Here is a 288,358-nt window from a genome sequence, read left to right as displayed (position 1 = left end):
TTTTTTAAACCACTGGCTTCAGGTTTCTCTCTTCAGTGGAGGATAAGTGCTCAAAAACATATGGCATCCAGACATGGGCACAAAAATATCTCTCAGTGTTTTTAATCATTTAATGTTTTCCTATCATGGAGGGTATTAGGTTTCTATTGCTGCTGTAACAAATTACCACAAAATTAACAGCTTAACACAACACAAATATCTTCTCTCAGAATTCTGTGGGCCAGAACTCTGAAATATGATTCACTGGGCTAATGTCAAGGTGTCAGCAAGGTGGAGTCTTACAGACGTTCCAGGAGAAAACCTGCCTTTCTTTGCCCTTCCCAGCTTCCATGGGCAGGCTACATCCCTTGGTGCATGCTCTTCTTCCTCCATCTTCAAAGCCAATTGTGGAACATCTTCAAATCTCTTTCTCTGTTTCTGTTTCTATCATCTCTCTGACTCTGACTCCTCCTGCTTCACTCTTATGAGAACATTTGTGGTTACCTGAGGCCCACCCAGATCATCCAAGGTAATCTCCCATCTCAAGATCCTTAACTTCATCATATTGGCAAAGTCCCTGTCACCATATGAAGCAACATCCACAGGTTCCAGGGATTAGGATATGGACATCTTGGGAGCCATTATTGAACCTACACCACAGAGTAAGGAACAAACACACACTATTGTAGACATATATCAATAAATCAATTAGCAAGTGTTTATTAAATACTTACTATTTGCCAAGCTGTAATAGAGAAGGTATAAGAAATACGTATCAGTATAAAACATGTTCTCTTCATTCAAGGACCTCACACTATTTTTAGGAAGAGGAAATGAATACTTCTGAAACAAGTATATTCTAAACTCTAGGGTACTAACTATAAATGCCCTAGGGCTACAGAAAACTCACTTGAGTTGTATAGGTTGGAAGAACCCATGAAATTTTCATTGGGAAAACACAGAGACTTCAAATAGATATGTAGAACATAGATGGGGCAGGATGCGAGGGAGGGAGAGATGCAATTCTAAATGACCTGGGCTGTAAGAACTGAGATGTGGCCACAAAAATGGAACAAGGCTGAGACACACAGAGATTTCCTCAGATATGGGGTAAACAAGCTAGGGGCCATAGGCCAAATGCAGTCCTCTACCTATTTTTATAAGTAAAGTTTTATTGAAACACAGATATGTTCATTAGATCTTTGGCTGTTTTTGTGCTACAATAGCAGAGACAGACAGTTGCAATGAGGACCAAATAGCCTCTGTGACAGTTAAGTTTAGGTGTCACCTTGACTGGATTGAGAGAAGTCTGGATGGCTGGTGAAAGCATTGTTTCTTGGTGTGTCTGTGAGGGTGTTTCTAGAGGGAATTGGCATGTAAGTCAGCAGACTGAGAGAGTAAAACCTGCCCTCAATGTGGGCAGGCATCACCCAAAGACCTGGGGCCCAGTTGAAACAAACAAGTACAAAAGCAAGAATTCTCTCCCCTTCTCTTCTCTTCTCTTCTCTTCTCTTCTCTTCTCTTCTCTTCTCTTCTCTTCTCTTCTTCCTCTCTCTGTCTCTGTCTCTCTCTCTCTCTTCCTGATCAGGATGCCTTTTTTCTCCTGTCCTTGGACCTCAGACTTCAGGTTCTTCAGCTTTTGGATTCAGGGACTTGCACTTGTGTCTCCCAGGGGCCCTTGAGCCTTTGGCCTTGGACTGGGGGCCTCACCATCAGCTTTCCTCATTGTGAGGCTTCTGGTGTTGGACTGAGATGCGCTACTGGCGTCTGTGGTTCTCCAGCTTGGCAGTGGCTGACTGTGGGACTTCTCTGCCTCTGTCATCTTCTCTGCCACTGTGATCAACTGTGTGAGCCAATTTCCCTAATAAGCCCCTTCTCATATGTCCTATTTGTTCTGCCTCTTTGGAGAACCCTGCCTAATAACACCTGCAAAGCCTAAAATATTTACATCTGGCCCTTTATAGAAAAAGTTTACCATCCCCTTCCCTGGGTGAGGAATACTCACTGAGTAAGAAAGGCACTAGAAAGGACTCCAAGCAGAGACACCCCAATGAGGAGATCACGCCAGCTGAGGCCTCTCTTTAGTTCACCTTAACACAGTGATTTCTGTTCTGAAAACTTCCACCTGGCACTACATTTTACAGGCCCTCTCCTGAAGTTTGCATTGGGTCCCCTGGCATTAGTCATTAGCTAGTGAAGTCATGCTTGGGAGAGAGCCAGGTGGAGGCGGGGACAACACAGGGAAGAAACGTAGGAAGCTGGTTCTTTGGGTTTCTGGGCTTATCATTCTTGGCTTCTGTATCTCTGATGGCTGGTCATGGGACTTCTTTGCCTTATGGAATGTAAACCAGATCATCCAAGCCCTCATCTGCTAGCCTGGTTCTTGAAAAGATCCCGTGGATGACAAATATCTCTGATACGATCCTTAGAAGAAGTGAACTGCAACACAGCTCAGGATGTATTTTCATAGTTGTTTCAAGGAGACAGGTGTGTTGGTGTAAATTCAGAGTGTGAAAGTGTGCTTCCTGGAAGGCTCAGGTCGAGGATTTAGTCTCCCCTTTAGTTTGCTGCATTCCATTCTTCTGAATGCAGCCCCCGTACCAGCCACACATTTCATAGAGGCCTCTTGTATGTCAGAAAAGGGACTGGACAAGAGAAACAGCATGATTCACTTAGCAGATGCCTGCCTACTCCTAACAACTGAGTTTATTTGTGTGTTCAACAGATATTTATTTTGTATATAGACTGTGAAGAAAACAACAACAACAAAAATAGTCCCTGTCATCCTGGGAACTCTGAACCTTACTTAACTACAGAAAGATCAACACAAACACACAAGGAACAGTTAAGTAAGAGGAGAAGACAGAATGTGATAAAAGCGTCAAAGTGAGGGAGACAGATGGCAAGTGTGATAGGAAGGGTTTGCAGAAGAAGGAGACGAATGTGAGGTAGATGTGCACAGAACAGTTTGGGAAAGGCTTTAGGGAAAATGGAATTGGAACTAGTCTTGAAAAATCGGTCATATTCAGATTGGGAGAGTGGAAATGGAGTGCATTCATTATGGAAGGAAAAGAATGATCAAAGTTTGGAATTGTAATTATGAATAAAATCTAGAAAACAAATGAATAGCACCACTGGGAAGTTAGGTTAGTAAATTGTACATCCAAGGTACAAAATATTGCAGAGAGATACTCGTACCTGCAGCAGTCTTCCTGTGGGTTTAAGACCATTGATCATCAGTGAAATAAATATGAGCTGAAAAACAGTGATGGATGACAATGTATGGTAATTGTCAAATGGCTGGTATGAGCAGTAACTACCATAACCAGGACATCCTGATGGGGATGGTCATGGATATCTGATGGAATATTATGTTTGAAAAGTCAGGTGTACTTTGTCCAGGCACTACATGGTTTTTGCTGATTATTACTTTTACTTGCTACCCCCCAAGGGTGAAAGGGGAGATGAATGTACTTGGCTCTTACTGTTTACAGCCTTGGGACCATAGACCTTGTTTCCCAATTCTGTCTAGACTTCCTCCCCAGAGCTGTGTTGTCTAGACCACAAGTTCTGGTCTAAGTTCAAGAATAGGCTGGAATGATGCCTTGAACTCAATTCAAGGTTGTTTTTATTTGGACTGGCAACAAAGTCGTGCAATGGATAAAAACAAGATAAGCAGAAAGGTGAATGTGTAAGGCTCTCCATTGTACCTCTGATTGTCAGTAATATGTACCTCAAGTACAGTTGACTCGGCAGTGCACTGCAGCCAAATATGCTCCAAGTTGAAGAAATCAGGGCTGTGGACTCACTGCCTTCTTTATCCACAGACAGAACAGCACCCTCAAACAATGAATACCAAATATTTTGCTAAGAAATCCATCTCTCCTAGACCTAATGACCATGATTTAGAACTTAACGCTCTTGGTTAAACGACACTGAAGCTATCTCTCTTATGTGCACCTGCCACTACAGGATTTAAGAAATGTTCAATTATGTCCACTTTGAGCTTTGTGTGGAGATGCCTAGTCTTAGCCTATCATATAAGATACCAGTAACCTCACATTTTTCCTACTCTTTAGAGTGCAAGAAACCATGCCAATGTGAAAATTGTCTATGTATAAGCTGTATATGGAGAACAAGATCAAATATAATGCAGATGAATATAAGGTTGTAGTTTTGTCCTGTTTGGAAGGTGTCCTCTACAAGGATTTCCTCAGTTCTGGGTTATTTCTGCTTAGTAATCTCACTGGACACTGATGACTTTTACTTTTTCAGACAATGCCAGATTATATTTTCCAAAGTTGGCTGCAACAATAATTTCCCATCCCACATGATCTTCTGCAAGGTAATCTCAGAACATCCCCATCAAGAGGTAACCAAGAGAATGTGGTGGAAGTGATGCTTCGTAACTTTTGAGATGAGGTCAGAAAAGGTCATACAGCATCTCCCCGACTCTCTTAGAAAGCTCACTGTTAAGATCCTCCCTCTTGAAACCCAGGTGCCATTCTGTAATAAACCCAACCACTTGGAAAAGCCATATGTAGATGTTTCAGTTGACAGTGCTGGCAGAGCCCAGCCTTTAAGCCAGTCATGGACCTGTGAGTGATGAGGCCTCCGGATTCCTGCTCCTGGGGGTACTGGTCACTCCAGCATTGGAGTCCTCCCAGCTAAGGCCCAAGGCATGGTGGAGCAGAGACATCTCCATTGGCCCTGCCCAAATTCCTGACTCACAAAAGCTCTAATGAAATGTTATTGTCTTACACTACTAAGTTTGGGGTGGTTTGTGGCACAACAAGAATAACTGGAACATAGACCCAACCACAGATTTGAGCTAAAAGCAAAATCCTCCTTCTGCTTCCTTTTTCACATTTGTCCAAATTCCAGTTTACTCTCAATTAATATCTTCCAGCCCTTTCCTTGAATATCTTAATGCATTTTTTCTTTATTAGCTCTTGATTAGCTCTTTCACTTCTACACTAGGATTGCAAGTGTCTTTATTGTTAAGCTTCTTATTCTTTGACGAAGAAACAAGATGAATACTATGTATTTTTAAAATGGTTTGATATAATCCAGTCTACTCTATCCCTTCTAAAATTACTAGGAATGCTGTATATGCTTTTAGGGTCATACTATAAAAATATATACAATTTGTGACGTGTTTAACAGAGAGTAACTTTGAGTGTTTAGGGACTTTACATGTAGTTATTGAATGACTGAAAGAGTAAAGGTAGCTCCGGCTGGAGTAAAAACACAATAAACTATTCAAGAGGTGGGGGTGGGGTGGTGAATTTGAAATTGCTATTAGAAGAAATGAAAGCCTAAGAAGAGAGATGGGTATTATTTTGTTTGGGCTCTAAGGGCAAAACTGGGATCAGTGGATATAGGATGACAGGCAGATTTTATATCAGTGTAAAGACTTTTCTAACACTAGAAATGACTAAAGATAAAATGGACAGTTATAAGAAGCGAATTTCCCATCACTGGAGATTTTAAAGCAGTGGCTGAATGTCTACTTGATAAGAATGTTGTAGAGAAAAATTGCGCATTGAACAGGGGGAAGCAGAGGGCGGAGAGCAGCAGGAAGACATGGATCTTTCTGGTCCCTCCCAAGCCCAGGAGTCTATGAATACTTTATGTTACTTTAGTTCCAGTGGGAAAATGGCAGCATCTATTTATAGAGCTACTGATGTCAACAATGATTTCTGCCAGAAGTGTGAGTCTTTGTAAATGGTTCAAGCTTTGGGGCGAATAAATGGACAATTCAGTGGAGAGGACCCATTGATCAGAATGAAGATAAGTGGAAAGTAATTAAATGAGACAGGAATCAGTAGGAGGGTTTCCAAGTGTAACTAAGTTAAACTCTGAGTGTGACTGGAAGGTGAGGAGAACATAACTGCCATGCTTTCCTCTGGGGTCCTTCGAAATAAGGAAATATGGTGGAATGGGAAGGATAGGACAAGAGTCTGTGAGTCAACAAAACTCTGCTCAGGAAGGAATATGAGAGCTTGCTTGGAGTGACTGTGTTCTTAAGTTCATTAACAGAACAAAAAAATCAAAAGTATGAAAGTGATGCTGGCGCTGATTGAAATAAGCAGATGGTTAAAACCACCTGTAGGAGAACCTACTTTTGCCAAGTCAAGAAACAGCAGCACCCACCCAAGCAGAGCCTGAGAAACAGAGTAGGCTGTTGTATTCGTTTCCCAGGGCTATTGTAACAAAGTACCACAAACTGCATGGCTTACAATAACAGAAATCTATTATCTCACAGTTTGGGAGGCCAGAAGTCTGAGATCGAGGTGTTGGCAGGGCCGTGCTCCCTCTGCAGGCTCCGGGAAAAGAATCCTTCCTTCTCTCTTTGGTGGCCACCAGCAATCCTTGCTGTGCCTTGGCTTGTAGCTGCATCACTCCAGCTCTTCACATGCCCTGCCTCTTCACATGGTCCTCTTTCCCACATGTCTGTTGCTTCACATGACTCCATAGAAGGAACCAGTCACTAGACGCAGCGCCCACCCTCATGCAGCATGACCTCATTTTAATTACATCTGCAAAAACTATTTCTGAAGAAGGTCACATTCTGAGGTTCTGTGTGGACATGCATTTTGGGGAGACACTATTCAATCCAGTACAATTAGGAGCCCCAAATTTTGGGAAATAGCGCCTGAAACCAGTTGAAAATAGAGAAAAGGGCACCAATCTGTGTCCATGTGTTATTCTTATTTTTAAAATTTTGACTTACCATTTTTCTCATTTTAGCAACAACTGTAGCTTAATACTTACTATTTCCTTTGTGCCTCACACTGTGCTAAGCTCTTCACATGCATTCTCTCACTTCATCTTTATGAGGTGGGTGCAATTACTAGCCCCATTTTATAGAAGAGCTCATGGAAGATTAGAAAGGATAAGAAACCTGCTTAAATTCACTTCAGTGATAACTACCACGAGGCCCCGAGTCAAGATCTGTGTGACTGGAAGTCTGATAGAGACATGTGCATGATTACTGATGAATACATATTTACATTGTTATTTTTCTAAAGTCATGTTTATATTAACATCATAATTGGGTGAAAAATATGAATTAATCTCAAGATTCTCAGTTATCTCTGCTTGAGAAGGAACTTATTCTTTTGAGCATTTGTTATCCATTCAGCTCGTGGTAACTATGTTGGACTGGAAGCATAGTTCCAGTCCACCTGGATCGACCTACTACAGTATGGGAGGGAGTCTAAATTTGGCAAAATGAAAGTATTTTCAAAACATCTATGTTTACATACAGCATGTGTAAGTTGCCCACGTACCCAATCAAAAGGGAATTGCCATTAATATGGGGGCGATCCGACACACATGATTATTATTACTGTCATTAATTTTTTAGTCATAATTTTTAAGACATTGATTCTCAGCCAGGGGGATTTTGTACCCCAGGGGACACTTGGCAATGTTTGGAGACATCAGTTGTTGCAACTGGCAGGGAGGATGCTATTGCATCTAGTGGGGTAAAGGTCAGGGATGCTACTAAACATTCTACAATGCACAGCATAGCTCCCCCAACAATGCACAATTATTGGGCCCTACATCTCAAGGGTGCTAAGGTTGAAAAATGCTATTTTAACAGTCTGTGGTAAAAGAAGGTGCTCCCTAGGGTTCTCACTGCTAAATACAGGGTTTCACTGCTTTTCTCCGGGCCTCTGACACTTAGTAATATTTTTTATGATCTGCAAACTAGTGACTACTCTCTCAGTACTGATGATAATTGATAATGATGGTTAATAGTTTTTGAGTTCTTGCCTTGTGCTAGGCATTGTTCTAAGCACTTTTCATATATTGACTCAATCCTTGCTGTGACTCTTTAGTGAAGTGCCACTATTCTTATTGTACAAACGAGGAAACTAAGGCACAGACAGTTTGAGAAACATGCCCAAGGCTACAGAACTAGTGTGGGGCAGAGGCAGGATGCTACTGCGCTTTCATTCCTTTCTTCTTCCTCCAGCAGTGGACCAGACTGATTACCTGGGTACATATCCTGAGGTACAATGCAATGGGTAGGAGTCATACTCCCATTGAACAGATGGGGAATTGGAGGCATTAATCAGAGAGGCGGCAACTGGCACATTCGCCCATTGGTGTCAGGCAAAACCACTTTCATGGAGTACTCAGCCACGGTTGTTTCCAATTCACATGTTGAACATGGATTTGTTTCCCAATAAGTCCTGTCTGAGAGGGTGATGTACCTAGAGAGTTTGAATAACTCTAGTAGTGCCACATGAATACTGCTGGCTGGATAAAAGGACGCATGCATGCATGCATGGATGGATAGATGGCTGAACACTGAGCCACTAGAAGGGTTCAAGGAATGGTACATTAGTGCATTAGGGCAGAGGTGCTTTATTCCTAATACTACAACCAGGATCAACAGTTCCATGTTCTTTTTTTTTTTTTTTTTTTGAGACGGAGTCTCGCTCTGTCGCCCAAGCTGGAGTGCAATGGCCAGATCTCAGCTCACTGCAAGCTCCGCCTCCCGGGTTTATGCCATTCTCCTGCCTCAGCCTCCCGAGTAGCTGGGACTACAGGCGCCCGCCACCTCGCCCGGCTAGTTTTTTTTTTTTTTTTGTATATTTTTAGTAGAGACGGGGTTTCACCGGGTTAGCCAGGATGGTCTCGATCTCCTGACTTCGTGATCCGCCCGTCTCGGCCTCCCAAAGTGCTGAGATTACAGGCTTGAGCCACCGCGCCCGGCCCAGTTCCATGTTCTTAAAGGTGAAGCAAAGTTGGGAGCCTGCAGAGCTGGAGAAAGCCAGAGACCAGAGATAGAAACAAAACCTACAGTTTGCCTGAAGCCAAGTATCATAGAACATGCAGGCCCTTATTTGTCACAACCTGGGAGTAACTCACCTTTAACGTGTTTGTATTTTGGTTGGCCTTCTAAACCAGGGTTTCTCAACCTCAGCACTATTGACATTTATGACCTGAAAATTCTGTATTTGGGGGCTTTCCTGTGTATTTTAGGATGTGTGGCAGTCTCCCTGGCTTCTGCTCACTAAATTCTGGTAACACCCAGCCCACCCCAAGCCATAGCAATAAAAAATGTCTCCAGCACTTTTGAATGTCTCCTAGGGGGCCAAAATGACCCACAATTGAGAAAACTGTTCTATACCTAGTTCCTACAGGACAGAGTTTGGGTTTCTTCACCTTATTGTCTATTGTAGAGCTTGGCACAGTAATTAAAACTTCATAAATGTCTGTGGACCAATAGATTGCTTATCTCCTTTGGCAGCGAAAAAGTCAAATTCTGGGGAGAAAATGCAGAAAAAAAATAATGAAGGGAAAGGGAAAGGAAGGAAAGAAGAGCAGGAAGGGAGGGAAGGAGGGAGAAGGAAGGCTGCTTGTAGATAACAGCGATGCTCCACCCATGACCTCTTCACGTGCTGGTGGCTCAGCAGCAGATACGAAGCAAACTCTCCAACTCAGCAAGGAGCTTCAGGTGACTTCACCTCTGTTTGAACCAGAAAACTCACACTGTTTTTGTATTCATGTTGTTTAAAGGGGACCAGGGTTGTCTTTGTGTGTGCATGGATGTGTGTGTGCGCAAGTATAATTACCCATCACTGATTAATCTTCAGACTGAGTCAAGCATTCATTGCAAATCCTTGAAACAAACAAGTCTATTTATATTTTAATTATTTTTTTGGATTTCAAGTTGATTTGTCTTTCTTCTGCATATTTATGAAGCTGTGGATCCTATGGTAACCTTACCCTTACCTCTTGTGGAGCAGGAGGAAGAGAAAGAAAAAGACAGAGAAAGAAACACAGAGAACTGGCTTTACCCCTTTTCTTCCCTTCCCTTCCCTTCCCCAGAAGCCACAGCACTCCCACAGCTCTAGAGGACAGTGAGGACAATACAAGAACAACGGCAGTTTTTTTCAATTAAGGTGTAATTAATTAATTAGGACCCCCTGCCCATGGCTGTCATTCTTATTTAAGGTGACCTCAGCTCTTGCTGAAATCTGATTTTGGTCCTGGTTCCCTCTGCCTCCTTGTTATCATTGTCTTCAATCCTCCTGCGCCTTTATTACAACTATGTTTTCAAAAGAAATTAATTTTTTTTCTTAAATCATGCAGATTCTTAAATAAAATGTGATCAATGAATTTGAGTTATTGGAGAAATTGTGCAGGATTTTTTCTGCCTGGCAGTCCACAGTCACGGATGTGAAAAAACACAAATGCGAGGCCAAGGGTGAGCTGTTCACCGAATTGGCAAGTGGATCTACAGTCCCACCTCCATTGATGATCCACTAACATGTGCTAAAATAGCAGCACACTTAAATAACTGGGTCCAGTGGCTCAAGAGTATGCTGGACACTACCTAGCTAGTGCTTTGTCTTCTATAGCAGATTATTTTTCAGCAAATCCTCACTCCCACTGACTGACTTCCAAGGACGAATACACTTCCCAACCCAATGGGTGCTGGGCGTGGCCATTTGACTTGCTTTGGCTGCATGGTGAGAGGAACATGCTTTCTTATTTCTTGCTGAGGCCAAAGGGATGTTAACAGATGTGATGCAAGCAGAGGCTTGGGTTCATATGTTCCTGACTATCGCTGTGAAAAGAGCATGCTTTGGGAAATTGCTGGTCCAAAAAGCATGAGAAAAACATCCTCATTGAACCAGATCTACAACTTGCAGCTAAGCCCAGCTGAGCCGGTTCTAGATCAGCTAAAGTCCAACTGACTGTCAGATGTGTGAGCAAGAAATTAATGCTTGTAGTTTTATGCCACTGGATTTTAGGGTTCATTGTCTTATAGTTTCAAGATGCCTCAGCACACTCAGCTTTATCAAAAATGCCTTTTAGATATAGGATCTTCCGTTAGAGCCAGATCTCAGGAGACTGTAGTCTGCCCTTTCACAGCACACAAACAGTGGCTTATCCAGGTCCATCATATTATTATAAAATTACTATTATCACTATTATGTAATAACTTTGCTGAAAACTATTTTGCTTTCAACGTGTTTGAAACACTTTGCTTATCTAACACATCAAAACTATAAAGTCATATTACTTTCCTCTCTATTTCACAAGAGAGAAGATAAGCTCAGAAGACTGGACCTATGTTGAATGGTTTGGCTAGGATGATGGAGTCAGTATGAGGAAGATCTTGGACCTTAGTCTTCTCTTTGTCTCACTCTTGTGTCACTCTGTGTTGTCAGTTGTACATCCACATTAAATTGAGTGGTGGCAATTTGTTCGGAGACAAAGTAGGTCTTCAGTTTTCAATCTTGCCCCCCTCTGCAGCCCCCTTCAGCCCTGTGGACATGGGCCAGACACACTGCATCTCGACCTCTTGGGATGTGTTCTCAGATGGAGAAGACAGAAATTTAACAGTTCACCGTCAGGCTGGGCGTGGTGGCTCACGCCTGTAATCCCAGCTACTCTGGAGGATGAGGCACAAGAATCACTTGATCCCAGGAGGCGGAGGTTGCGGCAAGTCGAGATCATGCCACTGTACTCCAGCCTGGGTGACAGAGTGAGATTCTGTCTCAAAAAAAAAAAAAAAAAAAAAAAAAACTGTTCACCCTCTTTCATCCCTCCTTCCTCGCCCTACCCCACTGCCTATACACCCCTAAGAGAGACTACCTGTCTCTAAACATCATACAGTTCTATTCCAAAAAGTCAGTCCCACTGAGGGTGTCCTAACATCAAATTATCTCAAGAGATGATAACAGAGATCAGCAAACTTTTTCTGTGAAAGGCCACATGTAAATTTTTGGGCTTGGGACAACCATACAGCCTATGCAGGTGTAGGTGTGAAAGCAGCTATAGACACTATGTAAACCTATAGGCCAAAAAATCCCCTTTATTTACCAAAACAAGGGGTGGGCAGAACTTAGCCCGCTGACTATCAGTTTGCCCACCCTGGTTTATACACTTACAGAGAAGAGAACTGAACACAAATTACAACATCAACCCTTGCCCCTCCTTTGAAATTACACCTTCTAGTAAGGCAATAAGAATGCTTTTCCTTTCTTCCTCTTCCTTCTTTCCTTTCTTCCTTTCTCTCTCTCTTCCTTTTTTCCTTTTAACTTCTAGTCTTTCTTCCTCCTTTTGTTATTTTCCTTTTTCTTCTTCTTCATTTTTTACTTCTAGTCTTTCTTCCTTTCTGCATCTCTTTCTTCCATCCTACCAGCAAATATTTACTGAGCACCTACTTCACAGCCTCAGCCCTGAGCTCTGCTGACTCCTCCCCACTGTAAGCTCTAAGCACTTTGTTTCTAGCGGTGCCCTGGGGAGCAAAGAGGGAAGGGATCAGTTGGTGGGGAGATGAAAAAGGGAGGACAATCCACAAAAAAGGGGGGTTTGCTGTAGGATCCTCAACCCCAGCAGGAGGCATAAAGGCGTCTACTCCCGAGTCTCCGTTTCAGCATTCCTTTCATCTAGAGTAAGACTCTTTAATTTGTAAACATTAATAACCATTATTATTATGAAAAAGGAAAGAAAGTGAGTAGCCCTGTAACTAATTACTTTAAGTGTTCTCAACAAGGCACAGTTCAACTCCTTTATAAAACCTCCTGCTGTGAAGACCAGATTGTCATTATGATCAGATCCTTCCTTAGACCTATTAATTTTACCCAGAATAACAGCAGAACAGATGCAAGAAGAAGGCTAGTCTGATTAACATAATTCTTTTCAAAGACCATTTCCTCCCTAAGGGCCACCGTACTGAGTCTTCTATCTTGTCTCAGATCTAATTACATTCAGGAGAATTCAGACACTGACGGGCGATCTCAGCAGATGTCACTTCTCAGATTTGAAGCACACTTCAGGATATGAAACCTTATCAGAAAATCAATTGAAATTAACAATTCCCTCTCTCTTTCTCTCCATCTCTTCCCTCGGCCAGCGCGCGCTCTCCCTGTGTCTTTTCCTCCCTCTTTCTCTTTTCTTTAGCCAGATTAAAGTTGTTTCCAAACACTAACATTTCTCAGGAGAAGAGACAGCATTTCTGGGAATTCAATAAACCTGAAACTCAAAACTTTGCTTACCTTTTGAAGTGTTTTCTAGGCTTCTCCCTTGCTTAGCATAATGAGGGTGTGTGTGTGTGTGTCTGTGTCTGTGTCTGTGTCTGTGTATTATGAGCAGCAGTTCTTGAGGGTCTCTACAGGGTATAAAAATCAGGTAAAAACAGGAGAAACAGAAGGGCTTTCTGCAGCACATTGAAAAGATACACACCACAAGCTATCCCTTCAGTATCTGATCTCTGATTGAAACCAGAACCGATTTGGATCCCAGTGTCTGATCTTTGATGGGCAAAAGCTGCAGGTTTACAATAGAGTCTCTTGCTGCTTTTAATGAAGTATTTGACTTTTTGCCTGCTGCTTTCATTTGAGCTCTGGGAGCTTTGGATAGAAGTCTAAGGGGAGCAGCAAAGGAGTGGAGGCTGGGGTTTTGGTGCCTAGTGCCTAGGTCAAGGTATGGCAGACCCGGAGCTCCAGCAGCACCAGAACCTCCTCTCTTTACTCAGCCTCACCATTACCTCTAGTGCCTTTTGTTCAGGGATCTCAGAATATAGAAAATGAGGCCTGAAGAACCAATTACCTGAAAACCAGCCATGCTTTTTCCCGCTACCATGCTTTAGCTCCATTGTAGTATGCATTGCCTTGACTTTTCAAAGATGCCTGGGTATAGGAAAATAATGCCCTAGACAGGAGTATTTAAGGACATAACTGTAGGCAGAAACTATGGCCAAGCTATCTATTTTACATTTCCTGGGAGAATAATGAAGAAAGAGGTAGAAAGTGGAGCATGCACTTCTGCATTATGCATTGGCTTTTTGCAGTTTGCAGATGCTGTTCAGTGCCTTGCTAACACAGAGCACTAGGCGGCCTCCACTCCCCGAAGTCCCATTGCAACAGCTGCTGTTGCTTGGCTGGGCCTGACTCAGCGTCTCTGTGGTGGTGTTCCTCGGGATGGCCAGCTGGGTGTTCTCTCCAGACAGCCTGTGGCTTTGGCACAGGCCCTCTGGGAAGCTGCCAAAACAAGAGCATTGAAGCAGGATGGGCACTAGGCATCGCTTTGCAGGAACACTGAAAAATCTCCCAATCTTTACACTGGTGGGGTTATAGCTAGAGAGGGAAACTCTACGAGAGGTGAAGAGAGTTATGGAAACCAGAGCGTTTTTCTCACTTTCTGGCTTGCACTGTACATCTTGCTTTCGATCCCATCGAGAGTCTAGGAGAATTTGACTTTTAAATACCTGTCTACGCTATATGGCTTTTCCATAGTCCAGCCCTGAGAATGACACCAGCATGTGCATAATTGATGAGTGAGGAGCCTGCTGGCTCCAGAGAGATTGCTCTGTCTCAGGCTTTGCACTCTGAGGATTTCTAAGAAGGTTTATACTTATGCAGTACTTACAACAATAAAACAAGAGGAAACCAACCCCTACGCTCTTCCAGGGTTTGCTGAGTGAAATGTCATCATTATACAGTCTGCTCTTGTGGGAGAGTGAGGAAGCTTATTATGGAAGAAGGGAGGCCTGTGGTATGTCTGGGAGTCCATAGCAGCGAGGGGTTTCTCGTACCATCTGTGCTGTTGCAAAGCTGTAGGCAAGCTAATGCATTAAGGTTGGTGCCACTGAAGCCGGCCTGGGCCGGTTAGGTGTTCCTGCAATGCTCAGTTTGTTGCTGCGTTTGGGAAAAGAGAGCCCATCTAGGACTCAAGTGGAAGAGATGTGAGTGCGTCTCCAAAGTTCAGCCTCCACCTTAGTTTCTCTGGGTTTAACGTGAAAAAGTAGGTTCTGCCTGGTATAGTTTTGGGAATGGAATGGAATGCCTGAATGGAAAAACATGTTGCTTTGTGATTTGCAACATCCTTCTGGGCAGTCTAATCCATAATTCAATGAAAAACTAGCTATGGAGTATCTTTAATCTGTAAAAGCTTTCATTTACTCAGCAGTTATTAAGCATCTACCATGTGCACTGCAGTGTGGTAGATACTAGGGAAAAGTGATAAGAAATAAATCAGACATGGTCTCTGACAGACACTAAAGTAATTTACAGTATGGTGGATATACACAAACATACACAAATAATATACAGAAGTGGAAGCAGATGGGAATGTTAATACAAAGATGATCGATTTCAATTTTTCAAAAGGAATTATAGTTTCTGTAGTATACAGGGGCTGCCTCTATTTTAAAACAACATTTTTTCCTTAAAAACAAATAAAATACACGCATAGCAGTCAAAATGTGGAAAAATAGAAAATTCCCCCAATCTCATCATCCAGAAATGATCACTATTAATGGTGATACTTGGATCTCTTCTATTAAGCATTACAAGCTTGTAACTGAATTTTATTTCCACACATACACAAACACTTATGAAGTGTACACACACACACACAACCCTGAATCAAACTCGCATCATCTGCTATATCCTCCTATCGTGGCAGCCTCTCAATGACACCATCATTCATGTGGTTGTTTAAGACAGAACCTGGGAGTCATTGTGAATGACTCCATCTCCTTATCTAACATCCAATTATCCGTAAGTCCCTTCTATTCTAACCTACAAAATATAACTAAACTTACCTATTTTGCTCCGTCTTCGCTGTCACAACCTGGCTCAAACCAACCTGCTCGCCTAAATTACTCAATAGTCTTTCATTAAGCCTATTGACTTCACTTTTGCCTCCTCCACTCCATTCTCCATATCATAGAGTAATTTTTAAAGAGTAAATTGGATAAAATCATTCTTCTGTGTAATACCTTCAGTGGTTTCCAACTGCGCTTAGAATCAACTTCTTTTTCTGAGGATAAGGCAGGCTACATTGTTTGGAAAGTCTCATGTTGAAAACAACTAATTGTAATGAATAACTTTTTTTTTTTTTTTTTTTTTTTTTTTTTTGAGACAGAGTCTTGCTCTGTCACCCAGGCTGGAGTGCAGTGGCACGATCTTGGCTCACTGCAAGCTCCACCTCCCAGGTTCACGCCATTCTCCTGCCTCAGCCTCCCGAGTAGCTGGGACTACAGGTGCCTGCCACCACACCCGGATAATTTTTTGTATTTTTAGTAGAGATGGGGTTTCACCATGTTAGCCATGGATGGTCTCGATCTCCTGACCTCGTGATCTGCCCACCTCAGCCTCCCAAAGTGCTGGGATTACAGGCATGATATAATGAATAACTTTTTAAAAAGATTCTTAAAGGCATCGAAGGGCTAATCTTACGGTAAATGACTACTATGTCAAAATCTATTGGAAATTAAGAACCCCGAGCATCAAGTGGTGTATTTTGCCGCAGTGGTATTTGCTGAACTGGGTGAACTGATTATAAACTTATCAAACAATGAAGATAATAACCAAATTCCTAAGCCTTTCTAAAGTGAGCATGAAATAGGACACCTCCCCACAAAAAGCTGGGACACCAAAAGGCAGGTGTAGCCACCCCACCCCACGGATTTAAAGGCCAATTTCCCCAGCTCTGAACAGATCCATAAGAGAAAAAATAAGCTCTCTTACAGAAGTAAGTACAAAATGGTTCTCTAGTAAATTAGCAGACTAAATTCTCATGAACTGAAAGGGACATTAAAAAGCTGGGAATATGGGTTGCTATGGCCAAACTCTAGAAGTACACATAGGCATAAACGAAACAAAACCTACATAAATTATCTTTGAAGGAAGTTATACTATGCTTCAATGATGTCTCAGAAATAGTTTTCCAAAGATAATGAATAGAACACAGCAGAAAATACCAAGATACAAAGCAAAAAGTATCATGAGAAAGAATCAGCATAAACAACAGACAGCAAAAACAGTCTAACAGAAACTTTTTATTAAATTAACAGAAGCATTTTATAATACATATTTTGAGAAAAACAATATATGAAAAAATATCTTCATGGAACAGAAAACTATAAAAAGCAACCTAGAATATTTGAAATAAAAACAAATGGAATTTCCAGAAATGAAAAATACGGTAATAGAGACTCAATGGGTTTAACAACTGACATGCTAATAAAAAAGAATTAGTGAACTAGATGATAACTCAGATATTACCCAAAAAGCAGCAGAGAGTAAAAAATGAAAATATGAAAGAGACTAGGAGATAGAATGAGACCTGATATTTGTTTATTTCAAGTTATAGATGGAGAGGAGAGACAAAATGAGGCAGAGGTGATATTTGAAGAGAAAACAACTAATAATTTTTTTGAAATTCTTTAAAGGCAGATTTAAGAGTCCTTACAAGTCCAAACAATATAAACAAAAAGAAATTCACTCTTAGATACATCATAGTGAATTTTAGGATACCACAGATGGTCAGAAGGTCTTAAAATCAACCAGAGGAAAAAGTGTGCAGTTATAATGATAGCTGAACGCTCAACAACATGGCATTTATAACCAAATTTAATTCATTGTTTTAGCTGTAAGCTCCTGTATGAGCTATGTCTGACCTCCCTTTTCCATCTTCACTTGTGTTGTTCTCTCCCTCTCTCCCTTGCTTTGCATTCACTGGATTCCTCTCGTGGCCATGAACACAGTACACTTTTTCCCATCTCTGCAAACACTGCTCCACCTGCCTGGAATGTTCATCTACTTCTTTCCGCATGACTGGCTCCTTATCCTTCAGGTCCTAGGACCATTTAGGCTAACCTAAATGTCACCTCCTCAATGAAGCTTCTCTAACCAACCAGTCGGGAGTAATTCTTAAAATTCTTTCTCATATAATTTTATTTTTTCTCTCTTCATTCTGCATGTCTTCTGCTAAACTATGCTCCATGAATACCAGAACTATAACTATTTTGTTCAGACTTCTATGCCTAGCAGCCTGAAGAATTTCTCACACACACTAAGAACTCAGTGAATAATTGTGAAAAGAATATTTTCATATAGACCCTTCTTGTCTTTTCCTAGGTGTATTTACTCACGTGGTTATATATCATTTTTACTTTTTATTTTTATGAATATGGCAACATTCTGTTTTCTAGTCTATGTTTTAAAATTGTTAATATACCATAAACTATTTTCCATGAATATAAACATTCTTCTACAACTTGATTTCTGATGACTGCATGTTAGTCCATCATAAAGATGTCATTATTTATTTAACTAACCTATTACTATTACTGTTGAATGTTTAAATTGATCCTCTAAATCATGATGTGAATAAATCATTTTTTAATTTTTTCTTATTTCCTTAGCAATAGCACCTAAGCCAAAATACAAAAGGGCTTCTTTCTCTCCTTCCCTCTCTCTCTCTCCATATATACATATATATAAAGTATACATATATAATATACATATATTAAATACATATAATATACATATACATATATTACATATATAATATACATATATATAAAATCTCACAAAAATCTCTGTATAAAAATAAAAGAAAATTAGTGAATTAGAAAATAACTCAGATATTACCCCTAAAGCAGCACAGACAGAATAAAAAATGAAAATATGAAAGAGATTAAGATAGGATGAGACCTAATATTTGTTTAATTCAAGCATATATATATATATATATGATATACATGAAAAATATACATATGCTGAAAAATCTCTGTCATATTCCTGTATCCTAGACACTCAGTTTCCCTACCCAGGGACAACAACTGTTACTTTTTTAATGTACATTATCATTTTGACCTATAAAGTGGCAATTTCATCAAATTCTTCCTTTCCCTTTCTACAAATTGTACCTTAATAAACCCAGTGTATACTCCACCTTGGTTTTCTTTGGTTCTTATTTGCTTTCTTTTTTGTTTGTTTGTTTTTTGTTTTTTGTTTTTTTTTTGAGACGGAGTCTCGCTCTGTCGCCCAGGCTGGAGTGCAGTGGCCCGATCTCAGCTCACTGAAAGCTCCGCCTCCTGGGTTCACGCCATTCTCCTGTCTCAGCCTCCTGAGTAGCTGGGACTACAGGCGTCCGCCATGACACCCGGATAAGTTTTCGTATTTCTAGTAGAGACGGGGTTTCACTGTGTTAGCCAGGATGGTCTCGATCTCCTGACCTTGTGATTCACCCGCCCCAGCCTCCCAAAGTGCTGGGATTATAGGCGTGAGCCACTGTGCCCTGTCGGGTATTGTTTTATATCAGTACATAAAGATTTATCACATTCTTTTTAGATGTTGCTTAATACTGTACTGTATGTTATGTGTATATTATAACATGATGTATTTAACCTATCATTGGGTATATCTAGAATAAACTCCTAGATGTGAAATTGTTTACTTCATTACATTTTTATTGATTTTGTTAAATAGATCTCCTTAGAAGTTTTACCACAGTGTGTGCCTACTAGCAACAAAAAAGACTGCACGTTTCCTTACACTCTCAACACCAATATCCTCTCAAACTTTCAGATGTTTATCCATCTGATATCTAAAACTGTTATCTTGTAGTTTTGTTTTGCATTTATTTCATTAGTAATAGGACTGGTTGATAACCGTTTTCATTCATCTAAGGGCCATTTGTATTTCTTTTTCTGTGAATTATTTATATCATTGCCCATTTTCTAATGGATTGTTGTTTTTTCTTTATTGATTTGTAGTTACCTTTTACATTTTAGCCCCCATTCTCTTATCCATAATAGTCTGAGAACTGAAAGCATTTTCACAAATTCATTGCTAAAACTCATTTGGTGTAAAACTTTTGACTTGGACGCATGTGTGGTTTTATCCCTCTTGCTTGCTGTGAAGATTCATTTGTATGCTGCAGAAATAACAATGTATTTGGTTATAGAATGTTGCCCTGATGCTGCTTGAGGTTTTGTAATATACTAAGTATTTACAGTATTACCCTCCCCCCAAATTTTAAAACCCAGTGGTTTTTAGATAAGAAACTGTAGAAGGTATTGAGAAGATTTTTTTTCCCAGATGACTGCTTCTCCCCACTCTCCCCTACATATTCAGAGGCAGAGAAGCCAGATATAGGCAAAATAGAAGTTTCTTTGAATCCAGTGTCAAATACATCAAATACAGATTTGCACCACTGGACCATAATCTGCCTATGTTATGGCCATGTTTCTCTGTGGAAGGCATTTCCAAATGCATGATGGAATCAAAGCAGCTCATTGAAACTTCTTTACTGGCAAATCCAAAGTTGGCAGATGAGTCTGTTTACAGAAATATTAGTCATGATTATCACAAGCATGGGCTAGATTTCACACAATAATATTTTTTATTGTCTTATATCACCTAATAAATCATATATTTATAGAAACAAATTTTAAGGCATCTTAGTAGAAAAGTCTTGTTCACTGAGATTATTAATGACTGTTCCCATGTTTTCTCATAGTACTTTTATGGATTTCTCTTTCACATTTGTGTATTTGATCCACCTGAAATTTATTTCGGCACATAAAGTGAGCTAGAAACTCAACTTAATATCTTATCAGATGGCTACCCAGTTGTCCCAACTATGTTTATTAATAATTCATCTTCACTCCATTAATTTGAAATGTTATCTTCATCATACACCAAATTAGTACATGTATTTGAGTCTATTTCTAGGTTTTCTTGTTTTATTAGTGGGTCAATTTAGTACAAAGGGTGGCTATTGATTCATTTTGTTATATTGCTCTCTAGAAAGGTGTTATCAGTTTATACTCGCATTAACAGTGTATGAGTATCTTGCCCCTCCACACCCTTAACAACACTTACTTCATCATATCTTAAATCTTTTATCATTTTGGAAAATGGAAAGTATAATTTAATTGATTTTTGTTTGCATCTTTATTACTATCAAGGCTGAAGTTCATTTTGTGTGTATGTATTTGGTTTATTGAACAGTCATGTCTCTTCTTTGTAAGTTAGATGTTTGTAACTTTTGCCCATATTTCTAAGGAGACATTTAACTTTTTCTTGATGCTAAGAGTATTCTTGATAAAGAATTTTCTGGAGGTTCAGTTGATGTCAAGAACTATATTAGAAAAGCAGGCTGGATGGAGGAGACCATTCTAAAATGTGTTTTCAATCGTGGGTCTAAAAGCAGAGAGCCTTTTAAATAAGGAGGGGAAGGAGATAGGTAACAATACCAAATATGGACTGAATGTCTGTGTCCCCTCAGAATTCATATGTTGCTGTCTAATCCCCAGTGTGGTAGTACTGGGAGGTGGGGCCTTTTGGAAGTGATTGTCATGATGGATTAGTGTCCTGTAAGAACAGATGCTAGAGAGTTTGCTTCCTCTCTTTGGTCTCCCCTGCATGAAAACATAGCAAGAAAAATGTCACCTGCAAACTAGGAATGGGCCCTCACCAGAACCTGACCATGCTGGCACCCTGATCTGGGACTTCCCAGCCTCCAGAACTATGAGAAATAAATGTCTGTTGTTTAAGCAACCCAGTCAGTGGTATTCTGTTATAGCTGCCAGAACTAAGACAATGTTTAATTTTGTGAACCACTTATATGCCAGTACTTTTCAAGTTTCTGTTCATTGTTTCATCAGAATCACCTTACAAGGTAGGGATTATCATTATCACTGTTTCTCAGATAAAGGAACTAAGGCTTGGTGATTAAATAACAAACTCAAAGTCACATAGCTAGGACATACAGAATCACAAGTAAAATTCAGCTTTCTGACACCAAAGTGAGAGCAATGTCTCTACTCAAATTCTGTTCTCCACTTGCTCGAGACTAGTGAAAAAGTCAGATCTATGCGTATACAAAACAGTGAGGTAGAAAAAGTTTGTCTTCAATGAACTGATTTCTGTGTCTATCACACAGATGGACGGGTATCCTATGGACTGCACCTGCCCATCCCATCAGCACCCATTGTCCTGCTGCTGCCCCCAGGTGATCAGAGCCCTTGACCACTGTGCCCAATGGGCCTGACCCCCACTTCTAGTACCCTCATCTGTGGACATGTCCCTGAACCTTCCCCTTTTTTTTCCTCAAAATGTCCCTGGCCTTCGAACTAAATGCCATAGTTTCTGCTAATTTGCTCAACCAAATTGAACAGAGTTTTTAATGAATGCTAATGAATTAATATATTATTCACATAGAAGCCAGGAGGACAGAGGTGAAGAAAAAAACTGAGCAAAGTTTGCCAAGTGACAAATATAAATTTGGATTTCGGGGTAGTGTAGGTTCTCTTTCTCTAGGGATCCCTCTGAGAAGAAAAGTAAGCATTGGCGCAAGGCTAGCCTGGAGAAGGGAAGATGATCTGGGGGACCAGGTGGGCCCCAGCTGCTAGGTGCACTGTGCCTCCCCAGTGTGGCTCCAGCACAGATCTTGGTCCCCTAACCTTAGTGCCCACCTGGTCTCAGCAGCTCTTTCACCCCAAGGGACCTGCCCAACTAGTAAATACTGGTGATGGGCAGTGTGAAAGAGGAGTGTGAAGGAAGCTGTCGTTGGAGAGCTGGGGCTTCCAGGGGTTAATGTTCCAAGAAGCAGATCAGAGATTGTTCAGCTCACACCTAGGGAAAGACTCCTCTAGCCCCTCAAACTTCCCATGAATTGATTCAGTGCTACATAAAGAGTAAGAAAAGAATAGCTCCATATTCATACTCAGCTCTCTAAACCTTTTATATTTAAAGACAGATCCCATCCTTGGAAGATCTACCCGATCTACCGTATTTGCCTCCTGGAGTATTACTTCTGTAGCTTTGTCACCCTGGAAGAGCAAGGAAAGGGGGCTGGGCACAGAATAAAAGAGCACCCTCATGTTTCCCACCTCAGATTGTTCAAATAGCTCTTATTTTGTCGATGGACAAGGGGTGGGCAAATGGGAGATAATCTATATATTTTTCAATTAACAAGGGCAGTAAAGTATTTTCGGAAATGTTTGCTTGAGGCTCCAGGTTTTCTCTCTAGAATTTTTGTTGCCCTTTGATAATGAGAGATACTTGTGAGGGATATATGATGCAAAGACCTGAATCCATCACCATGTGATTTAATCTGGAAGTGAGGGTCTGAATGAGATGAGCTCTCATGTCCTCTCAAGCCAGATGCTTCTGGGATTGTGTCTGACTTTACCTGAAGTGACAAACTGCTTTCAGAATAGAAAATGATAAATGATTAATTATACCCAATTGAATGAAAACATTATTAAGAATAACCTCTTGCATTTTTCTTACTACTGTGCCTCTTTACCCTTTTGAGGCATTAAGGTATTTCAAAGCTATCGTGAGGTTAAAATAACGTCACCATGAGTGCTTTGAAATAGGTAAGATGTGCGTTATTCTCCCATTCTCATGGAAGACGAAATTGAGGCCTGGGAGGTCCAGGGGCTTGCCCAAATCCCAGCAGGAGTCCAATTCCTTCTCTGATAGTCCCAGCTATTTCCACTGGGTGTGCTGCCCTTCTCCGTAAGACTTTGCCTACTGATAAGAGTGGCTTTTTTTCCCCCAAGCCCCATTGCATTGGACAGACGCATTAAAAGCTCCCCTGGGTAGAGAAATCCTGGGACCAACAGGTAGCTTTCCATTAATAAAGCAAAAATACAAATTAAGCCATTCTCTTGGTGATTCTAGAATAGGACTCTTCCCCCTCCTCCCCTGCCCCCCAGGAATCCACAAACACATTTTTAAATAACAAAAGAAAATTGAGTACCTGATGCAGTTAGCAGTGGCCTCGTGGGGGCTAGGGAGACCAGAAAAAGAGTCTATTATTTTGCACCTGTCCTGCCCAATAGCTCATTGTGCAGCAGTATTTACTTAAAAAGCAGAGGAGGAAATCATTATTTGCTCTCAGTCCTGCGATTCCCGTGGCTGTGCTCTTTGGAGGAAGTGTTTTATTTCTTTTTTCCCCTTCTCCCATGCTTGAGTTGCAAGAGGTAAATGTGGAAGTGCCTGGCACATACGATACAGAGAATCAGCACAGAGGCCAGGATGGGCGCTTAGCACACACCTGCTCGACTTTCTGCTTCCTTTTATGTCTGGACAGTGATGAAGGGCCATGAGCTCAAAAGGGAGGGTTCTCTCCCTCTCTATCCATCTCTCTCTCTCTCTGTCTCTCTCTCTCTCCCCACGTGCATTATGTATGCATACTATATATGTATGCATGCATTAAGTACATGAGCACATACATTGTTATATACATATATGGTGTGTATATTACACGTATATTATCTAAACATATTTTATTGTGTGTATATGTTAAACACACACATATATTCCACTTCCCTCCTCCTAAACAGCAGTGCTAGCAAACACTGAAAAAACATAAAAAATACACAACCTAAAGAAAATAAAGGAAAAAGCAAAGCCCCATTTTAAATGTTGTAAGTATCTTCTAGTTACTAATGTCTCCCCTTCTAAATGGCTGTGTTTCTCCAGCTGGAAATTGGCAGCAATCAGCTTTACAAGTGTTGGGGAAAGATTTACTTGGACAGATGAAAGAAAATCATTTCCTCCTTAATGCCAGTGCCCACCACAGATAATGTGGCACTCCTCCGCTTGGCAGAGGGCAGTGCATTTTGAAGGAGCTTGTTTTCTTGGAAAATATAGTCATTGGGCAGGGAAGACAAAAATATGACCAGGCTGGTAAAAAATGTTATTGTTAGAGGTAACAAGGTGTTAAGGGCAGTGCTTTAAAAGTGGAGAGCCTTTCCTAAAGCTTGGCGAGTAGGGTGGGCAGAGGGATAAATGGCACTGGGGGAGAGAGAGGACCGGCAGGACTGGCTGACCTTATCTTTAGCCATTTTTGTGTCCTTTGCATTCCTGCAGAATATTAGTACAGAAAGGGGCCGGTACAAAGATCTTGTGCCCCCACCATCTCTTATGCTCATAAAGGACAGAAAGCAACTTGCTCACATCACAAAGTAGTTGGAGGTGGACCTGCGGCTGGCAATCTCCAGACTCCCAGCTGCATGCAGTTTGGTTAATGGATGAACCACATGCAGTCCACCATTCTTTACACTACACAAACAGTTTTCAATCTTCCTGTGTTTCAGAAACTTTCCAAGGACGAAAGGAAAGCTAGGAGCTACTTGTTCTGTTTGGGGTCCAAACTAGCTTCAGTAAGAACAGCTCTACTTGTTATTTGTTTTAGTTGTTAGCCTTCTAGAAGCTATTTGAAGGAAGAGATTCTGTGGCTAGAAAGAGTATGAAAACCAATGGTTCTTTTGGACAACAGCTCCTTTAAGCTACTAGATCCTCCCTCAGGCTTCACCCTATTTGCCGCTCATGGTCCCAGACTTAAACCACTCTCCTTGACATATTTTTTGTACCAGATTTGCTCATTTATCAGATTTTGACCTTTCTGCTAATTCTTGCTTTCCTGACCTAACCCTCCATCTCTCCTTTGCCTTTTGGATGGCATGTTCCACACTGTGTCCCTTGCGGTGATGTAAATTTCTCTACACTATTATTCTACTTGTCTTCCCCACTCACTGCCTAAGCCATCACAGGCTGCTTTGGGTGCCTGTCCCTTATATTTGACTCACACAGGCTCTTCTTATCATCTACCCGCTACTGATTCCCAAAATATTTCTTTAGCCAGCATCACTGGCCCCAGTTTGAGACTAATATGGCTGAGCATGTCCTGGATATGTTCATGGAAATGTCTCATGTTACAACCTTTCTTCTCAAACTCATTCCCACTGTCGTTTTGCTATTTCACTTGGCAGGACCAGCACCTAAACCAGAGATGCAAGTTTCTCCTACATGAGTCAATTGCCAAATCTTGCCAATTTTATCCTTCTCTCAATTCTCCCATTTCTTCTCTATTTCCACTACCACCACTCTGGCCTGGGCTCTCATTGTCTCATCCCTGGCCTTCCACAATAACCTCCTCAATTGATAGTCTTGGCTTTGCTCTGTCTTTCCCATGTGTGATCTCTGGACAAATGCAAGAATGAACTAGTCCCAGGTATGGCAGGTATGGAACTATTTCCAGTCAAAGCCCCCTGCCATGGAACGACTGGCTACAGCTCTCTGTGATCTAGCCCCAGCCTACTTCTCCAGCCTCATCTTCCGCCCCTCCCCAGCATGCACTTTTAACTCCAGCAAACCAAGCTGTGTGCGGTTTCATGTGCCATGCTGTTTCTTTCCTCCTTGTCTTTGCTGTTGCTGTCCCTTCTGCTTGTCACGCCCTCCCTACCATCTTCTCTTCTCATAGGCAATTTGAACTCTTACGTCTCAGGTGTTTCCTCTGCCAGGAAACCTTTCAGGCCTTCCTCCCCTCCACACAAAGTGGCTTAGATGCCCCTTCCCACAGCTCACTTGACACCTTGGGCCTGCCTGTCTCTATCCATTCATTATTCATTCATTCCACCAAGGTACATTGATTGCCTACACATACCAGACATGGTGCTGGAAACAGCAGTGATTACAACAAAGAAAAACCCTTTCCTCTTGGATATTAAACTCTACTGGGTAAGAAACAAGACACATAAGTAACATTCAGTATGTTAGCCAGTGTGAAGGGCTAAGGAGAAAAATAGAGCAAAAAAGAGGAAATAGCAGTTTAGACAAAGTGGCCAAAGAAAGTCTTATGAAGAAAGTGACATTTGAGAAAGATTTGGGGCCTGTGAGGGAGTGAGCCGTGCAGGATCCAGGTGAGGGGCATTTCAGGCAGAGGGAACAGCAAGTGAGTGCAAAGGCCCTGAAGAGGGAATATGTCTGCCGTGTTTGAAAACTAACAGAACACCAGTGTAAATGGGGGGAAAAAAGGGGAAATGATGTTGTAGAGGTAATGGGGGTAGGCAGGGCGCATAATGTCAAGCCCTGTCTGCCACCGTGGGCTACTCCAAAAACCGTGGCTTTTACTGTGAGTGAGACAGACGTCCTGAGGGTGTAAGCAGAGAAGCGGCATCGAATTTACGTCTTAGCCATACCTCTCAGACTGTGGTGTTGAAAATAGACCACCATTAGGCACAGAAGCAAGGAGACAAATTAGGAGGCAATAGCAATAATCTAGGCAAGAGCCTCCCACCTAGCCCCTGGAGTCGTCCTTACCTCCAGCCCATGCTTAGCCTAGGTGCCAAGATCGTCTTCTTCAACCACAGAGCTGGTTGCGTGAGTTCTGCACATTCCACTGGAGGACACACGAGGCCTCCTTTCCAAGCTCACCTCTAGTCACTCCTTAGAGTGCATCCTGCCTGCTCCCTCCCCACACACCTAGGGACATGCCATGCTCTTTCCTCCTCTCTGCCTTTTCTACAGACTCTTCCCTTTGACTGGAAAGCATTCCATCCTTTCTCCACCAGATGAAACCCACTCATATACCAAGTCCCTACGAAGCTTTCCCAACTCCCTAGAGTAAATGCATTACTTCCCTGGCAATATCTGTGCCATTTTGATATAGTATCCGCTAACCACATGTGGCGCTTGTGTGCTTGAAATATATCTAGTGCCATGTGTTAAAATGATAACATTTTGGATTTATTGAATAAAATAAAATACATTTTTTACCTGTTTCTTTATACCTTTTTAAAAAGTAGCTACTAGAAAATTTTAAATTACTTTTGTGACTCACATATTGCCCGACAGCCCTGGAGATAGTATTTTTCATACTTTTTTTTCTTTTTTCTTTTTCTTTTTTTTCTTTTTCTTTTTCTTTCTTTTTTTTTTTTTTTTTGAGACAGAGTCTTGCTCTGTTGAATCTCAGCTCACCACAACCTCCACCTCCTGGGTTCAAGCGATTCTCCTGCCTCAGCCTCCCAAGTAGCTGGGACTACAGCTGTGTGCCACCATGCCCGGCTAATTTTTGTATTTTTAGTAGAGACGGGGTTTCACCATATTGGTCAGGCTGGTCTTAAACTCCTGACCTCGTGATCTGCCCACCTTGGCCCTCCAAAGTGCTGGGATTACCAGAGTGAGCTACCGTACCTGGCCTTTATACTTTAATGTGGCTACTGAATGCATGTCTATCTCCTGCACTAGAGTGTGAACTCTTCTACTGTAGAGGACATTCTTACTCCTCTTTGTGTTCAAAGGCCGTTGAATGGGGTCTTATCCATGAGAGAATCCCCCTGAAAGTGTGCTGAATAAATGAATGAGTTTATTCATTCATGTTTCTCTACATGAGAAACACAGAGTTACCTGTGGACAGGGAGGATTTTGACTAATGGAAAAAGAATACACAAGAAAGTAGGATCACGAAAAGCGAGTGTGGAGAACCTAGGAATTTCTAAAAGCACGGGAAATCAGTAGAGACTGTGAATTAAATGGTTTGTCTGGAATGCAGGGACTGTGGAAAAGAAAGATGAAAATGTCTGTAGTGGGCAAGTTGTGAGAGCCCTCCAAGGCCAAAATGAAGGGTCAAACTTCTTTCTGGAAGCAGTAGGGAGTGATTAAAGATTTGTGAGCAGGAACTAGCAGCCTTCACCATATAGGATGCAATGGTCACAAAGAGCTGTGACTTGTAGTTTCATAGGCACCCGATTTGTTAGTGTGAATTACTTGCATTTATGCATTTGATTTGTTTGCTTGATCTGAATGCTTGGGGTTTATACCCCCAATTTCAGAATCCCTAGGCTAACCCTGGCTTGTATTCCCATTCTTCATCTCAAATCCTCTTGACCGAAACCTTTTCCAGGGAAAGGAGGAAGCCTAATTTCCCCGAGGATCTTCCCTGCTGAAGTTGACTCTTTGGTCCCTAGGAGGTGACTGGAGGAGCCCCAGAGAATCAGGCTGGAGGTTTCCAGAGTTTTTCCCGGCTGTGGACTCAGAGCTTTTGTTCCTTTGAACACAACTGCTATGGAAACAAGTGAGGAGTTGGCCACAACACCCAGCTCCAAGCTTTGATCTGGGGTTGCTGGGCCCTTTGATGCATGTGTACCAGAGCCAGCCTTGGGGGATAATTAAGGCATTTTTCAGAACGAGGTCCAATTTGCTCTTTAATTATAATTTTCCCATCTTATTTTTTTTTAAAGTTAACCACTTAGGTTGGTTGACGGAAACTTGTGTCCCATGTGATGGAAGAAGGAAAGAATGAGATTTAAATCTGAGCTCTCATTCTTTATTAGTAGCTGAAAGCAGGAGCCCAGGAAGTGAGGCTAAATCCAGAGATGGGATCAGGGCCCCAGCTCTTGACAGCCGACTGAAACAGCTAATAAGCAAGCCTCCTTGAGGACACATAGGAGCCTTGGATCTGAACATAAAATCCCAGGAAGTCAGCGCAGGATGGGGTTTGAGATATTTTGGTCCCACATTGTCATTCTATAGATGTCATTCCAAATCTAGAAAGGAGAAGTGACTTGTCCAGGACCACACTTGCCACTGAATCCAGCCATGAGTGTCCTCAGACTCTTTCCAAAATGGATATAACCATAGTTTCTCTTTGCATGTTGTTCTACGCCCTAAACAGCTTTCCTCACCTTTTTCTCATTGATCCTCATGACAATCCGTAAGCTAAGTCAAGTGGTATTAAGTGTCACCTTCTTTTAAGAATCTGCATTTCCAAGTGGCTCAGTATTTGCCTGCAGTCACACCGTACGTGGCAGGGCTGGAAAATGTTTGCAAGGCCACGATTTTTCCATTTCTCTGTACAGCCCTCCTGTGCTCTCATTACAGATTCAGTCATTCATCAAACACTAGTTGAGAGCCCAGGCGCAGACCCTGTGCTAGTGGTTTTCTTCTATATCCCCCAGCCTCTTTCCTCCAAGCCTGATCTGCCTTCATGGGGGTGATTAAGTTTTTAGCCATAGGAAGAACATGATCTGGCTTGAGTTGTAGGAAAATGTCTTTGGTAGAATTTGAAAGGCGGCTTGGAGAGGGTAGAGCCTGAAGGCAGAGACACAAGCAGGGTAGCAGAGGAATGAGGAGGCCTGGAATGCAGAACTGGCAATGGAAACCGGGAACTGAGAGATGGAAGGGTGGCTTTGAGAGAGCTTTCAATGTAGAATGTGGTTGCTGGGGAAAAGAGAACAGTTTAAAGAAATCTGAGATTTTACAGTTTAGTTACTGAGTTTTAACAGTGTTAACTACTAGGAGATTAAAGAAAGAGCTTGAGGTGCCTGTGAGTCATTCGGGTCGAAATGTCTTGCAATTAATTAAATGCACCTGTGAGTCTAGACTTGAGGCAAGAAGGGAGACCTGGAGTTGTCAGAGTGTTGGTGACAGTGGCCCCCAGGGAAAGTGAGACATGTGAGAAGAGAGCTTGGGGTGAGCTCTCGGGGTTCATCACTTCATGCCTCAAAGGAACACTAAAATCTGTGTTGGAAAGCCCTGGACTTGGATTCTGATCCAGCTTCTGCTTCTAACAGACTCATCTAGGCTAAGTCATTAACCCCAGTGTCCTCATCTGTAAAAGCTGGAGGAGAGGATCTGCACGCTTTCTTCTAGCACTGACATCCAGGAGCCTGTGATTTCATCTACATCAGCAGAGCATTGCAAAATTGCAAAGTCTAGCCCATCTCCCAGCAGGTGAGATCTCCCAGCTGGTGTGAAGGAGGCCTCCTGGCCCCATGAAGCCACGCTGCGTGGGGCTCTTCTCGCGTGGCTTCTCTCACACCTGCATGCGGCACGCTGCTCAGGAAAGGCTTTCCTGTGGCTCCCCAGCCTGTACTTCTCTGCTCCGTTCTGCCCTCCACCCCAGGTTTTATTACTCAGTGAGTGATGTTTGCCTGGAAACACTTTCTTTTTTTTTTTTTGAGACGGAGTCTTGGTCTGTCGCCCGCGCTGGAGTGCAGTGGCCGGATCTCAGCTCACTGCAAACTCCGCCTCCCGGGTTTACGCCATTCTCCTGCCTCAGCCTCCCGAGTAGCTGGGACTACAGGCACCCGCCACCTCGCCCGGCTAGTTTTTTGTATTTTTTTTTAGTAGAGACGGGGTTTCACTGTGTTAGCCAGGATGGTCTCGATCTCCTGACCTCGTGATCCGCCCGTCTCGGCCTCCCAAAGTGCTGGGATTACAGGCTTGAGGAAACACTTTCTTTATGATTTATTAATAAAAAGCAAGAAGGGAGAAACAGAAGAAACACAAGGTAAAAGACCAGGATTGTATCTAAGTAAAACACTTTTCAAAGTGTCAAAAGGTCTTTGGGGAAATACGAAAAATAAATGAGTCAAAGTGTGAAGCGAGTGAGAGGCAGGGAACTTTGGCTTCAGGAAATAAGTCCCCAGCAACAGCAATTTGAACGAACAAAACAAAGCAAAATCTGACAAAATGAAAACTAACAATAAACATCGTCATATTCCTCATCGTCGTCACTCCCACCATAATAGCTGACATATTATTCTGAGGCTGGATTGATCTGAAAATGACCAAGTCATAAGAATAATGGGACAAGGTCAATGAAGGAGGTCCAGGCAGAGTAGATGGTCAGGACTGGCTATGCTTGTCCCTGGGCCCCAGCAAATGGTGACCCTGAGTCCCATGGGGCTGGGGAACACCAGGGATGGAGGCAATATCCCAGATCAGGCTTTCTTACAGAATCCAGGGTCTTCAGGATCTCCAGACCTTTCCTAGAATTGTCTGCTTTTTATTGAAAAGGAGGAAGTAGCCACCAAGATTGCAAATCTGTATGCGCTGTGAGTGAAGTGGGGGACAGATGGGGCAGAGGAGGCTGCACACTTTGCAAATCTTTGAGGTTCATTGTAAGATATGAAAAGCAGAGGCAACCTCCTAGAGGCCACCCAAAGATTGCTGCACATTAGTGGTGGCCCTTAGGGCTGAACCTTCAGAGAAGGGTTTAGTGAGAAGAAAACAATGCTGTTCTCTTATTCTGTGCCCCTCCTTTCTGAAGGTCCTCAATTTCAGGAGGTTTCCCATTTTGTCCGACTGCCCCACTGCCCTGGCGTTTAGGACATTGGCCAGCCTGGAGGGTATTTCTTCCAGTTAGTTGGCTTTGCAAATGCCCACTCCCATGGTTTTGTCCATGTTGATTCCTCTACCCGAAGCCCCTCTCCACTGTTGGCCCTAGCTCTGCCTTCTCAAAATGCCACCCATCTCCAAGTAGTAGCATTCAATGTCTCCAAGTGGAATTTTTCCCGCTTTGCTCTACTTTAATTGTGCGTATCACATTCATGAATGTTTTATGAATATTTGTACACATTCAAAACTTATCCTCTCTACTAGACCACAAACTCCTTGAGAGATGGAACTTTGTTTTATTTATTTGAATAATTATTGAAACAGGGAGCCTAGGAAATTTTCCAGCTATAGGGGTAGGAAGTGAAAATGAAGAAAGCTATACGCATTCCCAGAATCAAGAATCAAAGCTCAGCAAACTGAACTAGGTGGCCTAAAAAGCCTGCTCATCCTTCAAAGTCCAAGTCAAATGCCACCTTGTTCTTAAATCCTTTACCAGACATTTTCAGTTGGAAATGGACTTTTCTTTGCAGATTTTCTGTGAAGAGCATGAATGCTGATAAATATTTCCAGTGTTCCTTCTGGACATGGGGTCAGATTGTACTTCCCTGGCCCCTTTGAAGTTCTGTGTGGTCATGTGACTTTCTTTGAACAATAAAATAAGAGCAGAAATTGTTTGTGTCACTTCAGAGTGGAAACTTTAAAAGCCAGTGGAAGATTTATTGTGTCTTCTTTCTCCTACATCAGCAATCAGGGAAACACAAAGATGGGGTCCTCCTAGGGCTGGAATTCTTAAATGAGAATACCATAGAACAGAATATTTCTGCTGGCCTGTGGTAGAAATAGAATGAGAGCAAGAAATAAAACTTTGGTCTTTACGTGACACTGGAATTTGGGAGCTGCTTATTACTGCAGCATAATATAACCTACCCTGTCTAATATATCATAATACTTCCCAGTATTATATTATTTGTGGAAATGTCATCACCTTAATAAGTTGAACATTTCTTCATCTGTTCATTCGTTCACTCAATCTTTTACTTATCCCCAACAATTACAGTTGCCCCTTGGTATCCACTAGGGATTGGTCCCAAAACCACTCCCAATACCCCACAAATACTAAAATCTACAGAGTCTCAAGTCCCTGAATTAAAATCACAGATTATTTACATGTAACCTACACATATCCTCCCATGTACTTTAAATAATTTTTAGATTACCTAGTATAATGTAAATGCTACATAAATAGTTGTTAAACTGTATTTTTATTGGTGTATCATTTTTTGTTATTTTCTTTCTGAATATTTTTTATTCTGCTGGTTGAATCTGTGGATGTGGAACCTGCACATGGAGGGCCAACCGTATTTATAGGGCCCCATCATATGTTAGGCACTGCACTAGTTGCCTGAGATTGTACAATAATGAAAGTGTAGTATCTGTCCTCCATTGGCTTTTGATCTGGACAGGAGGATGGATGGGTAATCAGGCAGTATCAGTGAAGTATGATGCATGTCATGGGAGACATTCAGAATGCTACAAGAGCACATGGGTAGGGCACCTAACCCTTAGAAGTTTGGAAGGATTGAGGAAGATGCTAGAGAAATTTCCATCTAGGTGAAGACTTGAGATAAGTAGGAGTGATCCAGGTGAAGGAACAAAGAGAAGAGGAAAGAGGAGTAGTCCAGGCGAAAGGAATAGCATGTGTGAAGGCAACATGAGCAAGAAAGGACAGGCACCATCCAGAGCACTACAAATGAGGCAGTATAGCTGGATCATGGAGTCTGAGATGGGATGAAGACTGAGGAAGGTGAAGCTGGCTGGGGAATCAGGCTCAGACCTAGGAGAGTTGTGCCTGCCAAGTAAAAGACTTTGGACTTTATCATAAAGGCAATAGGGAGCCATTGAAGGGTTCAAAAGTAAATGAGTAACATAATCATATTTGTGTTTTAGATTTTAAAGATCATTCTGGCTGCAAGATGGAGAAGGGATTGGAGAGAGACAGCCATGATTGCCTTGAGGGTACAGTCTGTTTTGGATTCACCTTCATGGCCCTTCCCCTTCCTCTCATGCCAAGCCCCTAGTACTGCATACGCAGTCTAGAAATGCTAATTGATGAAGAGATGACAGTAAGCATGCAAGTCCTCAACCCTGCTGAATCCTTCTCAGGCTCTGAGCAGTCACTCACCTCCAAATGGCAACCACTTGGAGTTTGGAGATGCGATGGTTTTCAATGCCAGGATTCTGCCATAAGCAAACCTGAGCAAGCCCCAGCCTCTAAACAATAGCAAGCATGTGTTAGGAAGGATGGGCCTGCCCTCTTCCGAAGGAGGCAGGGAGCGTCTAGGTACTTCCAGAAAAAAACAGCAAGGTAACCCACTGTTGCCCAGGGTGTTACAGGAGCACCGTACTGAGCTTTGTCACACCTCACCTCAATCCAGCTCCAGACTCTGCTGAGTCTGTGCTCCTCTCGGACCCCCAAGCTTCGGAGGCAGGTGAAGCAAATGGAGGCTCCTAGTGTCACAACAAAGAGTGAGGTTTTGTAACCCTTGCCAGGCCAGGGTTGGGGTGGGGAGGTACAACGTGCTGCCACGGCAGGCAGAAGAGTTGCGCTTTTCCCTGGGAACTGGGCTGTGGGCCTAGCCAGGTGCTGCCAAGCAGGAGGGCTGCTCACACTCCAAGAGCCAGGCCGGCAATTCCAGAAGGCAAAACTTCAGTGTATTCCAATTTTCCAAAATAGAAAGAATAAAACAAATCAGAGCAGATGTTCCAACATGTAATTATCAACTAATCAGTTTGGACTTTTTTTAAAAAAGGGAAATTTCAAAATAGCTCCCAGATTTCATCAACTGCAGCCCTGGTGGAGACTGGCCGGGCGGGAAAGGAGTTACTGAAGAGAGCTGCTGCTGCCCAGGTGGTGGGGGAGGGGAGGTGGGGTGGGGTGAGGGGGCACAGGCGCTTCTAGTGCTGGTACTGCTGCTGCTGCTGCTGGGTTCAGCAAGGAGGGAGCAGCTCCAGGCTGCAGGTGCCAGGTTGAGGCAGCTGGGCCTCAAGACAAGCAGCTTCCCTCCTAGAAACACTGAGCTGGGATGAGTCATCGTCCAGCCTCATTCTGCCCCAGATCTTGTCTCTGGCAGGCACGTGAAATGGCTCACATGGAAGAACATAAATTGACCACTTTATCCTCAAGCCTAAGGCATTGGCCACCCCTCAATACCTTCTCTTTCCTTTTAAGCCAGTAAGATGCAGAAAAGAAACAGGACATGGTCTTGGATGGTCAGCAAGTCCTTGAGCTGTGGGAACCCTGGGCCCCTGAGTTCAGTTTTGGAACGGGCTCTGAAGTCTAAAGATGCGAATTTCCTGTGTAAATGCTGTTGGGACTTTGGAGTGATTCCCTAGCAACTCAGAATGAGAGGAAGGCAGCAGAGGAAAAGAAGGAAGAAGGAGGAGAGGAAGAAGAGAGAGTGGAAAGGGGAGGGAGGAGAGAGGGAAAGGAGAAAGACCGAGAGGCACTGTAGGATGGAAACCCCATGGTGGAATTTATATATTAGATATTCACAATGGAGTGCTAAGATGTTAGACATGGTTTAGAAATGAACACAGGCTTTCTGCTGATCAACACTTATGTATGTGTAACTAGAGCTCTACAGATTATCTGCACCTTAAGCATGTTTAGTTTGCTGGAACGAGCACTCTATAGTCCCTAGAAATCTTTAGGAACAAAGTGTTATTAACACACATACAGACTTCACAGCTTCCTGCAGAAGGTACAGAATCCCAGGTTTCCCAACCCAGTGGGGAGCCCGTGGCCCCTTCGTCTTTGCTATAATTTAGTTTCAATCTCATTTCCAGGTGCGGACTGAAAAGAGCAGCCCTCCTAAGTGCCTGCTTTCCAAGAGCCAGTTTCCAAAGGCCACACAGGTGGCAAAATGACACAATGGTCTCAAGTGTGGGCTCTGTTGTCAGGTTGCCTGGGGTTGAGCCCCAGCCTCACCCCTTACTGGCCATCTGTCTGCAGTAAGCTGTTTAACCTTTCTGGCTTCCATCTTCTTGCCTGTAAAATGAAGATAATGACTGTACTTATTGCATAGGGTGGCTGTGAGGTTTGCAGGAGGTAGTGCGCGTGCAGGGCTCGACATACACTGAATAAAATGCTGGCCTTTCTGAGCACAGCATGCCTCTCAATGGCCTGTTTGTGCAGGGCTGGAACTGAAAGGTCATCTTACTGGGAGGAAATGGAAAATGCACTGTGGTTCTGGGTGTCCCCTTCCAAGGAAGTTCCGCCCATCCTTGGAAGCCCTTTGAGATCCTTCTACAGATGCTCCTACACTTAGAATGGAGTGAAATCCCAATAAGCCCCTTGTAAAGTGAAAATACTATTAAGTCAAAAATGCATCTAATGCACCTAACCTATTGAACATTATAGCTTAGCCTAGCCTACCTGAAACGTGACACTTACATTAGCCTACAGTTTGGCAAAATCTTCTAACATAAAGCTCATTTTATAAAAATAAAAGTAAAATATTATAATAAATACAAAAGATAAAGATTCCACATTTAAAGTATGGTTTCTACTGAATGCATAACACTTTCACACCATCATAAAGATGAAAAATGGTTAAGTCAGATCATTGTAAGTTGGGGACTGTCCATACATTTTTTTTTTTAATTTTGAGCCTTTGCACAAGCATTTCTCCTACTGAGAATGCCATTTTGTCTCCTTCCCACCTTTGCACAGCCAAATTCTGTTGACCCCTTGATAACCAGGTTGATGCCCATCTCCTGCATGAAGTCCTCCCAGATGCCCCGCCCCAAAGCCTCTTAGCAGTCTCTCAGGATATTTATTGGTGTTACTTATGACTCTCTGGTTTGTCATGCAGTTATTTGTGTATAAGTATTAGCTCCCCTAAGAGACTAAGAGATTGTTGAGGAAAAGCTCTTTGCTGGGTCAACTTGATGAGGACCGTGTCCCCTGTGACTACCACAGGGCCTGCCCCAGGGTAGATGCTCAGTCCATGCTCTTCAGTGCATTCATGAAAGCAGCTCATACTCTGGATGAAGCTTGGCTCAACAACAGTGCCATTGAGAGGTGAGGACATGGACCAGTCTCCCGACTGAATATTAGTGAGGACCTGTAATCTTGGGTGAAGCACATGAACCAGGAGACATCAGGGGAGCCATGAGAAATTCTCTTTGTCTTCATAGTTCAGAGGCTTTGGCATTCTGGAAAGAGAATGGTCTATCTTCTGCCTTTTGATTAGAATAATTGCATGGACTTTTTTACCCACCTGTTACCCTGTTATTGAGAGTTGGCTTAGCAAAGTGGGTAAAAATAAGCACTTGAATCAGATTGCCTTGCTTTCTATCCCAGTTCCTTTTTACCCGCTTTGCTATCTTGTGCAATCTACTTGACCTCTCTGTGCCTTTTCCTCAACTCTGAAATGTGGAAAATAATCCTACCTATCTCTTAAGTTTGTTGTGAAGATTAGTTGAGGTAACATATGTGAAGCATCTAGGCAGTACTTGGCACATGGTAAGTACTCAGTGGTAGTTATAATGACACATCCACAAGACCAAACTACAGAAATTACTGTGCTAGGCTCTCAGGGCACCAATACAAAAGCTAAGACATCCAGGTTCAAATCCTAACCTTTGCCTACAAGTTCTTTAACTACAAGACAGGTTCTTAGCTTCCCTGAGCATCGATGCCTCAGGTTTTACATCTGTAAAATGAAGGTTGAATTTATAATTCCTAAAGGCTTTTCTCAAACTCTATTTTAATAAGTCTGTGGATATTTAGGAGACCAGGCACAAGAAGCAAATGTTAGCTATGCTCAAATGCTGCCTTTGTGTGCCCTTTTCCCACTGTCTATATCTTATTCCTTATCTCTATTTCCCCTTCTCCTCTCCACTCTTCCTTACATAATCTCTAATCTGTGATCTCTCTGTCACATACATGCACACACTGAGGCACTCACACGCACACACACACGGCTTCTTTTCTTCTTGTCACCTCATTTAATTTGTTTCCTTTCAGGCTCTGCCTCTGATGCATATCTCAGTTTTTCAGGAAAGCTCAGGGTTAAGGGGTCTGGGCAGGGTGGAGGCAGGAAAGGCCTCACCCCTGCTCCATCGGTTACCTGCAAAGCTGAGGAAGCTGCAGAGGCTTAGGTTTTATTAGATCTATATATGCCCTGGCTTTCCGTGGGCTGAGCTTCCCTCATGCAGCAAGAACTATGTGGGCTTCACAGGTAGTCAGGGCACTGGAGAAAAAATGAAAAAGGATTTTTTTTTTACCTTTTTAATAAATGATAAAGAAGGAAGAGAATATTAATACACTTCAGACCCCTCCCCTTCTCATTTCTCGCCTGGTACAGAGCCTGTGCACCCACGTGGAGGGGCCGCCCCACACATGTAGCCTCCTTGTGTGATCTAACTAGCAACCTGACCCATAGCAGCAGCTTCAAGATGCTGCCTGGGAACTGTGTGAGGGTTGTTCCTTCTGCAGAAGATCTCTTGCTGTCTCTTTTTCTTGTGCTGCTGTGTCTCTCTTTAGCTCTTTCTCTGTTTCTGACTCTTTCTGTCTCCCTCGCCCTCTCTCTACCACCGTTCTCTCATCGCTTCCCCAACCTTCACGGAGAGGCTCCAATTAAAGCAGAAATGGCAGTTTGGCTCCTGAACTGACATCTCCGTTGCTGCAGAAGCTTTCTCAATTGACAGAAATCTTTGGCTTTCTTACCTCTTTATGTGCTATGTTTTGGGGGCGGGGGGATCCCACAGCCCCACTAAACCCTTCCTGTTCTCCCCCCTCTCCCTCTCCTTCCACAGCCCCTGTGCACCCAGGACAGCAGGACGCTTGGACAGGAGGACATTTGCAATCCCTCTCAGCTCCTCCACAGCATCCTGCTCCTGCCTGGGTGGAAGCGCCTTCCACATCGCATTTCAATTAGGTTCTGAAGGAAGCGGCACAGGTGCCCAGCCTGATTGTGGGAGCCCCCTTCGCCTGCCTGCCTGCTATTCAGAAATGTCAGGTTTTGTAGTTTGGTGTTTTCCAACACTGTTCACTAACGATTACATTTTGTGAACATTACCCTGAAAGGCTGCAGCTGAGCAGCCTTCAGTTTGCCTGCTTCCCCTTCCAGCCCCGACATCCTTCACTGCACCCCTTCCTGGAGATGTAGTACTAGACGAGGGGCCTACATTTCACTGCTCTCTGCAGCTCCACTGACCCTGTCTCTCCTCCGGAGCCTTGGTTTCCAGCTGCCTGCCATGCAATACTCCAGGGACTGCTCAGCCCTCACCCCAAAGCATCCAAGAGCTAGCTCATTACCCCTTCCCCAGCAGCACATTCACACCTGCTCTTCCCCCATCAACCTGCTCCTCCTCCGAAGTGACAGTGTTGCTCTCCTCTTACTCCCCAAGGTTAAACCCCAGTCATCTTCAGACTCACCATCCCTACTTGCTTCCTGGAGTCAGCGGTCACCTTCAAGTCCACCCCTCTCCTTCTCCACTTTCACATTGTCTGTCCTGTCACTGCTGCTGTGGCCTCTGCCTAGTCTCCTTGCCTCAGATCCCATGCCACCTTAATCCATGATTTCCTCTACTCCTGGGGTTGTTACTCTGAAACCCGGGCTGTTCCTTGTCTATCCCATTCTCAAGAACCTGCAATGGCTCCCTATTGCTTATGGATTCGAGTCCAAACCCTTTCAATCTTATGTCTCACTATGATACTCCCCAACCCTAACTGCCTTCCACCATCCCCCAACGTCTCCATGTTCTTTAATAGCTCACCATCTGTCTCCATGCTGTCTTCTCAGCCTGGAATTTCCTCTCCCTCCGCCTGTCATTGTGTCTTGTCTGGCAATTTATGCTAATAGGATATCTTGCCTGTGAAAGGCACATGATAAATATGTATAGATTGATAGACTTAAATTTAAACAACTAAAAGTTATTAATGTATTTTATAAATATGCATTACATGCCTACGGTGGGTCTGGCACTGTGCTAGACCCTGGGGATACACAAGCCAATAAGAATAAACCGAGGCTCCCACCCTTGATTTCCTTACAATCCAGAGGAATGGCAGAAGTGGAAAGAAAGGAATTACAGGGAAACATTCATTTGACAAATCATCGTTTATTAAATGTCCATTCTATGTCAGGAACTGTGATAGATACTGAAAATAGGGAAATGAGTAAGGCCTAGTCTTGACCATGGAGGAGTTTCAATTCTAGTCGAAGAGACTGACAAGGAAAAGGGAAACACAGCTGGGAGCGGTGGCTCACATCTGTCATCCCAGCACTTTGGGAGGCTGAAGCAGGAGGATGGCTTGAACCCAGGAATTCAAGACCAGCCTGGGAAACATAGTAAGACCTTGTTTCTATTTTTAAATAAAATTAAAATTAGCTGTGTGTGGTGGCACACACCGGTAGGCCCGGCTGCTTAGAAAGCTGAAGTGGAAGGATGGTTGGAGTCCTGGAGGTCGAGGCTGCAGTGAACTATGATCATACCACTGTACTCTAGCCTGGGCAACAGAGCAAGACTCCATCTCAAAAAAAGAAAAGAAAATGAACAAGGGAAATACGTGCTCTGGGATGTGTAGCAGAGATACTTGATATAGCCTTGGGGATTCAGGAGGGAACATCTAAGCTCAGTTATGGGAGGTGAGCAGGAGATGGCCAGATGTGGGAATAGGATAGCACTGGGGAAGCAGTAGAGAGAGTAGCAGATGAGCAAAGGTCAAGGAGAGAAAGCAGTTCTGAGAAAGGTAACCAGCAGGCACAGTGCTGGAGCTGGGGAGCTGGGGCGTGAGCACAGAGAGGTTAATAGTGAGAGGGGAAGCTTAAGAACTGAGAAGAGGCCAGAAGCAAGAAGACCTTAAAGAGGTTGGGTGTTATTCTGAGCATTGAGGAGTTTCAGCAGAACAGAGGTGGCCAGGTGTGCCCTTTAGAACTTCCACTCTACTGCTGTCCTTCCTTCCTCATTCATTCACTAACTGATTCATTCAACATATATTGAACACCTACTGCATGCCAAGAGTGTGCTAGCCATTGTGGGGAGGATGAGGATTGGAACCTGGGATTCAGTTTGGAAGCTGTAGCAGAATTCAAGAGAGAGGAGACAGGGGCCTGCAGTAAAATGATGGAAGTGAGGATGGATCATCTGGGGCACAGGTGACAGTGTTTTCAGCAATAGAAACTACAGGGCTTGATGATAGGCTAGATGGGGCTGTGTAGAGATAAAAGCTGATAATAACAATTACAACGTTTGTTGAGACTTTTCTATGTGCTAGGCATGATTCCAACCACTTTATATGCATTAACTTTTTAAGTTCGCACAACAACCTATGAGTTCAGCTCTATTATTATCCCCATTTTTACATAAGGAAACTGAGGCATAGAGAGGTTGAGTGACTCAGTCAAAGTCACACAGCTAGGAAGAAACAATGCCAGGATTGAAACATGAACAGGAGGAAAAGAGACACATTCCTAATGTGGAAACAGCCTGGGTAAAAGGGGCGGGTAGAAGTGGACATGTCAGGTGGAAAGGAGCAGAAAACATATATTGAATCAATTTCGACAATTTTAGATAAATCAAAAGTCAGATGAGGTATTGCAGAGTCTTTAGGGCTTGGAATGAAGCCAGGGAGGCCACTTCCTCAAATCAAAATTTTCAGCAATTTCAGGAGAGCAAACTTAACCTGTGAAAATAGGGGCAGGTTTTGGTGGCAGCTTGCTTAGAGGGCCCACTAGTTCTCTGGATCCAGGAAAACCTGGAGCAGAAGGGCCCTATTCTTTGTTGGGTTGGAACATGCTCAGACACGTGCTTTTGAATTCTTCACTATTTTTGAGTTCTATCAGTCATTGTCTTCCTCTTCTGATCAGTTCCAGGAAACCTCTCCTTACCGTTGTATTCCATCAGCATTCTGGCATGTCTTTGGGCCGTGCTGATAAGTCAATTGTATGTATGTTCTTAAAGGCTGTTGTGCATGCATATATCCAAGACTGGCTACATAATTTGCAGATCCCAGTGCAAAATTAAAGTAAGGGGTCCTTTTCTTGAAAGTTTCAAGAAAAATTTCAAGACAGTAACAGCAGTGCCTTAAACCAAGGACAGAGCCCTTCTGAACACAGGACACGGAGTGACTACACACCCATGAAGCTGGCTCTGCCTATATCACTCGCCCGGTTGCATTATACTTGTCTTCAGGGTAAGGACTATGCCTGCTGCCCAAAAATTAGGAGTACAAAAAACCCCACCAAATTTTGGACAAACAATATGGGAGAAGGGAAGTGAACTTACATTAATAAGTACATACGTGTCTAGCCTGCAGTAACTGTGTTTTGTAGACAAGTAAATGAAGGCTAAGCGATTTGCCTCAGGTTAATTGTTGCTAATAATGGATGGAGCCTGGATGGGCCTGCATGTTTTTCTGCTCCAAAGCCCATACACTTTGCAATATACCCTCCAGTAGAGGGGTGACTCATAGGAAGGGGACCTAAGCTAGACCCATCCCATAACATTTCCACCTCCTTCATCAAACTATTGAGACCACTGAAATGCTCCTAAGGTCAGGGAGCTTGGGGCATAATTTTGTTCTTGCTGAACCCCACTTGATCTTACCTGGGTGGCTTCCAGTGTTTACAAGAATAGAGAAACTTAAGTAAGAGATGATCTAGGGATCTAATATGGGCAGAGGCTCAGGGAAGGAACATGCCAACAAGTTCTGACTGATATATCCTACGTGCCTGGCCCTGTACAGGGCACTGGAGAGAGGTACAGTCAAAGATAGAGTGAGACTCAGGAACAGCGTAAGGTTCTCTTTGCACATTGTATTTGTTAATTGTGCAAGCTGAAAGTTTAATCTTTATATTAAGTTTCTGAAATGTGCACAGCATAAAAATAGCCCCATTGTAATGGCTTCATGTGGATTTTTGCTTAGTAAAGCAGTGGTTCCCAATGTTTTTCTTCTTTCTAATGCTAAAAATACTTTGAAATCTCCCACATCAAAGTGGTTTTTCTTTAAGTATCGGTTCATCAAGAAACCATGTAATGACAAAACGCCATACTTTAAAATGTGTTTTATTCATTGCAACATTTGTAGCATTTGACAGATAATTGCACATAGTTTGTGTGAGATACACTATCAGTGGAGCCCGGAGACTGTGCTAGGTGCACCTGAAGATGTACTCACCCAGACATGCCCCATCCCACATGCATGCATGCACATAAATGTACATGCACAGATGAGAAAGCCACTGAGCTGGTGCAAGGAAGCCCAGAGCATGGAGTCTTGGCTCGAGCTGCAGCTCGCAGATGCCATCAGATTATAAGCCTGTTCCAAGTGGCGTGTGTTTGGAGATTCCCAAGCTTCTGTTTGCAAACCAGCCTGGCCTGGTCCCTCCTCAGGCCTTCTGACATGGCAGAGAGATGAACGGTCTGATTTACAAGGAGGAAGCTGAGAGCAGCTACCTGAAGAGCAGCCTGGACAAACAGATCCTAGAATGAGGGAGATGCTAGAGGGAGGATCTCATGGCAGCTCCCGGGAGGAACCTGTGATTACACCTTTTTGATTATAACCACTGGGTGGATACAACAGCTTTGTCTAGTGAAGTTATTCTTCCTGCAGCATGCTTTCCTGTGATGAGTGCAGCAATTACAGGTGATCGGGGCATAAATAGCTATCAAGATGCTCTGTTGTAATGGGAGTTGGCATTAATAAGGATGAGTCGAGGGAGTGTGGCCCTGACCCCCAGAGCCGCAGCAGGACGCCTCCCTGCTAGCCCCTCTCCCCAGGGTGCAGCTATAAGCCCAGGAGCTTGGCTGTTTATAGTCAGGCTCTGATATCTCCGATGATTACCTTTCAGATCTCAAGTGTGAGGTCTACTTTATGGAAATAGCATGGTACAAACTAATTGCAGGCTTCAAAGTGCATCTATTTTTTTCCCACTTCCTCTTCTCTTGCCACCTTCTCCCTCACCCTCACCCTCACTCCATTCCCAGCACCACCACCGCTATCTCATTTTTTCGCAAAGATCAGAAGCAACACAATGTGACTGGGAAGCTGACAGCCCTGCAGAAGGGCCACCGTCTCTATTAACCCCGGGAAAAGGTGATTCTCTCAAGGGTACCAAAACCTACCACAGCAGGTTTAAGCCCTGAAACTTTGCTGGAAATTTCTTAGGTTTTTACTCAAAAGCTGGCATGATTCCAACAGAGCATGGTACCTTAGCATCTCCACAGCACCTCAGAGGTCAACCCGTGCCACTTCTAACTCAGATTTCTCCTGTTAGAACCTCCACATATCCATCCTTGCTGGAACATTCTATAAAACTGAGCTTACCCCTTTCCAGTGCCACCTGCTCTACATTTAAAATAATTCTAATTATTAGAAAGTTCTTATTTTAAAGTGTAATTTGTCTCTTTAGCTATGCTCTTGGACAAAAGTGAGAGCAAGTGATATCCCTTTTCCAGATGCTATCCTATAACCTACCCAAAGATGGCTAAGCTATTGTCAGGCCCTACCTAGCTCTCAGCCTTTGCTAGCCCCCTTTGTCCTCAGCTGGGGCCACTTGATCACCTCTGGACTCAGCTCTGCTCCCAGGTGCTATGACTAATCTTGGCCTGGGGCAGGAGGAATTTAAAGCGCTCAAACTCAACTGTGTGTGATTAAAAATCAATTTGCTCTCAATGCTAATCTGGATAATATGCTTCTTTCGTTGTGTCCTTTTTCTGATTCAACTGGCTTCTACTGATTTTTGTGATAATAATGGCTATCATTTTTTGAGTGTTTGCTATGTGCCAGACACTGTACTAAGCATGCGATAGTTAATTTAATTCTCCCAGCAGTTCTCTAAGGTACACATTACTATCCTCAGTTTACAGATGAGAAAACTGAAGCCTAGAGAAGTAGTGACTTTCCCAAGGTCATGGAGGTAATGAGTGACAGAGCTAAGCATGCAACCCATACTAACTTCATTCTCTGGCCTTATGACTGGCCACCACAATGCGGTGCCATCTAGCCCAGCCCTTCCTTGTGCCCTCAGTATTGGTGCCTGGATCCTGTCCTTGCTGATACCCTTGTGTCCCTCTCAGCACCCCTGAGTGAGGGGTTTGCCCTTGTAAGTCCCCAGTGCGGAGGCTGGAGTCCTGTCTGAATCCCAATCCAGGGGTAAGGCCCAGCCATCTGCCTGAAGACTTCTTGGCACTGCCTGGCTGTTTGCCTCCTTCCGTCTATTTTGCATGCTTCGATTTTTCTCACCATTCTTTTCCCCTAGCTTGGTTGTGATAGTTGGTATCTGCGTATTTTCTCTTCTTCATGATCACAATGATGAGACTATTGGAAAGGAGACACCCCCATCCCTACTTTTTTTTTTTTTTTAACTCCTTGTGGTCCCAAAAAGTAACCCAAGGTTATTTGTTTATCCTGTGGGAGAGATCTTGGGAATAACTGAGAAAGCCTCATTTTATCTCACACTTAAGGAGTGAGCTCTGATTATACCTAATCTGACTACCTCCTTAGCAGTTATAAGAGAGAAATCTTCCTTAGACCCCCACTCCAAAGAAGAAGATAGAAATATACTCTAAAGAGAAACATCCCCTGGGAGTTTCATAAGGGAAATCACATTTTCAAATTCCTTCAGCATCCATGAATCTAATCCATTGGATCTGGATAGTAGTCTACAGAGTATGGAGTTTGCCGAGATCTGTGGTTCTTTTCATCTGAAGCCTTTGTTCAGGAAGCCTTGGTCTTCCTCCTCCAGTCATCTCTCAGGTCTGGGGCATTTTCCTACAAGGACACAACAATATTAAACTTTGTTAAGGAAGGAAGAAGGAGCCACAAAGCAACTCACTCAGTAATTTTCTTGCTGACCCCAATCTAAGCTGGTTTTTATTCCTTATCTTGATTCTACTATGTAGACAAAAATGAAGATTTCTTTCTAAGACCAATCATTTTAAGGGGAAAATAAAAAGTGACAATGCAAATACACTCACAAAGAAAAGAAAAAAAAGAAATAACACCCAAACCCAAAATGAACAGAAACCAAAAACCAGCCTCTGCACTCGTAAAACGTGATTGCTTTATGGTGAACATACAGTCCACAATGAATGGCAAGTTAATTGTCTATTGATGCTGTCCTCTTCAGCCTCTTGGTAGGCAAGGATTTGATCATCTCATGTTCTTTAAAGATAAGAATGCAGACCATAGAATCTTGCTGGAGATGATAACACAGCTCCCTGAGTGAAGGCTACAAAGGGACAACACCATAGACCTTGGCAAATCCCAGAGCAAATCTCTTAATCTTGAGGTCACACTCTCCAGTACAGACTATGGGAACAGGGAGCAGAGGGAAATGGAGTGATCGGAAATCTTCCCTGATACTTGATGAGCTTCCTTTGGGAAAGTTAAAAGGGAGTACATGTAAACAGCAACCTGACTGAGTAGTCTTAGAGGCTGCAGACTGCAGTCAGGTGCATTGCAGGGGCAGCCTGTTGAATACCTTTGAAACTGCCCTTTCGTAGAGTAGCTATAAAGGAGGACTGCTATGGTCTGAATGTTTTGTTCTCCCCATAAGTTATATCTTGAAACCTAATTCCCAGTGTTACAGTTTTAAAGGGAGGACCTTTGGGGGGTGACTAGATCATGAGGATGGAGTCCTCGTGAATGAGATTAGTGCCCTTATAAAAGAGACCCGAGGGGGCTAGGCACGGTGGCTCATGCCTGTAATCCCAACACTTTGGTAGGCTAAGGTGGGCGGATCACAAGGTCTGGAGTTTGAGACCATCATGGCCAGCATGGTGAAACCCCATCTTTACTGAAAAAATACAAAAAATAAGTCAGGCCTGGTGGCACAGAACTGTAGTCCCAGCTACTCGGGAGACTGAGGCAGGAGAATCACTTGAACCCAGGAGGTGGAGGTTGCAGTGAACCCAGATTGTAACACTGTACTGAAGCCTGGTGACAGAATGAGACTCCATCTCCAAAAAAAAAAAAAAAAAAAAAAAGACCTGAGGAAGTTTGTTTGCCTCTTCTGCCTTTTAATGACCCAGCTGTAAAGCACCATCTATAAGGAAAAGAACCCTCACCAGATACCACCAGTGCCTTGGTCTCAGGCTTCTCAGCCTCTAGAACTGTGAGAAATAAATTTCTGCTGTTTATAAGTTACCCAGTCTAAGGTATCTTGTTATAGCAGCCAGAACAGACTAATACAGCGACTGAAGTGTGCATCTTAAATAGGCCAACTGTCACTATTATGAAATGTGCTATCCACATCCTCATTTTTTAGTTAGTAAGTTTAGGTTGTCAGTTTTCCTTAGTCCCCTGAAGTGTGTAGGTTTAGAAATAAATTCTTTTTTTTTCCTGCACAGGGGAAAAAAAAAATGGGAACAGGCCCAGGCTGAAATCAAAAAGGCAATTACTGAGCGTACAGAACAATTGACAAAGGCCATGTGGCCCATGCCTCTGGCCTTGGCTGAGCCTATTACAGGCAGGAGAGCACTGAGTAGACAGGTTGGTGGAGAAGCAGTCATCTGATCTTCCTTGAGAGATGCTGATCTGCAAGGACGACCCTGGGGACCTGCAGGCCCTGCTTCACCACGGCCTCTTTGTAAGCACATCACCCTTAGAATCAGATGGTTTCATGTCTGCAGAAGGTTCCTAATTCTCTGGGTTTTTTAAAATTATCTTTTTTTTCCCCAATTCATTTTACTCTCCAGTATAATTGCTGAGTACATCAATCTCAACTTTAGATAAGAGAAAGTATATTTATTTAAACTTGATGAAAGATATCAAACAAGAGGAAGAACTAAAACCCAAGGCATCATGTCATGTCATACTGTATTTGGAAATATAGACAGACACATCAAGTTTACAATTAGGAATCGGACTCAAATTTCAAAAAGCTGCCTATCACAAGTGTTGATATGCAGTGAACAAAGAAAAATAATTATTAAAAAAATAATAAAAGACTGTCTAGCTCAGTGATTTCATCAGCAACTACAAGTGCGCTACTTTCCTCTAAGAAGGAAGTCCAGGCTAGACCCCAGGAAGCACATAACCAGGCTGAGCCAATCAACTGTGTTATTCCGTTCTCCTGGCCTGTGATTGGTTCCAAGGATAGGCTTGTGACCCAAACCCAGACAAGGCAGTGATCTTCTGTAGGATATTTCACACTTAAGTTGGGAAGAAGACTTTTTCTTTTTCTAAGATGAAATTCAGAGCTGCCTGTGGCTACATTTCCTTCAAATGGAAAAATTCTGTGATGAAGACTACAGATGGAATTAGACTGAGTTGAAAGATTGAGGGGGAGAGAGAGTGCGAGAGAACCCAGAGTGGCAAAGAAAGACGGCAGCACTCCAACGGCACTGTAGACCTTGAGTGTTGTTGTCCCTGAGGCCAGACCCACTCTTGCCAAAACTGGGTTGTTTATTGGGCTAATGAATTGCCTTTTATTCCGGGATCATCCTCTTCTAAATGACTTCTAAATCTTGGCATCCCCAAGGTTCACTCCCAAACCATTTTCTTTGTCTTTATCTATTCACTGTCTTGGTGATCTCATCTAGCCTCATGGCTTTAAATACCATTTATGTTGATGGCTTGTAAATTTATAAGTGTAGCCCTTGCCTCTACACCCATAGATCTGGCTGCCTAATCAACAGTGCCTCTCTGCTGTCTGGTAGTCATTTCGATCTGACTTGTCCAACACGGCACTCATCCCTCTCCTCTCCTCTTTGCCCCCACCCCCTACCTGGTCTTTCCCATCTCTGTAAATAGTACCACCAATTGCATTTTTCAGTGGTTCAGTCCAGAAACCCGACTCATCCCTATTTTGCACCTCCAACATCCAATCTATCACCAAATCCTGCTGGTTCTACCTCTAAAATAAATCTCCCATCTGCCTACTTCTTTTCTTCTCCTTTTTTTCACATCCTGGTCTATCACAACAGCTTCCTAACTGGTCTCCTTGCTTTTACTCTTGACAACCTATAACATATTCTCCAACTCCACGCAGCACATAGGGCACTCTTTTTAGAATCTGAGTGAGATAATGCCATTCCTATGCTTCACTTTCTACAATTACTTTTACAATAATTAATAAAATCCAGGCTTCTTATCATGGTCTACAAGACTCTATGATCTGGCCCCTGTCCATCTCTCCAACTCATCTTCTTCCTTAATTAAGTCTTCTTTCCTTGAAACTGTCAAATTTGCTGTCTGCCTTAAGGCCTTGCATTTGCTCATCTCTTCCCAGAATGTTTGCACAACTGGTTTCTTTTCATCATTCCAATGCCTCAGAGAAGACTTCCCTCTCCCCTAAATCTGTTAGCTCTGATTCCTTAGTAACATTTTGTATACTAGGTTAAGTATCTTATCACAATCTGATATTCTCTTTTTCTTTTTTCTTTATATTTTGTCTCTTTCTACTAGAGTGTAAGTACCATAAAACAAGGGACTTTTTGTTTTCACTACTGTTAACCTCAGCACCTAGAATAGCTTCTGGCAAAGAGAAGTGCTCAGTGTCTGTTGAATGAATGAAAGTCATTTAGCTGGGTTTCTCTCATTTGCAAATAAAGGAGATCCCAAGAGATACAAAATAGTTTCTTATAATTTCACATACAGATCAGTAATTTTCATAGTTTAGAACTTAATAGGTTATAAAGCTGTGTTCAATGCTGTAACAGTAGCAACAACAGCAGCAACAATGATATTATTTATTGAGCATTTACTACATTCTAGACACAGGATTTTGCATTAGTCAAATTTAATCCCCACAGAAATCCTGGGAGGTGGGTATCTTAATCTTCTTTTTAACAGTGTTATAAACAGACCCAGAGAGATTACACAACTTGTCCAAGATTACACAGCAAGTAAAATTCGTGGGCTTTGAACTTGAACTTGGGAGTTCTGATTCCAATGTATTTATTCATGACATCACACTATCTCTGGAAAATAAATATAACGATAGAATATAAAAGATAAATATTTAACAAATTCAACACGCTACTTCTTACTAGGTATGAGGTTTGCAGATATCTTGCTAGATAGAAACTTCACTGGTAAAAACAACAGCATAAACTAGGACTCAAAAGGCACTTTACAGGAGAAGCCAAAAAAATCAGTTTAACAAACAGTTTGAATAATCTAAGAATGTCAAAAGTCTAACCTTCACTATCGACCTCACATTTTATTGTAGCGTAGCTTTAGAAGAAACAAAATATCTGCCCAAGCATCTCCCAGTGATGTTGAGACATTGTGAAGGCATTTTGAGTAAGAAAAATTATATCATGTGCATGGGAGGTTTAATTATTTTTAGACTGGTTAACCCCTTCTTCCCAGAGACAAATGTCAGCTCATCCAAAAAGCTTGCAATTTTGGGAGTAAAGATGCTGTTTGTTCTGTACTGCTGTGAACTAATAATTGTTCCTATAGGTAAGACCAATGAAAATAATTTTAAATCTACGAACATTTGGAAGAATGTTGGAAGGAAACAGAAGGATATAGGCACAATTGCATTGGATCCAAATAGCCAGAAGTCACAGACCAAGAAGCTTGTGTTATATTTCCTTAGAAACACTACCTAGAAAGAAAGAGGGAGAGGGAGAAAAAGATGGGGGAAGGGAGGAGGGAGGGAGAGGAAGCAGGAGAGAAAATGGATGAAGACAGGAGGGAGGGAGTGCAGAGAGATGGAAAGATAAAGAGAAAGAGGAAAGGAAGGAAGAAAGGGAGGGAGGGAGGATGAGATGGTGGGAGAAAGAAAGGAAGAGAGGGAAAGAGGGAGGGGAGCTGTCAACATTGCCTGAACACTCTGGGCTTGTCATTCTGGATCCCTTTGTCCTCCCAATGTGTATAGATGCTCCCTCTGGCTGCAGATTCCTCTGTTGAAGCTCTAGGACTGAGGCTTGCCTCACACTTCCTTGTTGCTGTTTATGTGGGTGCAGCCTCTGCTCTCCTGCTTCTGCCTCAGAGGCCTGGAAGAACGATTGTAAGCGGTGCACAGAACACATTGGCGAGTCTCCTTCCCACCCAGGGGGTCTTCTTGTCAGGCTGACTGCTGCTTTGTCTTGATTTGGAATCTGTTTCCTCCTTGGCTCCCTCTCCCCTAAAAGTGTCCACTGGTTTATAAGGGTTACACTTCATTACCATCTCATTTATCTGCGGGCCTGCCTCCTCAGGACCACTCCATTCTCTGATATATTTGATGAAACTCTTATTTTCCTTAACTCCTCTCCAAACGATAACTCGGCCAGCATTTTTGCCAGCCTTATCTTTTCCCAGCAGTCTTAACTGATGCAGCCAATTTTTTTTTTCTTTTTTGCTTCATTCCCTCTCGTCTTCTCCATTTGTAGGACAGATGTTTCCTTTTCTTCTTATTAATTATCACAAATACCCAAATAAAACCTAAAGATAGACTAACTTATTTTCTCTTCTCTATCAATAGGAATTAAAGAACTATTATCTGTTCCTTCCTGATACTAAGGAAATCCTTGGGTAGAAAAATAAAAATAAAAACACTGAAATTACCCATTTATTTAATTACCAGGCACTTGCTTTCATAAGCCACATTGTCACTGCTGAGAACATTCTGGTTGGCAACAAAAGGCAAAAGCTACTTCTAGTGAGAGCAGCAAGGAGTCCACGCCTGCGATGCAACAGTGTGGAGAAAGCACGTGGGGCAGCTTTCATGGCTCTCCACCTTTGAGGGAGGGGGCAGCCAGGAGGTGCAGACAGAACCCAGGTCTGGGAAGGTACAGATTTAGAGAGATGGACACAGTTAAGATGGGAAGATCCAGGGACTAGATGAAATGTTAACAAAGGCTAGAGCAACACAAAGAAACTTATACACAGAGACAGAGACAAACTGGAGAGCCACGAAAGAGGTATAGTTTGTTAACTATGAAAAGTAGCGAAAGGCAGAAAAAGAAAGAGGCCTGGCCGGGTGCAGTGGCTCACGCCTGTAATCCTAGCACTTTGGGAGGCCAATGCAGGTGGATCACGAGGTCAGGAGTTTGAGACCAGCCTAACCAACATGGTGAAACCCTGTCTCTACTAAAAATACAAAAATTAGCCAGGCATGGTGGTGTGTGCCTGTAATCCCAGCTACTCAGGAGGCTGAGGCAGGAGAATCACTTGAACCTGGGAGGCAGAGGTTGCAGCGAGCTGAGATCGTGCCACTGCACTCCAGCCTCAGCAGCAGAGCGAGACTCTGTGTCAAAAAGAAAGGAAGAAAGGAAGGAAGCAAGGAAGGAAGGGAGGGAGGGAGCCCAAAGAGAGACAGAGATGAAGACTACAAGGCCGGTCATTAAAAGTTGGTCCAATTTTCCTGGGGACAGTGGCTGCAATTCAGTTAACTGTTACCTGTTGGTGACAGAAATTTTGGGGTTTTTGTGCTGCCATTTATCATTAAAAATCTCACAGCTAAATACACAAGATTCAAATATTGCTTGACATTTTCCTAGTGAAATAGGTTTTTATCAAAACACAAATGTATGTTAGAGCAGTATTCTCTTTCAGATATACATAAATAAGGGAAATACAAGCAGAAGCAAGATTTATAGAAATAGAAGGATCTGGGCACAATTGCAGTCTGATAGCCAGTTTAACTTTAGTTTAGATTGTTTCTTAGTTCAACCATGGTTTCTACACAGACAAAATATTGACTGTTTCAGACATCAAAGAGGAGATCTGGGACTTGGCCCAGAAGCAATTACTTTAAGTGACTTGTCTAGTTCTGACACTAGCTGCTCAAGGATGTGGGCCTCAGAACTTCACATGAAGATTGTTTTAGTATGAAAATCTTCAACCACAGTATGATAATATAAGCATTATTCATCCCAAAGTTCACGGACACCATCTAATAAAGTTGCTGGAATGAAATGTCTTCCCTGTCTCATGGCTTACTTGAAAGGTTCATGGAATTCATTTAGCTCTGGCACAGCAAATGGATTTCATCTCAAGAACAAACTCTGGTTAATAGATGGTAGCTGCCAGGGAAGCTCTGCTGAGACAAGATGTGTTGAGAATGAGTGTGTGCTTGGAGGGAAAGGGTGCTGAGCCTGAGGAGCTCCACGTGCCATAAATACAAGAGGGAGGGGTGCCAAAATGCCTGCTGTGAACTGAGGACCTCGTGACCTGGCGGAAGCTACCTTACTAATCCTTATTTAAGCATCTCCTTGAGAAGTCTGAGGCTGTTCTCCTGGGCTGTGGGCCCAGAAGGAGAGAAAACAGAAGAAGGTGGGCTGTCAGCTAAAAGAGACAAGATAGGCCACCTCCTGGTTTCCACTAAACTCTCGTTTCACCTTTGTAATTTCATGTCAATTTATTTCAAGAGCAGTTCCAGAAAGTTAAGAGGAGGGACACTGTCTGCTGTATGCTAGGCACTTGGGATATAGTGATTAATGTGACATTATCCAGCTCCCATGGAACCCATAGCCTAGTTGGGTGAGGAGGGAGATCAGTCACATCAAGATTTATTTAAATACGCCATGAGTCATGCGATACTGAATACCAGTCTCCTACATGAAACCTTTCCATGACCCATTGCTTCCTGCCTAAAGGCCAACTTTCTTATTGTGGCACACGGATCCTTATTAACACAGATTCTGTTTACATCTCCAGCTTTCTGTGCTTCATCTGTACTGAACTTTTAAAAATTTTCCAAACAAATCATGTTTCAGTCCCCTCCAGACTCACCATACTCTTCCATCTGCCTGGAAAACTTTAACTCCTTTCCCGCCACTGCTTTGCCTAACCTGCTCACCAGCTCTTAGCCCTCCTCCAGCAAGTCCAATGGTACACATCTCACACAGCACTTTGCTCATCTGAGCACTCATCACTCTTTGTTGGGATTGGCTTGTTACATGTCTGTTTCTGCCTATAGACTGTTTGCTATGTGAAGGCAGGGACCAGGAATGTGTTCATCTTTGCATTCCCAGAAAGCAGCAGAAAGCCTGGCACTCACTAGGTTCTTATGGGATATTTGCTAGATAAGTAAATCAACAGGAATTGTATTCGAGTGGGTGATTCACTATGCCTTTGGTTTACTGTTGTTACATATTGGACACAGAAAGAGGGTTGCAAGAGATTTTTTTTGAATTTCAGAGGAAAGAGTTAACCACTCTGTCTCAGTTTAGCTTCTAAATGTGTCTAAGGCTATCACTCTAGGTCTTTCTCTGACACTTATTTTCAGTTTCTAAGCTCAAAGATTTTAGCTATAATAATATACATAAAAGTTTACTCCTCTCATGGATATTTGAAATTAAAACTTGGTTTTGGAAGATAAAAAAGTCTTCAATGACTGAATAAAGAGCAACAGTAATTAATATGTGAACAGAGCTTTAAGATTTACACTACAAGCCCAAATCCCACCATTATGCAATGTAACAGTGTAACAAATCTTTACATGTATAACCTGAATTTAAAATAATTTTTTTAAATGCAAAAAGCTTTTATGTTATTTTTATTTGCTTCCTACAATAAACTGAGGCTCAGAAAAGCTTAAGAATCTGCCCAGCAAACAGATTGGACAGAACAAGGCATCAAAGATGGTATATCTTTTCAATCCAAGTCCTATGTCCTTTCTCCTACAACACCACAGTTTCCTATGGCTGATGGAGGAATTCTAGGTACTGAATAGGAGTGTGAGAGAGCTGTTTTGGGATAGGTACCAGGCAAATCATACCATATAAGCAACTTCCTCCTCTACCCACAGGTAACCTATCCCTGGGGAGAAGATATGGCCCTGGCCCCTTTTGAAAGCTCATTAGTGAATTCCAGAGTTTGGTCCTAAGCTGGCTGAGCAGATTTAGGTGCTATCATTGCAGTCTTACACCCTGAGTTGAATGTAAGACATGCACAGGCATATGGTGGCCAGAGATAGAACAATTTGCCAGCCAGGCCACCATCCTAGCTGGAAAAGAGTGGTTTCCCTCAGGGGTTGTGTTGATGCCAACTGATGAGTGGACATGAACCCATGTCCTGGCAGGGGGGCGTCTCTCCAGGATGTGAATGCTATTATCAGAATACCAAAGCAAGAATGGGTAACAGCGACTAAAGAGGTGGGGAGAGATGAATACAGAGTAAATCCAAAGTTGGAAACTAGGTATAATGCATTCAAGGACCAAATGAAGTTGTATAGGCAGAATCCTATTGTGTTAGGATTATTATGGAAAGTTGAAACCCCATAACCCTGAAAGAGATCTGCTTTGAGCCAAGCCTTGGAGAGCTGACTGGGAAACCAGTTGAGGAATAGGGAAGCTGAATGCAGGAGTGTAGCCAATCCCCACTGATAAATGAATCCCATCTCTGAAATTCCTAGAGTCTTTCCCTGTGCTCATCTGCAAAGTCTAGATCCAACCTTCCTTCTCCATCCATTTGCAAACTGGGAAGGCTTTCTCTTGCTTCCTTCACCTCCCAGGATTGTCAATATACAGAGTCATGCTACTTAGCTCTGTCACTCAGCCTTCTCCTACCTTAGGCCAAAAACTACCATTGATTACAGACCTACCCAATTAAAGCTTCACAACACTTAAGTGAGCAATTATTATCAGACACAAAATGCTGGAAATCGTTTTTAGGCATCGTCTTGTTGTTTACTCTGACAGGTTCCCATTGAGCTTTCTCTGAACTACTCTGTGAGTTGGAAGGATAGTTCCAAAGCTGTTAATTTGCTTTCTGAGCTTTCATGATTCACAGCTGAGAATGAGTTACTCCTCAGGATGGGTTGGGGGGTGGGTGCAATTCATCCATCCCCCTGCCTGAAGGAAGACTTTAATTATGTAAACTAAGAAGGCAGAAGACTTGGGAAGAATAGAACAAAACGATCCCCTAATTTAAAGATTCCCCATGAATGGGACTTTCCTCTTCTATGGTAGGAACATTTGGAGGTCAAATTCCTCCCTGCAGTAGTAGCTGCACAGAGAACAGATTGCACCTACAGCACAGCCTTTACTGTGGTCCCTGCAGCCAAACTTCGATGTTTCATCTGATACCTGTTTATTTTTCAAGCCTGGTTCTCCAGCTTGGATTCTGCAAGTCTCTGATAGCTTTGCAATAAAGATAAGACAGTCTAGTTGGTTTCTATTGCTTCTTGCCTGGTGTGGTAGGTACACTCTCACACCCAGTATACTGAGCATTTAGGACATGCCACAAGATGATCTGGAAGTGAAGGGGCACCTAATTCATCATGGTTGGGCCAACTAAATGTCCCCAGAGGCCAGACTAAGCTGAACCTTGAAAAACAGTATTGCAATATGAACAAGCAGGGGGAAGGGTGCTTCATGTAGAATGAGAGCCAAGAAGTGAAAAAGAATACGGTCTGATGAAGCAACTGAAAAGCTTTTGGTAACTGCTGAGCGTAGGGTTCATAGGAGGAGTGGCTGGAAATGAGGCTGGGGAAGCGGACAGGAAGTGTGAACTTTGTTCTGAAGATGATGGAGAGCTGACGGCAGAGACTGGGCAGGAAGTGCTAAATTAGATTTGTGCTTTGTCTGGCACATGTATGCGGGGAGCACGGGAAGGAGCTGAGGCAGGAGGCAGGCAGGTATCTCAGAGCAATAATCCCGGAAGGAAATGATGAGACTATGTGTAGGACTATAGCGCTTGCCAGGTAAAGTGGGATTCAGGCAAAGGTAAAGCCAAAGAAACTGACTCTGATTGAAATAGACAGTAAATTGGAATGGTGATAGAAATTAGCATAGGTGCCCTGCAGAGAAATATTGGGTCTGCGAAGGTGAGATATATGAAAGGCTGAGCTGAACGAAATTCTCTTAAAATAACATCCTTCTCTTTCAGTGATTCTGTGTTCACATATGTATATATCCTTCAGTTCTCTCTTCAAAATTTCCCCATCTCCATGCTCATCCCCATCTGGCCTTTTGCTCCTCATTTTCCCCAACCTCACTATACGAAGACATTCTGTGCTTTACCTTCAACATGCAACCTGCAATTTATCCCTGCAATTTACTGCCCAATCCTCTCTGCTCTGCTCTTCCCAAAGCTTCCCACCACAGAAGGCCAGGTTAAGCCACAAGCCTTTCACAAAGCTTTCCCTGATGGCTCCAGATAACCCTCCCTCTCACTGGGTTTTCTGTCATATCTACAGTCAGTTCCAAACAATAAATAGCTTACTAAATATACTGCCTTATTGTTTCTTACCCCAGAAGATGACAAATTTGTAACTTGTGGGCAAGGGCCTTGTCTTCTATGTCTTTTGTTTAGTCTGTGAAATTTAGCATGGGAGAGAAAAAAAGTGGTAGTAACAGAAAATAGAGTAGAATATATAATTTGCATTTACAATACAATGATTGAGGCCCTATCCAAGGTACCACAACTGAAGGAAAATTGAAGCAATCAGCTATCGTCTAAAGCAGACATAGGAGGAAAAATTGAACTTGGAGATGTTTTGCAAATTTCAAGAGAAACATGCACAACGTGGTATTTAGAGAACTGTCATGTGATGGAGGGATGTAGACCTGTTCTGTATCACTAGTGTGTAAAACCAGGGCAATGGGTAAAAATTATAAGAAGAGGGTTTTCAGCTCAACATAAAGAGGTGTTTTTTAAAGTCACAGCTGTCCAAAGGTGAAGCGGGATATGCTAAGACTTTGTAAGTTCCTTACTGCAGACATCCAAGCAGAAGCTTTAGAACCAATAGTAAGTGGTGTCAGTGCAGGGTAGTGGTTAGAGCATAGACTGTTTCCTAAGCTATAAAATGAGAATAATAATATCTACCTCACAGAACTGATGTCAGGACTAAATGAGATAACACATGTAAAGTGTTTAGCAGAATCAATTAATGGCAGCTCTTGTTATTTTGAAGTAATGGATATAATAGGAGAATTTGCACACCAAATGGGGGAAGCATCAAGTTAGATATTTTTGAAGTCTCTCCCAAATCTAAGTGTCTATAATTGTAAGATAATGAGTACTTACTGGTGAACCTGGATTTATAGAAATGGTATATCATTTGTGGATGGCTGGTATCACATGGCTTTTACTTCCCTTGAGGATTACAATGATCATTTTGGCCCCAGAGCAGCAGTAAGAGAAGAATCACCAGAAAGATACTAGATCTAGAAGAGCTGATTCATAGCTGGGAGCAGAGAGTTATTAAAAGATAAATCAGGTAAGAAATTAGAAATTAAGGTTACCAAGTCAAAAACGTACAGTCAGGAATAGATAGGGGGTCAGAGTCCAGACTGGTAAGACACAGATTAAAGGGCATATAGAAATAAGAGTTTGTAGGAGGCCAAATGTAAAAACCAGTCAGACAGGTCTGGTGGAGTCATCAGCAATCATTATGATAAAAATTTAATACAGGGCAAGCATTGCTTCACCAAGGACCCAATGACACATTCCCTGCTGGAACGGGGCTCTGAGTACCCCTTTTTAAATCTGCCAAAGGCACACCTATGGGGAGGCAGCCCATGGAACTTTACAAAGGCCATTATATCCCAATCCTGTACCTGCATAGGGAGCTGATGAGCAGGTGTCTTAGTTATTGCATCTTTACTTTTTCATCCCAGGCTGCTGGCACCAAGTGTGACTTTCTTCTCCCACCACTGTTTCTCCAGTTCACCCTTGGGGGCAACTCATCTGCTGTTCCCGTCTTTGTTTCAGTTTTACTTTCACCCTACCTCATCCATTCTTTCATTCATACTAGCTTTGGTAACGTGCTTCCCCTCCCCAGGGTCTGATCTTGACTCAACCTCGGCTTTTGTTTCTCCACTGCCATATCAGCACTGATATCTTGAAAGGGCATGACCTGCCATTCTGCCTGAATTATAACTACCAGTCCAGAGGCACAGAGATCTCTGTACCCACCCTGTGACTAGGTAAGAGGCCAGGAGACAGCTGTGGAGGAGTACCACTTCTACTGGCTTTCTGTAACTCCTGGGTGGCCTAGCTTCCTCATGGCAGCTTCCCCAGAGGGGCCTCAATTCAACTAAAAGAATAGTTTGGGCATATACAGAACATGGGCCTTTCTCTTCCACAGCCACCAACAGCAAAGCATTTTAAAGAGTCTGTAAGAACACATGGGAACCCTGTTAATAGCCCAAGGTTCAATTCTACCCTTCTCTCACCTTTTTTTTTTTTAAACGAAATCATTCTGTTGTCAACTTTGGTGAGAGTTAGCTGTGTTCGACTGAAGCAGTAATTTGACAAGAGGTGTCTTCACTGTCACTCAAATTGTGGAATAGAGCTCTTAGCATATGCAGGGTTTGTTCTCTCTGCCACCTCCATCTCCTCTTTGTGAAACTCTGCCTTCCCCTTGGAGATACGCCTCCTTAAAGATTAAGAAGAAAAAAACACCCAATCCTAGAGGTCAGGAGAGCATGTGCTTAAATCTACAATGAGTTGGTGAGTGTCTAAGATTCAAGATGAGTTTTAATCCCAGGGAGACTCTTCAGGGACAGGGAGGGGCAAGATATCATGACATAGGGAGCAGCATGGGCTCTGTTGGCAAAGGCTCCTTCCTTTTTTCATAAATCAACCCGCGTGATTTAATTCCTCGTAGAGGATGATGAATGAAAGGCTTTGAGACTTGGCACAAAGCTGTGCTTGGTGCGGGACCAAGATTGCTAAACTGTCTGCCTGACTTGTCCCCGTGGTTGAAGAGCAGGGAGGACTCCTGGGTATATTTCTGGCCCTGACTGCTGCTCAGGCCACCAGAGACTATGGACAGACATGTCCAATTCCAGACATTCTGGGAAATTGGGGCTAGCCAAAATCTGGATTTTGTGCTGATAAAACCTCGTGATTGGGAGTATGAGTTTTAGAATCAGAGGCACCTGGAATTTTAGCTTGTAACCTTCAACAAGGTATATAACGTCTCCTTTCTATAAAATGGGGATGAAATACTTACCTTAGAGTGCAAGTACATGATAGCTGTTATTATGAGTATAGCGTGCATCTTCCCAAATGCACCTTGGTTTCCTTACAGAAGGACAACTGTAGGGTCTGACATTAGGGTTTATTTAGGAACTATGCTAACCAGAGAGAGAAACAGGAAATGGAAAGAGAATGTGTCTGTTGACCCTTCTTTGGAATTGTAATCCTTTCTGGGGTCTCGTCCTCCTTACTGCTTAGCTCAGCCCTATTAAGCCCTATACTCCTGAGTCAAGATGAGTTTTAATGCCAGAGGGGGCTCTTCAGAGACAGCAAGGGGCAAGATATCATGACACAGGAAGCAGCGGGGCTTATTGTAAGTGCATAAGTCCCCTGGTGGGGAAGCTGAGGAGCTTGTGCATATCTGACTCAGAGAAGTCCTTGAGTTCATTGTAGGGAATTCCCTGCATGGCCTTCTCTGAATTAGTCCATCAGCAAACATTTGAGTACAGCAGCATGCCTGCCAGGTGGCTCTGGGCAGAGGAATATACAAAGATGAACATGATGCAACCCCTGCTTTTGAGGGTTTCACCCAGAGGGGAGTATGGAAACAGATGAGTAAATTAATAGCAAGGATGTCATGTGAGGAGTGCAATAATGGAGATGAGTGGAGCGAGTGTGTCATGGGAAAAAGGAGAGGGATGCCTGGCTCAACCAAGGCTGCCTCAAGAGGCTGGCCCTTCAGGGTTCACTGAAGCCCCCCAGATGGGAAGCCTTTCTGAGTCAACTCTCTTTTCCCAACCCACTGCCCCTTCGTACCACCCATCTCAGCATTTAAATATTTTGTTTCTTTGATGTTTATTTTATTCTCCTGGACCATCAGTAAATGAGGATTAAACTGAATGAGATGATGTTTATAAAGTGCCTGGTACAAAGCTGTGTTCAATAAATGCTGGTTTTCTTTTATTCCTTTCCTCGATGAGGGTAGTGTCTATGCTAGAGAGTGGGTTGAACCATAGGAAATTACCATTTTTGTAGGTGTAAAATGGTTGAATATTACTAATTTCATATGGTTTGAGTTCATTTTTTTTTTTACATGTGCTTTATATATCTTTTTAATGGACAAATAAAAAGTTATATATAGTTATGGTATAAACATGATATTTCAATACATGTATACCAAGGGAATACTAAATGGAATGGCTAAATCAAGCTAATTAACACATGCATTACCTCACATAGTTATTTTTTGCGGTAAGAAAACTTAAAATCTGCTCTCTTAGCAGTCTTCAAGTATACAATGTATTGTTGTTAACCATAGTCACCATGAGGTACAATAGATCTTTTGAACTTATTTTTCCTGTCTGTCAAGTTAATATTTTGTTCATTGACCCAGAGTTGATTCACGGCTTAATTGATTTAGCATAGAAGAAAACATTTCTTACTGGCAAAGACTGAGAGAAAATGAGAGTCCTTGCTCTGTCTATTTGGCATGATTTTGAACACCACCTACTTGCTAGTCACTCTACAAGGAACTAGTGATGTAAAAATAGAAGGTCCCTGCCCTCAAGGAGATGACAATCCAAGGAAGTGACAGGCAAGAAAAGTTCTAATTTAATATGACGATTCGTGATGCAGAAATCCACACAATGTACTATGGAAACACAGGAAGGCGTGATAAAGAGCTCCCCCTAAAGGTCAGGCAAAGCTTCACAGACAATGGACATGAACCAGAAGCCTGCAGAGGCATCTTTCCCAAAGCCAGGCATTCCAGGCAAAGGGAAGAACAAAGTCAGAGAGACGCGAGAGGCAGCACACGGCAGTTTCCGGGGACCAGTGGGCCAGTGTCTCCAAAACAAATATGAAATTGGGAATGCAAGTACCCTCGTCCATATCTTCAGTAAGAAACCCGTGCCTCTAACTGGAGAGATACTGGTGGTCCTTCTTGCTGGGAATATGAACAGGATTTTCTCTGGGGGCCATCTCCCCAGAGATGATGTTTGGCTGCTCCTTTGGGCCACAGGCATGTGCCCTTCCTCCAGCAGTGTCTGCAGTGGTCCCAGGCCCATGTCCAGCCTGAGGTTCCACTTGGCTCCTCTGACCATGGCCCTGCTTGTCAGTGACTGGAATTTCTCAGCCTTCCACAGGGCTGGTCCTCTCCTCTACCCTCCCATTAACTGCAAGCAACAAGCTCAGCTCTGCCACAAAAGAGGCTGTTTCTTTGTCCTTCTCATGGCCGTGTTGAAAGGCTGATGCTGGGGATAGCAGCTCTATCGATGTTATTGATGCTTCCATGGGTGGGGGAGGTAGAGAACTGATGTTGTTCTGTTAGACATGTGTGCGGGATAAATTGCTCGATACTCCAGCTCACCTCCACTTCCAAGGTCTTTATTATTATACAAGAGCCTAGCCCCTTACTCTGAATGCCCTGTGGCTGGGCCACATCCCTCCAGACTGGATTGAGGCTGCAGATCCTCCAGGGAGTGCCAGGAAAGTGACCGATGCGGGAGGAAACGCAGAAAGTGGGAAGGAGCCAAGTCCCAAGGAAAAGAGGTCTCAGGCAAGCAATGAACAATATTCAGTAGTTGAATGGAGGACGGGCATGGGCAGCGGGATGGGCAGAGTTGAGGAGAGGCTTGAGAAAGGAGGCAGGTCTTTTATTTTGCTGACTCTTGGAATTTTTACAAACACTAGGATTCAGATAGATGGATGGATGGATAGATGATAGATAGATAGTAGCATCTGTATTTCCCTAATTAAACTTATTTTTCAAAGGATTTTTAGAAAGAAATTGGTCAGTCTAATGCTTTTCAGCCCCTCCCCTCTCCAACTCCCCAGCCCAGATTAATATTTCAACAGGGTGCCTGCACTCTCAGTAAATATACTGGCATCAATTGTTTGCTATAGCCCCTGCTCAAATCCGTCTTAGACGGTAATATTTTAAAGATGATTGGATCTTAGAACTGTAAGAGGTCCCTGGTGTCATGACTTTGCTGGCATTATCGGCTCAGCCATTGTCTTACCAAGCAATCTCCTACTGAAACATGATGCTCCCCCATTCCCACCCCACGCCACAGAGGAGGGAGCTGCACCAGGCACCCACGGACGAGGCTCACTTAAGAATCAAGTGATGGGGAAGAATGCGGATGCCCCTCCCAGCCTGCCTGCATGACCTTGGGAGTGTGGGAAGGTGTCCTTGCAGCATCAAGGGAGGCTCCCAAGCTTTTTTCCCCACTTTCCCTTTCTTTTCACTTTTTTTTTTTTTTTTTTTTTGTATGCCTGTTGACAGTGTCATCTCTCAACTTGATAAACTTGTCAGAGGGAGCTCCGGGAAAGTGTGACACACAGGTTGGAGTGATTGCTGAGTATGCAGGGGAGAAGAGGCTGGGGAGCTGCGGGCGGTAGTGGGACGTTAGCCTGGGGGCAGGCAGATGTTCTGGGGTGTTTGTGGCTCTCAGGCAATGTGCACCACTCCCACAGTGCAGTCTTACCAGACTAGGGCCCTGGAAGAGGGAAGTCATGGACCAGAGTGCAATGTGGGTGAATGGCACCAGCCAAGCAGTATGTGAGGCTGGGTGTGTGCACCACTGTGAACCATGTGTGGGGCTTGCATGGGGGGCTCTTCCCAAGACAGACCACCTGTGGCTGTCTGTGTGGGGCAGCTGGATGTGAGGGACAGCTGAGGGTTGAAGGGCAGAGTGCATTAGCCCTCTCAGGATGAGGCAAACTAGAAACAATGATGTGGGTGTTTCTTCTGAACCCTTCTACCACTTTCTCCCTGAAAGGTATTTTTCGGATGCTCACCTGGAATCCATAATCATTCCTAATCATGGAAGTTTAAAAATTATCCAAAAAGTATTCTTTGAGTTTAAAGGGTAATTTAGCAATCCCCGTATTCCTCAGCCTGACACAGTGCATTATATGTCACTGGCATTCAACTGATATTAATCAAACAAATGTCAGGTCAGCGAGTGAAACTCAGAACCTCATTTTTGCCTAACTTAAAATGCTAGGGTGTGGGGATAATCCATATTAAGTCATGTGGGGTGTGAATTTGAATACCAGCTCTTTGAATACCAAATTACTTCTCCTCTCTAATCCTCAGTTTCCTCATCTGTACAATGAGAGATTTGAAAATGCATTACTGAGGACATCATCCAATAATCTAACTTCCAGATAAAAATATGAACCGCTGCTGTGGGGATCAGTACCGCAGTGTGAGGAAAGGGGGTTTGAACATTGCAAAGCTCAGTACAAATTCAGGAGGACTGTCCTGGGCTTCTCAACTAGCAAAGGTTCCCTTATTACAGGTTCCTACAGCACCACAACATACACTCACAACCAGGCCCACCTTCATTATTCTCTCTGGAGGGAAGGACTTGGCACTCCGCCGGTAGAACAGGTGTCTTCTTTTTTCTATACTATCTAATAGTGTAATAATCTTCTGTCCCAGTGTCTGAGTGATTAGAATACATCTCAGGTGCTGCCTTGAAAAGCCGAGGCCAAGAAATTCACCTCACCTGGGAAGTGCAATAATTGCTTTATGGTGCCCTGCCTACAGTGTGATATTTATATTATAAAATAGGATTTCGGTCTAAAACTAAGGGAAGTTGTCAGAGCTCAGTATTTTTGATACAAATGTGAATGACAATACTGACAGCTTAATGTGAGGAGCTCCGGTTGTGTCCAGGTTTCCAAACTGGGAGAGAGGTAACATTATTAAATTAGACCAGTGACAATACCCAGAGAGGGAGGGAATTATCCTCTCAATTCATCGGATCACCTTTTTGGCCTTCATAGAAAGAGAGCAACATATTGGAAGCACAGTGTCGATAAAGACACACACCACACACAGAGGGATGAAACTGCTAATAGAATTAATATATTAATTAACTGAGTCATTGAAGAGCTCTACTCCATCAAATAATATGGCAAATAAAAGTAACCCCGTTATTATTATTCACAGATTATACTCATGTTCGGATAATGATAACATTTGAGTTTGAGTTGTCAGCATCATGTCAAGGAAAGAGCGGGTAGAATCTAGAAGCTTGGGGTCTCATTCCTAGTTTTACACTGAACAGCCTCATGACCTCTGGGCCTCAGTTTCCTCAACTGCAAAATGAGGGGGTTGGACCAGAAGACTTCTAAGGTCTCATCCAGGTTTGACATTCTGAAGTTCAGCATTGAGTGTCATTTCATTGGTCTTTGTTGATGCAGAAGCCACTTCAGGACCCTACGGTGCCTGCATCGCCATTTTGAACATCAATGGCCTTTGTCTGGGAGAGTGTCAGCTACGGAGAGGACTGATTAATAGAATACGAGATCACAGGGCAGACTGTTGTCGCTTTCTTCTTTTCTGCAGCACTTCTCTCCTTGGGGAGCTAAATAAGACTGGTCAGTTTTGCTTCTTTTTTTATTTTCTGGTTTTTATCTATACCTCCAGCAGAGATTTTGGTTTTTCATTTACTTTCACTGCAGGTTTCAATCTTCCCCACCCCCAAAACAATATCCTCTACCCTGTTGCACGAAATAAAAGAAAAGCTTCAAATTGGCTCTGCCTCCTTAAGCTTTTGGAAACTTTTTAATGTGCAGGTCTACAAAAACCTAAATTTGGGGCCTGCACTATTCGGCGGCATCTCTTTGCCTCAGAGGAATCTTCTGGCTTTTCTCCATTTCAAAGCACCTAGGTCCACACAAATGCTCTCGAAGAGAGAGCTTTTTTTCCCCCCTTAGCAAAAATTCAGGTCTATCACCAGGAAAGAAGAGGTTTTTCTGTGGAAATCTTCCTCATGCTGGTTATAAAGCCACTCACATCTCAGTATGAACTCTGCTAGCTTGCTCCGTTGTCTTTGTGAGTGAGACACGAAATCCACACAAAGGTATAAAGAGCTGATCCATATAAAGATTGCTCCCTGGATTTCCATTGGGCAGCAGCTTTCTGATGACTGCATCTTTGCCGTAGACAGCTGTGCAATTGAGACAACAGCAGGACTCCAGATGTGCTGGGACTTGCTAGGCAACAGACTTAGAAGTTCGGCCAAATCAGCCCCAGATAATGACCAGGAAAGGAAAAAAAAAAAAAAAAAATGCAGGGCTGGTCCAGAGTCTTTGTGTTATTTAGGAGCTGAGGGATTGGCCCAGGACAGAGATGGAGCAAGTTGCAATGGAAGGTCTCCTTCTCATAGAATGTGTAAAGTCTTGTCTTTGGCTACAAGAAACTTGTGGGACAGTGGAGTTAAGAGGCCCTATCTGCAGAGGTAGCACAGCATAGCAAAGCAGTTAGAAGCCTGGGCTCATGAGCCGAGCCAGTCTGTTTGAATCGTGGCCCTGCCTCTGACTAGCTGTGTGACTTTGAGGCTACTCTGTAGTGTTTATGCTTACAAAGCAATTAGAACATGCCTGACACACTTAATCATAGCTGCCTGTCCTTTTACAAGGAGGCGTTTAACAACTAGCAAGGCACAGGAACTAGATAAAGATCAAACAGTTAGTAGCTAATAAGGGTTAGTCTAAAACCCAGTTCCCCTACCTCCCAGCCGAGCATTCTTTCCACCACACCAGCATCTCCAAATTCACCTGATTATAAGAATCATTTGGTTGAGCGACTCTTGGAGTCAGGAGTCTGAATACTCATCAAATGCTCCACGTGAGTCTCAAAATGCAAAAGATGAATTTGAGAAAGACCCTCACTACACCACAGTGCCTAAGATGAAATTTCTCACAGAAAGGAGCTCATAAATTCATTATGCATCTCCTCTCTACACACAGAAGATGGAAAAACAAACCATTAATCTCAAGGAGTAAAGAGGACCCCAGAAAGAAAATCTCAACAGTGCTTGGTCATTGCCTTTGAGCACACAGAATAACCAACTTTTCGCAGAACTTCTAGGCAGGGAAAAAAATTTGTTTGACTCACTATGTGTGATCTCTAATAACAATGGTTGAGAAGGGTTGTAATGGTTCTCTCGGTCATATTTTAGTGAGATCAGTCGGCTCTGGGGTGATCTGGCTTTTCCGGGGTCTTTGCTAGAAAGTAGGGAGCTATTTGGGGCTCGTACATGTCAGGCATTCAAAGGAGAACACAGAAAAAGGGCCCCTCAGGTGGGAACAGAAGAGAAGCAGATGGTAAAAAATGTTCTTGGTGTCTCTTGAACATTAACGCCCTGGAAACTTTGTTTTAACTTTTGGTTTTTATGGTTACTTTGGGCAACCACAAAGGATAACAGAACTGTGGTAGCAGCTATGCTGGGAAAGAAGCACGTGTCCTAAAGCATTTTAGGTACAAAGGCAGGTGGCTTCAGATCGACTGCAGGTTACAAAATGGAAAAACCCATTGTCGTTTTGGACTTTGCAGGGAGCCGGGAGTAAATAATACTTCTCATATAGCTTTAGCCCTGTGCTATCTTAATTGCAATCTCTGGTGAGATTTCGAGTTATGCGTTTTTAACAAGCAAACCATAAAATAAGGTTTAATCTCCCCAGAGCCCTGGAGTTAATTTATCTGTCCACAGGCTAAGATCTTTTTAAAGGTTAAGAATGCTTGGGTTTTCTTTCTAGGTCTCTGGGTTGGCTGGAACGCCTGCGGGTATCTCCTATGGCTGGCGACTGGAATCTGGCTTTCATCAGTGCTAAAGACCCAGCCCTTAGGAATCTCTGCCATAAGAATCAGGTGTTGGATTCAAGAACCATACCTCGTCCTCACAAGAGAAATTTATCTTCCTTAGGACCCTGTCTGTGGCAGAAAATATACGTGATTTATCCTTAGAAGAAAAGGAACTGAGTCTTCGCTCTACAACTAGGAACCGTGGGATTTGGGGAAAACTACTTATCTGAGCTTCAGTTTCCTTGTCTGTAAAATGGGCGTAATAAAATCTCTCCTGGAGTCTTCATAAGCGTTCTGTGAACATTAAATGGTATGGGGATGGCTTTTATAAAAGGATGAGGCACACAATAGTTGTTTAACAACTTATTTACTCGCCTATTCTTCCAGGTGGAGTTCGGTGCCTTTTCAAAGAAGATTTGCTGAGGAAGCCATGCCTTGGAGAAAGTTGCCAGTATTCAGAGCACATCTAAAACCCAATCCTGCCTCTCAGCTGGGCAGCACAGATTCATTGCCGAGATAGAAAGAGCACAGGTTATCACTCAGGCGTTGGGCCTAGCTGCCTTGCAGAATAGATACATAGTCAGCTCTCTGTGCCTGTGGGTTCGGTATCCATGGATTCAACCAATTGCAGATCAAAAATATTTTTAAAAATGTGTCTATATTGAACCTGTACAGACTTTTCTTGCCATTATTCCCCAAACATTAGAGGATAACAGCTCTTTACATAGCATTTACATTGTATTAGGTATTATAAGTAATCCAGAGATGATTTAAAGTGTACAAGAACATAAACATCCATGGATTTTGATATCTGTGGGAGGTCCTGGAACCAGTCCACCACGGATACCGAGGGACGACTGCACATGCATAATTTCTACTATTCAGTTCAGCAGGGCCACTTGCCCCGGTCACAGCACCTTTCCAGCCCTCGCTAATTACAGGAGGATTTGATGACTACTCCAGATGAACCAGTTGAGGGTCTACTCTCATCCATCCTGCATAGCTGTAACCCATGGGAACAAAATAAGGGGAGTCCGCTTGTACTCCTGGTAGAGGTGAAGGAGGAAGGTTCCCAAAAATGGGCTAACATGGCCCATTATTATAGACCACCCTACAGACTTCCACCACCTGGAATTCATAGCCCCTTGACTGGCATTTCCACCTTCAAGTCCTGTTACAACCCTCCCATCTCGCCTTCCTCCCCAAGGCACTGTGCCCTTGCCCCTGGTCATATTTGCTGTCCTCTGCTTTGATGATTCTTCTTGCTGGATGGCCTTTTATCTCCTACCAACTCATTTTACTACTACCTGTGAGATCTCAACATACGGCCACCTCTTTCAGAAAGCCTTCTCAGATTAATCCCATCCCTCTCTAACTCCCATCATCACCCTTTTCCTGCAAATCCCTTGACATTGGTATATTTAATAGATTTATCATAGTCATCCCTCATCAAAGTCAGCATGGCCCGGGATGAGGATGGTGCTTACTTAACCAAGAGTCCTTGGGAAAAGCAATTCTGTCTTCTGTGCCCCGCTCACTTAGAGCCTGGCTGAACTTACCTACAGGGAAGCTGCAGATGAGTAGAGATCAGGTTCAGGAGGTAGGGGAAGTTAGTGCCGTGGCCCAGAAATTCTCCCAAGCCCCACATTAAAGTGTGTTTACATGTTCCCAGCCTTCTCAGTGGCAAGCCATGTGGCGGGCATAAAGGACTGGGCAGTATGTGTCAAAAGGGAACAATTGTTTCTCTAAAATATAGTACTAATCCCATCACTCCGCACCTCGTAAGTCTCCCCTGGCTTCCCATGATACAAAAAAGAAAAGCCACGCTCCTCAGCCTGGTAGGCAAGCCTCACGCAGCTGCACCCCCTCCCTGCAATGCCTCCCCCTCATCGCTCTCCTCCCCTAACACCCCATCCCCTGGATTGCCCTTAGGCTCAAACAATACCTTCCTAACATACCCAAACACACTAGTACTGCCACTCCTCAGCACCTTTCTTTCGTGGTTCCTTCTGTCTGGAACTTCTTTTGCCATCTTTCTACCTGCCCAAATGTAATGCAGGCAGCTGAAATCATACCTCCGTGAGGCTTTTCTCAGATCTTCCCTGAGTCAGAATCAAGTTTGCCTTCCTGAGGCTCTTGCAGCGTGTTGGTTTTTTCTTCTCTTACACGTACAGGATACAACCACCTTCTACGAGAGTTACCAGTACAGAGGGCCACTTCCCTGCTAGGCTGGAACCCTGCCTTCATCCTGCCACCTAGTTTCATACCTGGCATTCAGAAGTCACTGAACCAATGTGGAGCGGAATTAAAGTTACTAAAGGAAGCTGCAGGACATCAGGAAAACCCCGCGACCTTCCTAACTCTTCTACCACATCCTCCCCTTCCCGTACCTCTCTTCAACCCAGCATCAGCACCCATTTCCTGCAGGCAGAGCCCCTCCTCTGTGTCCTCATCCTCGTCGTGTTTGCAGGCCACACAGGCAGCCAAGGCCTCCTGTTGGGGACCTGCTCCTGCCTCCTTGGCCCAAGACAGGAGCCCGGCAGCTGCTGAAGCTGGACCCATGAAAGGGAAACCTGTGGTCCGTCTCCACCTCCCTCACGTGCCTCCTGAAGAGAGACTCGGCCTCTCCCATTTGCTTTTGTCAGTGGCTTTGAAGCTATTTGGGAGACACCTTGAGACAGCTGGGAAAACAGCAATAATCCAGTTGAAGCGTCTGACACTCTGGACTGGTGGCATCTTGGCAGGGAGGCGGTGGACACACGGGGGCTGTTGCTGGTTTCGTCTGTGATGTGTATTTTACTGGCTGTCGATATCTACAGGGAAAACACTCGCGGTGAGATTCGCCTCTGCTTCCTCCCTGGAGTGTTTTCATGAGAAATTGGTTTCTGGGCAGGGAGGGGACAAGACTCCTTCTTTTTCATCACTCACCTCGAGGGCATTTGGTGGGGTTCGAGAGACGAAAAGGTGAAGGGAGGGAAAGTAAGTCGGAGGAACCACCGGGGTGTGAAAAGTCAGAAATATCTCCCTGAGCCAGCGACTCCTTTCAGAGTGAGGGACTGAGCCCTCCTTCCTGTCTTGATTTTTTCTTCTGCTGTTACCCTCAGTCCATTTTCTCACTTTCTCTCTTTACTCTGGAGCTCATTGTCACTGTCCCATCTCTGGGCATCTCAGGGGGTCCTCTGAGCCCAAACAAAGCCAGAAACTGTCCCTTGGAAATCAGAGCAGAAGGCCCCCAAAACACCAAAGCTCACAGCAAGAACTTGCTGACAGAGCTGAGCTGGCACCCGGGAATGGGATGCTGCGGCTTTTCCTCTCTCTCCACTCCAAGTGGCTCCCAGCACCCCTCACCCCATTCCCATTTCGGCCTCCCTCACGCACCATCCCGTCATCCCAGTCAACCCCTTCCCAGGTGCACCGGAGTCATAGCATCTCCTCAAGCCCCCCACACTGCCCCAGGCCAGGGCCCCAGCAGGCTCTCCCGCACCCCACTCCAGGCTGACTTGACTGTGTGATCGCTGGAAAAAGTTAAATGCTCTTCCCTTCATTATCAGAAAGAGTTTTATTCTGACTGAAGTGAACAATATGAAGAGACACTACAGAGCTCTGGCGAAGGATGAAAAGTTTCTTATATCCACAGAGCCACACTTCAAAGTGTCCTGTGAAAAGGTTCCACTTTAATTAGGGGGAGGAAATTGCCATGTAACTTAATTAATATCAAAAACATTTTTTCCTTCAATACAAGAAAGGAAGATGGCTACAGTGAATGTGGACGGGCCTGCTCGTGGCCAGCATAATGATAAACTTTGTTTCTAATTACTCCAAATACATCCCAGGTTCAATTAAGAACTCTAAAGCCACGGCGGGTTCTTTGCCACAATAGAAGTCTTCCTCCTCCATCCCTGATGCACTGGCCTTTATACAAAATAAAGTGAAGGCCTGAGATGGTTATAGATCAGAAGGGAACACAGAAACCCTGTTTTATTTCAATGATCTAGGAAGCATTTGCAGGAAGTGCTTTGGGAGAGTGGGATCATCAGCTCCAAGTGCCTTTGATGGACATGCTCCTTCCTCGAGGAACCCTGTCCCTGTCATGTCACCTTCCTCCCTCCCAGCTGCTCTGGGGCAGACTTGGGCATTTGCCAGGTTTCCCTTATCTCTTCACAATCAAGCCATCAGGTCTCTCCTGCCTCCAAATTATCTCTCAAAACTGTCCTCTTCTCTACTGCCACCACACAGAGTCACTTCTCATCTCCCCCAAATGATTTACAAGTAAGTTCCTCACTGGTCTTTTCATTTTCCTTCTTGCCCGCTGGAGCCTAGTCTTCAGCCAACAGCCAAACACCTTTTACAAGTCATAACATCATGCTTTCCTCTGCTCAAACACCTCTGATGCTGTCTCGTCATTCTTGGGAAGAAAACTTAAAGATTCCTTAGCAAGGACTACCAAGACCCTGTATGATTTTGCCCCTGTCTGACTCTCTCGTCCTGGTTCTTGACCACTAGCCAGAGCATTAAGGTCTTTGTCTTGGTCTTCCTTCTGTTTGGGACACTGTTCCAGACCTGCTTCACCCACTAGATCTCAGCTGAAATCACTCCTATTTATTTTTTGAGTCCTGACTTCAACATTGTTTACTCTGGGAAGGATTACGAGACACCATGTTCCCCACCTCCATCTCAGTTAAATCCTCGTGTTATATACTCCCATAGACTACTACATTTCTTTGAAACACACATCAGAATTGTAATCAGTTAACTGTGTGGCCAAATACTGGTTTGCTATTTTTCTTTGCCCCTGGACTGTACACCAGGTAGAAGCAGAGTCCATGCCTTTTTTTGTCACAGTTGTTTGCTCAGCTGCCCAGTCAGAATCATGGCAAACAGCGTTCTAATCTCCACTGGATCATTTCAATCATATAACAAGCCAGTCAGGTGCACCATCTTATTAAACCCATTTCACAGATACAGAATTTGAAGCACAGAGGTCAGATACTCTCAAAGTCACACGGGTAGCAGACAGCAATCTTGCTCCTGAGTCCTGCTTTTCATCACTGTGCTATGCCCGCACAGGAAGAACCACAATACATAGTTGTTGAAGAAGGAAGGAAGCCAGGAAAAGGGATCTCGAACAGTTAGAGGAGAACCGGTCAGAAGATACTAGGTATGACTCTATGGATCCAGCCCTCCAATTCATGGAAATGCCTCATCCTGCCCAACATAATCTGTCTTCAATACTCCCAGAAAAGACTCCATCTTCATCACTTACTAGGAAGAAGCATAACCTGAGAATGTTAAGACATAGGTTAAACTCAGCAATTTTTATCTCCTCATTCTTTACTCCCAACCAGGCTTCTAGTTCACCCCATTTCCTCGAACATGAGAATATACAATAAATGCATAGAGTAGGGCCACAGTCCCCAAATCATGTAACAAAGTGTCTTGGGTCACCATAGTGAACTCAGATTCCTGTCGTATATGTTAATTTTTGAAGAGGGAGACAAAGATACTCAACTTCCACTAAACATGGAGCAAATTACTAACTAAAGGTAGTTTATAGTTTCAACATTAGATCTCCCGATTTCCTGTCTGTTAGGGTCATATCTTTTTCAAAGGTGTGTTTTCTGTGGTTGCTGCGATAAGAAGCAAGTCCTGCATAAAAATCACTGTCAAACAGAAAGTGTTGGTGTCCAACATTTGAGAAGTTGTGCAGTGCCCAACAGGTGCACACAGCCCATTCCTACGTAATTATTGTTTAGGAATGAAATAAAAAATGTTTTTTCTTTCAGTTCATAATGTTTTCAAATGGCTATTAAGTTATTGGGACATTAACACTTATAAAGTTGTTTGACCCTAGCTATTTGAAAAAATGCAGCTGTTAGTTCTTTCGTCCTATGCGTACCATGAAAAACTACTGATAGACTAAATGCTGTGAACCAAACAAGTGTGGGAATCTCTGGGGTAGGGTGTCAGAGGTATGCATAATCGGGCAGACAAACTAATATGATAGATATATTAGGTAGACTTCCCCTGAAACAGGATCACCTTGATAGGACATAATTTTTCCCTAAGGTGATGTCATCTTGACAGATTACTTTACAGTGAGTTAAGGTAAAAGGGAAGAACCAAGCCCCCCCAGAGCCAAGCCCCACTGGGCTCCCAGCACAAAGGCTTTTCCCAGATGTGCGCACACATCCAACTGCAGACAGCCCGCTGCAGCCCAGCCCCAAGGCTTGAAGGACAGGCTTGTAATTGACAGTATCTCGGCTGCCCTCGGAGAGCACTGCCTCGAGCCAGAGGTCTCTCCACAACAGCAAAGAAAAGCTTCTTAACTTCCTGCGCTTCACGCAAGGCAAGGCCGTCTGTTATCAGCCACAGATGGGAGCCTCAGCAGCCGCCCACTCTGGAGAGCTCGGTGGAAACAGGCTTGGCAGGTGGACAAAACGGACAAGATGACAAGTGCTGTTAAATAGCAACCCGCAGGTTGTTGTAACACATGCTTGGGACCTTGCTCCTTGTGGGCTCTCCTGTGCCCGTGCGCGGGGGCTGCTGTATCAGAGGATGCAGTGCTTCCCATAATCCCAGAGGCTGCTGTGCAGCCACCCTCATCCTCTCCAGATCTCTGCAGACACAGGCGCACTTCCGGCCCTCCTAAGCTGTCTCCTAGCAGATCCTCCCTTTTAACGCCCAGGTCCTCCCATGGAGAGAGATAAAGACCCACAGGAGAGGTGTTTGGGTCACAGCAGCTGATGCCTTGTGAGTGGCACCGTGACGTCCCTGCAGTAATGAGTTGCATTCTCTCCGTGGCCAGACTGGATTAGTTCTCACAGGAATGGATTCATTCCCCTGAGAGTGGCTATTTTTCTGTGTGTGTGTGTGTTTTGTTTTTGTTTTTTTGTGTTTTTTTTAATGCCAGAAAGCTTCTGGAGTTTGACCTCTTAGCAAGTATCTACCACCCTTTGACCTTCTTTGCCATATTATGTGGCAGTGCAAAATCCCTAGCCAGAAGGCAGGGCCATGACCTTGAACTTCCCAGCCTTCAGAGTCCTGCATTAAATAAGCCTTTTATCTGTATAAATTAAAGGGGGAAAAAAACCCCACAGGAAGGGAGGCTTTCAGTTTGTTTCAGATGCCTGCGGTCACTCACTCATTCCCATGTGGGGGACACCTACATGCCCGGCACTATTCACCTTTCTCATATCCTTTTTCTCAAGAACTCAGTGGAATGTGCTCCCTGTGCCATGCACACCCCGAAAGGTCATAAATGGAATGGTCAGGAGCCCTTCAGAGATGCAAGGTCCTCCGTCTTACCACTCAACAGGCTGATGAGTTGAGGTTTCCAATTTCTAGAAAAGGTGTTGTCCTCTTGCTCCCCTAACAACTATCACCTTTCTCCAATCCAGGAGAGCTTAACAAAAGCTATTTGGGGCCTTATTCTCTCCTTGTCCCACCTTGAAGACCCTGGGGTCTGTCTAGCAGAGGGAGGCAAACCCCGGCCAGCCTCTCACCCTGTGCTGCTTAAAAGCGTGCAGCCTAGATCTGACTCCTGCCTGAAGGCAGACCTGGAGGAAGGAAGACAGGGACAAGAGCTGCAGGCAGCTTCCCCTTTAGGTACACCCAGAGTCCCGTGTTTGGGAGGCTTGCAGCTTGGCAGCCTCCCAGAGCAGACCCACTGCCAGAAGTATGTCGCTAGCTTCTTTCATCCGAGCCAGAGATGTCTGTCATATCGTCATCCCCCCAGCTGTAGGACTTACTATAATTTCATACAGTTCTGTAGACAGATATTGAAAAGGCATCTGGAAAAATTGATAGCATATCAAGGCAAAGATTTCAGAAAAGTCATTTTTTAAAAGTCCAGCCATAGGTACCAGCGCACAGTCCTCACAGACACGCAGTCAAGGTCCCTGAAGGCCTGTTTCCTGATCTTAGAGCGCCCCCTTTGGAGATGATGCTCCTACTGCAATTGGTGGCGCAGGCTTCTCTCCACGCCTTGGAGGTGCTCTGGCTCGAGTCAAGGAGCAGGGAAAAAGCAAGAGATGGGGAAGGAAAAAAGGAAAAGGCGAAAGGGGGAGGGAGAAATGAGGCTGACCTCCAGGGAGCACCTTTCAGTGGGACAAGAAGCGCGCTACAACACTCGGCATACACAATCTCGCTACGTCCTCACACACAAAATGAGCCTCCAGCCAGTTTATGAATGAAGACATGGAGAATTTAAGGAGCCCTCCTCCGAAGGACACACAAGGAGTGGCTGCCAGGGTTACCGTCCGGGTGGATAACCAAATACGTTGCATGCAGTTTGGTTCAGGAAAAGCATGACTAGCAGCTGCTTCCTTCACATCTTGCTTCACAACGGCCTTTTTCAAATTCTCCACTGAAATCACAATGAGAAGAAACAACTGTGTCCAAAGGACTTAACGAGAAGTTTTCCAGGACTTTAGATGGAAATGGAGAGTACACCTGGAGTAACAGTAGTCAAGGGCAGGTTTTACAAATGTCCTTTTTCTCTGCATTTCCATGTTGTGCCTTCTCTCTGCCCTTAGTGATAGTGAACAGGTGGCAACTGCCACAGCGTGCAAACAGCCCCAGACTCAGACTCAGAAACATGGAACATGTTCTGAAACAATAGGGCTGGGTCTTCTGCAGGGTTTGGTCAGTAAGGAGAGAAACTGCTGAGCTTCACGTTTTGATCGTTTCCGGGAGGCAGTTTCAAGGGCAGTAGAGGCATTGCCTGCCTCACTTTGCTAGGCAGATCCAGGGCCATATAGAGAAAGGGGGTGGGGAAATTAGCTCTCATGATTATGGAGGCTGAAAAGCCCTCAGTCTGCCATCTTAAGCTGGAGACCCAGGAAAGCTGATGACATAGTCCAGACGAAACCCAAAGGCCTGAGAATCAGGAGAGTGAATGGTGTAAGTTTCAGTCTGAGGACAGGAGCAGACAAGAGATGTCTAAACTCAGGCAGAGAGAACAAATTCTTCCTTCTTCCACCTTTTGTTCTACTTAGGTCCTCAACAGATAGGATAATGCCCACCCCCATTGGGGAGGGCAATCTACTTTACTCAGTCCCCTGATTCAAATGCTAATGTTATCTGTAAATGTTCCCACAGACACACCCAGAAATAATGTTTAGGCAAATGTCTGGGTACCCAGACATCTGTGTCCTAGTCAAGCGGACACATAAAATTAACCATCATACCAGGGGATTACATGAAGAGGAACAGAGAACTACTCCAAAGTGCGGAGAGAAATCCAGGATCCTAGGGTGGGAAGCCAAGTCCAGAGGTGGGGGGCAAGTATTGCAGACAGGAACACAAGAAAAGAAAGAAGGTCATTCTTTAGAAGGATCTTGAATGCAAACTTTGTTGAGTCAAGGGTAAAGGGGCGGGGGGTCTTATCTGGAAGCATCTTAAAGACACAGCTGTCTGAGTTGGTCTGGAGATGGAGAGACCCAGAGGAACAGCTATGAGTGCCCAGAATGGAATGGAGTGGGGTGGGGTGGGAGTGGGTTGTGTAGGGCATGGGCTCGCCCCTGACTGAGCCCAAAGCTCTACTGAAGGAGCCTAGGATGAGAACAGAGGAAGTTGTACACTCAAGAATCCTCTTTGGTAGGAGCATGCTTCCCTGTGGGCCTGTGCTTGAGTGGAAGCCTGGCTCCCCTTATTACTTCTTGGAAAGGAACAGACATCAGGATTAGTTCACTGAGATCATCTCACCCAATCCTCTGCCTCCATACCCCAATGCCTTCAAAGCCTCTCAACCACACAAAGATGTATTCCACTTTGAGTAACAGAGAAGGCTGAAAAGAGTATTTCCATGCATGCCCTCCAAAAATAAGATCCTGGAATGCCAAGAGAAAAGGGATAAAAATAAGGTCTGGTTCAATAATGCTCCGATGAAGAAAGACAGACTATGCTGAGGCGTTTTCCAGGAGATGAGCCTGAAGCCTGCCTCTGTCCTCAAAGTGCTGAACCCCTCTTTCTGTCTCATGACTGTCTCCAGGAGCCAAACACATCAGTGGGGCAGGGTAGAAAAGGTGGGCCTTTTTTCAGAGGGACAAAATGTAGGGGTACTTCTTCCGAAGGACCTTGCTGGGGAGCCAGATGTGGTGCTGGTATCCATAGTATTTCCCTCTTCTCTGCTTGATTCAGTGAGCTGGGTTGGCCTGAATAGTGTTCTGATAAAGCTGAGGTCACTATTTGAGTCCTACATGGACAAATCAACTCTTCAAAGAAGCAAGCACTGTTCCAAAACTCTAGACACCCAGAACATCACATATTACATGTAAGATATTGAATATTAAGTAATATTATTGAAAACATTGCCTATCACCCAGTGTCTCTTAAATGAAGTGCCACATGAGAAGTTCTTTTCAGGATTTAGAATGAGAACTTCTTTTTAATCCCCTAAGAATAGGGGATTGTTGGGAAAGTACATTCCCCCTTTTAAATGATGAAAACTATGGTAACATGCCATGTTTCCTTTTTTTGCTTTAGCTACTAGGAAGCTCCAATCAGAGACTGTACTAATTACAACAAATGTGTTAATTAATCTTTTGGATTAATATATTGGTTAACTCCCTTTTTCTCCAATCCCAACTTCCCTTTTTGTTTTCTACTTAGTTATCTTGTCTTAGACATCCTTTGTTTAAGCTGTTCACGCTATCTTTGGAAAGAGAAATATTTCTACAAGGTACAAGAGTCTACTTAATGGACATTCATGACCACAGCTGAAAAAGCCACACAAAGGGTCCATTTTCATGGCAGAAGCCCACGTTATATCAACACTGTCTTCGAAGACAAAGGACAGTCTTCTGTGTTTCTGTCTTTTCCCCTGCTACCACCCTCACAAGGACCAAGTGTCGAGGGCATTCTTTAATCTCCTCTATTTTAATTGGTGAGAGAAAGTGGTGCCACTCATCAGTGCTTTAAGTTGGAGGGATTTAATTAGATCTAATGACCAGATAAATGGAGAACTCTGAAATAAGGACCTTTGGGGACTGAGTGGTGTGAAGAGGATTATGTTGTTATATTTCCCTGCATTCGTTGCCATGGCTAAGGCCACAATGGAAAGAGAAGCAGAGCGCTAACAAGAATCAGATATGGATGCCATTGAGAGGGAAACAGGAGAGGACAGAGGGTCATCCTTGGGGCCATAGTGGAGAAGGCACTCAGAGCAAAGGGTGAGGTCCATGCAAAGGATGCAGTGAGAGTGAGCACTCACAAGAATTGAATGAATTGGGTCCACTGCCCAAGTATCCTTCCCTTTAGGCTGATCCTCCCTCCCAGTTGACCTGTGTCCAAGCCATTCTGTCTCCCTGTGACCCTGGCATCTTTCTCACCTTTAAGAAAAGCCACAGGCCTGGTCCAAGAATGAGTAGAACTATTCATTTGTCAGGCTTCCCCTGAGCTGATGCCGAAAACAACCTGTCCCCCTTGACAAGTTGCCTTTATCTAGTATGAGCAGGATCACTTTGAATATCCTTGTGCTGTCACTTAGGACCTGGAGTGTCAGACATTTCTCTCCCCTCAAAGATCATCTGTCAGAGTTAGTACGGTATTCTGGTTCCAAGAGCCCTGAGGGAAAGTTTCTGGGAGTGGCGAGGGAGAGGGGATACAGGGAATGAAGTCAGTCTGCAAATACTCCACATCTGACCCATTCCCAAAGGCGGGTAGATGAATTCTTCCTGGAGAAAAGTCAGTCAGTGCTGCAAGTCTGGATAGGAGAAGAGAACATATATTGAGTATCCACCATATGTCTTGCATTTGGTCAAATGATCATCTATAATATCACCTAATTGTTACAACATCAGAGCCGGGTGCATAATACACCTGCAATAAACATATGTAATATGGGCAAATAATTAAATCACCCTGAGAGGTATCGTGGTCCTTATTATACAGAAGAGGAAATAAAGTTTGCCCAAGTTCACACACCCATAGAGTTACAATTTGTACCTAAGTCATTTTTTTCTGATGCCAAAGATCCATCGCTTTCCAATTTAACATGAGTGCAAGACATTGGCCACAGCCCTTTCTAGCTCTCCTCCAATCCCTGATCAAAACTAGATTTCTGTGTAGTTTGTCCTCATTAGACCTCAGTTTGCTCACCTATAAAACGGACTGGTTGGAGCAGCGCTTTGAGATAAAGGAAGCAGGCACTGTCTTTTGCCCGAGATCCAGTAAAGCTGAGATAATTTGTGTGGAGACGTGGCTCATCTTTCCCCTAAATCCAAAGCCCTGCATTTGGTGATAAACAGCATTCATGTGATGTTACCTCTATTTATACAGTTTTCTGCCCCAGGAGATGAATTTACATACGTGCCAAATGTGCTTCAGTAGTACGCAACAGTGATGCTTTATTTTACTGCCTCTGGACACCTGGTAGCGCTCGGTCTATTCAGGAAGGAAGCATCATGCACACTCATGCACTCATGTGTGTGCACACACACACAGCCACACACATAATGCATCGCATCCACTCTGGAAAGACAGTGCAGCAGGAGACAGATGGGGAAGGGGTAGGAAGGCCCCATTATACAAAGATAGATGGCAACTAACTCCTTGTTCCAAATCTCTAAGATTTGAAGAAAACTACCAGAGTGACTTCAACCCACCATTTCTCAGAATTATTCAGAGGAAAGTAGAGTTTAGGGATGACATGACCTGGATCACCGTCTACATCTTCTACTTTAGTTTGGCCAAGGAAAGATCTTTGCAGATTTGAAGCTGAACACACACTACTCAGTAAGCCCTATGCTATAGCCCAAGTGAGTCCTAAAGTACCTTGATCACCTCTCCATAGAAAAGTAGTTGTCCACTTTCATGGAACAAATTGTTACGTTCCAGGTTCTTTTTTTCCTTTTTTTAAATTACACTTTAAGTTCTGGGGTACATGTGCAGAACGTGCAGGTTTGTTACATAGATATACATGTGCCATGGTGGTTTACTGCACCCATCATCCTGTCATCTACCACAGGTATTTCTCCTAATGCTATCCCTTCCCTAGCCCCACACCCCCCAACAGGCCCCAGAGTGTGATGTTCCCCTCCCTGTGTCCATGTGTTCTCACTGTTCAACTCCCACTTATGATTGAGAACATGCAGTGTCTGGATTTCTGTTCCTGTGTTAGTTTGCTGAGAATGATGGTTTCCAGCTTCATCCATGTCCTTGCAAAGGACATGAACTGATCCTTTTTTATGGCTGCATAGTATTCCATAGTGTATATGTGCCATATTTTCTTTATCCAGTCTATCATTGATGGGCATTTGGGTGGGTTCTAAGACTTTGCTATTGTGAATAGTGCTGCAATAAACATACGTGTGCATGTGTCTTTATAGTTAATTGATTTATAACCCTTTGGGTATACACCCAGTAATGGGATTGCAGGGTCAAATGTTATTTCTGGTTCTAGATCCTTGAGGAATCACCACACTGTCTTCCACAATGGTTGAACTAATTTACATTCCTACCAACAGTATAAAAGCATTCCTATTTCTCCACATCCTTTCTAGCATCTGTTGTTTCCTGACTTTTTAATGATCACCATTCTAACTGACATGAGATGGTATCTCATTGTGGTTTTGATTTGCATTTCTCTAATGACCAGTGGTGATGAGCTTTTTTTTTCATACATTTGTTGGCCACATAAATATCTTCTTTTGAGAAGTGTGTGTTCATATCCTTCACCCACTTGATGGGGTTGTTTTATTCTTTCAAATTTGTTTAAGTTCTTAGTAGATTCTGAATATTAGCCTTTTGTCAGATGGATAGATTGCAAAACTTTTCTCCTGTTCTGTAGGTTGCCTGTTCACTCTGATGATAGTTTCTTTTGCTGTGCAGAAACTCTTTAGTTTAATTAGATCCCATTTGTCAGTTTTGGCTTTTGTGGCCATTGCTTTTGGTGTTTTAGTCATGAAGTCTTTGCCCATGCCTATGTCCTGAATGGTATTGCCTAGGTTTTCTTCTAGGCTTTTTATGGGTTTTAGGTTGTATATTTAGAAAACCCCATCATCTCAGCCCCAAATTTCCTTAAGCTGATAAGCAAATTCAGCAAAGTCTCAGGATACAAAATCAATGTGCAAAAATCACAAGCATTGCTATATACCAATAATAGACAGAGAGCCAAATCATGAGTGAACTCCCATTCACAACTGCTACAAAGAGAATAAAATACTGAGGAATACAACTTGCAAGGGATGTGTAGAACCTCTTCAAGGAGAACCACACACCACTGCTCAAGGAAATAAGAGAGGACACAAACAAGTGGAAAAACATTCCATGCTCATGGATAAGAATAATCAATATTGTGAAAATGGCCATATTGCCCAAAGTAATTTATAGATTCAATGCTATCCCCATCAAGCTACCATTGACTTTCTTCACAGAATTAGAAAAAAACTACTTTAAATTTCATATGGAACCAAACAAGAGCTGTAGAGCCAAGACAATCCTAAACAAAAAGAACAAAGCTGGGGGCATCATGCTATCTGACGTCAAACTATACTACAAGGTTGCAGTAACCAAAACAACATGGTACTGATACCAAAACAGATATATATTGACCAATGGGACAGAACAGAGACCTCAGAAATAACGCCACACATCTACAACCATCTGATCTTTGACAAACCTGACAAAAACAAGAAACGGGGAAAGGGTTCCCTATTTAATAAATGGTGTTGGGGAAACTGGCTAGCCATATGCAGAAAACTGAAACTGAACCCCTTCCTTACACCTTATACAAAAATTAACTCAAGATGGATTAAAGACTTAAACGTTCCACGTTCTTTGCTAGGGACTTCAAATAAATTAAGGCATTGAATTCTCACCACTCCATGATTTTTTACTATTATTATGTCCACTTTACTGAGAACATCGACACTTAGGAGATTATTCACAGCCAGTCAGATAGCTAATAATCAGCGAAAGAAAGATGTAAACCTAAGTCTGTCTAAGCTGTGACCACTACACTAGATCATAGACATCAGTGGAATGTGTGTTTTTGAGGACACTAGAGAAGGAGATAGGTAAGGAGATTCAAGAGAAAGGAAGTTTTAGATTTTCTTACAATCATGTACAATGTACCATGGAGAGCACACCATATGTGTGGAGTCTGTGCTAAGTTCTCTATGAGGTGGACAGGACAAGTCATAATACTCTCCCTTTCATTTATTCACTGATGTCTTAATTCAGGCAGTCACTAAACATGTCATTTGCTATTCATTGAAAATAAAAAATAAAATCTGGTCTCTACACTCAGTAAACTCACAGTTTTGCTATTGGTTAGACATATTTGTAAATTTAGGATTGCACTGCCATGTAATAAATTATTTGGTGAATGGAATCTGCAAGCCCAGGGGAAGGCCATGTGGATCAGAATGGACTTAAAGTGATGGAAGGAGCAAAGGGCTTTGAATCAATTTAACAAAAACAAAACTGGATTGAGTTCCTATTTGTATGATCTTGAGCCAATGGAAGTTCTCTGAGCTCCACTGTCAGTTTTGCAGGATAACAATTATACCAATCTAGTGATATTATCGGCCCTAAAAGAATTGTGCAGGGGATTAAATGAGTTAAAGTAAATGAAAGCACTATTATTTATAAAGTGCTATTATTCATAAAGTGTAAAGGCAAAGATGGAAATTAAGGAAACGGCAAGTACAAAAAGACATAAAGACAATGTAACAATTTATATAATATAGGATACGTTAACTGTGTCATAATATAGATGTAGATATTCCAAGGGAATGGGTTGGCCTGGGACTTTAATATCACCAGCTGCTCTTTCTGGGACCAAATTTCTCCATATGGAATTAAAGAGGAAAAAAATATGCATTTTTTTCAGAAATTTGAAGGTGTAATTCTTCCTAGGGTAAGAGAATAAAAAACACAACTAATAATTTTCATTAGATCTTGGAGAAATCAACTAATCAACTCCGAAGTTTCTGCTGACCACAGTCATGTGCCCAGCGCTGTAGTAGTTTCCATGCAGCACTTCAAAGAGATCATGAGTTAATTGGAAAGAAAAGAATAATATATATTAAATAATTCACTACCAGACTGTTCGAGACTAACTCTAGTCACAGTGAGAGAAGGAAAAATTCAGCATAAACCTGAACACTGAGAGACACTTTCATGGGAGAAGGTAGGAACTGAATAAGGTCTTAAAGGCTAAAGAAATGCAGAAAGAAAAGAAGAAAAGAGGATAAGAAGAAGAGTGAAGGGGAAAGAAGGAACAGAGAAGGGAGAGGGGAGAAAAACTTCAGGACAAATAATGAAGGAAAAAGGGAAGGCACGGGAATAAAGCAAAGAGAGGAATGAAGAGAAAGAAAAAAGCCAGAACAGAAGAATTAGAGCACTTCTAGAGAAAGAGACTGGAATTAAACTAAGATGGCTTAGCTAGAAGGCTGTAGATGTAGAGTCAGTGAGTAGTTGGATGAAGCCAAATTGTATTCAAAGCTAGGGAGTCTAGCTATGATGCTTCTGTCAGCTGGTTCCTAATAGGGGATTGTCATGAAAGAAGTTTTGATTTATAGCAGTTTGAAGGGCAGCTTGGAGGGAATCAAGAACAGGAAGCACAAAGCACAAGTCAGAGCTCTCTATGATCTAAGCTATGTTCATAACAGCCTGTACTGCAAAGTGAACAAGGAGAGGGTTCATTTGAGAGAAAATCATAGAACCTTGGAATATTAGAAATGAAAACAAGGAATGAAGAAGAATAAAATATCAAAGAATCTGATAAGATTCTATCAGTCTAGGAAACTGGAAGAAAAAATGGTGTCTTGAGGGAGAAACATGAAGTGTTTGGAAAAAGGAAGTGTGATGATTTTAAGTTCGAATGAGTTCATTGGAGGTGACGGCAAGTCACTCAAATGGGAAAATCATATAAGCAGTGGTGATGATGAGGTGGAAATAGAAAGGACAAGGCCAGGGCTGGAGAGATGTACTGGAGGTGACAATCAACAAGCTCTCAGAAGAACTGGGCAGAGAGGCAGAGAGGCACAGGGAGAAGTGCCAAAGAAAAGTCCTTGGAGAATCCTCACAGGTAGGAAGGCAGGAGAGAAACGAAGCATTAAGGAAGACAGATAAAGTGTAATCTCAGAGGATAGGAGGAGAACCCCCCCACATCGGGTATACGCAGATGAAAGTAGGAAAGAATGTCAAGAGTAGGGACTTATCAATAGTGCCACACTACAGAGATCGAGGATAATGGAGTGGAGAACTCAAATGGCTATAGGCATACCTCAGAGACATTGTGAATTTTGTTCCAGACCATCCCAATAAAACAAAAAATCACAATAAAGCGACTTACACTTTGTTTTGGTTCCCCAGTATATACAAAAGTTACGTTTATACTATACTGTAGTCTATTAAATGTGCAACAGCATTATGTCTAAGAAATGTACATACCTTAGTTGAAAAATACTTTATAGCTGAAAAAATCAACACAGAGACTTGGAGTGAGCACGTGCTGTTGGAACAATGGCACTTGTAGACTTGCTACACACAGTATTGCCACACACTTTTATTTTGTATAAAACACAATATCTGCAAAGCACAATGAAGTGAAGTGCCACAAAAAAGGTATACCTGTATTTGTTGGAAACAAATGTCAGCTTGTATGAAAACCAAGATTGGGATGTCACAGGTGGAGACATTAGCAAAGGCCATCAGTTTAAAGAGTTCACTAGGAAACAGGAAGAGATAAAATTAGGACTTATAATAGGATCAAAGATAGGATTTTCTGAGATACAGAGATTGGAGCATATGGAGAGAAGGAGGCTGAAGCTGTAAGAGATGGAGGAATGAGGTACACCTTGTGGAAGCAAAATCCCAGAAGGAGCAGGGGTCCAGAGTTCACGTGAAGCAGTTATCTTTAAATGAGAGAAAAGAAACCTCTTTCTTTGAAAATAATGGAAAAAAGTCCACTTCAGACACAAGGTTTTCATGAGATGAGAATGAGGTACATGAGATGTTCACAAAGATGGCTTTAATCTCCCACTGATCTGAAATGGCCACGTAGCATGAGTGAGATAGAAACTTTTGATGGTTTAAGTTACTGAGATTTTCAGATTGTTATTGCATCATAACTCAACCCATCCTGACTGAGTACAAGGAGAAAGTTGCCTCCTGAGGTTAGGACAGCAGGGAGGGATTGGGGTTTTAAGGAAAGAAGAGGTTTGAAATAAAACCTGAGTAACATCGAAGTGATTCAAAAAATACTTTTCTCAACATGTTCTGAAAACTTTCCAACCTACAGAAAAGTGTGGAAACTAGTGTAATGACCACCTATAGACTCCTCACCCAGATTCACCAGTTGGTAACATTTTGCCACATTTGCTTTATCTTTCTTTTTGTAATATATGTAGACACCCACACACAGAAGTCTTTCTTTTCCTTTTTTTTTTAAGAAAACTATTTGAAAGTAACAGACATCACGTCAATCCACTCTGAGAATTTCAGCACGTATCTTTAAGAACAAAGACCCTTTCCTTTAGAACTATAATACCACTATCATGCCCAAGAATTTCATATTAACACAATAACTTTAGCATACAGTTCTACATTAACATTTTCCAAATTGTCCTTAAATTTACATCTAGCTATCCCCTAAGCCCCATTTATGATCTCAGCAAGGATCATATGATACATTTGATACACATATGTCAAGAAGGAAAGCAGTAAGGTAGAGGCTGGGAAGAGTTCAAGTAGCCTGACTCTAATGAGCTAGATTTGCACCACAAGGAAATAGGAGTTACCAGGCGTAAAGTGATCTGCCTGCTTGAAGAACAGTGACTTTTACCTGAGATTACTGGTACATATGACATGGTGATGATGGTGAGGATGACGTTGATGAAGAAAAGCAAGGTGAATGTTGTATAGCATCAAAGGAAAAATGACACTTTTCAGATATTAATGGACCAATAAAGAAAAATTAGAGATATGATTTGGCAATGTAAAAATTAATACTAATTAGACTCTTCATACCCTACCAAAAATGTTTAATTACCATGCATTAAATAATCAATCATTAAATCTATGTGAAATTAATTTATTCTAAGTTCTCTACACATACATGCTCAATTTGCAAGTAGCATGGTCAACTCCTCCCAACTTCAATTAATTAGAGCTGGCATTGGCGGTGGAATATTTATTTATGGACCAGGTGCAATTGAAAAGGAATGAGCTAGGTTCACTCTAGAAATGCTAAGAGGAATTTAAGATATGAATACTTGAGACACCTAGAATCTCAGAGCCAGATGTGACTTTCGTGGTCATTTATTTCAGTTGATCCCTTTTTATCACGGGGATCTGACTGTTATAATGTGAGGTCATGTGCTATTTTCAGTATTTCAAAATAGCAACAGAAATGTAGATTTCTTCATGATAAGGCTGCACAGCCTAGATAAAACATCAGGGTGTTTTGTTTTGCTTTTGGCTGGAATTATATTAACTCCTTATGATAACAGCAGTTATCCTCTAACCAAATACTCCAATTAGCAGTTAAATGTGTCTTCTATGAAAAAAATAACAACAAATTAATTTTACTTTAATCAAAGAGCTTGTTTGTTAGAAGAGGGATTTTTTCAAAACAAAAAAAGGACAGGATGCTGAGGGAACCAATAGTAGAAGTCTTTCTAGTAAAAAGATAGAAAGGCACTATTCTTGCCCCATAGCTTCATTTTATAGAAGATTGCCCACATGACACAGCCAAGTTTATGCAGCTACTTAATAGAAGCAATTAACAGCAATCCTAGCATATCAAGGGCTAGTTGAGGAATAAATGTAGTGAACTAAAAGTAGAATGTCCCCAGTGACAACAAATTTGAAGCAGGAAAGCCAGTCAGGAGGCTGGTGTGGCATCCCAGAGCCATGATGTTGTCCTAATTTCAAGCAGTAGACATTGGAGTCACGATCAATAGTCCTCAGTGACTGACGGACACTGGCTTGGGGGGTGTGAGAATGGAGGGGAAGGGAAGGAAACATCTCAAATGACAGTCGGGTTTCTGACTGGCAGCTTCTGAATGTGCCATTTGTTGAGGGATAGGAGAAATATCACAGAAAACAAATATTGGGAAATGACCTCAGAAGGCCCGAGAAGGCTGAGATTCAAAGACTGGCTTCTGTTTCAAAGGTGTCCAGGGAGTCTTCCCAGCCTGCTCTCTAGTCGTGTGCCAGCAGGGAGAAGCCTCTGCGGAAGGCAGACGCCAGGGGTCAGTGCAAGCCCAACTTCCCCATCTGGAGTGCTGAAGTCCCTTTCCTTCAGCGTCTGTTCATTACCAAGAGAATTTAGGAGAACTCTAAACAGCAGATTCGTTTATGATAGCAGCATTTACAAGCAGTTGTAATTATGGTGTATGGAAAACAATTATTCCCTACTAAAATTGCTCTTTTAATTTTCTCTTATTTGTCCCACAGTGAATGTTAAATAAACCTCACTGCCTCACAGACTGCCTCAGATATGTGCACGGATGTTCTAAATATCAGGCTGTGAAAGACACAACATGCTCTAACCTGCGCATGCACACTCCCACACTCACACACACACTCGCATCACCTATTACACTGAAAAGCTCTGGGACAAGCATGCAAAGGTACCCCATGCCGCTTTCCAACCCAGGCCCATCCCTTGCAGCCTCCTTCCCAACGACCTGGAAAGCACCTGCTCATCTTCCTCAAGAGTCACCTCCTCTATGAGCCCTTTCCCTCCAGAGCCCCCAAACAGACCTGGCTACTCCATCCTTGAAGCTACCATGCCCCCTGAGCAGGTATTTCCCCCTCTGAAATGTCCATTTACTTCTTAGTTTACACGTCAGTCTTTACACATGAGATCTTAAGTACCTTGAAGGCACGGGCCTTATCTTACGTGTTACCATTCCCCAAAGCTCAGCACACGTAAAAACCTAATAAATCAGTCTTCAGTTAAATAAGTGAATGGTTTAGCATAAAGAGGATTGGCTAGGGACAAGGAAAAGGGCAAGGATAAAAACACAAATGAAGACATTTGGCGTGCTGGAAAATCACAAGCAGGGCCTGCCTCTGATTTACTCAAGGTTCCCTAGTGAAGTCGTGGGTGTGATGCTGGGAAGCCGTGTCAGACTGAATCATGGGGTGCCCCAGATGTCAGGCTCGGTGGACAAATACTAAAAGACCATCGTAGGTTCTTGTTCTGGTAGTCATGAAAATAACTGATTGCTTTCTCTTTCAGCTCATAGCTGAACGCACTGCTCTCCTAATAAAGGCTACAGAATTGCCTGCTTTCCCAAAATGTTGGTTTGCAAATAGCTGACTTTTCATATTTTCAACCTCTACCTAGAAAGGCAGGAAAGGCAGTAGGTGTCAAGAGTGGAATCTGCCTGCTTTCTGAGGACTTCTGTGATAATAAAGCACATTTGCAGAAGTGCATTCCATTTCAAAGTATCTGGGATCTTAGTGTGGATGCAAAGACGCGGTGCACGGTAGGAGTCTCTAACCGTGCTTGGCAAGAAAATAGGTGTCCTCAGAATCAGACCCTCAGACAGATGGGTGGGGACGAGAAACAAAACACATCTTCACAATCAGGAGCAGTGACATTTAATAAAGTGATTAGGCAGTGACATTAAATAAGTTCTCAGGCCATCTTGGAGTGATTCATTTGGGTGGATGGAGGCCAGGATCTATTAGAGGAGGGATGTGGAAAGCTGTTCTTTTGATTAAAATGTGTGTTTGGGGGGTTGAAATTTCAGGGAAGTGTTGTTATTAATTGATTGTCCTTGGCCTTAAAATGGTCTTGATTATTAAACAGTTCTCTTTTCACATTGGAAGAAGGAGTGGGAAAAGTCTCTCGACAGGAGGAAGGCGCTGGTGCCAAGAGTCCTTTGTTGGAACTGAACACCTTGCTGTTCACAGGCACTTTGGACTCTTCTCTACCCACAGACTCTCCCTTGGTCTTGGCTAAATGCTTAAGGAGCTTCTGAATTCCTTTATTTGCCCTCTTAACACCAGTGGATAGAGCAGTATGGAAAATCCCTGCAGCTTCATATATAAGTTTTTTTTGTTGTCGTTGTTTTACCTGTAACCCTGTGTTTTAGTCCGTTCAGGTGGCTATAACAAAATATCATAGGCTAGATGGCTTACAAACAACAGAAATTTATTTCTCCCAGTCCTGGAAGCTGGGAAGTCTAACACTGGGGCACTGGCATATTCATGCCTGGTGAAGGCCTGTTCCTCGTAGACAGTGCTGCCTTTTTGTGTCCTCACATGGTGAAAGAGGCCAGCAAGGTCTCTAGGGTCTCTTTGATAAGGGCACTGATCCCATTTATGAGGGTTCTGCCCTCATGACGGAATCACCTCCCAACAGTGCCACATCCTAACAGCATTACGTTGATGATTAGGTTTCAACATGTGAATCTGGCGGGAGACACAAACATTCAGACCATAGCACCCAATGCTAATGAGCATGGAGAAAAAAGGCCTGAGTTGTCTTTCTCCATCTGCCTTTAGAAGCTCCATGAAAAAAAAAAAATCAAAGGTGTTAAAGGAAGATGGGTGCAAGGTTTTGTTAAGCATAGACCCCAGACCCCAAGTACCTTGTTGAAGCAGTGACCCTTAGAAAAATACTTTTGTCCATAGAACTTGAGAATTGAAAGGAGAATTAAAATCTTCTGGACCAGTGGTTCCTAGCATTTTGGATTTCATGAACTAATAAAAATTTTTCTTAAGGCAAGATCTTTTTTGTACATTGGCAAATAAAGCAATTAAAGATAAATTACTATCTACCACTGACAAAATTACATAAAATATAAAAATAGAACATAATCTCTAAAGGACTAAAGGATTTTAAAATGTAATACAGTTTACTCTTTGAAAAACTTATTCTGTATTCTAATTTTCCTCATTTTATAGCTTATAATTTAATTAAACAAATACTATATAACTGGCAGAAGGTTTAAGGTAAATACAATCTCCGACACTCCAGCAGAAACTGATGAAATAAGGAGAATAATAATAGCCAACACTCAATGAGCATTTACAAGGTGTTAGTTAAAAGGATATAATAAAGCTTACCATGGTTTATTTTATGTGTATTTTATGTGTTAATTCATTTCATCTTCACAACACCCTAGGGGCGAATATTATTATTATTCCCATTTTACAGAGAAGAGACTGAGGTACAAAGACATGAAACAGCTTCCCCACCGACTCACAGTAGAAGGTGGTGGAGACAGATTTCAAACCCAGATGGCCTGGATCTGAAGTATGTGCTCCTGAGCCCTAAAGGAGGCGCCGAGGACCCCCGTGGGTTAACTGGCTGGAGTGCAAACAGCCCAAGACTTCTGTGTGGGTGAAATCGAGCAATCAGCTTGAATCCTAGCTGACAATTGAAAAGGAGAGAGAGAGAAAGAGAGTGTGTATGCGTGTGTGTGTGTGCATGCGTGTGCGTTCACATGTGCATGTGTTTGTGCACGTGTGTGTGTGCGCAGGCTGTGGAGTGTGGATGTGAGTGTAGGATGTGAGCACATGCACATGTGTTTCTTTGGATGATTAAAACAGAAATTGGGGTAAAATTGGGCGTAGAAAGAGCCTTCAGTCTTACTAATTGCAGTTTTTATATATATACATATAGTAAAAATATATGAAAGAATATACATTTATATTTTTAAAATATTAAATATGTGTTATATATTTGTCTCTGTATATAATATATAAATATAGAAAATATAAATTACATATAAAATATAAATATGTATATAAAAATATGAAAATATATTACATAAATATATATTTTACTAAACTATATGACTATGTACATACACTGCTAGGGTCCCTCTCAGAGCCTTAGAAGGAGTCTATGCAAGTGAAGGGCCCTGAATTAAGTTTTCCCCTCTGATTCTTCTCTGATTCTAGCCTAGGTCTCCAAAGCCCAAGCTCTTGACCACTTATCAGTGAGAGAATTAGGACTAGAACTTAGGTGTGAAAAATGCTCTCAGCTCTTTGTGAAAAATCGCCATATATCCCAGTCTGCTCCTGTGATCAAACTAGTCTATCAACATATCTCAATGAGTTCATTCATATTTGTCAAAGAATGTATCCTGCTTTTTGCTCAAGAAAAATGTAAACATTCCAATTTCCCAGTCCCAATGTTAAAGGAGAAGCGAATGAACATTTGAAGAGAAGCTGAGTTGCAAATCCTTCTTTAGGTAGGAAACTGGGCCAGATAATACCATATCGCCTTCCAAAAGGGTCATTCTGCTCCACTTTCCCTCCTTCCCATGCTTTCTAGAGGTCATGCTCTTCTGGCATGACGAAACAATACTCTTGGGTCAGTGAAATTCACCTAGGAAATGGGACAGGTTAGTGGATGGAGAAGAAGTCATAGTGTCTGTGAACAACTCCAGCACCAACCCAGAATCTGCTCACAAATATTTCAATTTATCCATAGACTTTACCCTTTCTACTCCTGTGGAGGCTGGGAGCAAAAGGCTATTAATGCCATTTAATGCCAAAGACAATCAAACAAAACTTCCCATGAAATTTTTACCACCATTACTTGCTATTTTTAATCAAGAAAAACAGCCCTATCTTTCTTCCCCAATGAATCTTGGCCTCCATTCACTCACATTAATCACTTAAAAATGGCCTGAGAATTTATTTAATATCACTGCTCAACCACTTTATTAAATGTCACTGCTCCTGAATGTGAATATTTGTTTTTATCTCATCTCTGACACCTTCCATAGAGTTCTAGTCTAAGAACCCCAACTATTTTTCAAGATAAAATGAGTATCCCATTTGCCACTCTTCCCCATGAAGATCAAATAACACAACTGGAGATGCAACAGAAAAGCAGCTCTTTCCTGCCTAGTTCTCCTTTGGTTTTACTCACTGAAATCTTATCGCAGGAAGTTATTGCTATAGATCAAGGCTGGCCTTTCCAAATCTCTCACTCATGGGGGTAACAATATTGTATCCTATACATTTTTAGTTTTAATTATTCCTTATTCTGAGGAGAGAAAGAGGCATGAAAATTCTGAAAACTTCAGAATTGAGAGGTCACTGAGAGAAAAAGAGGTAAGAAACAGGAAGAAAGAGCTTCTGTCACCAATAGAAATGTCACCAAAACAGAGTTTTTGCTCCTCTCACTAAAACCAAAATGTCACATGACTAGGGTAATGATTGTCTTGCCCACTCTCAGTAGAGAAAGTTATAAGTATCAAAGGATGGACAAATGCATAATTAGTACAGGAAGAATCTGCTGTGGAGGGAGATGCTTTTCACCTTAGTTGATATAGTCTTGGAATACAAAAGAAAACGAAATTCTACTGAGTGCTTCCTGTATGTTATGAGGATACATTTTCTGTAACAAATATTTTTATTCCAAGAATAGAAAATCGATTTACATTTGCATGCTAACACCAATTGATTGGTAATGGCTTGCAACAGTGTTGAGAAGAATGCTGAGACTTTATCAAGTGCAGAAGGAAAGAGGCGTGTGATAAATTAACAAGGACTACTGTGGACAGAAGAGAGAAACGTCATGACTGCCAAGTCTACTAATCCTGCAGTGACATATTGGTTAATCCATCCAATGCTGTCATGAAAACAAGAGGAACATAGGCAGCAAACAGCCACCAAGGCCCCAGCTTTATTTCATCAACCATTAAATCTCCTTCCTCACAGAAATTTGAAACTGATAATATTGGTTGCCTATGTCCAAAAAGGATCTTAGAGATCCTCTGCACCTATCCCTTCACTTTATGAATATGGAAACTAGAAATAAAACAAGTAATCTACCTATTATTACTTTGAGGTATAGGTTTTTTAATGTACATTTTTGCAGGTAGGGTTATCTCCCTGCATAAAACTGAATTCTGAGAGGGCCACAACAAAAGAAACACTTCAGAATGTTATACCTTTCTAGCGACATCAATTAGATTAATAAAGAAAGCTCTCTTCATGGAGAAAAATTATTGGCCATTGAGGGAATTATACCTATGCATAAGGATTTAGAAATATAGGAAGAAATCACATTTTAGGATGTCAAAATTAAGTATGATACTCATAATAAAGTAGAACTATTTTATTGTAGAATGAAAACAAGGACTTTTTAAAAAGCTAATAATTTTACTTTTTTTCTTCATTTGATCCTCACAACAACCTTAATAAAATGTGTTCAATTTTGTCCCTATTTTTCAGGGAACATGTCTCATAGAGCTAATCAGTGGCAAGGCTGGGACCTGTGCCCAGGCCTGGCTTATACAATAGTTTGGGCTCTTAATCTATTGTCTCCTCCTGTGGCCTTTGGAAAAGCAGCAGTATCTCATTCTCCATGGAATAATAAAGTGAATTCAAAGGCATAACAGACTAGGAGAAAACCACTTAACGGGCCCAGGAAGAAAGAGGTAACCATCTTTGAGAAAAAAAAAAAAAAAATGAAAGAAATATTATACAGTGGATGTGAGATATCAAGAGGGGCCTGTCTCTGATGCGCTGGAATCCAGAATGTGATGGACACTAATGAGACTTATCACTCTTTTCATCCCTACCATTTCGACTTATTCCTGAAGGAGTAGGGGAGTGGGGAGTGGGGAATGGAGGAGTACTCTAGAGAAGAATACCTTGTCATAAAAGTATAAAACTTGAGGTTCAGGTAGGTAGTGTTCTTCATTTCAACTAAGGTTGGGATTTGAGGAGAGAAATCTAATCCATAGTCAGCCAGAGTGGTTTAATCTCTTTCTAGAACAAGATTGATAAGATGGGGGGGGGGGGGCGGGGAGAGAGAGAGAAAGATGGGTAGAGATAGATGGATAGATAAATAGACGGATAGATTAGATAGATGATAGATACATGATAGATAGATGGATAGACAGACAGACAGATAAGAGATAGATGATGGATGGATAGGCAGATTAATAGATGGGTTGATAGGTAGGTAGATGGATAAATAGATATGTGGACAGATAAAGCAAGCAAGCTATCTGCAAAACTGGTACTACAGAATGGTATTTGGTTTTCCCAGCTATGGTTTAAGATACTAATGTGTTGGTCTCCTGGCAGAGAAAAGAGCACACATCCAGGATATGCAGGCTACATGGATGCTTATTGATTTATCAAGCAGACTTTACACTAAAAATAGAGGCAGAAAAAGAAAAACATCCAGAAATGAATCAGAATAGCATCTATAGCAAGAGAAGAAAAAATATCAGTGGAAGGGATGTCTGGTAGTTCACAGAGGAAGCAGTTCATAGTGGAAATGGAAGAAAACTTGCAAATAATAAGAGCAGCCTTAGTACATTCCACACACAGCCTATGGGTAATAAATGAAGGCATCGGCTAGTCCACAGGAGCTTTCTCATCAACATACAAACATGCTGTTAATTCGATTTTAGGAAAATTCTTTTGATCCTCCAATCTCCAACCCCATTTTTCTGCTCCTCTTCATAGCAAAACACCCTGATAGAGTTGCCAATTGTCCTTGCATTTTCCCCTGAACCCTTCAGTCAGGCTCATACCTTCGTCAGCTCACTGAAACATCAATGACCTCTCCACACTGCAAAAATCTCATAGATCGCGACTTGCTTAAACTACCAGTAGAGCAAATATCAAGCCATATGCACTGTTGCAGCCATGCTGGTTGTTTAAGATTAAAATATTTCCAAATCATTGATAAACAGACACATTTCCAAACCTCTGAGTGCGTGCACCAACCACTGCTATTCCCTGGGACCCATTTCTTACTACCTCAGGATCCAGAAATCAAAGAGTTAATCCAGGCATAGCAGAAGGCCTCCAGGTCCTTGCTCCCACCCTAAGGCCAGTTTCTATTTCCATCGGTCAATAGCATATGTGCCAGTTATACCCCCTGGAGCTCTCACTCCCTGGCACTGCCATACCCACCACCAGCCCAAGGGCCTGCCTACCCTCCACACACAGCCCTGAGGACCTCTGAGTGGGGCCTTCTCTGACACAGCCTTCTGGAAAGCTTCTCTGGCATCCACTGTGCTCCTGGAATGCCAGCCAGTCCGCCACAGCTGTCATGACCCAACCTTAGATCCTGGTTCTAGTTGGCTCAGACATTTGTAGAAAGTGCCCCTGATGACACTGGTATTCAAGGGAGCAGATATCTAGGGCTCATTTAAGCCTCTAAAACTGTGACCTGGTGCTTCTGGTACCCGTATGGTGTCACTTTCACATGGCTGCACAGTACTGTAGCCTCCATGGGACTTTACCTCTGAGAGGGTCTGGGAGAGGCAGGGAACACAGGTGGTAAGGAAAACAAAGGATAGGGACCTTGGGGGCAGTTTGAGGTCAGGGATGCCCAGAGTGTGGGTCACTGTTGAATTTTACCTCCATTTAACTGCACAGGCTCACCCAAACCCACCAAACACTTGCTCATCACAAGAATTAGCAACAATAATTTCATTAATAAAAACGAGAACAATTATAGTATTTTCTCTATTCGGTAAATATTAATTTGTTTGAGTACCATAATCATCATTATCATTTTTATTTCTATAGATAAGACAACCGAGGCACAAAGTAGTGATTTAAAACCTAAATGGCAGAATTAACATTCAAACCCAGCCAACCCAGCACATGGACAAATGCCGTTCACTGCTACGGTACTTTGAGTCTTGTTTGGCTCAAAGGATCATATTTCACCCAATTAAGTATGATATTCCAAAATGATTTTCTTGATTTAGTTGATAATAAGAGCATTTTAATATACAAAATCTCAGCAACATCTGGCCTGAAAGATTTGGTGAGGATACAATGTTTTTAATGTGAGTGCTTTTCAAAAGAAGCTGAAAGAATTTGGCACCATGATCAATACTATTTAATTTGGCACACTATGTCACCAATGACTACTAACAGGGAACTTTTTCTGTGCTTGAGTCTGTTCTCTTTATCTATGCATGGCTCAGACAGCAGCATCATTTATCTAGGGAGAGCCTCCTCAAATAAACAATTTCTAAAAATTAATAAATGATTTGGAATTTATTACAGTGATTTGATGAATAATTTATACTATGTTACATGACAGAATTATAACATATTCAGCTTAACTTTTTTAAAGGATAAAAGGGAATTTCTTTCAGGCTGTGATATACACACTTTCACATTAATATTTTACTATGCTGATTGTTAAATATTTTGAGTATCACTTCATTATTTTTTTTTTCTAAGACAGGATCTTGCACTGTCACCCAGGCTGGAGTGCAGTGGAGCAATCACGGCTCACTGCAGCCTAGACTTTCTGGGCTCAAGGGATCCTCCCTGGTTAGCCTTCTGAGTAGCTGCGTCTACAGGTGCATGCCACCACACCCAGCTAACTTCTTGCATTTTTTGTAGAGATGGAGTTTCGCCATGTTGCCTAGGCTGGTCTCAAACTCATAGACCCAAGGGCCTCTGGAAGTGCCAGGACCGCAGGTGCTAGCCACTGCACCCAGCCCACTTCACCTGTCACTAGCATTGGACATTCCTTCCTCCTTAAAACATGTATTCAATTGACTTTTATGCAACACACTCTTGTTTTCTTTCTTGGTCACCATTGCGAATTCTGTTTCCTTTGCTAATTATTCCACATCTCCCTGATCTCCAAATCTTAGTGTGTTCAAGGCTCAGTCTTGTGACCTCTTCTCTCTTTTGTCTTCCTTGGTCTTCTTATCCAGTATCATGGCTTTAAATATCCTGGATACTTGTAAATGTGTACCTCCAGGCTTGCCTCTTTCTTGTACACCAGACTAGCTTATCCAACTGGTTACTAGACGTCTCTACTTGGGTGTCTAAAAGGCATCTTGAATTTAATATATCTAAAACTCTTAAACTATGCCAAACTCCCACAGTCCTTCCTTTCTTGGTCAATGGCAGCTCTGTCCATCTAGTTGTTCTAGCCCCAAACCTCAGTCATTCTGTATTCACATCTCATGCCCAATCCATTAGTAAGTCTCCTAGGATCTATTTTCAGAATAGATCCTTAACCTGACTGCCCTTTACCACCTCTCTTTTATCACCCTGGACCATGCTATGATCATTTTTCATATGGACTATTTATATTTGCTCAATGATCTTCCTGATTCCACCCTTGCTCTCCTACTCTCTGTTGATAGTGATAAAGGAATCACTAAGTAGTGATTACTTTTAAGTGTAAGGCAATTTATGTGGCTTTGCAATTTAAAATTCTCCAATGGCTTCCATCTAACTCAAAATGAAAACCAAATCATTGTAGTGACCTGCAGACCGCTGCATGAACTGACAGTGCACTGCCTCTAACTCATCTCCCAGAAGCCTCTTCCTCCTTCATTTGACTTCAGCCATACTGGCTTCCTTTCTGTTCCCTGTATATGACAAACCCACTCTTGTCTCAGGGGCTTCATATTTGTTCTACCTGCCCAGGAAGTTCTTCCCTGAAATATCCACTTGGTTCTTTTCCTTACCTCCCTCAGAGCTTCCTTCAAATGCTATTGTTCTTGTAACAAATTAACACAAATGTAGTGTCTTAAAACAGCACAAATTTATTATCTCACAGTCCTGTAGGCCAGAAGTCTAGAGGTCAAAATGTCAACAGGGCTATTGCCTTGTCTTTTCCATATTCTAGAGGCTGCCATATTTCTTGACTCCAGGACCCATTCTCCATCTTCAAAGCCATTGTCATAGCATCTTCAAATCTCTTTCTTTCTCTGCTTTCATCATCACATTGCCTTCTCTGACTCTAACCTCCCTGCCATCTTGTAAAGACCCTCATGATTATGTTGGGTCTGCCTGAATAATTTAGGATGATCTCCCCATCTCATGATCAAGTGATCAAGATTTAGTCACTGATTCAAAGTCCCTTTTGCCATGTAAGGTCACATATTTGCAAGTTCCAGGGATTAGGACATGGACATTTTGGGGAGCACTATTCAGCTTACCACAATGACTGTTGTAGTAGGCTTTCCCAGCTGAAATATTAAAGCTTTTAAATCTCACCCCCCCACCACCAGAAAACCCTAGCCTCCTTTTCTGCTTTAATTTTCCCTAATGACACTTAGCAGCTAAAAATTTGTCTATCCATCCCATTAAAAATGAGGGTAGGTAGGTTTTGTCAATTTGTTTACTGATATATCACTGAACTGATATATCTGTGTATAGATATACCCAGTGTCTAAAGGAGTACTCGGACACCATAGGAACTCAATAAATGTCTGTTGAATTAGTGTAAAAGACATCTCATAAATAATAACACGGCAGAATGAGACTCACCACTGGAATCAACCAATGAATGGTGTATTGTAGAAGATACCACAACTGTTTGCCAATATTTTGTTCTCTCCTTTTTGGTACATAGCAGGCTGCACATTCTGCTCCTTTGCAGTTGGCTGGGACCACATAACTAATTCTGGCCACTGAAATGTGACCATAAGTAATGTATATCAAGTTTGATATGAGGCAATAGAAAGCCCATGCATGCTTCTTCAGCCTCTATCCCCTGCTGAAGCAACTAGAGAGTGGTCATTTCAGATAGTGTAGACGCAGAATGGCAGGACCTTTGACAGTCTGAGTCCCTGAGTGACACTGCAAAGCAGGACCTTCCCTCCACCCCACCCCCAACCAGAGTAGGACATAAAATGCCATCAAGAAATCAACATTTGTTGTGTTAAGGCACTGAAACGTTCAATCATTTGTTATCAAAACACGACTAGTCTACTCTGATTAATACAGACTTCCATATCAAAAGTTGGGAGGCTTTGTAAAAAGCAACCCAAATATGCGGCACTGACTTCACAGTTAATTGGCCTTTGGCAAGACAACTAATAGAGGCTGCAAAGGTTGCAATTCATGTTTTATTGTGACTAAATATTTAGTAGAACTGTCACCTATGTAACTTGGGAAGTAGATCCTATTTAAGTGAACCTGGCGCTCAAGGGGAAAACATAATGTTGGAGTGTTTGTTTAGTGATGTTTGTCGTGTTTGGCTAGATACTATAAGAAATAAGCCCAGGGAAGAATTTCCCAGTTTGAAAGCTGAAATGAAAGGAAATGGGGAAATTTAAGAATTGGAACTTTGCAGGATTGAAAAGCCAATTGCTTCTGGACACCACATAGTAAAACTTAAGAGTCAAAAAGCAATTTTAGGATAGATGCCAATAAAATCTTTCAACAAATTATATTACCTAAAGGCAAGGATCAAATTAAGGATATATTGCTCAGTAAATCTTTTTCAATTGTATAAAACTACTCATGGCAGATATTAAGGGTAAAACTTGTCCGCAGACATGTGATAGCCTGGAGGAAGAGAACTTGGGGAGCAAAAATGGAAAGAAACATACCAGACATGATAAATTTGTCTCAAAAGAAACTGAGATCTTTTACTTCTCTTTCCTTCCCTTATTGAAGAGTTTGATTCTAACACCTTTAGGTAGGCAGAGCAGGATGGACCTCTGTACCTGATGTGGAGGTGGAGGGAGCCTCAGTAGTGCAGTGGAAGGCACTAAACTGAGCTAAGAGAGCACTTGTCTAGGAGGGCTGCCTGGGTCTGAGCCTGGGTGGGTAAGAAGAATGGCCTCTTGGAGGAAGGCAGGGAGCATCTTGGCGAGTGCTCAGAGCCTGAGAACGGAGAGGAGAGAGTCTACATGGAGGGTGGCCAGGCATGGATATCAGAGGACATTCATGTGGGAGACACAGATGGGGTGGGTGGGGTATCAGGCACAGCCTGAGCAGGATGGCAAAGCCTGAGCAGGGTGAAGAAGACATCCACGTGGAAGGAGGTTTACAGTGAGTTTCAAAGCCTGAGCAGAGTGGAAAGGGCATTCCCACAGAGGTGATGGCCAGTGTGAGTGTTAGACACAAAGAAGGTGTTCACATGAAGAAGGGATGGTAGCAATGAATGCTTGGTCATGTACTGGGGATTGATGAAATAAGGATAATGAGAGGCAGTTTTATCATTGTTAGAGAAAGGCATTACAAAAATGAAAAGGGAGAATACCAGAATGAGCCCTGTGGTGCATCTTTGTGAACTTTTGGAGATTATATGGGTACAGTTGGCTCTCCTTTTCTGTGGGTTTCACATCAGCAGATGGATACGGGAGGCCAACTGTACAAATTTTCCATCCACAATTGCTTGAATCTGCAGGTGTGGAACCTGCAGATAGAGTGCTGACCCCATTTTATATAAGGGATTTGAACATCTGTGGATTTTGGTATCTGTGGTGGGTCCTGGAATCAGTTCCCTGCTGATACAGAGGGCTGACTGTACACATTATATACATATACATAAATATATGTGTGTGTATGTACATATGCATAATGGATTAGATATATGTGAATGAATTTAGATGTAAATATATATACATACATACATATATCCCCTAACTCTCCCCTGATAGAGCCTAGGAACAGTAACACAAATAGCAATGCACATACCAGGTGCCTAGATCGTGACTTCCAAATACGTATGCTCTACTAAAAGGAACCAGGACTCTTTGGAGAAATGGTAGTTCCAGTGCTGAGGCAAGAAAAGTACAAGATGAATTTGGAATATCTTGTCCTAGAAAACAAGGAATAGCTCAAAGAATGATAAAGGTGTGTCAAACGGACAGAGAAGCCTAGCTGAAGAGGCCCTCACTGGTCAAATCTAGCACAATTTTATTATCAAAATAAACAATGATGGCAACAAATTATAATTCATTGAATAAAATGGAAACCATATGTATTCCTGACACAAATTAATCAGTGAATAAATTGAAAGTTTGATAATGGATATATATATATGCAGTTCCAAAGTAACTTCCCACAATGCTTATTAAATACAAATGGAAAAAGAAAGACTTTGCTGTGGAGAAGCATGGCAGACACCATCTCATTCAAGTAACAAAAGTGAAAAAATCAGAATCTGTGTCATCTAATGGCATGTGACAAGAAGAACATAGGATTGCTTATGTGATATTCCTGCCAAAATGTACAACTTGAATCTAATAAAGCGGAAACATGAAAGAAATGCAAATTGAAAAACACAGTAAAAAGTAACTGGTCTATAGTCTTCAAAAGTGTCAAGGTAATGCAAGTCAAGGAAAGACTGAGAATTGGGCCAGAGTGAGGGACTCTGGGAAGACAAGACAGTGAAAAGCAACTCATGGTTCCAAAGTGGATTCTTTTGCTATAAACAACACTTTTGAGGCATCTGGCAAAATTTGAGTGTGTCTGAAGATTAAATGATAGTGATGTATCAATGTTAATTTCTTGATTTTGCAGGTTGTGTTTTGGTTTATAGGAGAGTCCTTATTAGTAGGAAATGCACATACTAGGAGACAATGGAGCAACATACAGGCAATTTACCCCCAGACATCTCAGGAAAAAGAAACTGCTTTGTATCATACCTGCAACTTTTCTGTAAGTTTAAAATTGTTTCAAAACAAAATAGTAATAAAAAAGAAAGAAAATGAAAAAAGAATGTAAGTATGGCACATAAAGACGAGTGGATCAAAAAGCAAGATGCTTAGTGAAATAAGCCAGGCACAGAAAGACAAATACCACATGACCTCACTCATCTGTGGCATCTAATAAAGGTGATCTCGCGAAAGTAGAGAGTAGAATGATGGTGACCAAGGGCTGGGGAGAACTGGAGCAATGTTGGTCAAAGGCCACAACACATCAGTTAAATAGGAGGAATACAGTCAAGCAATCTATTGTACAGCACGGCAACTGTACTTAATAATATATCATATTCTTGAAAAATGCTAAGAGAGTAGATATAAATTCTTTCCCACCACAAAAATGATGAGTATATGAGGTGATATGGCTTGGTGCTGTGTCCTCACCCAACTCTCATCTCAAATTATAATTCCCATGTGTCAAGGGAAGGACCTGGTGGCAGGTGATTGGATCATGGGAGTGGTTTCCCATGATAGTGAGTGAGTTTTTATGTGATCTGATGGTTTTAAAGTGTTTGGAAGTTCCCCCCTTACCCCCTCTCTCTCTCCTGCCACTGTGTGAGACATGTCTTGCTTCCCTTTCTTCACCTTCAGCTATGATTGTAAGTTTCCTGAGGCTTCCCCAGCCATGCAGAACTGTGAGTCAATTAAACCTCTTTTGATTATAAATTACGGAGCCTCAGATCATTCTTTATAGCAATGTAAAAATGGACTAATACATGAGGCAATGCATATGTGAGTTATGTAATCAAGTGACATGTATCACTTCTGTGCAGGCAGTGAAAAGTCCAAATACTCTTCTCCAGTATCTGTTTCCCTGCTGTGGTGATTGAAGAAGTCATGTATTCCAGGTGCTATAGCTATGAGATGTCTGTAGTCCCAGCTCCTTGGGAAGTTGAGGCAAGAGAATTGCTTGAACCCGGGAGGTGGAGGTTGCAGTGAGCAAAGATCAAGCCACCGTACTACAGCCTGGGCGACAGAGTAAGACTCCATCTCAAAAACAAACAAACAAAAACAAAAGAACACACACACACACACAAACACCTTCCTTTTATATCGCCCTAAGCCTAAAGAAAGCAAACATTTCTATGTCTTGTTGCCATGTTAGTGTGTTATTGACAGGAGAAATCCATGTACTCAATCCCTTTGGCGAATTTGTAGTAGTGTCTCCAAAATGTCACTCTTACACCTCTTCTTTGATCCTTAATCAGATACTCATGTCTTCTACCTTCCCTCTATCCAGATTCCTTTCTTTGAATTGAGTGTCTCTGTAGGATAGATTATACTACAGTAATGCACAACCACAAACTTAGTGGTTTAATTTTAAAAAGGGGTTTTTAAATCTGCTTACTTAATTTTTATGTTCTATTAGGTGTCTGACTGCGTAGTAACACTCAGGACCCAGGCCGATAGAGACGTTGTCTCGCTCTGTCACTCAGGCTGGAGTGCAGTGGCATGATCTCAGCTCACTGCAAGCCCTGCCTCCTGGGTTCATGCCATTCTCCTGCCTCAGCCTCCTGAGCTGCTGGGACTACAGGTGCCCACCACCAAGCCCGGCTAATTTTTTGTATTTTTAGTAGAGACATGGTTTCACCATGTTAGCCAGGATGGTCTTGATCTCCTGACCTCATGATCTGCCCACCTCGGTCTCCCAAAGTGCTGGGATTATGGGCATGAGTCATAATGCCCAGTCCAGGGATTCCCTTTTGATACCTAGTCCTTTAAATGCTTGAATTCTTAGCTCCTGAAGTGGATCTCCTACTAATTCTTGGTTCTTTGGATTTGTGTTTTCTCATGCACCTCTGGTTTTGTAACAATCCTTGAATAATTTATGTCTCTGGATTTGACATACTGGGTTTCTTATAATACTTGACTCCTAGGAGGTGTTTTAAAAGTCATTGTTTTGTTTTGTTTTCAGTGTATATGATAGCCTTGACAGAAATCCTGGTTCAGCTGACAGAAATAAAGTGAGTACCATGATACCCATTACCATAACTAGTTACTCTGCATAGTAGGGATGCCCCTCGATGAGGGTCAACACCTCATTACTGAGAGTACAACATGGCTGCCAAAATTATGAGACAGTTTGTACCAGAAGTTCACCAAAGATAGATTCTGGTCAAACACCAACTGCCCAAGTGTTAAAGTCAACATTCAACTAAAGCCAAGCCAAAGCTAAAAATAACCATCATAAAAGGAAGTTCTGAGACATAAAATATATTATTTTATTTATAGATATATAAAATTTATAGTTATACAAAATGTATGATGTTATCATAATATATTTAAATATGAGCATTATAATTTTATCACTAAACTTTTATAAATAAAATTGCAAACTTATTAACATGCAGGCATAATACATGTTTAGTAGGGTCAGATAGCTGTTCCATGGTCCCTATACAGTACATTTGTAAGATTATATAATATTAAAATTGGTAAAAGAATAAGAAATTTGGAGACACCTGATTTTTCTCTTGTTTTCTTCTTCCACTCTAGTATACTTTTTCATATCTAGGTTTTCCACCTTATTTTGGAGTTTTCCCTTCTCACGGAATTTAGAAGTCACAGTTGACATTCTGAATTCATACTTACAAGAGGTAAAAAATTCCCCCAAAGAAATTTTTCTTGAAAGAACCATAGCTTATCTGGAATTACATTTAACATAAAATTTAAATATTGCTCTTGCTATGGTTTGAATATAGTTTGTTTGGCTCTGTCAAAACTCATGTTGAATTTGATCCCCAGTATTGGAGGTGAGCCTGGTAGGAGGTATTTGCATCATGAGGGCAGATTCTTCATGAATGCTCAATACATTTTTGCCGCAGTGAATAAGTTCTCACTCTTGGCTCCTGTAAGAGCTGTCTGTTGAAAAAGAACCTGGCATCTCCTCTGCTTTCTTGCTTTTCAATACAGCCATTGTGATCTGCATAAGCCAGCTCCCTTTTGCCTTTCACCACGAATGGAAGCAGTCTGAGACCCTCCCCCAAAATAGACGCTGGGCCATGCTTCTTATACAGCCTGCAGAACCGTGAGCCAAATAAACCTCATTTCTTTATAAATTACCCAGCCTCAGGTATTCCTTTATAGCAAAACAAACAAAGACAGATCTTAAAGCTTATTTTCTCTAATATACATCAAATAATTTTACAAATATTAGAACTATGGCATAATGTTTTTATTATTCTGCTTTGCATTTTTGAAATTCTCATGAATATTGATTTGCTGAGAAAGAATAACTTCCTGAAGTTATCCAGCTAACAGTTTCTCTTACTTTTTTTATTAACTGCTAATTTATATTTATTTATTAACTATTTTAAAATTCTAAATTATTTTATACACAAAATGAACAGCTTTCATAGTAATTGTGTTGTTTTATAATTGTAATGATAAATATGCCTTCGTGCTTTTAATATTGTGAGAATTGTTTTTCTTTTTTTCTGAGACAGGATCTCGCTTTGTCACCCAAGGTAGACTGCAGTGGTACAAACACTGCAGCCTCAACCTCCTGGGCTCAAGCGATCTTCCCAGCTCAGGCTCCTGAGTAGCAGGGATTATGGTGCATGCCACTATGCCTGGCTAATTTTTGTATTTTTTTTGTAGAGACTGGATTTCACCATGCTGTCCAGGCTGGTCTCAAACTTCTGAGCTCAAGTAACCCACCTGCTGCAGCCTCCCAAAGTGCTCGAATGAAAGGCATGAGCCTCCGTGCACAGCCAAGAATTTTCATATATAAAATACATAAAGAGATTTTTCACTCTAAGTAACATCCAGAATGCTCACTTGTTTTTAAAAGTATCAGCAATAAATCTGAATAGCATGTTATATTTGTATTCCTTATGTTGTTAAACTGGTTAGATATTACAGTACACCACAGGATGATGTTGTTATTGACTACAAGTTCAAAGGTGTCAGAGGTTATGTTTAAGATGTCTCTATGCCACTCTGACCTTCAAAGGCTAAGACTGAAAAATCCACACCTGAGTAACAGATGTTGTGGCCAAATTCTCAGGATGAAGCCAAACTTTGGTGTATCTCTAATTTGTACAAAAGCCACGGTGAAGAAAAAGTCTCCAGTATCTGGAATTGAGAAGAAAGTGAATACCAAAGACCACATTCACACCAGGAAGAATTTAATAAGGAAAGCCATCCTACTCTCTTGAGTAAATCAGCTCATGTATACGGGATTGAGCTGGGTTAACAAAGGACCCCAAGAGCAATGAGAGAGCAGAATCCACAGACACAAAAGAAAGAATAGAGAAACACACCTTTTCCTAGCTTTGGTAAAAAATACACATATACACGCATATATATACACTTATATATATGTACATGTGTAATACATGTGTGTATATATACACACACGTACACACATATATATACTTGTATATACACACGTATATATACACACATATATCTATATATACACACACACACACATACATAATATATATACACTCACTAAAGAAAGTTTATTTAAAACATCTAACCATAAAACAGAATAGAAAGGAGTGGAAAATAGATAAGGCGGAAAAGGACTGGAATCTCTTCCCACTTCTGCTATTTATTGACTATTCCACCTTAACCAAGACACACAATACATATAAGCCTGAGTTTTCCCATCTATAAAAAGTAGATAATAGTATCTACATTATTAAACTCAAAAAATAAAGTTTTGTAAATTCTAAAGCTGTACATAACATAGATTTTAAGCATTTTTCTCAAGTAAATTTATTTTAAAATCCTATTCTATTCTAACCATTTCCTTACCTCTCCAGTTTGCTTGATACTACTTTGCTCATGCTTATGTGTCACATTATAAAAACCAATATTAATAAGTACTATCATAATTTCCATTTTACATTTAAATAAACTGAGACACAGAGCTAAGATTACATGCAACACAACATGCATAATTTACTGAGAACTTGCAAAGCTGAATCGAGGCCTTGGTGTACAATTACTTTGCTAAGTTAACGTCTCTGGTGCAAAAACATCAATCTTTGCCTGGTAATTCCCTGAACTCAATATTGAATCTTTCCATTCTATTAATATAAGTTGCCAAAATTTAAAAGACAGTTTGGTTAAATAGTAGAAAATGAAGCCTGTTGCTTAAAATATTTTTATTTAAGTTGCCTGAATATTTATTGCAAAACCAGGGCTACCCCTAAGACAAAACAGATAACCCATTTGCATGCCTCAAAAGGTGCCAAAACTCAGTCTTAACAGCCCCAACTAAAAGCAGCCACATTGAGTTCAAAGTGAGCTGACTTACTTGACTCAACAAAAGAAGCCTGCTGGAATTGGTCAAACCCACATACACATCAGAGATAACTCTCACTACCCCAGAGCCATGCTTGGGACCAACTGGGAGGATGGTTACATTCAAGAATTCACTGCAGAGTGACATTAGCAAAATAGCAGAATAAGAGATTTCTACTATCATCTGCCTACAGAAACATCCATTTTGACCAATACCCATAAACAAAAATACCATCATGGAAGTTTGAGAGTCCAGTAGAGAAGTTCTAGTACAGTGTTATGGCAAAAAAAAAAAAAAAGAAAAAAAAAAAAATTCCAAGAATAAACACACTGAAGAAAGTAAGAAAAATTTCACTTTACCCGTGTCACTCCTTCTCAAGGAAGCACAGTTCAGTGCCAAAAGAGACCCCGTTGGCCCATAATTTCTCCCAAGTTAGAAAGTGAGAGTGATATGAGTGAGCACTCAGCTTTCCCAGCCATGTGGGATGCCTACCAAGAGGCCCACTTCTTTCTCATTTCACCCAGAATACTAATGTGATCCGTGTGGCTGAGTGCTTGGGAGAAGCTGGGAGCAAGGAAGAAAGGCCACAGACCTTACTAACCACTCCATGGACTCCATCAGGAAGCCTATCCGTGAGCTGCTTGGGGCCAGGCTTTACCTGCAGAACAACAACTGGCCCAGGAGCACTACAAATGCACTGAGTCCCTCTCCAAATGCTGACTTCCTGCACAACCTCATGGACAACAAGTGCTGTGAGAAGGTACACAAACTTCACCGTTTCAGAGCACCATCCTAGAGAAAACAAATGGGAGGCTTTCATCACCCAGCCTGGCTTTACAGGATTGAGAGAAGGGATACAATCTTAGAATTCCCAGCAAGACGGAACAAGAGGTAGGAAGTGGGCATGTCCATAGAAAAAAATCTGAGAGAGTCTCAAAATCTCTAGTTGGGCTGATTGGCAAAGGTCTTTCTTTTCCAAGGCCAGTCAGTAAAGACTGTAGGAAGTGACTGGTTCTGCAAAAGTGAAGACAGCAACACTGGACTTCAGGGTACACAAAAATTCAAGAAAACAGAACATCATCAATGGAACCCTAAAATATTCTAGTAAGTGACCCCAAAGAAATTATGATCTATTAATTGCCTAACAAAGAATGAAAAATACTTGTTTCAAGACATCTCGGTGAACTACAAGAGAACACAGACAGCTCACCAAATTTAGGAACACAACACATGAGCAAAACAAGAAGTTTGACAGATTTAGAAATCATAGAAAGAACCAAATAGAAATCCGGGGGCTGAAGAATATAATGAATGAAATGGAAAAATGCAATAGAGAGAGTCAACGGTAGACTTGGTCAAGCAAAAGAAAGAATCTGTGAATTTGAAGACAAATCATTTGAAATGGTCCAGTTACAGGAGAAAAGAAAATAAAAAGGAGTGAAGAAAGCCTATGGGATGTATAGGACACCATCAAGAGAGCTCACATTAGCATTACAGTACTCTCAGCAAAAGAAGAGAAAAAGGAGAAGAAAGCTAATTTAAGGTAACAATGACTGAAAACTCCACAAATCTGGAGAGGATATGGACATATAGGTATACGAAGCTTGAAGTCTTCAAATAGTTTCAACCCAAAGAAGACTTCACAAGGACACATTGTAATCAAACTGTCAAAAATCAAAGACCGAGTATTTTGAAAGCAACAAGAGAAGAGAAGCTCATCAAATACATGAGAATTCCCCATAACTATATCAGCAGATACATCAGCACAAACCATGCAAGCCAGGAGACAGTAGGATGACATATTTAAAGTGTTGAAAGAAAAAACAAAAACCTGCCAACCCATATACTGTACTCAGAAAATCTGTCCTACAGAAATGAGGAAGAGATAAAGACTTTCCCAACAAACAAAAGCTGAAGAAGTTCATTTCTTCTTCAAGAAATGAAGGAATAAACAAGGAATAGATATATTTATATGAGACAAAATAGACTTTAAGTTAAAAACTATCACAAGAGACAGCGTCATTATTTGATGATTAAGGAGTCATCCATCAAAAGGATATTACAATTCTAAATATATATGCACCCAATATCAAAGGCTAAATATATCAAGCAAATATTATCAGTTCTGAAGGGAGCACTAGACAGCAATATAATTGTAGCAGTGGAACTGAATACCTTACTATTGACAATGGATAGCTCATCCAGACAGAAAATTGATAGGGAAATAGAACACTTGAACTACTCTTTAGATCAAATGGACCTAACAGGATATGCAAAACAGTTGATTCAACAGCAGCAGAATGCACATTCTTTTTAATCACACATGGAAAGATGGAAACCCTTATACATTGTTAGTGGGAAGGTAAATTGGTATAGTCATTATTTTTTTAAAAAAGTATAGAGAATGATCAAAAAATTAAAAATAGAAATACAATACGACCCAACAATCCCACTTCTGAGTATATATACAGAGGAAATGAAAACAGTATGTCGAAGAACTTACACTTGCATGTCAAAGAACATGCACTTTCCTGTTCATCATATTATTATTCACAATAACCAAGATACAGAAACAAGCTATGTGTCTGCCAATGGAAGGCTATATAAAGAAAATGTGATACACACACTATAGTCTCTGCTTACCCCCTCTTATTCACAGCTTTACTTTCTGGGGTTTCAGTTACCCCTAGTCATCCATGCTCTAAAAATAGATGAGTAAAGTACAATAAGATATTTATATAAACAGAGAGAAAGACCACATATACCTAACTTTAATTACAGTCTATTGTTATAATTGCTCTATTTTATTCTTATTGTTCTCGATTTCTTACAGGGTCTAATTTATATATTAAACTTTATCATAGGTAATTATGTATAGGAAAAAAACATAGTGTGTGTGTGTGTGTGTGTATATATATATATGGTTTGGTACTATCTGTGGTTTCTGACATCCACTGGGGATCTTGGAACACATCCCCATGGATAAAAGAGGACTACTGTATATATAATGGAATATTATTCAGACTTAACAAAAGAAAAAATCCTGCCATTTGCAACAACGTGAATGAATCTGAAGAACATTAGGCTAAGTGAAATAATCCAGACACAAAGAGACAAATACTGAATGATCTCACTCATACATGGAATCTTAAAAAACAGAATATAATAGAAACAGAGAGTAGAAGAATGGTTACCTACCAGTGGTCAAGTCGTAGAGGAAATACGGAGCTGCTGGTCAAAGCGTACAAACTTCCAGTTGTGAGATGAGTCAGTTCTGGAGACCTAATATACAGGATTGTGATTACCGTTAATAATAATTTTATTAAATACTAAATTTGCTAATAGAGTAAATCTTAAGTATTCTCACCACACACACATACACACAATGGTACCTATGTGAGGTAATGGTTGTGTTAATTAGCTTGATTCGGTAATCATTTCACAATGTGTACATATATTAAAACATTGCATTGTATACCTTAAATATATACAAATTTTATTAGTCAATTTTACTGAAGAAGAAGGAAGGGAAGGAGGAAGGCAGGAAGAAAAGAACAAGGGAGGGAGGGAGGAAAGGAGGGAGGGAGAAAGGAAGGAAGAAAGGAAAGGAAGGAAGGAAGAAAAATAATGGCAATAAGCAGTAAAAATAATGAATAAAACAAATTCTAATATGAATTCCTCAGTCCAAGCGAATTAAGAGGTTGCAACCACCATTGGTAAATGGTTTTCCTGCGGCACCTAAGAAGCTATTCAGTGCCATCTGCTGGTGTGGCAGCATCACTGCAGGCTGAGGGCTCACTTCACACCTTTATGAAACACTTCAATTTTTTAGTAGAGATGGGGTTTCACCATGTTGCCCAAAGTGGTGTCAAACTCCTGAGATCAGGGGATCCGCCCGCCTCGGCCTCCCAAAGTGCTGGGATTACAGGTGTGAGCCACTGCGCCTGGCCTCTTCATTCTAACTTTAAGTCAGCAAAAGAGCCAGTCTTGATCCTGAACCTTCTATTTTGTTTCTCTCAGTTGGTTTAGATTCAAGAGGAGAACCCCCTCAAACCCTAGACTTGTGTCCCGGTTCACTGCTCAATAGATGTCTGTGACCATGAGTCAGTGATTCAATCCAAGTGTCTGTTTTCTCATCCACAAAATGAGGATAATAGCACAAACTACCTCTAGAATTGTTTGGCAGGAAGACATGTTATAGCCTAAGGAATGTTCTTGCTGAGTGACTGGCACACTGTAAGTACTCAAGAAATGTTGCTTATTACATTTATAACTAATATTTTAAATTCATTTTTATACTTTATTGTTATCATTTTAATCTTTGCTGCAAAACTTGATTGCTTTGTTTCTTTTTTAAACCCATTCTTTCAGCACTGACATCGGCTAATGCCCCAAACCCATCTCTACCCCAATCTCTGTGGAAAGGGATTTGAGGCATTAGCTGATATTGGTGAAGATGGGTTTGGGTATTAGCTGATGTCAGTAGAAATGGGATTGGGGTATTACTGATATCAGTAGAGATGAGTTACGGGCATTAGCTGATATCAGTGCTGAATGAACTGGTTTAAAAGGAAAACACAGCACTAAAATTCTAGGGCAAAGATCGAAATTGGACTATTGTCAGAACATAGAAAATAAGAGAAATCCAATTGTATAAAGGAAGAAACAAGTTTTACAATGTGTGTGTGTGCTCTAGGAGGGAGTGCAAGAGTCAGGTAAATCAATACCTTGCAAATTGCCAGCACTCAGAGGTTGGCAGGTTATCACTTCCAGAGAGAGATGAGAGAATAAGCAGGCTTTAGCAGTGTGCTTTCCAGGAACACCACAAACAGGCACAGATGGTGCCCATGTAGGAACGCTAGGCTACAGATCTAGTAGATGGAGACAGATATTTGTAACAAAGACTTGTTGGATAGGGTGCTATAGCTACTTTCCTATTATAAATGATCACCCCAAATATTTCCTGCAAGGTTAAGCTAGAAGTTTTTTACATGAAGTTGAGGAAAAGCAGTTAGCACACGTGAATGATGACGATGATTATAATATCTGACAATACCAACTAATATTTATTGATTCCTATATACTAAGCTAAACAACATACATTCCTTATCTTGTTTTATCTTCATAACGATCTTATGACATGGATACAATCTTAACTCCCCTGTTTTGCAATTGAGACAACTATACGTAGAGAGGTTAAGTGACTTGCCACATTCTCATAGCTAGTGACTTCTAGATTTGAGCTCTCAACCTGGTTTATTGGAGAGGGAGAAAAATTCTTAGATAAGATATGAGATTGTTCTATAAAGATCCAGTGGTAGAAGGAAACCACTAATAAGAAGTGGATTTTGAAAGGTCTCAACAACAGAGAAAAAGAGAGAAAGCTTTATACTCAGAATTACAGATTGATTTGAAGTGCTTTTGTAGATTATTTTGAACATGCTGAGAAAAGAAAACTATTCCCTGCTTTTAGAAATGCTAAGAAAAATCCCAAACACCACAGGAATAAGAGATGTCCAATGGTTATTAATATCTCCCTACTATACTCACAGAAATGGCCATGGAGTCGCCTGGGGACATGTGCTTATTTTTCCTTGAGCATGTATCTAAGAGAAGCTGGAGAGTCTACCAAGATTACCAAACCTGCTAATTCACAACAATACAAATAGCATATCCAGGAGATATATCACTGTGAAGCTAAGTAAATTAGAAGTCATGCTAATTTTCATTACTTTCTGTTGATAGCCATAGCTCTCAAGATAAAAGGTATATAATAAAGCAAATTATTAGCCTTACACCTGGTGTAGGCAAAAAGTCTTGGTTCTCTGAACCGTAACCAACAGTAGTACAATGAATACTTTCAAAGGGATTACAAAGAAAAGTAAACCAGTATTATAAAAAGCACTGTGCTCACACACTGTAGAGAAAATAATAATAATAATCTTTCCCCTAAAAGTTGTTCATTACACACACACACAAAGTATTTGTAAAATATATTTTCTAAGACATATAGAAAATAGTAGAGCTTTTAAATTATAAGAATTTACTATGCCAAATTTATATCAGATTAAAGTATCTAAATAAAAGGAATGGATTTTTTAAGCAAAATACAACTGATCAAAATTACCAAGATATAGAAAACCTAGAAAGACTATATTTTATGGAAGAAATGCTATCAGTAGTCAAAATTTACACCTAACTCAAGCCCAGAGGATTTTTTAAAAGATAAGTTCTATTGAAACTTAAAATAATAATCTGTTGGTATTTAAACTATCCCAAACACTTTTTTAAAAGTTGGAGAATGAACTGAATACAAATTCCTGCTGACTCAAATTCCTGCTGACATTTACTGACTCAACCCCTTAGAAAAGATATTGTTTAAGGAATTATTTCATAAAAGACCTGGAAAGCAAAAAGGCACACCAGTGATCATGAAGAGGTCCATGAAAGAAACATAACATGGGACTGGGTTAACAGAAGAAACCACTGTCTAAAGCATGTGAGAGGACTGTTAGGAAAGGTGCCATGGCTCTGGAGGTGCTTAAAATTAAAGGTAAGGATATAGGGGGTTAGAAAGACCCCTGGCAAAACATCTAGGTGAGTGGTTAAAGAAATATATTTTAACTGTCCGCATGGGTTGACCCCATAAGATGATCACATCCCATGTTCATTTGTATCAAGAAGTAGCCAGCAGAACATCAACCTTCAGGATAAAATTATGAATATAGGTATTGGGGGAAGCAAGGAAGGGTAATGTATTAGATAACTTACAGCATCCAAGAAGCAGCACGAAACCCATAGCCTCCAAAATAGCTATACCTCCTTGAAGCAGATTTATGGTTTCAGGACCCCAAATCACCTGAAGCAGGATTGTTTCCCCAAAGAAAACCACATCCACTAAAAATAGAATAAGGAGAGTCTTATATAAAAACGAATGCACAAGCAAGAAACACCCAATATTGTGGAAATTCATTATAAAAAACAGCACTAATTCAACAAACAGAATACTAAAAAACTAGTTAAAAGAGCAAACTGAACAATAAATTAAAATAAATCAAAGTAATAGCCTCAGAGTGTTACGACAGAATATCATGTGAATTAAATAAGAACAGGTTATAAATGAAGAACTAAGAAAGTAGGTTATGTAACTGCTATAAAGACCCAATTGATGGGCCAGATAGTCCATCAGTTTGAATCACTGGAAGAGTGAATGAATTAATTTGAAGACCTAGCTGAGGACTTCTCTCAGAATGCAGTGCAAAGGTATAATTAGAGAGTATGAAAGGAGAATTAATGGAAAGGGAAAATTAATGCAGATATTTTGAAATCCATTCAATAGGAGAAAACAGAGAATTTTTAAAGAAAAATTTAAAGAAAATAGAGAATTAAAAAAAAAATTTTAAGTCCAAGGACTGAACAATGACAAGTCTTTTCAGATTGAATAGGCACAGTGAACACTATCAAGATAAATAAAGATACCCTGCCTAGGTACCTAAAAATAAAATTGTCAAAAACCAGTGTCACAGGTTGGGTTTCCAAGGCAGCAAATTCAGAATCTGAGATGTTCAAGTAGTATGTTTTCTGGAGATTGCTCTTAGGGACACTTGTGAGAAGGCAAGGGAAGCAGGACTAAGCAGAGAGAGAAGTTGAACAGAAATGCAGTTGCAAAAGTGGCCTCAGCAGATCTCACAGGGAGCTCTGAAGGTAATAGAAGGCCCTTCAGAAATACAATTACATTTTAACAAAATTATTGGAAAGAGAAAAACGATAGTGTCAGAAAGCAGATTATTTGTTGCAAGGGAGAGAACTGACTACAAAGGAGATAAGGGAACATTTTAGGGATGATGGGAATTGTCCTATATTATGATTATATATATTTGCCAAAATGCATTTAATAATATACATTAATTTAATACATTTCATTGTATGTAAATCGCACCTAAATAAAGTTTATTCTAAAAAGAAAATGAGTTCTAAAAAATAAAAATATAAGAACATTGGAGAATCCATCCAGGAGACTCATTATCCAATTAACAGGCATTTCAGAAGGACACAGAAATCCCAAGATGAGAGTTATGCAGTTGGTTTAGAGTGGGTTAGCAGATTACACCAAGATTCACATGCAGTTGTGATAAATATACAAAGATCCTGTGAATTCTTTACCCAGTTTCCCCCAATGGTAACATAATATAAAACTATAGTACACTTTTACAACTAGAATACTGACATTGACATAATCCACCAGTCTTAGTTTTATTTGTACTTATGTGTATGTGTGTGTGCATGTGTATTTAGTTCTATAACATTGTATTATATGCACTGATTTATGTATCTACCACCACAGTCACTTGTCTGTTTTCCATTTCAATAATTTTGTCATCTCATGAGTGCTGTATCAATTAAACAACATCGCATGTAAACTTTTAGGATAGGCTTTTTAAAAATCAACATCATCCTCTTGAGATTTATTCAAGTCCTGTGTATTAGCAGCTTTTTCCTTTTTATTGTTGAGTATTATTCCATAGTATGGATGTACCATGATGTGTTTAACTCTTTATCCACTTAAGAACATCTACATTATTTCCAGTTTGGGTTATTACCAGTAAAGCTGCATGAAAACTTTCATGTAGAGGTGTTTGTATAAACATAAGTTTTCATTTTTCTGAGATAATTGCCCAAGCATACAGTTGCTGGTTCATATGGTTAACTGCCTGTTTTGTCTCCTAAGAAACTGCCAAACTGTTTTCCAGAGCGTACTTTTTAATATTTCCATTAGCAATGTATAAGTAATCCAATTTCTTTATATCCTCACCAGCATTTGGTGTTATTTCTATTTTTCTAATTTTAAATATTCTGATAGGTGTGTTGGACAGAATTGAAAACAAAAACCTTATGTTCATCTCAATAGATGCAGAAAAAGCTTTTGATAAAATCCAATATGCCTTCATGATAAAAGCACTCATCAAACTAGGATTTGAAGAAACATACCTCAAAATAGTAAGAGCCATCTATGACAAACCCACAGCCAACAACATACTAAACAGGCAAAAGCTGACGGAAACATTCTTCTTAAGAACTGGAACAAGGCAAGGATGCCCACTCTCACCACTCCTATCAACATGGTACTGGAAGTCCTAGCCAGAGCAACCAGGCAAGAGAAATAAATAAAAATTATCCAAATAGGAAAATAGGAAGTCAACCTCTCTCTCTTTGCTGATAACATAATTCTATACCTAGAAATCACCAGAGACTCTGCAAGATGGCTCTTGGAACTGATAAATGACTTCGGTAAAGTTTCAGGATACAAAATCAATGTACAAAAATCAGTAACGTTTCTATACACCAATAACATTCAAGCTGAGAGCCAAATCAAGAACACAATTCTATTTATAATAGCCAAAAAAGTGAAATACCTAGGAATACATCTAACAAAGGAAGTGAAAGACCTCTACAAGAAGAACTACAAAACACTAATGAAAGAAATCATAGATGACGCAAATAGAAAAACAGTCCATGCTCACAGATTGGAAGAATCAGGATTGTTAAAATGACCATACTGCCCAAAGCAATCTACATATTCAACGCTATTCCTATCAAGGTACCAACATCATTTCTCACAGAATTAGAAAAAACAATTCTAAATTTTGTATGGAACCAAGAAAGAGCCCAAATAGCCAAAGCAATCCTCAAGAAAAAGAACAAAGCCAGAGCATACATTACCCAACTTCTAACTATCATATAAGCTACAGTAACCAAAACAACATGGTACTGGTACAAAAATAAACACATAAGGCAACAGAATAGAATAGAGAACCCAGAAATAAAGGCATACACCTACAGTCATGTGATCTTTGACAAAGTCAACAAAAAAAGGAACAGGGAAAATAAACTCCCTATTTAACAAATGGTGCTGGGATAACTGGCTGGCCACATGCCGAAGAATGAAGCTGGACCCATACCTTTCACCATGTACAAGAATTAAATCAACATGGATTATGGACTTAAATGTAACACCTCAAACTATAAGAATCCTAGAAGAAAACCTACAAAGCACCATTCTGGATATTGACCTTGGGAAAGAATTTTTGACTAAGTCCTCAAAAGCAATTGCAACAAAAATAAAAACTGACAAGTGGGACCTAGTTAAACTAAATAGCTTCTGCACAGCAGAAGAAACTGTCAACAGAGTACACAGATAACCTACAGAATGGCAGAAAATATTTTGCACTATAATCTGACAAAGATCCAATATTGAGAATTTGTTGGAAATTTAAACAATTTAACAAGCAAATATACATAAAACCTCATTAAAAGCTGATAAAAAACATGAACATACCCTTCTGTAAAGAAGACATGCATGGCCAACAAACATAAAAAAATGCTCAACATCACTAATAAGGAAGTGCGAATCAAAACCACAGTGAGATAGCATCTCACACCAGTCAGAGTGACTATTATTAAAAGTCAAAAAGCAACTGATGCTAGAAAGGCTGTGGAGAAAATGGAATGTTTATACACTGTTGGTGGGATTGTAAATTAGTTTAGCCACTGTGGAAAGCAGTTTGGAGATTTCTCAAAGAACTTAAAACAGAACTACTATTTGACCCAGCAATGCCATTACTGGGTATATATCTGAAAGAAAATAAATTATTCTACCGAAAAGACACATGCACTTGTATGTTCATCACAGTACTATTCCCAATAGCAAAGACATGGAATCAACCCATCAATGATAGATTGGACAAAGAAAATGTGGTACATATACACTATGGAATACCATGCAACCATAAAAAAGAATGAAATCATTTCCTTTGCAGCAACATGAATGTAACTGGAGGCCATTACCCTAAGCAACTGAACATAAGAACAGAAAACCAAATACCACATGTTCTCACTTATAAGTGGGAGCTAAACCTTGGGTACTCATGGACATAAAAATGGCAACAACAGTGGGGACTACTAGAATAGGGAGGAAGGGAGGGGGTAAAGGTTGAAAAATTATTAGGTACCATGCTCACTCTGGGTGATGGGATAAATCATACCCCAAACTTGAGCATCACTTAGTATACCCATGTAACAAATCTGTACATGTACCCCCTGAATCTAAAATAAAAAATGAAAATATTTTAAGATTATAAAAAATTAAAAAATAAATTAGTTGGGCATATTTGTATAAACCTATTTCTGGGTTTTTTATTGTATCTCATTGATCTATATGTGTCTCTTTCCAACTATCTTCCTCAATTTACTGGCTTTTGTGAGTAAAGTTTTATTGGAATATAACCTGCCTATTTATTTACATATTGTCTGTGTCTGTTTTTGTATGCAAAGGCGGAGTTAAGTAGTTGAGACAGAGACTACCTGTCCCATAAAGCCTGAAGTATTTAATATCTTGTCCTTTACAGAATATCCGTTGGCCTCTGGTTTAAAGAACAATTGCACCAAACAGAAGCAGGAGGACAAAGGGTTTTAGGAGAGAAATCTCCAGAAAGAAAATGGACTAACAGTTTAACTGATGTGTTTTGTCATATTAAGAAGAGTTTCATAGTTAGAAGAATTTGTGCAAGTACATAAAAAATTAAACAACGAAAGTTAACTATTAACACCAACGAAAATGGTATTAGAAATGAAAAACAAATCATAGTACGCCATGTGATTCATCTGTGAGAAACATTTATATGATCCTAGTGTGGAAGGCAGAATGATGCTCCTCTTCCTCCAAAGATGTCCATGCCCTAATCCCCAGAATCTGTAAATATGCTACCCTTTGTAGCAAAGGGGATTTGCAGATATAACTAAGAATCTTGAAATGAGAAACTATTCTTGATTATCCAGTTGCAGTTGATGTAATTTCAAGGGCTCTTCTAAAAGAGAGAGGCAGAAGGCTTATAGTGAGAGATGTGCAATTAAAACAGAAGCCAAATAATCAGGGAGAGATTTGAGGATGTTACATTGCTGACTGAACACAGAAGACAGGGCCACAGCCAAGGAAAACAGAAGACATTTAGAAGTCAAAGGAAACAGATTCTCCCCTACAGTCTCCAGAAGGAACCAGCTTTGCTAACACCTTGACTTTATCCCTATGGACTAATTTTTACTTTTGACCTAAAACTATAAAATAATAAATTTGTGTTAACTGAGCCATTAATTTGTGGCAATTTGTTAATGTAAAACCCTATAATTGACCAAAATTGTGATCTTCCAAATGGAAGAGAAAGGGAAAGATGTGTGAGTGTGTGTGTGCATGTGTATACATGGGTGGGGGATAGAGTAAGAGAAATAATCACTTATCTTCCTACATAGTAAGCCAGTAAATAATTTATGAAATAGAAGTATCAAAACAGCTAATAAGTATATCTAAAAGCAAAACTTGAGTAAGGAGAAGAAGGATGTAGGGGATTACCAATTTTTATTATAAGTTGTGTCAGATTAACATGCCATTAATCTATGTTCCTATATTGTTTTCATTAAAAAGATAAAATAAAAGTAACTTCAAAGGTTATTGTTGTAGACCGAATATTTGTGCTGCCCCCATCTTCATATCTTGAAATCCTAATCCCCAATGTGGTGATATTAGGAAGTGAGGCTTTTGAGACATGATCAGATCATGAGGACAGAGCCCTCATGAATGAAATTAATGCTCTTTTTTATAAAAATGAACCCCAGAGACTTTTGCTTTTTCTTACTCGTGAAAAATGAGAGTTCAGCAATCTGTAATGCAGAAGAGGGCTTCACCAAAACCTGACCATGCTGACCCCCTGATCTAAGATTTCTAGCCACCAAAGCAGTGACAGACAGATTTCTGTTGTTTATAAGCCACCCAGTATATAGTGTTTTGTTACAGCAGTCCAAATTAAGACAAAAATTGGTACCAAGAAGTGAAGGTGTTGCTGTAACAAACATCCAAAAATGTGGAGGTGGCTTTGGAACTGAGTAATGAGTGGAGGCTGAAAGAGTTTTTATGTATATGCTAGAAAAAGCCTAGATTATCATGAATGGCCATTTGAAGGCAATTCTGGTGAGATCTCAGAAAGAAAAGGGGAGAGCTATAGAGAAAGCTTCTGTCTTCTTAGACAATACAATGACCAGAATATTGGTAGAAATATGGATGGTAAAGACCATTCGAATTATATCTCAGATGAAAATGAGGAACATGTTATTGGAAATGGGAAAAAAGGCACTTCTTGTTATAAAGTGGCAAAGAACTTGAATAAACGGTGTTTGAGTTCTAGTGTTTTATGAGAGATAGAACCTCTGAGCAATGAAATCAGATATTTAGCTAAACAGATTCCTAAGCAAAGTGTCGAAAGAGTGGCTTTGTTCCTGCTGACATCTTATAGGAAAATACAAGGGGAAATAAATTAATTGAACATGAAAGTTAAGCAAGCAAAAAGGAGCCAAAATTAAAGATTTTGAAATTCTCAGCCTGTCCATTATACAAAAAATAAGAAAGTATATTTGAGACACAACAATAAAGATGTGACAGACTGAGCACTTAGTAAGGATATTAGGCTGGGTGCAGTGGCTCATTCCTGTAATCCCAATGCTTTCGGAGGCTGAGGTGGGACGATTATACGAGACCAGGAGTTTGAGACCATCCTGGGCAACACAGAAAGGAAAGACATAAATTTATAAATTCAAGAACTTCATAGAACCCCAAGCAGGATAAATTTGAAGAAAATTTCCTAAGCACATTATAGTCAAACTACTGAAAACTAAAGATAAACAGAATATCTTGAAAGCAGCCAGGAAAGACTGGCATAGAACATAAAAGAGGAGCATGATTTAAATGGCAGCTGACTTCTTTTTGGAATAATGGAGGCCAGAAAACAGAAGAACAGTATCTTTCAAGTCCTTAAGGAAAATAACTGTCAACACAGAATTCTATATCCAACAAAATAAATTTCAAGAATGAGATAAAATATGGCAGTTTCTGATAAAATAAGTTAAAAGAATTTTTGTCAGTGCATTCACACTGCAAGAAACACTTTATTGTTAAAAAATAATCATTTCTGAAGGCAATATTAAGTGGAGGGAAAAAAAAAGCCATGGAAGCCACAGCAATACTCCCTCAAGTAGCTTTGCAAGAATTGCTTGTCAACCAAAGCAGAGAGGGGTGGAAGAGGCAGACACAGTGAGGTCAACAGACTGGTTCAGAGGCATACTTGAGACATCCATTTGGGGATGATTAAATCCAACAGAACCTTTTGGTGTTGGGGGGTTGGTGTGCAATGGAGGATGATTAAGTTCCTGCTTGAGCTACTAGAAAACTTTGTAGTGATTTAAAATATGGCAATAAGGGCAAAAAGTGTCTTCATTTAGCATAGCCAATTGCCATGGAGGTTTAAAAACTCTGCAAAGGACTGGTCTACTGGTGGGAAAAATAGATGGCAAAAACAATATATAAAGGCTGACAATGTTATTTTTAAAAACAGATGTGGACACACTGGCTACTGGCTATTATATTGCTCATTATAGGACAGAAGTGAATATCATGGTTTCAACATCAATATGTTGAAGTCCCATGTCTTTATTAATTCTTGTGGAGTACGAGGAAAGAAATTTCCCTTCTGCAGTCCACTCAGGGGTGAGGGATGAGAACCTCACTGGAACGTGAGTCACTGTGATGGCAGGAGTGGCAGTTAGAACCCGGTGGAAGAAGTGTACTGATCTGGAATTAAGTCTCAGATTACTGGCTCACCCTTCAGGTGACCCTGAGAAATTTACTTATCCTCTTTGGCCTTCAGTTTCCTCATCTGTCCAATGGAGACTATAACGGTCTCCACTGATGGGATATGATTGTTGCTGCTATTCTCTCCAACCAGTTTGACATTTTATTTTCTAAAAGGAAACAAAGTTTCTTAGTCTGTGATTTTCCTCTTCTCTAGAAGGCATTATTGATAAATTCTGAGGTACACAGAGATGACAGCTGGGAAGAACTTGAAGCAAAATAGGAGAGGGTTCGGTTCTGTGCACACACAAGATTAGTGAAGAGCACCAAGGCGGCCACATTGCTTGTGATTCCATATGTCCTTCCTTCTTCTGTGCTTACCTATCACAGAATTCACACTACGGTTTTTGTGTTTGAAGGAAAAACATACATCATTTTCAGAATCAGTGCTTGTACTAGTTGCCAGGATCATTTTTGTGACACCAACCCCACCAGAGACTTTGTAAAGCTAAGAAGTGTTTTCTCATGCACTGCGCTAGTCAAAAGAGTGGTTTCATCTGAAAATCCACCTGTCCAGGCAGGCCAAGGTAAATCTATCCCTTTAGGAAGGTAACTTAGATTTGGGGATACAGCTAGAGCATGCTCAGGGGAATTTGTAGCTGCACACAAATATAAATCTTATCTTGAGGGTCTTTCCTTCTGAATTCCTCAGGAAATTTTGCTTTATGACTTAACCTTCAGTTTTTCTCCTTCCTGCCCAAAATGGATCTTGGTGTTTTTGACATCACTTCTAACTCTACTTTCCACACCTTGGATTAATAAAATGTGATCTTTCCTCCCTTCTCTTCCTTTCATCCTTTCCTTCCTCTCTCCTTCTTTACCTCCCCCTTCTCTTCCAACTTCCTTCCTTCACTCCTTCCTTGTAATTTTGCAGTGTATTGCAAACTTTCAGTATAGTTTGTGAAAAAATGACTTGAACTTCCATGTACTGACTGCTCAGTTTAAGAAATACAATTTTACAAACAAAAATAAGCTCCCTGGTTACCGTCTCCAATCCAGTTCCTCTCCTCCTCCCTACCAGAGGCATCCACTACCCTGAATTTTGATGTTAATCATTATTATGTATGAAATTAAAATTTTACCACGTATGTATGTAACCATGCACAACATAGTAATGTTTTGAAGGTTTTCAAACTTTATATGCATAGTTTCATACCATTTAAATCCTGCAAGTTCCTCTTTCTTCTCAACATTTTGTTTTTGAGAAAGAGCTTTCATTTTTTTGTTTGCTAAATGACATTTTAAAAGCTAGAAGATGCTTCTATCATTTCTAAGAAGTGGCACTTCAATACCCCAACTTAGAAATCATCTCACAACAAAGAACAATCCTTTGTTAAACTGTACACATTTATGTTTATAGAAGGTACTGCCTTGGTTTTGTTATTCTATCTAAACTTGGTGAAAATGTCATTCCAAGCCAAAAACAGTGTACAGGACAGCAGTGCTCATATGCAGCACTGCTGACCTCTTTAGTGGCATCTCTGAGTCTATGCATTCTTTCAGGGATCTGTGAAGAATCCTTAGCAAGAAAACCAGGATATCTTAGGGTCCTGGCTTTGAGTTAACTTCAAAGGTACGTTTTGTCTCTGCCTACATTTTGTTACCATGTACACATGTACCAAAAACCAAGCTCCCTAACTATATAAGGAAATTAAAATTAAATAGTGTATTAGTTCATTTTCACATTGCTATGAATAACTTCCCTGAGACTGGGTATTTTTAAAAAAAAAAAAAAAAAGAGGTTTAATTGACTCACAGTTCCACATGGCTGGGGAGACCTCAGGATATTTACCGTCATGGTGGAAGGGGAAGCAGGCATGTATTATATGGCAGCAGCCAAGAAAGAGTGAGCAGGGGAAATGCCAGATGCTTATAAAACCATTAGATCTCATGAGAATCCCCTCACTATCATGAGAACAGCATAGGGGAAACTGCTCCCATGATCCAATCACTTCCCATCAGGTCCCTCCCTCGACATGTGGGGATTACAGTTCCAGATGAGATTTGGGTGGGGACACAGAGTCAAACCTTATCAAATAGGAATTTTCTGGTAAATGTGAGAATATGAATCTTCCAGATGTATGAAGAAAAGGTTGAGACTCCATTTTCTTTCCAATTTCCTTTTTACTGCCTCCTCTTTTTAAACTCATCTCCTTCAAGTCAAACATCACAACTTACATTTCTAGTGCACGTTTTACTCTTTTTCTATTTGTTTTTTCCTTTTGATGTGCCTTTTTCTTTTCCACTTACATTCCACTGTTCTATTTCTATCTATGGGTAGTAGAATACAGTAACTAAAGACACGTGCTCCAGACTGAGACCCATGCTCAAATACTCCTCCTGCCACTGGCCATTGTTATGATTTTGACAGATTATTTATCCTCTCTCTGTTCCAGTTTTTTCATCTATAAAATGGGATAATTTTACTACCTGCCTTGGGGATTACTATGAGAAGTAGATAAAATAATATAAATACTAACACACTGGGCACAGTGCCTGACCCAGAGTCAATTCCCCAAAGCTATTACAATCATCACCATCTCTTTCCTCTGTATTTTCCATTCTCTCTGATTTCTTGTCAGCTAATCCTCCACATGCCTTTATTCACCTCACCTCCGCTAACTCCTTGGATCTCAATGCAGGTGTGCTCAGGCTCCCTTTCTCTAACAGAGAGGATCCAGAAATGGAGTAGAGTCCTGACAAGAATCAGCAGCAGGTTGTATCCATATAGTTACAAACCCACCAACATGGATGATCAGGCAGAAACAGGTTTTGTGATTTGCTCAATCACTAAAGTATGCTCTTTGTAATTCCATTATGGTCCCGCTCTAAAGGATCACGTATTGCTCCCTGAGGCGCAAAGAGGAGCAGAGGCTGATTTGAATATCAAAAAACAAAACAAAACAAACAAACAAAAAACCGAAAGAAAGAAAACCCGAATAAGCCAAACCAGATGATCCCACATGAACTCAGACCTCAGTACACTCACAACCCTCAACCCCGAGGATGGTCCTCAGAGGGCTTGTCTCAGTCATCTCAGTATCCTGCTGAAGATGAGAGAACTACTGCGGGAAAGGAAAAGGTGTATGTGGGGGCAGGAGAAGGGGATTTCCTATAGGCTAGGACTGCAGGCAGGTGCTTGAGTAAGGGTAACCAACTTAACAATGGGATCTATCTCATCAAGTTCACCTGGGTCAAGGCGTCTCTTCTGCTCATCACCCAAGGGAAAAAAGGGGTATCTGCTCTTTAGAGAATAAGAAGCCCTTTATCAGATCCTCCTCAACCATCTCTGAGAGTGACCTCAGTACAAAATCATGAGCTCAACTGTGCCTGGACCTGAATGCATTAAAAATAGAAATGTAACCCAGACAAGTAATTTGAAATTTCCTAGTAAATCTGTTTTAAAGGTATAAGGAAATAAATATTTTGATAACATTTTATTTAACTTAATATATTCAACCTATAATCATTTCAACATATCATCAAGATTATTAATGAGATATTTTATATTCTGGTGTTTTTTGCTTTGAAATGTGGTGATCACTTTACACTTAGAGCACATCTGCATTTGCACCAGCAACATTTCAAGTGTTTAGCAGCCACACATGGCAAGTGGCTACTGAATTAGCACAGCTTTTGACCCAGAAGCTTTTTTTTTTTTTTTTTTTTGAGACGGAGTCTTGCTCTGTCATCCAGGCTGGAATGCAGTGGCCGGATCTCAGCTCACTGCAAGCTCCACCTCCTGGGTTTTCACCATTCTCCTGCCTCAGCCTCCCGAGTAGCTGGGACTACAGGCGCCCGCCACCTCGCCCGGCTATTTTTTTTTGTATATTTTAGTAGAGACGGGGTTTCACTGTGTTAGCCAGGATGGTCTCGATCTCCTGACCTCGTGATCCGCCCGTCTCGGCCTCCCAAAGTGCTGGGATTACAGGCTTGAGCCACCGCGCCCGGCCCCAGAAGCTTTCTAAGGTATGAACCTGAACATGTGGCCTGTGCTACCCCGACCCGTATGAACAGCAGAAACAGCAAAATGTCTGTTGTTAATTTCAGAGGAAACACTTGCTTTACAAAGAAGCAGGTCTTCAGATACATCAAGGGATACAGAAGGCTGGGGCTGGACTCGGATGAGACTCTCTCCCCTGTAGTGGGTCTTCCCCTAGCCGAGTCGCCCCTCTGTTAATATGGAGTGTGCTGCTCAGATCCAACAGCTCAGTGCCCTCCATGCCAACTGGTGAGAATATTCATAAGAAATCATTCATCCTACTTGCACTGCTCTGGCTTTATTTTCCTGAAGGGGTTCTTAAAAACAGAACACTACAGAAGCAGCCTCTCTAGAAACAAGTGAAACGGTTTCAAGGAGGAGATTGCATTAAATCATTAAATGTTGCTGATAGGTAAGAAAAGAACCGAAACTTGATCATTGTGGAGGTCAGAGACAACCCCAACTGTGCCCCAGCCAGTGCAGCCAACACTGTCCATATTCAGCTGCAGACTGAGGGAGAAATGTCCAGGCACTTGAGCTGGGTTTGAAAGAAGCATGACAGCATGAGAATGGGAAACAAGCAAATGTTAGGAGGCAGCAGGTCTAAGAAAGGCTGATGGAGGAGAATCAGGACAGGGTCTTCGGGGCCCTGTACACTAGCCAAATTCAGGCCCATACCCATTCAGGCCCCACTCACCTCTCACGGCTCCCAGCCCCCGAGCATGACCAGGAAACTACTTCAGAGGAGCCACACGACACTCACCCTGTGGCCTGACCCTTATCACCGCAGCCTTTAGAAGCAGGCTGAGTGCCTGGTCCAGGTGAGTGCACGAGGCTTGCAACAGCTGCTTCTGCAGATTGTCCATCAGGCCTAGAGAAGCAAAGTCTGTGACTGTTATAAACTCTTTCTCTACCCATATGCATTCAATGGCTCTAATGGTTACCTCTGATTCATATCAGGTGCCCCCAGTGACAACAGAACAGGCAAACATCCACCAAGGAAAAGGTGATGAGAAACCAAGGCACAACCAAGCAGCTCCCCTACCCTCCTGAGCCTGTGGCACCCAGTCCTCTGCCACATTAGGCTGCTGCCTCCTCATATCCCCCAGGACGAACACTGTTTTCTGACTTTCAGATTGCCCATATTTCTCATCTGGTGTTGTTACTTTCTCTTGTTTCCCAGAATGGTTATTAATTTGTTATTTAAACATATTATTTCTGTCATTTCCTGGGTTTGGATTGGGAGGCAGGTAAAAGGAAGGAGGAAGTAGTGGAGGGGCACTATTATTTATCTCACATGTTGGCAGTAAAGATATACTGACTACAGGACGTCTAACATGAAGTAGAGGTTTGAGGATATAACTGAAACTAATAATAATAAATTTAAAAAACCCAGAAGAACTGAAACTAATAATACAAGGAACAGATCTTACAGTGGAGGAGAGAAGCTGGAAGTGATCTAAATTCCTCATCCTTCCCAATGACTCAGTGGATTTCTTCTAATGTTAGTATAATCATTAAGTAGGAGTACAAACTTAAGTTTATGATGGACTAAAACAGAAATGATTAACTCTTTGCAAGGAGAGAATAGAGCGAGCCCCACTTCTTAATACAATTACTTTGGGGGTTCAGTTTCACCATATGAATTTTAGGGGGACACCAACATCCAGACCATAGCAGTATGTCTACACTAGCTACCTCCGATGATGATAAATAAGGTCTCCTCCCTCTCTCTGCCTCAAACATACACACATCAAGTATAATTCAATGTTTTTTAAACATTTACAATCATTCTTTCCTTTTTGGTGCTCAAATTGTCCCATAGTTTAACCCTGGGAGCCTCCTGGAGTTTCTTTTCAGACCCTTCAAGTGTAAGAGAACTTCAGCTTTTATCCCACACTTATTGTAACCTTTGCTCTTTTGGTTTGATGAGCATGAGAGATCAAAAGAATGTAAATATTTAGTTGCAATGAATTTGGTTTATTAAAATTAGGCATTGTGACACATTAGAGTGGTACTCATGTTGTTGCATGTTTTCTCTCCTTGAAATGATTGGATGAATAGATTAAACTAAGAGCATGATGTATAGTAGATATCAATGTGTGTTTGTTGTTAATGTTGACTTTGATGATAATGATAATAATAGCTTATATTATTGGGTACCTGCAATGTGCCAGGCTGATTTTACTAAGTACTTTAACTCCACTCTACGAGGTAGTTGCTAATAGTATTCATTTTACAAGTTAAGAAATCAAAATACAGAGAAGTTAAATAACTTGTCCAAAGATACAGATCTCATAGTAAGGGCCCATGTTGGGATTTGAATCCAGGCTGTTCAGAGCTCAGTTTCCTAATCGCTGGGATGATCATGATTCCATTAAATTATTGTTGATATATTTATTATTCATTCATTCATTCAGCAATTATATATTGAGTTGCTCTATAGACCAGAGAAAAATAACAGCAGAACTCAGCCCTTAAAATGGAATCAAATGGACATTCTCCCTTGACAAACATCCTCAGGACATGCTATCTAATTTATTCTTCCAAGTTTGTCCTGCTTAGTAGCAGGCCCCAGCTAACTCTCTCAGACCTCAGACTTTTCCTAGGGCCCAAACTCTTCTAGTAACCCTCACTCTCCCCCAACAGACCTAGAAGGAAGATTTACTGGGCTCACATCCAGTCGTGGCTTACACAGAGAGCTGTCAAGAAGATGAGGGAAGAGGGAATGAGAAACCTCCTCTTGGTCGGGGGAAGTGGGAAGGTGCGTACCAGGAACTGTGTAGTGTATTCAACAGCATGTGCTCTTACTGTTCCCAAACCCTTTTCCCTGAAAGGTATGTGGCATTATCTTAGGTTTGCAAATGTAAAACAAATTCATGAAAGTTAAATGACTTATCAAAGATCATGCAGTTCATTAAGTGGTGAAGATTGGGTTTGAATTTAGGAGTATTTAACCAGTTGCAGATGATGTTCTTTCCACATGTCAGATACTTCAAAACATTTGAGATCAGGCTACGGTATGCTGGAGACGACTTGTATCATCTAGCAAGATCTTAATGTATGCATCTATTCCCAATTTCATGTTCAGGCACATCATTTTGGTAGCTTAAAATCAGCCATGGAAGGGAGTATTTACACAACAGAAATTGGCAGATGCTACAAATCAGGACATTTATGTCCAGAGAGTGGGTTCCGCACACCACTCTTTATCTGCACACCACTGGGATCTGGTAAACTGGAAGACAAATATTAGAACTAGGTCATAAATGACTCTTAGCTGGTCTTCATGGTGGAGCCAAGAAGAGTTAAATTAAGAGGGTCAACCAGGTAGTAACCAGGTACATCAGTCTAAAAGGGCTCTAACTCAGGGATCAGCAAATTTTCCTGTGAAGGGTCAGATAGTAAATAATTTAGGCGTTGCAGGCCACATATTAATCTTTGTTTTATTTTTACAAATCTGTAAAAAGATTTTTAAAAAAATTATTCTTAGTTCACAGGCTGCAGGCTGGATTTGGCTGGCAACTGTTAGTTTGCTGACCCCTGCTATAAACTAGCACCAAATATATAGAAAGACAGAAACCACTCATTACAATTGTTCTCAGAGACAGTGTTCTTTGTCATTGGAAAAAAAACCTGATAAACTGCTTAGAGTATGGGACATTAAAACAGCACCTGCCTGCCCCTTAAAAAACATAATCAAGTGGCAATGGACTGATACCAAACTGCCTTCTGCGTAGGGCAGGTCTCCTGATCGCAGAGCTTTTATTTGGCTTAGTGGAATGTGCAACGTTGAGGTCACAGTTAGATTGCTCAAGACATTAGGGGCATTGCTGAGCTTTCTCTGCTGTACCACCATACAGTCTTCATCTTGCCCTCTCCATACACACTGACCAAATATTTGAAAACTGGCACACAGGCCGGGCGCGGTGGCTCAAGCCTGTAATCCCAGCACTTTGGGAGGCCGAGACGGGCGGATCACGAGGTCAGGAGATCGAGACCATCTTGGCTAACACAGTGAAACCCCGTCTCTACTAAAAAATACAAAAAACTAGCCGGGCGAGGTGGCGGGCGCCTGTAGTCCCAGCTACTCCGGAGGCTGAGGCAGGAGAATGGCGTAAATCCGGGAGGCGGAGCTTGCAGTGAGCCGAGATCTGGCCACTGCACTCCAGCCTGGGCGACAGAGCGAGACTCCGCCTCAAAAAAAAAAAAAGAAAAGAAAACTGGCACACAATAATTTCTCTGCCCAGGTCCCGCCATGCAAGAAGGACATATAAATATCTCTGAGATCCAGATAATTAAGACAGAGGTGAGTAAAGGAGGATACAGGAAACATACCCTCCTATATTCCAGAGTATTTTTATTTCATGCCTCATCACTCCTCCCCTCTTCCTGGGGTAATCAATGTGCAGGAAATGGAGTGATCTCCATTGAGCACCAGAATCCCTTTTTTCATGAAATGTAGAAGAGGCAGAAAGACCCAGTTTCTTTGGATCCAGAGTAGGTGAAGGGAGAAACAAGCTGCCAGGTAATCAGGCTGCTGATGAAACTTCCATAAGGATTATGAGTTGCCTATCTTGGTAGCTGCTTCCCTGCTCTTCCAATAGCACCCTTTGGTAAAAACCCAGCCAGGTGATAGGTTTAAATGAAAACCAAGGGGGTACATGGACAGGGTGAATGGGCATGTGTAAGTTGTTTGACAGTGGGGAAATGGACTGGAAAGAGGATACTCTACGTTGTGATTCCTAAATTGGTCGTATTCCCAGGTGCCAACATAGATGTATTAGAATTACATTAAAAGACTAAAATATACAGATTCCTGGGCACCACCCAAGAAAAGTCTGATTTGATCGGTTAGAAGCTAGATGTGGAAATGCATGTTTTTAAAAAGCTCCTTCGGCAGTTGTGGTACACAGGCATGTGGAAAAGCTGACTCTGAATATGCTCTGAGAAGCAAAAGAGCCAGTTCTCAGAGTGTGGTCTGAGGTCATCTATGGAAGGCTCAGGAGGTGTTTTGGTAGTTCTCAAAGAAAAGTATTTAAACATTTTGTTTATTTATACTTCACAAATTTAAATTGTAACTTAATTATGATTTTTCCACAGTTTATATTTTTCATAAAAATTACTTTCTTAAAAATGGCACATGAATCATAAAGTTTATCTGATCAGTTAACCTTGACTAATATTCAGTTAACCTGGAGCACTTTGGTCTTCATAAACATGTTTTTATTTTACATTGCTATGGGTTTTTGTTTACAATTTATTGGTTTCTCTTATGTAATTTTATATCTTCACCATAAAATAAATAAATCAAAGGCTTAAGAGTGAATTGTTGAGTGTAAAAGAGTTTGAAAACATTAGTAACAGAAATGCTTCAACTCAAAATAACTTTTTAAACATACAGAGAAGAGCTTCTTTTCAAATTATCTGTGAATGTGTTGATTTTGCACAATTACGTAAAACAAAATGTGCTAAAAAGAAATAAAAGCATGAATCTCTGAAAATGGAATTTTATTGGATCATTAGTCTATTTGCCTTTTGGGTGTTATTTTTGATGAAACTTTCTTAAGTAGTATCTGCAATAGAAGAAAAATATTTTATGTGTATATTCTTTCCTTCACTTCTAGCAATAAAATCTGTCCACACGAGTGGGCATATTGTATAGGCTTGATAATCAAAATAATCTATCCTCAACCAGTGTTATTGATTTCAGCATGGACATGTACTCCAAACTGGGACAACCAGAGTCTTCCCTATTGATTGATTGATTGATTGATTGATTGATTGACACAGAGTCGCCCAGGATGAAGTGCAGTGGCATGATCTCGGCTCACTACAACCTCCGCCTCCCGGGTTCAAGCGATTCTTCTGCCTCAGCCTCCCAAGTAGCTGGGATTACAGGTGTGTGCCACCACGTCCGACTAATTTTTGTATTTTTAGTAGAGATGGGGTTTCACCATATTGGCCAGGCTGACCTCAAACTCCTGACCTTATGATCTGCCCACCTCGGCCTCCCAAAGTGCTGGGATTCTAGGCACGAGCCACTGCGTCCAGCCTTCCCTATTATTTTTATTTCTATACAAGTGCTAGGAAAGTGTTCTATTACTGTGGGGTCACAAATCACAAGGATCATACAACTTTTCAGCTGCCACATGTAAAGAACCTGCCTGAAAACGAAGCCAACAGAAAAATGCAGAGCCAAGAGGTGGCATGGGAGACACAGAGGCATGGCCATGCCCTTTAAGAATGTGGATACAACATCCCTCAATTATTTCACACTTTTTCTGCCTTCTCAGTCATGAGTTAATTCAGTGCTTCCCATTCCTCCTCAGGCTACTTTGAGGTAGATTTTTATTACCTGTATAAAAGTCTTAGCTACTATAGAGGACAAAAGCCATCAAAGACTTTTATATAATTGTCAGGCAAAGCACACTCACCTCTCTGCTAAGGCAATCTACTTTTCTCCAGAACAAGAATGAACAAGAACAAGACATTGGTTTCCAGTACCAACTTGATGAGTTTTGTCAATAAAGTAAACAGAAAAAAGACTAGAATTACCAAGGTATCATTTGTCATTGTACTCCTGATAGTAAAAAAGGTACAATGCAAAGCACTGGCAAGAAGCTTATAAAGCCAGCCACAAGCTAATGATACATATAGTTGATGCTAAATCAGAAGTAAGTCAGCAAAATTCCTACATCAAATGATACTGTTATACAAACATAGTGTCAATAGCACATAATGTGAATGAAAAAGTAGGTACCAGAACACATTTTGCTTTATAGTAGATGGAAATGATTTATATGAGAAGCAAGAATATGTTCTTGGCATCTGTGCAGCATATATAAGAGCCTGAAGCACCTGATGGCTTTTTGCATCTGGTTGTCATTGAAAACTCATGCTGTACAGGAAGAATTTTTATATAAACTATTTTGCGATCCATGGTGTAGACTGGAAAAGAACATTGGGATTATTCCTATGAGAGCAGGAGCTATTCGTGCAGCAAGATTTGTACCTGAATGCCAACTCACCTGCTCCTTTATTAACAGATAACTGTTTTAATCATATGCCTCCTAACGTTGATTCAGTATCAAAGGAAATAGAGAATTCAAGTCATTAATGGATGCTGAACAGCTGAGACAACAGTTGACCCTTGAACAACAGGGGTTTGAACTGTGCTGGTCCACCTATATTTGACTTTTTTTTTTTTTCAATCAAATGTGAATCAAAATATTGAAATAAGTATTTGCAGGATGTTAAACTCATGTATACAGAGGGCCAACTTTTCATATACTCAGGTTCAGGGCTTGAGCATGAGTGATTTTGATCTACATAGGTGTCCTGCAACCAATTCCCTGCATACATAGAGGGACAATTGTATTTCATTTCAGCAAGTTGGACAAAGAAATGACACACTCTTGATCACCACATTTAAGTTTATTTGCCATGAAAGGAAAAGAACATACATGAGGGTTTTAAAAAATTACTATGTGGTAACAAAACAACATTAAATTTATCCTCTTAACCATTTTTTCAGTGTACAGTACAGTAGTGTTAAATATATTCACATGGTTGCAACAGATCTCTAGAACATTTTTACCTGGGAACACTAAAACTCTATACCACTAAACACTAACTCCCTCTCCTAGCAGCCCTTGATCACCACCTTTCTACTTTCTGTTTCTGATTTTGACTGCTATGAATACATCAAAGGAGTGGAATCCTACAGTATTTTTCCTTTTGTCACTGGCTTCTTCCATTTAGCATAATGTCCTCAAGGTTCATCCGTGTGTGCATGTGACAGGATTTCCTTCCTTTCCTAAGGTTGCATGGTTTTTCACTGTATGTATATGCCACGTTTTCATTATCCATTCACCTGTTGATGGACATTGCTTCACCTCTTGGCTATTGGAAATAATTCTGTGATGAACATGGGTGTGCAAGTATCTCCTTGAATTATTTGGAAATAATTCAATTTGCTTTGTGAACATCTAGCCACAATAGGATTGTTGGATTGTATGGCAATTCTACTTTTAATTTGTGAGGAACCTCCATACTGTTTTCCAGAATGGTGGCACTATTTTACATTCCCACTAACAGTGCACAAAGGTTCCAACTTCTCCACATCCTCACAAACACTTGTTGTTTTGTGTTCTTTTGATAGTGGCCATCCTGATGGGTGTGAGGTGATACCTCATTGTGATTTTGATTTGCAGTTCCCTAATGATTAGTGACATTGAGCATCTTTTTGTGTGTTTATTGGCCATTTGTATATCTTTTGTGAAGAAATATCTATTCAACTTCTTTGCCCATTTTTAAATCTGTTTGTTTTTTACATTCTGGATATTAACACCTTATCAGATATAATATTTGCAATTATTTCTTCCCATACTGTAGGTTGCCTTTCTATGGCTACGCTGAAGTTTTTAAGTTTGATGTAGTCCCATTTGTTTGCTTTTTTAAAATTTTTTTTGCCTGTGCATTTGGTGTCATAGCCAAAAAATTACTGTCCTAAAGCTTTTCCCTTCTATTTTCTTCTAGAAGTTTAATAGTTTTGGATCTTACATTTAGGTCTTCAGTTTATCTTAGACAAAAGGCCGAGAAGTGATACATTTAGGTTTTTAATCCATTTTGAGTTAATTTTTGTATATGCTATAAAGTAAGAGTCCAGCTTCATTCTTTTGCATGTGAATATTCAGTTTTCCCAATACTATTTGTTAAAGAGATTGTTCTTTTTTTTTCCTGACTGTGTAGTTTTGGCACACTTCCTGAAAATCATGTAGCCAGATATGCCAGGGTTTATTTCTGGGTTTTTTGTTCTGTTCCATTGGTCTACATAGCTATCTTTATATTGGTACCACACCATCTTAATTATTGTTGCTTTGAAGTATGTTTTAAAATCAAGGAGTGTGAGGCCTACAACTTTGTTCTTCTCTTTCAATATTATTTAGGCTACTCAACATCCCTTGAGATTCCACATGAATTTTATGATTTTCTAATTCTACAAAAAACGCCATTGGGTTTTGACAGAGATTGCCCTGAAGCTGTAGATTGCTTTGGATAGTATGACATTTTAAAAATAGTAGGTCTTTCAATCCACAAGCATGGGATATCTTTCCATTTATTTGTATTCTATTTCTTTTAGCAATGTTTTATATTTTTGGGTCTTTCATCTCCTTGATTAAGTATATTGCTAGCTATTTGATCTTTTTTGGTGCTATAAGAAATGGAATTGTTTTCTGAATCTCCTTTTTGAATTGGTTATTGGTATAGAAATGCAACTGATTTTTAAGTGTTGATTTTGTGTGCTGAAACTTTGCTGAATCCATTTCCTAGTTCTAACAGGTTCTGTGCAGAATCTTTAAGATTTTCTAAATACAAGATCATGTCATCTGTGAACAGAGGGAATTTACTTCTGCTTTTCCAATTGTATGTCTTTTATTTCTTTTTTGTTTTGTTTTGTCTTAATTGCTCTGTCTGGAAATTTCAGGACTATGTTGAATAGCAGTGGTAAGGATGGGCACCTTTACTTTGTTCCTGATCATAGAGGAAAAACAGTTGTTCCTAGTTGCATATGGTATTAACTGTGGGCTTTTCATATGTGGCTTTTATTATGTTGAGATAATTTCCCTCTATTCATAGTTTATTGAATGTTTTTATCATGAAAGGATGTTAAATTTTGTCAAATGCTTCTTCTGCGTCAGTTGAGATGATCATGTGGTTTTTGTTCCTCATTTTGTGAATGTGGCATATTATATTGACTGATTTTCATATGTTGAGCCATCCTTGTATTCTAGGTATAATTGTCATTTGATCATGGTATATGATGCTTTTAATGTGCTGTTGAATTTGGTTTGCTGGTATTCCTTCTTTTTAGGGTTTTTGCATCTATGCTTATCAGGGATATTAGCCTGTAGTTTTCTTTTCTTGTCTTTGTCTTGGTGTCAGGGTAATGCTTGCCTCACAGAATGAGTTTGGGGAATTCCTTTCTCTTATTATTTGGGAGAGTTTGAGGATTGGTGTTAATTCTTCTTTAAATGTTTAGTAGAATTCTCCACTGAAGCCATCTGGGCCTAGGCTTTTTATTGTTGTTGTTATTATTGAAAGGTTTTTGATTACTGTCTCAATGTCCTCTCAGTTATAGGTTTGTTCAAATTTCTTATTTCTTTATAAATCAGTCATTGTAGGTTGTATGCTTCTATGAATTTATCAATTTCTTCTAGGTTATACAATTTGTTAGCATACAATTGTTCATAGCAGTCTCTCAAAATATTTTTTATTTCTGTGACATCCATTGTAATGTCTTATTGCCCATTTATAATTTTAACTATTTTATTCTTCTCTATTTTTTGTTAGTCTAGCTATGAGTTTGTTAAATTTTTGATCTTTTTGAAAAACCAACTCTTAGTTTTGTTGATCTTTTCTATGGTTTATGCTTTACTTTATTTCCTTTATCTCTGTTCTAATATTTATTATTCCCTTCCTTCTGCTGACTTTGGGTTTGGTTTGTTTCTCTTTATCTAGTTCCTTGAAGGGCAGAGTTAGGCTGTTGATTTGCAAACATTTTTCTTTTTTCATGTAAGCATTTACTGCTATGAACTTCCCTGTTAGTGTCACTTTTACTGCATCCCGTATGTTTTAATGTGTTGTATCTTTGTTTTCACTTGTCTCCAGATATTTCCTAAATCCCCTTGTGTATTCTTCTTTGACCCATAGGCTGTTTAACAGTGCAATGTTTAACTTCTAAATATTTATGGATTTTCCTATTTTCTTTCTGCTCTTTCTTTTTTCTTTCCTTCCTTCCTTCCTTCCTTCCTTCCTTCCTTCCTTCCTTCCTTCCTTCCTTCCTTCCTTCTTTCTTTCTTTCTTTCTTTCTTTCTTTTTTCTTTTTTGAGACAGAGTCTCTCTCTGTCACCCATGCTGGAGTGAAGTGGTGTGATCTTGGCTCACTGCAACCTCTGCCTCCTGGGTTCAAGCAATTCTCCTGCCTCAGCCTCCCTAGTAGCTGGGACTACAGGCATGTGCCACCATGCCCAGCTATTTTGTATTATTAGTAGAGACAGGGTTTCACCATGTTGGACAAGCTGGTCTCAAACTCTTGACCTCATGATCTGCCCATCTTGGCTCCCAAAGTGCTGGAATTACAGGTGTGAGCCACTGCGCCTGGCCTCTGATATTGATTTCTAGTTTTGTTTCATTCCATTGTGCAGAAATGGGTTTTTGAAAGAGGTTTGATAATAACAATAGAGAACATTTTGATTATTTCAAATGGCTTTCCAAGTCTTGTATATTAGCAATATAGTCAATATCTGCAATAACCTGAAGCTCTCACTTTAAGGCAAAACATTATGAAATATTTAGATACCATAATTTCTTTAAAAAATAAACAAGAAGTAAATGGCTTAAAAATCAGAGACTTGACACTTACTAACATTTGGTGATTTTTTTTTTTTTGGTTTTTTACTCACCACGAAAAATTATAAGGCATGATGGAATTTGCTTTTAAAAATACGACCAATTACAATAACAAAACATTAAAAAATACTTTCTAGAGAAGAATGCAAGCAAATATTGTGCTATCTGTACAGTACCACTACCTCCATGTGGCTATTGAACACTTGAAATGTGAATAGTGCAACTGAGGAACTTTTTTTCTTAATTTAATTTAAATTTAAATAGCCCTATGCAACTAATGACTGTTGTGTTGTACAGTGCAATTCTAGAACAACAGAAATAATAGACCCTCTTTTATAGGGGTTAATGGATCACATTTAAATTAAAACATTCAATTTGTTGAGGTGAGAGATGGGGGAGAAGGCACATTACAGAGTGAGTTGTAGAGTGATATAGACAAATCAGTACATGTGAAGAGAAGGTAAGAAAACTAGAAACTATCATATCAGAACTAGGTTGAAGGAATTTGAGGTGGTCGTGGTGGGAAAATGATAACTCATTTAAGCAATTAACAGTGCAATGGTTGCAAGAATAATTAAATTTACTCTCAAAGTTTCCTAAAGGAAGAATTAGAACCGATAAGTAGCTTGATACAAGGAAGGAACTTCTAACGTGAGTTCCCTTATTTAGAGGAGTCTAGTGTTAAGATGTATGACCCAGACTTTTCTTTTCTTTTCTTTTTTTTTTTTTTTGAGATGGAGTCTCGCTCTGTCACCCAGGCTGGAGTATAGTGGTGCGATCTTGGCTCACTGCAACCTCCACCTCCCGATGACCCAGACTTTGTACTGATGTTACAGCATTATAACTTCACTTCCTCTCACTAAGAAACACAGTCCTAACAGGGGAAGTATCCTTGATAACAATATTCCCACTCTTGAGACCTAGAGTGTATTAATAGAAAGGGAGTGTATCTTTCTAATGAGAGGAAGATTTAGAGACAAAATTCGTCATTTGAGGCCCTCTGGAGGGGATCCCAAATCATATTTTAGGATATCCAAGAATCAGGGTTTTGGGGTCTGTACATTAACATAATACTAAGTTGGTTTCTCTCAATGAGCCTGTGGGTTTTGGATTGTGACCCACGATTCTTACTGGAATCTAGAGAACAACTGGTTACTAAGTTCCAAATAATTTTCCTAAGCAAGAAAACTGCTATTATGATCCCACTGAGTTTTCCTGTATACATCATACTTTCTCTAAACTTGAATCATTTAATCTATGCATTTCTGGGCTGCACATGTCTTCAGATTATGGGTGATGATCATTTGCTATTCAATCATCATGCTCTGCACTGGAGACATGCCTTTACATTTGGTTTTCTCTTCCTAGTAAGTACTATTCACAGTAGCCAAAAGGGGAAACAACCCAAATGTTGACCAACAAATGAATGGATAAACAAACTGTGGTACATACATACAATGGAATATTATTCAGTCTTAAAAATGAAGGAAAATTCTCACAAATGCTACAACATGGATGAACCTTAAAGGCGTTATGCTAAGTGAAATGAGTCAGACGGAAAAGGACAAATGCTGCTTGTTCCCACTTGTATGAGCTACCTAAAATAGTCAAATCCAGAAGGACAGAAAATACAATGGCGGTTTCCATGGGCCAAGGACAGGAGCGAATGGGGAGTTATTGTTTAATAGGTACCGAGTTTCTTTTTGGAATGTTAAAAATGTGCCAGAGATGGATCATGATGATGGTTTCACAACATTGTACATTACTTAATACCACTGAATTGTATGCTTAAAAATGGTTTATAGCCAGGAGTGGTGCTGCACGCTGGTGATCCCAGCTACATGGGAGGCTGAATCAGGAGAATCACTTGAACCCAGGGGGCAGAGGTTGCAGTGAGCTGACATTGTGCCACTGCACTCCAGTCTTGGTGACAGAGTGAGACTCTATCTCAAAAAATTAAAATAATTCCGAGCATGGTGGCTCATGCCTGTAATCCCAGCACTTTGGGAAGCTGAGGTGGGCAGATCACCTAAGGTCAGGAGTTCGAGACCAGCCTGGCCAACATAGTGAAACTCCATCTCTACTAAAAAATATAAAAATTAGCTGGGCGTGGTGGTGGGCACCTGTAATCCCAGCTACTTGGGAGGCTGAGGCAGGATAATCACTTGAACCTTGGAGGTGGAGGTTGCAGTGAGCTGAGATCACATCATTGCACTCCAGTCTGGGCAACAAGAGCAAAACTCCATCTCAAAAATAAAATAAAATAATAAAATGGCTTAAATGGTAAATGTTATGTTACATATATTTAACTATAATAAAACTTTTTCAAATTTAGTTTCCTCAAAACTTGGATTGCATTAAACTATCCTCACTGTATGTGCAAGATCATCTATAGAAAGTGGCTAGTGCTATTTTTGTATTTTTCCTCTAACAAATGTAGTTTAAGAACGTGTCAATCTGATTTTGAATCACATAATCCGGTGGATGGGCATTGTTGGTGCAATATGCAATTGTCATGTCCCAGGCATCAATAATACCCACATTAAGATCTACAAAAATATCTCTTATGATAAGATTCTGAATATAGCCATGAAAGTCACTAAACATCTCTGCATTTTGATGTATCTCTCTGGTGTTTTCGGTTTTAAGTATCACCTTGGTCTCTGGGCTTCGCAAGAATAGACGTTCAATGGCCTTTTGAATATTGATGGCCCTACGGATGAAAATGTTAATGGGAAAAGGTCTGAAGTGTTGGCCGAGGGTAATGACAATGGCTGTGTTTTTGTCTCCTGCTACCCGGTCAATTTCCCGTGGGATATAGTTTTCATCTTTCACTGAGAATAACTTTTTAGTAACAAATGGATGACCATGTTTTTTCCACTGAATCAAAATATGTCTTTCAATATCCAGAAGAACGTGTGTTTTAAAGATCCCAGCTCCATGATGATCAAAATATTTTAGGGCTGATGAAAGACAAATCAATAAATCTTTTAACAAAAGGAAAATGATATAACTTTAAACTGCACATAACATGTATAAAATTCTAACCAAGACCACTTCTAACTAAGCATTGCTGCCTATGTAGGGTGGATAATTTTACCAGGTGCATTACAATCTTAACAAACTCTTGAACTTTTTATGAGAATACATGAAGAGGAAGAAAAATATTGACATTTGTGAATGAAAATATAAAATTTAACTTTTTATTAAAAGCCCAAAGCCAAAAGTTAGGCAAATTAAAAAATAATAATAAAATAAATATTAGAAAAGTAAAGCAAATAATTCTAATTATTATTTCAAAACCCTCAAAAGTCAAATAGAATTTCAAAATATAAATTAAATACATACTTTTCACAGTTTTTTGTAAGTGGTAAATCCACTGACGCAGTGTTGAATCTCCCATGAGATAAATAAGTTTTCTTTCCAAGCAGTCACTTATATTTTTTGTTTCATTGAACTTGATCTGTTTACAAAATGCTGTAATCCACATTTTTTTCAAAGTATAACCACTGGGGAAAGGAGTCTTCATTCCAATCTGGCAGTTCTTTTTTATGTTCTCACTCTCTGGCAATACAAATTTCCAGACAAAGTAATTTTTATTACCACAAATTATTTTGGAAAAATGTTTCTCATTTTTGCCTTCCTTATCCTCTTTTTCCTCCCCCTTTCTCTTTAGCTCTATTTTGCCCTCCTCTCTTCCACAAATATTTATTTAGTAAGATCATATTAAAAGGATGAATTACATAGTTTTTCTTGAATAGTTTTTCTTGGAGTGGGGATCTGTTGGCTCTTGTGCATTTGCAATGTCTCCCTGGGCTCCACCTTGTCCCCAGAGCCACTCTGCTGTGGAACAGTCAGCCAGAGTCAGGAGGAAATGTGGGGCTGTGAAATTGCAGGGTGCGGTGGCCCTGCCAAATATTACACCAATGACATTGGCCTCGCTGAATTTTAAATCTCATCTTCCTCAAGCTACTTATCCAGGAAAAGAAGCTTGAACGTGTTTATGAAATGAGTGTCACACATTGTTTATTTTGTGTGTCCCAGAATCATCTTCTCTGGCTAATAATTTTTCTAAAATCCTTAAATCTTAATTGTTGTGTCTAGAACTGAATGTAATATTCTCAGTGTGATCTAACATAGAAAAAAGTAGGATCATGACCTCCCTTTTCTGAATACTCTTCTATTAAAATAGCCTAAATTGTATTTACTGACTCCTATTGAGTTTTCCCCCAGGTAAGTGTCTGAGGTCACTTTTATATTCAACACTTAATATGCACATCTTCTTTGTCATTTACCTGCATTGTTGGGGTATGGGGTACATATTTAGGAACTTATATTTATTCGTATCGAATTACATCAGATTTGTAAGTGGCTCCAAAAATTACAGTCTGGTACTATCTTCCAAGAAACTGACTGCCTTTACTAGAAATTACTGTTCAGGCAAGAGGGAAACCAAAGAGGTGCTATGAGCATTCAAGTTGCCTCAAGAATCTAAGAACTTTCTTCAGTGTAAAAGTTGGGTGTGAATGATAGTTGCCCTAGCAGAGAAGGGATCTGTCTTCTTCATAGATTGTGAGCTTTACATCTGGGTTCATGATTTATTTGTATTTATGTTCTCCACAGGGTTTAGCAAAGTTCTTTGTGTATAGTAGGTCCTCAGTAAACATTTGCTAAATGCATGAAAAAGGGGTAATGAGTAACTGTATACCCCGTTGATTGTTAAAATGGAAGTCCTTTGCTTTACTTTAATTTTGAAATTCACTTCATTTCCAGTATAGCACAAACATCACTTCTATGAGGGAAATGGTTTTGTGTTGACCACTAAAGTTCATGTGATTAAACTGAGAAAAAATTCACAGAAATTTCTAGTTCATAGAATTAAAGTAAGATGACTTGGCTAAATGAGAAATTAGAAACCACCAAAGAAATGTCCTAACTCTGAATCTGTGCAGCTCACCTGATTCATTTTTCACAAAGCACCAGCACCTGATCATTGGCTCTGGAGGAATGAATCTCAAATTTAAATACAAATAGTCTGTACATTTTGAGATGGTGCCACTGAAGTTAACAGTTTCCCTAGCCTTTTATATCTGACTTGGGATGAAAATTGGTTTAAATCAATATGAAAATAATTTCCAAGAATAAAACCCCTTCTAAAACCCAAGGTGGTTGATGTAATTTGGCCCAGGAAATGAGAGATCAAATGGTTAATGTGGAATAAATATCTCTAAGTAAGCATGTCCTTTCCACAGATAAATTGTGATCATGGCAGGCAACAACACTCCAGACTTACTGTTACATGGTACGACCTCAACGGGGGTAAAGTTCTTCATCATTTCAACTCCTACGTTGGACCTGCAAGAAATGGGAAAATAAATTAGCTTAATATCTGCCAAATGCCTTTCCCCCTATTATTTTGATATATTTAAGATATCCTGGGAAAGTAAATGGGTCAGGATTCTAGAAAGCTGTTTCTCTGCTAATAGCAGGGAATCTGGAGATCCAGAAAAGTCACTCACCCTCCATATGCAATCCATCAAATCTATCTAATATCTATCTGTCTATCTATCTGTCTATCCTCCTTTTAATTTTACCTTCTAAATGGCTCTGTAGCACAAACTACCCTCTCCACCTTTTCCATCTGTAGTAATTCAGGCCTTCATCAATCTTTTCATAGGCCAGTGCTTCTCAAACTTGAGCTTGTATCAGAATTACCTGCAGTACTTATTACAACTCTGATTGCTGAGCCTCACATCCAGAATTTCTGTTTCAATAGTTATGGGGCAAATTTTCAAGAATTTGGATTTCTACAATAACAAGCTCTTGGGCAAACCCAAAGCCAATGGTCCAGTGACATTACTTTGAGAACCCTGTCCTAAATTATTATAATACTATCTTTCTGCCCTTTTGGTTTATCCCACCGAAATACAACCTCTATGCTACCTGTTTTATTTCCCTATGTAAAATGTTCCCATGACTTTCTGTCCTCAACCTACAGGAAAAGCTCCCTAACTAGTATAAAAATCTCCTATGAGTGTCTACATTGTCAGCTTCATCTTCATCTACTCTTCATCTTTTTGAGTTCCCAGGAGTCTATTTTTCATAGTCTGTTATCTCCCTCAGAGAGGAATCAAGTCAATATTACTCACTATAATATTTCCAGTGCCCAGCACAGTGAGCTTCATCTTAATGATGCTACATTAAAATTAGGATTAAAACAATGTATTAACCATGTATCAGTCCCAACAACTATGTTGACTATGTCTGGCCAAACTGAATTCACTCTATCAGAATGAAAACTGTCTGGGGGAAGGTAGGCCCTTTCAGAGCCAGAGCCACAGAAACCTTCAAGAGGGATGGAGAAAGCACTTTCTAAGATTGAGAAGAATTGCCTGAATCTCAGGAAATGAGTTTTTGGGTCAAGTGAAGATGATATCCCCTTCATCAAGAAGGCCAGAGGACTGAAGAGAGGTCAGAGTGGCTGGAGGTGATGGCTGCATGGAGTGGTGGAGTCATGGGAGACAGCACTATGGCCCATTGACTTTAGAATAAGATCGACTGGGAATCCTGTTCTGACTCTGTAATTCAACTGGATATGTGACTTTGGCCAACCTATTTAATATGCCTAAATTTCCTCATCTTTAAAATGAGCATAATAATAGTCATTCCAGAGTATATTACTGAGGATTAATGGTATAATACAAGGGAGGCATCTAACATAAAGGTTGACATATAGTAGGTGCTCAACAAATCATTGCAATTATTATTACTGAGGATCCCATCAGACCTATTTTTGGCACAAGATTAAGATTTGTCTCTAAGAAATTTGAACCTGACCTATTCTCCCATACCTATCTCAGGTAAGCCTGAGGATAACAAAAGAGATCAAGACCTGGCTACCTTGTAAATTTGGTTACCAAAGAAAACTTTGATGCTACATTAAAATTGGATTAAAACCATGTATTAATGTTATAAAGGAATTTATTTTAATGCCTCCTGTTTTTGTAATTGTGTATGTGCATTAAATTTTAAAAAGGGGTCTATAATTAATTAGACCATAATATAAACTAACAGAATAGTGAACAACTGTGTTACCTATGTGATGTCTTCTCCTGTGGTAGCCCCTCATTTATTTTTTTATCATGATTATCCATAAAACTCTTAAAAAGAAGAAGACTTTTGTTAATTTGAAGAAATAAATGTCCTAGGAAGTAACATTTCTGATTCTTCAGCCAGGGTTGGGAGAGAGAACCCAAGTTGGAAAATATATTTACAGTCATCCCTCAGTATATGTGGGAGATTGGTCCCAGGACCCCTGCTGCATCTACAAAAATCAGCATACGCTCAAGTCCTGCATTCAGCCCCGTGGAACCCAAGCATGTGGGAAAGAAAGGAAAGAAAAGTCAGCTTTCCTTATATGTAGGTTTTGCATCCTGTGAATATTATATTTTTGATCCACATTTGGTTGAAAATTCTTTGAATACAGGTGGATTTGTGCAGTCCAAATCTGGGTTGTTCAAGGATTAATGGTACTATGTTACAAATGAAACAGAGACTAGCTTAGTCCCTGTGTTCATGAGAAGGAAAGATGTCAAAGAACTGGGCTTGGGTCTAGGAAGGGGCCCTAGAGCTTAGCAATAGAATGGTCCATGAGACTTCTTGGATGTGTAATCAGCTGTTCCTTGCATATGCATTACATCACCTGTAAGGAGACTGAAATCTCTATTTCCATGCAGTAGAGGAAAAAAACTTAATAGCTTGAATAGAGCAGGGCATCTGGGAAGGACTTACGTCCATTTGGAAATAAAGCAGGTTACTATCATGATTACTGTCATGAGCACAGCCCCCTTGAAAAGCCTGATTAGGACCCAAAATGTGTGCCAGTCTGCCAGACTAGGGACTTCGGATTTCCTGAGATACAGCCAGCAACTGTGCAAGGATGGTACCTCCAACCCGGGCTTTCAATGAGGACTAACTCAAGAAGGATCCAGCTGTAGCCAACAGGGAATACAGAGTCAGGCACACATAGAACATATGGAATATAGAAACTTAAGTCCCCCCTTACATTTAAGACATAATTCTGAGACCTTCAAGACAAGAAGAACTTTATGTCTCCATGACCATTTTTCCTTTGCTTCATAAAAATTTATTTTAAAAATCCCAGCTTCTTTTAACTGAGCCAGAGGGGATAAAGAGATTTTTCCATACCTTGATCAGGAAAATGTAAAGAAGTGAAGGTGACGTAGGGGTGAAAGGGAGAGCCTGAAGTGATATAAGGTCAGTTGTACCCAACTCTCTGTGTCATCATAATGCTTAAATTGGATTCGAACTTGAATTTCCAGGATATTGTGCTATCCTGGAAATTTGCCCTTCTGAACACATATCAGAAAACTAAAGCCTTTCTATGGCAGCAGCTCCCAAACTGGGGAACCAAAGTCTCTTTAAATGATCCATAAAATAAGTGGTCTGTGGCCAAATAAATTTGGGAAATGCTGTGTGCTCTATTCTTGCTTGAAGGGATCCATATTAAAGTTTCTGAGAAGTCCTGCTGCAAAGAAACCAACTTAACTTTCATTATTTCTCCTGATTGTATTATTTCACTTATTTTTTCATTCAACAAATAGTTATTCAGAACTTTCTCAGTGTCAGGCATTGTGCTGGGCCTGTGAGACAAAATACTGGCCCTGACTGACTTCCTGACAGACACAGATAGATGATTTCTAAGGCCCTGCCTACCTATCTCATCTTCTGTCTCCCTCACTTCCTGCATTCCAGCCTCACTGCACTCCACCCCCACCATGGTTCCTGGAACATTCCAACATGCTCTTGCCTCAGGTCCTATTCATTCTCTTGAAAATGCTATTTCCCGAAAATTGACATGGCTTACTCCCTCACTTCACTCAGGTTGCTGCTCAAGACAAGCCTTACCTGACACCGTTTTAAAATAGCATCAACTCTCACGTTTGAAACCCTTACTCTTATGACCTTCATATTAAAGAGTTTTAATATTAAAAGAGCTTAAATTTCACCCTTAGAGCCGTGGGGTCATCTTAAAGCTTTTAAGGAGGAAACAGTGAAAGAAAAATCTATTTACTTTTTATCCTTCTAGCCCACTAGAATTGTTAATTCCCAACACCTAGGGCTGTGTCTGGAATACAGAAGGTGCTGACTACTTATACACTGAAAGAATGGTCTAGGCATGATGGCTCATGCCTATAATCCCAGCACTTTGGGAAGATGAGGTGGGTGGATCACCTGAGGTGGGGAGTTCAAGACTAGCCTGGCCAACATGGTGAAACCCCGTCTCTACTAAAGATACAAAAATTAGCCAGGCGTGGTAACAGGTGCCTGTGGTCCCAGCTACTCTGGAGACTGAGGCAGGAGAATTGCTTGTACCCAGGAGGTGGAGGGCGCAGTGAGTTGAGATCGTGCACTGCACTCCAGCCTGGGTGACAGAGCGAGACTCAGTCTCAAAAAAAAAAAAAAAAAAAAAAGAATGAATGGTGAAAAGTAGTTAACACTTAATGCTCTGCAGAGCTTACAACTTAACAGAGGATATTAAAAATAAATTGGAAAATTAATAATGTAATAAGAATTATGTTGGGGAAGAACAAAATGCTAAGGAAGAATATAGGACTAGAACTTCACTCAGGGAGATGGAAAGTTTCCTAGAGGAACCAAAGCCTGTGAAATGCCAGAGGTGAGAGGACATGGTCCATTTGTGAAATAAAAGGAGTTCCACTGACCGACAGAGAGCAAGGCAGCATAAAGGTGAGACAAGAGGCTGCCAAGGGAGAAAAGTCTTTGTAAACATATTAAAGAGTTTAAATTTCACCCTTAGAGTCATGGGGTCATCTTAAAACTTTTAAGGGGGAAATAGTAAAAGATGTAACTGCATTTCAAAAACATTAGTCTAGGTGCAGTGTGGAGAATAGATTGGAAGAAACAAGACTGAGGGCAGAGAAATCAGCTCTGGGGATTGTTGCAATGATCTGAGGTATGATGGCAGATTATACAAGGATAGAGGCAATCGTGGTAGACAGAAATGGCTGGGTTCAGGAGATAGTTGAGAGGTATAATGTATAGAACTTGATGACTCACTGGATGTAAGGGGTAAAGCTTGACTGAACAATGATATCATTCACCACTTTTTTATTGTACAGCATCTATTAATACTCCATAGGATTAGTATTCCATGGAACACATTATAGAAAATACTGGTCTATAAAAAATTACTGAACCTGGAAGTACTGTAAACCATGGAGAACTATAGGTCTACATTAAGTGCTTCACTGGTTATACTCCTGTCAGCAAATAGTTCTAGAGGTGACTTGTATGGATCCCTGTGAACACACTCCAAGCTGAACGGACTCTGAGGACCTAATTATAATTTAGTCAACATAATTGACATGACACAAAAGTTTGATTAGGCAAAACTACTAGGCAGAGTTTAGTCAAATACCTCATTTTGTCTATTATTGTATTTGGAAGCCTCTTTACCTGTGGAAAAGGCTCCATTCTTCCTTGCTAAGATAGGAAATATTTCTTGTCCTAGTGGTCATGTGGGTCAAGGCCTCACAGGGCATATGTTGAGGCCTCACACAGTAGAAGGCTTCATGGTCTCTGTCATCCATGTACTGGCACAGTTCAGCATTTGTGTTTAGGGTCAGGCCACATTCAGTGAAGACATTGGAGGTTCTGTTGGCAAACAGGCCGATGAAGATGATCTTATCACATCCTTGGTTCCTTGCCCTCCAGAGAGCTGACACCCCTTCACTGGGGTGGATGAGCAGCAGAGACAGGGAGACCTGGCCCCCCCAAAACAAAGTGAAGCTGACCAGGTAGGTGCCGTTGTTGAAGTCCGTCACCTTTCCCGAAGCACCTGCCATTAGGCCTGGGGAGGACATCCTGGCCCTCAGGAAATCCCCACCATATTGCTTCCTGCGTCCCAAGTGGTCCCTCACTTCCAGAAGGATGTCCAACTGATCCCCCCTGCAGTACGTATCTTGAGGGTTAAGGATGGTGGCTGTGCTGTGTGTGGCACTGGTGGTGGTATTCACATGGGTGAATGGTCTGGGTGGGATCTGCTGGTCTAGCTTCTCCATAAGGTCCTTTATTCTAAGTTCAGTCTCTTTTGGTGAAACTGCTGGACACAGTGGTGCTTCGGAGTGTGAAGATTTTTTGAAGATGTTCCCTTGGTTCAGGGTAATATGGTTTTCCAAGCTGAACAAGAACTGAAATATTGAAAGGGAAAAGAAAATATCATCAGCAAATAATAGTGCTTGCTTTTCTATATAAATTATTATGGCTTATTTTACACCTTTCAGTGTGATAAATTAAACATCAAAAATCAATACTACCTGGTTTTCAGTTATGGAATCATCAGAATTGGTTTCCATGTATTATGACTTCCTCTGCTGCCAGCAGATGGTTTTCTTTAGGAGTCACTGACTTAAAAATTAACTAGATACAATCAATACATATTATTTCATGATTCAGTTTTAGAGTTTTTCCTTTTGCTATCCCCTCACTTGACTTTTCTTTTTAAAAATTATATTATCATTTTCTATATCGACAATGCAGACAACAGAGCACAATGTGGTACGTGTTTTATGTACACTGGGAAAGAATGTATATTCCACTGCTGTTGGAGGAAGTGTTTTATGAAGGTCAATCAGATTTAGTTGAAGGGTTGTGTTCTCTAGTTCTTCTACATTTTTACTGACTATATTAGTTTCATTGGGCTGACATCACAAAGCATCACAAATTTAGTGACTTAAAACAACATAAATTTATTCGCTCATAGTTCTGGAGGCCAGAAGTCTGAGATCAAGATGTCAACAAGGTTGGTTCCTTACGGAGGCTTTGTGGAGGAATATATTCCATACATCTCTCCTAACCCCTGGTGGTTTCCAGTAATCCTTGGTGCTCCTTGGCTTGTAGATAGTTTACTTCAATCTCTGCCTCCATTTTTATGTAACCTTCCCCTCTGTGCGTGTTTTCCCCTTTTCTTCTCTTAAAAGGACATTTGTCACTGGATTTAGGATCCCTCTTAATCCAGGATGATCTCATCTTGAGCCCTTTCACTTACTTACATCATCAAAGAGTGTTTTTCTAAATATAGCGGCACTTTCTTATTCATGGTTTTAGTTACCCATGGCCAACCATGGTCCAAAAATAGATGGGTATAGTACAATAAGATATTTTGAGACAGCAAAAGAGACAGAGAGAGAGAAACCATATTTATGTAACTTTTATTACCGTATGTTGTTATAATTGTTCTATTTTAATATTAGTTATTTTTGTTAATGTCTTACTGTGCCTAATTTATAAATTAAACTTTATCATAGGTATCTATATATAAGAAAAAGCAGCATTTACACTGTATAGGGTTTGGTGCTATCTGCAGTTTCAGGCATCCACTGGGGTCTTGGAATATATATTTAGTAGATTTAAGGAGGACTACTGTAGGTCATATTCAGGGGTTTCAGGTAGACACATTTTTAGGGGGCCATCATTCAACCTGCTCAACTGACTTTCTCTCTACATATTTCATCAATTACTAAGAACAAGGTTAATGTTTTTGACTATGATTCTGAATTTTTCCTTTTCTTTTTATTGATATATGCTTTTCTTCAAATATTTTGTAGCTCTGCTATTAGATGTACACACATGTAATGCTTGTTATGTATTTGGGGTGAATTGTCACTTTTATCATTATATAGTGATCTTATTTATTCTTAGTAATTTTCCTGGTTCTGAAATCTACTTTGTCTGATATTAATAAATTCATGCAAGCATTATTTTGGTTAGGTTTTGCATGGTATATCTATTTTTGTCATTTTACTTTTAGCCTACCTATATCTTTATATTTAAAATGGATATTAGCTTATGGTTGGTTTCTTTTCTTTTCTTTTCTTTTCTTTTTTTTTTTTTTTTTTTGGATATGGAGTCTCACTCTGTCACCTAGGCTGGATTGCAGTGGCACGATCACAGCTCACTGGATCCTTGATCTACCAGGCTTAGGTGATCCTCCCACCTCAGCTTCCCAGGTAGTGTGAGCCACCAGCACATGGCTAAATTTTGTATTTTTGGTACAAAATTTTTTGTAAATTTTGTATTTTCACCATGTTGCCCAGGCTGGTCTTAAACTCTTGGGCTCAAGGAATCTGCCGGTCTCAGTCTCCCAAAGTGCTAGGATTATAGACCTGAGCCACTGAGCCCAGTTTTCTTCTTCTTCTCCTTCTTCCTTCTTCCTTTTTCCTTCTTCCTTCTTCCTTCTTCTTCTCCTTCTCCTCCTCCTCCTCCTCCTCCTTCTTCTTCCTCTTCTTCTTCTTCTTTCTTCTTCTTCTTCTTCCCCTTCCCCTTCCCCTTCCTCTTCCCCTTCCTCTTCTTCTTCTTCTTCTTCCTCTTCTTCTTCTTCTTCTTTTTCTTCTTCTTTTAAATTGAGATGGAGTCTCACTCTGTCGCCCAGGCTGGAATGCAGTGGTGCTCGGCTCACTGCAACCTCCACCTCCCGGGTTCAAGCAATTCTCTTGCCTCAGCCTCCTGAGTACCTGAGATTACAGGTGTGCCCCACCAGACCCGGCAATTTTTTTTTTTTTTTTTTGTATTTTAGTAGAGATGTTCTTTCACCATGTTAGTCAGGCTGGTCTTGAACTTCTGACGTCATGATCTGCCTGCCTTGGCCTCCCAAACTGCTGGGATTACAGACATGAGCCACCGTGCCCGGCTAATTTCTTCTTTTTATACATTCTGACAGTCATTGTTTTTTCACTGATGTATTTGGACTATTTATATTTAGTGTTCTTATTGATATGCTTTAAGTCTACCATTTTAATAATTGTTTTCTCTTTGTTCTCTCTTTTTCTAATTCCAATGCCACTATTTTTAAATGTACCAAAACTCTCTGTTCTCCTTAACAAGGAGAACAAGGGGAACTAGGTTACTAGAGCCTAACCAAGTTGAGTTTTGCCAAAAACTGATCAACCTGGGGTAAGGAAAATACCCAAACCCAGCCCCCATCTGGCCTTCTTATTTCACCTAAGGATTGACGTGGGTATAGGAAAACGGGAAGCTGACAAGCACTTGTGAAGGTCACCATTTAAGGGCATAAGTTCACTAAAATACTGAGAATAAATCACAGTACTACAGAATGCTTCCCCTCCTGCACATCTTACAACCAACTCAATAGGAATTCTGTATAGAAACAGAAGATTATAGCGAAAAACACTGCAAGCCTCAGATCCTATTTAAAAAGGGGTCCCTAGAAACACCCAAGGATGAAGTCTCTAGGAGAGACATAAAGATGGAAACTGGAGGAAATTGTAGCCTCTGACACAATATCTACAGTAAACAGTAAACACAGTCTAACTCCTAACCACATAAACATAAAAGCTCACACTAAAGGCTTATCTCAGTTCCAGTTGACCGACTATATCATATCCAGATTTCAATAAAAATTACAAGGCACACAAGAAGAAAAAAAAATACAGTCTAAAGGGAAATGCAGGCATCAGAACCAAACTTAGTTATAATAGAGATTTTGAAATTATCAGACTGGAAATTTAAAATAACTATGATTGAGGTATTAATACTTAGGGCTCTAATAAAAAAAATACATAACAAGCGGAAACAGATGGGTAATGCATGTAGAGATATGGCAACTCTAAGAAACAATCAAAAGGAAATGCTAGAAATAAAAAAAATACTGCATCAGAATAAAGAACATCTTTGACGAACTCATGAACTTACTGAACATAGTCATGTGAAAAATAAGAGAGCTTGAAGGTATGTCAACAGAAACTTCCCAAACTAAAAACAAGAGAAAAAGCATGAAGAAAGAACAGAATACCCAAGAACCATGGGACAAACACATAGGCATAAATACACATAATGGGAGTACTAAAAGGAGAATAAAGAGAAATAAAGAGAAAGGAACAGAAGAAATATTTGAATAAATAATGACTGAAAATTTTCCAAAACTAATAACAGAAACCAAGCCATAGATCCATTTTGAGCATTTAAAGACATTGTTTGGCCACTTGGCCGTGGTGACCACAGCAGGCATTTTGGGCTCAGGCTGGAGTTTGCAGCATTTGCTCTGGAAAGGCAGAAGGGTACCCACAGTCAGAATTGAGTGGTGAATGTGGAGACTTCCCCAGCAGTAGGCACTGGAATTAGTCTTTTTCCTGTCACAGGCCTGGAGCAGGAGGAGAGTTTCTGAAACCAGGGTTTCTCCTGGGTGGTGAGGTTTGTAGCCAGGGACAGCTTTGCAATCTGGAACCAGTCTGTGTGTGTCAATCCTGGTGTTCCAGCCTGCTCCCTTGGCTATTTGAGGGATAGTGTCCCATCAGCTCCAAGAGGTAGAAGGGAGGCAGACCTCACTTTCCCTGGAGATCTAACCCTCAGCACTATCTGCCCCTAAGGAAAGGGGGAGCACAGCTCACCAAAGCCCCCTTTGGGCCAAAGAAAATGCAAGCATGGTACCAGCTGCTGAAGGTGGCATCACCAAAGCCCAGGAGTCCATGTGGAGAGGAAGTCATCGCTCACCCCCACCTTTCTTCTCAGTGTACTGTTGCAGACTTAGCAGCAGCTCTTCCTATCAGGGCATGGGGAGCGTGGACTGAAAGAGACAGCTTCCCCAGTGTCTCCACCACCACTGAAGGTGCATGTGTGCTAGGAGAGGGCATGTTTCACACTTCCCAATTTGTCTCTGTCCCTGCCCCTAGCTTCCAGCGATTACTCTTAAATGCCACACACTAAACTGCTGCTTGAATTACACCACCAAACAAAATTACATTGCTACAAAAAGCAATATCTGAGAAAGCCACTGCAACCTATCTGTAACCAATGAGCCCATAAAGAGCCTAGGCACCCTGAAAACACCAAGAAACAAAGCCATTTGATCATACACAACATACACCATAGCCGTACCCCCAAGAAAAAAACCAAAGAAAAAATCAAGAATCCCCATCCAAATGATAGCAAATTCAAAGGAAAGAAAAGAGTGTCAACTTTCTCAGATGAGAAGGAACCAGTGTAAGAACTCTGGCAATACAAAAAATCAGAGCGTTTCATCACCTCCAAAGGATGTCGTTCACTCACAAACAATGTATATTAACTAGCATGAAATACCTAAAATGACAGGTGTAGAATTCAGCATGTGCACGGCAAGGAAACTAACCAAGATTCAAGAGAAATTTGAAATTCAACACAAGGCGCCAGAAAAAATGATCCAAGATTTGGAAGATGACATAGCTGTACTAAGAAAGAACCAAACAGAACTTCTGGAATTAAAAAATGTACTAAAAGAATTTTAAAATACAGCTGGAAACCTTAACAATAGACTAAGCAGAAGGAATTTTAGAGATCAAAGACCAGTTTTTTGAATGAACCACTCAGACAAAAATAAAAATGAAAATAATTTTTAAAAATGAACAAAGTCTTTGAGAAATAAGGGATTATGTAAAGTGATCAAATCTATGACTACTCACTGGCATTTTTGAGAGAGAAGAGAGAGTAAGCAACTTGGAAAACATATTTGAATATAGGAAAATGTTGCCAATCTTGCTAGAGAGGTTGACATGCAGATACAATATCCAGAGAACTTCAATGAGATACTATACAAGGCAACCCATCCTCAAGGCACACAGTCATCAGGCTATCCAAGGCTAACACAAAAGTGAAAATCTTAAAGGCAGCTAGAGAAAAAGGTCATATTATCTATAAAGGGAAGCCCATCAGACTCACAGCAGACTTCTCAGCTGAAACCTTACAATCTAGGAGATAGAGGTTCCATTTTTAGCATTCTTAAAGAAAATAAATGCAAGCCAAGAATTTCATATCTCACCAAACTAAGCTTCATAAATGAAGGAGAAATGAAGTATTTTCCAGACAAGTATTTGTTAAAGGAATTCATCACCAGCAGACCAGCTCTATAAGAGAAGTATCTCCTTCAAGAGTCCTAAATATGGAAAGAAAAGAATGTTACTGGCTACCACAAAAGCACACACAAGTACATAACCCACAGATTTCATAAAGTAACCCCTCAATTGAAACTACAAAGCAACTAGCTAAAAACACTATGGCAGGAACAAAACCTTACATATCAATATTAACCTTGAATACAAATGACCTAAATGTCCCACTTAAAAGACATAGAGTGGCAAACTGGATTTAAAAACAAGACTCATCTTTCTGCTGTCTTCAGGAGATTAATCTCACATATAACAATACCCATAGGCTCATAGTAAAGGGATGGAGAAAGATCTATGACACAAATGGAAAATGAAAAAGAGCAGAGTTTGTTATTCTTGTATCAGATAAAATAGATTTTAAACCAAAAAAGTTTAAAAAGGACAAATAAGGGCATTACATAATGATAAAGTGTTCAATTTAACAAGAAGATGTAACTATCCTAAATATATATGCACCCACCATTGGGGCACCAAGATTTATAAACCAGTTACTTCTAGATCTAAGAAAAGACCTTGACAGCCACATGATGCTACTGAGGGACTTCGACACCCACTGACAGCATTAGACATACCACTGTGGCAGAAAACTAACAAAGAAACAAAGAAATTCTGGACTTAAATTTGACACTTGACTGATTAGACTTAATAGACATCTACAAAGTACTCCACCCAACAACCACAGAGTATACATTCTTCTCAACTGCACATGAAACATATTGTAACATTGACCACATGCTTGGTTATAAAGCAAGTCTCAATAAATTAGAAAATATTGAAATCACACCAAACATCTACTCAGACCACAATGGAATAAAAATAAAATAGAAAGCAACACCAAGAGGAACTCTCAAAATCACACAAATAGATGAAAACTAATCAACTTTCTCCTGAATAACTTTTGGGTAAATAACAAAACTAAGGCAGAAATTTTTAAAAATTGAATCAAATGAAAATAGAGACAAAACATACCAAAATTTCTAAGATGTGACAAAGGTAGTGGTACTAAGAAAGTTTATAGCGCTAAATCCCTGTGTCAAGAAGATAGTGAGACCTCAAATTAATAACCTAACTTCACACCAAAAGGAAATAAAAAAACAAGAACTAGTCTCAAAACTAGCAGAAGAAATAACTAAAATCAAAGCAGAGCTAAATGAAATTCAGACCCCATAAAACATACAAAGAATCCACAAAACAAAAAGTTGATTATTTGAAAATATAAACAAGATCAATAGACCACCAGCTAGATTAACAAAAGAGAAAAGAATGTCCAAATAAGCACAATCAGAAATGACAAAGTTGACATCACAATCAATCCCACAGAAATACAAAGACCTTCAGAGACTACTATGAACATTTCTATGCAAACAAACTAGAAAATCTACAGAAAATGGATACATTCCTGGAAACACACAGTCTCTCAAGATTAAACCAGGAAGAACAGAAATCCTGAACAGACCAAAAATGACTAAAGAAGTTGAATCATAATAATAACTGTTTAAAAACAGAAAAAGGCCTGGACTACATGGATTCACAGCTGAATTCTACCAGACGTACAAAGAAGAGTGGTACCAATCCTACTGAAACTATTCCAAAAAATCAAGGAGAAAGAACTCTTCTCTAACTCATTCTACAAAGCTAGTATCATTCTGGTACCAAAATCTGGCAAAGACACAACACCAACAACAAACTTACAAGCCAATATTTCTGATGAATATAGATGCAAAACTCCTTGATAAAATGTTAGCAAACTGAATTCAGCAGCACATCAAAAGTTGATTCACCACAATTAAGTGGGCTTTATTCCAGTGATGCAAGGATGGTTTAACATATGCAAATCAATAAATGTGATTCACCCCATAAACAGAATTAAAAACAAAAACTATATCATCATTTCAATAGATGTAGAAAAGGCATTCAATAAAAATCCAACATCCCTTTATGATAAAAACCTTCAACAAACTAGGCATCAAAGGAATACACCTCAGAATAATCATGGCTATCTGTGACAAACTCATAGCCAATATCATAACGAACAGGCAAAAACTGAAAGCATTGTCCTTAAGAGCTGGAACAAGGATGTCCATTCTCACCACTCCTATTCAACATACTGGAAGTCCTAACCAGAGTAATCAGGCAGAAGAAAAAAATAAAAAGCATAAAAATAGGAAAACAGGAAGTCAAATTATCTCTCTTCATTGATGATATTATTCTATACCTAGAAAACCTTAAAGATTATGTCAAAAGACTCCTAGACCTGATAAACAGGTCTTTAGCAAAGTCTCAGAATATAAAACTTATGTACAAAAATTAATAGCATTTTTATAAACCAATAATGTTCAAGCTAAGAAAATATCAAGAATCCAATCCTATGTACAATAGCTACAAAGAATACCTAGGAATACATCTAACCAAGGAGGTGAAAGATCTCTACAAAGAGAACTACAAAACATTGATGAGAAAAATCATAGACAACACAAATGGAAAACATCCCATGCTCATGGATTAGAAGAATCTATATCATTTAAATGTCCATACTGCCCAAAGCAATGTACAGATTCAATGCTATTCCAACATCAGTATTCTCAATTAGAAAAAATTATTCTAAAATTCATATGGAACCAAAAGTCAAGGCAATCCTAAGCGAAAAAGAATGCAGCTAGTAGCATCACATCATCCAACTTTACACTTCACTACAAGGCTACAGTAAACAAAATACCATGGTACTGGTACAAAAACAGGCACATAGACTAATGGAACAGAATTGAGACCCCTGGAATAAAGCCACACACCTATAACCAACTAATATTCAATATAGTCAACAAAAATAAACACTGGGGAAAGGATAACGTATTCAATAAACGGTGCAGGAAAACTGGTTAACCATATGCAGAAGAATAAAACTGGACCTCCACCTCTTACTATATAGAAAAATTAACTCAAAATGGGTTAAAGACTTAAACATAAGACCTCAAACTATAAAAATCCTAGAAGGAAACTTGGGAAATACTCTTCTAGACATTGGCCTAGGCAAAGAATTTATAGCTAAGCCCTCAAAAGCAAATGTAACAAAAACAAAAATTGATAATTGGGACAGAATTAAACTAAAGAACTTCTCCACAGCAAAACAAACTATCAACAGAGCAAACAGACAAGCTACAGAATGGTAGAAGATATTTACAAACAATATATTCAACAAAGGACTACTGTCAAGAATCTACAAGGAGCTTAAATCAACAGGAGAAACACAAATAGTCCCAGTAAAAAGTAAGTAAAGGACACAAACAGATACTTCTCAAAAGAAGACATACAGGTGGCCAACAAACATAAAAAATGCTCAATATCACTAATCATCAAAGATATGCAAATCAAAACTCCAGTGAGATACCATCTTACACCAGTCAGAATGGCTACTATTAAACAGTCAAAAAATAACAGATGTTGGCAGTGTTGCAGAGAAAAATAATTGCTTACACAATGTTGGTGGGACTGTAAATTAGTTCAGGCATCGTGAAAAGCAGTTTGAAGATTTCTCAAATAACTAAAAATATAATTGCCATTCAACCCAGCAATCTCATTACTGGGTATGTACCCAATGGAAAATAAATTGTTCTACCAAAAAGACATTTGTACTTGTATGTTTATTGTAGTGCTATTCACAATAGCAAAGACATAGAATCAACCCAGGTGCCCATCAATGGTGGACTGAATAAAATTTGTGGTACATATACACCATGGAATACTACACAGCCAAAACAAAGCACAAAGTCATGTCCTTTGTAGTAATATGGACACAGCTGGGGGACATTATCCTAAATGAATTAACACAGAAACAGAAAACCATATACCACGTGTTCTCACTTATGAGTGCAAGCTAAACGTTGAGCAGGGAGGGAGGATGGCGAGGATTGAAAAATCACCTATTGAGTACTATGTTTGCTACTGGGCAATGGGAGCATTAGAAGCCCAAACCACATCATCATGCAATATACCCATATAAGAAACCTGCACATGTACTCCCTGAATCTAAAATTTTAAAAATTATGAAAGTATTTAGAAAAAAATAAATTATAGAGAAATCTCATGTGCCCGTTACTGAGTTTTTTTTCAATGGTAACATCTTGCAAAACTAGTAAAATATTGCTACCAGCATATTGAAACTAATATAGTCAAGATATAGAACATTTCCTTTCCTTCATGTTGCTGTTTTTTTTTACCATGCTTACCTTTCCCTCACCCTCTCCTATTCCTTAATTAATCTCTGGTAACCACATATCTATTATTTATTTCTATGATTTTTATCATGTCATGAATATTATGTAGTAGAATTATGCAACATATGAGCCACAAATATGAGCAAGGAAAAACAAAAAGTTTTGTGCTAGACCCTTAAAATTAGGCACAGAAGGAGGAAAGTCTCTTTAAAATAGTAGTAGCAGGGCCAGGATCAGCATTTAATGCTCAATTGCACGTAAGGCCCAGTTGTTTCATTATTTAATAATCTGTTAAACACACACACACATATGCACACGCTAGAATTGCCAAAGACTAAATGCTTGCATCTCCCCAAACTTCACGTTGTAACCTAATCTCCAAAGTTGCTATAGATAGAATATTTGTGGTTCCCCCAAATTTGTATGTTACAACTGAACTTTCAATGTGATGGTATTAAGAGATGGGACTTCTGGGGAGGTGATTAGATCATGGGGATGGAGCCCTCATTAACAAAGTTAGTGACTTTACAAAAAGGACCCCAGAGAGTTCCTTTGCCCATTCTACCATTTGAGTACACATGAAAAGATACCCATCTATGAATAAGGAAGCAGACCCTCATCAGACACCAAACATGTTGGTGCCTTGATCTTGGACTTTGCAGCTTCCAGAACTGTGAGCAGTAAATTTATATTACTTGTAAGCCATTCCGTCAGTGGTATTCTTTTAGAACAGCTTGAATGCACTAAAACCAGGGTTTCACACACATATGCATACACATTTCAAATATATAGATATTTCAAAGATTTATATACATTAAGGGATATACATTTTTCCAGAAGACCCTGAGATATCTTGTTCTCCATGATATATCTGACCAACTGTCACCAATTACTAAATAATCCTCCTCTTCTCTGTCATTTTTTGACCAACTGGATTCTTTTACTCATTTACAGAAGATCATGAAGAACTTGACTCCTAGTCTTAATCACTAGAAGTCTTGACATCCTCCAGGTAGACTTCAATATCCATGAAGGCAGTTCCTCCAATACCTAAATTTCTTTGCTCTTGAAGCTTCTTGGCTTTAGAGAACTGTAAGAGTAATCACTTAGCAATTCAACTTCCTGTCACACTGCCAAACATGTGTAATCACACTTTTTCTTTTCTACTTCCTACTTTCTTCAATTAGCCTTTTTCTATATGAATTAAAATGTATTCAAGTATCTTCCACATTACAAAAAGGAAATTTTTTGAGCCTCTGATTCCCCCTTTAATTGCTATTCTAACCTTCATCAGTTCCTCACCTCTACCAATTAAGTTTCTCAAGGTTCCTCTTCCATCCCATGTGTACCTTCTCCACTAACACTAACTCCTCAGCCCAGTGCTTATTTTGTTTCTCAGGATTATATCACTAGCAACTTTTTCTTCTCACTTTATAGCTCATCCAAGGAAATGTCACAGACTACAATGACTTCAGCTGCCATTTGTATTCTGATGTTCCCTAAATCTATTTTTCTAAGCCAGGTCTTTCCCAGCTTCAGATCTATATTTACAACATCTCCACTTGGTTGACCTAAAATGACCCAAACCTAGACTGCTCATACCTAAACCCATCTTTTGTCTTCCAACTATTTCTCCTACTCTGGTCAATACTTCAGTGAATGATATCACCAGCCATGCAGTTGTACAAACTTGGAAGGTAACTCCTGTTAAACCTGCCGCTTTACCTCCCATAGTCAATCACTATTACTGTCAATTATAGCCCAAATTCATTGACTTTTCTTCATCCTTATTGTTAATAGCTTATTTCAGGCCACCATTACCTCTCACCCAGATAACTGAACAGTCTTTCTTTATTTTGTTATTTACTAGTTAATTATTAAGTATCTACTATGTACCAGAGACTGTTCTAGGCACTTGTGATACCAATAAACACTTATAAAAATCTTTGACTCTTGGGAGACCAGGGCGGGTGGATCACGAGGTCAAGAGATTGAGACCATCCTGGCCAACATGGTGAAACCCCATCTGTACTAAAAATGCAAAATTAGCTGGGCATGGTGGCATGTGCCTGTAATCCCAGCTACTCAGGAGGCTGAAGCAGGAGAATCACTTGAACCCAGGAGGCAGAGGTTGCAGTGAGCTGAGGTCACGTCACTGCACTCCAGCCTGGTGACAGAGTGAGACTCCATCTCAAAAAAAAAAAAAAAAAAAAAAAAACTTTGACTCTATAAATGTTACTATAAACTAGATAAAGATAGACAATAATCAATGAACATAATAAATGAGTAAATCATATATTATTTTAGAAAGTGAAAAGTACTATTACAAAAAATAATTCAAACAAGAAAGAATTGTATGGTAAATTTAGTCCTAGAGTAAAATGACTGGTTGTTAAAGGAAAAGGGATGTTCAGGACAAACCAGAAAGTCCAAGCATGTCATGAACAGCCTGTGTAAGTGACAATAAGAGGATTTATTTTTAAAAACTCAAAAACTTTTAAATGATCTAGTTCTCTATGATTAAAGGGAAAATATAATGGTCTTTCTATAGATCGGGTTTGATGTAAAAAAAACCTACTTATACACTAAAGAATAGAATTGGTTAGAACACTGAAACTTTCTTAAGGGTTTATTCACTCTTAATAAATTATAAGATATTTTAATTTTTTAAGTTTAACCCAAAGTTCAACTTTTATTGTATCTCACAGGTTTTGGTTTTCTCTCCCCTTTTAAAAGACATGAAGTAGTAACACTACCCTTCAACTCATTTTCAGTTCATATAAGGTTTTATTTTTGGGTTTTTTTTTTTTTCCTCCTCAGGTTCTATTTCTTGTGGCCTGATGCTGGCAATGTTTTCTTAAAGATTTAAAGAAATGTCTTCTTCCAACATAATATTCTATGCACTACAAAAGGCCTTTTCTTTTGCCTTTGGTAACTAGACTAACAGATTTTAAGTTTTATCGAAATAATTCCTATGCCACTATTATTAAGTTTGGTTTGCTCAGGAAAAAATTGAGATTAAAAAAATTTTAATTAATGTTATTACATCCTTGTATCTTCCTGTATGTGCTTTTAAAGTCCTTATGACATTGAGTTACAGGGCTTTGACTTCTGGGTCTAAAAAGAACACCAAGTCCCGCTAAACTTAAGCTCTGACAGCAATTAAAGCCTCATCTTCAGGCCTGGTAGAAGATGCCAATCAAAATTAACTGCATTCCTGAGACACAGGGCTAGAAATTAAAGCTATTCAACTCCTCAAGGCTCAGGGACTGTCTTGGAAGAGGTGGGTATATGAGATTGTAAGAGCCAATTTTAAAAGATAAAATAAGTTCAGTTTCTCTATAATCATTAATGTCAAAGGCACACTGATGCAAGACCAGCATGTGGCCCCCTATGTCAGATTAACAAGGTTTTCTTGAAGCATTAACCTACTCCTTAATAAAGGTTATAAAGACTTATGGAAGTTATATCTTATGATCAGGATGACAATTTTATAGATTGTTTATAAAATTTTGGAAAATAAATTTGATTGGCTTCCTGCTGTTTTTATTAGGGCTTATTGTTTGGAAAATTAAGTCTCCTCTCTCAAAGAATAAAGGTTTTGCCTTTTTAAAAAAATCCTTGAGTTATCACTTTGGTAAATGAATGATTTATTTTACAATGACCTGTGATCCTACTTTGTAATATCAAGTGTTTTAAACCTTTGATATTTGACAAAATTTCCAAATTCAAATTATAAATTATGTCTTTTTCTGACCTTACTTATCCTTTAAGATATTACTAATAGGTCCCCTAAAGTTCAAAAATGACATGTTTGTCTTATTTGGTATAAAAATTATACAGGAAGTGTTGTCAAATATAAAATGGTATTTGGTTTTCTTTGCACTGTATTTGTGTAAATATGTTATTAGTATGTATTCCAAAATTATGGGAAACTCCTATAATTCTGATATCACTTAATGTATGTTATCAGTAATAATTATAATTGCTATGTTAAAAAACATTCAGAGTAAGGGGAATGCTAAGAGGTGGGAGTGGAGATGTGTCTGGTGTTAAATCAAGAAGATGAAAAAAACTTGAAGGAAATAAGAACTATGTGGAAGTTACATGGAAACCTGGAGAAAGGGAAGAAAAAGAAAACAGCCAGTGCAAGGATGTCTTGGACCAGGCCTAGTGAGTTTCTGTGCCCTTTATTTAAATGAGTCCAATAAAACACTGTGCCAAGGAGTTTGGGCCATACACATGCTGCATGAAGAGTCACTGAAGGTAGAGTACCATATTCAAATTTTCATTTTAGAAATAAAATTTCAGATTCTTGAACACAAAGATGATGTCCTGTATTTCTGCATCTTTAATGCCTAGACCAGTGCCTGACACACAATATACACTTAACAAATGTCTGCTGAATGAATGCTTAGAGCAGGCTGAGACTGGAGGCAGGGAAATTAATTGGAAAACTGTTTCAACAATTTAGATGCGCAACGACAAAGTATTGGTCTAAAGAACGACAATGTGGATGGAGATAAAAAGGACAGACTTGAGAGACATTTTCGAGGTAGGATTGATAAGACTTAGTGGCTGATAGCTTGTGGACGGAGTTTTAGCTTGATTGACTACACAGGCTATGGCAACAATTATTAAGACTGGAGAGATAAAAGGAGAGAACTTGTTTCGATTTGATTTTGTATGCTTGTTTTGTTTTGTTTTTATTAGGGGGATGACGGTGAGACAGATTACAAATTTGGTGTGTGTGTTTTGTGTTGGTAGTGCTAGTGGAAGACTTAGGTGGAGATATCCAATGAATAGTATATATTCAAGAGTGGGGCTGGGAAAAGGTTTCAGCCTTGGAAGGACATAGCAGAGATTTTCAAATGTTAGCATGCTTAAGAATAAGCTGAGGAGCTTGTTAATACTTTGTAATCTTAGGCTCAAACTGAAATTACAGTAGTTCTGGAGTATGGCTCAGGAATCTGCATTTTACGCACAGGAATAAACACAGGTGTTCTGGGCAGAAGGCTCCCAGACCTCACTTTGTGAAACACTAATATTGGTAGTGGATAGGACCTGGGCAAATGAACTAAAAGGTACAAGCACAGAAGAGAAGAGGATCAGAGGAAGAAATCTAGAGAATACATATTTAAAAAGAGGCCCCAGGAAAAGAAACCTCCTGTGCTGTGCTCTGAAGGCTTTTTTTTTTTTTTTTACCAGTTCATATTACTGGTTGAATGCCCTAGACTGTGGTGCTTTTTGTTTGAAGCTTGAAGGTAAGTCTGCATTAGACAAAGGTTAGAGAGACACTTTTAAAGGTAGCTGGGTTCAAATGTAAACGGGCCTCAAATGGCTAAACAAAGGAGTTTGTTCTTTATATTGTCATTGGTGAAAGCATTTGATCAGGACCAGGAGATGATGAAAGCAGAATTTCTGAAAGATTATGTTTGTACTAAATGGTCGGGAAGAAAAGAAACTGGAAGCAAGGTGAGTTAAGAAAAACTTACAAAGGGAAGAGTCAAAAGACACTAAACTACTTACAGAAGAAGAAAACCCCTGTGAAAAAGGCAGAGGACTGAAACAGAAACTTAATTAGTTTGAAATCTCAGAGGCCAAGGGAGGAGGAGAGAATTTTGAGGCTGGATGTTTACAGTGCCAAGTAGTACAGAGATGGCACAAACCCATCTGCCATTTTCTAAAGAGAAACAATAATAATCTATACATTGCCATTTAAAATAGTAATAATAATGTATGCATTGCCAAAGGGATTTATGCTGAACAGTGAACCCCTGATCCACATTCTCCTGCTAAGATGATATGCTTTTAACTTTTATTTCTTGCCATGATAAAGTATGCATTGCCAAAGGGATTTATGCTGAACAGTGAACCCCCGATCCACGTTCTCCTGCTAAGATGATATGCCTTTAACTTTTATTTCTTGCCATGATAAAGGGGGTCATTCAAATCAAGTCACTGTGACCTTCTGTGATATTCTTAAAAAGGAAACTTCCTACCTTTGTGTGGTCTTTTGAAGCCAAGTAAATGACCCAGAAAATTAAGATAAATATCAACATCAGCAGTAATTTTCGAGCTATGGCATTTGGAAACAAAGTGAGTATCCTATAAGAGAGGACAGGAGAAATAATCACATTAAATCAAATAAGCACTACATGGCTCCATATACTTTGGTTCCTCTTCAGTAATTTCCAGAACAAGGTGATGTCATCCTGGATTTTCCAAAAGTTCCTTTATATCTTCTATTGTCAATCAGAAACAAAGTGTTTCCCTGAGGTAGGGAACAAAAATCCCAGAAGGACTCCTGGTTTCTGATGCTCAGGTTAATTCTTTGGGTTTGGAGTCACATCACATACTGGAACCTGTTTTCTTGTTGAGGTCTCAGCATGGACAACAAGGTTTTAGATTATTTACCAGAAAAAACAGTACCCCCAACCCCATCCTACCCCCGCCGTGTCCTCTAGTGAATCCTGGTCTCTAAATCTCTCTCTCTGATACACACACACACACAAGCACACACGTGTTGTCTGGTGTCCTCTCTCCCTGGTCTTATCTGCTTCCAAGAGCTTCATTATAAACCTCCCATTTACTATTTTAGGCAGCTTGTTGCCACCTCAGTTATCTCCTCAAGCCAATGCCGTTGATTAACACTGCCAAAAAGAGTAAAAGTTACAGTCTTTAAAAAAGCTCAGTGTTGAGTGGTTAGAATTTCAGTGTTAGGTTTTTAAAGCCCAGAATCCCAAAAGTATGTGGCAAAGAGCTAAATTATGGCAATCTTTACCGAACGTTTTTGACCAGGACCCACAGTAAAAAACCAGAACAAACAACCGCCTCTCCAAAAAAAAAAAAAACACATCATACCAAATCCCAATTTAGGACATATGAATGCATACACACACACACACACACACACACCACAAAAAACTCATAAAACAATACTTATCTACACTGCACACAATGCACTATGATTTTTTTTCTAGTTACTGTTTTATTCCACTTAATTGTATTCTATTTTAAAAGTATTTTTATGTCCAAGTAAAATGATTTTACTATCCTCTAAATGGCTGCATCACACCATCTGAAAAACACCAAATGGTCTATAGTTCTCCCCTCCCTTCCCTGACGTTAGCTTGCCAGTAAGAGTTGGAAAGTACCACACCTATGGATGAATATTTTCTCCATCATCTTCTCATGTTCTCACAGGAATTACAGTTGTCCAGAGACTCTCCTTGATTAAAGCAGTCTTTGCATTTATTTTAGGGTTGGAGTTTCCCTATGAGCTTCATTGATCAAAAGCTGAAATCCTATTTGTGGCCACAGCGTGCCAGCTGGAATCATACACCTCCCTTTTCATGATCTGTTCCTGCCCAACCCACACCACAGAGCCAGAAGAAAAACGCCATGAGGAAGCTCTGAAGTTTGTTTTTAGAGACTGGACATCTAATTGCAGCACTGGGTCACCTCTGGTTGAGGTCTTACTTATTTATAGACAGAGTGCACTTCCCTTGCTCATGCCTTCGTATGGTTTCCACATGGGATTAGTCACCTCCACGGTAGCAGGAAAAGTAACTGAAAAATCAGAAAGAAGAAAAACAGAAGCCCCGAGTCCACAGTTCTTGAAGGCCTGAGAATTGATTCAGCTGGGTCCTCTCAATTTTTGGAGTGCTTTCTTTGTAAACTTTCTCTTGCTCTAAGCCATTGCATACATCAAGCAGTCCAACAGTGACGATTTAAGTTAAATCTCAGGCCACAAGAGGAACAGCCACGGGTCTAAATCTCACTGCAACTTGAATATGTAACAAGGTAAGAGAATACAAAAGAGCAAATTCTGCGGATGTAGGTATGACACTGATTTTCAGTGGTCACAGTGCAACTACCGGCCAGGTGGCCCTGGTACCACCATATCACACGAGCCACACTCAGTATGCATTGCTCTGCATGAGAGTGTCTAGATATAGATCTCTATATCCAGATATAGAGAGATGATAGCTATCTAGATATAAATATGGATATATACATGTGTATATTTCATAGAGAGATATATATTTATACACACATAGCATTTGTTTGCTTGCATCTAAGCCAGTGCCTCTAGCCACCACATATCCCTCCATGTCTATATAACAGCATGGATATCAGAACTGTAATCACAGCATATTGGAGATTGGCTCAGAGATTCAGTAGATAACTTTTAAAGAAATTTATTGAAAGAAAAAAGACATAGATCCTGCCAATTATTCCCCACTCCTTATAAGGCATGTTCTTCTCCTCTGCCTTGTGCTGCAGTGCTACGACAGTTTTAATAGTGCATCCGTAATTTTTTTAACTTTATTGAGGTACAGTTACAAAGAAAAAATGTATACGTTTACAGTGTATAATGTGACATTTTGATATATGCAGACATTGTGAAGTGACTACTACGATCAAGCTAATTAACATATCCATCACCTCACATACTTATTTTTATTTGTGTGGTGAGAATGCTTGAGATCTACTCTCTGCAATTTTCAAGTATGCAATAAAAAAGTATTAACTATAGACACAATGCTGTACAATAAATCTCTAGAACTTATTCATCCTGTGTAAAGTAAAACTTTGAGTCTTCTGACCAACATCCCCTATTTGCTCCTCTCCCTGACCAGCCCCTCAGCAACCATGATTCTACTCTATTTGTATGAATTTGACATTTTTGATTTCACATGTGAATGAGATAATGCAGTATTTTTCTTTCCGTGTTCTGTGATTGGCCCATTTCACCCAGCATAATGTCCTCCAGGTTCACCCATGTTGTTGCAAATGACAAGATTTCCTTATTTTCTAAGGCTGAACAACACCCAACTGTTTATGTGTCTATATGACACAATTTCTTTATCAGTTCATCTGTTGATGCATACTTAACATTGTTTCCATGTCTTGGCTACTGTGAATATTGCTGCAATTAACATGGGAGTGCAGATATCTTCTTAAATACTGACTTCCTTTCCTTTGGATATATACCCATTAGTGGGATTGCTGGATCATACAGTATTTCCATTTCAAATTTTTTGAGGAATCTCCATACTGTTATCCAAAATGGCTGTACTAATTTACATTCCCATTAACAGTGTACAAGTATTCCCTTTCTCCCCCTCCTCACTATCACTTATCTTTCGTCTTTTTGATGATAATCTTACTAACAGGTATGAGGTAAGCTCTCATTATAGTTTTAATTTGCATTTTCATGATGATTAGTGAGGCTGGACATTTTTTTTTTTGTATACCTCTTGGCCATTAGAATGTCTTCTTTGAGAAATACCTATTCAACTCCTTTTCCCATTGTCTTTTTTTTTTTTTTTTTGAGATGGAGTCTCGCTCTGTCGCCCAGGCTGGAGTGCAGTGGTGTGAACTGGGCTCACTGCAAGCTCCGCCTCCTGGGTTCACGCCATTCTCCTGCCTCAGCCTCCTGAGTAGCTGGGACTACAGGCGCCCGCCACCTCGCACGGCTAATTTTTTGTATTTTTAGTAGAGATGGGTTTTCACCCTGTTAGCCAGGATAGTGTCGATCTCCTGACCTGGTGATCCACCTGCCTCAGCCTCCCAAAGTGCTGCGATTACAGGCGTGAGCCACCACGCCCGGGCCCCTTTTCCTATTTTCTAATTGGATTATTCGTTTTCTTACTATTAACTTATTTGAGTTCTTTTAAATTTAAGTTAAATATTAATTCCTTATCAGATGTATGGTTCACAAATTTTTTTCCCATTTCACAGATTGTCTCTTTATTCTGTTGTCTCCCTTGCAGTACAGAAGTTTCTAAGTTTGATGTAATCCCATTTTGTCTATTTTTTGTTCTGTTGCCTGTACTTTTGGGGTCATATCAAGAAAAACCTCAGTGATCATACCAGTATCAAAGAGATTTTTCCCTACGTTTTCTTCTAGCAATTTTACAATTTCAGGTCCTATGTTTAAGTCTTTAATCCATTTTCAGTTGGATTTTTTTAATATGTTGTGAAATAAGAGTCTAGTTTCATTCTTCCACATGTGGATATGCAGTTCTCTCAGCACCATTTATTGAAAAGCCTGTCTTTTCTCCATTGTGTGTTCTTGGCACCTTTGTTGAAAAATCAGTTGATTGTAAATAAGTGGATTTATTTCTGGGGTCTCTATTTGGTTCCATTCTTCTATGTGTCTGTTTTTATGTCCTTACTATGCTGTTTTGATTACCAGAGCTTGTAGTAGATTTTGAAATCAGGTAGTTTAATATTTCCAGCTTTGATATTATTGGTCAAGATTGGTTTGGCTATTTGGGGTCTTTTGTGATTCCATGTAAGTTTCAGAATTATTACTTTTATTTCTGTTAGAAAGTCCATTGGAATTTTGATAAAGATGATATTAAATCTGTAGAATGTTTTGGGTAGTATGGACATTTTAACAATATTAATTTTTCTAATCCATGAACACAGGATATTATTCTACAAACAGATCTTTTCCCTACTTCATGAAATTAATTCCTAAGGGTTTTTTATGCTATAGTAAATTGGATTGTTTTCTTGATTTCTTTTTCAGATAGTTTATTGTTAGCATATAGAAAATCTATGTATTTCTGTGGTTAATTTTGTATCCTGCAACTTTACTGAATTTGTTCAACAGTTCTAACAGTTTTTTGGTGGAGTCTTCAGAGTTTTCTACATATAAGCTCCTGTTGCTGGCAAACAGAAACCATTTTACGTCTTTATTTTTTATTTGGATGCCTTTTATTTCCTTCTCTTGCCCAACCATTCTGACTAGGACTTCCAGTACTATGTTGAATGCAACAGCAAGAGTGGGTATCATCTTATTCCTCATCTTAAAGGAAAAGCCTTTAGATTTTCACCACTGAGTATGATGTTAGTTGTGGGTTTGTCATATATAGTCTTTATTGTGTTGGAGTATAATCCTTCTAATAATCCTTCTATACTCAATTTTTTTAGAGATTTTTTCTTCATGAAAAGACATTGAATATTATCAAATGCTTTTTCTTTATCTCTTGAGATGATATGATTTTTGTCCCGCATTCTGTTAATGTGATGGATTACACGTATAGATTTGTGTATGTTGAACAATCCTTGCATCCTAGGGATAAATCTCACTTGATTATGGTGATTCATTCTTTCAATGTGCTATTGAATTCAGTTTGCTAGTATTTTCTTGTGGATTTTTGCATCTATGTTCATTAGGGATGATAGTCTATAATTATCTTTTCTCCTAGTGTCCTTGTTTGGCTTTGATATCGGAGCAATGCTGGTCATCTAAAATGAATTTGAAAGTATTCCCTTTACTTCAATTGTTTGGAAGAGTTTGGGAAGAGTTGGCATTATTTCTTCTTTAATGTTTGCTAGAATTCACGAGAGAAGCCATCAGGTCCTGACTTTTCTTTGTTGAACAGTTTTGTTAACTGTTTTCTAACTGCTTTATAGTTACTTTGTGCCAATCTTTCTCTCTTGTTGTCTTCTTTTGTGATTTGATTTTTTTTGGGGGGGGGGGCGGTATGTTTTGATTCCTCTTTATCTTTCATGTTATCTACTACAAGTTTTTTCTTTGTGGTTACCATGAGGTTTGCATAAAATTCTATGGCCCTAAAATCCATTTTAAAGTGATAACAACTTTGACCACATACAATAGGATTCTCTCCTAATGTGGAATCTAGTCTTTAGGTAGCTAAGTGAAATTATTCAACTCCATAAACACTTGATGATAAATGTGTGTCTGAGCCACACCATAATTACTGAAGCACATTTTTCCCATTGTCTTATTTTTATTTAATGATTTTTCGAGGGAAAATTAAGGTTATTTGGTTGGCAAATAATTTTAAACATTTTTGTTAGTCTAAACTTCAGCATACCATTCTAGGAAATGCAACATATGTATGAATTTTAAAAATAAAAGACTACCAAGGCATTTTAATCCTTTAGCAGGTTTTGTTCACTTGCTTGTTTGTTTCTTTGTTTGTTTGTTTTTAAGCAATGCCCACCAGCCCCTGGAGGCCCCTTCTCTCCCTTTGAAATTTTTAATATCATCTAATCCCATCATCATCTTTGGGATGATTTCTAGTCTTGTCTTTATCCTGCACTTGTGAAGATAAGCTAATAAATGACATTGTCAGGGTGAGATTTAACAGAATTCTGGTTTCGGGCTAGTTTATAGGAGGGATATGTATCCTGAAGGATTTAGGAATTCACAAAGAATTTCCTCATGAGCAATTTGAGGGAGGCTATCTGGGGAGAGATGTGGCTTCCTATCATTGTGGGAACCCGGTTTATGGATGAGGCTCTCACATAGAGTTGTGAAATTACAGATCTTTGGGAACAAAAGGAAGGCAGTATTGCATGACTCAGTTCCCAAGCTTAACTTTCTCTTTGGCATAGAGAGTTAGGGGTCCCAAGATTCTATTTTCTTTCACAATAGGGATTTTTTCTCTTTTATTTCTGATTTTAGTAATTTGAGTCTTCTCTTTTATTCTGAGTTATTCTAGCTAAAGGTTTGTCCATTTTATTCATCTTTTGAAAGGGCTTCTTTTGGTTTCAACGATTTTTCTGTCCTGTTTTTCTATTCTCTATTTTATTAATTTCTGCTCTGATTTTTATATTTTATTAATTTTGCTTGCTTTATGCTTAGTTTGCTCTACATTTTCCAGTGTCTTTAGGTGAAATGTCAGGTTATTGATTTGAGATCTTTCTTCTTGTTTAATATGGGTGTGAACAGCCACAAATTTCCATCTAATCACTAGTTTATCTTTATCCCATAAGTTTTGGTTTGTTTATACCTTCATTTTCATTCATCTGAAAGTGTATTCTGATTTCCCTTGTGATTTCTTCTTTGACACCTTGATTATTTAGTAGTGTGTTGTTTAATTTTATATATTTGTGAATTTTCCAAATTTATTTTCATTACCGATTTCTAATTTCATTTCATATAGTCACAGAGCATATTTTGCATGATTTCAATGATTTTTTATATATATATGTCTGTGTGTGTGTGTGTATATATATATATATATATATATAGAGAGAGAGAGAGAGAGAGAGGCTGTTTTATGGCATAGTATATGGTCTATCCTAGAGAATATTCCATGTGTACTTGAGAAGAATATGTTTTCTGTTGTTGTTGGGTAGAATGTTCTATAGATACCGTGTGGTCTACTTGGCTTATAATTTTGGAGTCTTCTGTTTTCTTATTATTATTCTGTCTAGTTGTTCTAACCATTATTGAAAGTATGATATTGAAGTCTCTAACTATTATTGTTGAATTGTCTATTCCTTTTTTCATTTCTGTAGGTTTTGGTTTATATATGTTAGGTCTATATTGTTAAATGCTTATATTTTTCTAGGTGTTACATCTTCCTGATATATTGACACTTTTATCGTTAGAAAATGTTCCTCATTATCTGTGGTGACGTTATGGGTTTTAAAGTCTATTTTGTCCACTTCATCTTTCTTATTATTACTATTTGAATGGTATCTTTTATCCATCCTTTTAGTTTGAAACTGCTTGTATCATTAAATGTAAAGTATGTGTCTTGTAGGCAGCATATGCTAGTTGGATCTTGTCACATTAACCAGTCTGGCAATTTCTGCCTTTTGATTGGATTGTTTAATCCATTATTCACATTAAGTATTATCATTAAAATAGTTATTTTACCTTTTGTTTTTAATATGCATCTAGTATCTTTTTTCTGTGTTCTTTGTTTACTGATTTCTTTTGCATTAAGTGAATATTTTCTAGTGTAACATCTTAATTCCTTTAATTATTGCTGTATTTTTTGAAAAAAAATTTAGGGATTGTTCTAGCAATTAACTTGTAGATTCTTATTATTCAAGGTTTTTATGGTCTATAGTTGCTTTTTGTGTATGATATGGTTTGGTTCTGTGTCCCCACCCAAATCTCATGTTGAATTGTAATTCCCAGTGTTGGAGGAGGAATCTGGTGGGAAGTGATTGAATCATGGGGGTGGACTTCCCCCTTGCTGTTCTCATAATAGAGTTCTCGTGAGATCTGGTTGTTTCAAAGTATGCAGCACCTCCTCCTTCTCTCTATGTCTTTCCCACCAGCCATGTGAAGATGTGCTTGCTTCACCTTTGCCTTCACCATGATTGTAAGTTTTCTGAGGCCTCCTCAGAAGTAGAAGCCCATATAGCCTGCAGAAACATAAACTGATTAAACCTCTTTTATTTATAAATTACCCAGTCTCAGGTATGTCTTTATAGCAGTGTGAGAATGGACTAATACAGTGTGTGTGTCTGTTTGTGTATTCAAATTACTGTCTGTGGTCACTTGCTTTCAAACTGAGGAATTCTCCTTGCTATTTCCTGTAAAAACAGATCTGTTGGTTATGGATGCTCTCAATTTTGTTTATCTGAGAATTTTTTTTCTCCTTCACTTTTAAAGACAGTTTTGCTAGATAAAATATTCTGTTGACAGGTTCATTTTTTTTTTTCTCTCAGCACTTTGAATATGTCATCCTACTGCCTTCTGGTTCCACTGTTTCTAAAGAAAAGTCAGTTGTTAATCCTATTGTGGTTACCTGGTATGTGATAAATTATTTTCCTCTTGCTGCTTTCCAAATTTCCACTTTGACTTTGGCTTTCATTTTTACTATGATGTGTCTGGGTGTGGATTCCTTTACACTATCATACTTGTACTTTATTAAGTATCTTGGATATATAGATTAATGTTCTTCATTAAGTTGGAGGAATTTTCAGCCATTAATTCTTCAGTTTTTCTGCTCCTTTCTCCCTATCCTCTCCTTTTAATTCCTCCATTATGTTTCTACTGCTGTGCTTAAATTTCTACCATATTTCTCTAAGGATCTATTTATTTTTTTATTATTTTTCTCTCTAGACTGCATAATCTCTACTGATCTACCTTCAAGTTTGCTGATTTCTTCTTCTGACAGCTCAAATCTACTGCTAAGTATCACTAGTTAACTTTTCATATCAGTTATTGTACTTTTCAACTTCAGAATTTCAATTTGATGATTATGTTTATGTATATATAATTTATATATAACTATATCATATATAAATTATATATGATATAATTATAATATATATTTATTTATATATAATTTATATATGATAAATTATATATAAATATATATGATAAATTATATATAAATAAATATATATTATATATAATTATATTATATTATATATATATTTGTCCATATATATATATTTATCCTTACTGACAATCTCTCCTTGATGAGATATTGTCATAATAATTTCCTTTCTTTTTTTAAGCAGGCCTTCCTTTAATTCCTTGAACATATTTACATTGACTATTTTGCAGTCTTTGTCTGACTTGGTTTGACAGCTTGGCCCTCTCAGAGGCAGTTTCTGTTGCCTGTTTTTTCTCCTGTTTGTGGGTCATTCTCTCCTGTTTCTTTGCATGTCTTATAATTTTTGTTGAAAACTGAATATTTCAGATAAAATATTACAGCACATTTATATACTGATCTCCACTCTGTGGAACTTGATATTGTTGTTTGCTTGTTTTACATTTATTTATTTATTCATTTATAGAGACAGAGTCTCACTCTGTTTCCCAGGCTAGAGTGTAGTGGTACAGTCATACCTCACTGTAACTTTGAACTCCTAGGTTCAAGTGATCCTCCTGCCTCAGCCTCCTAAGTAGCTAGGACTAGGTGTGCACCACCATGCCTGGCTAATTTTTTAATTTTTTGTAGAGATGAGGTCTTGCTATGTTTCCCAGGCTGATTTCAAACTCCTAGCTTCAAGGGATCCTACCACAAGGGCCACTTTGTGCTAGGATTGCAGAATGTGAGCCACTGCACTTCATCTGCTTGTTTGTTTAGTAATTAGGCTGGACTATTTTAGTAAAGTCTATTTCTCCAGAAGTGCATAGTCTCTGATGTTGCTCCTCAGAAAGTAAAGGCTTGGGCATGCGTACAATCATCTTGGAATAACAGTGATTTTATCAAGGCTTTCTTTGACCATGTCTTATTTTGATTTCTCTAAGCTCTCTCTATCTGTTGGTATCATACCTAGCTGTTAGCCTCTACTAATTCCTGGCTGATTGCTCCATTGTTTCCCACAAGGTCCTGGGGCATAAACTGCTCTATAGTCTAAATAAATTAAATATAGGCTCCTTTGAGGGGCAGTTTTTGAGACCAGTCTTTGAGGTTTGTTCTAATTTTATAGGGCTCTACCTAGCTATGTCTTTGTGCAGTTTCCTCTGGTAAATTAGTTGGTTTATGGTTTTGCTTGTTGCTCTCAAGGAGCTGCCAGCTTGCTCTTAACCCATTTATGCCTGAGGTTGCAATGTTTTGAATTTTTGCAATCAGATCTCGAGGATGACCTCAAGTAGTAGGATATAAATAACTCCCACATGCTTAGCGTTCCAATAATGGAACACTAGGCATAATTAATTGCCTACAACCAGTATCTCCATTATCTTTGGAAGAGTTTCTTTAGGACTGAAATTCCCTTCAGTCTGCTTCAAATAAAGTCAGTACCCTTGGAAAAATCTGTGGAACATTCTGTTGCTATGACTTGCCTCTCTTCCTGGGCAAAACTTCTGCCATTGCTCCAGAACTGAAGTCAGTGACAGTGGCCCATTTCTCAGAGTGACACTCTAGCTTTACACATAAGTCTTCTTGGCCTTTCTCTTCCAGTCAGTGAGCTGAAGTGAGAATGACTGGAGCTTCATGTTCTCAGTCCGTCAAACCTAGAAAAGTGCTTCTGCTCTATAAGTAGGGGCTGGGTAGAGAAAGAGGGTCCAGGACTTCTCAGTCATTCTTGGGTAGAATAGAACCTCTGCAACACAGAATTGGAAGGAATGAGAAATGCTAGTGGACTATCCCTTCAGGTAAGATATTCTTGACTGACAGGTCAGGGAAGATGAAGTCTTCTTGATTGCACCCGCCAGAGTAGAGCTTTGTCATGCTAACTTGTGGGCTTGGAGGGAGAGAATGGAAGGATTTTGTGGCTCAGTTTCCAGTCTTTTTCTATTCTTACTGAGATATAGAAGATTTTATTTTAAAAATGTTTATTCATTTGCTGTATGTCCTTGGGATAATTTCCAAAGACTTTAAATCATTGTTTGTTTTATAATGTGTATCAATTTTGATTGTTCCACTGGGGAGAGGGTCCACAGAGCTTCTCACATTTTGGCTGGAAGTCATCTCTCGATTTCTATTGTTTTTGAAATCATTCCACAGCATGGGAATTTTCTGTGGCGCTCTAAATCTGATCAGTCTCCTCCACTTGCAGCAGGCTACCATTCCTCACGGAAACCACTCTATAGAGCTTGGAGTGGAATGGGAGCAGCCGCAAGTTAAAATCACAGAGATTCCATTCTTCTCATCAAAATTCAGTCATTGTTCTTAAATAAGTGTTGTCTGATTTATTGGATACCTTTGGTTACTTTTCAGAGTTTTGCAATGATTGTTTTTGATGATTTTGTCCAGTTATTTCAGGGAGAGGATTTGCCAAGCTTCTTATTCCACCATTCCAAAAATGCTGTCCTAATACTCGGCTTCTATATTTACAATATTCACTAAAGATTAACAAGCAACTTATTAATATTTTATAAAGAAAATATAAACATAAGTCATGGTCTCTGCCCACTCCCATTTATCTTCCTAGTTTGTTCCTTTCACCCACTTGCTCTGGGCAGATCTTAGAATACCATGTACCCTTATATACCTTATGGCTGTGTTTAGCTGGAGAACTCTAACTGGTACGTTAGCCTATTCACTAGCAGAAATAGGAAACAGACAAGCAAGAGCCTGTCCCTTATCTTCCTCCAGAAGTCTCTCTCTAGTGTCCCTTAATTAACATAGACCCTAATAGGAAAGCAGCTAAAGTTTGCAGAGTCCCAGCCACAGAATCACAAAACAGAGCACAGAAAAGTAGTTCGGAGTCGAGGGCCAATAGCTTAAAAGTAGGCACACTATCCATCTATCTAGAGGTATGCAGTCTTTTCCAAGAACCCTTCCTGAACATCCTTCTCCCTAAGAAACGCTGAGGTTCCTTCTGTGTGTGCCTGTAGAACCTCAACCTCACTGTTATAAATAGTGCTTGTCACACTTTTTGTTTGCTTGTTTCTGTATCTTCTGTGTATTAGTTATCTACTGCTGTGTAACTTAGTAATTTAAAACGACAAACACTTATTATCTCATAGTTTGTGTAGTTGAGAACTTAGGAGTGGCTTATTTGGGTGGTTCTGGCTCAAGACCTCTAATGAGGTCTCTGTCCATATGGCAGCTGGAGATACACTCATCATCTGAATGCCTGGCGGAAGCTGGAAGATTTACTTCCAAGATGGCTGACTCAGATGGCTGTTGTCAGGAGGCCTCCGTTCTTTGCTGTCTGTTAGCAAGGTCTCAGTTCTTCACCACTTTCCATGGACTGTTAAGTGTACTCATGATGTGGTAGCTGGTTTTCCCCAAAGCAAGTAATCCAAGAGAGAAAGCAAGGAGGAAACCACAATGCCATCTGTGACCTACTCTCACATGTCATAACTTCCACCAAATTATATTTGATAGAAGCAAGACAAATCCATTATTACTCAAGAGGAAGGCAATTGGGTTCCACTTCTTAGAGGGTGGAGTATCCAAGAATTTATGGACCTCTTTGGTGTTGCATGTTTAATTAATGGTAACCTCCAACTGAATTAACATTTAGAAGTCTGTTACTTCAGAATTAAGCTTCAAATGGACATTTTTAGAGAAATTTGTCTAGTTATTAAATACAATTACGTTTATTAAAAACACCTTTTAAAATTCACTCTGCTACTCTTTCTCAACTTCCTATTTGTAATGTGAAAAGAATAAATTTAAAAAGTTCAGCAAGATATGTTCTAAAAGAACAAAACCAGTTTTATCACTCTGTCAATCAGGACCTGGATCTTCATGTAAATATCTTCGTGTATAGAGATAACTCACTGGACTACATGGCCATCACAGCACAGGTAGAACAACACCTGGCACATGTAAAATGTTGTTGCATGAATGAAAGAAAAAGAGAAACATACTCTAAAAGTGAGAAGGTTAGATGTTCATTAATGTTCAAACCTGTGTTTGTGTTTCTGAGGGCTATGGGTATGGATACATGTGTGTGGGTGTGTGCAGGGTTGTTTTTTTTTTGGTATATATGCTATAGAGAAGTGTGTGTATTGTGACTGAAGGGTAATATTTGTTTTACCTTTGGTAGTTCTGTCCATTATGACTGAAATAAGAATTCAGTTCAAATGTTGCAAATACAAGGAAAAGACTAATACTCTAAGAGAGCATTCCAAGACAACCTGATATTCTAGCTTATAAAAGCTTCTCACGTGCATACACTAGCAATTTGAGGCCCTAATACCTCTTTAAAAATTATTTTGTGAAGCCTTGAATAATATTTCAGATCAAAAAACCAAAGTACTAAGTGCTTATATGATTTAAGGCCATATATCCTATTAAACAACAGATTTAAGATAGAACTGGTCTCTTGACTATCAATCCAGTTAATTTGTTATGCCATTTTACCATTTCTGAAAAAAGGAGAATTATCTTTTGTTTGAAAGTTCATATATAATATTTTAAGACAAATCAATACTGATGTGAAGATACACATTTTATACTTTGATAGTAATAATCAAATTGAATTGCCTTTAGGGGAAAAAAATCTTTCACCCCCGAATTGGGGTAATTCTGGATGTGTGGGACTTTTACTTGACTTTAAAGGAGGCTCTGGAAGTGGCCTCAGGCTAGCAAGAAATGTTGTAAAAATGAAAATGCTGCTGTGTGTCCGGGAAGATGATGGTTTAAAGAGGAATGAATCTGCTATAGGGTAGCAAAGGCATATAGCTTTCAAAAAAGCAAAATGGAGAAAAATGTGAGAGCCTTAGAGAGAGGAGAGGGTCAGTGGAAAGGATGGCATGGCTGTCTAAAGATGTGGAGAGTCATCAGAAGTCTGGGAAAATGTGCGTTAGGGCCAAATGAACCTGAATACTGGAAGGATTCTCATAAGATGCAGGATAGTTGGAAGTAAGGGCACTGGAATCAGAAACCTGTAGATTCAACTCCTAACCCTGTCCCCTACCTCAGTCTCCTCACTTGTAAAATAAGAGTGATAATAACTGCACACAGATTTGTCATGGAGACAACTGTTTCAGTGCAAGCAAAGGTCCCAGTGCATTGTAGGTGGTCAATAAATGGCACCTTTAATTAGCTTGAAGTAGTGACAGTAATGTGATAGGAAGGGACAGTTCCAAGGAGAAACTTTTAACCTGAACAGTCTTAGCCCTTCTCCAAGTCCCTGGAATCTGACCTTGACTTTATCTGTGGATGTTTGCCACCTATGCACTGTCTTTCTGACTCCAGATTACAAATTATTTAACCTGCTGAACTATCTTCCACCTACATTGACTCTTAGCAGTCTGTTCTAGTTCTTGCTGTCCTGTCCTACTAATATTTGATGTTAACTACGTGGGCTTCAGAGAAGTTGTTGAAATACTTTAAAAGGTACATATCTCTTTGCATGCTTTGAGAACCTCAGGCTTTTCAAACTCCTTCCTTTTTAGAAATGATATATTAAGGACTGGCATATGGATGGTTTTCACGAAGTATGACTGAAAGTGGGATTGAAATCAGGTTTGCTATGTTCATAGAATTTTAAAACTTTGGACAAGTTCAGAACATCATTGTTAATAGATCATCAAGATGTGATGGGCTTATAACCACGACATTCTAATTAGAGAGACTGTGGGGGAGAAATTAGCATTTCAAATGACTTAAAGCTGGATGAGAGAATATTTTAGAGACTAGAAAGCATTTTTTGAATTTATCTTAAATAGATATTACTTTCTGTATTTTGCTAAGATAATGGCATCATCATAAAGAAAATGGGAAAGACGTGGCAAGGCTACTTTATATATCTATAATGAAACCCTAATATACGTTTTGTTTGATAAATGGGAATATAAGATAATAGTGATGCTGTGTACAGAAGCGCCCCAGCTTACATGGGGTTATGTTCCATTAAACCCATCATAAGTTAAAAATATCATAAGTTGAAGATGCATTTAATACATCTAACCTACTAAATATCATAGTTCAGCCTAGCCCACTTTAAATGTGCTCTGAACACTTACATTAGCCCACAGTTGGACAAAATCATCTGGCAACCCAGTAGTACACTGTAGAATATTGTTTGTTTACCCTTGTGATTGTGTGGTGGACTGGGAGCTGAGGCTCCCTGCTGCTGCGCTGCCTCCCAGGAGAGTATCCTACAGCACATTGCTAGGGAAAAAGATCAAAATTCAAAATTGGAAGTACGGTTTCTATTGAATGTTTATCACTTTTGCACCATTTTATGAGTCAAAAACTCATAAGTCAAACCCTCACAAGTTGGGGACTGTGTCATTAAGTGCACACAAAATCATATATATGTCACTTTAAGGAATTTGTAATTTCAAGGAGCTCCTTTTCTTCTGGGTGTGCAGAACAGTCTGACAACGAGCAAATGTGGGAAATGGCACTCTGTCCAGGTTTTTGTAAAGTCAATTTATTGTGGTACAATTTACGTACAGTAAAATTCACTATTTTTTTGTTTAGAGGTGTAAGCTTCGATGATAATGTAACTACCACCACAATCAAGAGAGAGAATAATTCCCCACTATCCAAGATACACCTTTGTGTTCATCCCTTGTCCCTAATCCCAGACCTTTACAAACTCGCCCTTAATTTATTTTCTGCCATTATGGTTTTGCCTTTTCCAGAATGTTGTATAAGCCTTTTTAGTCTGTGTTCTTTTTACTTCGCATGCTGCATTTGAGATTCATATTATAGTACTGGTGTATCTCGTTGCCACTGAATTACAGCATTCAGCAGTATGGATGTATCCCAGCTTGTTTAATTAGTCGAAGGACATTGGAAGTATTTTCCAGTTTTTGGCAATTGTGAATAAAACCTCTCTATAAATAATCACATATAAACTTTGGTGTGAACATAAGTTTTCATTTCTCTGGTGTGGCGTTGCTGTGTGGTAAGTCTGTTTTAATATTATAAGAAACTGTCAAACGGTTTTGAAGTGTCTGCACCATTTTTGCGCTCCATCAGCAATGTGCCAAAGTTGACCTCCTAATAGGTGTATAGTACAATCTCACTGTGATTTTATTTTTATTTCCCTAATGACAGATGATGCTGAGCATCTTTTTATATGTTCAGTTACCATCTCTATATCTTTTTTGGATGAAATGTTTAAATTTTGTCCATTTTTTACTTTGGTTGCTTATTATTATTGAATTTGGCAATAGGTAGGTAGATTAGATAGATAGATAGATAGATAGATAGATAGATAGATAGATAGACAGAAAGACAGATAGATGATAGATAGAGATGATAGATAGAGATAGACAGGAGATGGTGAAGGGGCCTGGTGACCTTACAGCTCCCGGTTTACAGCCCTACTGAGGGGTGGGACACTCATGCTCTTGGCTTCCATAAGACACCACCATGTCCATCTAAGGCAACCACCATTTTATTTTACATAAACCCACACCCGTTTTTTGTTACCTACAACCATTGAGTCCTAACTCATGAACAGGAAGAGGGCCCGCCAATCCAGAGATTGGCAGGCTACAAGAGCAGCCTAGGCAGAGCATTGAGGCTACAATGGATATTAATGGTTCTATTGTACTGCAGCTAAGTTGGCACTGAAACCACAAGACACAGTCCTCCCCTCTTTTCCCTTCCCCTTTCCAAAGTAAGAGGCACTTCCACCTGTGGCTACCATCACAGGCCCATAGGGAGCACTGATGTTCCCTTAAGGCCCAAGGGCTCTTCAGTCAGCCTTTGGTGAATGATGTCTGGCCTGGTACTGATGCTTCAGGGCAATGGGCTCCTGTCTGGTGCAGAGCAGGTCCAGAAATGCCATATAAGAGACAAGTGTTGGAATCAGGGACCTCAAGAGGCTGCTTGTTGCTCTCCTCCATTGTGGCCGAGCTGGTACTTATAGACAGCAAGTCTCAGGCTCACCCAAGGCCCTCAATATAGTTCCCGGATATTGCTGCTGGTTATTCAAGGCCCAGGCACTCTGCAGTTAGCAGGTGATAACTGCTGCCAGGACTGGGTTCTGTCCTTCAAGGTAGCAGGTTCCCTTCTGACCCAAGATGTGTCTAGAAATGTCATTCGGGAGCCAGGGCCTGGAGCGGCAGCCTCACAGCTCTGACCCATACCCTATACTGCTGTGGCTGAGTTGCTATCCTAAATGCAAGACAAAGTCCTCACCACTCTTCCCTCTCCTCCCCTCAAGCAAAGGAAGGGGTTTCTTTTGGAGCTGTGAGCTGTGCAGCCTGGAATTAGGGGACAGGTGATGCCAGTACTCCCTTAGCCACCCCAGCTAGTGTCTCAGAAAGTTGTGTGCTCCCCAATCCACTGACTCTGGGCCAAGTTCAGCACTAGTAGCAGCTCATCTAAAAGTTGCAGTCCTTGTGGCCTAGACTGTCTTTGAGTTTACTTAGAGCCCCAGAGCACTTTAGCCTGCAGCGGCAAGGCTTGTGGGAACTCAAGTTCCAATAACCCAGATGGGTAATTCCCCTCTGGCTAGGGCTGGTTTAAATGCTCTCTCTGTGGGGGGGCATCAGCTGAGTTTGGTCCAGTTTTGCTTTCTGCTATAACAGGGCAGTACTGAGTTCAATGCCTCACAGTTGCTGTGCACTCTCTCTGTCTCCCCCCAGTGCACAGAAACACTCTCCACACTATGTCACCACTGCCGGGATTTGAGGGTGGGGTTTTTCCTACCTCTTCAGTGCCTCCTTCAGTGATATGGACTTAAAACGAGGTACTGATTTTTGGTTCTTATAAAGGCGCTTTTTTTGTGTTGATAGTTGTTAAATTGGTGTCCTTGTGGGGGGTGGGTGGAGAGGGTGGTGATTGGTGGAACCTTCTATTCTGCCATCTTGCTCCACCTCCCACAAGTCCTTTTACCAGCATAATTTCTTGAAAAGACAAAATTTCTTCATTGAGTTGCCTTTGCACCTTCATCAAAAACCCATTGACCATATACATGTGGGTATATACAGAGAATCTTTATTTTTTTTCTGTCAACCTATGTGTCTGTCTTTTCACTGACACCATACTGTCTTAATTACTACAGCTTCCCAGCAAGTCTTGAATTGAACTACTATGTGTTTGTAAGAGGACAAGTAACCAGTGGCCTTGGCCAACGCAGTTCTTCTCCCTCTTGCTTGCATTTCTTGGGAAGAATGTATCGATAATGCAAAATCATGAGATAAAGAGGAAATGTCTGTAACAATCAAGGTTTTGTCCTTGTTCCACCCAGAATGGGATGTTCTACAATGCTTGTACTCAGCAACCCAAGTGGTACGCAGGATGTAAAACTCAGAGGAGAGTACTTTTGAAGTCCATCAGTTGCAGTATGATGACAGTGCAGACAAAACAGGCATTCCTGAGCTTGCTCACCATGGATCCTGGGCTTCTGTTTACCTTTGTTGCCTATCTGAGTAACAAAGTTGCTTTGCCTGACTTGTGGTACAAGTGTTCTGTCTCACTGGACCAGACGCAGGAACCTTTGCAGAGTCCTCCAATAGTGCTCTTCTTTTTCAAAACCAATTGATTATTCTATTTCCCTTACCTTTCAACATAAATTTTAAATTCAAATTGTTGATTTATACAAAAAGTACCCCACTGGATTTTTATTTGAATTTTATTGAATCTATAGATCAATTTTGGGAGAACTAATATCCTAATCATATTGAACCTGCCCATCCACAAACATGGCCCATTTATTTATGTCTTCTTTGATTTCTTTCATCATGGTTTATGGTTTGCAGTATACAGACCTTGTGTGTTTCATTAGATTTATACCTATTTCCTGTTTTCTGTGCTATTCTTAATCATGCTGTGTTTTTAATTTCAATTTTAAACTGATGATTGATAGAATAACAATAAAACTTTATATTAAGGAGCAGGCCTGAAGAAAAAAAACTTTATATTAGCCTCGAACCTTATAGTCTTGCTGACACTAAATAGTTCTGGTAGATTTTATGTAGATTCTTTGGAATTTTCTATTTAGATAATCATATTGGCTGTGAAGATACATAGTTGTATTTTCCTTTATCCAAATTGTATGCCTTTTATTTTATTTCTTTATAACACCTCCAGTATAATGCTGAATAAGAACAGCAGGAGTGAACATTATTGACTTTTTTTCCTTATCTTGGGGCAAAGAAGTCTTTCACCATTGAGCATGATATCAATATAGGGTTTCCTAAATGCCTTTGGGTTAAGAAAACTCCTTTCCATTTTTAGTTTACTATAACTTTTCATTATGAAGAATGCTGAATTATGTTAAATAATTTTCCTGTTTATACTGAGATTATCATAGGGTTTTTCTTCTTTAGCCTAATGATATGGTGATTACTTTGATTGATTGATCTTCAAATGTTGAACAAGGCTTTTATTACCAAGATAAGCCTCACTTTGTCAGGATATATTATCCATCTTAAAAATTGCTAAATTCAATGTGCTAATACTTTGTTGAGGATGTTTGCCTCTGTGTTAATTATAGTTTTGAAATTAGGGTTTTGGAATCTCTTTTTCTCATAAAATGAATTGCAAAGTGTCATCAGTGCTTCTATTTTCTAAAAAAAAAAATCAGGGGGGCGGAGCAAGATGGCCGAATAGGAACAGCTCCAGTCTCCAACTCCCAGCGCGAGCGACACAGAAGACCAGCGATTTCTGCATTTTCAACTGAGCCTCTGCTGCTGATACCCAGGCAAACAGGGTCTGGAGTGTACCTCAAGCAATCTCCTACAGCTACAACCTACAGCTGAGGATCCTGACTGTTAGAAGGAAAGCTATCAAACAGGAAGGACACCTACACCAAAACCCCATCAGTACATCACCATCATCAAAGACCAGAGGCAGATAAAACCACAAAGATGGGGAAAAAGCAGTGCAGAAAAGCTGGAAATTCAAAAAATAAGAGCGCATCTCCCCCGGCAAAGGAGCGCAGCTCATCGCCAGCAACGGATCAAAGCTGGACGGAGAATGACTTCGACGAGATGAGAGAAGAAGGCTTCAGTCCATCAAATTTCTCAGAGCTAAAGGAGGAATTACGTACCCAGCGCAAAGAAACTAAAAATCTTGAAAAAAAAGTGGAAGAATTGATGGCTAGAGTAATTAATGCAGAGAAGCTCACAAATGAAATGAAAGAGACGAAAACCATGGCACGAGAAATACGTGACAAATGCACAAGCTTCAGTAACCGTCTCGATCAACTGGAAGAAAGAATGTCAGCGATGGAGGATCAAATGAATGAAATGAAGCGAGAAGAGAAACCAAAAGAAAAAAGAAGAAAAAGAAATGAACAAAGCCTGCAAGAAGTATGGGATTATGTAAAAAGACCAAATCTACGTCTGATTGGGGTGCCTGAAAGTGAGGGGGAAAATGGAACCAAGTTGGAAAACACTCTTCAGGATATCATCCAGGAGAACTTCCCCAACCTAGTAGGGCAGGCCAACATTCAAATCCAGGAAATACAGAGAACGCCACAAAGATACTCCTCGAGAAGAGCAACTCCAAGACACATAATTGCCAGATTCACCAAAGTTGAAATGAAGGAAAAAATCTTAAGGGCAGCCAGAGAGAAAGGTCGGGTTACCCACAAAGGGAAGCCCATCAGACTAACAGCAGATCTCTCGGCAGAAACTCTTCAAGCCAGAAGAGAGTGGGGGCCAATATTCAACATTCTTAAAGAAAAGAATTTTAAACCCAGAATTTTATATCCAGCCAAACTAAGTTTCATAAGTGAAGGAGAAATAAAATCCTTTACAGATAAGCAAATGCTTAGAGATTTTGTCACCACTAGGCCTGCCTTACAAGAGACCCTGAAGGAAGCACTAAACATGGAAAGGAACAACCGGTACCAGCCATTGCAAAAACATGCCAAAATGTAAAGACCATCAAGGCTAGGAAGAAACTGCATCAACTAACGAGCAAAATAACCAGTTAATATCATAATGGCAGGATCAAGTTCACACATAACAATCTTAACCTTAAATGTAAATGGACTAAATGCTCCAATTAAAAGACACAGACTGGCAAACTGGATAAAGAGTCAAGATCCATCAGTCTGCTGTATTCAGGAGACCCATCTCACACGCAGAGACATACATAGGCTCAAAATAAAGGGATGGAGGAAGATTTACCAAGCAAATGGAGAACAAAAAAAAGCGGGGGTTGCAATACTAGTCTCTGATAAAACAGACTTTAAACCATCAAAGATCAAAAGAGACAAAGAAGGCCATTACATAATGGTAAAGGGATCAATTCAACAGGAAGAGCTAACTATCCTAAATATATATGCACCCAATACAGGAGCACCCAGATTCATAAAGCAAGTCCTTAGAGACTTACAAAGAGACTTAGACTCCCATACAATAATAATGGGAGACTTCAACACTCCACTGTCAACATTAGACAGATCAACGAGACAGAAAGTTAACAAGGATATCCAGGAATTGAACTCATCTCTGCAGCAAGCAGACCTAATAGACATCTATAGAACTCTCCACCCCAAATCAACAGAATATACATTCTTCTCAGCACCACATCGTACTTACTCCAAAATTGACCACGTAATTGGAAGTAAAGCACTCCTCAGCAAATGTACAAGAACAGAAATTATAACAAACTGTCTCTCAGACCACAGTGCAATCAAATTAGAACTCAGGACTAAGAAACTCAATCAAAACCGCTCAACTACATGGAAACTGAACAACCTGCTCCTGAATGACTACTGGGTACATAACGAAATGAAGGCAGAAATAAAGATGTTCTTTGAAACCAATGAGAACAAAGATACAACATACCAGAATCTCTGGGACACATTTAAAGCAGTGTGTAGAGGGAAATTTATAGCACTAAATGCCCACAAGAGAAAGCAGGAAAGATCTAAAATTGACACTCTAACATCGCAATTAAAAGAACTAGAGAAGCAAGAGCAAACACATTCGAAAGCTAGCAGAAGGCAAGAAATAACTAAGATCAGAGCAGAACTGAAGGAGATAGAGACACAAAAAACCCTCCAAAAAATCAATGAATCCAGGAGTTGGTTTTTTGAAAAGATCAACAAAATTGACAGACCACTAGCAAGACTAATAAAGAAGAAAAGAGAGAAGAATCAAATCGACGCAATTAAAAATGATAAAGGGGATATCACCACCGACCCCACAGAAATACAAACTACCATCAGAGAATACTATAAACACCTCTACGCAAATAAACTGGAAAATCTAGAAGAAATGGATAATTTCCTGGACACTTACACTCTTCCAAGACTAAACCAGGAAGAAGTTGAATCCCTGAATAGACCAATAGTAGGCTCTGAAATTGAGGCAATAATTAATAGCCTACCAACCAAAAAAAGTCCAGGACCAGATGGATTCACAGCTGAATTCTACCAGAGGTACAAGGAGGAGCTGGTACCATTCCTTCTGAAACTATTCCAATCAATAGAAAAAGAGGGAATCCTCCCTAACTCATTTTATGAGGCCAACATCATCCTGATACCAAAGCCTGGCAGAGACAAAACAAAAAAAGAGAATTTTAGACCAATATCCCTGATGAACATCGATGCAAAAATCCTCAATAAAATACTGGCAAACCGGATTCAGCAGCACATCAAAAAGCTTATCCACCATGATCAAGTGGGCTTCATCCCTGGGATGCAAGGCTGGTTCAACATTCGCAAATCAATAAACATAATCCAGCATATAAACAGAACCAAAGACAAGAACCACATCATTATCTCAATAGATGCAGAAAAGGCTTTTGACAAAATTCAACAGCCCTTCATGCTAAAAACGCTCAATAAATTCGGTATTGATGGAACGTACCTCAAAATAATAAGAGCTATTTATGACAAACCCACAGCCAATATCATACTGAATGGGCAAAAACTGGAAAAATTCCCTTTGAAAACTGGCACAAGACAGGGATGCCCTCTCTCACCACTCCTATTCAACATAGTGTTGGAAGTTCTGGCTAGGGCAATCAGGCAAGAGAAAGAAATCAAGGGGATTCAGTTAGGAAAAGAAGAAGTCAAATTGTCCCTGTTTGCAGACGACATGATTTTATATTTAGAAAACCCCATTGTCTCAGCCCAAAATCTCCTTAAGCTGATCAGCAACTTCAGCAAAGTCTCAGGATACAAAATTAATGTGCAAAAATCACAAGCATTCTTATACACCAGTGACAGTCAAACAGAGAGCCAAATCAGGAATGAACTTCCATTCACAATTGCTTCAAAGAGAATAAAATACCTAGGAATCCAACTTACAAGGGATGTAAAGGACCTCTTCAAGGAGAACTACAAACCACTGCTCAGTGAAATCAAAGAGGACACAAACAAATGGAAGAACATACCATGCTCATGGATAGGAAGAATCAATATCGTGAAAATGGCCATACTGCCCAAGGTAATTTATAGATTCAATGCCATCCCCATCAAGCTACCAATGAGCTTCTTCACAGAATTGGAAAAAACTGCTTTAAAGTTCATATGGAACCAAAAAAGAGCCCGCATCTCCAAGACAATCCTAAGTCAAAAGAACAAAGCTGGAGGCATCACGCTACCTGACTTCAAACTATACTACAAGGCTACAGTAACCAAAACAGCATGGTACTGGTACCAAAACAGAGATATAGACCAATGGAACAGAACAGAGTCCTCAGAAATAATACCACATATCTACAGCCATCTGATCTTTGACAAACCTGAGAGAAACAAGAAATGGGGAAAGGATTCCCTATTTAATAAATGGTGCTGGGAAAACTGGCTAGCCATAAGTAGAAAGCTGAAACTGGATCCTTTCCTTACTCCTTATACGAAAATTAATTCAAGATGGATTAGAGACTTAAATGTTAGACCTAATACCATAAAAATCCTAGAGGAAAACCTAGGTAGTACCATTCAGGACATAGGCATGGGCAAAGACTTCATGTCTAAAACACCAAAAGCAACGGCAACAAAAGCCAAAATTGACAAATGGGATCTCATCAAACTAAAGAGCTTCTGCACAGCAAAAGAAACTACCATCAGAGTGAGCAGGCAACCTACAGAATGGGAGAAAATTTTTGCAATCTACTCATCTGACAAAGGGCTAATATCCAGAACCTACAAAGAACTCAAACAAATTTACAAGAAAAAAACAAACAACCCCATCCAAAAGTGGGCAAAGGATATGAACAGACATTTCTCAAAAGAAGACATTCATACAGCCAACAGACACATGAAAAAATGCTCATCATCACTGGCCATCAGAGAAATGCAAATCAAAACCACAATGAGATACCATCTCACACCAGTTAGAATGGCGATCATTCAAAAGTCAGGAAACAACAGGTGCTGGAGAGGATGTGGAGAAATAGGAACACTTTTACACTGTTGGTGGGAGTGTAAACTAGTTCAACCATTATGGAAAACAGTATGGCGATTCCTCAAGGATCTAGACCTAGATGTACCATATGACCCAGCCATCCCATTACTGGGTATATACCCAAAGGATTATAAATCATGCTGCTATAAGGACACATGCACACGTATGTTTATTGCAGCACTATTCACAATAGCAAAGACTTGGAATCAACCCAAATGTCCATCAGTGACAGATTGGATTAAGAAAATGTGGCACATATACACCATGGAATACTATGCAGCCATAAAAAAGGATGAGTTTGTGTCCTTTGTAGGGACATGGATGCAGCTGGAAACCATCATTCTTAGCAAACTATCACAAGAACAGAAAACCAAACACCGCATGTTCTCACTCGTAGGTGGGAACTGAACAATAAGATCACTTGGACTCGGGAAGGGGAACATCACACACCGGGGCCTATCATGGGGAGGGGGGAGGGGGGAGGGATTGCTTTGGGAGTTATACCTGATGTAAATGACGAGTTGATGGGTGCAGCACACCAACATGGCACAAGTATACATATGTAGCAAACCTGCACATTGTGCACATGTACCCTACAACTTGAAGTTTAATAATAATAAATAAATTTAAAAAAAAAAAAAAAAAAAAAAGATCAACAGCCATAACCCTTCAAAAAAAAAAAAAAAAAAAAAAAAAAAATCAGTAGAATTGTTATTATTTATTCCTTATATTTGGTCAAATTTGCAAATAAAACCATTTAGGCCTGATTTTTCATTAGGAATTATGAAAAATCCTGATGCAGATTTTTCATTAGGAATGTAGTTTCTCCCAAAGCTATAGAATTTTCAGGTTATCTATTTTTCTTAAGTGAATGTTGGTAGTTTGTGTCTCTCAAGGAATATTCTCATTTCCTTTGAGTTGTAGAATTTATAGATATAAGATTATTTAGTATTCCCTTATCAGTCTTCTAATATCTGTTATATCTGTAATAATATTCCCTCTGTCATTTCTAACATTGAAACTTTGTGCCTTCTCTCCTTTTAGTCATCCTGAGCAGTAACATTGATCTTTACAAAGAATTAGCTTTGTTTCATTCATTTACTTTATTTTGTTTCGGTTTTTTAATTTCATTGATTATTTGCTCTTATCTACATTATTATCTTCCTCTGCTTACTTTGGGTTTAATTTGTTTTTCTTTTTCCAGTTTCTTAAGACAAAAGATTAGTTTATTGATTTTAGACCTTTGTTCTTTTCTAATACATGTATTTAATGTTACAACTTATCCTTCAAACACTGCTTTACCTGCATCCCCATACGTTGATATATTGGTTTCATAATCATTTCATTAAAAATATTTTCTAGTATTCTTATGACTTCTTATTTGTCCCTTGAGTTATGTAGAAGTATATTGTTTCTTTCAAAATATTTTGGGGTTTTCCAAACATTTTTTGTTAGACCATTTGATATTATTTCACATCTCTAGGGTAATCTATACTGGCTTTTTTCTTCACTCTTTTCTTTTTAGTAGAATAATTTTCATTGACCTATCTTCATATTCACTGATTCTTTCCTCATGCTTGTCAACTCTACTGATAAGGCCATCAAAAGCATACTTCATCTTGATGACTGTTTCTGCTGATAACACCAACATTTGGTCATCTCTGAGTCTATTGATTGCCTAGCTCTTTACTATGGATTATTTTTCTTCTTTTTCTGTACATCTCATACTTTGTTTATTATTGAAAGGCATAATGTTTAAAACAATATAGATTAACATAAACAGTATTAATGCAAAGAAATGGGTACATATCTTCTCCTGAGCCATGAGGTAGAGAGGAGCATTGACTCAATCTAGTCAGTCCAGCTGTGTTTGAGGTTTTTGTTGCAAATTTTTCTTGTTACTTGGTGCTTAAGGTGGCTATTGTTTTGACAAAGAGCTTTTCTCAGTGTTCCTATTTCACCCTTAGCTTAGTCCTTCCTTGTGTGTCAATGTCCCAGAAAGAGCTTCTCTTCATGCTCTTGTCCTTTCTTCCATGGTAGATTGCTGTTGCTTTCTACCTGGTGCTGCCTAGCCTACTGGGAGAACAAGTGAGATTCTCTTTTGTTGGGGATCAGCCTCAATCCTAGGTAGGTCTTGTGTTCATGTTATTTTGTAGGGTTAGGGAAAGGCCTTCTTAGTGATCCTGTCCTCTTCTTCATAGTATTAGAAAAATCTCTGATGGTCTGGGCCCAGGACAGTTTCCTGTCTCTCCCCAGGGTGGTTTTCTGCCCTTCCTCAAGAAGTTCACAGTTTATTATTTTTCCATTTTCCCAGCCACAGGGGTCTTCATATGTGTCTTGAAATCACAGAGTTTGCTGCCCTTCTGCCAGTAGCATAACATTTTAGTGTTCTTAGGGGAAGGGCATGAGGGAGCTATATGTCTTTTCCTTTGAGGCAGCTACCCTCCCCCTCCAGGCCTGCATTAGTGAGGTCTGGTCTCCTGCCCTGACCCATCCTTCTCATGAGTGCCCAGTGGAGGTCCAAAACAAAGAGATACGAGGTAGGAACAAATTCTCTTTATGTGCAAAGTCCCTTTATGTCTATGCTCCTGAAAGTTCAACACTCTCATACTAGCCCACATTCAGCCTTTAGAAATTCATTTTTAAAATTTAGTTGAATTATTCTTACCCATTTATATGGCAGTTCATCCTCTTCCCCTGCTCTCTTTTCAAAAGTGAGTCAGTATTTGTGTTCTTTCTGCTCTGCCTTTCATTAGATTTTAAGTTAGATAGTTGGCCTGTGACTTTAATTTCTGAGTTAAGTGAAAGTTATTTTGTAGATTATCCAGATTTTTCTTTTTTATGACAGGAGTGATGATGCCTCTTGCAGCTAAGTCTTCCAAGGTTTATTTATTTATTATTATTATTTTTTGATACGGAGTCTCGCTCTGTCGCCAAGGCTGGAGTGCAGTGGCCGGATCTCAGCTCACTGCAAGCTCCACCTCCCGGGTTTACGCCATTCTCCTGCCTCAGCCTCCCGAATAGCTGGGACTACAGGCACCCGCCACCTCGCCCAGCTAATTTTTTGTATTTTTTAGTAGAGATGGGGTTTCACCATGTTAGCCAGCATGGTCTCGATCTCCTGACCTCGTGATCCGCCCATCTCGGCCTCCCAAAGTGCTGGGATTACAGGCTTGAGCCATCGCGCCCGGCCCCAAAGTTTATTTAAAAGGAAACAAAATTATGTTAGGAAGACAAGGTCCTTAGACCAGGAAATATAACTTAAAGAAAGAAATAAGTTAGTTTGTTCAATAAGCTAACTGATTGGGCATTAATAGTCTATGACTAATGGTAAATAACTGTATTCTATTCCTCTTTTGATTGAGAAGATGATGGTGTTAAATGAATCTATGAGAGATCTTGCTCAGTCTGTAAAATTGGGGATGGAAGCTGATTTGTAAGTGAAAAGAGTATATTTAAATAAATTAATGAAAAATATAATGGTAAGTGCTAAAACAGGGGTTCGTATATCTTTTTTTTCTTTGTTCATGGAAGCCTTTTATGAGCTATACTTTTTCTCAAAACAGTGTTATTAAATGCATTAATTTAAACATAAAAGATTATAAAGAAAACCAATCATATTAAATTACAGTTTTCTAAGTATTTATTATGATATATAAATATACCTCTTTCCTATTATACAACATTAAATAGCAATATCTAGTGGGGGCCTAATTGCTATAATTTCAAAGTAGTAGTAAGAGTAAATGGCACTTTGTGATACCTGCAACAATTGTAGCATGATACGAAATATTATAATTTCCACTGATAAAAATCTTGGATATCACTAATACTGCTGAGCTTTACTGCCTACATTCAAATTAGAGAAAATGCTGAACTTCAATTAGATGTTAGTGAAAAATAAAGATGTGATCATTTTCCCATCTAAGTTCACAGACTCCTCTAAATTCTATATCGAGATCTCCCAAGGGGACCCCTGGCTAAGAACCTCTGTGCTAAAAACGGAGAACCATCAACAGCAATCAGAGATAGAGGTAGGAAAAACAGAGAAGGCATCAGGGAAATTCCACGTGGATGTCCTACCATCTGAAAAATTGTACAACTGAGGATGAGTATAGTACAATCCGAGAACTGAAAATAATTTTTTTTGAGACATTGTCTCGCTCTGTCACTCAGGCTGGAGTGCAGTGGCATGATCTCAGCTCACTGCAAGCCCTGCCTCCTGGGTTCACGCCATTCTCCTGCCTCAGCCTCCTGAGTAGCTGGGACTACAGGCGCCCGCCACCATGCCCGGCTAATTTTTTGTATTTTTAGTAGAGACGGGGTTTCACTGTGTTAGCCAGGATGGTCTCGATCTCCTGACCTTGTGATCTGCCCATCTCGGCCTCCCAAAGTGCTGGAATTACAGGCAGTAATTTGGTATTTTTAAACAGTACTACTACTAGTTACCATTTTAAGGGTATTTTATAATAACTATCAAGTACTGTATAAAGTATATTATAAATATTTTTCATACAATTAATTTCATGATTTGGCTCTCTGCTTGCCTATTTTTGGTGTAAAGGAGTGCTTGTGATTTTTACACATTGATTTTGGGTCTTGAGACTTTGCTAAAGTTGATTATTAGTACTGTATTAAGTATATTATAAATATTTCTCATGCAATTAACTTATCACGACATTTCTTTGAGGCAACATATTTGATCCCCATTTTAGAGATGAAAAACTTGGGATCTAGGGAGCATGAAGCCTCCAGCTTTGTTGTTTTTGCTTAGAATTGTCTTGGTTATACAGGGTCTTCTTTGATTCCATATGAAATTTAAAATAGTTTTTCCTAATTCTGTGAAGAATGTCAATGGTAATTTTATGGGAATGGCATTGAATCTATAAATTACTTTGGGCAGTATGGCCATTTTCTTGATATTGATTCTTCCTCTCCATGAGAATGGAATGCTTTTCCATTTGTTTGTATCCTCTCTTATTTCCTTGAGTAGTGGTTTGTAGTTTCCTTGAAGAGGTCCTTTGCATCCTTTGTTAACTGTATTCCTAGGTATTTTATTCTCTTTGTAGTAATTGTGAATGGGAGTTCATTCACGATTTGGCTCTCTGCTTGCCTTTTGTTGGCGAAAAGGAATACTTATGATTTTTGCACACTGATTTTGTATACTGAGACTTTGCTGAAGTTTATCAGTTCAAGGAGTTTTTGGGTTGAGATGATGGGGTTTCCTAAATATAAAACCATGCTGTCTGCAAAAAGAGACAATTTGACTTCCTCTCTTCCTATTTGAATACCCTTTATTTCTTTGTCTTGCCTGATTGCCCTGGCCAGAATTTCCAAAACTACGTAGAATAGAAGTGGTGAGACAGGGCATCCTTATCTTATGCTAGTTGTCAAAGGGAATGCTTACAGCTTTTGCCCATTCAATATTGGCTGTGGATTTGTCATAAATTGCTCTTATTATTTTGAGATGTGTTCCATCAATACCTAGTTTGTTAAGAGGTTTTTCTTAACATGAAGGAATGTTGAATTTTACAAAGCTACAGTAACCAAAACAGCATGGTACTGCCACCAAAACAGATATATAGACCAATGGAGCAGAACAGAGGCCTCAGAAATAATACCACACATCTACAACCATCTGATCTTCCTCAAACCTAACAAAAACAAGCAATGGGGAAAGGATCTCCTATTCAGTAAGTGGTGCTGGGAAAACTGGCTAGCCATATGCAGAAAACTAAAACTGGACCCTTTCCTTACATCTTATACAAAAATTGACTCAAGATGGATTAAAGACTTAAATGTAAAACCTCAAACCATAAATACCCTAGAAGAAAACCTGGGCAATACCCTTCAAGACATACGCATGGTCAAAGACTTCATGACTAAAACACCAAAAGCAATGCCAAAAAAAGCCAAAATTGACAAATGGGATCTAATTAAACTAAAGAACTTCTGCACAGCAAAAGAAACTATCATCAGAGTGAACAGGCAACCTACGGAATGGGAGACAATTTTTGCAATCTACCCATCTGACAAAGGTTTAATATCCAGAATTTACAAGGAACTTAAACATATTTACAAGAAGAAAACAAACAATCTTACCAAAAAGTAGGCAAAAGATATGAACAGACACTTCTCAAAAGAAGGTATTTACGTGGCAAACAAAGATATGAAAAAAAAGTTCATCACCACTGGTCATTAGAGAAATGCAAATCAAAACCACAATGAGATACCACCTCACATCACTCAGAATGGTGATTATCAAAACATCAGGAAACAATAGGTGCTGGCAAGGCTGTGGAGAAATAGGAATGCTTTTACACTGTTGGTGGGACTGTAAATTAGTTCAATCATTGTGGAAGACAGTATAGCGATTCCTCAAGCATCTAGAACCAGAAATACATTTGACCCAGCAATCCCATTACTGGGTATAGACCCAAAGGAATATAAATCATTCTACTATAAAGACACATGCACACGTTTATTGCAGCATTGTTTACAAAAGCAAAGACATAGAACCAACCCAAATGTCCATCAATGATAGACTGGATATAGAAAATGTGGTACATATACACCATGGAATACTGTGCAGCCATAGAAAGGAATGAGATCATGTCTTTTGCAGGGACATGGATGAAGCTGGAAGCCATCATCCTCAGCAAACTAACACAGGAACAGAGGGCCAAACACTGCATGTTCTCACTCATAAGTAGGAGTTGAACATTGAGAACACATGGACATGGAGAGGGGAACAACACACACCGGGACCTACTGGAGGTTGCTGGGGGTGAGGGGAGGGAATGTAGAAGATGGATCAAGAGGTGCAGCAAACCACCATGGCACACATACCTATGTAATAAACTTGCACGTTCTGCATGTGTATCCCTTTTTTTTTTTTTTTTTTTTTTTTAAGAAATAAAGAAAAAAAAAAGTTGGGATCCCAAGATTTTAAACAACTTTCCTAAGATCTGATAGCTTGAATGTGGCAGAGCATATATTTAACACAGCTCTGCTTCATTCAAAGCTCCTGAGGGGCTTTGGGTGTGTTTTTCTCTGGGTGGAAGGCAGGCATCTCACTCTGGAAATGCTCAGCGATGAAGAGACTTGAATGCCAGGCTGAGGGTTGTAGATTGGATCCTGAAAGCCAATGTGAGGTCTACTTTCCAACTTCATCTCCTGCTTCTTTGTACACACCTTCACCACTTTGTATTATTGTCATTACTTGATTTCCCTATATTCATGCTTTGCATGTTTTCCCCTCTGCCGGTTATGCCTTCCTTCCAGGTATGCCTCCTTCTCCTGGCTAACTGGAACTCATGTTTCAAGATATCATGGGAACTTCCTCTCTAGTTCACAAATGCAGATTGCTGTTCCTTGCTTAGGAAAGCTAGAATCTTGAGCTTTCCAGAGGCAGGGAGAAAGGAAAGCAGGACAAGGATAGTCCTAACAAGAAAAGGGAATGAAATACGGAATACAAACATCCAAGGGTTAAATGTTTTCAAAGCTGCTTTCCAGATGCAGCAAGAAATGTAGAGTCACATGAGCAATGAAGAAAAAAAAAATAGATGGTTTATTGTCTATATAACAAAACTGTTGAGCTTATAGGGACAATAAAATTACCAAGAGCAGACTGAGATGGCTGCTGCTTTCTTGAACAATATTGTCTGGGGCTCAGCCCTTATAGAACATTTGTATAATGTTTGCTTACATTTCCTTTTGCACTGCCAGTCTTACATTGTTAAATCTAGAATAATAAATATTTTGTTTTAAAATCCCTTTCTCCAGATACTTTTATAACTTTGAAACTTATAAAACCAGTCAGTATTGGTATAAATACTTCTTAGAAAACCCTTGTTTTGAAAATTTATACATTCAACGAGTAAAAAGGCACAAGGCACTATGGAACATAAAATGATGAGTTCTACATCAGCAGAGCTGTCCAGATTTTACACAGAGTTTGCAAATTTTCATCACACAGTCATCTTTTGTTTGCTCCAGATTTTTAAGAATACTAAAACTTCAGATTTTACATAATCATCTGGATTTCTGGCTTGACTTGAAAAAGTGATTGGCACCACTAGGCTTGTAGTACCAAATGGAAAATGCTCTAGCTGAATGCGTTGCCTTTTATAAACTAGACACAGCCATTTCAGTGCCCCATAGGTGCCACCATTCTGCCAACCCCAGAGTCTCAAAACATAGAGGCATTCTTGACTCTGCTATATCACCCTTCATATTCATTCAGCAAGTCAGGTTCTCTACAATATTCTTTGCTTCAATTTCCTCTTCTTAATTCTAACTTCAAGAATGATTTCAAGACTTTATTACCTCCTGATGACAATTATAACAATAACAGTTAACATATGTCGAGCAACACTCACTGTGTTAAGTATTTTACATGGACCATCTCTTTTAATCCTCACAACAGCCCTTAGAGATGAATTCCATCATAATCCTCATTCTATAGCAGAGAACTGTGAGACCTTAGAAGCTTAACACATCTGCCCAAGATCTCAAATCCTGCAAGTGTTGGAATCTCACTCTGGACACTGAATTTTTGACTGTACAAATCGCAGTCTAGGGAGTTTCAAGCTTAGGCACAGGTAGCTTTGGCTCTGGTGCTTTGAAGCCTTTCCAAAGGGGTAGAAAGGAACAGGATTCTTTCAGGGCATCATTTCCCCTTCCATATACTCAACATCCATAAATATTTTTTCATGCACCAGATCCACCTGCTAACTCAACTGAGGTCTCAGAGTCCCTCTCAGTGTGACCCTTCTCTCCCTGCTTATCTCTCACCCATCCTGAGTCTTATTAGAGTACTTTGACCAGGGTGTGAAACACTCTAGGCAGTAGATTAAAAAAACAATTTGAAGTACTGGTGTAGGTTTTAGAAAAAGTAAATAGCTTTATCAGTTGGGTAATAAATGCTTTGGAGTTCCAATTGAGTTCCAAGTTCCACTTCAACCTGGGATGCAGCAAGCTGGGGTGCCACTGTGAACCTAACAGCACCCCAATAATTTGGTTTGTTGTGTTTATGGTTTTTGTTTTGCTATTATATATGTAATATTATATGTATTATACATTATGCTAGCTATTATATTATTACCTTCAACGTACCACAGACTTCGAATTCTTTGTTGCCTTCTGCTTAGGGTGGGGGCTGAGACGCAGGAGGGATTTTCCTCAGTGTTCCTGCTTCCTGCCGTGCTCTCAGCCATCTCTGTTAGCCAGTATTACAAGGCTCCCCCTTCACCAGCTGCAGCCTGCCGTTTTTACTGTTGTTTCTTGGGGTAGGGCAGGAGAGAGACTCCATTTTCCTGGTCCAACCTCTGTCTTTGGCAAGCACCTGCTCCTCCTTTCCATGGCAGCCACACTCTGTCTTGTATCAATGGTTGGTCTTGGGTGGGAGTTGCCTGCCCTATTCATGGTGGTAGCAGATTTCTGCTTGATATCAGTATGTATCCTGGGTCCAAGACAGCTTCCCGCCCCTAGGGGTAAAGGTCTTATTCTTCCTCCTCCTCCCTTTGCAGCAGATTTTTGCTCACCTCCTGGGGAAGGAGAACAATACCTGCCCTTCCTCCATTGATGTAAGGCTCTTGCTTAAGGAAAGGGCTTTATGCCCATCCCCTAACTGCTGCCAATTACTTCCTTCATGCCTGCACCAAATAGGAGTACCCTCTCAATCTCCTGGTCTTCTCTGAGTCTTTCTCATAAATACCAGTGGAGGATCATAGGGAAGAGCTCATGGGTAATTGTGACCTCCTCTTTTCCGGTGATCCCAGCTATTCTGAATTAGCACACTAGCTCACATTTGGCCTTTAACAATTCATTTTAATTCTGGCAGCATTCTTCTTTCCTCTTTCTATTGCTCTCTTCTCTTTTTCCTGTGCTCTGCCAAAGATGAAATCATTTGTGTATTTCATCTCTCCCTGAAGGGGCTTGTTCCTCTTTAGAATTCCAGCCACTTGGTCATCTTGCTACTTGAGCTCCAGGATGTATTTGAGAAAGTTACGTTTTTGTATATTATCTGGATTTTTTTTTTCGTTGTTAGGGTGGAAGCAGTGTTTTTGAAGCTTATTACAATTTATGTAGAAACCGAAATCTTTATTGACCTTTTAAAATACAACTTTATGGGAGGCATATTTACATATGATATAATTCATCCATTTCAGATGTACAATTGAAGCTTCTTACAAACTGCATGCATTCACCAACCAGCCCTAGAATCCCTGCCTTAGTGAAACATTGTAACTGAAAAGAGTGTCAGAACCCTCAGGTACATATTCCAACATAGGAAATGGTTGGTAAATATTAGCTCAGAGGCAGAAAGTCTATTCTGGAGGCTATTGTGTGAGTCAAAAAAGGCAACTGAATCCATCACCCCACCCGGCCCTGGACTCCTATGATCATTTCCTCCTACTACCTGTTTCCCCCACCTCCAGTCTCCTTCCAGCTCAACCTACTTTATGTTTCATAAGTGTGTATTACCATCATCATAAGTTAGAAAATTGTCATCATCCCAAGATGATTTTTACCTAGTTGCCCAGGCAACCACCGATGGGCTTTCTGTCTCTATAGCTTTGCCTTTTCTGGCTATTTCAATCAAGTGGAGTCACAACATGTGGCCTCTTGTGTCTGGTTTCTTTCACTGAGCATAATAGTTGTGAGGTCCTTCCATATGCTAACATGTACTAGTAGCTCATTCCTTTTCATTGCTGAATATTATTTCATTGTGTTCATATGCCACATTGTGTCTATCCATTCACCAGTTAAAATACATTAGATTTTCTCTAATTTTTTGCTACTAAGAATAATGCTTCTAAGAACATGTATGTGCAAGTCTTTGTGTGGTTCATTAGTATTACCCTGCCCTATGATTAACGTCAATGGAAAACTAAAATGACCCAGTTGAGGCAGGATTAATGGTCCAGACCCTTTAAAAGTAAAGGTTTGGGTCATCCCACCAGGTAAAAAAAAAAAAAACATGACAAGCTGAGGTGCTTGCTGAAGGCAAAAGGCATATAGAATGGTAGTGGAGGATAAATATGTTATAACCATGTGAGCAGTTACATAAACAAGGACTGTAATTGTCATGAGTATTTCCTTCTTATTTTTGTATAAAAATATATTTGTATTGTGTGTATAAAGCAAATATGTTTGTTTTCTTTCCTCTTATCTCCTTATCATATAACATAAGGTGCATTAACTTCGTATCATATTATTTAAGTACTGTTCACTTTATATTGTATCATTTTGACTATGGTATACAAGTTATAAGATATCAAGTATTCAGGTTATGGAATATGAAGAAGAAGAGTAAACATCACTCAAGGACTTTATCTCCTTTTCTGGAGAAGAGGTTAGTAAGTTTTCAGTTGTATGCAGGATTGTATCATATTTTAGGTGGAATTACGACCTTGTCATTGTCTTCATTTGGAGATTAAGTGTGATTTAAGGAGATGCATATGGGTGCTAACTTGACAAGGGGTAGACATGATGATTAATTTTATGTATCAACTTGACAGGGCCATGAGGTATACATATTTGATTAATCATTATTCTGGGTGTTTCTATGAGAGTTTTTTGGTAGATTAACATTTAAATTAGTAGACTGAGTAAAGCAAATTGTCCTCCCCAATGTAGGCGAGCCTCATCCAATCTGTGAAAGCCTGAATAGAACAAAAGGCTGACCCTCCTCTGAGTAAGAGAGAATTCTTCTGGCTTGAATGCCTTCACACTGAGATATGGGTTTTTGTCTTGTTTTCAGACTAGAACCAAAACATTGGCTCGTCCTGGACCCTCAGCCTACCAGCCTTTGAAGCGAACCTACACCATTGGCTCTCCTGGTTCTCATGACTTCAAATTCAGACTGGTGACTAGCCCCCCATCTTAAGGTCATCTCAGGGCACCTCCCTGAGTCACTTCACTAGCACAAACTCAGATGTGCTCAAAAAGGGCTCATTATAAATAGGCAAAGATACTCCTATCATCAGGAAATTCTAAGGTTTTTTGGAGCTCTGTGTCAGGAACCAGGGGCAAAGACCCATGTGTTTTATACACCACAGGGAATATTAACAAAACCAAAATCTAGTTCTTAAAAAAACATTAAGTTGACCGGGCATGGTGGCTCACACCTGTAATCCCAGCACTTTGGGAGGCTGAGGCAGGTGGATCGCAAGGTCAGGAGTTCAAGACCAGACTGGCCAAGATGGTGAAACCTCGTCTCTACTAAAATTACACAAATTAGCCATGCATGGTGGCAGGCGCCTGTAATCCTAACTACTCGGGAGGCTGAGGCAGGAGAATCACTTGAACCCAGTGGGAGGAGGTAGCCGTGAGCCCAGATCATGTCACTGCACTCCTGGGTGACAGAGTGAGACTCTGTCTCAAAAAAAAAAAAAAAAAAAGAAAAAAGGAAATCTCCCAAATGCTGATTGAGAGAAAGAGACAAAATACAGAATGAGATTAAATAACCATATATAATCCAGAAGCTGAAAGAGAGAATGTTAAGAAATTTATTAAACAGCAAATGTAAAACCTAGTAGTACTGATACATTTCCAAAAAATAGAGAATGCCAAAATTGTGGCAGAAAACTTACACAGTTAGCGAGCATTAAGGAAATAAAACATGGTAAAGACTTCACCTCCCTTTAAATAAGCACTAGATTTAAATAGTTTTACAAGTGACAGCTATCAAACTTTTATGGAAGAACTCATTCTATCTTACATAAGTTGTTCTAGAAAGTAAAGGGAACACCCAAAATTCATTTTATAAAACTTTGTACCAAGGCTGATAAACACAGTACAATAAAAGAAAATTACAGGCCCATTTAACTTAGGAACATAAACTCAAAATCTTAAGTGAGACATTACTTACCCAAATCTACTAATGTAGAAGGTGAATAACATAATAGTGATAAATACCCATTCAGGTAATAAGAATCAGTGTAATTAGTGGTTTTATTTAATATTACTATTTCAACTTATGAGGGCTCATGTTTGTTTACAAGGTTCATTCTGGATTTAGGGCACATTGCAAGCAGGTGTGCTTCAGGAGATGCGACCCAATCATGGGTAACCTTTGCAGGTGTGCCGTCAGTGTCTCTTCTCCTTTCAGGACACTTGTGTTAGTTTACAGCACTGATATTCTCCAACCTCATGCTTCTTATTTGTCAACCTTTTCATGAGTATAATATCATTTGCCTTGCTTCTATCAAGTTCCTTTGCTCTGTTTTTTGTTTTTTGGATAAACATTGAGAATCACATATGGTCCTGCTTTGTAACCATAGTCTTAAGCATAAAGTGTATACTAGCTTAAAAAGAAAATTATTTAATGAGAGACGACAAAACTTATTATATTGTGTAATTAAATCACATATGGTCCTGCTTTGTAACCATAGTCTTAAGCATAAAGTGTATACTAGCTTAAAAAGAAAATTATTTAATGAGAGAAGACAAAACTTATTATATTGTGTAATTAACAAAGAGAAACTATCTTGGCAGGTTGTGTTCTCAAAATAATTTTCAATTATTGAGGTAATTCGGTTTATTTTAATGGTATTTGGTGGTGTTATAGTAAAAATACTTGTTATTTTGATGCTAAGAATGTGTAACATATTTTCCTATTGAAATGACTAGCAACTACATTTGACTTATGATAATTCACTTTTATAATTCAGGCTTTTTAAAAAATTACATTTCTCTAATAAGGTTAAGTGATCTTAACCTCATGATGAAATGAGATTCAGCTCAAAAATGCAAGAATGTTTTCACACAGAAAATTTCTAAATGTAATTCACTGAAATACCACCTAGGGACTTACAGATAAAAATTAACACTTATTGTTTTTTAATTAAACTTTATGTTCTAGGGTACATGTGCACAACGTGCAGGTTTGTTACGTATGTATACATGTGCCATGTTGGTGCGCTGCACCCATTAACTCGTCATTTACATTAGATATATCTCCTAATGCTATCCCTCTCCCCTACCCCCGTGCCACAACAGGCCCTGGTGTGTGATGTTACCCACCCTGTGTCCAAGTGTTCTCGTTGTTCAATTCCCACCTATGAGTGAGAACATGTAGTGTTTGGTTTTCTGTTCTTGCGATAGTTTGCTGAGAATGATGGTTTCCAGCTTCATCCATGTCCCTACAAAGGACACGAACTCATCCTTTTTTTAATGACTGCATAGTATTCCATGGTATATACGTGCCACATTTTCTTAATCCAGTCTGTCATTGATGGACATTTGGGTTGGTTCCAAGTGTTTGCTATTGTGAATAGTGCTGCACTAAACATATGTGTGCATGTGTCTTTAGCAGCATGATTTATAATCCTTTGGGTATATACCCAGTAATGGAATGGTTGGGTCAAATGGTATTTCTAGTTCTAGATCCTTGAGGAATCGCCACACTGTTTTCCACAATGGTTGAACTAGTTTACAGTCCCACCAACAGTGTAAAAGTGTTCCCATTTCTCCACATCCTCTCCAGCACCTGTTGTTTCCTGACTTTTTAATGATAGCCATTCTAACTGGTGTGAAATGGTATCTCATTGTGGTTTCGATTTGCATTTCTCTGATGGCTAGTGATGATGAACATTTTTTTATGTGTCCATTGGTTGCATAAATGTCTTCTTTTGAGAAGTGTCTGTTCATATCCTTTGCCCACGTCTTGCTGGAGTTGTTTTTTTCTTGTAAGTTTGTTTGAGTTCTTTGTAGTTTCTGGATATTAGCCCTTTGTCAGATGAGCAGATTGCAAATATTTTCTCCCATTCTGTAGGTTGCCTGTTCACTCTGATGGTAGTTTCTTTTGCTGTGCAGAAGCTCTTTAGTTTAATTAGATCCCATTTGTCAATTTTGACTTTTGTTGCCATTGCTTTTGGTGTTTTAGACATGAAGTCCTTGCCCATGCCTATGTCCTGAATGGTATTGCCTAGGTTTTCTTCTAGGGATTTTATGGGTTTTGGTCTAACATTTAAGTCTCTAATCCATCTTGAATTAATTTTTGTATAAGCTGTAAGGAAGGGATCCAGTTTCAGCTTTCTATTTATGGCTAGCCAGTTTTCCCAGCACCATTTATTAAATAGGGAATCCTTTCCCCATTGCTTGTTTTTGTCAGGTTTGTCAAAGATCAGATGGTTGTAGATATGTGGTATTATTTCTGAGGGCTCTGTTCTGTTCCATTGGTCTATATCTCTGTTTTGGTACAAGTACCATGCTGTTTTGGTTACTGTAGCCTTGTAGTATAGTTTGCAGTCAGGTAGCATGATGCCTCCAGCTTTGTTCTTTTGACTTAGGATTGTCTTGGCAGTGCAGGCTCTTTTTTGGTTCTATATGAACTTTAAAGTAGTTTTTTCAATTCTGTGAAGAAAGCCATTGGTAGCTTCATGGGGATGGCATTGAATCTATAAATTACCTTGGGCACTATGGCCATTTTCACGATATTGATTCTTCCTATCCATGAGCATGGCATGTTCTTCCATTTGTTTGTGTCCTCCTTTATTTCATTGTTAGTTTCATTCAGTGGTTTGTAGTTCTTCTTGAAGAGGTTCTTCGCATACCTTGTAAGTTGGATTCCTAGGTATTTTATTCTCTTTGAAGCAATTGTGAATGGGAGTTCACTCATGATTTGGCTCTCTGTTTTCTGTTCTTGGTGTATAAGAATGTATGTGATTTTTGCACATTGATTTTGTATCCTGAGACTTTGCTGAAGTTGATTATCAGCTAAAGGAGATTTTGGGCTGAGATGATGGGGTTTTCTAAATATACAATCATGGCATCTGCAAACAGGGACAAGTTGACTTCCTCTTTTCCTAATTGAACACCCTTTATTTCCTTCTCCTGCCTGATTGTCCTGGCCAGAACTTCCAACACTATGTTGAATAGGAGTGGTGAGAGAGGGCATCCCTGTCTTGTGCCAGTTTTCAAAGGGAATCCTTCCAGTTTTTGCCCATTCAGTATGATATTGGCTGTGGGTTTGTCATAAATAGCTCTTATTATTTTGAGATACATTCCATCAGTACCAAATTTATTGAGAGTTTTTAGCATGAAGGGCTGTTGAATTTTGTCAAAGGCCTTTTCTGCATCTATTAAGTAATCATGTGGTTTTTGTATTTGGCTCTGTTTATATGTTGGATTACATTTATTGATTTGCATATATTGAACCAGCCTTGCATCCCAGGGATGAAGCCCACTTGATCATGGTGGATAAGCTTATTGATGTGCTGCTGGATTTGGTTTGCCAGTATTTTATTGAGGATTTTTGCATCGATGTTCATCAGGGATATTGGTCTAAAATTCTCTTTTTTTGTTGTGTCTCTGCCAGGCTTTGGTATCAGGATGATGCTGGCCTCATAAAATGAGTTAGGGAGGATTCTCTCTTTTTCTGTTGATTGGAATAGTTTCAGAAGGAATGGTACCAGCTCCTCCTTGTACCCCTGGTAGAATTCAGCTGTGAATGCATCTGGTCCTGGACTTTTTTTGGTTGGTAGGCTATTAATTATTGCCTCAATTTCAGAGCCTGTTATTGTCTATTCAGGGATTCAACTTCTTCCTGGTTTAGTCTTGGGAGAGTGTATGTGTCCAGGAATTTATCAATTTCTTCTAGGTTTTCTAGTTTATTTGCATAGAGGTGTTTATAGTATTCTCTGATGGTAGTTTGTATTTCTATGGGGTCAGTGGTGATATCCCCTTTATCATTTTTTATTGCATCTATTTGATTCTTCTCTCTTTTCTTCTTTATTAGTCTTGCTAGCAGTCTATCAACTTTGTTGATCTTTTCAAAAAACCAGCTCCTGGATTCATTCATTTTTTCAAGGGTTTTTTTGTGCCTCTCTCTCCTTCAGTTCTGCTCTGATCTTAGTTATTTCTTGCCTTCTGCTAGCTTTTGAATGCGTTTGCTCTTGCTTCTCTAGCTCTTTTAATTGTGAAGTTAGGGTGTCAATTTTAGATCTTTCCTGCTTTCTCTTGTGGGCATTTAGTGCTATAAATTTCCCTCTACACACTGCTTTAGATGTGTCCCAGAGATTCTGGTATGTTGTATCTTTGTTCTCATGGGTTTCAAAGAACATCTTTATTTCTGCCTTCATTTTGTTATGTACCCAGTAGTCATTCAGGAGCAGGTTGTTCAGTTTCCATGTTGTTGAGTGGCTTTGATTGAGTTTCTTAATCCTGCGTTCTAGTTTGATTACACCGTGGTCCAAGAGACAGTTTGTTATAATTTCTATTCTTTTACATTTACTGAGGAGTGCTTTACTTCCAACTATGTGGTCAATTTTTGAATAAGTGCAATGTGGTGCTGAGAAGAATGTATATTCTGTTGATTTGGGGTGGAGAGTTCTGTAGATGTCTATTATGTCCGCTTGGTGCAGAGCCGAGTTCAATTCCTGGATATCGTTGTTCCTTCTGTCTTGTTGATCTGTCTAATGTTGACAGTGGGGTGTTAAAGTCCCCCATTATTATTATGTGGGAGTCTAAGTCTCTTTGTAAGTCTCTAAGGACTTGCTTTATGAATCTGGGTGCTCCTGTATTGGGTGCATATATATTTAGGATAGTTAGCTCTTCCTGTTGAATTGATCCCTTTACCACCATGTAATAGCCTTCTTTGTCTCTATTGATCTTTGTTGGTTTAAAGTCTGTTTTATCAGAGACTAGGATTGCAACCCATGCCTTTTTTTTTGTTTTCCATTTGCCTGGTAGATCTTCCTCCATCCCTTTATTTTGAGCCTATGTGTGTCTCTGCATGCGAGATGGGTCTCCTGAATACAGCAAACTGATGGGTCTTGACTCTTTATCCAATTTGCCAGTCTGTGCCTTTTAATTGGAGCATTTAGCCCATTTACATTTAAGGTTAATATTGTTATGTTTGAACTTGATCCTGTCATTATGATGTTAGCTGGTTATTTTGCTTATTAGTTGATGCAGTTTCTTCCTAGCATCTATGGTCTTTACATTTTGGCATGTTTTTGCAGTGACTGGTACCGGTTGTTCTTTCCATGTTTAGTGCTTCCTTCAGGAGCTCTTGTAGGGCAGGCCTGGTGGTGACAAAATCTCTCAGCATTTGCTTGTCTGTAAAGGATTTTATTTCTCCTTCACTTATGAAACTTAGTTTGGCTAGATATGAAAATCTGGGTTGAAAATTCTTTTCTTTAAGAATGCTGAATATTGGCCCCCACTCTCTTCTGGTTTGTAGAGTGTCTGCTGAGAGATCTGCTGTTAGTCTGATGGGCTTCCCTTTGTGGGTAACCCAACCTTTCTCTCTGGCTGCCCTTAACATTTTTTCCTTCATTTAAACTTTGGAGAATCTGACAATTATGTGTCTTGGAGTTGCTCTTCTGGAGGAGTATTTTTGTGGCGTTCTCTGCATATCCTGAATCTGATTGTCAGCCTGCCTTGCTAGGTTGGGGAAGTTCTCCTGGATAATATCCTGCAGAGTGCTTTCCAACTTGGTTCCATTCTCCCCGTCACTTTCAGGTACACCAATCAGATGTAGATTTGGTCTTTTCACATAGTCCCATATTTCTTGGAGGCTTTGTTCATTTCTTTTTACTATTTTTTCTATAAACTTATCTTCTCGCTTCATTTCATTCATTTGATCTTCAATCACTGATACCCTTTCTTCCAGTTGATCGAATCAGTTACTGAAGCTTGTGCATTTGTCACATAGTTCTCATGCCATGGTTTTCAGCTCTATCAGGTCATTTAAGGACTTCTCTACATTGGTTATTCTAGTTAGCCATTCGTCAAATCTTTTTTCAAGGTTTTTAGCTTCTTTGCAATGGGTTCAAACTTCCTTCTTTAGCTCAGAGAAGTTTTATCGTCTGAAGCCTTCTTCTCTCAACTCGTCAAAGTCATTCTCCATCCAGCTTTGTTCCACTGCTGCCAAGGAGCTGCATTCCTTTGGAGGGGGAGAGGTGCCCTGATTTTTAGAATTTTCAGCTTTTCTGCTCTGTTTTTTCCCCTTCTTTGTGGTTTTATCTACCTTTGGTCTTTGATGATGGTGATGTACAGATGGGGTTTTGGTGTAGATGTCCTTTTTGTTTAATTAACACTTATTTTAACGTATGCAGAAAAGAACTTAAGTTATTTACATTTATTTGTAATATAAATATATGTAATATTTATGAAAAAAATTCTTGAAAAACTAGAAGTAGAATGGAGCCCTCATATTTTTAAAAGGCTATCTGCTGAAATTCCATAGCAGTGATTGTACTTAACAGAGAAACTTTAGACATAGCAATTTTAAGATACAGAAATGACAAAGATACTACTATTACCTCAGGCCAGCACATAAAAATAAGAAAATATATTAAGCAATAAAAGAAGTTGAAGGGAAGTCACAAGTTGTCATTTGCAGATCATATCATATCTGCATTTAGCCTAGCAAAATCAGAAGATTTGTCTCTGAAATACTAACCAATAGATATAAATGCTGAGTCAAAGGCTATATACATATTTAATTTTACTAGATGTTGCCAAAATGTTCTCCCAAAATGACTCTCATACGGTAGAAGAGCCCCATTATGCCAAATACTTATCAACAAATTATAATTTTTATACTCTCAAATTTGGCCTATCTAATGAACATGACATCTGTCACTGTGATTTGAATTTTCACTTATTTTATAACTGGTAACATTGAACATTTTTACATATATATACTCGTCATTCAAATATCACTGTATATGAATTGTTTATTCATGTCTTTTCCTCATTTTTCTGTCAGGTTTTCTTTTCCTTTACTTTGGAGGAGTTCTTTGCTAATTTTGGACACAAATACATTGTTCATTTTATTAATTGGATGTAGCTTATGCCTTGCATTTTTACTTGTTTTAGGGTATCTATTATTGTACTGAATTCAAAAATTTAATACAGTTAAATTTATCAACATTTTCTTCTATCATTTATACTTTTGTTTTTGGTTTTTGTTTGTCTTTCAGAAATCCTTTTATTCTCTAGAAAATACATCCTTTTACATTTTCTCCTGAAATTTTGAAGATCTACCTGGAATTTGCAGAGGCATGCATGACATGGTATAGGGAATCTTTTAGGGATTGGGTTTTTTTATTTTTATTTATTCATTTTTGAGATGGAGTCTCACTCTGTCACCCAGGCTGGAGTGCAGTGGCATGATCTCAGCTCACTGCAGCTTCTGCCTCTCGGGTTCAAGCGATTCTCCTGCCTCAGCCTCTGTGTAGCTGGGATTATAAGTGCACGCCATCATGCCCAGCTAATTTTTGTATTTTTAGTAAAGATGGGATTTCACCATGTTGGCCAGGTTGGTTTTGAACTCCTGACCTCAAGGAATCTGCCGGCCTCATCCTCCCAAAGTGCTGGGATTACGGGCATAAAACACCATGCCCGGCCTTTTTTTTTTTTTTTTAAATAGTGTGAATAATCATTTATTAAATGTTTATCCTTTTTCATCAACATGTCATGACAATTTCTGTTATTTATCAAGTTTTTTTAATAGATTGAGTTCTGCACTTTTAATTCTATCTTAGTGGTCAATTTGTTTATAGCTGTGCAAATGCTACATTATCTTAACTACAGTTTTTTTTAAATTGATATCTGGCAGGGTGGGCTCCATTATTTTCATCCTCTGCAGATTTACATATGTATTTTTGGCCCTTTGCTCTTCCATATAATGTTTAGAATCAGCTTATAGAGATATGATAAAATTTGGAGAAGAATTACCATCTTTATGATATTAGAAATTCCAATTCATAAACCTGACATAATATTCCATTTATTCGTGCCTTCTTTCATGTCCTTCAATATTGTAAAGTCCATAAAAATATTGTATATCTTATTTTAATTTCAGATGTTTACATGGAGTAGCAAATAGGATATTTTTCTATTATATTTTTAATAAGTTATTATTACTGCTTAGAAAAGGAATTGATAAAATTCAACACCCTTTTATGCTAAAAACTCTCAATAAACTAGGTATTGAAGGAACATATCTCAAAATAATAAGAGCAATTTATGACAAACCCACATCCAATATCATACTGAATGTGCAAAAGTTGGAAGTATTCCCTTTGAAAACTGGCACAAGACAAGAATGCTCTCTCTTACCACTCCTATTCAACATAGTATTGGAAGTTCTGGCCAGGGCAATCAGGCAAGAGAAGGAAATAAAGTGCATTTGAATAGGAAGAGAGGAAGTCAAATTGTCTCTGTTTGCAGATGCCATGATTGTATATTTAGAAAACCCCATCATCTTAGCCCCAAATCTCCTTTAGCTGATAAGCAACTTCAGCAAAGTCTCAGGATACAAAATCAATGTGCAAAAACCACAAACATTCCTATACACCAGTAATAGAGAGCCAAAACATGAGTGAACTCCCATTCACAATTGCTACAAAGAGAATAAAATGCCTAGCAATACAACTTACAAGGGATGTAGAGGACCTCTTCAAGGAGAACTACAAATCACTGCTTAAGGAAATAAGAGAGGACACAAACAAATGGAAAAACACTCCATGCTCATGAATAGGAAGAATCAATATCATGAAAATGGCCATATGGCCCCTATAGATTCACTGCTATCCTCATCAAGCTACCACTGACTTTCTTCACATAATTATTTAAAAACTACTTTAAATTTCATATGGAACCAAAAAAGAGCCCATATAGCCAAGACAATCCTAAGCAAAAAGATCAAAGCTGGAGGCATCACGCTACCTGACTTTAAACTATACTACAAGGCTACAATAATGAAAACAGCATGGTACTGGTATCCAAAACAGATATCTAGACCAATGGAACAGAATACAGGACTCAGAAATAATGCCACACATCTATAACCATCTGATCTTTGACAAATCTGACAAAAACAAGCAATGGGGAAAGGATTCCCTATTTAATAAATGGTGTTGGGAAAACTGGCTAGCCATATACAGAAAACTGAAACTGGACCCCTTCCTTACACCTTATACAAAAATTAACTCAAGTTGGATTAAAGACTTAAAGGTAAGACCTAAAGTCATAAAAACCCTAGAAGAAAACCTAGGCAATATCATTCAGGGCATAGGCATGGGCAAATACTTCATGACTAAAACACCAAAAGCAATGGCAACAAAAGCCAAAAGTGACAAATGGGATCTACTTAAACTAAAGAGCTTCTGCACAGCAAAAGAAACTATCGTCAGAGTGAACAGGCAACCTAAAGAATGGGAGAAAATTTTTGCAATCTATCCATCTGACAAAGGGCTAATATCCAGAATCTACAAAGAACTTAAACAAATTTACAAGAAAAAAACAACCCCATCAAAAGGTGGGCAAAGGATATGAATGGATACTTCTCAAAAGAAGACATTTATGCAGCCAACAAACATATGAAAAAATGTTCATCAACACCTGTCATTAGAGAAATGCAAATCAAAACCGCAATGAGATACCATCTCATGCCAGTTAGAATGGTGATCATTAAAAAGTCAGGAAACAACCGATGCTGGAGAGGATGCGAAGCAGGAATGATTTTACACTGTTGGTGGGAGTGTAAATTAGTTCAACCATTGTGGAAGACAGTGTGAGGTTCTTCAAGGATCTAGAATTAGAAATGCCATTTGACCCAGCAATCCCCTTACTGGGTATATACCTAAAGGAATATAAATCATTCTACTATAAAGAGACACACACACATATGTATATTGCAGTACTATTCACAATAGCAAAGTCTTAGAATCAACCCAATGTCCATCAGTGATAGACTGGATAAAGAACATGTGGCACATGTACACCACGGAATACTATGCAGCCATAAAAAGGATGAGTTCATGTCCTTTGCAGGGACATAGATAAAGCTGGAAACCATCATTCTCAGCAAACTAACACAAACCAAATACCACATGTTCTCACTCATAAGTGGGAGTTGAACAATGAGAACACATGGACACAGGGAGGGGAACATCACACACTGGGGCCTGTCAGGGCCTGCAGGTATAGGGGAGGGATAGCATTAGGAGAAATACCTACTGTAGATGACGGGATGATGAGTGTAGCAAACCACCATGGCACGTGTATATCTATGTAACAAACCTGCATGTTCTGCACATGTGGAGAACTACAAACCACTGCTCATGGTCAGGTATTTTATAAACAGTATCCCTCAATTGGGAATTATCTGGTGTTTTTTTTCATTGTTAGACTGGGCTTCTTGGATTGGGGGAGAAGGACCCCAGAAGTAAAGTGCCATTTTCATCACATCATATCAAGGGTACATATTACTATAATTTTCACTGCTAGTGTTGACCTTGATCATCTAGCTGAGATAGTGTTTGCCAGGCTTTTCCACTTTGGAAGTTACTCTTTCTCCTTTTCCATGCTGTATTCTTTGGAAAGAAATAACTATGCAGAGAATAATTACTTTTTTATTGGGGTTTTAAAATTTTCTCTTCTCATCAATTGTGTTGTTATATACCACAAAAATTTGTCCTCTGTGTCAAACTTTGCAAATGTGTTGGCATAAAGTTATTCTAGTGTTCTTTCATGAGAACACCAATTCAGATGTGTATCCTGTTTTATTCCCCAAATAATCTTTAAAATATCTTCCTGGCGTCAGATGTGATATACCCTTTTTCACTCCCCAAATTAATTGTTTCTGTGTTTTCTTTTCCCCTTGATCAAATTTACTGGAAAGTGGCCCACTTTCAGTTTTTCTCTAAGAGTTAGCTTTTTATTCTGCTGATCATCTCTATTGTTTCTTTGTTTTACTTCCTATTAGTACCTTTTCTATTTGTGATTTCCTGACTTCTACTTTTTCCAGGTTTACTTTGCTATTCTCTTCCTTTCCTTGACTTGGACATCTAGCACATTTAGTCTTAATTTTCATTGCTATTTAATAGCTTCATGTACAGTTATATATTTCTCTCTCAATATAATTTGGTGGCATTCCCTAATGTTTGATATAAAGTACTTTCATTGTCATTCATTGTCAAATATTTTGCAATTTCATTGCAATTTACATTTAAATAATGAATTTGAAAGTTGCTGAGATTTCCTTTGTGACTCAGTATGTGGTCTATTTTTGGTTTTCACATGTACTTGAAAATAACGTATTGCTTCTCTACTTTTCATTGGATTTTTTTTACCTTACCTTTCTGGAATTTTTTAAATATAGATAGTGATATTATTATTTCATTCCCCCATATTTTTAAACTTGTCTTTCATATTTTTTCAACTCTATATTCCTTCTTAATTATTTCTGGGAGAGTTCTTCAACCTAATCTTCCAGCTCACTTATGTGGTTTTGGTATACATTCTACTTGTGCACCAGACTACTATTTATTTCAGTTATTATACTTTTCAGACCAAGAATCTTCAACTGGTTCTTCTTTCTCATGCCTTGTTTCTGTTTTGCATTTTAAATATTTCTACCTTATCATTCTCCAGTGATGTTGATTACACTTAATTCTAATTATTGCTCTATGTGTTCTACTGCCTTTTTCCTTTCTTATATAAGTGCCTATGCTCTTCAAATGTCTCAGTAATTTTTCTGTGAGGTCACATTCCCCTAGGATTATCTGCTACTTTTGATGGTAATGTCTCCCAAAGAAAATAAGCCAAATTTCAAGCCTTGGCTTCTGCCTTTACTGGTGATTTTAGGAAGCTAGAAGGGTTTCTTAATGCTAAGAACCTCTCTTTTAATTTGTCCTCAACCATTTCCCATTCCCTCATTCACACATATAATGTGACACTGATCTCGGGTGACTTTTCTCTACTTTCACCCAAGCACAACTTCTCCCAGAAGCCATCACTGTATTGGGATCTAATCATCTAGAACAGAAGTTCTCAACCAAAGGTGGCATTTAGAAATGTGTGAGGAAAATTTGGGGATTGCTATAATGATCCTGGGTTACCACAGGCATTTAGTGCAAGAAAAGAGGGTTACTAAACATCCCATAGTGCATGTAAAACTCCCACACAATGAAGTCGCAAACAAAATTACAATAGTGCCCTCATGTGTAGTAATGGGAAGGAGTTAAAGTTTTTAATTGACTAATTTGTACATGTGGGTTTCTACTATCTCTACTCAGGGTTTTGTAGTGGTCCCCGATGTTACTACACTGCCTCCAGTTGGGCTGAATGATGATGCTATTTTTCTCTTTGACTAGAGAAGGAAGGTGGCAATCAATGTGCTAACCAGGGCATTGTAAGGGACTTAAAAGATCTCAGAATGCTCACTGAGTCCTTTCCCTGTCATGGCTTCTCGTTCTTTTCTCCCCCTGGGTTGGTTTCTGCTTCTTAAACCCTCACTCCATCATATATATCAGAATCCTATCACTAGGACTTTCCAGGGATTTCTTACAGTTTTTATTATTATCTGAAATCTATCATCTCCTTCTCATTCTGTGGCATCTCCAAGATTGGATCAAACTTGGGCACTAGTATCCACTGTTAGTATTCCATCTTGCTACCTTACTAGAAACACTGATTCTTAACAGCATACAAAAAATAAAATAAAATAAATGGATAGCTAATTTTTTTAAAAAAGAACAACAAAAGGGATTTACCCTTAGAAAGTGAGATATATATAAAGCCAAGTTTTAAAAGAAATACACAATCCAAATATTTACTGCCTTCAAGAAACCCTTGTAACTCATAAAAATTCTTATAGATCAGGCCGGGTACGGTGACTCATGCCTGTAATCCCAGTACTTTGGGAGGCCAAGGTGGGTGGATCATGAGGTCAGGAATTCAAGACCAGCCTGGCCAATATGGTGAAACCCCATCCCTTCTAAAAAATCCAAAAAAAAATTAGCTGGGCGTGGTGGCAGGCACCTATAATCCCAGCTACTTGGGAGGCTGGGGCAGGAGAATCGCTTGAAAACCAGAAAGCAGAGGTTGCAGTGAGCCAAGATCATGCCAGTGCACTCCAGCCTGGGCAACAACAGTGAAACTCTGTCTCAAAAAAAAAAAAAAAATCTTACAGACTCAAGGTAAAGGAGTGAAAAAAAAAATATTGTACACAAATGGTAACCAAACAGGCTTTAAACCAACAACAGTTAAAAAAAAAGAAAAAAAAAAAAGCCAGAGAACGTCATTACAAAATGATAAGGGGATCAATTCAACAAGAAGATACAACAATCCTAAATGTATATGCACCTAGCCCCAGAGCTCCTAGATTCATAAAACAAATATCACTAGATCTAAGAAAATAGATAGCAATATAATAACAGCACAGAACTTCAATATTCCACTGATATCACTAGACAGATCATTAAGGCAGAAAGTCAGCAAAGAAACACTGAACTTAAACTGGACTTTAGAACAAATGGACCTAACAAACATTTATTGAACATTCTACCCCCAAAACTTCAGAATATACATTCTTCTCATTGGCACATGGAACATTTTCCAAGATAGGCCATATGATAGGGCACAAAACAAGTCTCAATAAATTTTAAAAAATAGAAATCACATCAGGTATCTTCTCAGACCACACAGCAGAATAAAACTAGAAATCCATTCCAAGAGGAACTCTCAAAACTTGTAAGTACATGGAAATTAAATAATCTGTTCCTGAATGATCTTTGAGTCAATGATAAAATCAAGATAGACATCTAAATTTTTTTTTAAAAGAATGAAAACAGTGTCACAAGTTATCAGATGTCTGCACCAGGAGGAAAGTTTATAGTGCTAAATATCTACATCAAAAAGACAGAAACATCAAAAATTGACAACCTAACGTCACATCTCAAGGAACTAGAAAAATAAGAACAAACCAAACTCAAATCTAGCAGAAGAAAAGAAATAGCAAAGACCAGAGCAAAACTAAATGAAATTGAAACAAAGAAAACACAAAGGATCAATGAAACAAAAAGTTGGATTTTTGAAAAGATAAACAAAATTGATAGATCACTAGCTAGATTAACTATGAGAAGAAGAGAGAAGATTCAAATATGTTCAATCAGAAATGAAAATGGAGATATCACAACTGATGACACAGAAATAAAAATGATCATCCAAGATTACTATGAATACCTGTATGCATAAAAACTAGAAAATTTAGATAAAATGGATAAGGACTTAGAAACAAATAACCCCCCAAGCTTGAATAAGGAAAAAATAGAAATCCTGGACAGACCAATAAGAAGTACTGAGATTTAATCAGTAATTTAAAAAACTCCCAAAAACAAAAGACAAGATCAAATGAATTCACAGCTGAATTCATCAGACATTGAAAGAAAAACTGACACCAACCTTTCTGAAAGTATTTCAAAAGATTGAGAAGGAGGGAATCTGTCCTAACTCATTCTGTGAAGTCAGTATCATCCTGATACCAAAGCTAGAAAAGGACACACGCACAAAGAAAACTACAAATCAATATCACTGATAAAGATAGATGCAAAAATTCTTAACAAAATACTAGTAAACCAAATCCAATAGCACATCACAAAATAATTTGCCACGATCAAGTGGATTTCATCTCAAGGATGCAAGGAGTCAACACATGCAAGTCAATAAATATAAGTCATCACATAAACAGAATTAAAAATGAAAACCATATGATCACTTCAATAGATGCAGAAAAAAAGCATATGATAAAATCCAACATTGCTTCATGATAAAAACCTTCAACAAACTAGGCATAAAAGGAACAGATCTGAAATTAATAAAAGCCATCCATGACAAACCCACAGCCAATATCATACTGAATGGAGAAAAGTTGAAAGCATTCTCCCTTAGAACTGGATCAAGAAAATAATGCTCACTTTTACCACTTCTATTCAACACAGTACTTGAAGTCCTAGCTAAAGCAATAAGGTAAGAGAAAGAAAAGAAGAGCATCTAAATTGGAAAAGAGAAAGTAAAACTATCTCTGTTGGCTGATGATGTGATCTTACAACTAGAAAACCCTAAAGACTCCTCTAAAAGACTCCCAGATTTGATAAATTCAGCAAAGTCTCAGGTTGCAAAATCAATGTATGCAAATTAGTAGAATAGCTATACACTAATAACAACCAAGCTGAGAGTCAAATCAAAAACTCAATCCCATTTATAATAGCTGCAAAAAATAAAAGATACCGAGGAATGTACTTAACCAAGAAGGTGAAAGATCTCTACAAGAAGAACTATAAAACACTGACGAAAGAAATTGTAGAAGACACAAACAAATGGAAAAACATTCCATGCTCATGGATTGGAATAATCAATATTGTAAAAATGATTATACTACCCAAAGCAATCTACAAATTCAACACAATTCTTGTCAAAACATCAACATCATTTTTCACAGAATTAGCAAAAACAATCCTAAAATAGATATGGAACCACAAAAGAGCCCAAATAATCAAAGCAATCCTAAGCAAAAAGAACAAATCCGAAGGCATCACATTACCCAACTTCAATTATACTACAAAGCTATAGAAACAAAAACAGCATAGTACTGGTGTAAAAGACACATAGAACAAATGAACAGAATAGGGAACCCAGAAAAAAAGTTAAATACCCAGAACCAACTTATCTTCAACAAAGCAGATAAAACCATACACTTCAGTAAAGGACACTCTATTCAATAAACAGTGCTGGGAAAATTGAATAGCCACATGTAGAAGAATAAAACAGGATCCCCATCTCTCACATTATACAAAAATTAACTCAAGATGGATTAAAGACTTAAACCTAAGATGTGAAACCATAAAAATTCTAGAAGAAAGTCCTGGAATAACTCTTCTGGATATCGGCCTCGGCAAAGAATTTATGACTAAGACCCCAAAAGCAAGTGTAACAACAACAACAAAAAAGTAAATGGGACCTAATTAAACCAAAAAGCTTCTGCACAGCAAAAGAAATAACAGAGAAAATAGAAAACCTACAGAAAACTCTCTACAGAATGAGAGAAAATATTTGTAACTTACAGATTTGACAAAGGACTAACATACAGAATCTACATGAACCTCAAACAAATTAGGAAGAAAAAATAAATAGTTCCATTATAAAGTGGGAAAATTACATGGACAGACATTTTTCAAAAGAAGACATACCAATACCAACAAATGTATAAAAACGACTCAATATCACTAATCTTCAGGGAAATGGAAATTAAAAGCATAATGAGATGCCACCTTACCCCAATCAGAATGGCCATTATTAAAAAGTAAAAAACCAACAGATGTTAGTGAGGATGTGATGAAAAGGGAACACTTACACACTGTAGGTGGGAATGTAAATTAGTACAACCTCTGTGGAAAATAGTATGGAGGTTTCTCAAAGAACTAAAAGTATATCTACCATTCAATCCAGCAATCCCACTACTTGGTGTCTACGCAAAGGAAAAGAAGTCATATCGAAAGACATCTGCACTTGAATTTATATTGCAGCACAATTCACAACTGACCAACAGATGAGTGGATAAAGAAAAAGTAGCATATATATGCTACATTTATATATATATACACACACAATATATATAATATAAATATATATGAATTTAAAAAGAACAAAATAACGTCTTTTGCAGCAACATGGATGGAACTGGAGGGTATTATCCTAAGTGACATAACTCAGGAATGAAAAACAAAATACCACATATTCTCACTTATAAGTGGGATTTAAGCTATGAGTACCCAAAGACATAAAGAGTAGTATAAGGGACTTTGAAGACTCAGAAAGAGGGAGAGTGGGAACGGACATGGGATGCAAAATTACTTATTGGGTAAAATATATGCTATTTGGGTGACAGGTACACTAAAACTCCAAACTTCACCATTATACAATTTATCCATGTAACCAAAAACCACTTGTACCCCTAAAGTTATTTAAATATAAATAAACAAATAGCAAAACAAAAAACAGCAGTGTGACATTGATAGATTAAAACTAGATTAAAGCATATATAGATGGCAACTTGAAACGTTCAAGTGGCAGTATCAATCTGTTCAAAATGATGAACAAATTATTTGGCAAATTATTTGGTAAATGATATGAGGAAACAATCATTTCATGGAGAACTATATTATTTTTTCCCATTTGAGGTGGTTTTAAATTTTTTTACTTTTAATACATTTTTGAAATACAGAAAAGTTTCAAAGTAGTATACAGGATGCTCATATATCCTTCAGCCAGCATCAGTAAATAACATCTTGCATAATTATCACCAAATGTTCAGAATTAAGAAATTAACATTGGTACACTAGCAACTATCAATGAAATTACAGACTTTTTTTGGATTTTACTAGTTTTTCCATTAATATCCTTTTTCTATTTCAGGACCCAATCCAGGATCTCAAATTGCATTTAGTTATCATGTCTCCTTAGTTGGGGACAGTTGCTTAGTCTTACGTGGTTTTTCATGATTGTGACACTTTAGAAAAATTAGTTATTTTGTAGAATATCGCTCAATTTTTTTTCTATCCAAAATTTTCTCATAATTAGATTGAAGTTATACATTGTTGTCAAGCATACCATAGACGTGATATGCCCTTCTCAGTACAGCATTTGTGTCTTATTATTAGAAATGATTAACTATTTGGCAGACTATTTGGTAAATGAAGGAATTAGGAAACTGAGTCATTTCATGTATAACTTTTTTTTCAACTTGAGAAGATTTTTGATTGTTTTGACTTTTAAATGAGTTTTTGAATTACAGAAAAGTCTGGCAGATTATTGCCAACCAATATATGTCTTATTACTGGTTATGTTAACCTTCGTCACTTGGGTAAGCAGATGTTCATTGATTTTCTCCACTCCAATGTCACTATTTTTAACTTTGAAATTACAAATATATTGGTGGAAATAAACTCTTGTTTTTCTTCAAATTTTTCTTCACTGATTTTAGTATTCATTAGCAGATAATGACTACAGCAATTATTACTGAAGAGTTCTAATGCTCATTTTGTATTTCCTTCACTTTTGCCATATTTGTTAGTAGCAATTCTTCTGTGAGGAACAGCTATTTCTTCTACCCCATTTATTTATGCTATTATTTACTTTTATAGATATGAACTCATAGATTTTTTTTAATTCTATGGGTTATATTCTGATATGGCTTGGATCTGTGTCCCTGCCTAAATCTCATGTGGAATTGTAATCCCCAGTGTTGGAGTTGAAGCCTGGTAGCAGGTAATTGGATCATGGGGGCAGAGTTCTTATAAATGGTTTAGCACCAACCCCAACTGGTACTGTATAGTGAGTGAGTTCTCACAAGAGCTTGTTGTTTAAAAGTGTGTAGCCCCTTCCGCAAACTCATGCTCCTACTCTGGCCATGTAAGACACCTGCTCCCACTTTGCCTCTGCTATGAGTAAAAGCTCCCTGAGGCCTTCCCAGAAGCAGAAGCTACCATGTTCCCTGTACAGCCTGTGGAACCATAAGCCAATTAAATCTCTTTTCTTTATAAATTACCCAGTCTCAAATATTTTTATAGCAGAGTGAGAACAGACTAATACAGAAAATTGGTACTGAGGAGTGGAGCACTGCCAAAAATATACTTGAAAATGTGGAAGCAACTTTAACTGGGTAACAGGCAGAAGGTAGAGGGCCCAGAAGAAGATAAGAATATAAGAGAAACTTGGGAACTTCCTAGAGACTTGTTAAATTGTTGCCACCAAAATACTGGTAGTGATATGGGCAATGAAGTCCAGGCTGAGGAGGTTTCAGATGGAGATAAGGAACTTATTGGGAATTGGAGTAAAGGTCACTTTTATTATGCTTTAGCAAAGAACTTGGAGGCATTGTGCCCCCATCCTAGGGATCTGTGGAACTTTGAACTTCAGAGTGATGATTTAGGATATCTGGGAGAAGAAATTTCTAAGCAGCAAAGCATTCAAGAAGCAGCCTGGCTGCTTTAACAACCTATGCTCATATGTATGAGCAAAAAATGATGTAAAACTGGAACTTATATTAAAAAGGAAGCAAAGTATAAAAGTTTGAAAAATTCACAGCCTGGCCATGTGGTAGAAAGAAATGGCCATTTTCAGGGGAAGAATTCAGGAAGACTGCAGAAATTTGCATAAGTGAAAAGGAGTCAAATGCTAATAGTGGAGACAATAGGGAGAAGGCCTCAAAGGCATTTCAGAAACCTTTGTGGAAGCCTCTCCCATCACAGACCTGTAAGCCTAGAAGGGAAGAATGGTTTTGTGAGCCAGGCCCAGGGCCCTATCACCCTGCACAGCCTCAAGACACTGGTCCCTGCATCCCAGCTGCTCCAGCTCCAGCCCTGGCTCAAAGAGACCCAGGTACAGCTCAAGCCATTGCTTTAGAGAGTGCAAGCCATAAGCCTTGGTGGCTTCCACAGGGTGTTAAGCCTGCAGGTGCACAGAGTGCAAGAGTTGAGGCTTGAGAGACTCTACTTAGATTTAGGAGGATGTATGAAAAGCCTGGATGTCCAGGCAGAAGTCTGCTGCAGGAGTGGAACCCTCATAGATAACCTCTACTAGGGCAGTGTGGAGGGGAAATGTGAGGCCTGAGCCCCGACACAGAGTCCCCACTGGGGCACTGCCTAGTGGAGCTGTGAGAAAAGGTCCACCATCCTCCAGACCCCAGAATGGTAGATACACTAGCAGCTTGCACTCATCACCTGGAAAAACCAAAGGCACTCAACATCAGCCCTTGAGAGCAGCTGCAGGGACTGAACCCTGCAAAGCCACAGGGGCAGAGCTGCCCAGGTCCTTGGGAACCCACCCCTTGCATCAATGTGCCCTGGATGTGAGACATGGGTTCAAAGGAGTTTATTTTGAAGCTTTGAAGTTTAATGACTGCTCTTCTGGGTTTTGAACTTGCATGAAGCCTGTAGCCCCTTTCTTTCTGCCAATTTTTCCCTTTTAGAATGTAAATATTTACCTAACACCCATAGTCCCATTGTATCTTGGAAGTAACTAACTTGATTTTGATTTTACAGGCTCATAGGTGGAAGGGACTTACCTTGTCTCAAATGAGACTTTGGACTTTGGACTTTTGAATTAATGCTGAAATTCACTAAGACTTTGTGGTACTGTTGGGAAGGCATGATTGTATTTTGAAATGTGAGAACAATGATTGTATTTTGAAATGTGAGAGTAGACTAATATATATTCCAAAACAATTGTTATTTATTTTGTGGCTCAAATTGTTGCAACTTTGGTCATCAGGAGCTCTTTCAAGTTAGTTTCTGGACCATTTTGTCATGTCCCTTCATTTTTTAAAAGACATTTCCTACCACCACAAGATGCTCTAGGCTCATCTCATATCCCCTGACAAAGTGATGGAATCAACTAGCCACTTCTCCAAGAAATTCTGGCTCCCTTTACTGGAGAATAAAGAAACCAAGGTCTAGGCACTAGGTGTCATTGCTTCTAGGGCTTCTCTATGGACAGAGCTTGAAAATATATGTCTGTGTGCATGAACCCATGTATACATACAAATGCATATTTATCCATCAAAAAACTCTGAATGCATACTGATAATTCTAATCCTTGTGAATATCACAAGGTTAATTTTAATATACCCATTACATTTTCTTGTTTATAGTTTCTTTCTCGTAAAATATTTTCTATCTGATTCTTCATAGAAAAAGTTTGTCCACCCCTGGTTTATATCATTCCGATTTCAGATCACTGTTCATATATTTGAATTTAAGAATATATTGACAGAAGTTTTCCATGTTCCACTTCTTTTTTTCCTTCTTTTCCTTCTATTGGGCTAATCAAACATATTTTATTATTTCATCTAATCCTCATTGTTGATTTATTATATATACCACTTTTTAAAAGAAATATTTAGTGGTTATACTAGGGTTACAGTATTTTTCTTAATTAATCAGAGTCTATCTTCAAGTAATGTTATCCCAATTCACACATGGTATAAAGACTTCAAGATAGTTTTTCCAACTTCCTACTTTTTATTCTTTGTGCTTATGTTGTCATACATATACACTATAAACACACAGTGTTAGAGATCAAAATGACAGGAATCTTGGATTCAGTCCTGTTTCAAAGTTCATCAGATGACCTGCACAAATCATTCAAACTTTCTTCTGTGCTCTTGGTTCTTTAAGTCAAATATATCTATTATGCCTACCTCATAAAAAGATCCCAGGTTAACATTAGATTTCAAAATCTATGTGACCAAACCAAATTAAAATCTATAAATCTATATGTCTCAGAGTAGACTGTGAACTTGGGTGGGTGCTGGCATCAGTCCTCTATGGAGCAGCCAAACCAAACCCACTGCAAATACTTTTTTCTTATTACAGGCTCCTCAGTGAAAAATTTGACAATCATAGACCCAGTTTTATAAGGTTAAAACAGCTTTTCCAAAGGTCATCATGTAAAGACATAAAGAAGTATTGTTAAAGCGAATTTGGTAGAACAGAATCAAAGATGTTGGAAGAATTTCAAGATCTGAAACAAGAAGACCAGTTGTGAAATTGGTCTTGATTCCATCTTTTTAAAAACATAAGACTGGAAAGATTGATGGGCATGCTTAAATAAGTTTACCCTCCTGTGTAGGGCAGCAGTAATAAACCCATAGAGGGAGCCACAGGGCCAGCAGTTGCTGCTTCCTGTGGGCACTGGTGCAGCTGTCTGGGTGCCTGCTATTTCCAGCACTGTTTTCATCAGATCAAGAATACAAATTCCAGATGGATTCAAACCCATGACTATAAGCTGTCACTCTGTTAGTCTCAGATGCAATTAATATTATTGTCTTCCCTATGTTATATTTGAGGTTCTTTTAGTTCAATTCAGCAAATTGTATTGAAACCTACTATGTATGAGATAATATGCACTTGAATCCTGCCAACTGGGTCTTGAGGATAACGCTCAGCTGGAAACTAGAAAGTTTGACTTTCGGTTGACGATTACTCTCCATCATTCAAACTTCTGGCTCTTTTTCTCATCAGTTATTTATTGTAACTATAATATTTATCAAATTGTATTAACTAAATACAATTATTTATCCAACATTCTTTTTCTCGTCAGTTATTTATTGTAACTAAAATTAGACTCATAAAACTTTAGGAATTTGAAATCATATAGCCTACTATGCAGAACACTTCATTTCTCCTTCCTGCCTCTGCTTGAGCTAATAACTACAGTTTGTGATCCAGGCCCCTCCTTAAGGTGGAGTTGACATAGCTGACACTTCTGTCTTAGCTGAAACAAGCAAAAGGTTGTGAATCCATGCTAAAGGTAAACAAACTGTAACTTATATCTGCAGTTTATTGTGGTACAAAGGAGAGGTATGCCAGTAGCACACTGGTGGCTTCAGAAGAAATCCTCAACTCCTAGCTCACCAGAGAGTCTATGTACGGGATTGAACAATCTATAAACTAAAGGTATGAAAATATTTGTAAAATTGGGGGGGTGAGGGAAAAGTGTAACATTTATTTTTGGGTGCAGAAATGTCTAATGCCCATGTATAAACTAGGGACCTGGGGTGAAAGGTGCTTCTAGGGGAGGGTAAATTTTGAGGGATGGAAAGTTTTAGAAGGGCAGCATTCAAGCAATCTGATGTTAAAGTTTAAAGTTCCAAGTTAAAAGAGAACTTGGAATTCCAGTGCAAAGAGAAATGTTAAGATAAATCATAGAAAAATACTGATAAGGCCTGAATTGTTTTTTAAGTAAGAAATGTTTTAAAATAATTCTTTTCAAGCTTCAGAGGTGCTAGAAAGCCTGCCAAAACAGAAAAGGAGGACATATTAACAGATTGGCATTAATGAAACAGAAAAACTAATTTATATTCAACAGGAACTATAATCATGTGGTCCTCGGTGTCAATATTTGCTGGAGTATTTTGTGTCTGCCCTTGAGTTTAAGGGAATAGAACAGGGAACCTGATAGTTAGGTGACAAACAGTCTGGAGACTTCATCTAGACACAAGCAAGCTTGCATACTTCAGGCCCTTAGCTGCTCAATTTCTTAAAGTTCACAGTGGGCTCCATGAAATATTTGTTCTGTAGAATGTACAAGCAGATAGCTAAAAGAGAGCACCTGGGAGATACCAAGTACAGCTTGGAGGGTGAAGGTTTACTTCTGGGAGTTATTTATCTGAGGCTAAAAAGTAATCATGAGTCAAAAAAATTTCAAATGTTTCCCACATTTGTTTGCTTTTCTGTTTTGTTTTGTTGTATGTTTTTGTGCTTGTTTTTGTATTGTCTCTTGTAGGATCCTAATCATGAAAATAAATATGATAAATTATAAGTCGCTGTGGGCACTGTTGTTTATATTAGCCTCCTGGATCACTTTTACAGTTTTCCAGAACTCCACAAAGGTAGGAAATGCTTTATTTATGTGGTTTACAAAAGCTTATTTTTGCTTGTTACCTCATCTGTTCTAGGAAAGGCTAAACTACAAGACTTGTAGATCATAGGAGGGGAGTTTCAATAGCTAGATACCAAACAACATACTTGATAATCATTAAGCAATATGTGAGAGGATAAATACTGTGTGTGTGTTCACACATACACATTCTTTCTTTGTCACATACAAATGCATTGCACTTATCTTCTTGCAATGCTTACCTCATCTTTTTACTTTCTTTAAGGGAACATCTGAAGAACAGAATATCTGTATTTTTGGTTTTTATTTGTTTGTTTTTAATTTTTAATTTTTGTGGGTACAAAGTAGGTGTATGTATTTATGAGGTAGATGAGATATTTTGATACAAGCATACAATACATAGTAATCACATCAGGGTAAATGGGGTATTCATTGCCTCAAGAGTTTATCTTTTCTTTGTGCTACAAACAATACAATTATACTCTTTTAGCTATTTTTTTTTTAATTTATTTATTATTATTAAACTTCAAGTTGTAGGGTACATGTGCACAACGTGCAGGTTTGCTACATATGTATACTTGTGCCATGTTGGTGTGCTGCACCCATCAACTCGTCATTTACATCAGGTATAACTCCCAATGCAATCCCTCCCCCTCCCCCCCTCCCCATGATAGGCCCCGGTGTGTGATGTTCCCCTTCCCGAGTCCAAGTGATCTCATTGTTCAGTTCCCACCTACGAGTGAGAACATGCGGTGTTTGGTTTTCTGTTCTTGTGATAGTTTGCTAAGAATGATGGTTTCCAGCTGCATCCATGTCCCTACAAAGGACACAAACTCATCTTTTTTTATGGCTGCATAGTATTCCATGGTGTATATGTGCCACATTTTCTTAATCCAATCTGTCACTGATGGACATTTGGGTTGATTCCAAGTCTTTGCTATTGTGAATAGTGCTGCAATAAACATACGTGTGCATGTGTCCTTATAGCAGCATAATTTATAATCCTTTGGGTATATACCCAGTAATGGGATGGCTGGGTCATATGGTACATCTAGTTCTAGATCCTTGAGGAATCGCCATACTGTTTTCTCACACCAGTTAGAATGGCGATCATTAAAAAGTCAGGAAACAACAGGTGCTGGAGAGGATGTGGAGAAATAGGAACACTTTTACACTGTTGGTGGGATTGTAAACTAGTTCTTTTAGCTATTTTTTAAATGTAAAATAAATTATTGGTGATTGTAGTTACCCTGTTATACTATCAAATACTAGATCTTATTCATTCTGTCTAATCATATTTTTGTACTCATTAACTAACCCCACTTCATCTCCATGCCCCCACCACCCTTCCCAGCCTCTGGTAGCCATCGTTCTACTCTCTATCTCCATGAGTTCAATTGTTTTAATTATTAACTTCCACAAATAAAAAAGAACATGCAAAGTTTGTCTTTTGTGCCTAGCTTATTTCACTTAACATAATGACCTCCAGTTCCATCCAGGTTGTTGCAAATGACAGAATCTTGTTCTTTTTATAACTGAATACTACTCCATTGTGTATGTATGCCATATTTTCTTTGTGTGTTTGTCTGTTGATGGACACTTAGGTTGCTTACAAATCATGGCTACTGTAATTAGTGCTGTAATAAACATGGGAGTGCAAGTAGCTCTTGGATATACTGATTTCCTTTCTTTTGGGTATATACCTAGCCGTGGGATTGCTGGATCATATGGTAGTTCTATTTTTAGTTTTTTGAGGAACCTCCAAACTGTTCTCTATAGTGGTGTACTAATTACTTTCCCACCAACAGTGTACAAGGGTTCCCTTTTCTCCACATCCTCACTAGCATATGTTACTACCTGTCTTTTGGATAAAAGTCATTTTAACAGGAGTGAGATTATATTACATTGTAGTTTTGATTTGTGTTTCTCTAATAATCAATGATGTTGAGCACCTTTTCATATACCTGATTGCCATTTGTATATCTTCTTCTGGTAAGTATCTATTCAGATCTTTTGCCCATTTTTTAATTGGATTATTAGATTTTTTTTTTGCTATAGAGTTGGTTGAATTCCTTATATACTCTGGATAGTAATCCCTTGTCAGATGGATAGTTCGCAAATATCTTCTCCCATTCTGGAGGTTAACTCTTCACTCACTTGATTGCTTCTTTTGCTGTGAAGAAGTTTTTAGTTTTATATAATCCCATTTGTCTATCTTTGCTTTTGTTCTTGGTGCATTTGAGGTCTTATCCAAAAATCCTCTGGCTACACCAGTGTCCTGAACAGTATTCCCTATGTTTTCTTCTAGTATTTTCATACTTTGAGTCATACATATCAGTATTTAATTCATTTTTAACTGAGTTTTGTATATGGTGAGAGAAAAGGGTCTAATATCATTATTTTGCATATAGATATTCAGTTTCTCCAGCACCATTTATTTTAAATACTTTTGTTCCCCCATTGTATGTTCTTGATGACTTTGTCAAAAATCCAGATGACTGTAAATATGTGGATTCATTTGTGTGTTCTCTATTCTGTTCCGTTGGTGTATGTGACTATTTTTATGCCAGTATAACACTGTTTTGTTTACTATAACTTTGTAGTATATTTTGAGGTCAGGTAATATAATGCCTTCAGCTTTGTTCTTTTTGCTCAAAAAAGCTGTGGCTATTCTGGATCTTGTTTCCATACAGATTTTAGGATTGTTTTGCTATGTTGACGAAGAATATTATTAGTATTTTGATAGGGTTTGCCTTGAATTTGTAGATTGCTTTTAGTAGTCTGAACATTTTAACATTTATTCTTCTAACCCATGAACATGGAATATCTTTCTATTTTGTGTGTGTGTATGTGTGTGTGTGTATGTGTGTGTGTGTGTGTGTGTGTGTTTTCCAGTTTCTTGCATCAATGTTTTGTAGTTCTCGCTGTAGAGATCTTTCACCTCTTTAGATCAATTTATTCCTAGGATTTTTTTTTTTTTGTAGCTACTGTAAATGAAATTGCTTTCTTGATTTATTTTCAGGTTGTTTGGTATTGGTGTATAGAAATGTTACTGATTTTTTATGTTGATTTTGTATCCTGCAGCTTTACTGAGTTTTTAAAATCAGTTCTGACAGTTTTTCATTGAAGTCTATGGGGTTTTCTAAACATAAGTTTATGTGGTCTGCAAACAGGGACAATTTAACTTCCTTCCTTCCAATTTGTATGCCCTTTATTTATTTCTCTGACTTAATTGCTCTGGCTAGGACTTCCAATACTATGTTGAATGAAACTGGTAAAAGCGGTCAACACTATCTGTTCCAGATCTCAGAAGGCTTTCAACTTTTCCACATTGAATGTGATGTTAGCTGTGGATTTGTTATACATGGATTTTATTGTTTTGAGGTACATTTCTTCCATACCTAATTTGTTGAGATATTTTTATCTGAAGCAAAGTTGAATGTTATGAAATATCTTTTCTATTGAGATGATTATATAATTTTTGTTAAATGAGAAGGGTCCACCTGACAAATGGACTTTCAAAAAATTAGGGACATAATATACCCTGGTCAGTATCTCAGATAATCCTTGCATCAAGGGCTGTCAGTCCAGACATATCCTGTTCACCCACAGATTTGTAGGTCACTACTTTTAGCAAACATCATACAGGGGTCTGGAATTCCATGAGGAATTTATTGTTTCGAGGTACATTTGGTGAAGGATTTTAAGGACTTTCCATTGGCTGGAGGCTGGCAAGTGGAGTTTGCCATATTCTGACTGTAGTCATCCTGACAGCTGGAAAGTAAACCCTTGAGAAATGGCCCATTCTATTTCTGCAGGGGAGTACTGAGGCTTAATTTCTTTTATGGAGCCTTTCCAGGTTAGAGGGGCTTCAAGTTGATGCCATGAGGCTTTCTTGCTGCTGACTTGGCTGCCTGATCTGCTAACTTGTTTCCTTCAGCTATTTCATTTGTTCCCTTCTGATGTCCCTTACAATGCATCACTGCTACCTCTCATGGAAGGAAAACTGAGGATAATGACCTGTTAGTTTCCTGGTGGTAATTTATAGTAGATTCATTAGTGGTAAGAAAGTGTCTTTCCTTCCAAATGGTAGTATGGGCATGGAGAAATAAAAAGGCATACTTGGAGTCAATGTAAATGTTAGCTACCTTTCACTTGCTTAATTCAAGAGCTATCAGTTCAGCTAGTTGAGCACTTGTGCCTGGATAGAGAGGTGCACTTTCAATAACATCATTCAGAGTGACAACTGGATATTCTGCCTTATGGACTTCTTGCTCTACAAAGGAACTGCCATCTGTGAAGATGGTCCAGTCTGGATTTTCCAGGGCAGTTTCCCTGAGATTCTCCCTGGCTTCATAGATCTGTACCACTACTTGCTCACAGTCATGTTCTGGTTCCCGTTTTCTTGGGGAAGAAAGTGGCTGGGTTTAGGCAAGAACAAGTTTTAAACTGAACTGCTGACACTTCTAACAGCACAGCCTGATATTTAAGGAGCCAACTGTCTGTTAACCAAAGGTTCGCCATAAAAGACAGCAATCCTGCTACATTATATGGGGCATAAACAGTTAAGCCATTTCCCAGGGTTAGTTTGGTGACCTCCAGTACCAGTAGGGCCAACATGGCAATTGCTCAGAGGCATGCTGGCCATCCTTTACCCACCAAATCAAGTTTCTTACTGAGGTAGCCCACTAGTTGTTGAGCTGGTCCTCAGGCCTGAATTAAAATTTCCATGCCCATTCCTTTCCTTTCTGATACATAAAGATTGAAGGTCCTCCCTACAGGAGGGCTGAGGGTTGGTACCTTAAGTAAGGCCTGCTTTAGCTGGCTAAAGGCCTTTTGAGCTTTAGGTTTCCAGGTTAGGAGATGAGTTTTATCCACTTGAGTTTCTTTTATGAAGTGATATAGAGGATGACCTATCTCATCATACCCAGTTATCCATAGCCTGCAAAATCCTGTAATGCCCCCAAATCCTGTCAGTTGCTTGAGGATTTTAGGGAGGGGGAAGGAGGAAATGGGCTTAATTCTTTCTTCCCCTAATGCTCTGATCCTTTCAGAAGCACTAAACCAAGGTACTTTACCAAGGTTTTGCAAAGTTGGACCTTAGATTTTGAAATCTTATATGCTCTGTCAGCTAAGAAATTAAGAAGAGCTTCAGTGCCTTCCCAAGAGGTTTCCTCAGTTGGGGCACAGAGCAGTATATCATCCCATATTGCAAGACCCTTACCTGAGGATGGGAAAACTCAGAGAGGTCCTTTGACAATGCTACTGTCCAAACAAATGAGGGATTATCTCAAAATCCCTGAGGCAGCACCATGTATTTTAACTGGGCAGTTTGGCCAGAGGGATTCTTCAAAGGCAAACAGGTATTGAGAGTCAGGATGTAACAGTATGCAGAAAAAGGCATCCTCTAAATCTAGGACTGTAAACTATTTAGTTCCCGCAGGTATTTGGATTAGCAAGGTATAGGGATTAGGTACTACCAGATGGATTGAGACTATGGCCTTATTAATGAACCTCCATTCTGCATTGGGTTTTTGTGCTCCTAATATTGGGGTGTTGTAGGGACTGTTACAGGGTTTAAGGAGGCCCTGTATCTTCAGGTTATTAATAATGGCTTCTAGCCCTTTCTTAGCTTCTGGCTTTAGGCAATATTGTCTCTGATTAGGAAAAAAAGTGGGATCATTAGGATAGATCCAGACTGAGATAGTGGTTACAGCTCAACCTATTTTTCCTTGAGTTGCCCAGACTTCTGGATTGATATTAGCTTCCACTGGAGGAGAAAAAGAGTTTTTCCTGGGGCTGGCCCCCATGCAAGCTAGAATGTCTCTACCTAATAAAGGAGTGGGACTTTCAGGCATGATTAAAAAGGCACACGTAAATAATATGTCCCCCCAACTGCAACTAAGGGATTGAGAAAGACATATCAGATTAGAGTTTTTCTGAGACACCCCTCACCTCTAATGCTATGGGAAGAGGGTAGGCCTCGATTATAGAGGGGAAAAGAGAGGCTGGCTCTGGTGTCCAGAAGGAGGTCCACCTTCCTTCCTTCAGTTTCCAGAATTACCTGGACCCCTGTGCTGTAATGGCAGTTTGAGCCACTGGAGCCAGGGCTTGAGCCCCGGGACCCATCAGTCCAGTCCTACTGGACCATCTTTGAGACTGGTTCTGAACCTGTTGACCTCCATCTCTGGGGGCAGTCTGATCACCAGTGATCTCCGTCACAGGCTAAAGAGGGTTGAGGTGGCTTCTTCTTGCTTCCTGGGCACTCCTTTTTAAAATGCTCTGACTTCCCACATTGATAGCAACTCGCAGATGCACCTCAGGGATCCCAGACTTTGCAAGCCTGCAAAGCAGCTACCATAGCCTCAGTCCTTCTCTTGTGTTTCCTCTCTTTTTTCTGGGCCTCTTCTTGGTCCCTACTATAAAAACCAAGGTGGCCACCCTCAGGAGATTCTCCAAAATGCTGTCTGGCCCTATAGCCTACTTCTGTAGTTTCCTTCTAATATTGGGAGCTGCCTGTGTAATAAACTTGTCATTTAGAATGAGCTGCCCCTCAACTGAATCAGGGGACAAGGAGGTGTGTTTTATTAGTGCCTCTTTCAGCCTTTCCATAAAGGCTGTGGGATTCTTTTCTGGATTTTGGTTTACCATGGACAGTTTAGAGTACTTAAGAGGTTTGGCCCTAGTTCTTCATAGGCCCCCCAATATACACATTAAAAGGTATTTCCTTTTCTATTCATCTGTAATGTCACTGGGGTTCCAAACAAGGTGGTCAAGAGGTAGTGCCTCTCTTCCTATTGGGAATGATGCTTCCCCTATTTCTTCACTTTCCCTATTTTCTTTTTTTCCCTTTTGGCCTACTATAGGAGACATATTGTTCATCTTCGAATTTCTCTCCTGCCTGCAGAGCTGCCTGTTTTTCAGCTGCAGTTAGGGTCTGGCTTAGGAGCAGCATAACATCCCCCCATGAGAGGTTAAACACCTGAGTTAAATTTTGGAAAGCTTTTATATACCTATCAGGGTCATCAGAAAATCGGCCTAAGTCTCCCTTTATTTGCCTAAGATCCTGCAACGAGAAGGGAACCCTAATGACATCACCTCCATTGAGCATATCCTGTAAGGGTAAGAGTGAAGCTGGGGTAGTGGGGAGTTTTGGAAATGGTGGAGCTGAAGGACCTGATGGCACAGTTGGAGGGGGCCTCAGAGAGGGAGGACAAGAAGAGCCTAGATACTTAATAGTTGCCTCAAATAGTTCCCCTGGAGGTTGCTTCTCTAGTTTTGGGGAATCATTCCCATTGGGTCCTCCTGATATGACTGCTGAAAGAGCTGAGCTGATTGTGTAATGCTTGCAAAGTTCTGGGTTGTCTCACAGGGTGAAGAAAGCCTGTACATAAGAGATCTCTGACCATTTGCCATCCCGTCTACAGAAAACATCTAATTGTTGGATAGTATTAAAACCAAGGCTTCCCTCTGTAGGCCAGGCTGGTTGAAGATGGTAAGAGGGCCACACCCTTGTGCAAAAGAAAATGAGCCACTTTTTCTTCAGAGTCTTGGGGTCAAAGGAATCTCAGTGCTTCAGAAAGCACTCCAGAGGAGTGCAGACCAAAGATAGTCTGTTATTCATCTAGAAAGAGAAGCAAGAAAAAAGATGTCCCTTTAGTCACCTTCCTTTCCTTTGGAAAGGCCTAGGGTGGGGGGGAAGACAGTGGAGGGCATCCCCCCAACTGTTTTCCCTCCTTGGCTCCCTGAGCCTTGGCACCCTTTAAAGGTGCCATCCACTGATGCAGGCATAACCCTCAGCAATGAAACCAGAGGAACCAATCAATTGGGATTAGTCATGCTCACCCATGTGATTCTAGTCCTCTGCTGGTGATTTCCCTTTGATTTCCTAGACTTGTGTGATCTGCATGACTCCCAATAAATGGATCTCGAGAGAGACTGTGTTACACTTACATTTGGGCAATGCCCTTTAACAGAGAGAGAATGCAGGTTTGAGCTGTACAATTTGCTATTATGGCCTGTACTAAAATATTTATTCTTAGGCAGTGGCTCTGGTTAACTTCCAGAATTAAATTCCCCTTACTATTTAAGTACCATTTTAAGTGGAGGCAGAATAGGTGCTTTAAAAGAACATAGGAACCAAATGGTGGTTTTCCTGCTGATGGGACCGTGTTGAGACTAAAATTTGGTTTTGGAGGACCTTTTTCTCCTCATTGTTGAAGGCAGAGTTTTCTTGTTCACAGAAGGAGCATAAAGCCTGGTCTCTAGTAGAGGGGCACAAAAAGCAAGAATTGGGAAGCTAAGAGTGTTCTGGCAAATGGCCAATAATATGCCTAATGGGATAGGGTTCCTACTTCACTAGGTGGTGCTGTTGACCTTGAAACACAATGTGCTCTCCAGACCAAGGGTAAAGAGAAAGATGTTCACAGGGGGTGTGGGGGAGGGAAGGACGCCCTCTCTGCCTAGAAAATCACAAAAACAGTAATCCCATGAGCTATATTCCCAGGTACTATAGCATTTCCTGATCTTGCCTAACAGGATTACTTTACTGAATTGTAAAAATTGTCAAAGTATTGCATATAGAGAGAGGGTGGGAGACATGGAATTTGCAGATAGGAAAGGAGAAAATTTGCAATAGAAAAGGCTTGGAGATCCTGCTGCCATCATCCACCAGGCTGTTGGAGGCTGGAATTAGTCCAGAAGCCTTCGGGTAACATCAAGGTGTCTCCCTGGCCAGGAACCTTCAGTGCCTCTTGACCTCTTCCAGCCCCACATGACAGCTAGGCTCTCTGTAAAAGGAAACCAATTAGAAGCAAAGTCAACATTCCCAGCACCCTGAGGACACGGGGAGATTAGCTAAGTTCTCCCTGGCAAGTCTGTCCCCTGAGTCTTGTAAGGCTGGTAGCCATGCTAACTTTTTAAATGGCTGATTGAGGGCCCAGTATTTGGTTTGATTTTTAAAAATGGAGAGCAGACGGCCTTGAAATGAAGGAGTTAGGGTCCACTCCTACACTCACCCTTCCAATGAATCTTCCTCAGATCCCAGGTGGGCCCCCACAATGAAACGGCATTGTTCATCTGGGATAATACCCAAGGTTCGTTGTCTCACATCAAGGACATGGACATACAAGGAATGAGTTTATGAGCAGAGGTTTAATAGGCAAAACAAAGAGAAAAGCTCTTTTCTGTAGAGAGAGGGGTCTTGAGTGGGTCTTTTGGTCCACAGTGAAGTGCAGGAGATTTTATAGATGAGCTTGAGGAGGTAGTGTCTGATTTGCATAGGGCAAGAAAGATTGGTCAGATCAGGTGTGCCATTTGCATAGCACGTGAAGAAGTTGGCTGTCCCACTCTAATCTTTTATTATGCAGATGGATTCTCTACCTGGCCAGCTCCATGTTGCCTGCTTTTTTACTGTACACATTGTGACAAAGAAAATGGAAGATGGGGCCTCCATGTTGAACATGCCTGGCCCTCAGTTAGCCCTTTTCTATTGACACAGCTGCCAGCATTCACCATACAAGCTTTCAGCTTGCTTATCTATGTTTGCAGCTTGATTTTCTGGGCTGCTCTTTGTTAGAAAAGAAATGACTTGGGGGCTCCTTTTTGTTAAAAAGGGAAGCCTTGCCAAGGACTCCTTTACCCTCACTGTTTACCTAAATAATTTCTTTCTAGCTCCTGTTTCATTTCCTTTATATATTTAGGTGTTCTGAATGTTAAATGTGTATATATATATATTTATATATATATTTCTCTTGATGAATTGATCCCTTTATTATTACATAATTACCTTCTTTTTCTCTTTTTACAGTTTTTGACTTAAAGTCCAATGTATCTGATATAAATATAGTGATTCCTGCTCTCTTTTGGCTTCCATTTGCATGGAATATCTTTTTCCATTACTTCACTTTCAGTCTATATGTGTCCTTAAAGATGAAGTGAATCCCCTGCAGAAGGATAGAATTGGGTCTTGTTTTTTTATAATCTACTCAACCATTCTATGTCTTTGGGACAGGGAGTATAGAAATATACCATTTTATTACAGTCTCACAAAGATAAAAATAGTATCTCAAAACTCCCCCAATTCTGCAGGTGGAGGAGGGCAGGAGACTAGCCTACCATCCTCCACCTGCAGAACTGGGGGAAGACAGATAGCAGTCAGTGTGAGTTTTCTGGCTCACTTGAGGCCAGTGAGAAGGTATGAGAATGGAACCAAACTAAAAATAGCTGATGTTACTTTAGGAGCCTGAAAAGAACAGGGCATCCTTGAAGTCCCAGCCACCCCTTTTAGAATGCGCAATAAAGGCACCTTTCCAAAGCTACTAAGCAGGCACTTGGCATTTCAGTATTTTGTCTCATGTTTGCACAAAAGTATTCCTTTCACCCAGACCTGGCACCTTTTATGCTTCGGAGTTAAGACCCGCGGAGGGATGGGTGGCAAGGCAGCTCCTAGAAGAGATCACCCAGCACAGCTGCCCTGGGCTCAGGGTCTTGATTTCTGTCTAGTCCCTGGAACTATTTATATTTAATAAATTTTATATGAATACCTGGAGAAATAGAAAACATAAAATCTAAGGGTTTGGGAGAGAAAGATTGGGGACTAGGCAGGAAGCCAGAGCTGGAGAGCTTTCCTCAGGCCAGCTTGACTTGGTCCTTGACCTCTTTGGCTCCTGGCTTCTTCTCCTTTGTTTTTCTCCGCTTCTGTGACTTCTTTCTTCATCTCTGAGTCTCTCTTTTTCATCCTGTTTTAACTCTCTTGGATTTTCTGAAGATGGGAGAGATCTTGTGGCCACCCTCTCCCTCCTCATCAGAACCGAAGAACTCTTCCTCACAGGTAATTCGTCTGTCAGAGAAACAGATGGAGATGCTTGTCAGGGTCTTCTTCATTCTCAATGCCACCCTCTTGAGGGACAGCATCCTCAGGAATCACCTGCATTTGGACTGCAGATGGATGGGGCTGCATTACTAGGTTCTCAAACAGCCATTATTTAATCTTCTCCAGGTACTCATTAGTGTTCTAGTTAGTCATACTGGAAGGACTGATATAGGGCTTGAAATATGGTCTGAAGTATTCAAAGTAGTCATTGTATGAAGGCTCATTAGAAATCTCCATATCCAGAGCCACAGCTATTTCTTATTTCCAGCACTGAGCAACATTATAAATGGTGTAACCACCTTCTGCCATCAACAGTATAGGCAGGTTGAAGCTCTTGACAAATTCCATACACTTGGCATGCGCTTTCATGGTCAGATTAAAGCAATCTAACTGATCCCTAAACAAGGCATCTGAGACATGCCATAAGACCACCACACTAGACAGGAGCATCTCTATTACTTTGGACATGACCAGTTTCAAAATGGCCTCACAGGACTCATAATCAATCCCATCTAGGAGCAGACAGTTAACAGCATAATATCTGCCTTGCCAGTCCCAATATCCCATAGGTCCCCATTTCCTGGGAAGTACTCTCCATATTTATGAAAGGACACAGTCCTGACCTGGCCTGTAATATAGAAGGTCTCTTCCATGCCATCATCATGATGAATATCAACATCAACATACAATGCCCTCTGGTGATACTTCAGCAGTTCCAGGGTGGCCCAGATTGTATCACTGATATAACAGAAGCCAGATGCCTTGAACTTCTTTGCATGGTGCAGGCCCCCAGCCTAATTCACAGCAATGTCCATCTGCTGCTTATTAAGTTTCACAGCACTTGCCACAGAGCCACCAGTAGACAACTGACAGAAGTCAAACAGGCCATCAGATACTGGACAGTCCTCACTAACATTAAATCTCCACATCTGCTTGCTGTGCTTGGACACGTAATCTGGACAGATGGAGCACAATAATTTAATGCAGTAATCACTGTGGTACTTGGTCATCTCCTCAGCATTGGCTTTGTGAGGGTGAGGGTTTCCATTTTTCAGTAGAACCCATAGTTAAGCAGCAAACTGTGAGTCATGCAGGTTCAGTGAGGCCTCCTTGGGTGGGCTTGTCCATAATAGTAATTCCAATATCCCTATCATAGTAGTAACAGACTGTCCTCCTGGTGCCCTGCCTTTGTGCCATCTTGCTCACCTCCTGTCCCTCTGTCCCTCCTGTCAGTCATTCTCCGTTCTATGTCTTTTTATTGGATAATTTAAATAACATTGATAATAGTATGTAAATAAATATTGAAAATCATAAGTAAAAATGACAGGAACAGGAACTAGGAACAGGTTAATTTCATAGCATGTTACACTTCCTCTCATTTCAGCTCAGGTATGCTTTAAATTTATCCATCTCATATCACATTTGCTGTCATTTCAGATTTGGTCTGCTCTAAACTTACCCATCTCCCTCCATCACTGGAACAATTCCATAAAGTCCTTATTCCTTAAAGCACCACTGATACCATTAAAGCCACTAACAGAGACTGAACTCAGAATAAAGGAAATCATAGAGAAACTAGATCAGCAAATCCCACCCAGACCTTTCACCCACATGAATACCACTACCAGCGCCACACACAGCACAGCCACCATCCTCAACCCTCGAGATACGTACTGCAGGGGAGACCAGCTGGACATCCTGCTGGAAATGAGGGACCACTTGGGACACAGGAAGCAATATGGTGGGGATTTCCTGAGGGCCAGGATGTCCTCCCCAGCCCTGATGGCAGGTGCTTCAGGAAAGGTGACTGACTTCAACAATGGTACCTACCTGGTCAGCTTCACTCTATTCTGGGAGGGCCAGGTCTCCCTGTCTCTGCTGCTCATCCACCCCAGTGAAGGGGTGTCAGCACTCTGGAGTGCAAGGAACCAAGGCTATGACAGGGTGATCTTCATTGGCCAGTTCGTCAATGGCACTTCCCAAGTCCACTCTGAATGTGGCCTGATCTTAAACACAAATGCTGAATTGTGCCAGTACCTGGACAACAGAGACCAAGAAGCCTTCTACTGTGTGAGGCCTCAACACATGCCCTGTGCTGCACTCACTCATATGCATTCTGAGAACAAGAAAGTTTCTTATCTTAGCAAACAAGAAAAGAGCCTCTTTGAAAGGTAAAAACAATTACTTCTTGAGACTACGTGTGCAAATATTGTGATTTGGCCTATATACTGATCCAAAGAAAAGTCTTGTGAGTGCATCAATTTTGGGTGTCTTTAGTAAGAACCTTTTGGGAAAGGATCTGTGAATTCATTTAGAGACAGTGCCCATTCTCTAGTAATCCACAGACTTTTTGAATATTTAATTCTTATCAATGAGATAAAAATATATACAGAATAAAAACTAAAAGAAAATGAGACATGCACATTTGTATATGTGTGTGTGCTCTAATACATTTTTTCTGCATCTCAATAAATCCTCTTACATGCCTTCCGGGTAACTGTATCCCATAGCCTAATAGGCAAAGAAATGGAAATTTACTAAATGGCCTGAAACTGTAGGCATAATAATTGACTTATCTCTAAGAAATAACTGAGGCACTGGATAATCTAGTTTCTGTATGTTTCCTGATTTGAGGCCACCTACAGATTAATTTCTGTATTTGTGTCTTTAAGGTCAAATGTGGGTGTAGAGATTATGGAAAAATTCAATACGATTAGTGTCTCCAAATGCAACAGTAAGTACTCCTGTGTTTGGTGGGTGGTGCCTAGTTTTAGACTCATTTAAAGGGTTTCTTCTTTCTACTGGATTTGTTCACTATTTCAGTCCTATCAGCACTCTGTTCATCTGGTTTATCTAAGGTTGGCCAAGACACCAGTTATCTAGGTGAGTGAATAATTGAATCACCAGGATATCATAAGCCTATTTTAGTAACTGTAACTCTCATCATCAGTCTATTTGTCAGTCAGTGAATTCCCTGCCCAATTTATACAATAACCTTTAAGCGTTAACTCTTTCCCAATTCTGTACCTAGTTCTTTACCTCACCACAACACCCCTCTTCATACCACTGCCATCACCTCTTCCCACATCACCACTAGCCCATCACCATCTAGAGGTTTCCAACCTGCCATCTGGGTGTCAATTTATTATACTCCTTCCCTCTGGATCTTTGCCACCTTTCAAACAATTGTTAGCATACAAAATAGAACTTCCACACTTATATTTACTAATTACTCTCCAATTTCTTTGAATCCAAATAGCCTAGGAAACTCCTATCTAAAATGATTCAAGGCAAGAGCTTTTATGTCTCTGCAAGTTCAGCATTAAAACCTTGCTAATAACAAAAAAAAAGAAAGAAAGCCTTGCTAATCACTAATAAACCTATCTACACTGAAGTGTAAATACGTACCTAGATGTAGAAATGTTGTTTTTCACTACATATACACGAGTACACGCATACCAGTTATTAAAATATTAAACTACTTCTCTCGGTTGATTAATAATCACTGCCCCAAACCTGCCATGGGCTCCTCACCATCATGGCTTCCTCACCATCATGGCGACCTCAACACTTGGATTCCAAGACTCTTCTAAACCCCTTCAAAACTGAGGGGTTAATTCCTGGCCCATCTTGGACCTCCAAGATACTGTACAGCCTATAGCCATATTCATTTGGATTGGCCAGTTCCCAAGTCAAATTGGTTGTTAGTATTTTTTATATCACCTTTATTTAACTCAAAGGATTTGTATTTTGATAGTGGCATTTAAGACACTTACAGTGTGACAAACTTAGGGGTAAAGTGAGCTAAAATGATAGGATAATTGAGCTTCCATTCCTATGCAAGAATTCATGACTTTACTTTCATAGAAAGGCTAGAAAATACTTAAATTTTCCCCCAGAAAGCCATTTTTTTCTAGGAGGAAACATATACTCTTATAATGAACATTAATGCATATTATTTAGGAAATTCACATCACAGAAAAATTTTTATTAAAAAAAAATCTGTTCCATTAAGAGAATACTTCAATAAGACTTTTTCCACCATTACCACCACCCTTACCCCCTCTTAGGATACTTAGAGGATAGAAGGCTCTTAATAAATACTGATGGGTAATTTGATGTTTTAGAAGATCCTATCTTACTGATTCTTTGGCAGAAGAAACAGTTGCAAAGAAAGAGAAATGCAAGGTTGGAATGACATCCACAATCCCCAGTGGGCATGTCTGGAGAAACACATGGAATCCTGTCTCCTGTAGTTTGGCTACAGTCAAAATGAAGGAATGCCTGAGAGGAAAGCTCATATATCTAATGGGAGATTCCACGATCCGCCAGTGGATGGAATACTTCAAAGCCAGTATCAACAGTATGCCTCAGTCTAAGTTATAATTCTTACCCCTTTCAAAAACTTCTTTTCCATTTCCAAGGGGAGAAGGGAATATGGGACATGCCTCTTTATTTTTCATATTCCTCAATCACAACACACCAAAATTTTTCACAAGGCATTGTTATCTTTCCTTTAAAAAAAAAAGACAGCTATCTGTCTAACTGGAAGGAAACCAGTGTAGAAAAAGGTTTACTATATCCCTATCTCTGCAGAATTCACACTTCAGTATGTACCCAGTAGGCTCAGAAAACTATTGATGGAGCCAAAGATAACTTAAGATATTAAATTGTCCAGCTTCTAGAACCAGCATAATGATTAAGGGTATGATTCTAAAACCAGACAGCCTGGGTTCAAAACTTGACTTCCCTACCTCCTATCTGGGTGACTTTGAACAAGTTACATAACCATTCCATCCCTCAGTTTTCTCATCTGTCAACTAAAGATGAAAAGAATTTCTATCTGGTAAAATAAGGTAATCCATACAATGCATTTAGAATATTGCTTCTCACATGGTTAAGTTCTCTTTTGTGTAAGGTATCATTACTGTCATCATTACCTAAGAGAACAGATGTCAGAAGTGAAATAGACTGCATCAGGTAGGCACAAGTAAAGTATGGGTTTGGAGTCTAACAGACCTAGGCTGTGCTATTTAGAAACAATGACTTTGGGCATGTTATTTATTTTCCCTGCCTGGTGTTTCTCATCAATCAACCAGGAATAATAATAGTGATACAGTTTAACTGATTATCCCCTCCAAATCTCATGTTCAAACATGATCTCCAACACCAGAGGTGGGACCTAGTGGGAAGTGTTTGGGTCATGGAGGTGAATCTCTCATGAATGGCTTGGTGCCCTCCCCATGGTAATGAGTGTGTTCTTGCTCTGTCAGTTCATGTGAGAACTGGTTACTTAAAAGAGCCTGGCATCTCTCTTGCTCCCTCTCTCACCATGTGACACACTGGCTCCCCTTCCCTTCTGCCATGACTGAAAGCTTCCTGGCCTCACCAGATGCTGAACAGATGCTGATGCCATGCTTGTACAACCTGCAGAACCATCAGCCAAATAAGCCTCCTTTCCTTATAAATTACCCAGCCTCAGGTATTCCTTTATAGCAATGCAAACAGACTAATACAAGTTTGTATAGAAGATTAAGTGAAGTAATGGATATAAAGTATTTAACACATTGCAAGGCGTAGTGGCACATAGAAAGTGCCCAAAACACCAATAGCCGTTGCAATTGTTATCATTACTTAATTTAAGGGTCAGGAATAGAATCCAATTGCTAAAATCCTAGTTTAGTTGCTCTATTTACTAAACCAAGAGTGCACCAGTAATAACTCCGAATTTGCTAGTAGACCTTAGCAACCTTACCTACAAAACCACTATTGGCTGTCCCTCTATGACCCCGGATCCTGGCTCTCATCACTGAAAGAAATGCAGTAGCTGTGGCTCCATCCTGGCCTTCCCAAAATGAGACCACTCATGATCTCAAACTTAGAAGGAAAGTTGATCCAATAAAAGTAGGAAAATTGGTAGGGCCTTAGTTCTAAGTTATAAGAAAAATTCTCAACAGAAGGTTTAAATTGTCAACTCAAAGAGCTTTAAATTGTGATCTCTGGTAAATGACTAAACTCCTAGGGAAACCTCAATTACCTCATCTACAAAATTTAGGGTCTAGTAACAGCCTTTAGCATCATATTCCATAACAGTGATTCTCTTAGGTCATATAAAAGACTGAGTTATGGAGTTACCTACCTCTTCAACTCGTATCTTTTAATTTGTCATAGAAAAACAACTGCTGTACATTGTGTTAAAAGTTAAATTCTATGGCCAGAGTGTGATTTGGAAAAGAAAACTGAAGTAAGTTGGAAGCAGAGTGAAGAAAATAGCTGTGCCATTTTCCTCCAACTTACCCTAGAGCATCTCTGTTTTCCAGCCTCACTGGGTTAAGTCTTCAAACGTAGCCCTTTGCTTCTAAGACAATCCCGTGTTACAAAGCGTCAATAATCCTTCTCTGCACATTTTCCTCAAAAGTTCTAACTACAAAGCAGTTAGCCCTGCTGTCCTGGTAAAAGTCTAATTAATATGAAGAAAATGGAAGAACTTCATTTCATTCTATTCATGTGTCAATTAAATATACATGAGGGGATCCTTGAGGTTAATGGATAGATCAGTCCAAATAAATGCTTTGTATATTGTAAAGGGTTCCACAAATGACTAGTAATACTTATTATTATAGTAAGGCACTTAATATTATCCCATGCATATGTGAAGGAAACACAGAAGTACAGAATATAATTTCAGTCTTGAGGGAATTTAAACAGTGGCTGGGGAAATAGGGTTTACATGTTTTTTTATGAAAAGACCATCAATTAGTACCGTTCTCTATCCTCAAATGAGTTTAATCTACTGTCAACAAAATGTACAAAAATAATATCTACAAAACTGACCACATTATCCTCCAAGGAAGTTACTTCACTACCTTTCCATCCCCACTCCACTAGATTCCACATGATTCTATAAGGTAGCATGAACATAATCTCTCACATTTACATACACTTTTTTAATTTTTAATTTTTTTATTTCAGTAGGTTTTTGGGGAGCCAGTGGTGTTTGGTTACGTGGATAAGTTCTTTAGTGGTAATTTCTGACATAGTGATGCACCCATCACCTGACCAGTGTACACTGTGCCCAGAGTATAGTCTTTTATACTCTCCGAGTCTATGAAATTTCCTCTTACCATCACTTTTGCTGTATCCCAGAGGTTTTGATAGCTTACATCACTATTATGGTTCAGTTCAAAGAATTTTTTAATTTCTATCTTGATTTTATTGTTGACTGAATGATCATTCAGGAGCAGGTTATTTAATTCCATGTATTTGCTTGGTTTTGAGGTTCCTTTTGGAGTTTATTTCCAATTTTATCCCACTGCGGTCTGAGAGAGTACTTGATATACTTTCAATTTTCTTAAATGTACTGACACTTGTTTTGTGGCCTATTATATGTTCTACTTTGGAGAATGTTCCATGTGCTAATGAATAGAATGTATATTCTTCAGTTGTTGGGTAGAATGTTCTGTAAATATCTGTTAAGTCCATTCGTTGTAGGGTATAGTTTAAGTCCATTATTTCTTGGTTGACTTTCTGTCTTGATGACCAGTCTAGTGCTGTCTGTGGAATGTTAAAGTTCCCCACTATTATTATGTTGCCATCTCTTTCATTTCTTTGGTCTATTAGTAATTGTTTTGTAAATTTGGGAGCTCCAGTGTTAGATGCATATATATTTAGAATTGTGGTATTTTCCTGTTGAATTAGCTATTTTATCATTATATAATGTCCCTCTTTGTCTTTTTAATCTGCTGTTGCTTTAAGGTTTGTTTTGTCTGATACAAGAATAACTACTCCTGCTTGCTTTTGGTGTCCATTTGCATGGAATATCTTTTTCCACCCCTTTACCTTAAGTTTATGTGAGTCCTTATGTGTTATTAACAGGTGACTTTCCTAAAGACAACAGAAACTTGGTTGGTGAATTCTTACCCATTCTTCCATTCCGTATGTTTTAAGTGGAGCATTCAGGCCATTTACATTCAATGTTAGTATTGAGGTATAAGATACTGTTCTATTCATTGTGCTACTTGTTGCCTGAATACCTTGATTTTTTTTTTTCATTGTGTTATTGTATATAGGTCCTGTGAGAATTATGCTTTAAGGAGGTTCTATTTTGGTGCATTTTGATAACTTGTTTCAAGATTTAGAGCTCCTTTTAGTAGTTATTGTAGTGCTGGCTGACAGTGGCAAATTCTCTCAGCATTTGTCTGGAAAAGACTATCTTTTCTTAATTCATGAAGCTTAGTTTCACTGGATTCAAAATTCTTGGCTGATAATTTTTTTTGTTTAAGGAGGCTAAAAATAGAACCCCAATCCCTTCTAGCTTGTAGGGTTTCTGCTGAGAAATCGGCTGTTAATCTGATAAGTTTTCTTTTATAGGTTACCTGATGCCTTTGCCTGACAGCTATTAAGATTTTTTTCCCTCCTCTTGACTTTAGATAACCTGATTACCATGTGCCTAGGCAATGATCTTTTTGTGATGAATTTCCCAGGTGTTCTTTGAGCTTCTTGTATGTGGATGTCTAGATCTCTAGCAAGGCCAGGGAAATTTTCCTCGATTAGTCCCTCTAATATATTTTCCAGACTTTTAAATTTCTCTTCTTCCTTGGGAATACCAATTATTCTTAGGTTTGGGCATTTAGTATAGTTCCAAACTTCTTGGTGGATTTGTTCATTTTTTAAAAATCCTTTTTTGTCTTTGATGGATTAATTCAAAAGCCTTGTCTTTTAGCTCTGAGGTTCTTTTTTCTGCTTGTTCAATTATATTGCTGAGACTTTCCAGTGCATTTTGCATTTCTCCAAGTGTATCCTTGATTTCCAGAAGTTGTGATTGTTTTTTATTTATACTATCTATTTCACTGAAGAATTTTCCTTTCATATTCTATATCATGTTTTTAATTTAAGTTGGACTTCACCTTTCTCTGGTGCCTCCTTGATTAGCTTAATAATTGACCTTCTAAATTATTTTTCTTACAATTCAGAGATTTCTTCTTGGTTTAGATCCATTGGTGGTAAACTGGTATGATCTTTTGTGGGAGTTAAAGAATCTTGTTTTGTCATATTATGATAATTGGTTTTTAGGTTTCTTCTCATTTGGGTAGATATGTCAGAGGGAAGATCTGAGATTCAAGGGCTGCTATTCAGATTATTTTGTCCCACAGGGTGCTCCCTTGATGTGGTTTAATCCTCCTTCCCCTAGGAATGGGGCTTCCTGAGAGCCAAACTGTAGTGATTGTTTTTGCTCTTCTGAGTCTCACTACCCAGTGGAGCTACTGGTCTCTGGGTTGGTACTGGAGAGTGTCTGCAAAGAATCCTGTGATGTGACCCATCTTCAGGTCTTGCAGCCTTGGATACCAGCACCTGCTCCAGCGGAGTTACCAGGGGAGTGAAGTGGACTCTGTGAGGGTCCTTGGTTGTGTTTTTGTTTAGTGTGCTGGTTTTGTGTTGGTTGGCCTCCAGCCAGGAGGTGGCACTTTCAAAGAGCACATCAGCTACTGTCCTATAGGCAGGATGCAAACTTGCCGTAGGGACACAGTTTTTCAGCATCTCAGAGAGGCTGCAGTGGTGATCCTGTTCATTCAAAGGGTCTATGGATTCTCCTGACTTTCCTGGTATGTTCCTGTGGTAGTTACTGGAGCAAAAGTTCATGATGTGAGTCTCCACATGCTGCTCCGTCTGTCCAAGTGGGAGCTGCAAGCTAGTCGTGCCTCCTATCCACCATCTTAATCCAAGAAACTACGTAACACTTTGACTGTTCAAATAATTTTCAAAAACATCCCCTCATCTAAACCTATAATAAATTAGACATGATTAGCTTATTTAATTATACCAATTAAATCTCTTCTATCTTTATATCTACTCAATCTTGGTAACTATATCCTCATTTTATTTTGGGATTGCCTATTTGTTATCAGCACTGAAGTCAGTGGATCTGCATGAATCTGGAAAATTGCAACACCAGCTTGCTGTGGATTTGGATAGGAACATCAACATCCAGTGGCAAAAACATTGTTATCCCTTGGTAGGATCAATGACCTATTCAGTCAAAGAGATGGAATACCTCACCCGTGCCATTGACAGAACTGGAGGAGAAAAAAATACTGTCATTGTTATTTCCCTGGGCCAGCATTTCAGACCCTTTCCCATTGATGTTTTTATCCGAAGGGCCCTCAATGTCCACAAAGCCATTAAGCGTCTTCTTCTGAGAAGCCCAGACACTATGGTTATCATCAAAACAGAAAACATCAGGGAGATGTACAATGATGCAGAAAGATTTAGTGACTTTCATGGTTACATTCAATATCTCATCATAAAGGACATTTTCCAGGATCTTAGTGTGAGTATCATTGATGCCTGGGATATAACAATTGCATATGGCACAAATGATGTACACCCACCTCAACATGTAGTGGGAAATCAGATTAATATATTGCTAAACTATATTTGTTAAATAACACAAAAGTCTGAAATTCATTCACTTAAGTAAAAAAATTTATTGACTGTCTACTAGCAGGCCAGATGCTGTTTGGCTCTGAATTCCCAACTAGCAAGAGCAGAGAATCTACATTATGGCTGATCCATAAGCCACCAATTCAGCTAAATGAGATGTTTTTTATCTGGGCTTTCACTTAAAAGTAAAATTAAAAATACTCATGAAAAGAGTCTACCCTTCTTGATCAGAGCCATACCACTCTTCACCAATGGGAAGTCAAGATACCTATAGGTAAAAGTTCTCTCTGATGCATGAAAATTCAGAGTGATAAAGTAATTTTAAAATAAATATTTCGAGAAAGCAGTCCTGTTTGTTTATTTCTATCACTAAAGACAAGCTCTAGATGAATTTCCAAGTCAGAAGAGAAGTCTTGTGAGGCAATTCTCCCATAGTCATAGAGAAGATTCTAAGCAAGGACACATGGGTCCTGAAAACCTCTAAATTTTCTCTCTCTGTAGGAACTCCTGATACTAGGCTCTAATCTGATTCTATAGTATTTTTCATCCAGGTTTATAAGATAACACAGGTAAAAGCACGGGGCATTAGAATTCAGGAAGTTTGTCTTTAGTCTTGTTGCTGTTGATCATTTGAAGACTTTGGAGGGTTGGGTGCAGTGGCTCACACCTGTAATCCTAGCACTTTGTGTTGCAAGACAATCAAAGACTGGAGAGGCCAAAAAAGGTTCAGAAGAGTTTATTAAATTAAGGTGATCACCGGCTCAGCCAGACATACGTCCAGAAAGTCTGAGCCCTGAACAAAGGGCTTTTCCTACTTTTAAACACCTTCAGGCAGGAACCACGCAAGGCAGGAAGCAAGTTACAGAAGCAAGAAACAAAGGCAGCATTACAACATTTCTTACATCTTGAGAGAAACAGGTCTTTCAACCTAAACTTATCAGTCTTGTGACCCTGCAGCCATACAGGAAGGTAAGCAGGAACTCTCTGGGCCTGTAATAGACTTTGAGGAATGTGCAGTTGGGGAGTATAGATAAGATCCACTGTCCACAGAGAGAAGACAGGCTGTTAATATTCCCTTTCAACTTGAGTGTGGGGTGGAGGGGGTCACCCTTTGCAGCAGCTTTAAGAGGATTTTAAAATTGCTAATACTACTATTATTAGGTTGTAGTTGATTCCATTAATTCCTTCTTCATTTGGAGGCTGAGGTGGAAGGGTCACTTGAGTCCAGGGGTTTGAGGCTGCAGTGACACACCCCTACACTACAGCCAGAGTGACAGCATAAGACCCAGCCTCAAAAAACAACAACAAAAGACTGGATAAGTAACTTCAGCTCTCTGGCCCTCATGTGGTACTTTGGGTACTACCTTGAGGGGCAGGAGTCAGGAGAGGTACCCCATGGGGCAGAGTACTAGTTCCAATACCACTGCTTCAGCCAGAATATCAGTCACTCTTACCTATATGTATATGGAATCCTGGGTCAGCTTTTTGTTTGAAAAAATTCCACGGCTTAAAACATGTTTGAGAGCTGCTATTGTCTGAAAACGATTATGTAGATAATCAATAACAATGGTTCCTATAATCTACACATGTAGGTTAACATTTTAATCACTCTCATTTGCATTTTAATAGGCCTTCCTAAGACTTGATCAAAAAAGAGGGTTGGATATAAGAATTTCAGTTGAAGAGAGCAATGTGATTATTGTCAAGCAAAGTTTGGTACCATATTCTTCCTTAATTTTGTACTCTTCACCGTGCCCCAGATACTACTGGGCCCCTGACCAAATAGACAGAATGGCAAGAGTAGCTGCATCTGGAAAAAAACAATTACAACAGGGCAGCTTAAATATGTTTATCCAGGCTTTTTCGGGGGGGGCAGGAGACAATATATTTTCTATTTATTTGCCAATAATCACAGTTCATAGTTCAATGCCCCATATACACTCAGATGGTCAAAAAAAATTTTTTTTTTTTTTTTTTTTTTTTTTGAGACGGAGTCTAGCTCTGTCGCCCGGGCAGGAGTGCAGTGGCCGGATCTCAGCTCACTGCAAGCTCCGCCTCTCGGGTTCAGGCCATTCTCCCGCCTCAGCCTCCCAAGTAGCTGGGACTACAGGCGCCTGCCATCTCGCCCGGCTAGTTTTTTTGTATTTTTTTAGTAGAGACAGGGTTTCACCGGGTTAGCCAGGATGGTCTCGATCTCCTGACCTCGTGATCTGCCCGTCTCGGCCTCCCAAAGTGCTGGTCAAAAAATTTTTAAAATCCCTACCATATGCTAGGAATCGTTCTAGTGTTTAGGTATACAGTCATCAAAAAGACAAAGATACCTCACCATCGAAGACTTTATATTCTAATAAAGGAGAAAGATAATAAACAAAAAAGACATAAAATGATTCCATAATTCATGATAAAGTCATATGAACAAAGCATATCACATCAGTGATAGTGTAATGGCATGGTGGTGATGGAGGTGACTAGATATTTAGAAAAGTATCTCAGAAGAGAAGCATTGTAAGCAGGATAAAAAAGATTAAAAAAGGAGGCAGTCATGAGACAAAATGGAGGAGGACAGAGGCTTGAGAAGTTAGAGAAATAAGCAGGAGCTAGATCTTATGTGGCCTTATTACCTATGGCAAGGAGTTTAAATTTTATCCTAATTACAATGGGTAGGTAGTTGAGGGAGGAAGGAAGGGGAGAGGGAAAATAAGAAAGAGGGAATGAAAGAGAATAAGAGAGTGAAGAAAAGAGGGGGAAATAAAGGGAGGGGGAAGCAGTACCTTAACTCAAGCATCACCAGGGACTACTATAGCTGCTAAGATAAGAATGACCAAGGGTTGTGAAGCTCCAAGAATGGTAAAACAGCACCTGCTTTCTTTTATTAATACAGTGATTTTCCACTACCCCTTTCTACTTGAGGTAAGGATGGATAAACGGCATTGAAGATCTTGCAAAAGGGGCAGAATGTTTAAAGGGAACACAGAGCACTATAATTTTAGCACAGAAACTGAAATTTGAATGTGACCCAAAGATTTTTTTTAAGAAAAGGAAAAGAAGATATATATTTGTAATATGTGAACTCTAAGAGGGAATGTAAGCTCAGATAGAAAGCTACATTCAGAATGATGATTCTCAGAAGTTAGCACTTTCTAGCGGCAATCCATAAAAGTTTGATGGTTCTTCTGAAAACCAAACCAATATACATACAGAGTTAGCTGTGGCAACGTCTGTGTGATGTTTTATATGTTTATTTCCTGTCTGAGACGACTGGCCAGTATATACATATGGCAAGTACAAGTTGCTCTTCCAACAGAGGGAAAAAGTAAAAATGACTGACATATAGCCCTCGGAGCTGAATGGATTCTTCAACATTTTGGATAAATACTCCACAAAGAAAAAAAATTGTAAAAATGTCCAAGGGAAACTATTAACAAGAGGCAAGCATATTAAAGAATATACTGAAAAGAAACTGACAAGGTGAGGTATTTTTTTTCAAGAGAGGGTATTTAAAAAGATAAAAAGTATATTCTAAGCACCAGTTTGTGTTGTATTCTTGCAGTTATAATCTTTCTCATCATTGTAACTAACAGTCTGGGTCCAATGAGGAGGTAGAAACCACCCAGTGGGCCAAACAGGGGAAGTTTGATATAAAGAATTACTAAATGCTGATAAATGAGTGACTATCAGATAAAAGAAATCTCTATGTGGTATGCCTAAGGCTGAGGGACGGTGTCCAAAAGGAACTTGGAAGAAGGTCCCTCCCCAAGGCTGCGGTAAAGCCTTATTGGGAAATGTATAACAGAGAAGATCGTTGGTTTTCCCAGGCTAGAGCTGGTCTGCAGTTGCTGGACAAGCAGAAGGGAATCCTCCGTAGTCCAGGCAGGGTGCAGGCAACCAGGAACCAGGGGTGTGGACAAGTGGGTGAGGGCCCAGGACAAAGATGAGCTGTGCAGGGGGCCTGCATGAGGAATTGAGTGCCCATGCAAGCAGTAGGCCTTCACAGACAGGGAGTGCTGGGGTGCTGTAGCTAATGTGGAAGGCCAGGAAAGGTTATTGCCAGGCCAGGATGAGGCTGCAAGGTTGCCAAAAGATTGCTTATTCTGGGAACGTGGCTGGGGAAGAGCCCCACTGGATGGCCCCATACCAAAAACACTAGCCTCCTGCACCGCCACCAGAAACAGCAGGAGAGTTCCTTCTTTCTGCAATGCCCCTCCAAAGTCCTCTGCTGAGAAAGGTTAGCAATGTGCTCACTGTACAGGAGGGTGCTCAAGGGAATTCTGTCCATGATTGCAGAGAATGTATAGAAGGCCACATTTGGAGTCAAGAGGCAATAAATCATTAACTGACACAGTCATCAACCCAATCCTTTCTACTGGGTCATTTCTTTAGGAAACAAATAGACTGCTCTCTAATAGTTTGCATCTTAGAAAAGAAAACATAAATTTAAATATATAAGGCCGGGCGCGGTGGCTCAAGCCTGTAATCCCAGCACTTTGGGAGGCCGAGACGGGCGGATCACAAGGTCAGGAGATCGAGACCATCCTGGCTAACACGGTGAAACCCCGTCTCTACTAAAAAATACAAAAAAATAGCCGGGCGAGGTGGTGGGCGCCTGTAGTCCCAGCTACTCGGGAGGCTGAGGCAGGAGAATGGCGTAAACCCAGGAGGCAGAGCTTGCAGTGAGCTGAGATCCGGCCACTGCACTCCAGCCTGGGCGACAGAGTGAGACTCCGTCTCAAAAAAAAAAAAAAAAATATATATATATATATATATGTGTGTGTGTGTATAGAGAATATAAATATCCTCTGTGTGTGTGCAAATATGCTATATATACAGAGGTAGAGAGAGAGAGAGAGAGAGATCCCCTGATACTGTATGTTTCTCTTGAGGTATGGCCACATATCTTCTCCCCTTTTCATAAAACCTTCTTGAAAACATGGTCTATATGTTTTTGTCCTTGCTACCTCCTATTGTCTGTTACAACACATTCCAGTTGGGCTTACGTTCTAAATCACTCCTGCCAAGGGTACTGATGGCCTTTGTGTTGTCAAATCCAGTGGCTACTTCTTTGTCTTCATCTAACTCAGTCTCTCAGTAGTGTTTGACCCAATTGACTGTGCCTTCTTTATTCACTCACTGACTTTCCTTTGTTTCTGTGCCACAAATTTCTCTGTTTTCCTCCTGCTTCCTTGGTCACTCCTTCCCACTTTCCTTGGCCAATCCCCACTCTGCTGCTTGGCCTCTAAAGTTGGAGTACCCCGGGGTTCATTCCTAGGCATCTACTTTGCTCTATCTATATGCTAATTTGCGGTGATATCCACTCCCTGGCTTAAATACCACCTCTGATTTCCGTAACTTCTAGGTATTTGTCTCCAGCTCTGATTTCTCCATTGCGCTTGAGACCTGCATATCTAATTGCCTACTTAATTTCCCATTTACCTATCTAAGAGACATCTCAAACTCAATATGATCAAAAGTAGAACTCTTGATTTATATTCCAAAATGCATTTGTCCCTAGTTTTCTCCAGTTCAGAAATGTTTCCAAGATTCATACAGGCAGTCATAAATTGTCCTTGATTCATCTGCTTCTCTCATTCCTCTCAAAGTTCTGCCATATTTTTTTAGAATATATGTGGAGAATCTTTCTCCTCTTCTCTATCACCATTGCTACCATCTTAGTCTAAACTATGTCACCTCTTTCCTGTACTCAGGCAATAACTGATCTTTTGCTCATAATCTTGAAACTTCTACAACCCATTCTTCACCCAGTAGCCAGACTGAGCTTTTTAAACTGTAAATGAGATCCATTTGACATCCCTAGATAAAATCCTGTAATGGTTTCCAAACTCCTTTCCATGATCTATAAGGATGAGTCTTTCTTGTCACTTAAATCTCAGATAAGTTTTCCTGACCACACAATCTAAAACTAGATCACTCCATTTGCCTATTATTCTTAATTACTTCACTGTTTCCTTTTCATGAGTGTATGTATCACTATCCAAAAAATTTCATTAATCTACTAGTATATATTATTTTTACCTGTTCTACTCACAGTAAACTCTAGGTTCTCTAACAGTAAGGACCGTGTATTTGTTCACTAGGTGCCTTGTTCACAGCACCAGGAATTATGTCTAGTATATGTTAAAGATTCAGTCTATAGCTAATAAACAAAATACAATGTTTCATTTTACATTTGCCAGGGAGTAAGTGGAATGTAACAAGCACCTATTTAAACAGATGGTTTTGTGTAAAAAGGACTTTTTTACACAAATAAAGACATGTTCTCTGCTAGGAGAATATATCCAAAATATGACAGAGAGGCCCCAAAGTTCATCAAGCCTGCAAAAGTGCCCCACAAAAAAGAATTCCCAATCACCCACCAGTTCTCTGCATGGTGTCCACTGACAATGTGTTCTCTTGTTTGGAGTTGTCGCGAGACTTCAGATTTTCTGAGGAAAGCCTATCCATAGAATCACTTGGGGTATTTTTACACTATGACTTCAAGGACCACAGCTGTTTCAGAACTAAGGGGTTTTCCATTCCCATGGGTCACCAGTAACACGGAGAGAGAAGGAATCTCAAAGAATACCTGAGAAACACCCAGTTAACAAAGGCTGTGGAATTATCTAATTGTCATCTAACTGTTGCCTCTTCAAATCTACACCCCAAGATAAGCCAATTGACAAGGAAAACAGACTGATGAAAATACATGTGTTCACAGACAAGAAACAAACAAGTTTTACACAGCCACAAGAGCCAGTTAAGAACTCACAGGTACTTTTCCAGCCACCCAGATAGGAGAGATCATTAAAACAGATGCAAAAGCAAAACTATGGAGACTGCCTTTCTCTATCTCTAATCTTGCCAGTGATCAGTGGAGGGCAGGGAAGAAGAAAGCAAAAGAAATTAGAAAGGCTGTGTCTGCCAAGGGGTTCTCCCAAATCAGAGAAAGAGAAGAAAAGGGAGAGAGCTCAGAAGAAAGTGTGGGAAACAAAAAAAAAACTGATAGTGAGAACCTCTCTTAATGACAAGGATAGGCTGGTTTTGATGGTGAGACAGCATCAAGATAAAATATTTCTCTAATAACCGACCAGCAAAAGTCCCCAGTGCTCTGTGGAAAGCAAGCACAGATACAGTCACTCAACCTAACATCTAGTTGGAGAGAGGAAGAAGGACATCAAAAATACCTGTTTACAGCTGATATTTCTTTGCCTTGTTTTATGTATGACATTGTTTGGGTGGGAAATGTATGAATATGTCACAGGAATTCAAAATATGGGAGAGATCATTGTGGTCTAGAGTCATGCTGGAAAGTTTCCTGTAGAGATCGCCCCTGAGTCGGGGATTCACTGACTATAGAGTCTAGATTGGTGCAGGGGCAGGCCATCCCAGGTGGGCAGCAGGATGAGCCATAAACAAAGCCAGAAAAGCAGGAAGAATTCCTTTTTAATTTGTATCTTCGAATATGTGTGTATCCATGTATTGTGCTTTGTATGTGTATTTTTAATTTACATAAAAATGTGATAAAGATTTAAAATGTTTCTTTCTTTCTTCACTTAGAGCTGTTTTAACGAGCCCTTCATGTTACAGGTAAATCTAGTGAGTTGCATCTATCTGCTGGATAGTGTCCCGCAATACACATCCACTACTTGTTTCTTAACCATTTCATAGTAATACATATTAAAGTCTATTTAATTCCCTACAACTACACCTATATATATAATCAACTGAAGACAAACTTTGTATGTGATTCTTTATGGACCTGACTGAGAAGTCCTCTGTGATGTATCCAGATTGAATTGCTTGGACATAGGGCATAGATAAACACAAACTAACAAAAATATTGCCATTCTGCTTTCAAAACGATCATGTTAATTTGGACTCTTACATAGTACAACAGAGTTATGTATAAATATCCAATCTATATTATGACCTAGTTCAGCTGAAGTCAGTAACAGGAGGATTGTTTAGCTTTAGAAAATATACTAATGTAATATATCACATTTAAACATAAAAGTTTAAAAATTCATATAATTACCTCAATGAATCAGAAAAGGCCTTTGTCAGTAACTCAGCTTCCATTAGTAATAGAAACACTTCACAAACTCTTTCTTAAAAGATAACTTCCTCAGTCTAATAGAAGGCATTAAGAAAAGCAAATATCATAAATCCAACATCATATATTTAATCACACGTAGTAAAACGTTGAAACTAGCAATAAAAACAAGGCAAACGTATCCAATATGGCCACTTCTAATCATCTTTGTTCTTTATGTGTGCCTATATAAAAGCACTATTAAAATGAAACACTTGTATTTATACATATCAGCCACAGACATTTGTTTGGAAAATGAAAAAAAATAAAAACATATAGAACGTGCATATATATGTGTGTATATACACACACACATAAACACATATGCATAGATGGGTGTATAGTTTATATTTATAATTATAAATACAATGTATGTTTCCCAAAATAGCAGGCTCTCATAATCTCCTTTTGAGAGCAATTAGAAAAGCTAGAGAATGTTATATTTGATCTGTTAAGCATCACAGAGCAACTGGGGCAGTGAGAAGTTGAGAGATCTAGAATTTAGAGAGAAAGCAAGAGAGGAACAAAGGGCAGTTAGGGAAATAGAAGGAAAATTAGGTAACATATTCAAAGTGCTGATGCTCTTAACCACCAAAAACAAAAACAAATAAATAACACTTGTCAATCTAGAATTGTATAGCCAGCAAAAGTAACCCTCAAAATGAAAGCAAAATAAGATTTTTTAAAATGTAACCTTGAGAATTTGTCACTAGAAGATGTCTTACAGAATATTAAAGATAGTTCTTGAAGCAGGAGATAAATTCTCCCAAATGACAGTAGAGAAAGGCAAAGAAGAATAAAAAAGAAGGAAACTAAATGTACAAATCTAAATGAACAAGGATTATATATATATATATTATATATATTGTGGTGTTTTAAATATTCCTAGAATTAAACCAGTCAGTGGTGAGTGCCTATAGTCCCATCTACAAGGGAGGCTAAGGTAGGAGGATCACTTGAGCCCAGGAGTTCCAGTCCAACCTAGGCAACATATTTCTTTTCCATCTCTAAAAGAAATAAAATAAAATAAAATAAAATAAAATAAAATAAAATAAAATAAAATAAAATAAAATAAATAGTTCTAGAACTAAAATGCCTGACAATAGCAAGAAAATGTGAAAGAGTTAAATGTAAATGGAGTACAGTTTTCTAAGGTCTCTCATTTCCTAATAATTAGTAAAAGTACCAATTTATATTAGACCTCATTAAGTCAAAGATGCATATTGAAATTTCCAAGATAGAGTAGAAATTATTAAAGTAGTTTGTATAACAAGCTAAATGAGAGTGGAAATAGAATAATTTTAGAATTTTTGATTAATACACAAGAAGTCAAAAAGGGGCCGGGCATGGTAGCTCAAGCCTATAATCCCAGAACTTTGGGAGGCTGAGGCATGCAGATTATTTGAGGTCAGGAGTTCGAGACGAGCCTGGCCACCATGGTGAAACCCCGTCTCTACTAAAACTACAAAAAAATTGGCCAGGTATGATGGCTCATGTCTGTAATCCCAGCTACTCAGGAGGCTGAGGCACTATAATCACTTGAACCCGGGAGAGAGAGGTTACAGTGAGCCAAGATAGCGCCACTGCACTCCAACTTGGGCAACAGAGTGAGACTCCATCTCAAAAAAAAAAAAAAAAAAAAAAAAAGTCAAAAAGGGAGAAAATGGAATAGAGAAGCTGGGACAAATAAAAACCAAATAGTAAGATAAAATTACATAGACATATCAATGATAATATGAAATATAAATGGACTAGGAAGTTCCAGCTGCAAAAAAATGGCAGAGTGGCTTAGATGAGACTAATATTTCTCATAGAACAGTATTAAACTCTGGAAAAAATACATTTTAAAAAATGATATGAAAGCACTAGAAAAAGGCCAACAACTGGCAGAAACTGGAGCGAATTTGACACTTAAAAGTAGCAAATTATGCTGCCTGGGAGCCAGCTTTAAGGACTCTTATCCTGACAATATACCTCAGTGTATATTGTGCAAAGCAACTTGAATTCAAGGAGAAAACTGCAGACTTGCAGCCTGGAGATGTCACAGGATGGAGTTCAAGGCAATTGACCAGGGAAATTCCAGGAGAAAGGCCTTAGAAACAGCAGCCCCCAAATCTACTCTCAAATCTTTGACTGACCCCTGAGCTCTGTGTACCCAAGGAAGACTCCACAAAGGGTGGCACAGAACAACAGATGGATGAGTGGAGATTTCACCTGTTGCTCACTGACGGAGGAAACAGAGTTTATAGGTTTTGAATTCCAGTAAAAGAGGGGAGCGTGGTAAAAAGCCCAGGCTTTTCAAGACCCACCTTAAAGTACATAAAACCAAGTCTCCATAAATTCAAACCGAGAGGTATAAACTGTTTTCATGAATTGGAAAACTCAATATTGTTACTACAGCAATTCTCCCCAAATTTACCTACAGATTAAGAGCAATAAATTCCAGTAGGCTTTTTGTAGATTTGTCTAAAGTTAAACATTTACTTACCATATGGCCCGTTATTCCACCCTTGGGTATTTCCCAAAAAGAAATTAAAACATTTGTCCATATGGAGAACCATATATGAGTATTCAGAGCAGCTCTGTTCACAATAGCCCCAATCTTGAAACAACCCAAATATTTATCCAATGAGGAATAGATAAAATATTATGAGATATTGCTCAATAATGAAAAGGAACAAACTACTGATAAATGCAACATCGATGAATCTTCAAAAACATAATCCTAAATCCAAGAAGCCAGATACAAAAGAGTACATTCTACATGGTTCTATTGATGTGAAACTCTAGAAAAACAAATCTAATCTGTAGTGCCAGAAACTAAATCCGTGATTGTCCGGGGCCAGAAACACGTTAGGCATGGGCAGAAGGGCATGCACAGGAGGATGACAGAATTGACTAGGAAATGGAACTTTGGGGTGGTAGTAATATTCTACTTATTGATTGTGGTGGGTACACTGGTGTCTACATTTGCCAACATTCATACAACAGTGCGCTTAAAACGTATGTATTCTTGGCTGGGTGCAGTGGCTTATGCCTATAATTCCAGCACTTTGGGAGGCCAAGGAGGGCAGATCACAAGATCAGGAAATCGAGACCATCCTGGCCAACATGGTGAAATCCCGTCTCTACTAAAATACAAAAAATTAGCCGGGCATGGTGACACGTGCCTGGAGTCCCAGCTACTCAGGAGACTGAGGCAGGAGAATCACTTGAACCCGGGAGGCATAGGTTGCAGTGAGCCGAGATCTCACCACTGCACTCCAGCCTGGGCAACAGGGCAAGACTCCATCTCAAAATAATAATAATAATAATAATGTATTCTTATTGCATGTAAATTATACCTCAGTAATGCCATAAAAACAAAGCTGAAATAATTCCCAGTTAATGCCCCAGCAACAACTATACCAGACAGCAACAGTGATGACAAAAAAAGAACCACAAATCAAAAAGATACTTAATAGGTTAATAAGTAGATGTAGACAGGCTGGACTGCCAACAAAAAAAAAAAAAAAAAAAAAAAAAAGGACTCCCAAAATGCAATGACTTAAATAAGAAAACAAGATAGGGATTTATGTCTCATGTAACCATCTAGTTAGGGTGTGCACCTTGAAGCCAGACATCAAGCTCTGCTATCCTCTGCCAGTGGTCTTATTCTAGGGTTGGCAGGCCCAGAAGTGGGCCCATGGACAGAATTTAGGAGGCCTGTGAACCTGAGAGGGAAAAAAATTACATCTTTATTTTCACTAGCTTCTAAATGAAGTTTAGCAATCTCTTCAATGATGAATAGTGACAACAAATCACAGTAGTATTAGCAATGCCTGTGGCTTAGTCAGCAAGTTGAAGTTACAGATATTTTCATATCATAATACAGTTAATAAATAATCTTGAAATATCACTCATAATTATTGCTTTGAAATTACTATAAATATAAGACCTGGCTGCTAAATTTTGTTATTTAGTGTGTTAATAAAAAATTGCTATATGACTATATAACAAATTAGGTTATTTAAAATGTTGATAATTGTACCTCAGTATAATTGGCCTTAGTTGTAACTCTATACATTTTATTTTATGCATTTGGAAAAGAGGTCACAGGACTGCAAAGGGCCCACGTCACGAAGAATTTTTAAGAACCCCCTGTTCTGGGATATTGTCATCACCTCTATGGTCTAAGCTAGGCTGCTGCCCCCTCTATTTTACACAAATAGGAAGAGGAAAGAGAACCTGCAGGAGGTATGACACACATGGCCTCTGCTTACGTATCAGAGAACTCAGTGTCCTGGCCACACTCAAATACAACCGAGGCCAGGAAAGGTTGTGTATCTCAGCTAACACATGCCCAGCTACAAGTTTTATTACAACTGATGAAAGAGACAACTAGCAGGCTCTGTACATTGATTCAATCCTGTCTGAGGATGACCATATAGAAGCTTAAGGAGAGGAGACAAGTGAGTCAAACACAGTGGCCAAGTTTCTGATTTGGGATACCATTCACAAAGACGGGGAGAAGAGGAAGCAGGAGACATTTGGAAGAAGAAAATTGGACAAGTTGACATTCCAATTGGACAAGTTGACTGAGATTCCTACAAGCAGGGGTATACTGACAAACCTGCTCTCCCAGAAAACAAAAACAAACATCCTGTTTACAGCCTTTGATGATTTCCATGACGCAAATGTACCCATCAGGGCCTATTTCAAGCTACCAAGATGATGTCACTGAATAAGCAGTTGGAAAGAAATGTGCATGAACAGGCTTTCATAAGCTAGCAAAGGCTGGGTTCAGCTCACCTCCACCAGTGAGGATTTCCAAGTGGAGGCTTCTTAAAGACACTGGGATATGCAGAGCTCAAGCTGAGGAGTAGAATCTAAGTGAGACATTGATTTTGGAATAAATGAGATTATCTGGCCATAGGATTCTAAGAAAAATTCTGATTTGCAGTTACTTATGGCTTAGACAAATGTGATCTTGATTAAGGGTTCCAAGTAGAAAATAGATGCAAAAATAAGTATGGTATAGAGGATGGGGTTAATAAATTTCCAAAACTCTGCCATCAGTAAAATTCCTTCTGACAAAGAAGCTCTCTGGCCACTCTCAAAGGAGCCAACTCTAACCAAAGTTGGTAGTGTATCAGTGGAAATGTCAGACCAGGGATATGAACCACAGAACTGCTTGGCTGTCAGGACTGGAATCTTGTGACATATCAGCAATCCAAAGTAGGTGGATTCAACCTGAGGTGATTCTCTCGAATGAGGGACTCTCTGAAGGAATCTCCTCTAGAATGTCCATCAGTCTAATGAAGGCACAGATGCATAAGGAGATACAACAGTGTAGCACATATTATTACAAAGGTACGCATATGAGACTATAAGAGCACAAAGGAATAAATTATCAACAAAAACGATGGAGGAAAGAACAGTTGGCATTACTTTTTCCCTTGTAACATGTTTCTGGGTGTTAAGTCATAGTTACAAAGTTTTTTCCGCTCAAAGATTATACAGGTATTCATCCACGTTTTCTCATTTTTTTTACTTGTAAAGTTACATTGTCTATAAATATCTGATCTACTTGGAATTTATCCTGTTAAATGGTATAAGATATCAGTCTCATTTAACTTTTTCCATATGGCTCTCCGATTATCCTAATCCTCTTATTAAAAATTCCATCCTATATCCTCACTGATTTTTAGTGCGGCCTCCATAGCATACTAAATATGTATATATAATGAGGTCTATTTCTGATTTTCAATTCTGTTACATTGTCTTTTTATTCATGCATCAATACCATCCTACTTTAATTATAAAGATTTTTACAAGTAAGTTTTAAGATCTAGTAGAGTTAATCCTACCCACACCCAACACTTTTGGCTTTTCTATTCCCCATACATTTTGTAACTATTCTCTCTATTTATCCTTTCAAGTGAGCTTTCTAACTGGCCTGTCTGGCCCAAAAGATATTTAGGACATTGTTATTTTGATTGTATTAAATGTATAAATTAACTTTGGAAGACTAAGCAAGATCCTTATGATGTTTTTTCTATCCAAGGACATGGTTTCCTTTATATTTGTTCAATTTTGTTTTCTTCAGTAGTGTTTTGTGAGTTTTCCTCATATAAATCTTGGATACTTGTGCTAAATGTACACTTAAGTATTTTATTATCATTTTGCTGCCATATATTGGATTGTCCCTTCCATTTTAGCTTCTCTCTGTTTTTTGTCTATATACACAAACGCTATTGATTTTTTTATATATTAATTTTATTTCCCACTATTTTACTAAATTATTTTATTATTTGTCGTCATTTCTCCATTGATACTTTGGGGTTTTTCAGATAAATAATAATTGCATCTGAAAATAAAGATTATTTTATTTCCTTTTCAATTCCAGTGTCTCGAATTGCTTTCTCTTCTCTAACTGCATTAGCTAACACCTCCATCCCAATGTTCAATGTAATGACTATCTCATTATATTGGCATCCTTGTCTTGTTCCTGATTTTGGTGACAAAGCCTTTAGTGTTTCCCTTAAGTAAAATGCAAGCTTTTGAGTTAAAGTATATATTTTATGTGTAGAGGAAATCCATAAATTTCTTTTTGTTGTATTTTTCAACATGAATTAGGACTCCCAGGCTGGAGTGCAGTAGCACTATCTCAGCTCACTGCAACCTCTGCCTCCCAGGTTCAAGTGATCCTCCTGCCTCAGCCTCCCGAGTAGCTGGGATTACAGACATGCACCAGCACACCCGGCTAATTTTTATATTTTTTGGTAGGATGGGGTTTCACCATGTTGACCAGGCTGGTCTCAAACTCCTAACCTCAAGTGATCCGCCTGCCTCAGCCTCCCAAAGTGCTGGGATTACAGGCGTGAGCCACTGCACCCAGCCAACATTACATTTCATTGTTACTTCTCTTTAGGCTTTCCTTGTTTTTGATGACATTGACAGTTTTAAGGAACAGTGGTCTGGTATTTTGTAGACTGTCCTTCCATGTTCATTTGTCTGTTGTTTATCTCATGGTTAAAAAGTGTTCAGGGGTTTAGGGAAGGAAGAGCACAGAGCTAAGTGGTCTTCCACTCATCACATCACATCAAGGATGCATGCCGTCAATATGACATCACTGATGATGTCAATCTTGATCACTTGGCTGAGCTGATGTTCATCAGGTTTCTCCACAGTAAGATTACTCTTCCTTCTGCACCACTCTGCTCTTTACTGTACTCTTCCGAAAGAGGTCACTAGTTCAATTCCACACTTAAAGATTGGGCAGTTCTGTTCCATCTCCTTGAGTGGGGAGAATCGGCATACATTATCTGGAATTCTTCTGTACAAGAGATTTGCCTATTATCCCTCACATATTTGTTTATTCAATAATTCATTTACATCAGTGTGAATTCATAGATATTTATTTCATACTTTGGGACACAATCCAACAGTACATTATTTTGTTACTCAAACTGTTCTACTTTGGCCATTAGCTCTTTCCATTGGTTCCTGTGTTCCTTTGTTTGTTTGCTTCTTTTGAGCATTTCTTGCTTTCCAACACTATAAGATGCTTTAGGCTTATCTTGTATATTCCCTACCCCAGCCCTAGAATCAGCCATTTATCCAAGGAGCCCTGATTCCTTTTACTGGAGAATGGTATTGGAAACAAAGATCTAAACACTGGCTTTGTTTGTTACGATTGGGGTGTCTGCTTCTAGGCCCTCTCAGAAGACAGTGCTCAGAAATACTGGCCAGGCATGGTGCCCCATGCGTATAATCCTAGCACTTTGGGGGATTGAGATGGGAGGACTGTTTGAGACCAGGAATTCAAGATCAGTCTGGTCAACATAGCAAGACTCCATCTCTAAAAAAAAAAAGAAAAAGAAAAAGAAAAAAAAGAAATATATGTATGATACTAGCCAGTAATACATGCATATCTATAATTATACATAAAATATGTTTCAATCCATATTAAGCTAAACATGGGCTCATACTGATATTTCTCTCATCTATCACTACACAGTTCACACACTAGTCTTCACCTACCACATCGATAATGAGGAATCTGGCTCCCACCATCTGTCATCTATTTATTTATTTATGTGTTCACCCCCCAGCATACACACACAATGGTTTCAGAACTGTTAACTGAGAGTACAGTGTTTATAAGCAGTTCTTTTTGTCTTTCGTCTTACAGACTCTATTAATTTCCAAAGCAGCTTGGGTCAGCAGCTTTCTCCAGCAAGGTTATGTCATACATTTGTCACACAGTTAAATTTGTAATACAGTTAAAACACTGTGTTCTACCCTTTAGTCCCTCAATCTCCTAATTGATTTTTTTATCTTGCATACATTAAGATTCACTCACCCAGGGACAGTGGCTCACGCCTGCAATCTCAGCACTATGGGAGGCCAAGGTGGGTGGATCGCGAAGTCAAGATATCGAGACCATCCTGGTCAACATGGTGAAACTCCGTCTCTATTTAAAAAATACAAAAATTAGCTGGCATGGTGGTGCACCCCTGTAGTCTCAGCTACTTGGGAGAGTGAGGCAGGAGAATTGCTTCAACACAGAAGGCGGAGGTTACAGTGAGCCGAGATCACACCACTGCTCTCCAGCCTGGCGACAGAGCAAGACTCTGTCTTAAAACAAACAAAAAAACAAACAAACAAAGATCCACTCTTTGTGTTATAAGATTCAAAGAACTTCTGCAGTTTCACGTATACACAACAGTATCATACACAGTAATTTCACTGACCTAAAAAGTCCCCCTATTCAACTCTCTCCCCTCCCCAAACGTCTGGCAACCATTGATTAGTTTTTGATCTCCATAGAACCACCTTTTTCCAGAATGTCATAGTAATGCAATCATACAGTGCATAGCCTTTTCAGATGGGCTTCTTTCTCTTAGTATTATGCATTTAAGATTCACCTACATTGTTGCATGAATTGATAGCTCATTTTTCTTATTGCTAAATATTATCCCACTATATCAATGTACTATAATTTATCTATATTCACCTACTGAAGACCTCTTGGTTGCTTCCAGTTTTGGGCAACTATGATCAAAGCTGCTATAAACATTCATGTGCAGGTATTTGTGTGGACATAAGCATTCAAATCAACTGGATACGTACACAGGGAAAAATTGCTATATTGAATGGTAAGACTATGTTTATAAGATATTATCAAAGTGTCTTTCAAAGTAGCTGTGCCATTTTGGATTCCCCCCAGCAATGAGTGAGAATCCTACTGCTCTACATTCTCACCAGCAACTGGTATTGTCAGGTTTTTTATTTTTTAGTTTTAGCCATTCTAATTGATATGTAATAGTATTTCATTGCTCTTTTGTCTCCCTGACAAATAAAATTGAGTGTCTTTTTTATATATTTAGTTATAATTTGTGTATCTTCTTTGGTGGGGTGTCCATTCAGATCTTTTGTACATTTTAAAATTGTTTTGTCCTATTGTTGAGTTTTAAGAGTTCTTTGTATATTCTAGATGAAGTCCTTTACCAGATCAGTGCTTTGAAAATATATTCTCACCCTCTATGGCTTATCTCTGCATCCTCTTAACAGTGTCTTTCACAGGGCAGAAGCTTTAATTTTTAGTAAAAGCTAACTTACCAGTATTTCTTTCATGGATTGTGCTTTTTATATTATTTCTTAAACCTCATCAACAGCTCAAGTTCACACAGATTTTCATGCATGTTTTCTTCCAGAAATTTTAGATTTTATATTTAGGTCTGTGATCCATTTAGAGTTAACTTTTCTGTCAATTGTGAGATCTGTGTCTAGGCTCATTTTTTTAGTATGAACGTCTAACTGTTCCAGCACTATTTGTTGAAAAGACTCATTTTTCCATTAAATTGCCTTTGTGCCTTTGTCAAAAATCAGTTGATAATATTTGTATATGTTTCTTTATTGGCTACTATGTTCACCTGATAAATGTGTTCATTCTTTCACCAATACTGCATTGTCTTGATAACGGCAGCTTTGTAGTAAGCCTTGAAGTAGGACAATGAGATTCTTCCAATTTTGTTCTTCTTTCTCAGAATTGGGTTAGTTATTTTGCTTCCTTTACCTTTCCATATAAAATTTCAGTCAGTTTGTTGATGGCTACAAAAAAATTGCTGGGATTTTTATTGAAATGGTATTTAATCAATAAATCAAATTGGGAAGAACTGACATTTTAACGATATTTAGTCTGTCCAATCCATGAACATGGAATATCTCTCTATTTATTTAGATTTTTCAAAATGTCTTCCATTAATGTTTCATAGCTTTCTACATACAGATCCTGCATATATTTTGTTAGATTTATACTTACGTACTTCACTTTTTTGGTGCTATTGTAAATGGTTTTCTTTTTTGTAATTTCAAATTCCAATTGTTCATTGCTAGTATATAGGAAAACAATTAAATGTTATATATTGACCTTGTTTCCTGAAACCTTGCTATATTTACTTAGTAGTTCCAAGAACTTTCCATAGATTCTTTGGGTAGATTCTATATAGACAGTCATGTAATTTGTTAATAAAACAGCTTTACTTTTTCCTTTCCAATATATATGTCTCATTTTTCCTTCTTGTTTTATTGTACTGACTATGACTTCCACTACATTGTTGAATAGGAGTGGTGAAAGAGGACATTCTTGACTGGTCGCAATCTTGGGGAGGTGTTTAATCTCTCATTATTAAGTACCATTCTTCTTTTATAAAAAATCTTTCTGAATCTGTGTTGTAAGTATGTCTCTTATGTAAGCCACAGTGTTGGATTTGGCTTTGTTAACCAATCTAAAAAGATTTTTTTTTTTTTTTTAAACATGGTCTCACTCTGTACCCCAGGCTGGAGTGCAGTGGCATAAACATGGCTCCCTGGGCTCAAGTCATCTCCCTGCCTCAGCCTCTTGAATGGCTGGGGCTACAGGCACATACCACTACATCTGGCTAATATATAATGTATATAATTACATATAATTAAGAGTCTTGCTCTGTCGTCCAGGCTGGAGTGCACGGAATGCAAAGGTGCAATCTTGGCTCACTGCAACCTCCGCCTCCCAGGTTCAAGCAATTCTCCTGCCTCAGCCTCCCGAGTAGCTGGGATTACAGCTGCCCGCCACCATGCCCAACTAATTTTTGTATTTTTAGTAGAGACAGAGTTTCATCATGTTGACCAGGATGTCCTCAAACTCCTAACCTCAAGTGATCTGCCCGCCTCAGCCTCCCAAAGCGAATTATTTATGTATTTTGTAGAGACACAGTCTTGCCATATTGCCCAGGCTAGTCTCAAACTCCTGGCCTTAAGTGATCCTCCTGCCTCAACCTCCCAAAGTGCTGGGATTATAGGCATAAGCCACTGTACTTGACCTGAAAGTATACTTTAATTGGTGAGATAAGCTAATTTATTTTTATTGATGTGGTAAACATGTTTGGTGTCAGTATGACATATTGTTTTATGTTATAATCATATATATTCATGTCTTTATAGGGTCTAGTTTATTTGCTTGATTTTTTATTGTTATTTAGTGAAATTTATATTTTTGTTCTAATGATTATGTCTATTTTAATCCATTTATATAACCCTTCTTTACTTTTTTTCTTGGTAAATGACTATTGCTTCCCTCTAATGAGCAATATTGAAAGTAACTATAAACCTCTTTTGCCCCAACTCTCCTTTTTCCTCAATATCTGATTTGAAGTAATGTCCTTTTACTTCGGTTAATAACTATAAGGCAAACAACAAGCTAATTCTACTTTTCATAGCTCTCCCCACTCCCCCACCAATTTTTTATAGTTGTACTATATCTACATTGTCAGAGCACACAACCATTGCATACTATTCTCTATTTCTTGTAAGCATAATTTAGACTTATTTCTGTAAATAAATATATGATTCATTCTTACCATAAATCCTTATATCAAACTTTTCAATTACGTTGGTTGTTTAATGTTCATGCTGTTTAGTAGATTCCTTAGGAAGGATCTGGGCAAAATAGTCCCTGAATTCTAATGTTTTCATTAGAATTTGCCTGTGACTCTTATAATGAAAGGTCAGTTTGTCTTCTTATAAAATTTCTGGCTCATATTTTCTTTCCTTGATTTTCTTAAACATTTTACTCTACTAAATTCTGACAAAATATTGATGTTAAAAAGTAAAGAAAATAGAATTTTAAAAAAGACATAAATAAGGATAAAGTGAGATGCTACATAAGGAACAATTTACAAAGAAGATATAATAATAATAAATGTGAATGGCCCTAGCAAAAAATCTCAACATACATAAGTGGGAACAGTCAGAATCACAAGCTAAAATTGATATAGCCACAGCTATAGTGGGAATTTTTATTAGGCCTCTTTCAGAAACTTATAAATCAAAAAGACCTTAACTTAGTAAATAGAGACAAGGTCTAAACACAATTGATAAACATAAACTTGACCTAACAGATAAACACTGAAAAGCAGGGGGACAGTTTAGCGTAGTGAATTAAGAGATATATTTTTATCTCAGATATTGTTTGTTCTTTTGTAAAATTTGTTTGGTTCTTTCTGAGGACGAAGCTCTGATTTTTTTATCTTGCTCAAATTCTTCTATTAATTCCAGGTCTTTAGACAAACTCAACCAATTGTCAATCCGAAAATGATTAAATTTACCTATAGCCTGGAAGCATCATCCCCCCGACTTCAAATTGTCCTGCCTTACTGGAACAAACCAATGTATTTTTCAAATGTATTTGATTGATGTCTCATGCCTCCCCTAAATATATATAACCAAGCTGAACCCCAACCGCCTTGGGCACATGTTCTCAGGACCTCCTGAGGGCTGTGTCACATGGTCACTCAGATTTGGCTCAGAATAAAGCTATTCAAATATTTTACAGAGTTTGACTCTTTTCATCAACATTTCTAAATATTTCTCCATCCTTGCTGAGATTTCTTATCTTCCATTCATTACAACATATTTTCTTTTACCTCATTGAGCATAGTTATAATAGCTGTTTCAAAGTCCTTATCTGATCAGGCCAACATCTATGTTTTCTCAGGGTTGGTTTCCATTAATTGTCTTATCTTTTGCAAAGGACTGCATTTTTCTGGTTCCTCCTATGCTGAGTAATTGTGAATTGTGTCCTGGACATTGTGACTGTTACGTTGTGGAGATCACGGATTCTGTTTCACTTCTCAGAATAGTGTCGATGTTTTTGTTGTGGCAGGCAATCGATTAACTTGGTTCAACTCAAACTGCAAACTGACCCAACCTGTGGTTATAAGGAACTCACATCTCAGTTGAGTTCTGACTAGCTGCAGACTGCTTTGTGTCTACCCCATAGGTATGCTTCAGGGGTCAGCTAGAGATCTAAGCAAAGTTCATACTCAGAAATTGGGGCATGACCTTCTCTGTCTCTCTGTGTTCCAGGATTTCCCCCTCCTTCCAGTGACTGTGTTGCTGCAGACTCTGCTCTCAGGTTGTTGAAGCCAAAAAAAAAAAAAAAAAAAAAAGATGGCTTTCTATTTCTATTGTGTTTTAGCTACTCTCTTAGTGGACTGCCCTCAGGTTAACACATCAAAAACAGGAAACTTACCTCCTCTTAATGGCACCTTCTTCCAAGTTTCATCTTCCCACCAAAACTTGCCTGCTTTTGTTCACTGTCTTTAGCCTTCAGGTACTTGTTTTTGGCATTTCGTTCAGAGTTGAACATTGCTGTCTGAAAGAGAGCCAGAAGTTACTTGGTCATATATGAAACAGAACTCTTTTGTTACAACTTAAACAAAAATTATTTCCCACCCATACTCTCCTTCCTCTTTTCCCAATACGTACCCATTCCATACTAGTTATTTCTCAGAGTGTTTCAATTCTTATTCAGTACGTGTATTTATGTATATATGTGGACTAGGAAGATATATAGTTACGAGTTAGTGTTTATATTTATTTTAACTTACATAAATACTTTAATTTTTTCATTCAAAATAGCTTTTTGAAATCTAATCATGTTGTTATATGTCAATGTACTTCATGATGTCTGAGAACTGCATGTATTTCATTCTATGAATATACAAAGTTTAATTTATTCAGTCTCCTAAATAAATTGGATTAATCGGCCGGGTATGGTGGCTCACACCTGTAATTCCAGCACTTTGGGAGGCCGAGGCAGGCAGATCACTTGAGGTCAGGAGTTTGAGGCCAGCCTGGCCAACATGGTGAAACCCTGCCTCTACTAAAAATACAAAAAATTAGTTGGGCATGGTGGCTGGCGTCTGTAATCCCAGCTATTCAGGAGGCTGAGGCAGGAGAATCACTTTGGAGGTCTTATTTAAGAAATACTTGCTGATGTGAGGTCATAAGGAAATTATAAATTTCTTTATATTGAACTTTTAGTTACAATATTCCTATTTAGGCCTTTAATTCATTTGGATCTTTAGTATGTCGTGTGTGATAGGAATCTTTGGGGTTTTTTCAATATAGTGAAACCAGTTTCTTGATACAATTTATTAAATATAATTTTCTGATTTCTGATGTTACCATTAACCTATAATAAACTTCAAGTCTGCTTCGAAGGTGTCTACTCCTTTTGATTGGTTTATTTGATTGATATTGCACTTTATAATTCTATTTTCTTTCGATAATTTACACTAGGGCTAATATTTTTTAAATAGTTACGATTTATAGACAATTATATTCCCTAAAATTTTAGAATTAATCAGATTCCATCTTCCACCTTAAGAATTTGATTAGAAATAAAGAAAATTTTTAAATTTTTTGAGAGAGAATTAACAACTTTATCAAATTAAGCCTTACTACATTTCAAAGTGCTACATCTTTTCATTCATTCAGGCATTTTAAAAATATCCTTAAAAGAGTTTTCAAAATACCTCCATTAAGGACAGAGCTTCTTCAATTGTATCTATAACTGAAATGCTTTTGAGTTTGTGAGTTTGTTTTGTATTCCACTCCTTGCTGATTATCTTCATGCTAATAATTTGCTAACTCTGGTTTCTTTGTAGACAGTCACAACACCTACAAAAAACAAAGAAAAGAAGGGAAAAAAAGTCGCTTCTCCTCCATCAGTCTCATACCTTGGATTTTTGTTTGTTTTATTTTATTGTTCAGGACTTCTAACATTATGTTGAACATTAATTGAGTCAATGGTGGCTAACGTCCTTGTCTCCTTGATTTTTAAAATGTTTAAGGTTTCCTATTACTGAATTTTAATGCTAAGTAAATGTTGAACTACATCAAATGCTTTTATTGCAACTGCAATCCCAATCAGATAAGCCTGAGAATAGTGAAAAATCATAAGATTTTGTCTTTAGTCTATTAATATATAAATGATGCAACAAGATTTTTCACTCTAGAACCATTTTTACAACCCTGAATTCACCCATAATCAACCATGACAAATGCACACACATCTGTATATATTTATCTAATCTACCTATACACTTTTGTATGTATATACATATATGCACATACACACAGAGAGAAAGAGACAGAGAATTTAAAAATCATGTCCATGAATAAAATGGGCCTGTATTTTTCTTGTATCATACTTACCTAGTTTTAGTATAAAATATATTCCAAGCTCATAAAATTGATTGGATTGTTTTTCCTTGTTATATAAGTTAGGGATATCTGTACTCACCAATAAAAGCATCTCAGCCTGTGACTTGCGGAGGTGGGAAAAATAGAAAAAAGTTTATCATCATGATGATTATATTCTTATTTGTACTGTTATTTATATATTACATGATTATTTTCTATTCCATTTTTAAATTGTATTTTTATCTATTTTATAATGTGAGATTTTTATATTTTCCAGAGATCTACAAAAAGGTTCTTTTGGGGGATTTCATTTATTTGCATCTCTATTTCTTGGTTGGCATTGCCAATGATTTGTCTTTTGGCTTTGCCAAGGTTTTTTTCAAAACTTCAACTTGGGTTCTGTTCATCTTTTTTAAAAGATATCTCATTGTCTTGTTTCTCCTCTCCTTTGGCTTATTCTGCCACTTTGTTACCAATCACAAGAGTTTTATTGCCTGATGCTGGGGTGCAGTGCAGCCAGGCCTGAATTTTTTTCAAAGCTTTATATGTGTTCTAAAGTGTGAGAGGGGTTGACAACTACTGGTCTACAATCATTCTTCTCAAATCTATCTGATCCTAAGATTGCTTTTGAGGCTTTTGGAAAACATATACTCCTGGACAACATAATGTAGTGATTATGACTCAGTTGATCTAGACTGAAGCCCAAGAGTTTGTATTTTTAAAAAAAACTTGGCAGGTGTTTCTGACTACCAGCAAGATTTGAAAATCACTGAATTTGAGTGCCTATAAAACACTGTATAGTGCCAGAAGCATAAGTGACCTCTGAGGTTGTAGTGATTTCTAAGGTAGAAGTTAAGAGATGTTTAGGTGGTTTGGGGGAATTCGGAGGTTACTCAGCAATCCACGAAGAGGAGAAAGTATTAGTAAAGAGCAAGAGCTGAAAAAAAGGAAGGTCAGCTCCTAAAAATAAAAGAAGTCTTATCAAGACATCAAAAGCAAGGAAGAGAGTAGCAAGAACTAGAGTTAAAAATAGGCCACAGACAAAGCCATATTGCTAATGGACGTTTACCCAAGAATTACAAGAAGCCATTGAAGGGGTTTAAGCAGGGAGATGACACAAATAGAGTTTTACTTTAAAATGACTGGTTTAGCTACAGAAGAGGAAATTAAATGGAGGGAAAGCAGGACTGTCTTCCTTGAAGTCTGAAGACAGTCATCATCCTTCAGGTGGCCACTATAATCCAGGAGATAAATGTTGGTGGCTTGAACTATAATACATTTGGAGAGAAAAGGACTACTAGGCATGACTAAAAGATATAGATGTTACTGGATGTAAGGCATATATGAAAACAAAGAGTAAACTTATCATCACCAGTTTATTGCTCATAATTATTCTCTGAGCTATATATTTTGGATCGAATATATCTACAACTGTTCAGACATTCTTTAAAATATTGAGGTAAAAGTGTAAATGCTTATATGTTATACAAAATTGTCACAGTTTAAATAATATTGATAATAATATATAATAATACTATATCATCATCATCATCATATCTCATTTCCTTCTTTCTCTTCTCTTTTGGTTTACTCTGCCACTTTGTTACCAAATATTCAATTTGGTAACAAATTGAATTCAATTATACAAATATTCACTGTAAACAAATATTCAAACTCATAATAAGTGAAAATGACTAGACAGATTAATTTCATAGTATATCGCAATCCTTGTCATTTCAGCTTTGGTCTACTCTAAACTTATCCATCTCCATCCATTACTGGAACAACTCCACAAAGTCCGTATTCCCTAAAACATCACCGATACCATTAAAGTCACTAACAGAGACTGAACTCAGAATAAAGGAAATCATAGAGAAACTAGATCAGCAGATCCCACCCAGACCTTTCACCCATGTGAACACCACCACCAGTGCCACACACAGCATAGCCACCATCCTCAACCCTCAAGATACGTACTGCAGGGGAGACCAACTGGACATCCTGTTGGAGGTGAGGGACCACCTGGGACACAGGAAGCAATACGGTGGGGATTTCCTGAGGGCCAGGATATCCTCCCCAGCCCTGATGGCAGGTGCTTCGGGAAAGGTGACTGACTTCAACAATGGCACCTACCTGGTCAGCTTCACTCTGTTCTGGAAGGGCCAGGTCTCCCTGTCTCTGCTGCTCATCCATCCCAGTGAAGGGGCATCGGCTCTCTGGAGGGCAAGGAACCAAGGCTATGATAAAATTATTTTCAAAGGTAAATTTGTTAATGGCACCTCTCATGTCTTCACTGAATGTGGCCTGACCCTAAACTCAAGTGCTGAACTCTGTGAATATCTGGATAACAGAGACCAAGAAGCCTTCTATTGTGTGAAGCCTCAACACATGCCCTGTGAGGCTCTGACCCACATGACCACCCGGAATAGAGAGATATCTTATCTTACGGACAAGGAAAAGAGCCTTTTCCACAAGTGAGTATACTTTTCATCTATACTGAGAAGTGTTCCCTGAAAAGTGTCCCAGTCAGAGCTACATTGCCCATTGCGACATTAAGCATGACTCAGAGGCCTCCTCTACTCAAGGTAAGACATGTGGTGTCTTCATGGGGCCTCCCTTCACCACTCTACGCCAAAGTTTGCATTTTCACTATATTGTCCATTCAGTCATGTGTTTTGCTATAACTGTTCTTCTGTGTGTTCATAGATGTTCCACTGAAAAAAAGATTCCTTGAAAAGCGTATGATAACATCCATGCTCCTTCACCTCCCATATCATATTTTGTTGTTTTTGCTCTTAAATATCTTTGCATTGATCCATTTTGCCCTATGCACAGTGCTGCTATGCAAGTTCAGACCATAATCATCTCATCTAGATTTTACCCGTACCAGCTTCCCAACTGGTCTCTCTCCCAGCAGTCATACCCTCTCTCATCCATTCTCTACACTCAGTGATCTTTCTAAAAAGCCAGTTCCTACTGGTTTTCTCCAGTTGATCCTATGATCAGATATTCCTCAGTATATACCTCTCAGGGTGGAGAAGTCCTTCTTACTCCTCATGTTGTGACCTAGTGATTCCTGCAAACTCCTAGTTCAACAGACCGCCACAAACCAGGGTGGAAGCATGTTTCCTCTATCAATCATGGCTGCAACAACGCTAAGCTTTTCTCCCCCGACTCACAAACAGATGCTCACTTCCTGGTTTCCCTGTTATCCACTAACCTGAAAACCTCTTTGTTGATTAGAATGAACCATCAGGGTTGCTACATGGGCCACTTTGAGGATTTGCAAAGGGTAACTATCTGTTATTACAAATCCCAGAACTGTGAGGCAAGCCCTAAGACATCTATCAGTTCCAGAGACTTGTGCTCATTTGCTAACTTTCCATAAGTCTCACAGGCTCAGTCCATTTCTTTTTCTCTTTCAATTCTGCTAGTACCCCTTTTTTTTCCCCTACGAAGATTTATTTCTCCTAAGCTTGGTGACAGAGTAGAATGCTAGGTTCACAGCTATCCCCTTCTAGCAGTTTTCAAAGTCAAGTTTAGAGTCTTTTTTCCATAAGCTTTCAAAAAAATATGCTAAGAGTAGGCACCAAACATGACAAAATAACATGCATTCCAGCATCTTATCTCATTATCTAAGTTTTGGCTCCTGATCTAGTTCCTGGCTCCCTTCTGAAAAGTAAAAGCACAGTTAAGTTTCTGTTCCTTCCCTTTTATCTCTGATGGTACAGCTCATCAAATCTCTTCCTACCCGTCAACCATCCTTATGCCTAAATCCTAGAAAGGATGAAAACATGCTGATCCTTTCCTTCTCAGGATGGCATGTGGAGAGACATCCATAGCAGGGAATCAGGTACCACTTATATCTGTTATACTTGGCACTTAGGTCCCCATTCTCCCCTTAATCCTTTTCTTCCTTCCTCCACTTACATGGCCATATACAGAGGTTTGAAACAAAGTGTGAGTAAGAGCTTTCAAGCAAGAAGAGAGTCATCTTTCATCAGTTGGAGGAAAGAAATGTAAGGTACATTTATCAACACATCAGATTCAACAATACTTTCTGCCAGTCACCTTGATAGATATTAAGGATAGAGCAGTGGACCAGACACATGCATTACCTTCCTTCATAAAGCTTATGATCTTCAGAAAGCAAGTTTGTCGGAAAAGTCAAAGGTAATCATAGCAGGAAATGTGAATTAAAAATGAAGAAGAGGCCCTCCGATAGAAGGTCTACCTGCCACCCAAAAAGGCTGGATTCCTTGGGTACATGATGGGGAGACAGTAAAGGGATGTAAGCAGTAGTGCAGTTGGATTTGCAATGAGAAAGGGTGCTCTGGCAGTCGGATTGAAAAACTTAGGTGGGATAAAACTGAGACCTGCATGGCCAATTAGAGGCTCACAGTAATCCAAGGAAACTATTCTGCAAACTTGAACAGGAGATGTGGAAGCAGAAAGAGAGAAGAGAACTTGTAAATTAGAAAAATATTTTGAATCTAAAATTCCAAGACACAGTGATTACATGTGGCAGATCGGTAGAGCTGCCCTGGACTTCAGGTGCTCTCAGCAGAGTACAAAGTCTTTCAAAATCTTCACTCATTTACAATACCCAATATATCTAAAATTTACAACAATAATAATAGCTTCCAGTTATAGAAAATTAAAATTTTTCCTTCACTCACAAGGAGATGATTCACTTTGATGTTACGTGGGCATAGAGCAGGCTAATTTATTGTTCTATTTTTTTTTTTGAAGGTCCAAAGTGGGAGTTGAAATGATGAAGGATCATAAACACATTGATGTCGCTAATTGTAACAGTAAGTTGGCTCTGTCCTGAGTTAGGTGATGCTCAGAGGAAACTTTATCAGCATTAATCTAAGTAATTATAGTTCTCCTGGAGCACAATTCCTAGCAGATGTCTATGATGTCAATTATGCTGGACTTTAAAGGGAGAAATTAACTCAAGGAAATGATATTCAAAATTTTTATAGGAGATGACATCTTGACATATCCAAAAGGAGAAAGTATTAGTATCCTACATTCGTATTTAAACCTGAGAGTTCATCTCCTAGAGTCTAAGGCACTGTGCAAATATCTTTGAAGGATGGATACCTATAGCTTCAGAGTAGGAACGCTTTCAGTTCTGGTTTCCTAACTCGCTGTTGACATAACCCCCTAACATTTAGTTGATGCAATTACCAATTTTATGTGGAGTTTTCATCTTATTATATATTTTAAAGACAAACACAAAGCCGTGTTACTTATGAAAGAATATTTATACTACCTTAGCTTTAAGATAACTTTTTATAAAGTCTGTCTTAGTTTACCGATAACATCCATCATGATACTTACTTCAACTTATAATAATTTATTGCCATCATTTATTCATTTATTCTGCAAATGTTTATTTATTTTTCCTCACATCATATGGACAATGTGCTGATGTCATAACAAGATTTGAGGGAGACACATCTCGCACATGAGCATGAAAACCCAATCATCTTGCTTCTGAACTACAAAAGGATCAGCAAACATTTACTGAGTGCTAAGTAGACATCAGGCATTATGGAAAAATGGAGAAAAATAAATGCTCAGTTAACTTGCAATGTGAAAGACATTCAACCTATGAACTCTATGAAGACAGTAAAGAGGCAAAAGAGCTTATGTTAAAATTGGTATTTGACTAAGTCCTGAAGGATATGTGTAGTCAGAGAATGAAGAGAAACCTCATAAAGATCATGGGTAGTGTTGCTGGATTTAAGCAAATAATAATACAGGGAATCAAATGTATATGGGTAATTTCTAATTGCCTGTCATATGTACATTGAGAAAAGGGGAAAATATTGTATGGGCCATACTTACACTAAAAAATTATTCCTTGTTAGAAGTCATACAAATTTAATATGGTGTCCTGTATTTTTTATCTAACTCTTTTTATCTGATAATTCCAGTCATGAACTAAGTCATCATGGACTTGTTCAATAGGCCAGTGGGGTGAGTATACTGTGGAATGTAGCAGAGGATAAGCCTAGAAAGAGAGGAAGAACCTAATCATGAAGGTTCTCAAGTGCCATGCTGAGGATTTCAGTGACTATTCAGTAAACTTGAAAGCCACAGAAACCAACTGAGGAAGAAAGTGGTATAATCCACTTTGTGCTTTAAAATGCAAATTAACAATTCAACAAAATGCATGATCTGTAGAAAGACAATTTAAAATGTCACTAAGGAATATAAAATAAAATTCGTATAAATAGAAGGAAAAAACACTGTCCCTGGCTGGGATGACTTTATATTTAAAAGAATGTCAGTTGTCTATATATCATTTTCTTATTGCTGCTATAATAAAGTGGCTTTTAAAAACAAAAATATATCATCTTATAGTCTGTAGTCCAGAAGTCCAGTGTTGGGCTCATTGAGCTAAGCCCAAGGTAGAGCAGGAGCATGTTCCTTACTGGAGGCTCTAGGGGAGAATCTGTTCCTTTGCTTATTCCAGGGTTTTAAGGCTGCCCACATTCCTTGTACCCCTCTTCCTCTATCTTCAAAGCCACAGCAGAGGGTCAAGGTTTCCTGTCACACCTTTGACCCACTCTTCTGCCTCCCTCTTCCACTTCTGAGGACCAGTGACATTAGATTGGGCCTACCCATGTAATCCAGGATAGTCTCTCCATCTGAAAGGCCATATCCTAGTCATATCTGGAAAAGGCAACATTGTTGTGGGAATTAAGGGACAGGAGAGACCAATGGATGGAACAGGAGGATTTTATTTAGGTGGCTACCTGCCCAGCAGATTAACATCCAAAGGCTGAGCCCTGAACAAAGACAGGCCTTGACTCTTATACATGTACCTGAAAGGGTATTGGCTAGCTGGAATATACACTTCACTAAATGGTGCAAAACCTACAAGGTGGCCAGCAAGTCTGTAGAAGCAGAATAAAGGCAGTTTATCAAACAGTGACAGGTTTTACAACTCAAGCCAGGTGTTGCAACTCAGCCATATGTTGTGACCTTCACTGTGCTGCACAGAAGGAAAAAACAGGAACTTACAAAACTTGCAAAGATAATTGTGAGAAAAGTAAGCAGAGAAGTGGGAAGCTGAATGAGAAAAACTTGTTTTTCCCAACCTTGCTTCGGGATGGGAGGGAGAGACTCTGGAGCCCATCCCTTCTGGGACGTGGTTCTGCAGATAATGCTGCCAAAGCCTCGATAGAGCCCTGCCCTTCCCTGGGTCTTGTAGTGGGTCAGCCTAGTACAGGAGAACTTGGTTTTCTTTTTATATCTTCTGCTTCAACATATTCACAGGTTTTAAGAATTAGGATGTGGATATCTTTGGCGGACTATTAGTTTCCCTATCTAATCAAAAATATAATGGAATCTATTTCTCAGTGGGCAGGTCTGTGCAAACCTACTCCCAAAGTTTGAGGAAGCTGAGAGGCCAAAGAAGAGTCTGACACATCCAGTTTCTCAGAAAGAAACATTTAGTAGGGACTTACAAGCAGAAGCCATGTTTATGTCTCCATTGGTGAGACAAGATGGTGGATCTCCATACCATTACCCCCAGACCCAGGGCTTACAGAGCATAAGGGAAGGATGGTTCAGATGGGATGTACAGGACAACTGAAGTACAATACCACCAAGGCTGTTTGACCTAAGGGCAAGATTTACCATAAGTACCTGCTGTTGTACAAGAAACAATAGATAAACTGGGGTTAATCAGGAGCCAACATAGCAGATTAGCATCTAAAATGGAGTTGCTTTTGCTGATATACAGAATCCTGATATTATTACCCACATACTGTTCAAAATGCTCAAGCCTATTCTAAAATTATTAAGTAAAATAAACATGTAAGAGTAATCATGAGTGGATTTGTTACAAGTTTGAGACATGGCAAAATGAATACTTGACATAAAGATTACACAACATAGGATTTACAACAATACACTTAAAGGCTATGTTCTCAGCAAAGTGTGCCAGTACATTATTAGGATAAAGAATACTTACTAACTATGAATCTCAAGTTTCCAGGGTCATGGTATTCAATCATCTAGGGTGCAATGCTATCAAGCCTCATAGAAACCCATCAATATCACACTGTAATTCCAACATAATTATAGGATTATACAAACTACCTTTAGTAAGCCAAATCACCAGGACTTAAGAGCTATTCCAGGTGCACTTTCCAATTCTGCAACCAGCACCGTTTTACCACTTTGTCCATAGGTTACAAATACAACACAACCATGTAATGATGCACAATTCTGTGGACATAGGCAGCCAGAGACTGCAAGGCCTCTGAGAAACTAAGCAAGGAGGGTAAAGCAGAGACTGCCGATGGTTCCCCAGTATTCACTGCCTCCTCCTTCTTTAGTAATAGAAACCAGTTTGTGGCGAGACCCATGGCCATCCTTCCTTATATCTAGTTGTGGCCATGACTAAGTTTTTTCCAGGAGTGTGAGTGGGAAACTTCTAAGTCATGCTTTAAAAGCAAAAATCTTGCCCTCCCTATCCATTTCTTCCCTAACCACTAGCTGAACTTTAGATATAATGCGAGAATGGCAAGAGCCAGGTTAGACCATGAGATTGAAGCCACATGGTAAGAATGGTATAGCCACAACATAGAAGAAACAAGAGTCCCTAACACCATGCAATGCCATATTAGCCCTGTCCTTCTCACTCCAGGCCTGTTATGTGAGACAGAAATAAACTTTTATTTTTAAGTCATTATTATCTTGGTCTTTCTTACAGCATTCAAACTGGTTTCCTATCTCATACAGAATGTAGTATCAGTACAGAAGTCCTGACGTAACAAGTCCTAAAATACAAGGCATTGGCTCAGTGATGGGATGGCAGCATAGATAGTGGCAAGGAAACATGACAGGAGAAATTGGATGACCTTTGTTATGCTATAACAAGACATTTGCTGCACTGCTACCTACTCGTAATGGAAGGCAGACCATGTGCAAACAGAGCCTGAAACTCTAGTGAAACTTCCTGGAATATCTCAGAATATTGGTTTGTAATGGATGTCGCATGTTGCTTTTAGCAAAGTCTAGTTTTAAATTGTCAAGCTAGGTGACTAATATACTATTTGAGGTTTTTATTTTTAATGTACACATTTTAAGCAATTTTTTTGAACACGGAAAAATTAAGATTATTCATTCCTTCATTAATGAAACAAAGGTAAAGGATTTTATACAACGGCACCAACTGGCAGACCACTAACATCATTCGGGTAAGAGACAAAGACAGAAGTCACCACAGAATCAGGAAGAAAGGACAGAACGTCAAAGAAAGGATAGAATGTAAAGATTTAGCTAATGACCAAATTTAAGAGAAAAGGAATTAGACAAGAGGCAAGATGACTCAAAATCTCTCAAAAGAATAAGTAGAAATGCCTGAAGCAAAGCTAATGATCAAAGAATAGGACTAGAAAGGGACAGAAAAAGGAAATAGGCATTACAGGAAGGGGAAAAGAGAGCAAGAAAACAAAGGACCAGGAAAGAAGGCTAGATGTCTAACTTATGCCAATAAAATCATTTACAAGTGTCTTTGTTACCAGAGAGTGAAAAAATAGAAGAGAAATGCCAAGTTGGAATGAAGCCTCCTGTCCCTGGTGGTTATACTTTACAAAGAAAATGGATAACAACATTTTGCAACCAGGTTCAGTTAGACACAATTAAGACAAACGGCTGTTTGAAAGGCAAACTCATTTACCTCCTGGGAGATTCTACGCTACGTCAGTGGATCTACTACTTACCCAAAGTTGTAAAAAGTAGGTAGTTACTTTATATTCTCTTAGAAATTCAGGCTGGTTTTAAAGTACTTTTAATGAGGTCTCTATTCTCTGATTTGAGCTATTTTGTTTTTTACTTCATTTAGCTTTCTGGATTTGAGCCTTTAAATTTAAAATGTATTTTATTCCCTTTTTCATAAGAAACGTTGGTCCTCTTTTAAAATTCCAATGAAAACCTTACATTTTTTATTGACATTTTACATGTATGAACTGGGGGTACCGTACCCTAGAGAGTAGAAAGACTCCAGTGAGCAATTATCTAGGTGGGGTGGGTATTTTAAATGATTGATAGGACATTCTTTTTCATGAATATTAACCATTATCTTCTAATTAAAACATCTATTTATTTTTTTATCAGCACTAAAGTTTTTTGATCTTCATGAAACTGGAATTTTTAAGAAACATTTGCTTCTGGATGCAGAAAGACATACTCAGATTCAATGGAAAAAACATAACTATCCCTTCGTCACTCTCCAGCTCTACTCTCTGATAGGTCATGATTATATCCCTCGGGAAATTGACCAGCTATCAGGTGACAAAAACACAGCCATCGTCATCACCTTTGGCCAGCACTTCAGACCATTTCCCATTGACATTTTTATTCGTAGGGCCATTGGTGTCCGAAAGGCTATTGAAAGACTGTTCCTAAGAAGCCCAACCACTAGAGTGATTATTAAGACAGAAAACATCAGGGAGATGCACATAGACACAGAGAGGTTTGGAGACTTCCATGGTTATATTCAGTATCTTATCATGAAGGATATTTTCAAAGACCTCAACGTGGGCATCATTGATGCCTGGGACATGACCATTGCATATGACACTAATACTGTCCACCCCCCTGATCATGTGATTGGAAATCAGATTAACATGTTCTTAAACTACATTTGCTAAGGGATAAATACTATACGAAATCACTAGGAATCAATCTCAGCACATAATCCCACATGTATTGTAAAGTCAGTTTTATTCATTTCTGGAATGAAGGAAAATAAATTTAAAAGAATCTTTTTTGGGAGGAAGGCTATGTAAGGACAATGACAACTGATATGGGATGCAAAACCAAGAGAATCAGACATGTAGAATGACTATACCATGCCTAATTCTGATGCTTCTTTAAAATACTAAAGAAGTTTTTTAAAAGTCATGTTATTAAGCTAATTTGAAAATATCTGTACAAATTCATGATGCTTTCTATTTCCAATATAGATATTTCCTAGCTCTGTCTATTGAAAAGGCCTAGAAGCAATGATAACCCATTAGCAATAATCACTCCGAGCATCCTGACTGTGGTCTCTAAGAACCCTTCCTCAACAAAAGAAAACAGGCATCCTTGAAGGAAAGGCTGATTCCAGGACTGGAACAGAAAATATATATACCATGAGCCTGGACATCTTGTTATGCCAGAAAGCAAATAATCAGAGACAAATGGAACCATATCATGGAACAGAGGAGGTAACCCAAAGGAATCTCTTCATTTGGCCATAGCTAGATTTAGCATCAAAAAGACTAATGACTGCAGTTAATTGAAATACATAACATATAAAATCCATGAGCTCATAATAATACAAAAAGAGACATACAAGAATAAAAGCAAAATCTCTCATGTGTCATAAGTGGAGTTGGGTAAACCCTTATTTTGAAAATTGGCAACAAAAGGCAAATACGTGAACATTTATCCTCTTTCCTCTTAAAGAGAAAATCAATAACCCTAATAGATAAGGAAAATTTCTTCTTTTTGGAAGAATTACAGCTAATGAATACAGAAAGAATGACAGAATTAGGAAATCACCATTTAAATACTTCTACTTAAATAAGTAAGTAAGGCAGAGATCATCAGTGAATGAACTGTTTTAAAAGTTTGATTGGAACTTTACTATGGATATAGCAGGCTGTCACTTCTGAATCTGCTGCTCAAACTTAGCTTTATTAACATCAGAACAACCTGTCATTATGTCCTACATGATTTGATGCAATGTAAAGTATACAACACCACCTATGAAGCAGTATTCTTGCAATGCTTTTTACCCTAGATCATCTCATCCAATGACTCCAAAATTTTTATTTTCAGCTTTCTAGTCTAATGCCAACTTTACATGAGACATCTCCACTTACATTTGACAGACCTCAAATACAGCATGTTAATGCCAAAAGAAATATCTCCTCTCTACCAAATTTTCACTCTTTCTGTGTTCCATTTCTTGATCAATGATACTAGTATCCACCCAGTTTTCAAAGCTGGAAAACCATATTTTGTTTAAGTAAACAATTATTGGCATCTACTCTGTGCCACATACTATGTTAACCAATTTTGATACAAAGGAACAGGGCAAAATGACCATCATCCTCAGTCTTGTGGAGAAGACCAAGTAGGTAGATTCAAAGCAATGCAGTATCACAAGAGTCAAGAAGTTATAGAAACACACCAACAAACAAAACCTGAACTCTGTGATAGAGAGATGCTATCAAGTTTTATAGAGGAAGTACTACCTGGACTCATTCATGAAGAATGAGAGAGTCAAGTTGACAAGAAGGAAGGAGAGAGAGAAGTGGGACAAACTTGTTGAAAAAAAGGCTCATTCAGGAAATGGCAAGAATTACGAACCTTTAGTGACACAAAACAATGAGAAAAAAGTGGGGAGGCAGCACCCAAATGAAGAAGGATTTATATGACATGCTAAGGAATCTGGGCTTTATCTTAAAAGTAATGGGGAGTGGTTAAAGAACCATAATACAGACAGGACATGATTAGATTTGCCTTTCAGAAAGAGAAATAAGGCAAGATATTTAGAACTATGGCCAATGTGGCATAACGGAAATAAGATAGAATTTGAGGTCAGACCTGGTTTTGAATTCCAGGGTCTTCATTTGTCAACTCAGCCAATTTAGGAATTTAATATCTGAACTTCAATTTCCTCAATGTTAAATTCAAAGAATTAAATTAGATGATATATGGAAAATGTTTACCTAGTTCTAGCACATGGTAATATTCAATAATTTTTTCCTTGAGGCAGTTCAATTAGAAGTTTCAATGACAGCCGCAAATTGGACACAAATAACTTGAAGGAGAACCCCAACATTCACTGAAGAAAGTAAAGGGGAAGGAAGGTATTGGGGAAAAGGGTAAAACGAATTTAGGTTTTAGTTAAATGAGGTGAAGGTTTCCATACAAATATCAAAATGCAGATGTCCTGTAGATAGAATATGAGTCTCAATTCAGGAGCGAGGTCTGTAAGAAAGATACTTAGTTTGGAAGTCATCAGTATATATAGGTGGCTGCTAAAAATGAGGAGATGTTAATATTTTCTCACACACAAAGGGAGCTCTCGTACACTCTTGGTGGGATGTAAGCTGGTACAGCCATTATGGAAAACAGTATGGCAGTTCCTTTAAAAACAGAACTACCATATGACCCAGCAATTCCTCTGCTGATGAGTATCCCAAAGGAAATGAAATCAGCCCTTCATAGAGATATCTGCATTCTTATGCTCATTGCAGCAGTATTCACAATAGCCAAGATACAGAAACAATCTAAATGCCCATCAATAGATGAACAGATAAATAAATTGCAGTATATATGTACATTGGAATATCATTCAGCCTTACAAAAGGAGATGCGCTATATTTGCAACAACATGGGTGAACCTGGAGGACGTTATGCTAAGTAAAATAACAACATTGAAGAAAAGAAATAATACTGAAAGAAAAATATTGCTTGATCTTACTTATATATGGAACTTAAAAATTACACACAGAAACAGGGTAGAATGGTAGATATCCAGGTTGGGAGGAAGAGAAAATGGGGATATGTAGGTCAAAGGGTACAAACTTGAAGTTGTATTGGATGAATGTCTAGAGAGCTAATGTACAGCATGAGGACTATAGTTAATATTGTATATGGAAAGCTTAGAGACTAGATTTTAGGTATTCTACCTCAATTAAAAAGGTAATTGTGCAGTGATGAATATGTTAATTTCTTCACTGTAGTAATCATTTCCCTATGCATATGTGTATCAAAACATTACACTGTATACCTTAAATGTATGCAATAAAAAATAAAAGATACATACATAAAATTTTTTAAATGTCCGACACACAAGACAAATACGTGTCCAAATACATCAGTCTCTCAAGCCTCTGCACCACTTTACATGCTGCTCCTTCTGACTCGAATGCCCTCCTGCCCCTCCTTCCACCTGTCAAACTCCCAATCACCCTTTAAAACCCAGTTTGAATTTTATTTCTTCTGTGAAGCTTTCCCTGACACCCCCAAAAAGAATAATGTTTCCACAGTGTTTTGTCATTTACTCCATAAAAGAAACAAAAACATGTATTTTAAAAAGTATCTGTCATCTCTAACAGCTTGTAAACATCTTGAGGAAAGAGACTAAGTTTTGCTTCTTTTTCCCCCAAAGAGAACTTTATTAAAACATTTACCATTTCTTTAGAAAGAGGTTTTACCATCTCTTTAGAAAGCTACAGAATCTATAACCAGGAATAAGTGTTAATGGGATAAGAACAAATGAGAGGACAGCATATGATGCTGAAATGTACTTTCTTATTAAAGTACGAATTCAATGGGCTCATGGAAGGAACCCTTTTACCAAACTGGGTAGAAAGCATTTTCTGTAAAGTATCTTTAGAAAAATATGTATAATTTGAAAAATGGTTATCCAAATTTAACAACTGTCATATAAAAGGCTCATGAAATGTGTGTGGCTGTGTTTCTCAAGATTGTGCGGTCAACTCTGTCACCCCGTCGGCAACCTTGGTCACATTATGCCTAGACATTGTGGTTTTGTTCTTGGGGTTCTTAATAATGGTTGTGGTCTTATAAGAAAAGGAAATCTGGAAATCTTGTCCCTGTTATTAATACTCATGTCATTACTAATAAAAGTGGTTTGTTGATATGCTAAACAGGTTGTAAAAGCTGTCACTTTGCATGAGATTAACTAGGGAAATACTTCTTTATAGCATGAATATGCAAATGTTCGAAATTTCACAGTAAACTCAAGAAATCAATTTCCAGTTCTCTCACCTTGTATCCAATATAAGTGCAAATTAACTTACATTTAACCTTCCTGGGCTGAGGTAAGTAAATTTGCAAACATAGAGTTAAAAGCTTCCTTTTTATTCCCCAAAAACATTTCTGTTAATTCACAGCCCTTCACTGGATCAGTCAAGATTTTTGACACTCTGAGGTGTCACCACAGAGCAAAGGACACCTCAGAGCAAAGTGATGGTCTCCCCAAATCTCAATTTCTCCTTCCATCTATTCAATTTCCAACAATAAAGATTTCAATTTCCAAATATATCCAAAAGATCTTCAGACATGCGGACAAGAACCCCATTCACTAAAACAAGGTGCCCTTACATAGAGTAAAAAACATTCCCTTTTTGTCAAGGTTTATTTTTCCAGTCTTCACCTGAGGCTGGTAGCTAGCAGCGTCTTCTCTAAAGATAGGGTTTTCCTTCATTGAAATATACCATGTGGCCCTTTGGCCTGGGCATGTTTTACAGCCTAAAGGTATAACACCGAGAGCACAGTGCAGTGGCTGTGGGGCTGAATGTGCTGAGCTAATCCTAACGTTTTCTGTACCTCTCAGCAGATCTCAGAGAGGCAAGGCAGATGTTGCTGAGCACAGTGTTTCCTGCCACTGCTCCTGGTCTCAAAGCCTGAATTGTGTTATTTGCAGCTCTTGGTATGGAAAAAGGAGTGCTGGTGTGAAGATAAGCACCAAATAGCAGAGGGCCACATTCAACCCGAAATTTATACCCAGCGTGTAGGAACACTTGGGTTCCGTCATCGCACACTACAGAGCCTGCTCCAACCTCACAGGAGGCCAAGACATCCAGGCACCTATGTGCCTTGTGAACCTGCTCCCAGCATTCCTAAGGGTCACTTTAATCCATGGCATGTGCCTCCCCCTGGTACTTGTGTGGCTACAACAAAGAGGAGGACTAGCAGATGCAAAGCTGTGGGAGCAGAGCCATCAGGGGTGCAGCTGGGGCCTCCATCAGGGCATGGTTTATGAAGGCCCCTAAGTGGTCTGTGTGCCACTCTGATGTCAGCTTCCCACCACCTTTCCTTCTCCCCTTACTTCCTGACCCCCAGCCTCTGGTTTCTCTATTCTCCTCCAACTCACCAGAGTGGAGGAAGCATCCTCCATGGAGATGCACAGCTGTGATCCTAGCTCCATGCTTGGAACCATTTTATTCATCTTTAGTCCTTAGCATCGGGCCCAGCACATAGTAGCAAGCAATAAATATTTGTCAAATACATGAGGTTGTATCTCTGTGTATCTAGAACATGACATAGAACAGAAGATAAATGGTAGTGTACATTAAAAAGGGACACAGCACATTTCAGAAATTAATCAAAAATAAATCTTCTGTGAACTGAGGGAAGGAAGAATCAAAATAAAACAGAGCAGCACCATGATCATCTATGAACAAAGGACCAAAATGCTGTGTTTATAGTGAGAATAATTATGGAAACTTCTTTCCACCTCCTGATTTCTGGGTAAGGGAGGAGGGATATGGAGTTGACATTATTGTGTGGGGAAGAGATAATAATCTAAGAAGCAGGAAACCTGGGTCTTCCAAAAAATTTACATACAGCCACTAATTGCCTTGTCTTCAAGTTCCCTCCTTTTTGATTATGCTAATGATACATACTGAGAACCTGAAAGATCCCAACGGAGAAGACATTGAAGCAGCTGTAAGGAAGAACAAGGTTCTGGTCTGAGAATCATTTATTCAATAAACATGTATTTACTCATCAACTAGTACTTGGTAGGCCTTGAGATGGGGACACAGCGCTGAACAGGACAGGTGTGGTCCCCGTCCTCATCAACGATGATAGAGAGAGAATACCAGTAAGAAACAGGCTATTGGAATGCTGCACGATGCCTGCTATGGAAGGGTACCAGGGTGAACACATGGGTCACCCACCTCAGAGATGGGGGCTTGAGGAAACTGTCCCAGAGGAAGTGGTATCTAAGCCAAGACTAGAAGAAGAAGTAGGGCTCAGGGAGGTGGAAGACAAGGGACAGAGAAAATAACCCAGAGGGAAATGTGGGAAAGCATTCCAGAAGGAACAGCATGTACAAAAGGGACCATCTTTTCATGTGGCTTTGTGTCCAGTTCCTCTCCATGTGTGTGCTCTTATTTTCAGGTAAGATGATTTGTAAAATAATGTGGTACTTCTGTTCAGGCTCATTATATAGATCATTTTTACAACTGTCAGAATTCCAAAAAAGTTTTTAAATAATAATAACAATAATAAGGCTTACTTTCTCCACTTATGGAATAAAATCTATCTCAGAATTCAATCTACCCCAGGTCAGACCAAAAATATACCATCAAATTGTCTGGTGATGAATTATGGACAGGTAGGTTTTTTAATTGGGAAAGATTTGATACTCCATCACTTTATCTATGATTTTCTAACCTGAGAGACCACAGTAAGGAAGATGGATAGAGTTAAACCTGTTTTCTCAACTTGTGACTCCTACTAAAATTTGAATTGCTCTTGAGCAGGCTCTTGAGTGTCCTACCCTTGCCTGAATGTCCCTACTACACCTAGTATAAGACAGAGTCCAGGACCTTTTATGTGCTCCTCAGTCTCTCCACCAACCCTAGGATTGCATTCAAATAAAATTAACAGCAACAGCGCACCCCACACCAAACACAACTGGGAGGTAGGGCTGCAGAAATGTTAGATCACAGGCTTAGCAACAGATAGCCTGGATTTGAATTTTGACTCCGGTAGTTATTAATTGTGTGGCTATACGCAAACTACTTAACATCTTCTTGCTTAATTGCCTAATCTATAGAAGGAACATAAGATGGGACTAACCGGCCAGGCGCAGTGGCTCACGCCTGTAATCCCAGCACTTTGGGAGGCCGAGGCGGGCAGATCATGAGGTCAGGAGATCGAGACCACGGTGAAACCCCGTCTCTATTAAAAATACAAAAAATTAGCTGGGCGTGGTGGCAGGTGCCCGTAGGCGCAGTTACTCTGAAGGCTGAGGCAGGAGAATGGCGTGAACCAGGGAGACAGAGCTTGCAGTGAGCCGAGATCGTGCCACTGCACTCCAGCCTGAGTAACAGAGCGAGACTCCCTCTCAAAAAAAAAAAAAAAAAAAAAAGATAGGACTAACCTCATAGCATCGATTGTTTGCCCCAGATTCACCGAATGATCAGGTATCTGGTTAAATCTTCATCTTTTCCCAGAACTCTTCCATTAGGCCCCCTCTAAGTCAATTCAAAATTGAAGCTTTATGGTGATTTTTCTTTTGAAATACCAGTACCTGCAAATCTAATGTTTTGACAACCCACTTCGAGGGCCACACCTTAAACCTTGTTATCACCTGAATTGCTCCACTTCAGAAAGACTGCCTTTCACACTTACTTTCTAACCACAGCCTCTTACTCTTCTTTATTTCCTATAAGCTTATTCTCATTGCACCTCCCAGAAACTCTGAATTCAGTCACAGATTCAGTAAACAAAAATAGATCGAATGCCAGGCACTGTTTCCTTGTTTCTTTCCTTTTCTTTCATCTTATCAGATCTCTTCTGGTCCCAATTTCCTTTTCTTCCCAACCAGGGCCCTACAGTTAATTATATGAACTATTTTCTCTGCTACACCCTCAAATTCACTGAACACATGTTTTTCTGTTTGAAGTCTCAGTTTCCTCTCAGTTTCAATTAATATATGCAGAGGAAAGCATATATTAATTCTTAATTTGTCTCTTGGACAGTTTCATCTTTCTGAAGGTTAAAGAAGTAATAAGCAAAAATTGTTTCTCTAGATCCTGTACATTCCTGAAGGTTACAAATTAATTTGTATTCTCACCCCATACCACATATCAAATAGGTCCCAGGTTATTTATAGATTCAACTTTTTAAAAAATCCAACTATTACAACAAACTCGGGGGATATAGTTCTCATAAGCT

The 288,358-nt window shown here is 39.5% G+C and overlaps 3 protein-coding genes, 1 non-coding gene and 1 pseudogene across 7 annotated transcripts; 2 read left to right on the top strand and 3 right to left on the bottom strand.

Annotated features, from left to right (window-relative positions):
- Positions 1–138,708: 138,708 nt before the first annotated feature.
- NXPE2 (neurexophilin and PC-esterase domain family member 2) lies at positions 138,709–271,826 on the bottom strand. Of its 4 annotated transcripts, XM_073021247.1 has the most exons (10): positions 271,742–271,811; positions 269,709–269,732; positions 268,939–269,083; positions 267,651–267,773; positions 262,440–262,550; positions 164,062–164,167; positions 147,370–148,103; positions 142,163–142,224; positions 140,218–140,433; positions 138,709–139,832 (listed from the first exon to the last, which is right to left on the bottom strand). In XM_073021247.1, the coding sequence occupies exons 6-10, from the start codon at positions 164,119–164,121 to the stop codon at positions 139,297–139,299; spliced, it is 1,608 nt and encodes a 535-aa protein (XP_072877348.1). In that variant the 5' UTR covers positions 164,122–164,167; positions 262,440–262,550; positions 267,651–267,773; positions 268,939–269,083; positions 269,709–269,732; positions 271,742–271,811; the 3' UTR covers positions 138,709–139,296. The 4 variants fall into 4 exon arrangements, with proteins under 4 accessions (XP_072877348.1, XP_072877346.1, XP_072877350.1 ...); XM_073021245.1 differs by having other exon boundaries at positions 268,939–269,732; positions 271,742–271,826; XM_073021249.1 differs by lacking the exon at positions 164,062–164,167 and having other exon boundaries at positions 268,939–269,732; positions 271,742–271,826.
- NXPE4 (neurexophilin and PC-esterase domain family member 4) lies at positions 223,556–246,352 on the top strand. Its single transcript, XM_008020956.3, has 6 exons — positions 223,556–223,750; positions 224,580–224,685; positions 237,004–237,737; positions 238,239–238,300; positions 239,723–239,929; positions 245,472–246,352. The coding sequence occupies exons 2-6, from the start codon at positions 224,590–224,592 to the stop codon at positions 246,005–246,007; spliced, it is 1,635 nt and encodes a 544-aa protein (XP_008019147.2). The 5' UTR covers positions 223,556–223,750; positions 224,580–224,589; the 3' UTR covers positions 246,008–246,352.
- Positions 232,923–236,763, bottom strand: LOC103248518 (histone deacetylase 1 pseudogene; annotated as a pseudogene).
- NXPE1 (neurexophilin and PC-esterase domain family member 1) lies at positions 271,319–280,764 on the top strand (the record flags this gene model as incomplete). The annotated part of the gene is made up of 5 exons (XM_073020104.1): positions 271,319–272,082; positions 274,361–274,422; positions 275,246–275,248; positions 279,163–279,375; positions 279,755–280,764. Coding segments are annotated over 5 exons (1,578 nt in total), but the record flags the coding sequence as incomplete, so codon positions are not given.
- LOC119626650 (small nucleolar RNA U13) lies at positions 275,027–275,130 on the bottom strand. Its single transcript, XR_005242808.1, has one exon. It is a non-coding gene; the product is annotated as a small nucleolar RNA U13 (small nucleolar RNA).
- Positions 280,765–288,358: the final 7,594 nt, after the last annotated feature.

Source organism: Chlorocebus sabaeus, chromosome 1 (genome assembly GCF_047675955.1).
Source record: "Chlorocebus sabaeus isolate Y175 chromosome 1, mChlSab1.0.hap1, whole genome shotgun sequence".
NCBI classification, from domain to species: Eukaryota; Metazoa; Chordata; class Mammalia; order Primates; family Cercopithecidae; genus Chlorocebus; species Chlorocebus sabaeus.
Note: the sequence above shows the minus strand (reverse complement) of the source record. Positions and strands in the feature narration are given on the sequence as shown.

Excerpts from the sequence above, each read along its gene's own strand:
- NXPE2 (XM_073021239.1), bottom strand. The coding sequence starts at position 153,790 with ATGAATTCCTTTAACAAATACTTGTCTGGAAAATACTTCATTTCTCCT. Across the intron at positions 148,104-153,721 it reads CATTTATGAAGCTTAGTTTG|TTCTTGTTCAGCTTGGAAAA; the intron begins GTGAGATATGAA and ends TCAATATTTCAG. Across the intron at positions 139,833-140,217 it reads CTTACAAAAAACTGTGAAAA|CCCTAAAATATTTTGATCAT; the intron begins GTATGTATTTAA and ends GTCTTTCATCAG.
- NXPE4 (XM_008020956.3), top strand. The coding sequence starts at position 224,590 with ATGAAAATAAATATGATAAATTATAAGTCGCTGTGGGCACTGTTGTTT. Across the intron at positions 237,738-238,238 it reads GAAAAGAGCCTCTTTGAAAG|GTCAAATGTGGGTGTAGAGA; the intron begins GTAAAAACAATT and ends TGTGTCTTTAAG. Across the intron at positions 239,930-245,471 it reads CTTCAAAGCCAGTATCAACA|CACTGAAGTCAGTGGATCTG; the intron begins GTATGCCTCAGT and ends ATTTGTTATCAG.